A 286732-nucleotide genomic window follows, 5' to 3' on the forward strand; every position below is an offset into this window, starting at 1 on the left:
TATTATTATTAAATATATTTGTATTTTTTGAGCAATTTGGAAGAAAAAAGTAGGGCTCTTGATTAATTTTAAGTACCACAGTCGTTTTTGAGATATTACAGTTTTATTTTAATTTTCTTCAAACATAAAAACTGAAATATCAAAATTAATAAAGAGCACATTTTTTCTTCTAAATTGTGCAAAGGGTAATAAAAGCTTAATAGTTTTAAATATATTTAATTGTCATGAAAATAGGGAGTGAAAAAAGAGAAATTTCCAGAATCTATGTTACTATTATCTATTAATATCAACTTTCATGATACTAAAACTCAAAAACGAAAGTTATTGTTTCCTGATTTTGACTCTAAAGTTGATAGATAAAACTACACGAATAAATTTACAATTAAATTGTGAATTGCATAATTTCCTAATTAATTAAAAAAATATATAATATTTGCTAAAAGTTTTAATAGTTTTGTTCATTTCAACAAATCTGTAATACTCGACAAAAATCCCAAAATTGAATGTCCAAAAAAATTAAACATATACTTCAGTGAAGAAAGGATGATAAAATAATCAAAACCACCTTTTTTGAAATTTTAATTATTCAAAATATATATAATGTTGATAATTACTATAAAAATTCTCAATATGTTGGATTAATTATTCATATATTTATTAATTATAATATTTACTAAAAAACAAATATTAAATTTATCATTATTTCCAGTTTTTTCTAAAGTGTTTATAAAATTTTACGAAATAATTCACAAATAAATTATATATTATATAATATACTAATTAATTATAAAATATACCATTTTTGCTACAAATTTCAATAGTTTTCTACAGATCAGTAAATCTATAATATTCGACAAAAATCCCAAAATTGAATGTCTAAAAAAATTAAATATAAACTTCAGTGAAGAAAAGATGATAAAATAATCAAAATCATCTTTTTTAAAATTTTAATTAGTCAAAATATATATAATGTTGATAATTACTATAAGAATTGACAATATGTTGGATTAATTATTCATACATTTATTAATTATAATATTTACTAAAAAACAAATACTAAATTTATCATTATTTCCAGTTTTTTCTAAAATGTTTATAAAATTTTACGAAATAATTCACAAATAAGTTATATATTATATAATATACTAATTAATTATAAAATATATCATTTTTGCTACAAATTTCAATAGTTTTCTACAGATCAGTAAATCTATAATATTCGACAAAAATCCCAAAATTGAATGTCTAAAAAAATTAAATATAAACTTCAGTGAAGAAAAGATGATAAAATAATCAAAATCATCTTTTTTAAAATTTTAATTAGTCAAAATATATATAATGTTGATAATTACTATAAGAATTGACAATATGTTGGATTAATTATTCATACATTTATTAATTATAATATTTACTAAAAAACAAATACTAAATTTATCATTATTTCCAGTTTTTTCTAAAATGTTTATAAAATTTTACGAAATAATTCACAAATAAGTTATATATTATATAATATACTAATTAATTATAAAATATATCATTTTTGCTACAAATTTCAATAATTTTCTACAGTCTAATAATTCTATAATACTCGACAAAAATCCCAAAATTGAATGTCCAAAAAAATTAATTTTAATTATTCAAAATATTTATAATGTTGATAATTACTATAAAAATTCTCAATAAGTTGGACTAATTATTATTATTATTATTATTATTATTATTATTATTATAATATTTACAAATACTAAATTTATCATTATTTCCCGTTTATTCTAAAATTTTTATAAAATTTTACGTATTAATACACAAATAAATTATATATTATATAATTTATTAATTAATTAAAAAATATATCATTTTTACTTTAAATTTCAATAGTTTTCTACAGTCCAATAATTCTATAATACTCGACAAAAATCCCAAAATTGAATATCCAAAAAAATTAAAGATAAACTTCACAAAGAATGAAAACATAATCAATACCACCTTTTTTAAAATTTTAATTTGTCGAAATAAATATAATTTTGATAATTACATAAAAAAAAAACAATTTGTTAGAATAATTATTGATACATTTATTAATTATATTATATTATATTATTGCAGTTTATTAAATCTATAATACTTGACAAAAATTTCAAAATCGAATATCTAAAAAAAAAAAAAATAATAAATATAAACTTCAATGAACATTGTCATTATTTCCTGTTTTTGTCTAAAATGTTAATATAGTATATGAATAAACTCATGATTAAAGTAAAAACTGTAACATTTTTTTAAAAATTATATTAATTAGTATATTTTAACTTTTAATCATTTTATAGACCAATTTATTTAAATAACGAAAATAGATATTTATATATTTAAAATATTACTATTTTATGGTGAAACCTTCAATAAATTCCCATCGTCCGCACGGAAACCCCCTTAAAAACGAAATCCTAAAAAATTTAAACAATAACCCGTGTGAAGTTGGCATGACGAAAAACAATAAATCCAACAACCTCCAAAAAAAAAATAAAAAGCGAGGGTCCGAACCCCCAAACGACCCCCAGCGTCCGCGCATTTTGGTCCTTCCTTAACGCGGGCAGAAGCGAGAGCGGGAGTCCCGCCGCCGGAGCGCCAGTCTCCAACCAACCGCGGTGCAGGGAGGTCGTGGCGCTCTTCTGTCCAACGATCACGGCAACGTGCTCCGCACAACTCGCGTGACATAGCTTCGGCACCGTCCACGAACGGGCGATCCTCCACTGTGTGAACTCCGGTGCGATTCTTTCGGGACGCCTCTCGAATATCGTTACGTGGGGGTGGTTTTTCGTCTGTGTGCTGTTTTTTGGGGGTGTGTTTATTTTTGATTTTGTATTTGTACGTTTGGACTGACTGTGGTGTTTGTTTATGTTCTTTGGGATTTTTATTTAATTCATCTGGATTGTCTGATGTAAGTTTTATTACAATAATTACCAAATAAAATTACAGTTCCTTAAAAATTATTATAATAATAGAAAAATACAATAATTATCTAAAGTTATTATCAAAAAATAAAATTTATTAATTTATAATAATATAAAATAAATAATAATAATAATTAGTTTATTAATGTCTAATGACAATTGAATAAATTTATCAACAAATTTTCTAATTAGATTCTTGAAAGTCGTAAAATTTTCGCTCATAAATAATTAATTATAAAAAATAAATAAAAGTACAGTTCGTTTGATTGATTGATAATTTAATGGTGTGGTTATTTATGACTAATCACGTACAAATTGTTTAAGCATCTAAAAAAAAATAATTGATTCATTACTGGCATCATTTAAAATGTTGTTTCTCTTTTTTAAAATGGCGTTTAATAATTTTGAGACGAAGTATGAAATTACTTTTGAATCACCTTAAAATTTCTATGGTGATTTATAATAATTTTCTACACAGTATAAACATTATTGTAAATTATATCATTAATAAAATTCGCCTATAATATGTTTTTACATATTTTACGAAAATATTGTTAATTAAAAAAAATGAAAAATTTATATTTTAATAATCTTTTTTTATATTTTAATTATTTTTATTTTTTTTTTATTAAAATGTTTAATTTAAAATTTTTAAAACTGAAAATTAAATAATTTTTGTTTAGTTCCACTAAAATTCAACAAAAATTGTTTTTAATGATTAATTTCCATAAAATTATTTGAAACCCAAGCTTTAAACAAAGGATTATAAATTTTAAAATTTAACTGTAAATTATAAAGTGAAAGAAAATGAGAATTAATATATTTATTTAAAAAATTATAAAATTATTTCTTTTATTTAAATACTTTAAAATTAATATATTGTTTGTCTTGTTCCAGTAAAATTCAATTAATTTTATTAATCTTATATACTAAATCTAATTTATTTTTAATGAATAATTTAATTGATAATTCTTTTCAAATATTAATATTATATTAAAAATTCATTTCTTCAATATTTAATTTAGTTTTCTAAAAGTTATTTTACATCAAAACTCTAAATAAAGTTTTGCATATTTTCAAAGATTACTTTATGATGAAAAATAAAAAAAAACAGATAAATATTTGAGTTACATAAAACTATACTTATATTTATTTTAAAAATGAACTGTAAGTTATGAAATGAAAAGAAAATAACAATAAGTAAGAATTAATATATTAATTTTCAAAAATGTTTCTTTTATTCAAATATGTATTATAAAATTAATGTATTGTTTGTCCTGTTCCACCAAAATTCAATTAATTTTATTAATCTTAAATACTTCATTAAGTGTAATTTACTTATTAAAAAAACTTGTGATTTAAATCTTCCAAATTTAATATATTTTTAATGATTAATTTGATTATTAATTAACAGTATGTGTAAGTTTTTTTATATCAAAACTTTAAATAAAACATATTTCCAAAATTTACTGTATGTTGAAACTTGAAAGAAAAATAAGAGAAAAGGAGAATAATTAATTTGAAATATTTTAAAAACGGTTCTGTCCTATAAATTTTATTAATTTTAAAAAATTTATTAAAAATAATATATATTAAAAAACAAATAGTATCTGATTTAAATATTCTAAATTTAATATATTTTTAATGAATAATTTGATTAATAAGACTTTATTTTCAAATATCAACACTATATTAAAAAAAACTTTAATTAATTTAATTTAGTTTTCCAAAAGTTATTTTATATTAAAAGTTTCAAATTTACACTATGTTGAAAAATAAAAAAAAATGAGAATTATTAAATTGTAAAATATCAGTATTTTAAAATTATGTTGTTTCTGTCCGAATTAATTAATTTTATTTATATAATAAAACTTTTTTATTATTTAATTTAGTTTTCCAAAATTAATTTAGTATAAAAACTTTAAATAAAATTTTCAATTTTTCTCTATATTGAAAAATAAAAAAATAACAGTAAATTCACCACTTTATTCTGTTTTTCTGTTGTTTCTGTTCCAACTAACTAATTTTCTTTATTTTAAAGACTGAATCTAATTTATTCAATATAATTATATAAATTTTCTAAATATAATTTTAATGAATTCTAATTTAAAATTTTACTCTATGTTGAAAAATGAAGAAAAGGAAACAGGAAATGACGATTATTAATTTGAAAAACTTTGCCATTTTAAAATTATTATTGTTTTTGTTTGTAATTTCAGTTGTGTTATTTTAAGGACCTTATTTATTTAATAAAAAAGTGTGTCTTGATATGTATAATAAAAATTCTCAAATTATGAAAGAAGAATATTTATTTATTAATTACAAATTTAATTGATGTTTTTGTATTGAAATTTATATGTTTAATGCAAAAATATTTTTATTTAAATTTAAATAATTTTAGTCTCATTATTTTTTATGAAAAATACATAAATAAAAAAAAGTATATTAAAAATATTTTGTGTTATTACTATGCTTTTAAAAAATTATGTATAGTTGAATAGTACAAATTATTATTGTTATAAAAAATTTATTGAAATGCAAATTTAATGTCTGTTTAGCCTAATTATAAATAAAAAATTGGATGACTGACTTTGCTTTTAACATTAAAACTCATTTAAATATCATTGATAAAATATAATATATTAATATAATTATTACAATATATCATATATTTTAGATACAAATAATTTCTGTTTCATAATTTAGTATTTTTTTAATATTCATAATTACCATTAATTATCCATTATTTCCAAAATCAATTGATATTTTAATATAATTTGGAAAAGTATGGTTATTTGTTTTAATTTGTTTTTTAACTACAAAAGAAAATGAATGAACTAACTAAATGAAAACATGTGTCACATTTAAATGTAAGACACAACCATTTATATTGTTTCTAAAAACAACCGAGGTGCTAAGCTAGCTAAGACAATTAACAATAAAGTCGTTTTTTTGTCCCAGTTTTATGTCTCCATTGTTTAAAAGTTTATTTACAACTATGATTGTAACCTTAAGTGGTTTGTTTCCAAAATTAAAATTACCCAATAACTTTAAAACTTCAAATTTATTTCAATCGAGTAACTTAATATTTTCCTGTCACGTTAAAACAACATTTTTTAACCATAGTACAGTTATTTATTTACTGTTGTTAGTTAGATTAACAATTTTTTCCGTTTAATCAGTGACAAGAAAATAAATGCATCGTGGCTGAGGCTCCTCTCAATGGATTCCTTAAACAAACATGCACCTCTCAAAGATCCGGCATGATCGGTGTTATTAACCTGTTAATTTATTATTGCTGCAACGCGTTTGAAGTATTTCTAATTTCCTGCAAAACCTATGCCGCTGAACTGTTTAATTTCGACATGCCATTAATGCTAAAGGAATACATCTGTAAATTCCTGTTTGTACAAACATTTATCTAATGCAGTTTGGAATAATTTTGTGAACATGATGATGTGCACAATAAAATCACTGAATTTTTAATCTAGATTCAAAACTAGACGATTCCGGGCAAAGAATTTAATAATCATTAGTGGTGGTTTTAATTAAATTAAAAATTTAATTAACCAATTGAAACGTAATTATTTTATTACGGTCCTTCATTGGTCCCGGTAATTGCTTAATCAAATAATAAAGAAATAATTAAGTCCCCGGGGGAGGGAAAATTAAAGAAAAAAACAATTTCAGTCCGGCGAAAGTTAATCGAAAAAAATAATTGGGTGGGATTTTATTAAATTAACTTGTGTGGTGTGACACCACGTACAGATTCGACCGGAATTCTTCGCCAAGTGTGGAGGACGTTTTAAAGCTCGGTGTTTTTATGGAACTTTAATAAGGAAAAACCTTAAAAGGGTACGGATCGAATGCGTCTAGGCAAGAACAAAAATTGTTGGGTTTTAGTGCCCGTTTACACTTTACTACAAATCAATTTAGTCCTATGCATTTCCTAACAATGCACCAGGTGTTGAACGAGGAAAAAATGTTCCGCACTCCATCATTTAAAATGGTAAATACCTTAAAGGTTTTATCCACCCATTCCGGGTGTCCAATAACTTGCCCATGTTTATTTAATCGATGAATTGAGATAACCTTATATAAATTCTGTTTAGGAAACACTCCCCCACGATCGACCAGATCGAAATGCCGATAAAAAATCTATTACGAATTTTACCGAAGAGTCATGAGTGCCACATTTAGCAACTTCAAACTGGAGCTGGGACTTCAGTGAAAGGAAATAATGACTTGTTTATGTCTGGTTTAATTATACGTTTTCCTTAAGACACGAAGACACTGAATAAATGAGACGGGGCGATTACAAATATTGATTGTGGCAAAGGTTGTAGTAGTTGGGACTCGGAGGAACAATTCCCGATTGTTCCTGTGGCAAAAATTGCGGTTTTACACCGAAAAACCGGCCGTAAACTTTAACCTCGTTTAACCTTTAAATGTCAGTAGGTTTTAGCCAAACAAGAGAGAAACTATCCGGCATGAAATTGCTATTTGAAATTGTCTTTGTATGGTCTTATTTAGAGATTTTTGCCACCGTGTAATGTTGGCAGTTTTAAGGCAACCACATCGTTCCAAACAATTTGTCGGTTGTGTAAACGCCAGGAATTTGTTGTGATTTGTTTTGCTTGTGAAAGCAGTCCATTTAAATTAAAGATCGCGTTAACGTAAACATATTTAAGCTAAATTTAAATTTTTAATTACCCTTTTCATATATAAGCGTTTTTCCAGTTACGTTAAGTAATGTTCTGTGTTTTCAAATCGATTTATTGGGGCAATTTTAGGTGGAAAGCTACTAAAAAACACTTTAAAACACTAGTTTACAAGGAATGTGCATTAGTCTGAACGTTTTTCGTTGTGCATAAATTTGATTGAGATGTTATTGTTTACTAAAAATTTAGTATTAGAGGGAATGATATATGATTCATGTGTCAATTGTCAGCTCATTGTGTATCTCTAAGGCGTCCCAAAGACATTTTATGTATAGTCAAAATTTGATAATATATATAATACATAATTTGATACTTTTTGATAAAATTGATTAATTGCTCGAACGTTTTTTGGATAAAGTGTGAAACAAAATAGATCATCAGACAAAGTTTTAGTTTAAAGAAGAGTCATATATTATCCACAACTCCTTTGATTCAAAATGGGAGCTTTAGAAGAATCTTTCTAAACATGCTGAAGGATATTTACAAGTATACATTTGTTACAACACAAGATGGAAGAGAAAATCATCAACATCTTAGAGATGAGAGATGATGAAAACCAGAGTTTCAATACTTTTGGATATAATTGATTAATTTCTCGAAGGTTTTTCAAGGAAATTTCTTTTTTGGATGAAGTGTGGAACAAAATAGTTCATCAGACAAAGTTTTAGTTTAAAGAAGAGTCATATATTATCCACAACTCTTTTGATTCAAAATGGGAGCTTTAGAAGAATCTTTCTAAACATGCTGAAGGATGTTTACAAGTATACATTTGTTACAACACAAGATGGAAGAGAAAATCATCAACATCTTAGAGATGAGAGATGATGAAAACCAGAGTTTCAATACTTTTGGATATAATTGATTAAGTGCTCAAAGGTTTTACAAGGAAATTTCTTTTTTGGATGAAGTGTGGAACAAAATAGATCATCAGACAAAGTTTTAGTTTAAAGAAGAGTCATATATTATCCACAACTCCTTTGATTCAAAATGGGAACTTTAGAGGAATCTTTCTAAACATGCTGAAGGATATTTACAAGTATACATTTGTTACAACACAAGATGGAAGAGAAAATCATCAACATCGTAGAGATGAGAGATGATGAAAACCAGAGTTTCAGTACTTTTGGATATAATTGATGAATTGCTCAAAGGTTTTACAAGGAAATTCCTTTTTTGGATGAAGTGTGGAACAAAATAAATCATCAGACAAAGTTTTAGTTTAAAGAAGAGTCATATATTATCCACAACTCCTTTGATTCAAAATGGGAGCTTTAGAAGAATCTTTCTAAACATGCTGAAGGATATTTACAAGTATACATTTGTTATAACACAAGATGGAAGAGAAAATCATCAACATCTTAGAGATGAGAGATGATGAAAACCAAAGTTTCAATACTTTTGGATATAATTGATTAAGTGCTCAAAGGTTTTACAAGGAAATTTCTTTTTTGGATGAAGTGTGGAACTAAATAAATCATCAGACAAAGTTTTAGTTTAAAGAAGAGTCATATATTACCCACAACTCCTTTGATTCAAAATGGGAGCTTTAGAAGAATCTTTCTAAACATGCTGAAGGATGTTTACAAGTATACATTTGTTACAACACAAGATGGAAGAGAAAATCATCAACATCTTAGAGATGAGAGATGATGAAAACCAGAGTTTCAATACTTTTGGATATAATTGATTAAGTGCTCAAAGGTTTTACAAGGAAATTTCTTTTTTGGATGAAGTGTGGAACAAAATAGATCATCAGACAAAGTTTTAGTTTAAAGAAGAGTCATATATTATCCACAACTCCTTTGATTCAAAATGGGAACTTTAGAGGAATCTTTCTAAACATGCTGAAGGATATTTACAAGTATACATTTGTTACAACACAAGATGGAAGAGAAAATCATCAACATCGTAGAGATGAGAGATGATGAAAACCAGAGTTTCAGTACTTTTGGATATAATTGATGAATTGCTCAAAGGTTTTACAAGGAAATTCCTTTTTTGGATGAAGTGTGGAACAAAATAAATCATCAGACAAAGTTTTAGTTTAAAGAAGAGTCATATATTATCCACAACTCCTTTGATTCAAAATGGGAGCTTTAGAAGAATCTTTCTAAACATGCTGAAGGATATTTACAAGTATACATTTGTTATAACACAAGATGGAAGAGAAAATCATCAACATCTTAGAGATGAGAGATGATGAAAACCAAAGTTTCAATACTTTTGGATATAATTGATTAAGTGCTCAAAGGTTTTACAAGGAAATTTCTTTTTTGGATGAAGTGTGGAACTAAATAAATCATCAGACAAAGTTTTAGTTTAAAGAAGAGTCATATATTACCCACAACTCCTTTGATTCAAAATGGGAGCTTTAGAGGAATCTTTTCTTAACATGCTGAAGGATATTTACAAGTATACATTTGTTACAACACAAGATGGAAGAGAAAATCATCAACATCTTAGAGATGAGAGATGATGAAAACCAAAGTTTCAATACTTTTGGATATAATTGATTAAGTGCTCAAAGGTTCTACAAGGAAATTTCTTTTTTGGATGAAGTGTGGAACAAAATAGATCATCAGACAAAGTTTTAGTTTAAAGAAGAATCATATATTATCCACAACTCCTTTGATTCAAAATGGGAGCTTTAGAGGAATCTTTCTAAACATGCTGAAGGATATTTACAAGTATACATTTGTTATAACACATGATGGAAGAGAAAATCATCAACATCTTAGAGATGAGAGATGATGAAAACCAGAATTTCAATTCTTTTGGATATAATTGATTAAGTGCTCAAAGGTTTTACAAGGAAATTTCTTTTTTGGATGAAGTGTGGAACAAAATAGATCATCAGACAAAGTTTTAGTTTAAAGAAGAGTCATATATTATCCACAACTCCTTTGATTCAAAATGGGAGCTTTAGAAGAATCTTTCTAAACATGCTGAAGGATGTTTACAAGTATACATTTGTTACAACACAAGATGGAAGAGAAAATCATCAAATTCTTAGAGATGAGAGTAGATGAAAACCAGAGTTTCAATACTTTTGGATATAATTGATTAAGTGCTCAAAGGTTCTACAAGGAAATTTCTTTTTTGGATGAAGTGTGGAACAAAATAGATCATCAGACAAAGTTTTAGTTTAAAGAAGAGTCATATATTATCCACAACTCCTTTGATTCAAAATGGGAGCTTTAGAAGAATCTTTCTTAACATGCTGAAGGATATTTACAAGTATACATTTGTTACAACACAAGATGGAAGAGAAAATCATCAACATCTTAGAGATGAGAGATGATGAAAACCAGAGTCCAATACTTTTTGATACAATTGATTAAGTGCTCAAAGGTTTTACAAGGAAATTTCTTTTTTGGATGAAGTGTGGAACAAAATAGATCATCAGACAAAGTTTTAGTTTAAAGAAGAGTCATATATTATCCACAACTCCTTTGATTCAAAATGGGAGCTTTAGAAGAAGCTTTCTAAACAAGGAAAGATATTAGAGATGAATTCTTTTTGATATAATTGTAGTACTTTCAGAAGAACAAGAACTTTAGAAGAACCTTTCTGATAATTGTAAAGAAAACTTATTTGCTCTTGAAAATACAAGATGATGCAGTAAACCACGAACTTCTAAGAGTTTCAACAATGGATATGTTCCTAATAATGACCCATTTTGTAACAGTGTGCAATTCGTGTTTCCCATTACGCAGCGACGCGAAAAAAGTGCTTCGCCTTACCCCGGCCGGATCGCGTGACCCGGGGCAGTTTCCCCGAGGTGCCGACTGTTCCAAATTGATACAGATATTGCTGGATTAATCACCGGACAACGCGCCGAACATACTTTTCGCTGTTCCACGTTTAATCGCGTGATGGCACAAAAATGCACGCCTAATTCCCTTTCGAAAAGTGTTGAGACAATCTGATATAAACGCCATTTATTAGTCGCGCCACGGGGCCGTAAATTAAACGCGCTTTCGGAACGGAATCAGTTAAACGGAACGCCCATGCCTACCGTTCGAAATATTTTAATTAAGCGGATGGGGCTTGTGTAAATTATATCCTAGCGGTTAATCTACATGGTACAGTTCTTGTCTTGTGTGGCTACGCAGTTTTTCTGATCCGATTGTCTACGACGATTGCGGAACATTTAAATTAAATGTGGTTGTTCGTTGATAAGGGTTTCTTGCCTTGCCAGGAATAGAAGTCCTATATATAAAGCCGGATTGATAAGGATCTTTATATTTTCCCGTCTATAAGACTTACGACTGTTACGTCTATGCTACCTGCTTTAAGGAGCAAAGGGATCAAACCAATATGAACGTAAAACTGTCCAACTGTACCAATTGTTTATTTATGTATTAGCGGACCGGAAAGTAATGTCGCTATCTTATAGGCACCAATTATTATCCCTAATCTCTAAAATGTTGATGAATTTCCCATCTATCTTGTGTCGTAACAAATGAATATTTGTAAATATCCTTCAGCATGTTTAGAAAGATTCTTCTAAAGCTCCCATTTAGAATCAAAAGTGTTATGGACAATATATGACTTTTCTTTAAACTAAAACTTTATCTGATGATCTATTTTGTTCCACATTTCATCCAAAAAACTTAAATCCTAAATATCCTTTGGCATATTTAGAAAGATTCATCTCTAAGGAAAATTATTGTGGATAATGTTTTGTTCCGAGACTTTCTATTAATCAATCAATGACATCAAAATCATGTTTTCATCTCATGAACATCTCAAGTATCATATTCAGGCTCCTCAGACTCTTCTGATAAACCATTTGAGGAACGGATTGATTCTCCTTTCGTTTCAATAATAGACTTAAATGGCCACTTGAGTACTTTTTATTCCAATCAATTTCCAACAACTAGGTAACAAACCACCCCAATAAAGCCCCGACTCCAGCCAACATCATAGTAAATTCAATCCAATTAGTTAACTTGTAGCTCCGAATCTGTAGAAACTCGTAGTGGATGCGGTGCACGCTTCTAATCGTTGCATGGTCGCAATAAATCTGTAAATGAATATTATGTCAATCGAAATTTGTGGCTAATATCCACCTTGGCTTGGGTTTAAGGCCGACCCGAGGCGACGCTACGGCCGTAATTATTTCGGATTGATGCCTTTTCCACGACGTAAAGTCTCGTGTGCGTTTAGCGAAGGACGTGTTTAACATAACCGTATGGGTTAGGCTCACGGTGTATCGAAAAGAAAAAAAACTGTTGGGAAACGGCCGGGTTTGCATTAATAATTGCATTTTAATGCGTCCATGAAATAAAAATGAAAATGGTGCCGGTTTTGTTTTACATCGTGCAATTTAATCGTTGCGGCAGTAAAACATCTTTATTGGTTTGTAGATATCGAAAATGCCTTTTTCTCGTTTTATCGTTCAATCGTAAGATTAATATTTCATTCGGCACTGAAACAAACCAGAATATATAATCTGTAATCATTAATTTTATAGAAGTCGATTAAAGATACACTTTTAAATTCCTTCCGTGGAACGATATAACAAGACAAAATAATCGTTATAAATCATTAGAAGCGAAAAGCTGGGGGCTAGTGTTCCGTTATTTACAAGATGTTTATCCAAGGCAAATTTAAACTGAATCATAACGCCGGTTAATATCTCCTTCAAAGGACTTATTCAAATTAATTTACTTAATGATAATAAGCTTCGTCAAAATATTGATGTGTTGTTATTTATAATTTATTTTAAATTTTAACTCTGGTCTCTTAAGACCATGATGGTTTTCCCTTCCATCTTGTGTTACATAAAAGAAATGCATGTGAAGTTACTTTGGCATACATATTTAGAAAGATTCTTCTGAAGAACACATTTTGAATAAAAAGATTTGTGGATAATAAATGAATCTTTTTTAAACTAAAACTTTGTCTGATGATCTATTTTGTTCTACACTTCATCCAAAAAAGAAATTTCCTTGAAAAACTTTTTAGCAATTAATAATATCCAAAAGTATTGAAACTTTGGTTTTCATCATCTCTAATCTCTAAGATGTTGATGATTATCTCTTCCATCATGTGTTATAACAAATGTATACTCGTAAATATCCTTCAGCATGTTTAGAAAGATTCTTCTAAAGCTCCCATTTTGAATTAAAAGAGTTGTGGATAATATATGACTCTTCTTTAAACTAAAACTTTGTCTGATGATTTATTTTGTTCCACACTTCATCCAAAAAAGAAATTTCCTTGAAAAACCGTCGAGCAATTAATCAATTATATCCAAAAGTATTGAAACTTTGGTTTTCATCATCTCTCATTTCTAAGATGTTGATGATTTTCTCTTCCATCATGTGTTATAACAAATGTATACTTGTAAATATCATTCAGCATGTTTAGAAAGATTCTTCTAAAGCTCCCATTTTTAATCAAAAGGGTTGTGGATAATATATGACTCTTCTTTAAACTAAAACTTTGTCTGATGATTTATTTTGTTCCACACTTCATCCAAAAAAGAAATTTCCTTGAAAAACCGTCGAGCAATTAATCAATTATATCCAAAAGTATTGAAACTTTGGTTTTCATCATCTCTCATCTCTAAGATGTTGATGATTTTCTCTTCCATCATGTGTTATAACAAATGTATACTTGTAAATATTCTTCAGCATGTTTATAAAGATTCTTCTAAAGCTCCCATTTTGAATTAAAAGAGTTGTGGATAATATATGACTCTTCTTTAAACTAAAACTTTGTCTGATGATTTATTTTGTTCCACACTTCATTCAAAAAAGAAATTTCCTTGAAAAACCGTCGAGCAATTAATCAATTATATCCAAAAGTATTGAAACTTTGGTTTTCATCATCTCTCATCTCTAAGATGTTGATGATTTTCTCTTCCATCATGTGTTATAACAAATGTATACTTGTAAATATTCTTCAGCATGTTAGAAAGATTCTTCTAAAGCTCCCATTTTGAATTAAAAGAGTTGTGGATAATATATGACTCTTCTTTAAACTAAAACTTTGTCTGATGATTTATTTTGTTCCACACTTCATCCAAAATAGAAATTTCCTTGAAAAACCGTCGAGCAATTAATCAATTATATCCAAAAGTATTGAAACTTTGGTTTTCATCATCTCTCATCTCTAAGATGTTGATGATTTTCTCTTCCATCATGTGTTATAACAAATGTATACTTGTAAATATTCTTCAACATGTTTATAAAGATTCTTCTAAAGCTCCCATTTTGAATTAAAAGAGTTGTGGATAATATATGACTCTTCTTTAAACTAAAACTTTGTCTGATGATTTATTTTGTTCCACACTTCATTCAAAAAAGAAATTTCCTTGAAAAACCGTCGAGCAATTAATCAATTATATCCAAAAGTATTGAAACTTTGGTTTTCATCATCTCTCATTTCTAAGATGTTGATGATTTTCTCTTCCATCATGTGTTATAACAAATGTATACTTGTAAATATCCTTCAGCATGTTTATAAAGATTCTTCTAAAGCTCCCATTTTGAATTAAAAGAGTTGTGGATAATATATGACTCTTCTTTAAACTAAAACTTTGTCTGATGATTTATTTTGTTCCACACTTTATCCAAAAAAGAAATTTCCTTGAAAAACCGTCGAGCAATTAATCAATTATATCCAAAAGTATTGAAACTCTGGTTTTCATCATCTCTCATCTCTAAGATGTTGATGATTTTCTCTTCCATCATGTGTTATAACAAATGTATACTTGTAAATATTCTTCAGCATGTTTAGAAAGATTCTTCTAAAGCTCCCATTTTGAATCAAAAGGGTTGTGGATAATATATGACTCTTCTGTAAACTAAAACTTTGTCTGATCATTTATTTTGTTCCACACTTCATCCAAAAAAGAAATTTCCTTGAAAAACCTTCGAGCAATTAATCAATTATATCAAAAAGTATTTTTATACTGCACTTGAACTTCAATAACTAGTTATCTCTTTTATAGAAAAAATAATAATTCAATATAAAAATATTTATTGTCAATAATCTTTTTTTTTTTGATTTAATAATTAAATTACGTATTCAATAAAATTTGCGGTTTACTGTTTAAAAAATTTATTTGTACTTATTTATATTTATAGTGTTTTTATAGCTACATAAACATTATTATTTATTGCTTAAAAATTATAGTTATATTTTATAATATAATTTTACTGTTTTTCGTATTATTAATCTCATAAAGTGTTTTTATTATTTTTGTAAATTTCCATTTCAGTATTATATTATAGTTATTTATATAAAAATGAAGAAATTTTACGGTTTATAATTGTTACATTAAGTTTTTATAATATATCAATTAAGCTATGAAAAATATTTTAAAATATAAAATAAATAACGTTATATATATATATATATATATATATATATATATATATATATATATATATATATATATAAATATTCCTAAATTTATTTAATGTAGTTTTAAAGTTTTTGACTATTCCATGGTAAACAGATGCACAGAATCACGTTATAAATAAAACACTAAGTGATACCTCCATGACAGTATCATAAAATTTATTTACACCTTTTTTAAACAGGTTTACGATTTGTTTTTAAACGAAATATCAGTGTGATGGTTCAGTTTCAGCATTACCGGCCATAAACAGTTTGTTGACATTAACAGTTATATAAAAATTTAATTGAAAATATGGAGTATCTTGTAACCAAGTTGAAACACACGGAATTATTACTTCCTCCCGACATTAAAACGAAATGGGACCATAAAAGATAATGCATCGTGACAATTTGCAAGTGCTCAAAACTTCGTACTAAGTACGCAACCCCTTCAACGACTTCGACGTCTGTTGTCCAGATGCATCTATGTCCATTGAAAAATGACCGGTCGAGTGAATGCAGGCCAATTTTGTGTGTTGGACGGCATTATGAATGAGCCGAGCACACGCACCAGAGATCATATCTAACCCAACCATTATTCGTGTACACGGAAAGACTTGTTTTGCTCCGCCGCTTGTTTAATTAGATTCCAGTTGAATATTTTATACCTTACACGACCTAATTATGATGCATCAAAGTGATCACAGGACGGTTACGATTTGTTGTATCGTTAAATCCATTTACAACTTCTTTGAATCGCAGTAGCTGTGGAAACATTTGATTAAAACAACGCTGCAAGCAGATGCCAACAAACTCAAAGGCCGTGGTGCATAAGAACCCATTGTTAGAACGTTGCGAAACAGGAAACAAAGCCTTCCGGAATCCACAGGTCACCTTTATTAGTTTTCATCTCATAATACCAAAGTAATTAGCGCACGAATAAAGATTTTAACTTCGCTTTATCTCCGCATCTCTTTAAAAAAACCCAACCCCATCGAGCTTATTGTTCGACCCTCCCGTGTGTAAAAACGTCAGCTTTTCTGATGGCCGCTTCCGATAAGCGATTCAGATTTCAAGTTATTTCTGCACATGGCAGCTGCGTGTGACTTTTCCATCGGACTGCTTATGTAAATCTGGCCGTTTGCTTTTGATGGGAACGGTTTCGACACACGGCTCATTCATCGCCTGTTTCGTGCTAATCACGAAAATTAATTGTGCGGATAATAAATGTTACGTATCTCTCAATTAACTGATCTTAAGCTGTATTTATTATGATCTTATGCTAATCGATGGGGCTTAGATGTGGCATCCGCTTTGAAGTCCACTTTCCCATACTAGATCAATGGTAGAAAACAAAAAAAATATTGGATACAGTATTGGAGTCATTAAATCTTTCATATTGGTCAAAAATCAAGGGTCAAATCAGTTTCATCCCTAAGGTTTCCAATTGGATTGAGGTCTGGGCTTTGTGCTGGCCAAGACGTCGCCCATATGTAGAAGTTGCTCTACATATGGGCGACGGTGTTGATGACACAGTGGTACAAAATGTATTTGACGCCGTAAATTACCTGAAAATTCCGCGTTAGACACATCGTGAAAGGGCCTTTGTGCCCCGCCAGTCAATTGGGACGCGTGGAGGATAGAGGAAGACCGATGACAAGTATCTGAGAGTTCAATCTAAGGCGAATTCGATTGTGAGGAAGGAAATAGTCCCACTGAGTGATAAATTAAGACTCGGCGCATTGTTTCGCGACCCGGGGAGTCCTGACAAGGATATACGCGTTCCCCGCTATTGGGTCCTGCCAAAGGATTCTTATAGAATGGGCGCCGTGAATTGAAACGGTCTGACAATGGGAGTTTTTCGTAATTAACGAGAGTTTTGCCTCGCTTTTTGCGCAACGAAAAACGCTTTGTTAATATTTCAAAGTTCTCCTGTCGAGTGTAAACATCGATGATTAATTCATGGTTATAATGAACGGTTTTTATCAATTTGGAATTTTGTCCATTGTCGGGACATAATAATTCAAACGGTGACATCGATGTGTTTTCTACAGAAACGAATGAGTTATTCTCTTTAAGTTGCCTCGTTTAAGCCAATGCACGTTCCTCATTGTCACTAAATTAATATTGTCAATAAAATCCATACAACAATGGCTGAATTATTAACTTATTGCAACTGTGTTAATTCATGTTGCACGTACATTTTTACTGGTTTCAACCTTGAACCAGCAAAAAACTTAATCACTCTCTACTTTTTATATTTTATTAAGATATAACAATTATATTTACATAATAGGTTACTGTTTCTTTATCTGCATCAACCTTGAACTGCTTCAAGATTTAATTACCAACTATTGTAGGTTCCTTAATTGAAGCCATTCTTCAGGAAGACTGTTTTTTCTAAAAAAACATTCATATTTGAAACCACCATCATTTCTAGAGACCTGAAATCTCTTTCATCTAGCTAACTAACCCTAATTAAAATGTAGGTCCATCATCTGATTTTATTGAAAATCCACTGATGAAGGCCATTTTCTATCAAAAATATATTGAAGGAAGACTTGAAACCTCTTTGTTGGTGGCTAAGAAGTATAATAATTAGGAACCCCAATTAAAACGTAGGTCCATCATCCACCTTAGGTTTTGGCGAGGGTTTCCGGTAATGAATACATGTAAATTATGTAAGGAAAATTGGGTCCCCGTACAAAGTTATGAGAGTCACTTTTGCAGCTAATTAGGCTTGAGGTTTAAGTGGGTCAAACCCAAAGACGATGCCCGTTCAAGCATCGGACTAAGAGTGTCTCTGTCCTCTTACGGTTTCAATGACCAGATGCCTGGGGACCCTCTAATATTCTACCGCCTGAAAATCCCACCCCCCATAACTTCGATCGTTCGGTGCACGCAATTCAGTTATGCAAAAGGGACGCCTCTATTCATAAATCACTGAATAAGTCAAAATAGAAAGGTCCTACACGGGAATTATCTAGTCGTTTACAACTTATACACAAGGATAATTTCCGAACGCAGACCCACCGCTGCGTCCCATTAAAAGGGTGACTGCCTCCAAGAATTATGTGGCGTTTTATTATTTAATTTTACAAGTTGATTAAAATCCATTTCCAACGATTTATAAAAACTTGAACAATTTGAATCTTCAAAAACAATGGCAACCATCGAGCTGGGCGTGTTTTGATCGCGTGTTGAGCCAGTATCAGACGGAGGTGTGAGGAATACCAAATTAGCGCAAAACATTCGACCGCTAATAACTCGCATTACGAACACAAAACGGCGCTTTCGGTGTTGAAAGTGTTCGCGTGCTCGTACGAAAAATGATCGCAATATCTGATCTAATTGGCTCTCGAACTTCAAACGAGATGTTGGCCTGAAAATTACAATTCCTTTCGGGGCTCCTAAAACGGGTAATTGGTGTGCACGTTATTCCTTTGATTTCCTTCATGCGACCAATAAATGCAGTCTTGTTTTATTACATGCTTAGCTTCCTTTGTATGGCTGATATTTTGAATAATGGTCAATAAAGTATCGGGGAGGACAACAATGGATTATAAATCAATGTTTAATTGTTAAAAGATTCGATTATCATGACATTCTACTTTGTTAAAAAGGGATTTAAAATAATTTTAACTAATCTCATCAACTTAATTCCTAACTAAAGAAAAAAGCTTCTCAACTTGGTTATCCACTTAACTCTAGCACCATTTGGTCACACTCAAGAAATTTTCTTGAACATACCACAAATGTTTTTAATATTACTTTATATTTTAAGTTAGCTCCAGAGTATTAGACCTAAGAAGTTTTGCTTAAACATAATACAAGTACTGTCAATAGTATTTTAACAGTATTTTAGGTCTATACTTAGTACCATTCCATCACACTTAATAAGTTTTTTTGGGTGTACCACAAATATTTTCAATAGAACTTTATATCTGAACTTAGTACTATAACCTCACACTAAAAAAGTCTTCTTGGACATGCCACAAATGTTTTTATTACTATTTAATATTTAAACTTAGCTCCAGAACATTAGATCTAAGAAATTTTGCTTAAACATAAGATAAGTACTGTAAATAATATTTTTAACAGTATTTTAAGTCTATACTTAGCACCATCCCATCACACTCAATAAGTTTTCTTGGGTATACCACAAATATTTTCAATAGTACTTTATATCTGAACTTAGCACTATAACCTCACACTAAAGAAGTTTTCTTGGACATGCCACAAATGTTTTTATTACTATTTAATATTTAAACTTAGCTCCAGAGCATTAGATCCAAGAAATTTTGCTTAAACATAAGATAAATACTGTAAATAGTATTTTTAACAGTATTTTAGGTCTATACTTAGCACCATCCCATCACACTCAATAAGTTTTCTTGGGTATACCACAAATATTTTCAATAGTACTTTATATTTGAACTTAGCACTATAACCTCACACTAAAGAAGTTTTCTTGGACATGCCACAAATGTTTTTATTACTATTTAATATTTAAACTTAGCTCCAGAGCATTAGATCCAAGAAATTTTGCTTAAACATAAGACAAGTACTGTCAATAGTATTTTAACAGTATTTTAGGTCTATACTTAGCACCATTCCATAACACTCAATAAGTTTCTTTGGGTATACCACAAATATTTTCAGAAGTATTTTATATCTAAACTTAGCACTATAACCTCACACTAAAGAAGTTTTCTTGGACATACCACAAATGTTTTTATTACTATTTAATATATAAACTTAGCTCCAGGACATTAGACCTAAGAAGTTTTGCTTAAACATAAGACAAGTACTGTCAATAGTATTTTTAACAGTATTTTAGGTCTATACTTAGCACCATTCCATAACACTCAATAAGTTTCTTTGGGTATACCACAAATATTTTCAATAGTATTTTATATCTAAATTTAGCTCTATAACCTCACACTACAGAAGTTTTCTTGGACATACCACAAATGTTTTTATTACTATTTAATATTTAAACTTAGCTCCAAAGCATTAGATCCAAGAAGTATTGCTTAAACATAAGATAAGTACTGTCAATAGTATTTTTAACAGTATTTTAAGTCTATACTTAAGCACCATTCCATCACACTCAATAAGTTTTCTTGGGTATACCACAAATATTTTCAATAGTACTTTTTATTTGAACTTAGCACTATAACCTCACACTAAAGAAGTTTTCTTGGACATGCCACAAATGTTATTATTACTATTTAATATTTAAACTTAGCTCCAAAGCATTAGATCCAAGAAGTTTTGCTTAAACATAAGATAAGTACTGTCAATAGTATTTTTAACAGTATTTTAGGTCTATACTTAAGCACCATTCCATCACACTCAATAAGTTTTCTTGGGTATACCACAAATATTTTCAATAGTACTTTATATTTGAACTTAGCACTATAACCTCACACTAAAGAAGTTTTCTTGGACATGCCACAAATGTTATTATTACTATTTAATATTTAAACTTAGCTCCAGAGCATTAGACCCAAGAAGTTTTGCTTAAACATAAGATAAGTACCGTCAATAGTATTTTAACAGTATTTTAGGTCTATACTTTGTAGCATCCCATCACACTCAATAAGTTTTCTTGGGTATACCACAAATATTTTCAATAGTATTTTATATCTAAACTTAGCACTATAACCTCACACTAGAGAAGTTTTATAGGACATACCACAAATGTTTTCAATAGTATTTTAGATATACACTGTTTTAGACCAAAATTTAGCACCATGTCATGATATTCAACAAATTTTATTGGACTTAACTGAAAGTATTCAACAGCCATTGACGTTGCAATTAATTTTCTGCATCGAAATCGATAAGTTTTAATATTTCAGTCACAACCAATTTGGCCGTGCAAAATAATTTACAGATTTAATTCCATATTCGCCACAGTAATAGACATGTAAATCGAGCAATTTGAAAATAATGCACAGATGGTTAACGGTCCTAAATGCATACCGTTTTATAAAATATTTCTGGCTTAATGCACGCCGAAAGTGTACATTTCGATCAAAATAATGAATTGTTAGTCGCCACCTCATCGTTTCAGCGGGCAAAATATGCAAATTAAATTTGCGACGAAGGGTTGCAGTCGAACGAAACGTGTTTTCGCTTCTGATTCGGTTTTGCATAAAATTTTAAAGATTTGGGAAAGATTAAATTACCGGGTAAATCTGCCAAATTAATATAAAAGAAACGTGTCATTATTCACAGCACTTTTGACTCCCCCCTCTATTAATATTTATATAATACAAATCCCTACGGGAATTTGGCCTTAGTTGTAGTCAATCTGATTTCTAATTTTGTTTTTGTTGCAGATTTAAATGGGATTTGTTATAGGTATGTAAAAGCAATTTACTGTACAAAACGTATAAATTTAGTTTTTCCCGGACATGACTCAACAAACACAAAAGAGTGAGCTACAAAACAAGACCAAAAAAGTAATTGCCCATTTTCGGTAATAATGTAAAGACTGCGACAGCCAAGAATATTAAGGTCCCAAGCAGTACACAAATCTCCCGGTACTAACAGAAAGCAGTACCGCATAGATCACGAGTTTATGGCACTGAGTGTGTGTATTATTCTTACGCACTGCCCTGATTTATAGCCAGTTTTATTTCAGGCGTATTGTTTCAGCATCAAACCGTTTAACAATATTACACAATAGTGAGCACGTTTCGCCTCTTTCTTGTGGTGTTTTAACGGCGGAGGTGCCGTAAAACGCCAATGCGAATCAAAACCAATTATACAGGTTTATAAATAAAATCCATCGCCGGCTGAAATCGCCTGAATTCAGTGCCTTGGTGGTTCCCGGTAATGAAAAATAAATTTTGTCGTTACGATTATTTAAGGCAGGAAGCTGTCGTTAACATAATTTTTTATGAACTTATTGTTCCCAGCACCAAGAGGCGTGTAAACAACCATTACATCGAATATTAATTAGAAGTAACGTGTTCAGCACGTATAAATGAGCTTAATTAAAATATTCAAACGGCTTCCTGTATACAGCCCAACAATTAGAAATGCATATGAACACGTTAATTCCTAATAATAGCAGGCATACAAATGTTTAAATCATGGAGGGCGATTATTTAGAACCCCGTCAACGGAGCAGCGTAATTCATTCGCCGAGTTAAACGTATTTATTTCGAGATTTCGTGGATTTTGGCCGCCATAAATTTTAGTTGCGGGCGGGGGAGGCGATGAAATTTGCGTTAAAGTGCGGCGGCTCCAGATGCGGCCGCCGGAACAAACAAGAAACAATCAAAATAAGAATACTACACGGAACACCGCCTTAAATCACTCAGGTTTCGTGTGGACCGACAAATCCGGATTATTTTTTGAATAATTATGGTTTTTAACAAAAAATAAATAATTAAATTTGTCTGGGTTTAATAATATAGTATAAAAACATGTAACATAGTCTAAACTATTATTAATTCTAAGTACACTTGCTTTGCTTAAAAGAAGTTATATTCAACTAAACATTATCATTTGTAAATTTCACCCATTTTACTCAGATTTTATATGGAATAATTGAAAATTTTGACAGTTTTTAGTTAATTTATCAATAGTATAGTATAAATAACATGTAACTTAACTTAAACTAGTATTAATTTTAAGTATACCTGGCTTAGGTTTGCTTTAAAGAAGTTATATTCAACTAAACACTATCATTCGTAAATTTCACCCATTTACTCAGATTTTATATGGAATAATTGGAGATTTTGGTAGTTTTTATATAATTTATCAATAGTATAGTATAAATAACATGTAACTTAACTTAAACTTGTATTAATTTTAAGTAAACTTGTCTTAGGTTTGCTTTAAAGAAGTTATATTTAACTAAACACTATCATTCTTAAATTTCACCCACTTTACTCACATTTTATATGGAATAATTGAAGATTTTAACAGTTTTTATATAATTTATCAACATTATAGTATATATAATAGGTAACTTAACTTAAACTAGTATCAATTCTAAGTTAACTTGGCTTAGGTTTGCTTTAAAGAAGTTATATTTAACTAAACACTATCATTCATAAATTTCACCCATTTTACTCAAATTTTATATGGAATAATTGAAGATTTTAACAGTTTTTATATAATTTATCAATAGTATAGTATAAATAACATGTAACTTAACTTAAACTAGTATTAATTCTAAGTAAACTTGTCTTAGGTTTGCTTAAAAGAAGTTATATTTAACTAAACACTGTCATTCGTAAATTACACCCATTTTACTCATATTTTATATGGAATAATTGAAGATTTTAACAGTTTTTATTTAATTTATCAATAATATAGTATAAATAACGTGTAACTTAACTTAAACTAGTATTAATTTTAAGTAAACTTAGCTTAGGTTTGCTTTAAAGAAGTTATATTTAACCAAACATTATCATTCGTAAATTTCACCCATTTTACTTAGATTTTATATGGAATAATTGGAGATTTAGACATTTTTCAATAATATAGTATAAAAACATGTAACTCAACTTAAACTAGTATTAATTCTAAGTAAACTTGTCTTAGGTTTGCTTAAAAGAAGTTATATTTAACTAAACACTATCATTCGTAAATTTCACCAATTTTACTCAGATTTTATATGGAATAATTGGAGATTTAGACAGTTTTTATTTGATTTATCAATAGTATAGTATAAATAACATGTAACTTAACTTAAACTAGTATTAATTCTAATTAAACTTGGCTTAGGTTTGCTTAAAAGAAGTTATATTTAATTAAACACTATCATTCGTAAATTTCACCCATGTTACTCAGATTTTATATAGAATAATTGGAGATTTTGACAGTTTTTATTTAATTTATCAATAGTATAGTATAAATAACATGTAACTCAACTTCAACTAGTATTAATTCTAAGTAAATTTGGCTTAGGTTTACTTAAAAGAAGTTATATTCAACTAAACACTATAATTCGTAAATTTCACCCATTTTACTCAAGTTTTAAATGGAATAATTGGAAATTTTAACAGTTTTTATTTAATTTATCAAAAATATAGTATAAGAAACATGTAGCTTAAGCTAAACTAGTATTAATTTTACGTAAACTTGGGATTTGGTTAATTTTAAAAGAGTTTTATATTGACAATGAATTTATAATTACTATTAACTTTAATGGTTAAAGTAACTAACTAACTAAACATGGTTTAGGTTAATTTAAAGAAGCCATATTTAACTTAACACTATAATTCGATAGTGACTATTAAACTATCACTTCTCTAAAGTTGCCAATTTCATTTTAAACAGCAAATAAAGCCTTGAATCGCAAAACAAATTAATCCGTTTAACTGCAAATTAACTGTTATATTCTCAATGAAATTTCTGTGAACCATTAAAGAAGCTGAAAAAATTGTTAAACGTGCAACTAATAACAGTAATCATTGTTGCCAATTTAGTTTTATTGTTGTGAATCGTCTGGACGGTCATACGCAACAATTTAATCTTTAGCAACGAATCGCTGGAATCGTAAAAAATCCAAACGACTCTTAATTAACACGATCCTAATAGTTTTTTTTACCAATACACGAATAATAACAACAATCATCGCTATTAACAACATATTGTTTAGATTAAGAAGATTAAGAACAATCAAATGGTAATTATTCTGTTGAGTCATCACTTGTAAACATTAAACGAAAGCTTTTATAACTGCGAGGAAAAAAACTCAATTCCAAACAGGTTGGCAAAGCAATTAATAATTATTTACGTACATACAATGTAGAATTAAAAAAGTGGACGACGTTAATTCCAAAAACAAATGTGACAATTCTGTCTGTGGTTAATGAAAAAATTAAGTTTGTGGAGTTGGTACGTAACGAAAACATTTAGTGCTTATTGTGCTTAAAAAGTATGACAGACTGTACAATAGACGGCAGCAATTTATCCTTTTATTCGGTTTTCTTGTCTTTTTTCCCCGTTCCCTGTCGATTAACCCGTTTTTCTGGTCGTAAACTTCCCATAAAAGTCGACAATAACGTCATATTTCCCTATTTTTTCCTTATTTTTTTGCACAGCATCTCTGTGGTTTACGACCAGCACTGGGAATGATGACACGACGATTATTTATAAGCACCGCACAAAGCAATTAACAACAAAAACATATTTCTATGCACTCGAGTTAAATAGGAAGTGGTTTGGTGTCCTCCACATATCAATGCTTGCCTGTGTTTATCACGTATCGCAGGGAAACCTTGATGTCAATATAAATAACTTGATAGTTTTCGCTTATTTTTACAGGCGGCCTACTTTGTTCACAAGCCTTATCAATAGCAAAACATGTCCGTTAAAACTAAATATAGAAATGGCAAACAAATGAGTGGCAAACTGTTTTTGTGATTTCTCATCGTACTCGAAGGTATTTTTATGACGATGGTCTACAGAAAAATTCACAGCTTTCAGACAATTATCGTGGAATCCACCCATTATCGTGCATTAAAAACAATTACCGCCGAATGGATAGTTTAAATGTCGGCATAAAATTTTTCGTGGGGAAAAATTACTCGGAAACCTGTTCCCTTCGAACGTAGGCTTGTAATTAAAATAATAACATAGATTCCGTATAGTCGCCTTTTACTTTTATGCAGTGTCATTAACGTGGTAGACGAAAAAAGAAGGAACGCGGGCTGACGGTGGATTTTTGTAATGGTTGTAAATTGGCCAGTCAAATTTCATTATTCATGTATCGTTTAATCCATTGTACGATTGATTTTAACGGGAGATATAACGTATAAACCGTTCATTTAATCAAGAATATCATATTTCACAAGTATTGAATAATTAACGATTTTATCAGATTTGTTTAATGTTGTTTATAAAAAATGAAAAGTTTATGTAAAGTAACTTTAACAGTTTTAACTAACTTGGTTTAGATTTATTATGTTAATTATGTGGTGTTTAGACCACACAAAACAGTTAAATATCTTTAAAACGATCAAATATAATTAAAAACTGAAATGATTTCTTAAATCTACAGGATTTTTATATATAAAACTTCGTTGAAAATACTTTGAAGCTGTGTGATAATTAAATAATGTAAGAGAGAGACATTCTTGTTGATTACGTAGTTTTTACACGTCACAAACAATGAAATAATTTTAATACGCTCAAAATTATTAAAAATTGAAATAATTTCTAAAATCTACAAGATTTTTTATATATAAAACCTCATTTAAAATACTTTGAAGCTGCATATTAAGTAAATAATGTAAGGGAGAGACAAGAGAGTATTCCTGTTGATTTTGAAGTTTTTACACGACACAAGCAGTGAAATAACTTTAAAACGGCCAAATATAATTAAAAACTGAAATGATTTATAAAATCTACAAGATTTTTTATATATAAAACTTCATTTAAAATACTTTGAAGCTGCATGTTAAGTAAATAATGTAAGGGAGAGACAAGAGAGTATTCCTGTTGATTATATAGTTTTTACACGATACAAACATTGAAATAACTTTAAAACGGCCAAATATAATTAAAAACTGAAATGATTTCTAAAATCTACAACATTTCTTATATATAAATCCTCATTTAAAATACTTTGAAGCTGCATGTTAAGTAAATGATGTAAGGGAGAGACAAGAGAGTATTCCTGGTGATTATGTAGTTTTACACGACGCAAACAGTGAAATAACTTTAAAAGGGCCAAATATAATTAAAAACTGAAATGATTTCTAAAATCTACAAGATTTCTTATATATAAAACCTAATTTAAAATACTTTGAAGCTGCATATTAAGTAAATAATGTAAGGGAGAGACAAGAGAGTATTCCTGTTGATTATGTAGTTTTTACACGACACAAACAGTGAAATAACTTTAAAACGGCCAAATATAATTAAAAACTGAAATGATTTCTAAAATCTACAACATTTCTTATATATAAATCCTCATTTAAAATACTTTGAAGCTGCATGTTAAGTAAATGATGTAAGGGAGAAACAAGAGACTATTCCTGTTGATTATGTGAGTATTTACACGACACAAACAGTGAAATAACTTTAAAACGGCCAAATATAATTAAAAACTGAAATGATTTCTAAAATCTACAAGATTTCTTATATATAAAACCTAATTTAAAATACTTTGAAGCTGCATATTAAGTAAATAATGTAAGGGAGAGACAAGAGAGTATTCCTGTTGATTATGAAGTTTTTACACGACACAAGCAGTCAAATAACTTTAAAACGGCCAAATATAATTAAAAACTGAAATGATTTCTAAAATCTACAACATTTCTTATATATAAATCCTCATTTAAAATACTTTGAAGCTGCATGTTAAGTAAATGATGTGAGGGAGAAACAAGAGACTATTCCTGGTGATTATGTAGTTTTTACACGACGCAAACAGTGAAATAAACTTTATAACGGCCAAATATAATTAAAAACTGAAATGATTTCTAAAATCTACAAGATTTTTTATATATAAAACTTCATTTAAAATACTGTGAAGCTGCATGTTAAGTAAATAATGTAAGGGAGAGACAAGAGAGTATTCCTGATTATTATGTAGTTTTTACACGATACAAACAGTGAAATAACTTTTAAACGGCCAAATATAATTAAAAACTGAAATGATTTCTAAAATCTATAAGATTTCTTTTATATAAAACCACATTTAAAATACTTTGAAGTTGCATATTAAGTAAATAATGTAAGGGAGAGACAAGAGAGTATTCCTGTTGATTATGTAGTTTTTACACGACATATACTTTAAAATGATCACACATAATTAAAAATTGGAATAATTTCTAAAAACTTCAGTTAAAACACACACCGTTACATTCATGTTAAGAGATTGTATTACAAAACTTCTGTAACTTTGTAAAAACTTACAAGATTCAAAATCATATAAGAAATTTATTGATTGACACTTACACAAAACAGTTTCTAGTGTTAAAAACCGTTGATTTTGCAGAATCTGCGATACAGAACAAAGAAAACGGGAAAATAAACAAACACGTGTTATTTCCTTTGATTCGATATCGGTATATAGATTTGCTGGGGCGTTTCGGAGTCGAGAGCAGGTAGTTTTAAAATGGGGGTCCCGTCCCACCGAGATGAATAGGCAGTCCCACAATCGGTGCATTCACATAACGACTTTTAAATCTATTCTTCCATGAAGAGATAAGTACTTTTTAGGCCCTCCGGTTCTTATCACCGGGGGTTATAATTTAATAAACTTTCATTTTCACCTTTTAAATTACCTCGGGACCGTCTGAAAAAAGCCACTTGGTAAATTATTTGATGACGTGATTGTGCTACTGTCACATCCATTTTCTGTTATCTGATAATTTGGTTAAATATTACGGTTGTTGGGGTGTAAATATTTTCTTTGGGGATGTGATTTTTAAGTACCTGTCTTGCTGAAAGGCCTGTGCCTACTTATTGTTTTTGATCTAGCACTCTTCACGTCCAACATCTTCGGATGTTAATGAGCAACTCAGTGGCACACACCAAATATGGACTAGTAGTTAACGGTGTTCTTTTGTACACGATTGATATTTTCTTTAATCTTCCGCTCTGTTTTTAATGACTGTGAATTAGTTCTGGTAATTCATGAGTTTGGAACAGGCGGAGAATTACAACTTTGAATTTGCATGTACGACTTGATTAAATTTAATGGTCAGAGAGCAGTAAATAGTGATTTTATCGGGTTTGCACACAGGGGGGGCTGGTTCTAATCGCCACGCCACTAAGTTACATCCCCCCATCCCCGATTGCAAATTAATGAAAACGCATTTCCACCAACAACAAAAAAGAAAACAGTCCAACAACCGCATAATTAACGAAGAAAACAACAAAAGAGAAATGCCGGTCACACAAATCGTATATGATTAACATAAAATTATAGAACAAAAATGAATCACGCGCGAGCCCGGGTTCCAATCAAGATATGTCAAACACTCGAGACCGGAGCCCCGTCAGGATGCACAAACACACTTGTAGTGTTTTTATTTTCTCTGAACTTGTTTCAAGACCGAGTTTGTTTTCCGAATGTCATCAATAAGACGGTCGGTGCCGTAGACGCAGACACAATTCACATTTTCGTTCGGGGGGTTGACGGTACCCCGCAGCGACACCCGAAACCTTACCCCGAAACGGGCAACGCAAAATGGATTTCTCAGACGAACGTATAAACATTTAAATATTCTTGATTCGTTCCTTTAGATGCAGTTCTCTGAAACAATTCCGGGAAGTTAAATAAAACACAACGGTTTTAAAGTTTAACATGTGAAAGCCAGTTCTTAAACAAGCTGGGCGGTTTAAATGTTAATCTCTATTTAAAATTAATCGTACAAAGGATTAAATATGACTTTCTGAACTAAGTTAATGTTAGTTTAAGAATTGGTATGAACAATTTAGGTAAAATTATTAAGTTATTTTACTTATTTCTTTTTTTTAATGGTTGACATTAGTCAAAGAGTGATTCTCTTGTCTCTCCCTTATATTATTTACTTATCATGCGGCTTCAAAGTATTTTAAATGAGGTTTTATATATAAGAACTCTTGCAGATTTTAGAAATCATTTCAGTTTTTAATTACATTTGGCCCTTTTAAAGTTTTTTCACTGTTTGTGTCGTGTAAAAACTACATAATCAACAGGAATACTCTCTTGTCTCTCCCTTACATTATTTACTTAACATGCAGCTTCAAAGTATTTTAAATGAGGTTTTACATATAAGAAATCTTGTAGATTTTAGAAATCATTTCAGTTTTTAATTATATTTGGTTATTTTAAAGTTATTTCAATGTTTGTATTGTGTAAAAACTACATAATCAACAGGAATACTCTCTTGTCTCTCCCTTACATTATTTACTTAACATGCAGCTTCAAAGTATTTTAAATGAGGTTTTATATATAAGAAATCTTGTAGATTTTAGAAATCATTTCAGGTTTTAATTATATTTGGCTATTTTAAAGTTATTTCAATGTTTGTATTGTGTAAAAACTACATAATCAACAGGAATACTCTCTTGTCTCTCCCTTACATTATTTACTTAACATTCAACTTCAAAGTATTTTAAATGAGGTTTTATATATAAGAAATCTTGTAGATTTTAGAAATCATTTCAGTTTTTAATTATATTTGGCCGTTTTAAAGTTATTTCAATGTTTGTATTGTGTAAAAACTACATAATCAACAGGAATACTCTCTTGTCTCTCCCTTACATTATTTACTTAAGATGCAGCTTCAAAGTATTTTAAATGAGGTTTTATATATAAGAAATCTTGTAGATTTTAGAAATCATTTCAGTTTTTAATTATATTTGGCCGTTTTAAAGTTATTTCAATGTTTGTATTGTGTAAAAACTACATAATCAACAGGAATACTCTCTTGTCTCTCCCTTACATTATTTACTTAACATGCAGCTTCAAAGTATTTTAAATGAGGTTTTATATATAAGAAATCTTGTAGATTTTAGAAATCATTTCAGTTTTTAATTATATTTGGCCGTTTTAAAGTTATTTCACTGTTTGTGTCGTGTAGAAACTCATAATTAATAGGAATACTATCTTGTCTCTCCCTTACATTACTTACTTAACATGCAGCTTCAAAGTATTTTAAATGAGGTTTTATATATAAGAAATCTTGTAGATTTTAGAAATCATTTCAGTTTTTAATTATATTTGGCTATTTTAAAGTTATTTCAATGTTGTTTGTATTGTGTAAAAACTACATAATCAACAGGAATACTCTCTTGTCTCTCCCTTACATTATTTACTTAACATGCAGCTTCAAAGTATTTTAAATGAGGTTTTATATATAAGAAATCTTGTAGATTTTAGAAATCATTTCAGTTTTTAATTATATTTGGCTATTTTAAAGTTATTTCAATGTTTGTATTGTGTAAAAACTACATAATCAACAGGAATACTCTCTTGTCTCTCCCTTACATTATTTACTTAACATGCAGCTTCAAAGTATTTTAAATGAGGTTTTATATATAAGAAATCTTGTAGATTTTAGAAATCATTTCAGTTTTTAATTATATTTGGCCGTTTTAAAGTTATTTCAATGTTTGTATTGTGTAAAAACTACATAATCAACAGGAATACTCTCTTGTCTCTCCCTTACATTATTTACTTAACATGCAGCTTCAAAGTATTTTAAATGAGGTTTTATATATAAGAAATCTTGTAGATTTTAGAAATCATTTCAGTTTTTAATTATATTTGGCCGTTTTAAAGTTATTTCAATGTTTGTATTGTGTAAAAACTACATAATCAACAGGAATACTCTCTTGTCTCTCCCTTACATTATTTACTTAACATGCAGCTTCAAAGTATTTTAAATGAGGTTTTATATATAAGAAATCTTGTAGATTTTAGAAATCATTTCAGTTTTTAATTATATTTGGCCGTTTTAAAGTTATTTCAATGTTGTTTGTATTGTGTAAAAACTACATAATCAACAGGAATACTCTCTTGTCTCTCCCTTACATTATTTACTTAACATGCAGCTTCAAAGTATTTTAAATGAGGTTTTATATATAAGAAATCTTGTAGATTTTAGAAATCATTTCAGTTTTTAATTATATTTGGCCGTTTTAAAGTTATTTCACTGTTTGTGTCGTGTAGAAACTCATAATTAATAGGAATACTCTCTTGTCTCTCCCTTACATTACTTACTTAACATGCAGCTTCAAAGTATTTTAAATGAGGTTTTATATATAGGAAATCTTGTAGATTTTAGAAATCATTTCAATTTTTAATTATATTCGGCCGTTTTAAAGTTATCTCACTGTTTGTGTCTAAAACTGCATAATCAACAGGAATACTCTATTAAATTTATGGCTCGATAATTGCAAGTATGACCTGGAAATGTAGAAAGAGTTTCTAAAATGACCATTTGGTGGTTTGTTTCTTCTAGGTCTCAGGGTGATTCACTGCGGTTTTAAAAGAGTATTAAAACGTGCACATTACTAGTGGACGTTACTTACAAACCACAAAACAATGTACATATTTGCATATAAATTCTGGGAAGTATTGCTTGCGAAATAGTTTATGTGAAAACCGAAACCACAACCGATTGCATTTAATCCTCACACTGAACAACTGTCCAGTAGTTGAAAGAAGCCGCGCCATCTGGGAAGTCGTTCAAGATAATTTCCAGTATCAATTTCATAGACATGCACGTTTTTATCTCTTCATCTTACTAAATTCGCTTAAGTAGTTGATACCACGGACATAAACCAGAACCGGAGGTTATGCGTCTCACTTCCGATTAATGAAGAGTCATTGGCGTGGACGGTTCGCCTCTCTTTAGTAATTTTTCGTGGCGATCGACCATCGCCGGCCGTCCAAACGTAAAAATGCGGTTGCCTTATTGTTTTTCTCACAGCTGGACGCCATGAAATATTAAGCAATCAACGTCGGCCGTGAGCGACGACCGATGCATAAATAAAACGGTAATATAAATCAAATTATTAATAATATCCATAAATCGCGGCCGCAGGAAAACAACCGACCGGCATTTTTCACGATTGACATTAAAAAGTAACGCGATATTTTGTGGATGATGTACCGGTAACACTATCCACACACCAAGTCTGTTGTCTAGACTACAGGACCGTAACCGAAAGACCCTAAGGCGCCCCACAAATGAAAACTACAACAGTCGGTTTTTACTGCCGCGACGAAGATGTTTTGGGCGTTCTTGGGGGGTTGCAACGGAAGACAATAGGCGTACGTCTATTTTTATCGTTGCCTCAGGAAACTGACTTCTGCCAGCTCTATTTGTGTGTTCCAATTCCGTTGTTTTTTAACACGCGATGTTAAGGGGCTCGAGGGAGCCTTCTGTAACAATTGTAGGAAATTTGATCAACAATTTGGGATGGTCTGTGAAATTTATTGGCTGAGCAGAAAAACAACAGTCACAACTTCGGGTTTACAATATTAAAAACTCTTGTTAATGCACTTAAATAAGAATTTATGATGGAGGACAAAAAAGAACGAACACAAACATATGTTTTTTTTTTAACAACTCTAAAGTTTGACAGACTAACAACTAAGTTAAGTGTTAAGTTAAATGTGACTTCTTTAACTATTATGAGAACACTTAAAATTAAGATTTTTTTTTTCGTTTTTATTAATAACAATAAATAAAGACCTTTCAACAAAATCCAAAATTATTTGTTTCTTCGTGTTTTCCACTTTTTTAACGACATAAACAGTGAAATAACTTTAAAACGGCCAAATATAATTAAAAACTGAAATGGTTTCTAAAATCTGCAAGATTTTCTATATACAAAACTTCATTTAAAATACTTCGAAGCTGCATGTTAAGTAAATAATGTAAGGGAGAGACAAGAGAGTATTCCTGTTGATTATGTAGTTTTTACACGACACAAACAGTGAAATAACTTTAAAACGGCCAAATATAATTAAAAACTGAAATGGTTTCTAAAATCTACAAGATTTTTTATATAAAAAACTTCATTTAAAATACTTCGAAGCTGCATGTTAAGTAAATAATGTAAGGGAGAGACAAGGGAGAATTCCTGTTGATTATGCAGTTTTTATACAACACAAACGGTGAAATAACTTTAAAACGGCCAAATATAATTAAAAAATGAAATGATTTCTAAAATCTACAAGATTTTTCATATATAAAAATTCATTTAGAATACTTTGAAGCTGCGTATTAAGTAAATAATGTAAGGGAGAGACAAGAGAGTATTCCTGTTGATTATGTAGTTTTTACACGACACAAACAGTGAAATAACTTTAAAACGGCCAAATATAATTAAAAACTGAAATGATTTCTAAAATCTACAAGATTTTTCATATATAAAACTTCATTTAAAATACTTTGAAGCTGCGTGTTAAGAAAATAATGTAAGGGAGAGACAAGAGAGTATTCCTTTTGAAACAACTGTTCAGTAGGTGAACATTTACTGGTTCTAAAAGACTTTACAGTTGGTAAAGTGGTAATTTTTGAAACTCTAAACTCCTTCGACATATCCAGGTCATAATTACAGGTGCGGATCATTACAGAAACTGATCCTAAATAATTGAATCATAATTTTAATGGACGAGCTAGTCTCCAAGACATGAAAACTTTTACAACTTGGCTGGCTTCACCACTAACGCCATAAACGTACCGTTTCTTCTTTTTCACCGTCTCGTGTGTTTGAGCTCCTATATCAACAATTAATTATTAGCAGCTAATAAAGTGTAAATAACACCGCACCGCCAGCAATAAAGTATTACGAACCCCATGCCGATGGTATTTCATCCAGGCCTCATTAGTTACCATGTTACGAACTGGATCAGTTAAAACTTTCTAATTATAATTGCCCATAAAATTGATTATCTCGGCTGTTCTCACGAGTGCCGATACAAAGATGCAACGCTGTACATGTTAGATTTTATCTTGGCCCTATAAATAATCAAAGACGATATTTTTTACGTGTTACATCAAGCTTCGTTGTAAACATATAAGGACAATTGTTGTTGTTGTTGTGGGAAAAACGGGTAGTAATCATCATAAATACGAGTTTCCCAGGTAAAAAACAAGGGCGCCACATTTGTTAACAGTGGGGGACCTCTTTGACAAGTTTATGCGCATGGATGACCCTTGTCTGAGCTTCAACCCATGTGAAACCCATCGATTTTTTCGGCGACATATGTTTAAACCACAAACTTCGAGGAAATTAACAACTTTGATTTATTTAATTTAAGCGATGAAACTTTGGGTGCACTTATGAAGTGAAATAATAATAAAATTTACAAACAAAAGTGAAAGACCGGGTTCGGAAAGCACTTGTCCGTGGCACTTGTCCGTCCCACGCAGGTAAGAAGAGGTTGTCGACCAACACCAATAAATTTATTGATTTTAGAAACAAGAATATGTAATATTTAAAGCAGTGGTAGATAAATAGCCTAAAGATAAGCGATTGATTGATATGCAGTGATAAATCTCTGGTTATTTACCGGCCAGATTCCCCAACATAACTCGTGGCACCAGCTACGATGTGGTCGCATGTGCCCAACTGCATGGGCATTATTAATATCGAATTTGCATATAAAAATATCGAATAGAATTGTAAATTACATATTGTTTCCTCTTACAAAAATAACGTGCGGACGTTCAACGTACTGATTAACTATTGTTTGAACGAAACCCGTTTTCCTTATATTCTTTATTGTTTCAGCGGGGATTGTGGGCTTTATTTAAATATATGTGGAAACGGAATATCAACGTTTCACTTCAACTTATTTTCTGATTGTAATTACGTTGATTTAAGGTGGTCATGACTCATTGTTTTACATAACTAATGTTTGTCTCCCAACGGACTTTACTGAAGACTATTTAACACTTGTGTAACTGACAAAAATTATGTAATTTGTGTTTGCCGCGTGGATGTTACGTACAAATAATAAAATAGTGTTAACCAGTAATTTTATTTTGATTTTTCAACGGTCTCCACCTATTTTTGGCTATAAAAAAATCGAAAAAAGAAATTTTTTTCATATAATTTTAATATTCTAATAAATTTTTCTTATACTATATGCATAATTTTTTTCAAAAAGTTAACCAACAATAGCACATTTTCACACAAAAAAAAAAATTGCCGATAACTTAATTTTTCAATTTTTTATGAATTGTTGAAAATTTGACAATTTTTATGTCATGCACTTATTTATTTATTTTTTTTACTTTTTTTGGATTTTAATAACACTGATTTTTGAGGTTTTTTCTGTATTTTTTTTTATATTTTATGTTTATTTTATTTCATAAATTGCCCAAAATATTAATTAATAATTAAAAAAAAGAAATAAAAACTTAACCTAATATAACATAACCTAACCTAAATTAACATATTTTTTCTGAAAGTTTTTCAAAAATAGAATTATTTTTTATGGATTGTTTAAAATTTAAGAATTTTTATGTTATGAATCACTTATTTTAAAAAAAAAAAATTTATAACGTTTTTCAGAAAGTTTATCAAAAACTGAATATTTTCAATAAACATATATATATATATATATATATATATAGAATTTTTTTTTCAATTTGTTTTTATTGTTTACTTTTAATAATTCGTTTAATTTTGTAATTTGTAACAATTTTTTTTTGTTGAAAAAACTTTTTAATGTGTATTTTACTAACTTTTCTTATCAAAAGAAAACAGAATTTAAACTTTTTGGATTTTTTTTAATTCCTTGATCTATCATATTTGATTATTTTTATTAATTTATTGTATATTTTTCAGTTTAGTTTTTTTTTTAAATTCCTTGATTTGTCCTTATTGGTTATTTTTAATAATTTAATTATCTCAATTTTGTAATTTTTAATAAAAGTTTCCCTTTTTTCTTGAAAAAAAAAAATAGAAATTTTTTAATAATTTTTTTTATTTAAATATTTTAATTTTGAACTTTTTGACAAAATTTCCAATTAAATAAATTATATATATATATATATATATATATATATATATATATATATATATATATATATATATATCAATAACATATTTATTTCAATTTTTTATAAATTTTATTTTTATTTTTTTCAAAAAGTTCATCAAAAATAGTACATTTTAAAAAAAAAATGTCGATAACGTAATTTTTCAATTTTTTTTGGATTTTTGAAAATTTAACAATAATTTAACACATTCTTTTAATCAAAAATAAATTTTAATTTTAAATAACACTGATTTTTGAGGTTTTTTCTTGAAACTTTTATGAATTTTCTTTATACTGTATATCTAGTTTATTTCATAAATTCCTCAACATTAGACTATTTAAAAAAAGAATTAAAAAGCTAACCTAACTTATTTTTTTCAGAAAGTTTATCAAAAATAGAATATTTTCAAAATTAATTTTGGATTTTAATAACACTGATTTTTGAGGTTTTTTTCTGTTGTATGCTAATTTTATTTCATAAATTTCTCAAAATAGAATATTAAAAAAAAGGAAATAAAAACCTAACCTAACATAACATAACCTAACCTAAATTAACCTATTTTTTCTGAAAATTTTTCAAAAAAAAAAAAATAAATAAATAAATAATTAGCTTTAAATTTTTTTTAAAACTGTATGGCTATTTTATTTCATAAATATATTAAAAAAAAAGAAATTAAAACCTAACCTAACATAATCTAACCTAACATAACCTAACCTAACCTATTTTTTTCAGAAAGGTTATCAAAAATAAAATATTTAAAAAAAGTCAATAACGTAATTTTTCAATTTTTTATAAATTATTGAAAATTTTGTTATGTAATGGAGTCTCTGGATCAGATTTCTAAGAAGTAGTTTCAAAATTTTGATAAGAAGATCTCAGAGACATGTAATGAGTGTTGTCTCTGAACCAGATTGATCTCTTCAGTATTTCCAAAAAAAGTAGTATGAGCTAAACGAATGAATATAAATTTGAACGTCAAATATTCAATACAGTGAAGCTTTTGGTGAAAAGCTCGGGGGGCCCCTAGACAGCACAGAATCGATATGCAAATAAAAACGCCGGTCGATTTTAATTGCTACTTAAACTCGGTTTGCGGGCACTTTCACCATAAATCTTGTCCTGTGCCAATGTCCGATCGATAATTCCTTTTTCGGGTCCTACCATGTAGGTACGTTTGTCAACCGATTCCGACATCTCATTGTCTGCGTTTTCGGTGCCCGGCAATTCATTGCCCGCCTATGACAAGGCCTTTTGTGGCGGCCAATAAAAAATGATTAAAAATAAATGCGCAGGTAGAAAAACCAGAAACGCATCCCCGGGAGTGAGTGGCCAGTCAAAATAGTTGCCCGCTTTAATGGTTGTTTATAAACTGTCAATTAGAGGAGCGTCTTCATTATGTTCCTTTAGTTTTTAGTTGTCCGTTGAATGAAAGAGGTCAGGAGATTAAGTGATTCAATTTTGGGATGTCAAAGGACGTCTTAAATTTATTTTATCTATCAATTACATGCCTCGTTATTAATCCCAAACAAAATTTCTTCTTCGGCCTTTACACTACAAGATAAGATTCGTCTCAGTCGTCCAGATAAAAATAGGACCAATTAAATAAGATTAGCCCAGTCACAACAAGAAACAAAGTCAAAATAATTAAAAATATTTCCAAGTCCCCCTTTTGTAATAATATTTAAGAGGAGCCACGTGAAAATGCAAAACAAAAGTTGCCCCGACGTCGTTATAGAAATGTGCAATAAAGCTGAATTTAAATTTCACGCTCGTTAAATGTTTTAATTATGTTCAGTCGGGATTTACAAAGCTACACTTCTTATTTTCATTCTGGAATTGTCAACAGCTGTTCCGGCTTAAAATTTATTTAAATACGTGACTTATGTTCGTCCTGACATAATAACCGGGTTAACATTGTAATTAATGCAGTGATGATTTTTAAAATGCCCGACCAAAAATATTCGTCAAAACAAGTTCCCCGAACGCAGTAATTAAATTGAATATGGCTGATTATTGTCTTTGGTCTTTACAATTATAAGTTTTTTTATTATTATTTCCACGACTGTCGTAATAAAATGATAACCTATTATAATACAATGGCTGTATTGTGAAGTGTAGCCAAAGGCTATCTCCAGTATTCGCCATTCGGTTTAAATACCATCGATAAATAAAAAAAAGTCCCTGAATCCAGTATACACAGCCTCCGCATTTATTCAATTTTTTATCTAGGATCTACATAATTGTACGCGTAATATTGTTCTCATGTTGAGATTAATTATCAGTTAATAGTTTATACTATTAACGTTTACAACCGTACCAAATCCGTATCGACCATAAAATCAGTTTTGTTTTGATGGCCAACCCTTGGTTCCACTAACCCCATTATTTCTCTGTGCTATAATAATGGTTGGATATAATGGAGGACCCTTCATATTTACTCTGTATGTGTGTTTATTTGGGTAGATTCAGGACTTTATGTCGAATAAAATGGTTTTATTAGTTGTGGGGCTTGAGGCAATTAGGTTAGGTGGTGAGTGTGACAGATGGATAAATCAAATTTTGGATTATATTTATTGGATCAAGTTTTGAATTTCTGAGGGACACACCTAAAGTTATTAAATATTGAGTGTACTCACATTTATTTAGATCTACATTAGAATAGAACTCCTTGGCCTCCTGAAAAAAATAAAATAATGAAAAAATACCTTTTTGCAGATAAATAAATTAAATTTTTATTATGTCTAATCAATTTTTGAATGTTTTTAAGAGATTAGAAGCATTCCAAGAGGTCTTGTCACCTTAATGTTATTAAATAATGAATAGAAACACTTCTATTTATTTAAATTTATATTGGAAAAAGAAGACATACCTTCCATCTCAAAAGAAGTTCCACACAACTGAATAAATCTAATATACTTTTTAAAAAAATAATGAAAAATACCTTTTTTACAGTTAGATAAATTAAATTTTTATAATGTCTAATCAATTTTTGAATGTCTTTAAGAGTTTAGAAGTATTCAAAGGGACTTGTCACCTTAATGTTATTAAATAATGAATAGAAATACTTCTATTTATTTAAATTTATATTGGAAAAGGAAGACAAACCTTCCACCTTAAAAGAAGTTTGACACAACTGAATAAATCCAATATACTTTTTAAAAAAATAATGAAAAAATATCTTTTTTACAGATAGATAAATTAAATTTTTATTATGTCTAATCAATTTTTGAATGTCTTTAAGAGATTAGAAGTATTCAAAGAGGTCCTGTCACCTTAATGTTATTAGATAATGAATAGAAACACTTCTATTTATTTAAATTTATATTGGAAAAGGAAGACATATCTTCCATCTTAAAAGAAGTTTCACACAACTGAATAAATCCAATATACTTTTTAAAAAAATAATAAAAAAATATCTTTTTTATAGATAGATAAATTAAATTTTTATTATGTCTAATCAATTTTTGAATGTCTTTAAGAGATTAGAAGTATTCAAAGAGGTCCTGTCACCTTAATGTTATTAGATAATGAATAGAAACACTTCTATTTATTTAAATTTACATTGCAAAAGGAAGACATACCTTCCATCTTAAAAGAAGTTTCACACAACTGAATAAATCCAATATACTTTTTAAAAAAATAATAAAAAAATATCTTTTTTATAGATAGATAAATTAAATTTTTATTATGTCTAATCAATTTTTGAATGTCTTTAAGAGATTAGAAGTATTCAAAGAGGTCCTGACACCATAATGTTATTAGATAATGAATAGAAACACTTCTATTTATTTAAATTTACATTGGAAAAGGAAGACATACCTTCCATCTTAAAAGAAGTTTCACACAGCTGAATAAATCCAATATACTTTTTAAAAAAATAATGAAAAAAATACCTTTTTTACAGATACATAAATTAAATTTTTATTATGTCTAATCAGTTTATGAATGTCTTTAAGAGATTAGAAGTATTCAAGGAGGTCTTGTCACCGTAATGTTATTAAATAATGAATAGAAACACTTCTATTTATTTAAATTTATTTTGGAAAACAAAGACATACCTTCCACCTTAAAAGAAGCTTCACAAAATTAAATACATCTAATATACTTTTTAAAAAAATGAAGAAAAAATACCTCGTTTACAAATGGATATATCAAATTTTTATTAAGTGTAATCAATTTTTATTGTCTAATCAATTTTTGAATGTTTTTAAGAGATTAGAAGTATTCAGAGAGGTTTTGCCATCTTAATGTTATTAAATAATGAATAGAAATACTTCCATCTTAAAAGAAGTTTCACAAAACCAAATAGAAAGTAAAGCTACTAAATCATATGTATAAATAAAGCAAGAAGTCCTTGTCGCTTTAATAAAAGTTCCACCTATTTTCTGTTTACAAATAAGGTGGTCTAACCACTATAAAATCAAAAATACCTCTTCTTGAATTGATGGTGTGTTTTTATCAACAACCTGGAGTATTTGATCAGTTGACTTTACCGTTTGGGCTCTTTAACAGCTGTACAGACATAAATCCTACCTTTCGCAAATAAGCCACAACATTGAAAAACACCCCATCCTCACCCGAAAGATCCGTTCCACAGAGGAAGACGTCTAGCTACATTAAAAAGCACTTAACCGCTCACTATTCTAAAAGGTTTCTGTTACCCGATGGACATAAATATATGATAGGTTCGTTAAAAACATGTGTCGAGTTTTTGGGGCAGACCCCACGGCCCATTTACAAAACTTTGGCCTTATTACTTAATGCTTTTATATTTGCTTTAAACACGTGATAATTGCCTCGGAATGGTTCGAGACTAATGGACGGGACCGATAACTCTGCCAAAGTGAAAAGATTACATTATGGAACTTACGATTTTAACACCGACTTTTTTTCAACTTAATGAGATTTATTACTTTGTTCTCGCTTAACGTTGTTCACGTTGTCTTTTGTTTGGGAGGGCAAAGGCTGAGACAAGAGCTGCGTTATTAATTATGGCGTGTGTGATATTATAATCAATAGTGCAAACAGTTGGTTTAATTATTTACCATAAAATAATATTGATTTATTACCTGTAATCTAATATTGGAACAATTAGTTTGATGAAAGGTAGCCCATACATCAAGCTTATGTGCAGCTCGGTCCAGCGCCGTTATTAAACAGTATTAGTCTTAATTGTTGTGATTAATTGGTACTGGTTAATTCATTAGGTAATACCCATTTATTGCAGAATTAATAAAGCAACGAGATACGTTATTTAAACACTAGGGTAGCAAAAAAACTTAGCTCCAGATGTGACTGAAACTGAAACATAAAATCCCAATATTTCAGCCTCTCCCCCCGATGCTCTTGACATCCCGAACTTTCCGAGACAGTTGTATTTTTTTAAGCCGGTAGATAAGTAATTGTTCCGCGTCTTCGTAGACATAAATAAACCAAAACATTTTTCACGGGGGCGAAATCGTCGACAGCCAGACTATATAACACGAGTTTATATGTGTAATACATCTTATTCCGGGCCCAAAAGCATTTATTCAAAATGAACAACATCAATCATAGGCACGACAGTCGGTGCACCCCGAAAATTTTATTCATTTGGTGTTTTTGTTGCGGATTAAAAAAGGCGTCACTTACGGTGACATGTGACAATCAAAACGGGGACCTGGGGAGAAGTCAAAAGGGTTCCTTTCATGCCTCTGGATGTAGCAATAATTGTAATGATTAAAATACTAACGTAAGGTCTTGAATGTGACCAGACACGAAGCGTGAGTAACGAGATAATCCTACCGAAAATTGAACAGCTGAAACACACTTTCAGCATTCCCTCCCGGGACCGTGCCAATCTTTTATTCGCCCTCCACAGTTACGTACACCGATCAGGCACTAAACTCGTTTCTATGTTTTCTGTTGCAGATTAAAAACGTAAAAAGGAAACATCTAATAAGGACGAAGTGAGATGTGACAGCGGCAGCGAAAACGATGCGGTGCTTCTGATGTTTGTGCTCCCCCTCGCGCTACTCACCCCAAAGTTACTATGGAGTCGCAGCCCCAGTCAGGATGTTATAGTCTGTCACTCACACTTCTAATATTGGCGTCGGTGTTGGGCACAGTTCGCGCCAATCAAGGTTTGTGCAAATAGGATTAAGTGCAGTAATTAAGGACAAACAACGGCGGTGGACTCTAATTGAATGCTCCACGTCATTTGCAATGAGGGATGATTTCAGTCAAAGGTCGATTTTTGGCTGTACATCCAAATCTAAATCCATTTCCCTTTGTTGGAGTCACTTTCAAGAAGGGCTTCAATTACAGTCCAACTGTTAAGTTATATTATTACTTTTTAAGAAGGAATTACATTCATGATTTTTATTTGAATAAATTGTGAATTTATACACAAATTATAAGTTACACATAATAAACTTTCCCACTAATTTAAATGTATAATTATGTACAAAACAAAAAAAGTTTTGCTGCTGGCCCCGAAGAAAAAAGAAAATAATAACAGCCTGAAATACAATCACTGCTCAATAATAAGGTTGAAGACCAGAAATGAAAAATAGCCAGTTTCTGACAGTATATCATGAATTTTTACCGCCATCCAATATTGAGTATTGAATTATTGACGACCTCCGATGCATAAATATTTTGGTATCAGATGCCTTCGCATCTCGCCAACATAAACCAAATATGCAAAACATCCGTCGGTACAAATTACGTCGAAGTATATGCCCACATAACACGATATTAACCAATGATAATAATTTACATGGGAAACATCGCAACGGCGGCGTTAAACTTTCGTGAGCACCTTTACAGATCATTTTAAAAAAGTCACTATTTTCAGGATAATATGTGGCCGGATCGTCTTCATTTGCATTTTTATTACGAAACGGCTGTACATTAAATCGCGGTCTAAACAAAAGACTTGCACGGACAAAAGGAAAAAACACGGAACATTAGCAGACTTGAATTTTAATTTAGAAATAAAAAAATATTCCGACAACCATTTAGTAGTGGGAGATACAATGCGGGGCCCTCGTTTTGTATGCCTTTTTTTTTCGCTGGATGCCCTCCGCCGTGTTCATTATGGCGTACTGTTTTAAAGCGTCGCGTTTATACAAAAATTGCGTGAGAAACATTAAGGAATTAAAGACAATGAGAATTAACTCTTCCACAGAAGTAAACTTTGCTGCCGGAGTAATTAACATGATAAATAAATTTTAGCTGTATTTGCATCAAAAGATTGTAATTTACGTGGCTTACACGTCCGGGGGTGCTTCCACCCTTCGGGCACTTTAACAATGATACACTGCTCCAACAAATTACCCACCTATAATTTTGTAAATAAATCTAGAAATTATAAAAATTATATATAAATATATTTATTTGTTTGGTGTGGTACGTTAATTTCTCGGAGCAGTGTATTTTCCACTTCGGGGAAATCTGCCTGTTAGAAAAGACTTCATGCAATATTTAACCTTCTGGGGAGGTTTCCTTCGGAACACTGAATGCATTATTTCTTCTTTATGCATTCGCCCAGTCAATAACCCATTTTCCCTGGGAGATTTTAAATCTAAGGGAAGTCCCAGACGCCGTATGCAGCACAAATTGTCCCCGTAAAACGGGAACAGTTAGACAATTGTATCGTCCGTAAATATGTGTGGAAACACTTGAGGTTTGTCAAAGAGCTTTCGTACCATTTTGCAGCATAAAAGGGAACAATGAAATGTGAAAGAAGCAAGAAAAAGGCCATACCGAAGTGTAAACACTTCACCTCATTGTTCGTGTGATAACGTTTTATATTTTGCTGTTGTCAAACGTAGCAGGAAACGTACACAATAAATAATTCGTGCTATTTGAAAATTCACCAGACACCGACAACGATGGTACAGTTAATTAAAGGCTGAAATCCGCGTAACCGTGGCAACATGCAACGGCTCGCCATACCTTGCAATTGAACCTGTCAATCCTGGCCCAAAACAAGCATCAAAAAACCACCCCCCATCGCCGCCGCCTACTTAATAGATCTATCAGCGTGTGAATAACATTAAAACAATCGGACCGGCGTGAACGCGTCGCATGTTCCGCCATGTGTCGTCGCCGAGTGAGGGCTTTATGGCCATTGTCCGAAATGTAAGGATTTCCACACGCTCCATCACTGGAAGCGCCGATTTCCGTCACGGTTCAGATGTTTCCATGGGATTGGACGCGTCGCGACGCCCGCATACACCGATGCGCCCGTTACGATTCACCGACGGATATCAGTTTGCCCGTGTGTGGACGCCCCGATAAAACTCGGGATTCGAACTGTCGCACCAAACGTCGGGGTTAACTAGTGATTCGACGGGCAACTCCCTCGCAAACTGACAACATTAATTTATGGTGTTAACAAATTTTAACTACATATTACATCTTGAATAACAAACACATCTACTGTCTTGTAGGTGGCAGCACACTCAGAACGTTACTAGTAGGCAACCAACTTATCTAAATATTAGTAACCAATTATTACTATTAAGTCGTATTAATCGCAACAGATACTTCATGTTTTATTCCATTTCACCATTTCATCTACTGATAGCCTTCAAGAAAACTCCATGGTAACATGATTAACACACGTATATTTTTTAATTCTGAATAACAAATCTGTTGCCTTGTATATGGTAGCATATTCTATCAATAGACACTCAACTTATCTAAATATTAGTAAACAATTATAAATAAATTCATTACTATTAAGTCGCATTAACCACCACAGATATTTCTTGTTTGATTCCATTCCTCCTTCATCTACTGATAACTTCAAGAAACTTCCATGGTAATATGATTAACACACGTATATTTTATAATTCTCTATAAACAAATCTATTGTCTTGTAGATGGCAGCACATTGAGAACACTATCAATAGACAACCAACTTGTCCAAATATTAGTAATCAATTATAAATAAAAACAAGTCTTTCGACAACACTATTATTAAGTCCGAATTACATACGTCTACCACAGTGTACAGTTCTTGCTCTGTTCCGTTTCTCCTTCAATAATGATAGTTTCAAGAAGCCCCCATCGAAACATGATTAACACACGTATAATTTTGGGCTGTCGAAAAGCGTTTTCCTAAATTACTGCGGCATTTCCTCCCGCCGGTCCTAAAAATAATGCACTAATTGGTGCACAATTCTGTTCTGTGTAACGTTCCGTGTGTCGATAAGGAATACACGCGGACGTCCCCAAATTTATCATAAATTGCCCCGTAATTGGTTTAATAATATATGATGTCGTGATAAGTTCTTCTGTGGGTTGTGCACATGATACACGTGCCAGATAGTTGTTCTGGCTTTGAGGTTGGCCGCATTCGGACAACCCTTCCCGACGTCAAAGATTTGATTTTACTGGGGATGCTCCGTTCACTTATAATCGTGCATTTATAGAGATCGAAGTTCCCTTGACGTGTGCACTGGAATTGAATAAAAACTGTGTGCCAGATAAGGGATGTTGCCAGACATTTTTGGCGTCGTGTTTAAGATGTAACATATTTCACGGACACGTTTTGTTTACAGCGTTCCAAGCTGTCGTTGAGGTGGATATTCTCATATAGATGTAAATATTTTCGCACTTTGCACGACGTTTATTGAAATATTCGTTCTGCGAACACATGTTCGATGAAAGGAACATTTTCACAAGCGAATATATGAAGTCCGACGTGCCGTATTCTGACCCATAAAGGGCTTTTATATTCATAAGCTTTAATATCAGATAAATTTACATGGAAAAAAACGAAATTTACATATGTTTTGGGGAGAGAATGAGGTTCCGAGAGTCCAGAAAAGTGGATTATGTTTGGTGAATTTGATTTTTGATGGGAAACTCGCAGGATGTTATAAAGGTTTGGTCGACATTTTTATCTGTTTTGATCGCTTTATTTACATCTATTTTATTCAGGGGTCATTACAGATTTTCAGGAGTTGCCCATTCTTTACAATCAAATCAAAGATTGTAAACACATAAAACACAACTTTTAAGTATTTTGTTTACAACACTACCTTTTAGAAACTAAGCAGTATTTTATTATGTATTCCGGAGCGTGGATTATTTCCATTCATTTATTGCCAACGTTACAAGAAATTAACCAATAAAACCTTTTTATGTCTCTGTAAAATTGAATTTCACAATGCAAACACTAAAGTATAAACGAGTGTGGGCAGTTAAATTGTAGCAAAATTCTTCGCCAAATCAATAATCTATAAATACGGGGCCTTTTTCATGTTCCTTTGACATTTTATAGGTCCTTAATATCGACTCGATTATTTATAAGGCAGTAAAAACGTTCAATAAAATAATAAATACCTATGGAAGTCGCTCATTATAATCTAGTTTATGTATTTCATTGGCAGTAACTCTATTTTACTACTGATTTTTATGATGCTGCAGGTCAATGCGAGGAATATGTCTCCTTCCCGATGCTGCATACATTCAAAATGATCCTAAAATATTTAAAACCGATCAAGATGTGCCAAATTTATAGCCTGTTAATAAAAGATGGCGGCACATAAACTATTTCCAGGTAGGCAACACAACCTACCGCCAGTTGTCCCTCGTAGCATCGACACATGTGAATTTATACAGTTTTCTAAAATTATCATCGAATGTACCACCAACATCGTTCACCACTTCATAATATTTTTTTTTCTTTTTTTGGGCCGTATCAGATTTTATTGCATCGGTTTGGCTTTCTACCAGGGCATGTGTTACATTCTTGTAAACTAAGCCGGTGTTGTGAAATTCAACACTATTTTCACACCGTATTAGAGTGAAGGAAGATATTTCGTTTATGGCCGGCGTTGTAAATTTTAAAATTCGGGCCAGGTGTTCCGACGACGTGAAAAGGTTTCTGGTGAAATTATGAGTTTTATATAAACGAAAATAAATATACGGTTTGGGATTAATATGTTAATAAATCACGTAAACAATTAAGCGTAATTAATCCAGGCAATAATTATAACATTACCATTCTACAAAGACATATAATCATGTCACGTGTGTAATTTTTTCAGTCACCTTAATAATCATTTCACAATTTTAACGGCGAATTAAGCATAATATATTACCCATTTTCAGCATATCAATTATAATAATTGCATACTTCTTTCACATGATACATGCCTATTAAATGTTTTACATTCTTACACGCTTGAATAATGTCCGACATTGTGTACCATACTGTTTACGAAGTTAAATGGCTCAGCCTCTCGCCCGACATATCTTATCAATTCCCGTGTGATAACACGCCATGACCTATCTGTGTTTATGTTAATGATATCTCTGGTTTATTTTGATAAATTATCACAACATTGTGGGAGGGAATCGATCTTGTCAACGTATAATTGCCGGTGTAATTAACTAATATGTGCATGTCTGTCTGTTAATTGAAATTTTGGTTTCAAGAGATTGTTATCTATTTCTGTCAATAGGTGGAGACACGATTAATTACTTATTAATAGGCAACTCAGCTTGCACAGACCACAAATTAATATATTATACAATACGATAAATATCCTAGAAGGATTTTTGTCAATATCTGTTATTTATTCTTATCAATAGGTGGAGGCATGCTTATTTATTTAATAATAGGCAACAAAGCTTACACAAAATATATTGTACAATAAAAATATCCTAGTAGTAATCATTTTCAATTAAAACATCCATTTAATAACACAATCGTACATATTTAATGGAAAACACATCCAAACGCAAATTATAGAGAGAATCTTCCAGGATATCGCATGTCGGGTGTAATTACTGACCAACATTTTTTAATATAGATTGAAGTATTAATTTTTAAGCAGACATTAACTTTTTAAGTGTACATTTCTGTCCCATTCACTGCGCCTCGGTTTTAAGGTCTCATTCACTCCGGGCGGGCATAAAAAATTCAACGCTTGAGGAAAAATGGGGAACATCCCTTAATATAAATTAATAAAGGGGACGTTTAATAAAATATGACGGCGTGACACAAAGATTATGGAAAGATTGACGGATTGACGGGCTAGTTTTTCTAAAACTAGGAATTGTATATGTCAATAGTGGGGTGAAATTAATATTCAATTTGTAAATGGACCTATAATTGACATTAGTCAGTCCCCCAGCAATTTGGATATTTAATCCTATTTGCAGCAACCTTGATGTGGATGCAGCCAAACGTTTCAATAGTAGAGACAATTTGAACTAGCTGAAAGGGAGTAATGAAACACAGGGACTTTTCTATTGCTGCTAAAGTACAAAGTTCTACTAGAAAATTTTACTTTAAAAATATTATAAAGTAGTTTAAATCATCACTTCTTTAGTTATTATTTCCAATTTTACTTGTACATCCAAATATTAAATTAAATTTCTGAATTTAATAAAGTTTTTTCGTAGATTAGGGATTCTAGTAGTTTACATACAAAAAATTCTTTAAAAGAAGCATAATTCTACAATTTTTAAAGATTTATTATTTTTTGAATTGTTGGGGTCAACGATGAAGAATTTTTCCATTTTACTTGTTCTTAATAATGCATTGAATTATAATTACTGTACAAATCTATTATGTTTAGTTTGTTATGTGTGTCCATTTCGATTATTTGTAATTGCCCATAAATTTATTAGTACCTACTTAATATTCATATTAATGAATATTAATTTTTTATTGTCCAGGCGGTTAATTAAAAATTAATATATCTAATACCTAAAGCAGTGTCGTTGACGGCATAAAAACATAATTTAAATTTCAATTACACTTATCTTATTGCGGAAATCTTTGTGTTGACATACCCACAACAAATACTGAATATTAACTTATCATTACATTGATATGCAGAATAAATTACTTTCATTTAATAACGGTGCACACATTTGAAATACGTTTTTGTACTTTTGTCATCCAGGAAGTTTCGCTGATTGAGAAACTCCCTCATATATGTGCGACACGACTCCGCCACTCGTTTCCAGCCATTGTTCCATATTTTGCGTGTCGTACCGGCACATTGTTTTAAATAATTCGGTCTCCACAAGTTTAGATGGATGTCGGCGATAATGTCACGAACATTATGTAAAGCAGAGGAAACTGTTTGTAGTCTAAACTATTGTTAATTTCGTTATTCAATTAAAGCGATAAACCGTTTTGTACGTGAACGGCTTGAAATAATAAAATTATGGTTTGCGGTGGATTTAATCAGTAATTCCGACTGTTCGTTTGTGTCTGTCGCTTTGTTTTAATATAAGTTGCTTGGTGCATAATTTCCTTCATTATGTGACAACGAAATTGTGCACATTATTTTGGATTAACAACTGTAAGAAGGAATGTCAGATCTAACAGTTGGGCTGAAAGGCTAGCATAGAAAAAATACTTATTTCTAACGTACGTAGGACCCCCGGACTTATTTTGACACTTAAGTTTCTTTTTCTCACTTTTAGAAAGGCGTTGTTTCTTCTCCAATAGCATCTTCCACTTGTAACTTATTCTTATCTTTATCAGAGACACATTCCAATATTATATGTCTCTCTGCATCGGGGAGGACAAACCTATAACTCTTAATATTAGAAAATATTACGCAATTTATGTTGATAAATATTTACTCCTGTTTTATTTTACACACTTCAACATCTCCCATGTTTACAAACGTGAATTCTTATAGGTTAAGTGAGGTTATGTTATTGGTAAATGAGCATAGGGGAACTACTTTTGACATTACTTTTGAACTACTAAGAATTAAATGAACGAAAGTAAATATTAACAGACTCCGTAGCTGATGTTAAAAATTATTAAGAATTATGCATTTTTTATTGCATTAACATGGAAATCTAAAAATTCGTCAAAATTTTGCACATGAGGATGCAAAGGTATGTAACACTGTCAAGTAAAGAAACACTTTTAAAGTAAAAATTTATAACAACATGTTTATTTAAAATATAAGTCGTCAAAGGGACCAATCAAACATTTCTGGCTGAAACAAGGCTGTAAATCGTTACAATACAAAGTAATATTAGAACCAAGTTAATGTAGATTCTTTTGGTTTAATTTGGTGGACTCCTTTGTGAAGTTCAGGTCTCTTATGACTTCTTTCAATTTCAACTAATTAAAAGGTAAATGAATGGGTAATTCTTCTGAATACAGTGAACGTTTTACTCCTGAATTTAGAATAAAATATGATCATTTGTGTTTATTGTTTCCATGAATACTTTTGACATGTATTTATTAGACAAAAATGGCTTTCAGTGTGATGATTTCCTCCACATCATTAATACAAGAATCTTTAGGTATGGTCCACTGTCTCCAATGTTTCATTCAGCTCCTATTTCCCCACATGAACACCAAAGTAAGCTTAAAAGCTCTTTTCAGGAAGTCAATAATGGGTTTACTATTTTCTATGGATGTCATTGAGATTTAGTTCAGTACTTTCTTTATTTATATATTTTATAAAAATTAAATTCAGTTAGCATGAATCTCAAAAACCGGATGTGATAGATGAAGTTTGTTGGTATTTTTGGGATCAGCACATTAAAAATCCCCTAAATCAGTTGTTTCTTTTCCGGAACCAAAAAGGAAAAAACCATTTTGTTGGGCTGTGATATCCATCACAAATTGCCCGTATTTTTCTTGTCACGGGAACGGATGTCGTTCATTCCCTGCAAAAGGTTGCTCGTTGGACCGACAGACCTAATAATGCGTGTCAAATTTATGTCGTGTAATCCTTTTTAACGGCCAGAACGGCTCATAACTTGTTTAAGAATGCAATAATTCAATAAAAAAATGCGAGTCAGCTAAATTATTCGGAAAAAATGCGAAAATTGTTACGCATGTGACTGGAAATTTATTTTTTTTATCTGCGGCTAATCATCGGTAGCATTTCCTGCAATGGTGATACGCACTAATTGTAAAATATTGCTTTTCTTACCCGGCTCCGTCCAATTTGATGTTCAATTTACTGCTAATTTACGACGCAACTAATGAATCCACCTCTTCCTACTTGAACGTGCCGACAAACGAGCGACAGTGAAAAAGCTTGTGAAGCTTTGTAATTCACCGCACACCCGTGATTTGTCGACGAAAAATTAAATTATACATGTAATTAAGTAAATCGCGTGTTTTAATTCGAAACTCAATTTCGCCGAATCGAAAATCCACTATTTGCTTGTTTATGAATCGTGCAAAATTATTCACGTAGGTTTCAGATTAAATTACATCACAGAGGACGCAAAATTTAATGGAATATCGTTATTATTCGGATAAATTGTTGCACTGGATGCCGGACAAAAACTTTATTCGTAAATTAAATGTAAACATTTCAATGCCATATTTATTGCCTGGGAATTAATCATTGTTTTGTTGTTTCATGTAATTGTTATTGCAAAGAATTAATTAATTAAATGCCGAATTGTGACGCGGTGGTATCTCATTAAAAATTACACTCAATTATGCCGTTTCGCGGATTTAATGCAAAATTGAGGCTGGAATTGTAATGAGACGGGCCCATTATTTTATGCACGATCTCGATTTTAATAATGGAAAGTAATTAATTTTGTTTTCCTCAAAATTCTTTGTTTAATGACAAATTAACTATTATATCAACAATTTTACAATAAATATAATAAGTTTATTATTACTAAAATATCTCAAAAATGGCTGTGTTAATTAAAATTAATCAAGAGCACTTTTTTTATAAATATGTTTTATAAAACCAATTTTATTAAAAAGTAAAAAATATAAATAAAAAAAAAATTGGAATGGAATTTTTTATTTAACAGAATATTTCAATAAAAACAACTCAATGCATATTTTAAAATTTTGAATAAAAATCGTCAACAGTTAAATATTAATACAAATATTTTTATAGAAAAATGTCTATAAATTTATTTTTTATCCATCTATTTCACATTTTTGTACATTATGATTGATTTATTTAAAATTTGCAATAGTTTACTTCAGATATTTTATTTCTCAACAATTAAAATAACCATTAATTGAAATTTTAAACATTAAAAATTTCATATTTTTATTTAACTATAAACTAAAAATGTAAAATGATAATTTGTTCCATATATTTTAATTTTTATCCAGTATTTATCATTTAAAAATCACAATACGTATTTTTTTCTTATTTTATAATTGAAATTAATTAATCAAAAATTTATTCTGTTTATTAAAAATTATGATATTTAATATGTTTTAATTCTTTCTTATTTTGGGTAATTCAAATTTGAAAAGTATTAAATGAATTAATTAAGAAAAACAATTTTATGAAAATGCTTTTTTTGTTCTTATTTTGGACAATAAATTAATTAAAATTAATTAATCAAAAGTTTATTTAGTTTATTAAAAAATCGTGATATTTATAAAAGTGTTTTCTTATTTTGTACAATTAAAATTTTAAAAATATTAAATAATATTTAACAAAGTTAATTAAGTAAAACAATTTTATGAAAACGTTAAAAATATAAATATAAAAAAAATATTTTTGAATGGAATAATCTATTTTACAGAATATTTCAATAAAATTTAATTGATTAACAGTTAAATATTAAAAAATGTAGAAATATATTAATTGAAAATTTTAACATTAACTTCATAAATTTATTTCTTAACTATATATATATATATATATATATATATATATATATATATAATATTCAATTTTTTTTATATTTTCATTGGTGAATGAAATTTTTAGTAATCTAATATAAATAAATAGTTTATTTATAAAATAAAATATTAAAAGTTATATTATTATTATATATTTAATCCATCAATAAAAATAATATTATTTTATAACAAAATAAATAATGTTTTCGTCTCAAAATTTTTTATACGAAGTGTTAATAATAAAATATTAATTCTTATTGAAATATAATAATTATTTTGTAACAGATTTATATTTTTACTCAAAAATCATTAAAACATTCATAAATTTATTTATTAACTATAAAATGGAGATAAAATATAAATATGTTAAAGTAATTAATAAAACTTTATTGTTCACATATTTTTAAGTTATGGTTTTATGTAAATATCTACATTTTTGGTCAATATTTTAAATACAATATTAAAATATTATTTTTTATAAAAAGTGTGACATACTTCTTTATTTTTTGAGAGAAAATATTACATTTACTTTTTGCTATATAATTTAATATGAAAGTTAGATTTTTTTCTATATAATAAAAATGATCATATTTTCCTACAAACATAAAATATATTAAATATTCATATTTTTGTTTTAACATGTTATCAAAAACAATTTTAGTTTTCAGTTAAGCCCGACAATTTAAAACATACCAGTCGAACGCCATAAACCTTTTATGATATGCAAAATTAGCGTAAAATTACCCGATAAACATTGTCCATACGAAAATGTCGTTTACAAATTAAAATTGATATGTATAATAAATGCACATGCATAATAGAGCTCACATCCCATTAGCATGTAGGAAAAAAAGTCCGAGCCCGGTCCGGGGTTGTACGCGGGAGCACTGGAATCCATTTAAAAAACGACCATAAATAATGGAATGGGCGTTGTGAATGCGGAGCCGCGCTTTTAAAACATTCAATTATCTATCATTGCATAATTCAGAGCGGAATGACAAAATTATCAGAGGAATCAGTGACTGGTATTGTCTGTATTTATGGTGTACATAAATTGAATTGTGAAAACTGGAGGTGATAAATCTGGGAGTTATGACTGCACGGTTCAACTTATTGTTCTGCCGTTCGGCTAAATGATTTTGCTGTCCTGGGGGATGATACAAAATTAACGGCACTCGAAGAAGTTTCCGAGACGTCCCCAATTAATTAAAATTAACAATTGAAGGGCCCGAACGAGTCCCAAAGGTTACCTTAACCGCCTCGTAATGATGGTTACCCCCAAAAAGGTCGTTTTTTACGATTTTATTCGCCATCTGACAAAAACAGCCATGTGCACGTCCATTACCGCAAACCCCGAATCGTGCGGAGAGGGCGCAAAAATAAAAGATCGAAAGTGACGCGTGACAGTTCACGAATCGCATAAATAAAGCACGGCCGGCGATTCCGCCGTGTCCGCCTTCTCGATGTCCCGCAAGTGACGGATCACTCCCGGCAGACGATTCCGATTGTTTACACTGGAACGCCATTAGGGAAATTTCAATTAGGACGGTTTTCCATCCCCAACGCGAACGGGACCGTAGTCGCAAAACGCATTATGCAACGCTTTGATTTATCGCCGTCGTTCACGATATGCAGAATTCATAAATGTTCGAGTGGTCTGTCTGGGGGTCAGTCGGTTTTCGAATTTGGGGAGGCGAACAAAAAATGGACGATATGATAATTGATTCCTTTCGATATTAATGAATTTATAATGCTGCATCACCCTCAATAACGTTCCTACTTGTAGGGAAGGATGGTTAAAATGTAACAAGAGACTTTCAAACTTAGAAAAACTTCGTCATTCTAATATGAGAAATTAATTTACATAAATCAGTCAACTTAAAATGTGAGATGTTGATGTGTTTAATATCTAAACGTGCCAGGAAGGGCCTTTACAATGTAGGATGAGTCTTCCAAATCTAAGAGAACTTTTTCATTTCAATTGGTTCAATATCAAAAGTCCATTTTCTAATCAGTAATATATCTTGTACATAAATCTGAGGGTTAACCAATGTTTGAGTGAGGGGAAACACAAAAGTAGAAAAATGGTAACTGATACTTTTCAAAATTAATTACTTGATGATGTGTTTTTACATTTCTTCCACCAATAATATCAAAACTTTCCAGGAAAGGTCTTTAAAATATAGGAAGAGACTTCCAAATCTAAGAGAACTTCTTCATTTCAATTGGTTCAATATCAAAAGTTCATTTTCTTATCAGTAATATATCTTGTATATAAATCTGAGGGTTAGCCAATGTTTGAGTGAGGGGAAACACAAAAAAGTAGAAAAATGGTAACTGATACTTTTCAAAATTAATTACTTGATGATGTGTTTTTACATTTCTTCCACCAATAATATCAAAACTTCCCAAGAAGGGCCTTTAAAATGTAGGAAGAGTTTTCCAAATCTAAGAGAACTTCTTCATTTCAATTGGTTCAATATCAAAAGTTCATTTTCTTATCAGTAATATATCTTGTATATAAATCTGAGGGTTAGCCAATGTTTGAGTGAGGGGAAACACAAAAAAGTAGAAAAATGGTAACTGATACTTTTCAAAATTAATTACTTGATGATGTGTTTTTACATTTCTTCCACCAATAATATCAAAACTTCCCAAGAAGGGCCTTTAAAATGTAGGAAGAGTTTTCCAAATCTAAGAGAACTTCTTCATTTCAATTGGTTCAATATCAAAAGTTCATTTTCTTATCAGTAATATATCTTGTATATAAATCTGAGGGTTAGCCAATGTTTGAGTGAGGGGAAACACAAAAAAGTAGAAAAATGGTAACTGATACTTTTCAAAATTAATTACTTGATGATGTGTTTTTACATTTCTTCCACCAATAATATTAAAACTTGCCAGGAAGGGCCTTGACAATGTAGGATGAGTCTTCCAAATCTAAGAGAACTTCTTCATTTCAATTGGTTCAAAATCAAAAGTTCATTTTCTAATCAGTAATGTATCTTATATATAAATCTGAGGGTTTGCCAATGTTTGAGTGAGAGGAAACACAAAAAAGTAGAAAAATGGTAACTGATACTTTTCAAAATTAATTACTTAATAATGTGTTTTTATATTTCTTCCAATCTTTAAAATGAAGGATAAGCCTTTCAAATCTAAGAGAATTTCTTCATTTCACTAAAGCTAGACAGTTATAGCTTTCGGAAGTAGTTTATTACAGAAGAGCAGCTCCAATCAATTTGGAAATGCTTTGTATACTAATGACATCAATAAATATATTTCTGCCATTAATCTGAACATTAAATTGTGGACAATCCCGTTAATTGACATCTAAGGAAACATCAACATCTGCTTCAATTAATAATGAGTTTGATGCCATGGAGTTATTGATTAAAATTGTAGAAAGCTTTTTGCAACAAAGTTCCCCCCAATTGTATCTTCATCAAATCTAGTTTATGATTGCATTGAATTATACATTAGATGTTGGTATATCGATTTCGCAATTAGTATAACATTGTACATTAGACAATACCCAATTAAAGGCTTGGAAGCATTAAACCAGAACTATCGCGTAAACGTTTGTCCGTTGATTTACTGTTACGGTTAGTACGGTTCGTCCATTAACAGTTGCATTTTCTGCGGCGAGTAGTATAAGTTGAGTAATGGCGAGGAATGGAGAAAAATTGCCGGTGGATAATGCACCGGGCTTGAGCATTAGGCAGAGAGGCGCGCTGATTTATCGACACAGATCTTAGGAGTTGCGGACCACGCGTTTGCTCGGGGGCCCCAACATATAAACAAGTTTATACCAACCACTAACATATTCACAAACGTTCAAGTTGTTAGCTAGCTATCTTCTCGGCAATCTCGTAAAATAAATTAAGGTAATTAAGAGAATCATGTCACTAGATTCCACTTTAATGATATGTTCGGCCAGATGAATCTTGCTGGTTAATTATTCAGGTACTGCCGGCTACCGAACGGCGAATTAACTCGGCACACACAACTTTTTGAAACTTTATTTCCAATATCGGGTTTTTTTTATGCAAACTGTTTGTTAAATTTTAATGTCCGGAGTTTTTTTCCTCCCCTTCCAGGACAACGTGACGCCGTACGGAAAAGTTAACAATCACTTCGCGATGCTACAACCAGAACTTAAATTGGTCTTGTATCAATTCAATGTTCATAAGTTGTTCCTTAAACTCGTTATCAAGGAAGGAGTTTCCAACTCTTTATTACTTTTTCAGTGTGTTTAGGTGCCTGGAATGATGAATTCATTCATTGATTTATATTTTAAAAAAATAATTACTTACTAGATAGTGAACTTTATTGAAATAAAGAAGTTTTCTTAGATTTGGAAGGCAAGACGCATGTTTGAACGTTGAGGGTGCAAGAAATGTTAAAACACATCATCATTTAATTAATTTAATGTTCAAATTTGTGGTGGCAGAAATGTGTTTATTGAAGCCATTAATATACAAAGCATTTCTAAATTGATTAGAGCTGCTCTCCTGAAATAAACTACTTCCGAAAGCTAAACAGTAATATAACTTGTACATAAATCTGAGTTTGAGTGTGGGGAAATACAAAAAAGTATAAAGAAGGTAATTTGCTAGGAAGGGTCTTTAAAATTTAGGATGAGTCTTTCAAATCTAAGAGAACTTCCTCAAAAGCTAGATTTGATGGTGGTGAGAAAATTATAGGTGAATGAAGAAGACTGAAGCTTCCAATTTGCTGCTTAAAGTAATAAACTACTTCTGAAAATCAGATTTGAGTTGTAAGACCAAATGTTGCTACGACATAAATGTTTTTGGAAAGAAGAGTCTTCTTCGCCTTTTAGAAAAGTTATAAGTAAATGAAGGACTCTACAAAATAAACGTATACACTCTTTGTAGGTATATTTGTTTAAAAATAGGTTTTTTATTTAAAATTGTGTGTTTATACTCCAATTTATTGCTTAAAAAAGAGAAGAGATTCAACAATTTCCAGATCTATGTTGTCAATTATGGAGAGACTTAAAAATATATTGTTTATTGATGCAAATAATATACATGGAGTTTCCAAATTGATCGAAACCCTCCTTCCATCATAAACTACTTCCGAAAACAAAAACAAGAAAACAATAAAACAAAAACCAGCCAAAAGGAAAACAAGCCGCCAGGAAAAGCAGGACTCGTTTCTTATTTGTATCGGAGAAAAGTTGAAATATGGGGGGCGAGGAAGTTATGAAAAGACACATTGTCAAAAGTTTTGGAAGTGAGGGTCGGTGTTTGATGGGGATCCATATCGAGATTGGAGAGTCGGTTGCATTAGATAAAACGGTTTGACAGTGACGTACTAAAATGATTGATACGGGCGCGGCGGGTTCGAAATAAATGCAATTTAACCATCGCATTTGCCTAATGCATTTCGATGCTTCCAAAAGTTTGTTTTATATTGAATAGTTTGTGTGTGGTGGGATGATTAATGCGGTGATGAAATGAAGACAAAATGGTTGACCTGGTTCATTAAAAAGATTAAAAAGAAGCTTGTTAAAATTTGTGCTAATTTGTTTCATCGTTGACAATGGCAATAAAGAAGCTCTCGGGAGTTTTTGTTCTTCGATTACATTGTCCCCAGTGCTTACACGCTCAATTACCTCTTTAGACTTTATTGTACTTTGGGATTGCAAAATAATTTAATTCTCTGTTATACTTATTAACTTAAGACAAAGAACTTCGCCAGTTTGCCTAATTTAATATTCCAAAAGGACAACCGAATCACATAATTGAAAACTTCAGTTGTACGTACTGTATAAATAAGATGGAGTCAAGATAGAGCCGGAGAAAATGAATTTCAAGGTTAGCAAAAGGGTGCTAATTGTATTAGTTTTGCATGAAAAACATTCCTCGTATAAGCAGACCCGAGACCCTTAACATTATCAAAACACACGGAATATGGAATCCACGTATAAACGCCGGCAAATCCAAGTTGCAGACAACAATGTAGAGCGGACCCGTTTACGGTACGACGCACAAATGACTAATTCAGAACTATATAATGTTATCAAATGCAAATTTCTGCACCGGGACAATTTACCATGATACACCAAATCGGGAGCGGAAATTTAGTTCCACGTCAAATATTTACGCAGGCCTTTGCTAAAACATTTCCCCATTTACCACCTGCCAAATGACAAATGGAAGTTTGCGGTTTTCATGGTAAATATTAGATAAACTTAATAACATTCAGCCTCGATGCGGCTTCATTGGGTTATCCAAATATGATGCCAAACTTCCCTAAATATTCCTGCACGAGTTATATAAAAAACTAAGTAAATAAAGGGTGGTACTAAATGTTTAGACACTTTTTAGACAATTCTAAAGACTTTTATAATTATAATTGGACCATTATTCGTCCAAAGAAGTTATTTGCTCCTTCAGCGAGGATCTCAAAGATAAAGCAGTCGTTCCTTAAATAAACAAAGTTACCCATCCCACGTCCATCACCAACACATAACCAAACAAAGAAAATCTGCCTCCGAGGACCGATAATTTCGCATTCATCACGATCGATACGGTGGCTACATCGCATTGCCCCCCTCAGGTAATAAGGAGTGAGAATTATCGGAAGTGGATTTTTCACGGTATTCCCGCAGCCAAATCGGCTCACAGAAGCGGTGGCACTTATGCACATTGTAACGTCCGTGAAATCTGTGTGAGTTTACGGCTTTATTACATTATAATGCGGCGTTACATTAAATTAGACATAGTTGCCGGGGCAGAGGCGAGACGGAAAAATTACATCTGCCGTACCGATGTTAACTTGTTCTCTTTTATCTTTTTTTTTTTTTCGTGTGAGGCGTATTTTTGGGTAATCGTGTTACGTGGCTTGATGAGGCGAGATAATGTTGTGGATTCGTTTTTTATCAACAGAAATGAAATTCTTTTTAGGCATTTCACACATTTTTTTTTGACATACCGATGGTGGTTATCTTCGTACAGTTTACGATAAATCCAAAAAACATCCTGGTTTATCAGCGATTACCATAAACAGGCATTTAAAATAGCATAAATTATTGCACTCAAACAATTTGATATCTGAACTTAACGCATATTAGTCGGTTATTAAAATTGAATATTAATACCCTAATTAACGATATCTACGAGCATTAACATAATCGCCCACATCGTTTTTATAACCATCTCGTGCGTGGGATTCCTACTTTACAAAGAAAAAGTGTCTCGGCAAAAACTTTATTATCTAAAGCCAACGGACGCCACATCAATAATAATTGATTATTATTAATATTTTATGAAAATTAAACGTATACATTCTTTGTATATTTATTTAAAATAGGTTTTTATTTATATTTATTACAAAATATCTTCAAAAATATTGTTATTCTAAAAAAATTAAAATTAACAAAATTTTATGTTTACAAAAAATGAAAATTTGAACTTAATATGGGGTATTTCCACCCCTATTATGAATTTCAGCTGATTTTGTTGATGAACATCTTCAAAAATGATTGAATTCTAATAAAATTTATTAATATTTATTTGAGTTGTTAGTTACAGATTTATAACAAGTCTTTAATGATAAGGTACAAGAATTTAATATGATAGATTGAGTTATTATATTTTTAAAGCCCTTCTAGTTAAATTATATTCAAATATGATACTACTTTGGGAAACTCAGTGCTGTTAATATTCAATCGTTTTTGAAGGTGTTCATCAATAAATTTGGTCACATGTTTTGTTCACAAACTTTGAAGCCAATTAACATCATAATTTTTTATGTTGGAGGAGGAATTATTAAAGTATTTAGCCATATTTGAATAAAATTTTACTAGAAAGGTTTTAAAAATACAATAATTCATTACAGATTTATATTAAGTTTTTAATGACAATCTATAAGGATTTAATATGAAAGATTGAATTATAGTATTTTTAAAGCACTTCTAGTTAAATCTTATTCAAATCTGACTGAATACTTTGGGAATTCCTACCCCAAAATAAAAATTATGTTGTTAATTGTCTTCATAGTTTGTGAACAAAACATGTGACTAAATTTATTGATGAATACCTTCAAAAATGATTGAATACTAATAAAATTTATTAATATTTACTTGAGTTGTTTGTAACAGATTTATATTAAATCTTTAATGATAATCTACAAGGATTTAATATGATGGATTGAATTATTGTATTTTTAAAGCCATTCTAGTTAAATTTTATTCAAATATGACTAAATACTTTGGTAATTCCTCCTCCAAAATAAAAATTATGTTGTTAATTGTCTTCAAAGTTTGTGAACAAAACATGTGACCAAATTTATTGATGAATACCTTCAAAAATGATTGAATACTAATAAAATTTATTAATATTTATTTGAGTTGTTTGTAACAGATTTATATTAAATCTTTAATGATAATCTACAAGGATTTAATATGATGGATTGAATTATTGTATTTTTAAAGCCATTCTAGTTAAATTTTATTCAAATATGACTAAATACTTTGGTAATTCCTCCTCCAAAATAAAAATTATGTTGTTAATTGTCTTCAAAGTTTGTGAACAAAACATGTGACCAAATTTATTGATGAATACCTTCAAAAATGATTGAATACTAATAAAATTTATTAATATTTATTTGAGTTGTTTGTAACAGATTTATATTAAATCTTTAATGATAATCTACAAGGATTTAATATGATGGATTGAATTATTGTATTTTTAAAGCCATTCTAGTTAAATTTTATTCAAATATGACTAAATACTTTGGTAATTCCTCCTCCAAAATAAAAATTATGTTGTTAATTGTCTTCATAGTTTGTGAACAAAACATGTGACCAAATTTATTGATGAACACCTTCAAAAATGATTGAATACTAATAAAATTTGTTAATATTTATTCGAGTTGTTAGTAATAGATTTATATTAAGTCTTTAATGATAATCCACAAGGATTTAATATGACAGATTGAATTATTATATTTTTAAAGCCCTTATAGTTAAATTTTATTCAAATATGACTAAATACTTTGGTAATTCCTACTCCAAAATAAAAATTATGACGTTAATGGGCTTCAAAGTTTGTGAACGGTTTCTACCCAGACCTAATATTTTTTAAATTATTATTGAACAGGATAAAACAGTAGCGATTGGGGTAAGGAGTAATTGTCGGAATTCTACTAATAAAATTTACACAGCATTGTTCTTAAGATGCGATAAACGTTTCAGGATATTTAATGCGTTGTAAATTACACGGGGAGTAATAACGTCTTCATTGACATTTACAACCTTCACAATATCAATGGGAATAAAATATTTTGTATGCAGACATATCGCAACCCATAAACGCATGCGACACGTGAAACTTATTTTATCCGTTTCCAGACGCAATAAATACAAAACGGGAATCGTAAACCAATATTTGGATTACAATGTCTTGGGGAGGTGAATTTTTGCAAATGTTATAAATAAACGCATCGGGAGTGGACAGTGAACTCAACGCAGCTATGCGAGCCTAGAGCTTAACTCCCTTCACGCCACTTTTATACCTCAAATCCCCTGGCGCTGCTTTCAGAGAATATATAACAATTAACTTGCGGCTGGCATTACAAAAAGCGAGCCATTTTACATAAATTTACATGCTGAATAACCGGTACACATGGAACATTTTGACAAGATACATGCATAATATCCATTTAACATTTTACTTTGGTTTTATTGCATTTTAACGTATGCCTTATTGCCGGGGACAGTGATTTCGAGCCTAGTTTGGTCAACCGGCGACTGGTAGAGGCAGTCTCGTTCCTTCGTAATTAATATGTAAGTCTGATTAAAGATAAAGTGCCGGCTTCTGAAAAAAGAAACGCGGGGACAATTTCAGACGGGTCGGGCTTAAGCTTGACTTGCATAACGATGCCCGAAACAATGCATTATTTACAAGATCTACGTTTTGCTTCGATATAAAACACATGTGGGACTTAAATCGATTTATGCAGCTGCGTGTGCTTAAATAATACATTCTAGGTGTAGGTTGTAAGTAGATTACGTGCATTGTTTCATCTTGTTTTAATACTAATATCAAGATCGTGCACATTTACATAAAGCCATGTTTACTTGATTGATCAGGCGACTCCACCACCAACATTTTATCAAGGGGATGTAGACATTTGATTGCCATTGGTCAGCTCATTGTGTAATTCGAGAGTGTGCCAAAGTCATTTTAAGGTTATTGTGATGGTTCACTAAATAATTCAATTTTAAACTATTTCTTTTAGCAATTTGGGGTGATATGGCCAACCAAATACCAGAAGATCATATTCAGCATTGAATTTCTCTCAAACTAGTATCATATTTGATTATATTTTAACTAGAAAGGTTTTAAAAATATAATAACTCAATCTACCATATTAAATTATTGTAGATTATCATTAAAGACTTGCTGTAAATCTGTGACTAACAACTCAAATAAAAATCAATGAATTTGGTCACATGTTTTGTTCACAAACTTTGAAGACAATTAACACCATAATTTTTATTTTGGAGTACGAATTACCAATGTATTCAGTCATATATGAATAAAACTTAACTAAAAAGGCTTTAAAAATACAATAATTCAAGCTATCATATTAAATCCTTGTAGATTATCATTAAAGACTTAATACAAATCTGTGACTAACAACTCAAATAAAAATTAATAAATTTTATTGGTATTCAGTCATTTTTGAAGGTATTCATCAATGAATTTGGTCACATGTTTTGTTCACAAACTTTGAAGACAATTAACAATATAATTTTTATTTTGGAGTAGGAACTACCAAAGTATTATTAGTATTTAAACAGTTTTTGAGGTATTCATCAATGAATTTGGTCACATGTTTTGTTCACAAACTTTGAAGACAATTAACAATATAATTTTTATTTTGGAGTAGGAACTACCAAAGTATTCAGTCATATTTGAATAAAATTTAACTAGAAGGGCTTTAAAAATACAATACTTCAATCTATCATATTAAATCCTTGTAGATTATAATTAAAACTTAATATAAATCTGTTACTAACAACTCAAATAAATATTAATAAATTTTATAAGTATTCAATCATTTTTGAAGGTGTTCATCAATGAATTTGGTCACATGTTTTGTTCACAAACTTTGAAGACAATTAACATCATAATTTCTATTTTGGAGTAGGAGTTACCAAAATATTTAGTCATATTTGAATAAAATTTAACTAGAAGTGCTTTAAAAATACAATAATTCAATCTGTCATATTAAATCCTTGTAGATTATCATTAAAGACTTAATATAAATCTGTGACTAACAACTCCAATAAAAATTAATAAATTTTATTAGTATTCAGTCATTTTTGAAGGTATTCATCAATGAATTTGGTCACATGTTTTGTTCACAAACTTTGAAGACAATTAACATCATAATTTCTATTTTGGAGTAGGAGTTACCAAAATATTTAGTCATATTTGAATAAAATTTAACTAGAAGTGCTTTAAAAATACAATAATTCAATCTATCATATTAAATCCTTGTAGATTATCATTAAAGACTTAATATAAATCTGTTACTAACAACTCAAATAAATATTAATTGATTTTTTTAGTATTCAATCATTTTTGAAGGTATTCATCAATAAATTTGGTCACATGTTTTGTTTACAAACTTTGAAGACAATTAATGACATAATTTTTATTTTGGACTAGGAACTACCTAAGTATTTAGTCATATTTTAATAAGATTTAACTAGAAAGGCTTTAAAAATACAATAATTCAATCCATCATATTAAATTCTTATAGATTATCATTAAAGGCTTAATATAAATCTGTGACTAACAACTCAAATAAAAATTAATAAATGTTATTAGTATTCAATCATTTTTGAAGGTATTCATCAATAAATTTCATCACATGTTTTGTTCACAAACTTTGAAGACAATTAACTACATAATTTTTATTTTGGAGTAGAAATTACCAAAGAATTTAGTCATATTTGAATAAAATTTAACTAGAAGGGCTTTAAAAATACAATAAAATTTGGATGATGTCCAAAATGCTATCTAGAGATATTATACTCAAAAACCCATTGATTTCTATGGGCCCGGGATTGAAAATTTGTACACTAGATGGTTAAATGTTGTTGCTGACAAATAAAGGCTCATTCCTTATATATTTCCTAATATATTCATTTTTGTTTCAGATGGTCCCTTGCTGGAGAAACCCTCGACAGCCAAACCAACGTCGGAGCAGGACGAGTCGCTGCTCCTCAACTCCGACCTCCCGATATTCCTGGCCGAGCCCCAAAACGCGTTCGTGGTCCGCAACAGGCCGGCATCTCTGCACTGCCGAGCCGCCCACTCATTGCACGTGTTTTTCAAATGCAACGGCGTAAAGAACATTGAAACCCAACAATTCGATTTCGTCGATCCGCAAACGGGCGTCAGGATTATCGAGGCGGAGGCGAACGTCACCCGGGACATGGTCGAGGAGTTCTTCGCCCAGGAGAAGTTCAAATGCGAGTGCTACGCGTGGAACGGACGCGGCGAAATCAAGAGCCAGCCTGCCAGCGTCGAAGTTGCATGTGAGTACCAGAATTTATTTGTGTCATATAAACGGGGGTAATAAATATGAAAAATGCTTTTTAAATGCGGACTAGATTTTATTAAATGATATTTACCCAACCCATTAATCAAACACGTTAAATAAAGCCCTAATTATGAATAAACAAACGTTGTCAAAACTAAATACTAAACCATCAATAAGGGCTATAAATTTTGTAAAAAACAATTACAAAAACCAATCCATCTTGCATTTACCATTACGCTCCAGTTATTTATTGGTATATTATACATAAAAACGATATGTCACACGTATAAAGAGCCAGATTTCGATTTCGATTCAACAAATAAATTAACATTAAATATTTTACCGCCTGTTCCAATTTATTATAACATTATGTTAAATCAATAAGCCCACTGTAAATAAATATAGATCGAAACTAAAGCCCACCCGCCATTTTGCATTAATTGAATTCAAATCACCAAAATATCTGATAGATGGGGGATTATTATACCGTCATTTGATTCGATATTCGATGTTTTATTTATATTATTACACCGATACGTAATCCATCCATCAATTTTTCTAAAACGGAATTGTAAAAAGTCTCTTTTTATAAGCGAGTGCATTATGGGACGTGACATTTGACATCGATTTATGGGGTATTAATATTGTTAGGCCCGCATGTTAATAAACCAACAGTGAACTATGTAAATTAAGTTTTTATACGTTTGTTTGAATGTGTTTCAATCAATAGAATTGGTCACATGTTTTATTCACAGGTCCAGTTGGTTTGGGCTTCAAACCTTCAATGTAACATGATCACTTTTGTTTTGGAACTAGAAATTCTTATAAATATTTGAATAAAATTTAACTAGAAGGGCTTTAAAAACACAATAATTCAATCTAGCACATTAAATTCTTGAAGATTATCATTAAAAACTTAAAATAAATCTGACACTAACAACTCAAATAAATATTAATAAATTTTATTAGTATTCAATCATTTTTGAAGGTATTCATCCATACATTTGGTCACATGTTTCGTTCACAAACTTTGAAGACAACTAGCAACATAATTTTTATTTTGGAGTGGGAATTACCAAAGTATTCAGTCATATTTGAATAAAATTTAACAAGATGGGCTTTAAAAATACAATAATTCAATATATCATATTAAATCCTTGTAGTTTATCATTAAAGACTTAATATAAATCTGTTACTAACAACTCAAATAAATATTAATTGATTTTATTAGTATTCAATCATTTTTGAAGGTGTTCATCAATAAATTTGACCACATGTTTTGTTTACAAACTTTGAAGCCAATTAACACCATAATTTTTATTTTGGAGTACGAATTACCAAAGTATTCAGTCATATTTGAATAGAATTTAACTAGAAGGGCTTTAAAAATACAATAATTCAATCTATAATATTAAATCCTTGTAGATTATCATTAAATACTTAATATAAATCTGTTACTAACAACTCAAATAAATACTAATTGATTTTATTAGTATTCAATCATTTTTGAAGGTGTTCATCAATAAATTTGGTCACATTTTTTGTTCACAAACTTTGAAGCCAAGTAAACATCATAATTTTTAATTTGAAGTACGAATTATCAAAGTATTTAGTCATATTTGAATAACATTGAACTAGAAAAGCTTTAGAAATACAATAATTCAGTCTATCATATTAAATCCTTGTAGATTATCATTAAATACATAATATAAATATGTTACTAGTAACTCAAATAAATATTATTAATTTTTATTAGTATTCAATCATGTTTGGATGTGTTCATCAAAAAATTTGATCACATGTTTTGTTTACAATCTTTGATGCCAAATAACATCATAATTTTTATTTTGGAGGAGGAATTACCAAAGTATTTAATAATATTTGAAGAAAATTTAACTGGAAAGGCTTTAAAAATATAATAATTCAATCAAATCATATTATTTTGGAGTATAAATTATATTTATTATATGTAAATTGTCTTTAACTAGAAAAACATTCAAAATTAAATAAATTTGCTTAGTGTATTAAATAATTAAACTTCATCTTGAAGATTTTTAACAGTTTTCATTCTTATTTGAGCTGATGTTAATCAATAAAATTGATCACATGTTTCAACATTTAAATAAAATAAACTTCAGAAATATGTATGGTTCTAAATTCACTTAGATCCTGTGTTACAGAGGGTGAATTGAGAGGCTTAACAGCAGAAATCCAACAAATCTGGGTAAACTTTAACATTTTTCTCCCTAACTAAAAAATTATTTCAAGTTCAAAGTAAATTTTGGTTAATACAAACCATATAATTCACTTCCTCCCTTATTACAAAAACTCCACTGAACTCCAAAGACATCTTTGTTGTTAAGGGCCATTACCTTTAATGTGGGCGAAAACAAGATTTAACTTTAAATAGAGTACAGCAGAAAAGGAAATTGGCCATTACACTGCTTTATTTCGTTCAACGAACTAGCACGGAAAAAAAGGCAACCCTTTTTACTCCGACCAAAAAGAAGTTCGATAAATTACATGGTTGTTGTGATATTTACATGTCCTCGCAAGTAAAATCAATAAATCTTTGGTCGTGGAGAAAAATGCATGATATATTCGTTGACTCGTCTTGGTTTTCTTTCTTCTCCATTGATAAGAAATACGCAGCTCCACCGTAAATTCAACAACCAGTCTGCTGCATTCAGAAATAATTCTTCAAGCGTTGCATTCCCTTTCAGTGTGCGATCGGAATAACGTTTAATTTAGAAAATGCTGCGCTTTAAAAGTGAGTCTATTTTGAGGCTGGAGCCCCTCAATTCATCTATTTTATAACTCGCGTATAAATCTATTTATCTGCACTTATTAAAATTTATTGCCGACGCTCCTCTTTGCCTATACATTTACGATAAATCAAAGCTGGAGTGATATCCTTGTCTTGTATGGTAGGCAAGACGAGGGGTAATAACCATATTTATAAACCGAAGTTGTGTTAGGTGCATAAGGGTAAAATTACTTGAAATTAATTAAAAATTAATCGCCGACGTCCGGAACAAATGCGAACGCTTCGTACCTACAAATTATCCGTCTTTTAATTAGAAAATTAACCTAATAACACCGAATTATTTCGTTTGTAATTTTCTCCTCACCGACCATTTTGAATAATGGACTATAAAATTACAAGGCCCCGTCCTAAAAATGGTCGTCGTGAAGTTGGTTTTCCCAAAGGAAAATAATCACGATGCATTAAAACCGTAATCTATAATTACGGGTGAGTAGGGACTATTATACGAGATATCCATCATGCAATTAACATACTGCCAGGCACACACTTACACACGTCGATCGACGAGGCCGGAGACACTGTCCTGCGACGTGTGTGCAGCGTACGGGGCGCCCCAAACTGCAGGGGGTTGAAACGTAACGAACCAGTTATGGGGTATCAATGGGACGGAGTCGAATGGTTGCTTATTATAGAGCCGGATTAATCAGGAGGCGTCCTGTCTTGATTTTGAGCCATTGTTGCCGATGGAGTTCGTATGATTTGGTGCACGTTCATTATGGCCTCTTAATTGGTTTACTTGTTCGATTGCGAGGCGGTGGGTTTGTGTTCGTCCGGAAAGTGGGGCTTGTTTTGTAAATTTTCCTGACACATCCTTGGGAACCCAAATCCTCCCAATATTTAGCATAATTTATAAACTTTGTGTTCTGTTTCAAGAAAATAAAACGTGTACACTCTTTAAAAATAGGTTTTTGTTACAAAAAAATCTTAAAAAATAGTGTTTTCCTAAAGAAATTAAAAAATTAACAAAGCTTGATGTCTATAAAAAATAGATATTTGAACTTAATATGGAGAATGACAGCCTCAAATCTTTTGTCACAAAGTTAAAAGTCTAAAAGCAGGAACTAAACATCTTGTAAAAACATTAACACACTTTTTTAAAAGCCCCACAATGTATTTTAAACGTATGCATAGACTAAAATTTAATAACCACACAGGCACAACGTATCGGAAACCCAACGTGTGAAACAATAACACTTGCTAAAACCTATTATGGAAACCTTTTAGCGTGAAAAGCCGATCGAATTGAAACCTCATTAATAATAATTACGGAAAATTACAACAATAAAATGCGTAATTATGGCGAGGTTAACGATTTTAATCGTTAATATCGACAGGGAAAAATGTCAACGTTTGTCTGACTGTTGCTGAATTGCAAAATAGAATTGACATTAACATTCAAGACACCAAGGTGTCTGAGACAGTTTTTTAGTCCTCATATTAAATCATTGTTATGCGGGAAAGGCGCAATACTCGTATCTGAATTGCAATAAGTAATATTTGCATTGCTGAGAACGTCGATGAGAAAAGGGAATTTACAAGAATAAAATTCAAATGTAATAATAATGGTGTCATTTTATAATTAAACGTTATTGTTTAAGGCTGTCAGTATAAATATTTATAAACACAATTCATGTCTCAATAAAAAACAAGGCGAAATGGTCATGCACTAATTACAGTGTCAATTAAAAATAATAGACTTAATTACAACAATATTGAATAATAAAGTCATTTGTAGCCTTATGGGAGGTTATTATGGCTGAAATTACTGGTAATTATCATGTTTTAAGGTAAAACGCCTGGAATGTATCATTGGCAGTAAAATTTAAGTTTTGATTGATTTAATAATACACATTTATTCCTAGAACGTGTCAAAAATGATTAATCGCCGGACGAAATTAAGAAGTTCCGTTCCTTGGGTCCAGGTAATGGACATGGGACAAACAAAAAACAAACCATTTATCACCTTACAAAGAAGCATTTTCATTAATTCCACCTTTTACTAATCTGAAACACCTGTTGTTATTTAGTTTTTGTCGGTCAATTTGGTTTTTTACTGGACTTTGGTTTGGGTTGTGGGGGTTGCTAATTGTTTTAGTTTTTAGAAAGGACAGATGAAGAATAATTAATAAATTGTCTGCTTTCTACAAAGTATCACGAAATTGTTTGTCGTTATCTATAAAATTCAAGAATACTTTCTCCTTGTTGAAAATGATTTGAATTAATGAAATTCAACATTTTATTAGATGTAAGTAAAAGATCTACTATATTCTGGACATTCTGAGTTGAAGTAATGATATGCTTCTTCTGAAAACATCTACAAAATACTTCTTCATTGTCTAGGAAATTTAAGAATACCTTACTGAGTATAAGAAAAACATTAGGAAATTCTTCTTCATTGACTACGAAATCCAAAATTACTTTTTCCATGTTGAAAATGTCTTAAAGTATTAAAAGTCTTCAAAACTTTATTAGAAATACCATTGTTTGGGTTGTAAGAGTTATTTGTATATTAATAAATTGTATACTTATTGTAAATATAAGAAAAACAGCTACAAAATTCTTTTTCACTGTCTACAAAATTCAAAAATACTTATTACATATTGAAATTGACTTGGAGTACTGAAATTCTTCAAGACTTTAACAGAACTTTACTGAATATAAGAAAAACATTACGAAGTTCCTCTTCATTGACTACGAAAGCCAAAAATACTTTTTCCATGTTGAAAATAACTTAAAGTATTAAAAGTCTTCAAAACTTTATTAGAATTACCATTGTTTGAGTTGTAAGAGTTATTTATATATTAATAAATTGTATACTTATTGTAAATATAATAAAAACAACTACAAAATTTTTTTTCACTATCTACAAAATTCAAAAATACTTATTACATATTGAAATTGACTTGGAGTACTGAAATTCTTCAAGACTTTAACAGAACTTTACTGAATATAAGAAAAACATTACGAAGTTCCTCTTCCTTGACTACGAAAGCCAAAAATACTTTTTCCATGTTGAAAATGACTTAAAGTATTAAAAGTCTTTAAAACTTTATTAGAATTACCTTTGTTTGGGTTGTAAGAGTTATTTATATATTAATAAATTCTATACTTATTATAAATATAAGAAAGACCAGCTACAAAATTCTTTTTCAATGTCTACAAAATTCAAAAATATTTGTTACATGTTGAAATGGACTTGGAGTACTGAAATTCTTCAAGACTTTAATAGAACTTTACTGAATATAAGGAAAACATTACGAAATTCTTCTTCATTGATTACGAAATCTAAAAATACTTTTTCCTTGTTGAAAATGATTTAAAGTATTAAAAGACTTCAAAACTTTATTAGAATTACCATTGTTTGGGTTGGAAGAGTTATTTATATATTATTAAATTGTATACTTATTGTAAATATGAGAAAAACAGCTACAAAATTCTTTTTCACTGTGTACAAAATTCAAAAATAATTGTTACATATTGAAATTGACTTGGAGTACTGAAATTCTTCAAGACTTTACTGAATAAACATTAAAAAAATTCTTCTTCATTAACTACGAAATACAAAAATAGTTTTTCCATATTGAAAATGGCTTTTTCAACATGGAAAAAGTATTCTCGAATTTGGCAGACATTATATTATTATATAAATGCAAAGACATTTTACTTAGGAACATTTTGTAATGAAATTTCAGACATATTATTCAAACATCAATGTGCTTAAGCAAATAATCCTCGGGTACAGAATAAATAACTTTGTACGATTATAAATAAAATGTAATTGTCACAGTAGTAATAAATCATGCAACTCCTCACATCCTTATTTCCTCTCACAATCAGACCACATAGAGAACAAAACAGATTGTCGTGTAGGTGTCACAATCATTTATTTGTCAACAAGCTAATCCGGCTAATAAGCATCCGAAAATATCCCCGAAAAGAATTCCATATTTCCAAAACAAACATCGACGGAACAAAAGCCGTGGAGCACGTAACCCTCTATTAATAAAACCGTGGACGTTTGTCTTCTATAAATAATTAGCGGCAATCAATTTAAAATGGCCGTCCGCTTCTTATACGCACCGCTCGTTCTTGACAGTGAACATTCCTGTACAAATACGAGCGTACTCGTTTATCGAGTGCGCCTAAGTGGTGGATGTTCTTCCTACATGTGTGGGCAGAGAGGAGCGCACTGGAAGCACAATAACATCAAAGATGATAAAATTAAACTACAATAAAACGGTTTTATATCGGTACTGGGAAATGGTAATGCTAATGTCTTGCCATCGACAATTAGTGCCCTGATAAACTGTTATAATTAACTTCGTAGACGGACCATTGTGAGTGCGCACTTTGTTTTATTGTCGAGAGAGAACCGTTCGGGTTATTCGCACACAATCTTATTGGGCGAAACGAAGACATCACCGGCCGATATTCAATCCAGTCCGTGAACTTATGCACATAAATTTCAGCAGTCAAACACAATAAAATTTGCGTGACGAACGGCATATCGTAAAGTCGTTCGATATTTGCTACTTCCACGACGTCGGAATCGGCATCGGGCGGATGTCCTGAATGTGTTCTTCGTCATTCTTGACGTTTACATGTCTTGCTCCAATTTTTTTCGGCTTTATATGATACATATGTTTAGCATACATTATTTTTTTTTAGTCTAAAATAGGAAGAAACTAAAGAAATGCAAGAAACGTTAGCATGAGTCACCTAAGTGGTGACACAGATTTTAAGACAAAATAAGATGAACTCTTACAACCCAAACAATGGCAATTCTAACAAAGTTTTGAAGACTTTTAATACTTCAAGACATTTTCAACATGGAAAAAGTATTTTTGGCTTTCGTAGTCAATGAAGAGGAACTTCGTAATGTTTTTCTTATATTCAGTAAAGTTCTGTTAAAGTCTTGAAGAATTTCAGTACTCCAAGTCAATTTCAATATGTAATAAGTATTTTTGAATTTTGTAGACAGTGAAAAAGAATTATGTAGCTGTTTTTCTTATATTTACAATAAGTATACAATTTATTAATATATAAATAACTCTTACAACCCAAACAATGATAATTCTAACAAAGTTTTGAAGACTTTTAATACTTTAAGTCATTTTCAACATGGAAAAAGTATTTTTGGCTTTCGTAGTCAATGAAGAGGAACTTCGTAATGTTTTTCTTATATTCAGTAAAGTTCTGTTAAAGTCTTGAAGAATTTCAGTACTCCAAGTCAATTTCAATATGTAATAAGTATTTTTGAATTTTGTAGATAGTGAAAAAAAATTTTGTAGCTGTTTTTATTATATTTACAATAAGTATACAATTTATTAATATATAAATAACTCTTACAACTCAAACAATGGTAATTCTAATAAAGTTTTGAAGACTTTTAATACTTTTAAGTCATTTTCAACATGGAAAAAGTATTTTTGGCTTTCGTAGTCAATGAAGAGGAACTTCGTAATGTTTTTTTTATATTCAGTAAAGTTCTGTTAAAGTCTTGAAGAATTTCAGTACTCCAAGTCAATTTCAATATGTAATAAGTATTTTTGAATTTTGTAGATAGTGAAAAAAAATTTTGTAGCTGTTTTTATTATATTTACAATAAGTATACAATTTATTAATATATAAATAACTCTTACAACTCAAACAATGGTAATTCTAATAAAGTTTTGAAGACTTTTAATACTTTAAGTCATTTTCAACATGGAAAAAGTATTTTTGGCTTTCGTAGTCAATGAAGAGGAACTTCGTAATGTTTTTCTTATATTCAGTAAAGTTCTGTTAAAGTCTTGAAGAATTTCAGTACTCCAAGTCAATTTCAATATGTAATAAGTATTTTTGAATTTTGTAGACAGTGAAAAAGAATTATGTAGCTGTTTTTCTTATATTTACAATAAGTATACAATTTATTAATATATAAATAACTCTTACAACCCAAACAATGATAATTCTAACAAAGTTTTGAAGACTTTTAATACTTTAAGTCATTTTCAACATGGAAAAAGTATTTTTGGCTTTCGTAGTCAATGAAGAGGAACTTCGTAATGTTTTTCTTATATTCAGTAAAGTTCTGTTAAAGTCTTGAAGAATTTCAGTACTCCAAGTCAATTTCAATATGTAATAAGTATTTTTGAATTTTGTAGATAGTGAAAAAAAATTTTGTAGCTGTTTTTATTATATTTACAATAAGTATACAATTTATTAATATATAAATAACTCTTACAACTCAAACAATGGTAATTCTAATAAAGTTTTGAAGACTTTTAATACTTTTAAGTCATTTTCAACATGGAAAAAGTATTTTTGGCTTTCGTAGTCAATGAAGAGGAACTTCGTAATGTTTTTTTTATATTCAGTAAAGTTCTGTTAAAGTCTTGAAGAATTTCAGTACTCCAAGTCAATTTCAATATGTAATAAGTATTTTTGAATTTTGTAGATAGTGAAAAAAAATTTTGTAGCTGTTTTTATTATATTTACAATAAGTATACAATTTATTAATATATAAATAACTCTTACAACTCAAACAATGGTAATTCTAATAAAGTTTTGAAGACTTTTAATACTTTAAGTCATTTTCAACATGGAAAAAGTATTTTTGGCTTTCGTAGTCAATGAAGAGGAACTTCGTAATGTTTTTCTTATATTCAGTAATTTTGTAGATAGTGAAAAAAAATTTTGTAGCTGTTTTTATTATATTTACAATAAGTATACAATTTATTAATATATAAATAACTCTTACAACTCAAACAATGGTAATTCTAATAAAGTTTTGAAGACTTTTAATACTTTAAGTCATTTTCAACATGGAAAAAGTATTTTTGGCTTTCGTAGTCAATGAAGAGGAACTTCGTAATGTTTTTCTTATATTCAGTAAAGTTCTGTTAAAGTCTTGAAGAATTTCAGTACTCCAAGTCAATTTCAATATGTAATAAGTATTTTTGAATTTTGTAGATAGTGAACAAAAATTTTGTAGCTGTTTTTATTATATTTACAATAAGTATACAATTTATTAATATATAAATAACTCTTACAACTCAAACAATGGTAATTCTAATAAAGTTTTGAAGACTTTTAATACTTTAAGTCATTTTCAACATGGAAAAAGTATTTTTGGCTTTCGTAGTCAATGAAGAGGAACTTCGTAATGTTTTTCTTATATTCAGTAAAGTTCTGTTAAAGTCTTGAAGAATTTCAGTACTCCAAGTCAATTTCAATATGTAATAAGTATTTTTGAATTTTGTAGACAGTGAAAAAGAATTATGTAGCTATTTTTCTTATATTTACAATAAGTATACAATTTATTAATATATAAATAACTCTTACAACCCAAACAATGGTAATTCTAACAAAGTTTTGAAGACTTTTAATACTTTAAGTCATTTTCAACATGGAAAAAGTATTTTTGGCTTTCGTAGTCAATGAAGAGGAACTTCGTAATGTTTTTCTTATATTCAGTAAAGTTCTGTTAAAGTCTTGAAGAATTTCAGTACTCCAAGTCAATTTCAATATGTAATAAGTATTTTTGAATTTTGTAGATAGTGAAAAAAAATTTTGTAGCTGTTTTTATTATATTTACAATAAGTATACAATTTATTAATATATAAATAACTCTTACAACTCAAACAATGGTAATTCTAATAAAGTTTTGAAGACTTTTAATACTTTAAGTCATTTTCAACATGGAAAAAGTATTTTTGGCTTTCGTAGTCAATGAAGAGGAACTTCGTAATGTTTTTCTTACATTCAGTAAAGTTCTGTTAAAGTCTTGAAGAATTTCAGTACTCCAAGTCAATTTCAGTATGTAATAAGTATTTTTGAATTTTGTACACAGTGAAAAAGAATTTTGTAGCTGTTTTTCTCATATTTACAATAAGTATACAATTTAATAATATATAAATAACTCTTCCAACCCAAACAATGGTAATTCTAATAAAGTTTTGAAGTCTTTTAATACTTTAAATCATTTTCAACAAGGAAAAAGTATTTTTAGATTTCGTAATCAATGAAGAGGAACTTCGTAATGTTTTTCTTATATTCAGTAAAGTTCTGTTAAAGTCTTGAAGAATTTCAGTACTCCAAGTCAATTTCAATATGTAATAAGTATTTTTGAATTTTGTAGATAGTGAAAAAAAATTTTGTAGTTGTTTTTATTATATTTACAATAAGTATACAATTTATTAATATATAAATAACTCTTACAACTCAAACAATGGTAATTCTAATAAAGTTTTGAAGACTTTTAATACTTTAAGTCATTTTCAACATGGAAAAAGTATTTTTGGCTTTCGTAGTCAATGAAGAGGAACTTCGTAATGTTTTTCTTATATTCAGTAAAGTTCTGTTAAAGTCTTGAAGAATTTCAGTACTCCAAGTCAATTTCAATATGTAATAAGTATTTTTGAATTTTGTAGATAGTGAAAAAAAATTTTGTAGCTGTTTTTATTATATTTACAATAAGTATACAATTTATTAATATATAAATAACTCTTACAACCCAAACAATGGTAATGGTGAAGGCTTTTAATACTTCAAGTCATTATCAACATGGGAAAAGTTTTAAAAAGTATTAGAAACACAAAAATCAAATATTATGAATAAAAAAAGATTATAAAGATTCCTTCTAATGGTTTATAAATATTTGTTGCCTTATACAATTAAAATTTTAGAATTCTACGTGAAATTTTAATGGAGAAGTTCATTTTAGCTTTATGCATTTTTTCTCGTGTAAACTAGTGTAATTAAACGACACGCTAATAACGAAATAAATCAAACGCATTTCCTGCAGTTGATATTCGAAATATCTTGTGTTTCAGCGCTTCCCAATTTGCTTGACAACCAGTCGCTCCACCCAATTCCCTTTCATCTCGCTGTTTTATATGTTTCGCCTTCTCCTCCTCCTACCTCGTTTCTCACACTTATTTTGTTTATTATAGAAAATTGCGGCAAATTATTATCCTTATACAGTAAAAATTTTATATTCCCACAGACATATTTCATGTCTCGAGATGGGATTTTTCTCTTGTATTGCAACAGGAATTCTTTCTTTTATTCGCATCTTGGCGGAGGTTAAGAGCCATTTTTCTCCAACGTTCTGACAAAGGATGTAATTTCTCTTTGAGATTTTATAACGAATTTTCCCTTGTATTCATATTTCCCGTTCCTGTAATTTTCCACGAAAAATTACACCTCATTAGCATCCGGGAGGTATGTTCAATGTATCTTCATTCGTACGTATTCGCCGACAAGATGTTGCAATAACTCCCGTCAGGAACGATCCTAATCGCGTTATTTTTATATTCCAGCACGGTAAACAGAAGCCGGAAACTTTTCTAAAAAATCATTACGAGCCACATTGTGGATGTATATGAGAAAATCAGGTTTTAAACGGCAGTCGTAGGACGACTTTTTTAATTAAACCATCACTGCCTTCCAGTAAAACGTTAAAATTCAACAAGCTGAAGGAATAACAGCAGATTTATTATAAAAAATACCACCACGAAGATTGTTGTTGTAATGAGCAATAAACGCGAACGGGGCTACCACAAACAGTAGTAACAGTAACAAGACCACCTGTAAGATCTTCAAGAACTGAATTATTACAACTGTTAACTTTTTCTTGGAAATCATTTGGAAAGGTGGGCGGCGAGTCCTTACGAAACTGCCGGACGGAATGATAAACGGATCCGGTTCCCTTAAACACGTCCTTGGACCCCTAAATTATTGATGAATGGAAATTCGTAAAATTTCAGCGATTTGCATTTAACACGGGGAATAGACTCACGTACCCGAAAACTTCTTGGCAACATCTTTTAGGGGTAAATGATGCAGGTGTGCCCGTCGGAGTTTCCGAAACTAATAATCATTATTCATTCCAGAAGATGGAAATATTCAGCTCAGAGCTACAAGGCTAATGAGAAATAACATAACAGTGAAATGTTGATTTTTAAAACCGGCTAACTACTATCATTACAAGTAATAACAACATAATTCTTAAAGCGACTTATTGGAAAATATGATTAATGATCTAATTTAGCGTTTTGCCTTAAAACATTTATTTTCTGATAGAGATCTAACTGCGACCATGCATAAAAGGAGATTTTATAACTGGTAAACTGCAGACTCTGAAACAAACTCCGGTTAATGTAAGTGATTTTCTGTTTGGACGAACATAAATATCCCTTTTAATATAAAAGTTTCCTAATTGTGTAATATCTATTATTATTTTATAGCAGACCGTAAAAATTATCTGTTTTTATACAATCGAATTATTAAAACTACAACGAAGGACATTTTATATAAAGAGTTTTCTAAACTTTGAATTTAATCTTTTGTTAAAATGTTGAAATAATAATAATAAAATAATAATTGTGTGAAAAATAATACTGAAATAAATTTACTTTGTGTTGAATAGAACTTAAAAAAATGATCTCATGAGTACATAATTACTAATTTAACCTTAAAATTGTAATAATTATATAGAACTATAGGTCCAATATTTTAAAATACACTTTGAAGTCAAACATTGTTCTATTTATACATTATATTACGTATATTTACGTACACATTTGAATATTTTAAAATTTCTGACTCTTAACAAATTTTTTAAAATTTTTAAACTTCTCTAAATTCTTATTTTTTTATATAGATTTTTTTTATTTTATATACTAATTTATCATTTTTAACCCTTTAACAAATCTTTTAAAATTTTTAAACATTTTAGATTTCTTTTGTTTTTTATTTTTCTGTATAGATTTCTAATTTAAAGTTTTTAATTCCTATCTTTAAATTTTATGTTTTTTTTTTTAAGATTTTTTAACTTTTAGATAATTATTTTATTTAGAAAATTTCTATTCTTTTAATTTATTTGGATTTTTAAATAAATATATTATAAGATATCTTAATTTTTGGAGATTTTTGCTGTTTAGTAATTAACTTGCAATATACAAATATTACTCATTATTTCATTCGTAAAGTTCTTTTAATTTTTTTACGTAAAATTATTTAAATTCCTTGATTTTAGTTAAAAATTTAATTACTAGATTCATATTTTTATAATTTTTAAATATTATATATTCTATAGACTTTTTGATCTCTAAAATTCTTTCGATTATTAAGCACTTTTAGGCACTTTGAATTGTGAAAAAAGGTAATTTTTTCTTCTTCTATCCCATAAGTTTCTAACTCTAAATATGTCAAAAAATAAATCAGAATCAAAGCTTTCTTTACTTAATTGTATAGGATAAATATTTTCATTAAAAGTATTATTTTATAAGAGCACTATTATATTTCTTAAAATCCAGAAACTAGTGTTAGGAATTACAGTTTTTATATTTTTTTCTTTTATATTTATTGTACAAAACCAAAACTTCCCAAGCGTCAGGATCCCATTAATTACATGCGCCTCCCCACAAAATCCACCACCGGAGTATTAAACGATATAATTTAGTGACGAGTATTTAATTTCGGGACCTTCAAGTGGAAATTATTATTTCCCGAAGTTGGAACCGTTCCCGCGCCAGTTTTCCTTATCACTTGATATTGTTTTCGGTGGAAGTTGGGGCGCCTCTATGTGCACCGTCGAAGCCAAAACGGCTAGAGCGTGGGTTTACTGTTGCATAAACCATTTAACATACATCCATGACGAAGTTTGGCGAGGTACGGTATTCAAATGCTCAGGTTACACGCGTTTATCAACACCCCCGCGGTTTTCACCCCGGGTCTGCAAAAAAAAACTAGAGATAAACAAGCGACGAGTCGTGCCAGAATTATTTTAATTAAGGGCTGGAAATCGCTTTTGTTTTCCGAAGGTAATTAGTGGACTCCGCCTTGAATCTTTGTCGGATCAAATTAATCCGGACAGTTATGACCAAAATATTGTTAATTATTTCTCGCAAGAGGTGGAGTAACTTTGGATTGCTGCAGGAAGATCACCATTAACCAGTAGACCAACAAAACCAACTTCAGTCTGAAGTAACGTCCAATTACCACTCACCTATTTGTCTTTAGATAAGTATAAACAAGTCGTTCCACGGCAAAACTGTTTATTTAGCAACCTGAAACAACCTAATTAGGTCTAAAGCCCCACCATGTTTAAGATATTCCATTTCCGATAAAGGGCGTAACACGCACACACCGATTTATAGACACGGTATGCACGTATTTATGCCGCAACAATTTTCAATTATGACCGCGAGTTAATTCGCGCGGAGCAATGCAAAAAGTACCGATAACGTGTACGGATAATTTATGTATTCTTTTAATGCGCCCCATAAGTTATAAACGTCCGATGGAGAACTCTCCGTAACTAGTTTATATTCATTTCGGGCCGCGAAAACGGAAATGAACTGTGCTGTTTGATTTGTGTTTCCTACGTCGACAATCGATTCGCTTTTCACGTTTTACTCGGTGCACAAGATGCTGGACAACATTCGATGATTTCATTTAATTTAATATTAATTATTCTTCTTCTTTATACACAGAAAAATGTGTTTTATTAAATTTATTTTACTTGTTGGTGGTCTTGGTTATATATTTCTTTAATTTTGTCTCATATTTACTCATAAAAATATTAAAATATAATAAATTTATATCACATAAATTATGATTAATGACTTAATTTAGTAAATTTTAATTTAATTTAAGTAATTGCTTATTAAAAATGGAAAAAACCTCAACTATATATCAGGGATGCGTTAATTAATTGGAACTTTCAAAACGAAATGTATGATTGAAAAAAGTAATATTCGAAAGTGCGTTTTATATGGCAGGAATCGGATGAATGAATTGATGGACAGGAGGATTGGTCGTGCGAGATTAGCTGTAAATAACTCTGTGCTAATTGTATTCTTATGTAACGCCCGTTACTGACATTTTATCTGTTTCGTGATTTGTTCGGTAAGTTCGTGCCGAACATGTTCAGTAACCGAACGAGGAATAAAATTAATAATTAACGTGCCAAAACACCGATCGCCGCTATAAAATCATTAGTCTGCGAGGTCGGAGATCTGTGTGTTCATCTTCGGGTCATTCCTTCTCAAATTGTTGAAATTATACACAAATAATTATAAAATTATATTTAAAGCTTCCATAAATTATTAACCATTGAAGATACTGTATTTTAAAATATAAAACTGTCCATTTATTAAAGGATAATAATATCTAATAATTAGTATTATAATTTAATAATTTACTAGAAGAATAATTGCAGTAAATAATATTTGTACCACATAAATAAAAATATAAACAAATTAGCTTTAAAATCCTGTTAAATTTAATAGAAGTATTATTGTTATGGAATGTCTCAGGGCAATTTAAGCTGTAAAAAAGTAATTCGAGCAATGGCAGGGCCAAGAAACATTTAATATAACTGTCGTCGCAGAATCAGTGTGGAACATAACAGCAACCACACCTTTGGAGTTTAATTAAAACCCATCTAAGCGTGACAAGTATGAATTAAAGGTATTTGTGACTAATTATCCTGGCTGTAATCTAAAATGTTCGGCCTTCCGCGTGTTCTTCAATTTGTGCACAGCTCCGGCGTCCCGAACGGAACGAAAATGGACGTGCATAAATTCCCTGGCCTGGCAATAAACAGTAATTAATATTGGTGGCAATAAAATCGGTAATTATGACGATTGCGAACGTTAATAATCGTTTTGTGTGTCGTTCGTGTGCGATCGAGGACAAATCAAACGGAAATGTGCCGATATTATTCAGTTTATTAGGTAAACTTTGCATTAAATTTAATGCGACACTAATTAATAATTGTCAGGGGACCATTTTCCGATGGTTAAAAAGCTAATTAAGTTGGTGGTGGCAAATTTCGTTCAACAATATTTAATTAATTTTCAGGAGAAAAATCTACAGTTAGCTTTTCCTAATTAAGTACATATACAGTGGTGGATATAATTATAACAACTTATTGAACTATATTAAAAATATGAGCTGTGCTACTTGAATTAGATGTCAATACTATAATATTTATTGATTGATTTGATAGCATCAAATTTAGATGAATTGTGGTTATTAATTTCAAAGTACCCTTCCCAATATTTCATTAAATATTTACCTCATCGTTTGGAGGTGGTTATTACGAACAAAGGGTATCCTAAAATATTAACAATTTTGTTTATGTTTAAGTTATTTAACAAATATATATTTTTCAAAACTGTGCTGCTTCTGTCATTTAGCATTTATTTTGTTCAAGATTTAATTTAAATAGAAATTATTGATGAATAACAGTAGAAAGAATATAATGTAATTATTGTAAATAAAATATAAAATATTTTCATTGCATTTAATTAGAGATGTGCTTTTCCTAATTAACATTAAGGTAGTAATGTGTACTATTTGTCAGGCCATCACAATATATTCTTATCACCATTTGAACGTTATAAAATAAAAAAATCTTAAGATTTTCTACCTTTTAACTTCATTTTAAGATTTACTAAATAATTAGCTGAATTAAGATATTTAATTAGTGTCTTAACTCACCACACATACATGAAGAAATGGGTTTCTGGATACTTTTACACTTGTCACACACTAAACAATTAAAATCAACAAAGTATTATTTATTTGAAAACACAAATTTGTTGATGCATTCATTTGGACTACGAATGTTACGATATATAAAAATGTCATGGAATAAAATTGCATTGGATAAATAAGCGTCGTTGCGTCTAGTCTAGTCGTTGCATGTGTGCAAATTGCATAACTTACAATATGTATAGTTGGTTAGTATTATATTTTTAAACATTTTATCATTGTTATTTGTTAAATTTAATTAAAAAATTAACTAAACAAACAGCAAATAGTTGCTTCAAAATAATTATAAGTAAATTAAATAGAACAACAGGTCTGCGTGACAGCAGGAATTTACAGGAATACTCTTCATTTTATTGGTGAAAACGCATGAACTATATAATCTTACGACGCCCATCGCACTTGGTTAGGGACGCGTCTGCGATTTTTTGCTGTATTTCTTGGATTTTTCTGTTGTGTTTGTTGTTTAAATGCTGTGTGTGTCCATCTCATTCATTTGTATGACTCTAACTCAACCTTTTTATGTAATACGTCTACAATTCGGGTAAGTTTTACTCGTATTATTTGTAAATTTAAAATCACATGTCAAAGATGAATCAAACTATTTAATTACTCTGTATAAATTCCAATATATTATTTACTAGTGGTCTTTTGCTGGAGAGAAAAAGCACATTACTAGTTAATGTTAATTAGGACATACACACATTTAAATATCTAAATGTACTCAATATATTTTATACTTTATTTAAATAAAATAATTTCTACTTAAAAAATAAACAAACTAAGTTGTTTTTTGTTTAGACCTTAATTTTTCATGTTAAATATTATTTAACTTTTCCCTGGAGTGAAACGTTTCTTTATTATCACTTAAAGTGAGTTAGTTATCCAATAAAATAATATAAATTCTATTAAGAATAAATTATTTCTACTTAAAGTATGTTTAAATAAATCCACAGAACATAAATATATTTCAATGTGATATTTGTTTACCAAACTAAGGGGCCATAATTATACTAAGTTATTAATATACATTAAAAATATGAACAGTTTTACAAGAATTTGATGCCTGTACCTATATAATGTTTATTGTTTTTTCTTTTTGTTAATCTAATTTTATTCTTAAAAGAATACTTCTTTATCTTTTATAGACAAAATTGTAGCAATTAAGCCTTACCAAGAGGGACAGAAAGAAGAAGAGATGGATAAAAGTTTAGGCTAAATAATCAATAATTTTCTGTATTATTAAAAATAATTTAGAGAAACTGGCCAAGTGGTAACCACGAAAAACATGAAAGAAAAATGGTAACTGGATAATTGAATGACAAAAAACAATCCAATCTCATTATCAACTGAAATTGAAGCCAATTTGAAGAAAATGGGACTTGCTGAAGTTGTTTAAGGATTGTGAGAAGAGGGTTAATTGATGGGGGTTTCTTTAACCACAAACCTACCAGAAAAACACTTGTTTCTTCTGTTTATAATTAAAAATGCCTTTAAAAATTAATGTTCTGTTGTTGACAATTAAAACAGGTGGCAACAAAGTTCCAAAGACCTCTGCAACAAAAACCTGGTTAAAAATCTAGCGGCAGATATGTTGCGTTGTTGACAATTAAAACAGGTGGCAACAGGGTCGGTTGCAATGCCAATTATTAACACGAATAAAACCAATAATGATGTTGGAATTGGAAGCGGTAACAATAACTAGCGCTTTATCATTTCCAATTGCAGACAGATGAAACGGAAACGTATCGATGTGTATTCAATTTTAAACCGCGTTAATTAATGACCGGCCCGCTTAACAATTAGCCGAAAACAATTAATTAACATTGTAACAGGCCGTTTAATCTTGTAAAATTTATGCCGTGCCATTCGGAAAAGCGCTGTTTGCCAGAAATCACGACCGGCATGATTATCCTTTTGTAATGATTTCTGGCGTTGAAAATTTAACGGCGCGAAAGCATTCGGAACAATGGGGGCCGATTCATGTGTCCCGGGGCTTCCCCCTAGCGGAAACGCCGCTGGGTATGAGTGACATGAATTATGACGGGCAAGGTGGATGTGTCGGTTGTCCAGGACGATACGGCCACCGGACCCGTTTTCTGAGTGTCTGAATAATTGAACGGCGGCTTTGTGAAGGAGGTGCCTCCATTAAATTAATATTATTGGAAATGCCCGATTGAATAATAAATCCCCGGACGATTGTTTCCGTTCGCGTGGTGTTCACGGAACGTTATTTGCACAGTTCGATGCAATTTTAATCGTATCGGCGAAACAAGCGGGTCCTCTGCTTCGGGACCGGGTCGGAATGATGCAGTAACAGTCGTTTTAATGCCCCGTAAAACTAGTTGCAGGGTTAACGGGCATTAAACGAAAAGTATCATAGCCTATTTGAACAGTCGACTTGGAACAATAATAGTTACACTCAATTTCCATCCATTTGCTCGGGCTTTTAACCCAATTACCTTCTTCGATAAACCGATCGCATTCAGTCGTGGCGCTCGTTTTTTTAATTATCCCGCTTTCGTTTTTCGACCCGTTCTTCGTTCGGCCGGAGTGGGCGGACAGTCCGTGCAATTTTCAAACCGAAACAAGAGACGAGAAATCAACAGATGCATTAAATTACTAACGACAAATTAACGTCGGAGATAATTGAGAATTATGATTGGTCTTCAACAAAGGGAAATAACACAATCACATCAAATCTCTGGCAATTTGAAACTATATGGAAAAATAATGTTTATTCCTAGGTTCTTTTTTTAGGCCGAATCTAATCTTTCAATATATTTTCTTATTGAATTTCTTATTTAAATATCCAATTATCCAAATAATCAATTATTAAAATATATAAATATCCAATTATTCGAATATCTAAATACATGTTCAAATGTCCAAAAATCCAATTGTCCAAATGTTCACATATCCAAATATCCACATATCTAAATATCCATTATTCAAAAATCCAAATATTCAAATGTCCAAATATCCAAATATTCAATGATTCAAATAACTAAATATTAAGAAATTTAAACATAAAACTATCAAATATCCAAATTTTTAAATATAAAAATATTTTGTGATATTTTTTTCTTATTTAAAACTTGAATTGTATGATTTGAAGTTAAAAATTATACAGTATCTTATTGATAAATGTGTACTTGTACACAAAGAAAGATATCCACACATTTAAGTATTAAATTATCCATATATCCGTATGTCCACATATGCATATGTCCACATATACATATGTCCATGTATCCACATGTCCATGTGTCCGTATATCAATGTATTCATGTGTCCATGTATCCATATGTCCATATATTCACATGTCCATATATCCACATATGAATATATCCATATATACACATATCCATATATCCACACATATGATTTTAAGTTAAAAATTATACAACATCTCCATGATAAAAGTGTACTTGTATAGATAGGTAAATATCCATATATTTAAGTGTCAAATTATCCAAATTTTTGAATATTTAATTATCCATATCTCCAAATATCTAAATAAATATCTAAATAAATATTCAAATAAATGTCCAAAAAAACATCCAAATAAATATCCAAATGTCTAATTGTTCAGTTGTCCAAATATCCAAATACCCAAATATCTAAATATCAAAATATTCAAATAAATATTCATTATCTAAATATCTAAATATGAAAAAATTTAAATATAAAACTATCAAATATCCAAATTTTTAAAAATAAAAATATTTTGTGATACTTTTTTCCTTATTGAAAACTTGAATTAGATGATTTGATATTAGAAATTATACAGTATCTCCATGATAAAAGTGAACTTGTACAGATATGTAAGTATTCATATATTTAAGAATCACATTATACATATTTCCAAATATTTAATTATCCATATCTCCAAATATACAAATATCTAAATAAATATTTAAATATCCAGATATCCAATTGTTCAGTTGTCCAAATATCCAAATATTCAAATATCTAAATATCCAAATATACAAATATTTAAATAAATATTTAGTATCAAATATTTTGTGATACTTTCTTTTTTCTTATCGAAAACTTGAATTAGATGATCTGATGTTAGAAATTATACAGTATCTCCATGATAAAAGTGAACTTGTACAGATATGTAAGTATTCATATATTTAAGAGTCACATTATCCAAATTTCCAAATATTTAATTATCCATATCTTCAAATATACAAATATCTATATAAATATCCAAATAAATATTCAAATATCCAGATATCCAATTGTTCAGTTGTCCAAATATCCAAATATTCAAATATCTAAATATCCAAATATACAAATATTCAAATAAATATTCAATATACAAATATCTAAATATCAAAAAATTTAAATATAGAATTATTCAAATGTTTAAATATAAAAATATTTTGTGACACTTATTTCTTATTGAAAACTTGATTTGAAGTTAAAAATTATACAGTATCTTCTTGATGAATGTGTACTTGTACAGAAAGAAAGATATCCACATATTTAAGTATTAAATTATTCATATATCCATATATTCTTATATCCATATGTCCACATATCCATAAGTCCATATTTCCATATGCTCACCTATACATATGTCCATATATCCATATGTCCATGTATCCATATATACAAATATTCTCAGTACATTACAATAAAAGAAAACAAACAGTATTGGATTGTAACGTTTCGTGGCGCCTTGAGGAATATCAATAACAAAGACGTCCGTTTTGAAATCGTTCGTCTCATTATTAAGAAATTAAAATCTCTTGCCCCAGGAATTTGTCGTGTCGAAAAAACGGGCAATCACGCGAGTACCTCGCGTGTTGAACGTATTTTATTATATGTGGCCCGATGGAGTGTGGAACGCTTTTTAACCGTAACAGCTTAATACGTTACACAGATAAACATTTGCAATTTTTTTAATTGATCCGAAAGTCCCCCGTTTCCACGCGACATATTTCCCCGGCGCAGTTTTCTGTTGTGTCGGACCGGATCGTTAAAGATTAAACAATCAAAGGGAAGCTGTTGAAATTCCTGCGGATAAATTATTGGGAATGATGCGCCGGCAGGGAATGCAAGTTAAAAATATGGCCAGTTCCTGTGCCCGGGCCACCGAAATTTGTCACCGCTTTGGGTATAAAAAGGTAGGATATATGGTCACTATTAATCCGCAGTATAAAAACAAAAGCAGGAATGTAAAGCAGCGGGGCGTACGGGCCGGGTTATAAATTTAAATTTATGAAAGAACAATTCGGAATGCGGCTTGGGGATTTTTGGGAAGTAAATATTGATTTACATGCCGAGGATGTGCTTTTTGGAAAAAATAACGCATGAATAATGCAAAACGGACTCGGCCGTTACGACCGTTCGTTCTTTTTGTTTATTTTTTTATTTTCAAGTGCACTTTACTGTTTTATTTATTTATAACTTAATTTGTATTTGCATTTAAACTTGTATCAGCGACGATAAATTCGGTTTAATCAAGTGCCCACAAATTTATTGGGCTACCGCCGTGCCACCGCTAAATACAGTGGCGTGTTATTACTTTTCACTTTTGTTTTGTTTTATGAATTATTTATCTACTTGGATTACACGTATTTATTTGTTTACACTTTTATTCAACAGGACTGTTACACCCCCACACACAATTATTATTAAGTAAACTTTATGTAAACCCTCATTTTTAACAACAAAAACAATGATAAAAAACAATAAACATCGAATTTTGTTGTGGTTGTTACGGTCAAACGAATTCGGGTTGGTTTAATTGTGCAAATTTGAGCTATGGAAGTGGCTTTATTAAATTAATAAAGTTTTGCAAGTGGACCGATTAAGTTAATTAAGTTTAAGGACCTTAATACGATTATTATGCAAGTAGTTGCTGGCAATTGTTTAAATGACCAGCACTTAGTTCTGTCACATCGTATTTCATCAACGACTCAAAACACTTTGTTTCATTGATGATTTTGTATAATTATGTGCTGCCCTGTTGGTTCTGTTGTTCTATGATGTTAATGAGTGACGCAGCTTGTTGGCAACAATTCAATTTTACTAATTATGATTTTTATTTAAACAGAATAACAATACAAATTTAGAACAAGTAACAATTATCATCCTTTTTAACTAGTGTTACATCTCCAATCATTTCCCAGCTAATAATTGTCATGACCTCAGTAAACTATGATCTGTTAATGCTTTTATATATGTATACTTGCTGAGAAGTGTCCATATTAAGCTCTTCCATTGACTTAAGAGCTTTAATTTATTAATTTTTGACTAGAGTTACATCTCCAGTCATTTTCCAGCTAATAATTGTCATGACGTCAGTAAACTATGATCTGTTAATACTTTTATATAAGTATACTTGCTGAGAAGTGTCCATATTAAGCTCTTCCATTGACTTAAGAGCTTTAATTTATTAATTTTTGACTAGAGTTACATCTCCAGTCATTTTCCAGCTAATAATTGTCATGACCTCAGTAAACTATGATCTGTTAATGCTTTTATATAAGTATACTTGCTGAAAAGTGTCCATATTAAGCTCTTCCATTGACTTAAGAGCTTTAATTTATTAATTTTTGACTAGAGTTACATCTCCAGTCATTTTCCAGCTAATAATTGTCATGACCTCAGTAAACTATGATCTGTTGATGCTTTTATATAAGTATACTTGCTGAAAAGTGTCCATATTAAGCTCTTCCATTGACTTAAGAGCTTTAATTTATTAATTTTTGACTAGAGTTACATCTCCAGTCATTTTCCAGCTAATAATTGTCATGACGTCAGAAAACTATGATCTGTTAATGCTTTTATATAAGTATACTTGCTGAGAAGTGTCCATATTAAGCTCTTCCATTGACTTAAGAGCTTTAATTTATTAATTTTTGACTAGAGTTACATCTCCAGTCATTTTCCAGCTAATAATTGTCATGACGTCAGTAAACTATGATCTGTTAATGCTTTTATATAAGTATACTTGCTGAGAAGTGTCCATATTAAGCTCTTCCATTGACTTAAGAGTTTTAATTTATTACTTTTTGACTAGAGGTGCATCTCCAGTCATTTCCCAGCTAATAATTGTCATGACCTCAGTAAACTATGATCTGTTAATGCATTTATATAAGTATACTTGCTGAAAAGTGTCCATATTAAGCTCTTCCATTGACTTAAGAGCTTTAATTTATTAATTTTTGACTAGAGTTACATCTCCAGTCATTTTCCAGCTAATAATTGTCATGACGTCAGAAAACTATGATCTGTTAATGCTTTTATATAAGTATACTTGCTGAGAAGTGTCCATATTAAGCTCTTCCATTGACTTAAGAGCTTTAATTTATTAATTTTTGACTAGAGTTACATCTCCAGTCATTTTCCAGCTAATAATTGTCATGACGTCAGTAAACTATGATCTGTTAATGCTTTTATATAAGTATACTTGCTGAGAAGTGTCCATATTAAGCTCTTCCATTGACTTAAGAGTTTTAATTTATTACTTTTTGACTAGAGGTGCATCTCTAGTCATTTCCCAGCTAATAATTGCCATGACGTTAGTAAACTATGATATGTTAATCCTTTTACATAAGTATATTTACTGAGAAGTGTCAATATTAAGCTCTTCCATTGACTTAAACGTTTTAATTTATTACTTTTTGACTAGAGTTGCATTTCCAATCATTTCCCAGCTAATAATTGTCATGACGTCAGTAAACTATGATCTGTTAATGGTTTTACATAAGTATACTTACTAAGAAGTGTTCATATTAAGTTCTTCCATAGATTTAAGAGTAATTTATTACTTTTTGACTAGAGTTGCATCTCCAGTCATTTCCCAGCTAATAATTGTCATGACGTCAGCACACAATGATCTATTAATGCTATTACATAAGTATATTTACTGAGAAGTATTCTTGTTCTTCCACTGACTTAAGATATTTAAATTGTGACGTTCCAATCATTTCCAAGTTAATGATTTTCTTGATTTTCCATGACTAAGAAGTTTTTTCAAAATAGTAATTTTGCCTGTATAATTAATTAACATTCCTAATTAACCCTTATACGCTTTCGAAGTGCTACATATTAAATTGTTATCTCGAAGGAAGAATTCAAATTAAATACACTGACTGCATATAAATGAACGTATTAATTACATATTAGCTGTAGCAAAAGATGTCATGCTCAGCATCGCGTAAACTTTTACAATCTTTGAATTAATTATATATTATTATCCATTCGTCGTGTAAAAACAGCGAAAATAGTCCACATCCAATTATATTGATGATTATTAACGATGTTATTTGTTTGCTGATAACTCCTTTTTGATTTTGTTCGTCGTGCGCATAACTTTTGAAATTTAATTAACTTTTTGTCGCGTTACGAAAGCTATTATAATTCATAGGATGGAAAGGCGAGTCTACAACTTAATTATTGTTCCAGGCCAATTAAGAAAGGGGGAGTAGACGGACGATTATCGATGTATATTAATTGTAACACGCAAAATTATTAAAAACATTATTAAGACATCTCACCAAGTTCATTACAACTTTTTTAATAGGATTTTACAACAAAAAAATATTACTCGCAGTTCCTGAATAACGGCCCCCACATAACTTACGAAATTTAATTCGGAGTAACGAATCCCACCCCCGTTGCGGTGGGCACGGGAAGCCCGACAAAAGTTTTCCTTTCGTCCCGGAAAAGACATTTTTTCGTCGCATTTATAAGCACAAGGTCTCATGCGGAATTATTACCCGCCGGTGGGGGGTGGGTGGATGAAAAGGAGGAAGCGAAATAAAAGTGACAAATGCATACCGGCATCCGCAAAAGACCGTATTTATTACCCAAACAAACCGCGGGTACGGCGACGATAATTCATCTATGACACCGACGAAAAGGGCCTTTGTTCCAAAACGGCGATGTATATTTCCCAATCGCATTCCGTTGTGCCGCTCCGCGTTTTCGGGCCGAAGATTTACTCCGTGTTTAATGCGTTATTGGTGTTTTCCTGTAAATTGAACTGTGACATTTAAATTGACAGTCTCGACCAAATTTAATATTCCACGTTAAATGATAAAAATGAACATGTGGCCGACAATCTGGGTCAGTGAACAAACTATACATGGAAATGCGTATGCTGCAATTGACTATTAAATATATTAACTTTTCATATTTATTCGGAATCCGTAAATAAGCTGCATCGAGAACAACGGGACACTCATGTGAAAACTGCATTAAAATTTAATATTTTACGGTTTACATGTGCATTGAATTTTTACCGTTCTCATTATTATTTATTTTGTTATAAATAACAGTAACTGAATTTATTTAATAATTCGACACGCGGAATGTCAACGCTGAAATCGAAATTGATACTGATTTTATTCATTTATACGCTTTGTACATTTTTAAATTGAAATTTGTTAAATTTTACTGTAAAATTTACTACATACCATTAATAAATTATATAAAACTATTTAGGTACTTAACTTTTTAATTTACTTACTCTATTTTCAATAAAGTTTCAGGAAGGACATCAAAATTAAAATCAATTTTAAAAATAAATCAAATTTTTACTGATTTTTTGTTTATGTTTCAGTTTACTATTAATGTTTTGTAACTCCACATAGATAAATTGGAATATTTCATATAAAAAATAATTGACTTACATAAATATTTCAAAAAACATTAAAAGTCTTCTATGATTGTTTTCAATAAGTTTTTTTCTCACTTAAATAATTCATCCCAAAAATGATATTTATTAATTTTACCATATAAATTATGTGCTGAATATAATCAGAAGATCCAAATTTAATCAAAATTGAAAATTATTTAAATTTTAACTGTTAATTGTCTTCCAGACACTCATATAAATATTAAACAAAACATTAAAAGTTTAAACTTCTATATTTGTCATCCCAATGAAATGATTCGAAATAAGGACGGCAAAACTAATTAAAATTATTACAGATTTGATAAATAAAGTATAAAAATAGTACTTTTTAAAATTGAAAGGCGTAAAATATTACAGTAAACTTTATAGTGTCTATAAATCCACCATTTCCGTGCTCGAAGATAAACATCATCTCATAAATCCATAAACCACTGTTTTACAACACTCATTACATTTATTTTGCGGCATTACTATAACAAAACTTGGGTGGCACCACCGACAACGTGTACAATGTAAGTTTTGCTTTGACAAAAAATAACCGGGTTCATTTACAAGAACAACAACAAAACTGTTGATTGCACGAACAATTACATCGAACACCAGCGGTCAGATATTACCATAGCGGGCACCGTAGATTTATCGTCTCACAATAGAACTGATCTACATTATCACACCTACCTGCAAGATACATAATTCATACGTGACAGTTATTAATTTATTTTCTATTATGACACCCGAGCCCCGCACTGAAAATGTGAGCGCCATTGTTCAAACAATCGCCAATAGTTAAGTTGGATTCGTGTCCTGCTACGGATTTTCCTTTGTTTGCCTCGAATCGTGGCTGCCCACGATGACAGCCAACGCTATTACTTTACCTGGTAATGATGTTATTGATATACTTTTTCTTCAGTCAACGTCCATTTGCCAATGTAAGATCAATCATTCACTTACTCCTTCTAATCATTGAGCACCAAAGACGGTCCAATTTGGGAAAAATTCAATGAAAAATAGCCTATTAAACTGAACATTATCATTAAATACAAACATGGTGTCAAGAAGATAATGTAAGGCCCATTAATTCATCAAACACTCCGCTCATTGTTTCCAACTAATGACATCGAATAGATGATGTGTTTGTGAAAGTACCCAATCCCGTATAAGTGCACATCCAAATGTATCATTGAGTTTTTTTGCGTTTGATCGAGGAGCTGTTGAAATAGTTATATGGAGTCTTCGTACTATGATTAAGTGCTGGTTATTAATTGAAATCATAAGGCCAACGGCTGAATAATAACAGAAATAATAATGTTAATAAGAGCTAGAAACAGATATGGAATGGTAATTATCTTACATGTAACTTGGGCCAATTACAGATGGAAGATTTCAGTACTTATATAGAATGGAAATTAAGCAAATCAAGCCGATACATTTGGGCTAATTTCCCCGCTTTAAAATTATCTTAATACTTAAAATTCCCCGAAGTAACCGCGTGTATTATCAAGACCACTCTTGGCTGGCTTTTAACGCTCTCGTCGTTTTTTTTTTTACATCATCCTGCGGGTGGTATATTTTCGTTGGCTGCCACTTTGACATCCGATGGAGGAAACACGGCGTTGCACTTAACTGCACGGTCTAAACAAAGTCGATTCAATATCGCCACATTTCGAAATGGCCCACTAAACAAGAGTAATTATCATTCCTGGTCCCCCGTAATTCACTTCACGTGTTACAAACGGCGAATTTGCTATGCATGGTCTCGCGAACATCTGCCGAACAACTCGGTACGTAACCAAATTGACAGTTTAAATTTATCTGCGTGTCGTCGTCTGTGGAACCACAATCTTAGGAATTTTATCTAATTAAATGCTTGTACTTGTTCCGCACCAAAAACGTTGGTTATTTTAGTTTTCGACTGCCTGGCTGTCACTGGAAATTAGCGGAGGCCTTTGGAAGGCTGTCTAGCCTATTTACTAACTTGTGGACTTTTGTTTCTTCTATTAGGTTTATTTGCTTAAACGCTGTAAGGCAATCAATTAGTCTTGGAGTGAAAAATCACGTCCGTCGCTGTCCATCCTAATGTCCGCCTAATCTTCGTCGCTGGCCATGTAAGCGAAATCCCTGATGGGTGTTAGTGTGCAGTCTCACTGGATCCGACGGGCATTTATCCGTCGATTTTCCAAATCTCTTAACGACTGGGTAATCCGGGCGTCTTAGTGCGTTGTTAGTACGGGACCATCCCCTCATCCTAACAGGGATCAATAGTCCGACGGTCCAACTCAATTCGAACTCCAAGCATTCTTAATTGAATTCGTTTTTATTGCGAGCACACTGGGTTTTATCCAAGGCAAAAACGCAATAAACGGGGTAAATGTTGATGGAGAGGAACGCAACAATCGGATGTTTGCTGAGGCAATGAAGGATGGATAATGTAGCTGAGCCGAAGATTAAATTAGTTGGATTGATATCCAATTATTACCCTTTATACTCGAGATAAAAAGTTTAAATATTTTGTCTGGAGCTCCATACATCTTACGTACTCAATTTCGCCCTTCCACGTTGGCAGGCAACGACTTTATTTTATTATTAAAAGAAATATTCTAAACGAAATGATGTTTTCCTTGGAGAAATTTACCTTTGAAAGCATCCACCGCGCTTCACGTGTTGCCTTATTGCGCATTACTCTATAATGAAGCTATTTCTATTCTTTAAAAACGTAGTCGGGCTCTCGCCGCGTCCCTGAGAGCAACAATTTCAATTGCCTCACCAACCCCATACATTACTAAGACATCATTACTTCCATGCCTAGTAGTTTCGAGACACTTAAACCAGTAAGTGCTATATATTATTGGGATATATATCCGAGTAGGTAGCGTTCAAGGATGCGTGGTCGTAGATATATAGGGCGTCGACTGAAATACATCACTGGACGTTTACACCTTTGTGCTGGGCCCAGCCCCTGAACACTCATGCCAATTGTGCTTTAATCGGGCACCACTTGAAGACTTAAGTTAAATTACTCATTATAAATTTCTCAAATACTTGGATTATTGAATAATTGAAGCTTTAAAAAGCAAAACAACTGAATGATGCTACTATCTTCCAATATAGTTTGATATATTGATTTATTTTGATTTATTTCTGTATACTTTGATATATTTTGAAGTATTTCCTATCATGACTGGATGTTTAGAACTTCATGCTTGCTTCTGAATACTTATGCCTATTATACTTTAATGAGTCACCACATGAAGACTTAAGTTAAATTGCTTATTCTAAACAGTCCAAATACTTGGAATATTGAATATTTGAAGCTTTGAAGAGTAGAACCAACTGAAAGATACTTTTATCTGCCAATATATTTTGATATATTTTGATGTATTTCAATATATTTCAATTTATTTTGATATAATTCTATATACTTTGATATATTTTGAAGTATTTCCTATCATCACTGGACTTTTACACCTTTGTACTGAGTCCAGTCCCTGAACACTCATGCTAATTGTGCTTTAATAGGTCACCACTTGAAGACTTAAGTTAAATTACTCATTCTTAAGTGTTCAAATACTTTTATTATTAAATATTTGAGTTTAAATTCCCTTAAAAGTTCTTAAACTCTTCCACAACTGTATGACACTGATTTCTGTGCTATTTTATGAATTTTCAATCACAAAATAACTATCAACAGACGCCAGCGCTTTAAAACAGCCCCTGCAACACCATGAATACAAACGACCGAAAAAGAGGTGTTTTTTCAGAACGGCAGTAATGAATAACAGGGTGACGGATCGGCCAAACAAAAATAAACCAGGTTTAGGGGGATGTTTGTTCCGTCAAACGTGTACTTTATCACAATTATACGCGTTCATTAAAAAGCTGCTGATATATCCTCCCGTTTTAGATAATCGCCTGCGGTATGGACATTAAATCTGATAAATGTGGTTGGTTTTTTTTGGTCGCACGTTTGGTGACACGTCCCCGTGTGGATCTGGCTGTAAACGCTTGTAAAGCATATATTATGTATTAGGAAATGTGCCCACGCAATGTTGTATCGTACAATGAATTAAGTGTAATTAATATTGTTCATGTGAGAGTGTATTAACATCTCCGGTCTTTCAATTTAGGCACAATTTAATACAACACGAGGATTTCAGGATTTATTGTCTGTGCAGCCCTCCGAAAAGATTTATCTGATGAATATGTAAAGTCTTGATTCCAGCGGATGAATATTTAATTTTTTTTCAGCAACATTTAACCCGTACAATCTTAATTTCAATTAAGGCGCGAAAAGTTTTTACTAAAATATTGAATATTCAATTAGAATTTTAATAAAGTGCAAAGAGAATCGATGACAGGCCAGAAAAATCCACCGTCCGCGATAACGTCGCGGATTCCCGTCCGGCAATTAAGACGGAATAAATGCAAAGTCGTTAGTGGCTCTTCTTCAGACCCATTCGTTAACATCTTAATACTTGTTGTCGATTTTTTGACTTATCTCCGGACATTAATTTTCCCCGGCCATCAGTACTTTTATATACTCGCATTCATTAGCCGGTACGTGTACTCATTATCTTAACTAAGTAGTTTTATTATCAATCCGCTTCAAGTTCGTTGTTTATTGCGTTTACACGACCGTTTTATTTAAATGCTACATCTCTAATTCTTTGCGTACGTAAATGAATATTAATGTGGAATTAGAGCCGTTTTGCCTCATCCAGAATCGCGGATTATTCATTTAAGCTGCGGTATTCCGAAACCGTACACAATGTTTTAATTTAATTAAAATGCACCGTTTTTAAAGTGCACTTTAGATTATTTTCCTCATTTTTATTGCCACGTGAATTTTTACGGGAATTATTCTGAAGTATTTTAACTGTGTTCTTGATTATTTTATGCGTTATTACGTTTATAATTTTATGTTTTCATTTTACATTTTTAAACACAAATATTATGTAATAAGTGAAGTAAAAAATATTTTTTTTTTTTTAATTTTTACAATGATATTTCGTTGTATTTCAATATATTTCGATATATTTCGACATATTTTGATAAATTTCGACATATCTCGATATGTTTCGAATATATTTTAATATCTTCTGATATATTTCCAAATAAATTTGATATATTATATATATGTTCTCATATATTTTTACATATTTCGATATATTTTGATATTTTTTGATATATATCATATATATTTTTCTACATTTTTATGTATTTCTATATATTTTGATATATTTCAATACATGCGATACTTTTCGATATATTCTGATATATTTTGGCACATTTCGATATATTTTGATATTTTTTGATACTTTTAACACATATTTTGATTTATTTTGATATATTTCGGTATATTTCGATATAATTCTATTCATTTCTATATATACTTTTACATATTTCTATATATTTTTATATTTATTTTGTTATTATTGGATATATGTAATATATATTTTGATATTTTTATAAATTTTAGTATATTCTGATATATTTAGATATCTTTCAATGTATTTTGATATTTTCTGATATATTTCGATATATTTTGGCATATTTCGATATAATTTGATATTTATTTTGATATTTTTCTATCTATTTTGATATTTTTTATAAATTTCAATATATTTTGATAAATTTTTATAAATTTTAAGATATTTCTATATATTTTGATATGTTTCGATATATTTAATATGTATATTTTGATATATTTTTATGAATTTCAATATACTTTGATATATTTTCATATTTTTTTATAAATTTCAATATGTTCTGATATATTTTGATTTGTTTTGATATATTTCAGTATTTTTTTGATACATTTCGATACTTTTCGATATATTTTGATATATTTCGATATATACTTGATATATTTTAATATTTATTTTAATATTTTTCTATATATTTAATATATATTTTGCTATATTTTTGTAAATTTTAACATATTTCTACATATTTTGATATATTTTAGTATATTTCGATATATTTTGATATGTTTCCATATATTTAATGTATATTTTGATAATTTTTTATAAATTTCAATATAATCTGATATATTTTGATTTATTTTGTTATACGAAATACATTTTGGTGTATTTCGATACTTTTCTATATATTTTGATATTTATTTTGATATTTTTCTATATATTTAATATATATTTTAATATTTTTTTATAAATTTCATTATGTTCTGATATATTTTTACATATTTCGAAATATTTTTATATTTATTTTGATATTTTTCGATATACTTAATATATATTTTATAAATTTCAATATAATTTGATATGTTCTGATGTGTTTTGTTATATTTTGATAAATTTTAAATTTTATTTAAGTATGTTTTGAAATCTTTTGACGTATTTCGATACCTTTTAATATATTTCGAAACTTTTGATATTTGTCGATATATTTAATAAATATTCTTATAAATTTATTTTTATTTAAATATATTACGATATATTCTGATATATTTTGACAATTTTCGATATAATTTGATATATTTTGACAATTTTCGATATAATTTGATATATTTTGACGTATTTCGGTACCTTTGGATATATTTCAATACATTCTGATATGTATTTTGATATATTTCGATAATTTTCGATATGGTTTAATATATTTCATAAAATTTTTATAAATCACGATATATATAGACATATTTCATATATAATTTGATACATGTTTATATATTTTAATATATTTTGATATATTGTGGTATATTTCTATACTTTTTAATTTTCAACATTAACCAATTTGAATAAAGTTAGAACGATTATTAAGACTTTTATGTGACATCTAACAATAAAAAAAATCCAGTTATTAAACATTTTCAACACCAATTAAATTTTGATTTAAAATTCAAGAAAGTAGACAAGCAAAGAAAGTCGTTAATGCAAAACGGTGACACATGTAAGTGCATCGCGAATACCAGGCCGGCCTTTATTACCCGCAAACTTTTACCGATGCGCCGTGCCCTTTGATACGCGAAACATCGGCCGAATTAAGCTTTCATCGGTCCGTGTTTTATTGGTCAATTTATCAACGGGCGATGATTTTAATGCAAAAATACAGTCGACGTTTCGCCAGATAACGGACGAGGCGTGGCACGGTTTTAATTTAATTAACGATATATAAAAACATTCTCGTTTACATAACTCAGTTTAATGTTGCGCCTCGTAAAACCAGTGGCGCGAAATTATCGCCTATAAAATGTTAAATTTCTGGAGTGTTGCTGTTTTTATAAGGATGTCGTAATGAGACCGGGTCTTGTTCCTTATTGATCGTATCACAGACATTTTATTGTTGTTTTTTTCTTTGTTTTTCAGGTAAGTCAACCTGAGTACCTATCTTGGATGTGGCTAAGTATATTTTTTTTTAATTTAAAACAGCAATCACGTGCAAAATTTAAAAGTAGACCCAAAGGCACTATGTTTACATCATTCATGATCCTTTTATTTTTCCTTTTAATCTTTTAAAAAGCTAGAAAACGCAATAATCATGCAAATTCGTGAAACCTTAATGGATTAACCAGGAAATTACTTTCCTACGTTGGAGGTTTAAGAAAGCCGTTGTAAATTTAGGCTCTAGGGTTTACTGGTCACTATAAAATACTTTTATTTGTGTCTTTTAAATAATAACCAAGCTACACGTTCACATAACCTTTTAGTAATATCAACAACTTTTAACTAATATTATTTATGGAGGTGATTAGAAAAATAAATGTTTTACCATTGGCACCACGTTATTAACGTTGAAAAATTGCAAATTTATTTGATTGCAATACGCAAACATGTCCCTGATTTATTGGAAGTGCGTTGTGAAATGCTCCCACACATTAATAATAATTGTGGATAAATAAATAACAATTATGTACGTTTGCGGAGATGTTTAAACATGTACTGGCGACACTTTAGATTTACTAAGCCCAGATAACGTTACAGTTCCACTTTCTCAGACGCTTGCAAAAAGTTCAAACTCCCATCTAACATTTTTTATGCATTTTCTAAACCAATAAATCTAGTCACAAACGCGGGACACCCGCGGCGTATTCAATGAGTCCGAAAGGGCCGAATTTCGCGAGTTCACGTCTCCCCCTCCCCCGCAGGTCGGCGTTTTTTTTTCCTATTTATTTTTGTTCCCGCATATTGTTAGGGCATGACGTATCGGCGGGGCACACCCGTCGAGACACGGCCGAGAGTGAGGGCATTTTTTCGAAAATTAAAAAACCCACCGAGATGGATCCGACGCGGCAAAAGAGTCCCTCAACCGTGGACCCGCGCCAATTTATATTCTCTTTCGCTTTTTCATTTCACCATGTAAGCCGATCGGTTCATTCATGACCGGAGTCGAAATGTATTCCCGAAATTACTTTTCAGATTACAAAGTAATTCGGGCCCCACTGTTCCTTTGCCGTTAATATCCGGATGGGAAATGTTGCCGTGTGATCTGTGCGTGGGGTCATTGCGAAATGAAGACTTTATTTTCATTTTTGAATCATCAATAACGTAGGTCAAAAGCCATTTTGGTGCCAACTACTTTTAGAACTCAAAATAATCATTAGTCATTCCACTACATACATTCATTACTTCTTTACAGTATGGAGTTTACTTGGACAGTTCTAGAAAGAGACTATTTTATAAGAATTGTTTTAATTTTGAAACATATTGAGAAGAAACTGAAATTATCTAACCAATTGGCGCCCAACTTTTTATAATAAAGCAGTGTTAATTACCATTGGCGCCCAACTTTTGAATATTAATTATAATTTAGCGTTTTGTTATCAAATATTTAATAGAAAAATTGACTAAATTATTAATTGTAATAAACGATTTTATTAAAATTGTATTAAATTTGGAACATATTGAGAAGAAACTGAAATTATCAAACCAATTGGCGCCCAACTTTTTTCATATTTATAATAAAGTTGTACTTTATTATCAAATCTAATTCGAAAATTAACCAATTTCTTAACAAAACTAACGATTATATTAAAATTGTATTAAACTTGAAATATATTGTGACGAAATTAAAATTATCAATTATCATTGGCGCCCAACTTTTAAATATTAATTATAATTTTGCACATTGTCAACAAATAACTAATAAGAAAATTGACTAAATTATTAATATAAATTAACGATTTTATTAAAATTGTATTAAATTTGAGATATATGGAGAAGAAATAGAAAGCATAAAATAAATTGGCGCCCAACTTTTCATAGATTTATAATAAAACAGTACTTTATTATGTAAACTAATTTGAAAAGAGACTCTTGTGAGAAGACTTATCTTATTTTATGAGATTGGTCAGTTCTTGCTTAAAACGTTGTTCATATGTTAAATCTATTTGACTTTTAAGTTACAGGAAATGTGATGGCAAAAATATTGTTGAAGTGCATAATTACCATCGTGTACTTTCGCACAGCGTGACAACTCCGTGTCGTTCCAGTGCGGTTTAATAAAAAATGCATTTCGTATTTATGGACACATGCCACATGTTCTTACGAACGGCGGCATAAAACGGTCCGACCGGAGAGTTTCTATCTATGCGTATTTAGGTGCACGAGTCCGTTAATTATTGCAAAAATAATTTATTAACTTTAGACGCCGTTACGAATGAAAAACGCGTTGCTCGGGTCCTATTTACGGCGTCCATAAACATTAATAGCGATATCTGGATTATTTTTTTAACGTCGATGTTATTAATGTGAACGGGGCCGACACGTTTCAATTAAATGAAGGGTCGTAAAAAGATTTTTACTCGGTTAAGACATCATTTTACTGGCGCCCAATTGTATTAAGTGGCAGTTAACAATGTCAGTTATGGATTACACTTAAACGTTTAAGCAAAGAGATGCCAGTTAAGGAGCTGTTACTTCCAATAAATGCAGTTTGATGAATGTGTCAACATACTCGTTTTGTATACAATTATAAGAGGTTTCGATGTAATGAGCTGCGTTCACACTGTGCGGTAAATCTAATGAACGTTTACAATGTTTGGTGGTAAAATATTTGTGGATGATCTGACAGCAGATTTAACCAGATTTGAATATTTGAGCTTTACACAGGTATTTAATCAATGTGTTTTATGTTATAAATTGTCTTGTTCTAAATCAAATAACGTTAAAATTTTATTGATATAATCTGTAAAATTACTAATTTTTTTTTTCTTTGACCAGGACATTTATTCAAATTGAATATTTTAAGAAAGAGACTTTGTTAAATGTTGCTCTCAAGTCCCATTATTATAATGTTACAAGATAGATTGTCCCTGTAGATAATGCAAGGAACTAGTTTTAAGATCAATTGGTATTTGATTATAATAAGACAAGTATCATTAGTTATTAGAGCTGATAAATATGTTAAATTGTATCGATTTCAGAATAAAATAAAACAAAATTAGTTGTTTCTTACACTTTTATTTGAATTACTTTTTATCACTATGAATAGTGACAATTAACGGAGTTCTTTAACTATAAAAATGTATTAAATTAGTAACATGTTGAGAAGAAATTAAAATTATAGATTACCATTGGCGCCCAACTTTTAAATATTAATGAAACCAATTGGCGCCCAACTTTCCTGAATTACTATTGGCGCCCAACTTTCCTGAATTACTATTGGCGCCCAACTTTTCTGAATTACTATTGGCGCCCAACTTTTCTGAATTACTATTGGCGCCCAACTTTGGAATATTAATTGTAATTTAGGGCTTTGTTATTAAATATCTAATAAGAAAATTGGCAAAATTATTAATAGAAATAAACGATTTTATTAAAATTGTATTGCATTTGAGACACATGGAGAAAAAACTGAAATTATCAAACCCATTGGGGCCTAACTTATTTGATATTTATAATAAAGCAGTATTTTGTTATCAGAAATAATTCAAAAATTATCCAATTTATTAAACTGAAACATATTGTGAAGAAACTAGTGTCTAGAACAACTTTTACAATTAATTAAAAACAAATTATTATTGAGTTGTTCCAACTGATAGTGAAATTAAATATTAAAATTTATATTCAAAACACAATAAATTTCGGAGTCTAAATAAATAAAATTGACAAGCGATACACATCCCATTTCCAATCCTGTTAATTAAAATTTAAATAATTAAAATCCGTGTTTACATTTCTATAAAATCGAAACTACTTTTTACACATTTTAATCATTTGTACACATGTGTGATTATATTTGCATATTTTACACATTTTAATTAAAGTAAAACATTATTTACTGCGAACCTTTACTGGAATTAGTTCATCATAAAATTCACTTGAGCCAATCTATACTGGAAAATCTAAATGACTCGGTTTTTATGGCAGGCACCCCATTGTAGTCGCGACAAAGAAAATATTTATCATATCTATTTTGACTTGAGACTTCCCCGAGATCCGGCTTTGCGTCTAGATTTTATCAACAAACAGAAGTCTAAGTGATTCCCGTTATTCGGGGGGTCTGAGGAATTTTAAACCGGCAGCAGAATAGAGTTTTCCACTCGAAACCCGATACTATTTAAATATGTCCACGCCATTTCCCATCCACCCTCGCAGCACACAAAAAAAAAATATATAATCAATAAGGGCGCAAAACTTGAGTCATATCAAAATGTCATCTTAAGGAAAACAAATCTTATACAAAGTACATAACTTGTCAGCGGGGTGCCGGTTTCAATTGTGCTCCGTGCAGGGGTATGTCCTGCAGTCTGAATTCCCTGGGGGAGAATCGCCACCCCAAATATATTGTCGCTGATGGCTGATGTATTTATGACGGCCCCAGTGTCTGCAACTAATTGTTTCTTCACTGTAATACTTTGTTGTTCATTAACCGTGGCCACATGCGACTTCAACGGGGAAAATCTATTCAGTTTTTCCATTTAAAAGTTGAAGGAATTGGAATCGATCAGTGGAAGAAAGGAACCGAGGCATGATCCTGACATATCCGACATATCATATCGGGCCACACAAATCTCCCAAGTACGTAACTTGCCGACAGGATGCGTCCATTGTGCAGCCTGCAAGGGAATCCGTACGTACGCCCCAAGGGGGAAAAATGCAGGGCCCCCGCTCTATTTGTCATCGGTCGTGATGTCTGATATATTTATGTGCAAGGATTGTCTGTTGCAAAGTGCTCCTTACGTCGGGCGAGAATTCTATTTAATCGTCTGTGGCGATATGTTATCCTGCAACGTCGGACACGAACCGAGAGGGTCGGACTTTCGACTCGGCTGCACAGCCACAAACGTACGCGATTCATCGGAACTGCTAAGTGTTCACCAGGTTCAAGATCGTGAAATAAATCTCCAGCTTCGTTTCAAATAACTTTGGAAATATGTTGCAAATAACCGGCGTGGAAGCATATTTCACCACGGTTGGCAGTGAACCAAGGAAAGACGTTCTCAGGTCTGATTAAATGGACAGTTTATAAGGTTTCTTGACTCAATTGGGTGTACGTAATAATTAAAGTTGGATTTCGGTGACTTTTTCTACGATAACTCATCATTAAAGAGCTCTTGAATTGAATATTTGATGATCAGCTTCTACAGTGTTCACCTGGGTTTATTATGGACCAATAAAATTGTATTAAATTTGAAACATATTGAGAAGAAACTGAAACTAAGAAACCAAATGGCGCCCAACATTTCTAAATTACTATTGGCGCCCAACTTTTCTGAATTACTATTGGCGCCCAACTTTTGAATGTGAATTACAATTTAGGGCTTCATTATCAAATTTCTAATAGGAAAATTGATTAAAATATCAATAGAAATAAACGATTTTATTAAATTTGTATTAAATTTTAAACTTATTGAGAAGAAATTGAAATTATTAAACCAATTGGCGCCCAACTTTTCTGTTATTTATAATAAAATAGTATTTTATTTTCAGAAGAGATTTATCATTGAAAATTTCTTGTATCAACCATATTTGACGATGGATGAGCTTCCACAATACAACAATTAACCAATAACAATCTTATGTGTTAACTCAACTAATCACAAGTAATAATTGTGTTCATTTTTTATTGATTTATTAACTTTGAACTAAGTGCCGAACTTTTAAATTAAAAGTATACATTGAATCAACGCTTGAACAAACCAAATTCGTGAACTAAACATATGCAAACACTCGGGAGACTTGGTCCGCGAAGATTAACCCGCCAGGAGAGCAGTATTGTTCTGGAGGTGCCGGATAGTTCGCCCACCGAGTCTTATTAAGTTCGCTCTCGAGGCGTACATCATCTGTTTCTGTTTGTCTTCAGACCGAGTTTAATTCATACCCCGTTTCCTTCCGTTTGTTATCATTAATTTTGCGGAATGATATTAAATTTTCCGAATTGTTTCGGCTGTCGCGGGCCCTCGATTTGCGGCGCCGGCAAACTTGCCGATCGGCAAACTTTGTTGTGTTAATTTGAGTACGTTATGTATGATGTTGAAAGTACCTGTTTCGTACAGAATGTAGTCAATAATGCGAGTTAATGGCGCAAAGCTTTATAATTTTCCCTCCACCTCCTACATTGAATCGAGACCGGAGACTTAATGAGAAAGTATTTTACGAACACAAAACACTGATTCCATTTGCTTGCACACCGAGAATTTCCCTTTGGGTGGCTCAATGTTTAGTTTCGATTCGTATTTTTTCAATGTCTTTCCGCCCTTAATGTATTCAATAACTCCGGAATCATTGGGGCGATCTTCTGTTACTTCAAAAGGTGAATTTCAAAATGTTAAATGCGTGTTATAAATTACCGTTCGGTTCAGGGGGCAAAGAAAAGACTTGGGGAAAAAATATATTCATATTACTACATATTTGAATTTGTAATATAATGATTAAGGACTCGTTGTTATTTAAGGAAATAGCCGAAGAATAACAAATTGAGATTCGGAAATGGTGAAGTGGAAACAGGCAAACAGCTTTATCGACTACATTAAAGCCGTAAAGACAGACGTGGCACCGAAAAACCCGAATGGAAACCAAACAGCGCTGCGAACTTTGTCAAAGGGAACAAAGCGAAATTAATAGGTGCTCCAAAGAAAACTTAATTCAGTTTTAGTGTAAATCTATTAAGTTGTTGTCAAAGATCTCGGTTCCTACTCTCTTAGGGTGCATCTGTTTTAATACTGTCGGAGAACGGTTGGAAATGTGCTACACCCGTTTACATAATGCGGAGTTCTCACGTTAGTCAGTAACTAAACAGTAACCTTATCCGGGGCGAGAGCGAGGAAACACCTCCCCCAACCACCGCCAACAACATTAAAATAGGGTATTGAGAAGAAACTGAAATTATCAATACCAATTGGCGCCCAACTTTTCTTAATTTTTTAATAAAGAAGATCTTGTTATTAAAACTAATTAAAAAATTAATCAATTTGTTAATGAAAATCTAATAATAATGATTTTACCATATATAAATTATATTAAATTTAAAACATAGGGTGAAGAAACTAAACATGTCAATTATCATTGGCGCCCAACTTTTAAATATTAATTATAATTTAGAGCTTCGTTATCAAATATCTAATATAAAAATTGACTATATTATTATTAGAAATAAACGGTTTTATTAAAATTGTATTAAATTTGAGAGATATTGAGAAAAAACTGAAATTATCAATACCAATTGGCGCCCAACTTTTCTTATATTTTTTAATAAAGAAGACCTTGTTATTAAAATTACTTAAAAAATTAATCAATTTGTTAATGAAAATCTAATAATAATGATTTTACCATATATAAATTGTATTAAATTTAAAACATAGGGTGAAGAAACTAAAATTATCAATTATTATTGGCGCCCAACTTTTAAATATTAATTATAATTTAGAGCTTTGATATCAAATATCTAATATGAAAATTGACTATATTATTATTAGAAATAATAAACGATTTTATTAAAATTGTATTAAATTTGAAACATATTGAGAAAAAACTGAAATTATCAAACCAATTGGCGCCCAACTTTTTTGATATTTTTTATAAAGCAATACTTTATTAAGGAAATTAATTCGAAAATTAACCAATTTATTAATGAATCTAAAGTTTTTATTAAGATTGTATTACATTTTAAATATATTGTGAAGAAATTAAAATTATCAATAACAATTGGCGCCCAACTTTTCTTATATTTTTAATAAAGAAGACCTTGTTACTTAAACTAATTAAAAAATTAATCATTTTGCTAATGAAAATATAATAATAATGATTTTACCATATATAAATTGTATTAAATTTAAAACATAGTGTGAAGAAACCAAAATTATCAATAATTATTGGCGCCCAACTTTTGAATATTAATTATAATTTAGGGCTTTGTTACCAAATATCTGGTATGAAAATTGACTATATTATTAAACGATTTTATTAAAACTGTATTTTTGAAACATATTAGGAAAAAACTGAAATTATCAATCCGATTGGCGCCCAATTTTTTTGATATTTATTATAAAGCAGTACTTTATTAATGGAACTAATTCGAAAATTTACCAATGTATTAAAAAAACTAAGGATTTTATTAAAATGTATTACATTTGAAATACATTGTGAAGAAATTAAAATTATCAATTACCATTGGCGCCCAACTTTTAAATATTAATTATGATTTAACACTTTGTTAACAAACATCTAATAAAAAAAATTGACTAAATTAATAATAGAAATAAATGTTAAAGTACTTTATTATCAAAACAAATTCAAAAGTCAACCAAATTATTTATGAAAATGAAGATTTTATTATATTAAATTTGAGAGTGAAATTATCAATAGCCTATTGGCGCCCAACTTTTGTGTGCATTATCCCCTTTATCCTTTACAAATATTCTACTTTATATTTTTATCAATGCATTTCAAATTTACAAGAAAAAAGATTGGCCTTTCGCCGCCTGCAACATCTAAAAATAGACTCTGATCCCTCATATCTGCCGAAGATCTTTCAGCGATATAATTGGTAATCCGTGATACCGACGAATTCGTACGTTAAAACCGAATCCGGGCACACGGAGCCGTCGAAAAGTGCACAAAGCTCTAAAATTCCATTTTCGGTCGTTAGATTAGACGTCTGGGAAGCCTCTGCGACCGGATTAGGGTTGCGGGGTTGGTAACCCGGATAGGAGACCCACCGTCCCCGCTCACGTTTGCACGCCCGGTGCGTCTCGCTTCCGCCATAATTGGATGACGGACGTCTTATTCTTAAGGACGTATCAAGTATCGGTTATTAAGTTGCCTTGATATATCTTATTAACTTTATAATCAACTTATGTTGGGTGATGGTGAATCGTTTGCCCGTTATCGGATTAGGGGTGGATTTTTGGAAGCTACAACTTACGTATGTCAATTTGTGTTACAGTGATTAATTTGTGTCGTATCTAACAAGAGAAACATCAACTCTTTAATTTTTTATTAGTTTTTCTTTCATAGTTTCCTTAAAAATTAACCAATTTTCAACGAACTTTTATTAAAATGTGTGGAATAGTTCACACTTCTACCATAAAATATCAGCAACTAGCCGAAAATTGTTTATAATTTTTTATTCTCTAAAAACAAAAAAAAAACTAAGACTTCAAGGAATGATAGTTATTTTAAAAGAGTTTTTTTAACGTTAAAAGGTAAATTACAGTCTTTAATTTAAAATCGTACATCGAGATTACCCTTGTCTATTATTAGCTCAGTTTGTTTGACTTTTGAATTCCCTTAGTGACTTTTAGCTCAATAAAATTAAGCATAGATTAAACCCGCCAAAAATAACCGTTCAACACGTCGTAGCTACGTAAATAACGTAATTATCAATCTCCGAAGCTTAGCCAGCATTAAAATATGACAACAGCCAAACAAAAATTCATCCGGGGAATCGGTCTTGAATAGTAAAGGCTCAGGTTTCATAAAAACATCTTTTGAATGGATTAAGACATTCGTTAGACACGGCGATTTATAAAAGTACAATGCGACCATGATTTATAGATTACGATTACGTAAAAAAGAATGTTATTCACAACAACCACACAAATTTGTTTACATTTTTATTTAATTTAACACTCCGTATCAAATTACTTATTTTTATAAGACCCACACCGCTTGATTTATTATCCACTTTCGTCTGTGTGCTTTAATCAATTATCCATTAATTTAACCTATATTTTCGAATGGAGTGGATTTAAAAAAAATCGTGTTCCTTATAAAGCCCCTAAGTGCATTCCTATGTTCCTTCGATCTCTTATTACACCATAAGCTCAGCAGTATTCAGCTGAAAATACAAAGGAACGCTTTACCGTTTCCAGATAACTCACGTCTAGTCGATTGTTTCCGATAACTGAAAACGCTGAAAGGTGGCGAAAATCAGTTTCCTGTAAATTGCAAATAAGTCTCGATTGCAGTTTTATTATCTTAAATTCACAATGATAATAGACTAAGTCACTTTATGACGTTTTAAATGACAATATTCTCTTTATGTTAACTTAATGGCGTCACTATTAAATTTTATATTTATGGGTCGTACACATCATTTCAAACAAATAAAAGATATCGAGTAAAGTTTGTACTTTATACGTCCTCTCACATTTATTGTAGCTCGCTTGTTAAATTTTTATTGTTGCCACATCGCAGAACAAACAGCGTTCATAAAGCCGTTATATCTCAACAATAAATTAAATAAAACTTTTAACATAAGATAATAGGAAAATAATAAATGAATTTCTTATAATAAAATTGTTGTTTCATTTTACGATCCGTCATACGACCAAACCATTACAATAAAATAATAAATGAATTAATGGCCGAGAGACGTCGTGGGTTGTACTTTCCCTGCTCGAGTCGAATTTTTTGGCCCCCATAGCCGCGGATTCACCAGTCTTTTATTAAATTATGTTCGTCTAGTCGCAACAGGAAACATAATACTCACTTATTAACATAAACGTTAGGATTCAACAGTGAAAAATACCTCTTGAAAGCGCCGAGCTGACAAAATTGCGTAGATAATGTGTGGGTATAACTTTTTATAGTGCTTATAAGGATGTAATATTAGATGTGTCAACTTCAATTCGACGTTGCATGTAAATGGGCATATTCTTCGACTGCCTGTGACAGATGCGAGTCTGTAACCGAAACTGGGTGGAAGCGTGGAAATAAAATGATATTTTTTATAATGCTGCTGAAGATAAAAATTAATATGGGCGGGCGTCAATTGGATTGCCCACACCAGCATTTCATTGATGGATTTATGTGAGATTCCCATTCAAAAAAAATTAAAATTTCAATGGATTCTAGCAAATTTATTAATACAACTAACAAAATTATAAATTATCAATGGCGCCCAACTTTTAAATATTAATTATAATTTAGCGCTTTGTTACCAAATATCTAATAGGAAAATTGACTAAAATATTTATAGAAATAAACGATTTTTTCAAAATTGTATTAATTTGAAACATATTGAGAAGAAACTAAAATTATCAAAAACCAATTGGCGCCCAACGTTTTTGACATTTATAATGAAACAACAATTTATTATCAGTATTTTTTCAGAAATTAATATAACTAATTCGAAAATTAATCAGTTCATTAATGAAACAACCATTTTATTAAAATTGTATTAAATTTGAAACATATTATAAAGAAAAAAATTATCAATTACCATTGGTGCCCAACTTTTGAATATTAATTATAATTTAGCGCATTGTTATCAAATATTTAATAGCAAAAGTGATGAAATTTATAAAAATAAATAAAGGATTTTATCAAAATTGTATTAAATTTGAAACATATTGAGAAGAAACTGAAATTATCAAAAACCAATTGGCGCCCAACTTCTCTGATATTTATAATAAAGCAGTACTTTATTATCAAAATTAATTCGAAAATTAACTAATTTGTTAATGAATCTAACGATTTTATTAAAATTGTATTAATATTGTATGTATATTGTAATTGTATATTGTGAAGGAACTAAAATTATCATTTACCATTGGCGCCCATCTTCTCTGATATTTATAATAGAGCAGTACCTTATTGTCAGAATCAATTCGACAATTAACCAAGTTATTAATGAAACTAACGAATTTATTAAAATTGCATTAAATTTGAAACGTATTGTGAAGAAACTAAAAATTATTAAATACCATTGGCGCCCAACTTTTGAACATTAATTATAATTTGACGCTTTGTTATCAGATATCTAATAGGAAAAGTGACTAAATTTTTAAAAGAAATAAAGGATTTTATCAAAATTGTAATAAATTTGAAACATATTGAGAAGAAACTAAAATTACAAAAACAAATTGGCGCCCAACTTTTCTGATATTTATAATAGAGCAGTACTTTATTGTCAGAATTAATTCGAAAATTATTATTATTATAATTTCATTAAATTTGTAATGTATTGTGAAGAAACTAAAAATTATTAAATACCATTGGCGCCCAACTTTTGAATATTAATTATAATTTGGCGCTTTGTTATCAACTATCTAATAGAAAAAGTGACTAAAGTTTTAAAACAAATAAAGGATTTTATCAAAATTTTATTAAATTTGAAACATATTGAGAAGAAACTAAAATTATCAAAAACAAATTGGCGCCCAACTTTTCTGATATTTCTGATATTAATATATAATAATAATTTATTTATAATAAAGCAGTACTTTATTATCAGATCTAATTCGAAAATTAACCAATATGTTAATGAAACTAACGATTTTATTATATTATATTAAATTTTATTATATTGTATTAAATTTGAAACATATTGTGAAGAAACTAAAATTACCAATTACTATTGGCGCCCAACTTTTGGATATTAATTATAATTTATCTCTTTGTTATCAAATATCTAAAATGAAGGTTAACTAAATTATTAAAAGAAATAAGAGATTTCATCAAAATTGTATTAAATTTAAAATATACTGTGAAGAAACTAAAATTATCAAATTTAAAATTATCAATGGCGCCCAACTTTTTGAATATTAATTATAATTTAACGTTTTGTTATCGAATTGACTAAATTATTAAGATAATTATTGAGAAGAAACTGAGTTATGAAAGTGAATTAATTTAATAGTACAGAAGCTAATTAAATAAAATGGAAACAAGTACATAAAACAATAATTCAAAGTCCAGACAACAAACAATTAACATTGATAAACATTGGTGAATACTTTGGCATTGTATGTAAATTGTAATTAACATTGGGGGAGGTCGGTTAATTAATTGGCACTTATGGTCCCCCCGAAACAGCGATTAGATTATCACTTGGTTACACATATGTCTAATCCGCATTGACTGAACCGAGTTAACAAGATGTGCGTTGCATCGACATGCAGAATTTGCAAGATGTCAAGAGTTATGTACATTGAAATGTAGATCGTGTGGCAGATTTAATAGGTTTTTAATGACATCCGACAAATCATTGTTAATTACCGCATTTAACATACCGCATGCGATGTTACGTATCGCTTCCATTTCTATCTGAATAATTTACACGACCGTTCACGTTTTGATTATGACGTTTTGATTGTTGTAAATTTAGCGGATCGCGTATCGAATCGTGTGTGTGTGTGTGTGTGTGCGATGGCGAGTTAGGAACAAGGCCCCGGCATAAATGTGTACGGGGATTTGCCGGCTACTTTCAACGGTGCTCGGACGTTATCTGATTTACGAGGCAATTAGTTATCTTATTCGCATGCAAATCGGACAGGTTCAGGTTAAACGCTGCATTTTCCTTGTTGCTTCCTTCCGCGAGTGTCGAAGAACTGAAGTTATTTGTCTGTCGGTTTCCCCGTTCTCGCCCAAATTATCTTTCCCTGAAAACTTCATTTGTGGTCAAAGAATTTTAAAATATTCTGGTCCGTTTTCTTTCTTAAAAAGCTTCAAAAATGGTCTGTTATCATCACTCTTTTAAAGGCAACATCTGGGTAAAGCCTGAGGTGTTCAGAAGGTGGAACATTAAACCGAGTCTCAAGTAAATTGGTGAAAAATGTAGCGAAAAATTATACGTGTAAACGCGACCCCATTTCCGCCGATATTAAATCAATGCGTCCCCCGTTGTCTGTGCTTCACCGCGGATAAGTTGAAAATGCATTTCCACTCCACTTTTCCTCGCACTTTCCCGCCTCACACGCGCTTCATAATTTATAGGTTATTTGCGGGAAACTAGACGCTCCCCCACGAGCATCATCAGTGCTTAAGTTTTATAATGGCCGGTTTGAATGATGCACGACGGTCCGCCAGCTGCGGTGGGAGCCGGCATTTTCGAGATTATTAAAATTTTAGCCCCGATTCTAACGGCTTCTTATTAAATTTAATTAATACAGTGCATCTCGGCGGCTTCTTAACCGTTTCCCTGCTCGTCCGTGCCGTTTGCACGACTTAATGTTTTAATTCTAGTGGTTTGTCGTGCAAAAACTACTTTAATATTTCATTAACCGAATTCTTATGGGGATTCGGTGCGCGCTTAATTCGCGATGAATTATTCATAAATCGCGGACAAGTACATTTTTATAAATCGCCCCGAATATTTTAATAAAGAAGGGACCGGGCACAATTAATATGCAAAATTTCTGTCGTAATCGTAAAAACGATTTTTACTAGCTCCTAATGAGCCGTTTTTTATGCACGCGGACCCACTGGTTTTACTGTCGAAAAATAAAAAAGGATGCGTGAAACTTTAAGGCTTATTTTATTCGTCCTGGACCATTAAATTAAGCCAAATTAAATGTTTATTTCCTTTAATATATCACTTGATTTCATTAACATCAGACACACTTTAAAATTACAATACAAACTGCAAATTTATGCTAGAAATTAATGTGTTACATGGTAAATAAAAAAATTAAATTATGAACAACTCATGAAAGTCAATATTTAACGTAATTATCAAACCAATTGGCGTCCAACTTTTCTGATATTTATAATAAAGTAGTATTTTATTGTCAGTATTAAAACGAAAATTAACCAGTTTATTGATGAATCTAAATATTTTATTAAATTTGAAAAATATTGTGAAGAAAGTAAAATTATTAATTACCATTGGCGCCCAACTTTTGAATATTAATTATAATTTAGCACTTTGTTATCATATATCTAATGAAAAATTGACTAAATCATTAATAGAAATAAACAATTTTATTAAAATTGTATTAAATTTGAAACAAATTAAGAAGAAACAGAAGTAATTAAACCAATTGGCGCCCAACTTTTTTGATATTTTTAATAAAACAGTATATAAAATAAATAAATATATAATATATTTAAAAAAATTATTGGGAACTAATTCGAAAATTAACCAATTTATTAATAAAACCAACTATTTTAACAAAATTGTATTAAATTTCAAACATATTGTGAAGAAACTAAAATTATTAATTACCATTGGCGCCCAACTTTTGAATATTAATTATAATTTAGCACTTTGTTATCATATATCTAATGAAAAATTGACTAAATCATTAATAGAAATAAACAAATTTTATTAAAATTGTATTAAATATGAAACAAGTTAAGAAGAAACAGAAATAATCAAATCAATTGGCGCCCAACTTTTTTTATATTTATAATAAAGGAGTATATAAAATAAATAAATATATAAAAAATATATTAGAACTAATTCGAAAAATAACCAGTTTATTAATGAAACCAACCAACTATTTTAACAAAATTGTATTAAATTTCAAACATATTGTGAAGAAACTAAAATTACTAATTATCATTGGCGCCCAACTTTTGAATATTAATTATAATTTAGCACTTTGTTTTCATATATCTAATGAAAAATTGACTAAATTATTAACAGAAATAAAGGATTTTATTAAAATTATATTAAACTTGAAACAAATTAAGAAGAAACAGAAATAATCAAATCAATTGGCGCCCAACTTTTTTGATATTTATAATAAAACAGTATATAAAACAAATAAATATATATTATATTTAAAAAAAAATTAATAGTACTAATTCGAAAAATAACCAGTGTATTAATGAAACCAACTATTTTAACAAAATTGTATTAAATTTTAAACATATTGTGAAGAAACTAAAATTATTAATTACCATTGGCGCCCAACTTTTGTATATTAATTATAATTTAGCACTTTATTATCATATATCTAATGAAAAATTGACTAAATTATTATTAGAAACAAACGATTTTATAAAACTAGTATTAAATTTAATTATTGTTTTTAATTAACATCATCTTACATAATAATTACAGCAGAAGAATGGGTTTGTTCCCATCTGGATGTGTTCTTGATTTGTCTTCATAATTTACAACAAAACAATGAGTTTGAAATTAAAAGGAGTTTGTTCGCAAATTTGCGAGGCGTTTCTAAGCCGACAGCGGAATTGATTACAACAATCCGCACACTTATAACTGTCCAGCCTCCGTTCATATTTTAATCTTGGAGGAAATGACGCGAGGACAGCAATTATTATTCCACATTACGTGGCCGTTTGATGCGACGAACAAAAAAGGGCGTTGCCGAAGAATCGTCGGGTTGTCTATTCGCGCATCAAAAGACGTCCAATTTACAAATGGTAACTTACACATTTGTCACGTCGCAAGGCTGACGGCAATTTCGAGAGTCGACTTGTTCGCTCGATTCTCTTTTTTTTTTTTAGTCGGGGCCTAAAATACATTTTCAAAGGCTTTTTCGCTACGGGAGCCGTGAACGCAGGGGCAAAAGGAGCGTTGAATGTTACGCCATGGATCGCGTGGCATTGTTTGAAGACAACTGTTGTCCCGGTCTTTTATGTCGTGCGAGAGTAAAATGCACCATTTATCCTAGTCGTTTTTCTATTACGGAAATATCCGCCGTTAATATTAATACATCAATACGAGAACCCGCCCCCAAAAATTCCAGCCTGGGCAATTTCAAACACTCTCTCTCTTAATACTTGACCTGTTGTTTACAGTCGATCAAAGCTTTGGACGTAACCGTGGCGTAAAACTTTATGCTCGGACCATTAATTAAAAGATGTTTTGATCTAAATTGACCAAACCCATGTTAACTCGGACGTTACTATGTTTAAGTTCGCCTCTCTACACAACTTAAGGCATGTTTGTATATGCGGGCATTAAAGTTTTTTTTTTGATAAGCATTAATTAAACCGTTGTTAATGAACCGTATAACTGTAACTATAAAAGTGCTCAACGTTTTTTTAAAAGCCATTACAATTAACTGGATAAGGGCTACAATGTTACAAGTTGTCCTCGATTTGATTCATGCGATTTAAACTAACGAGACCCCAATAGGATTTATTAGCAGGGTACACCGATAATTATAATAATTACCTTGTCGAATATGCTGGTTTTTAGGTTTTCTGAACTAATCCAAGTAACTAAAAACAGCCTCCAATTTAATATGCAAGGGAGGAAGTAAGATTTTTTCTCTAATGACCCAATTTACAATTATTTCTTCTTCTGAGACTAAATCTTACACTTTCAATCAAGATTTTTTGTGGTAATTTTGTGTTAAAGCAAACATCTAACGTCGCCATGACCTCTGCGGCGTCTCCGCGGATCAGGCACATGTCGCAGCGATCCAAACACGAAATCAGCAATTCAGAATTTCATATTCGCCATCACGTTTTCTTTGTAGTCCGCACAGTCGGGACTTATACCCCCTCGTTGGCCTAACCACACATGATAAATTCTCCCTTGTCCCCGTCGTCGTCACGTCTATTCACCATGTCCTATATTTTCCTAGATACTTTACAGTGTCGTCAAACACATAAAGCAGACAAGTTGCCGGTATATTTTGTCGGGGAAAACGGGTTGGAGCGTATATTTTACCGTCGACTTGTGGCTTAAATTTATGTCGATAACGCTTTACGATACTGCTGCATTATATGTATATTATATGGTTTATCCCAATATTCAACACATAAGTTATACGATAGAAATTTATCGATTGTTTATCTGCACGTTAAATATTTACAACCGAAGGCTTTTGATTGTTATAAACGTTGCAATTGTTTTCTTTTTACAAAATTTATTACTCACTTCAAAGTATCTTCTATTTGGTATATTGAAAACTTTTTTTTTTTTTTCAGGAAAATATAATTTGCAGTAATTAACGTAACATTACTTTTATTAATAATTTAGTTAATATTTTATTACAAAACACTAATTTATAATTAATTTTCAAAAGTTGGGCGCCAATGGTAATTGATAATTTTAGTTTCTTCACAATATATTTTAAATTTAATACAATTTTAATAAAATCGTTAGTTTCATTAATAAACTAGTTAATTTTTGACTAAAAAAATTAGCAATTATCACTCAACTTTTAAATATTAATTTAATTAATATGCCCCTAATTGAGAATAAATTAAAATTATCGACCTAATTGGCGCCCAACTTTTCAGATATTTATAATAAAACAATACTTTATTAATGAAACTAATACGAAAATTAACCAATTTATTAATAAAACTAAGGATTTTGTAAAAATTGTATTAAATTTAAAATATATTGTGAAGAAACTAAAATTATCAATTACCATTGGCGCCCAACTTTTAAATATTAATTTTAATTTAGTGCTTTGTGATTAAATATCTAATTAAAAAATTGACTAAAGTATTAACAGAAATAAACAATTTTATTACAATTATATTAAATTTGAAACATATTCAGAAGAAACTGAATTTAACTAATTGGCACCCACTTTTTTTAATATTTATAATTTACCATAGTAACTACTTTTAATTCCTTCCAAACTCATTGTTTTGTTGTAAATTATGAAGACAAATTAAGAACACATCCAGATGGGAACAAACTCATTCTTCCACTGTAATTATCCAAGTACAAAATTTACAAACAATATTTTTATCTTAAAGTCTTAAATCAAATAATAAGAGTATGTATTAAAACAAATCAATTCCAAAAACCCGAAACTGGCTAATAATTTTCGCCCAAGATAAGATCTCCTTTAATTTTCAATTTCGTAAGGGAGACAAGCTTAAAAATATGCCCCTGATCCCCGTCCACCTGTAACGTATAAAGTAGAAAAATCCTTTTTCGGGTCGTTTAATTCCGAGTACTTCGGTAATTTATATTGCATGAATCTCTTTTCGGCTGCTCCGAGACCGGTCATTACATAAATTAAAAAATGGAGGGAGAGCACGGCACCTTATTTCTTCGCGTAAGCCCTTTTACGTCGCCTTAATGAATGAAAATGAGCCACCCTTCACCTCGATATTATCCTAAATTATATCAATTTGTATCACGGCATTGTAGTGTCTAAGCGCTGGGTAATGTGTGAATCAAATATTAAATATTGCCCGAATTATGTTCCACCCTCGAATATCGGCAATTTATTTTAACCCCCTCAGTTACGGTGTGTTCCTGATACGTGCATTTTCAGGTAGGGTTGGTGACTCACGCTGGGGGCAAAAACTTTAATTAAATTGAAAATTACCTTGAGTATAAGTTTGCGGCCGTCCTGTATAAAACAAAAATGCACCAAACGAAAGCAACTACACAATCTATAATTATAGATTTTATGGCCGGAGGAAAAAGGTTACGGTTCCATTACTTTATGGCCTCCAGAAAATCCATATTGGTTTATTAGCCTCCCTAGTTATTAGAGAATATTGCTTTTGTGCATATTCATTAGCTTAAAACTCCAATAAACCCCCATGTAATTGCCTTTTGCACCCACAATGCCAAACGTTCTGTTGACTCGCCACTGTATGCACAACTCGACTACAAGAAACTGCACTAAAACTCAAACATTGTTAAGAAACCACTGAAATTTTCATACAACGTGTTAGTTTTCACTTTACAACTCAACTCACTCTTTCGCCGTCGGCCAATTACCATTTTGACGAAGGAATCCGGAAGCTCCGGCAGTAGAATTCCTGCGTGACTAATGTTATATAAAAAACTGTCGGCTAAGCAACCCCTTCGCCGAATTTGCGTTTCATTTGCCGGTAGATTAACTTAAACATAGTTCAAACAGCGAAAGTTGGGGTACATTATCCTTTTTCTTGTTATAACTCGAACTGCCGATACGTGAGTACAATGTTAAAATTTCTGTCTCTCAGGCGTTCGTTTCTTTTAAAATGCTAATGGAAGTGAGGGGTGCCCCGTTTAACGGATATTAATTGATGGTTTGAATCGGCGAAATAAATTGACGACAATGGGTTCTGACGGTGGAACTGGATACTGCCCTCTTCAGAGATTTGAAATAATTGCATCAACACACTTTAAGGGTTACTTCTGAAATGGGTAAATACGTAAAAGTATGATAAAAATAAAAAAAATACATTCACTTTCCCAACGGCTCAAGTTTCACGATAAAACTTTTAGTATGAATGTTAAGAAGCTTTAAAATCCTAATGACAGTGGAATGAAATTGCTCGTTCACTTAACTCGTGAATATTTTGCTGCAAAATAACTCCACTCTTTGAGAAAGTTTCTCACTGAATATATATATATGGAGACCGAATTTATTCGTCATATTGTGCACTAATATTTTACAACTGCTTTAAAGTTACCAAACGGTAGAAAATAATTATTAATATGCTGTGTCATTAAATAAAATTTGAATATTTAACAATCTGGAAAGTTAATATTTAATATTAAAGTTGTTTATTCCAAATAACACTTCCACAAACCAAAAACAATTTGCAGAGAAGCTTTGAGTTTTTATACAAAAATAAAGGGACGTGGGTTATTATTTGTTGGAAGAAGGACTATGGACAAAACTACATCAAACGAAAAAACACAGAGAAAGAAAATTATGAGTAGGGATGTTTCCCTCCTCAGTGACGTATTGAAGTGTTTTGGAAATATTTCTTCCAGTGATGATGAGGTCTAAGAAACTCCAGTAAGGCTCCATTATCAAAGTAACAGAGGATGAAGATTATAGTTAAACGAAGCAATGTGAATTTATACATAAGTAATGTGTATAGCGATGTACTCCAGTTGTTTGAGAAGATTTCCTCCAGTGAAGGTGAGGATTAAGAAGCTGGTTATTTGGAGACCCAGTAAGGCACCATCATTAAAGTAACAGAGGATGAAGATGGTACTTAAACGAAGCAATAAATTAGAAAGATATGTGGTGGTGATTACCAAAGCTCTTTCCAACAACTATGACCTAAACTTGTCCAAATCCAAAGTTCTTTCTGCAAAAATCAAAGGATTTAAGGTAGAAGAAAGTAGAATGTCTGAACCATTAACAAATTTATCTTATCTGGAGGAAAATGTGACAAAGAAACCTTATACCTACTGAATGGTTTGAAGATTCTGAATCAAGTGAGATTCATAATCAAAATCAAACGATGATGGAGAAGATTAGAATGACAATAAATTTGGTTAATGAATAGAACTAAGGAGGACTTAACTCTCCTCAGCAATGATATACTCAGATTGTGATTCTGAAGACCCAACAAAGGATAAAGACTAAAATAAAACAAGGTCTTATTATAATAAAAAAACAATAAAGAAATATATGTTGCTTTTACAGTATAAAATGTACAAACTCACAAATTGAAACAGTTTTAAAAATAGAAAACCTTTTAAAGTCTTTATACAGTCACAAATTAACATTTTCCTCCATCTGCCAAGTAGTTTGCAACCACTTGTAATCCGGAGATATCCGTCTTCTGCGCCACATGAAATGACAGTACAAAAATGGAATTTAAAAGTGTGTTTTTCTCGGTCTGGGCTCTTAATAAATAATTATTTCCATTCCCCGGTCCACGACTCGTGGCACAGAACGAAGCATTTTCCAATTTACATTTTCCAGCCCCTAAACCAGAAAACGTGATTTTTAATATATTTGAATATTTGCAGTCCTAAGTTGAGTAATGGAAATACATCAGATACATTTGCATTTATTTCAGCCGGCTACTGTTTTGTTTCCTAGCTAAGAGGAAAATTCCCGCTTTCCCATCTCGTCGTTTTTTTTTTTTTGCCTCGCTCCAGACATTTTATCCGTCTGTTATGTGGTGGGGGTTATCGGGAGTGATGCGAGTTGGTGGTCCAGAAAAATTTACATGTATCAGCGGTTCTGCGATATAAATTTCGACTTGTTTTGCTCCGTCCTGAAAATGCGGACGTCCGGTCGGATTGGTTTTATTGTCTAATGAACTTTGGAGTCTTAATATAAAAGTTTCTCGAATATTTCAATGACTTTAAAGAACGTAAATCAACAGTAAGATGGATTTTATTAGTTTTGACGTTGTGTGTGGCACATAGTCAATTTTTAGTTCCCCAACGGGGGAATTGAATATCAAATGGTGCCAATTAAATATTCTCAAAGCACCTAATTTAGCGATTTCCATCCGATCCGATTAATCAGCCAGACGCCAAACGTCAGTCGACAAAAAAAAAGGCACCGTACAATCAACCATAAATTTTTCAGTGAATATCGGGGGCATAATATCACCTTAATTAAAATACTAATTCGGTTTGTTAATTAATTGTTTGTTTTGTCCTATTTATCTGGGCCCCCGTGCGATTGGGTTTTAATTAAATTTACGTTTTTTATGGGCGCCCCAAAAAAAAAAAAATAAATAGAAAAACTGCCGCCGATAATTAATTATTACAGTGGTGTAATCCGCGTTTTGTTCACGCACATTGTGATGTGCGGCTAATCCGCACCGACAACAGTCAATGGTATATATTCGTTTTTATTACACCATAGATAAAATCATAATATTGGATTTTATAAAACAAACACGGAAATTTATTTCGTGTCATTTCGACGGGATTAAAAACAACGCTATATTAGTTTTTATGTGTGCAATGTTTTTTATTAATAATTTTTATGTTGACACTTCGGAAAATTGTTAAATACATGTGAAATCGGGCTTTCACCAAAAAAAAAAAAAAAAAAAAAAATAGTAAAAAAAGTTACATCTATTTGATTATAAACAAAGCAGTTTAATTTTCATTTGATACACAAAAATTTTACGTTTGTTTGTGGAGGAATTTATAGAAAAATAATGTGTGTTTAGTTGTTAACATTGTATATGAATAATTAATTTAAAAAAAAAACTGAAAAATTTTGCAATTTGTGGAACAAAATGCTAAATCTGTAATCCAGTATACATAGAAAAATATAAAAGACAACTAAACATATAATTTAAAGAGTAAAAAACTAAACTAAATACTTAAAAATGTATAAAATAAGATATATATTTTTTTAAATTCCATATTTCTGTCCACCACTATACATATTAAAGAAAAGTTGTTTATACACCACCCTGTCCACCACTATACATATTAAAGAAAAAGTGTTTAAATCTAAAATTGTGACAGACTGGTTAAAAGACTAAAGCTTCGATGTTTTGTGTTGTGCATCTCAGTCTCCAGATCTCAACCCTATAGAAAATATAAATAATATTATAACCAAATTCGACATAAAAATGTTACAAATTTAAATGAACTCATCACAGCAATTCAAGAAACTTTAAGGAATGTAGACTTGTTATATATTTGGAAAATGATTGAGATTATGCCATGAAAATGGGCCAAAATTATTAATTAAAAAGGATATTATACAGAGTGTTAATGTTAATTTAAATAACACAGATTTAATAATTAAAAATACCTTTCAAAATTAAAGTTGCTATATTTATGTCCACCACAATTTATAAAAATATATATAAAATTTTATAGAATAAGAATATAGTTATTTTTATAATACTGTATAAAACAACAATAGTACAGATATGAAAAATCCCAGAGTATAAAAATCCGATTTTTTAAATTCCATATTTTTGTCCACCACTATACATATTAAAGAAAAGGTGCTCTTAATAAAAGTGTTTAAATCTAAAATTGTGACAGACTGGTTAAAAGGCTAAAGCTTCGATGTTTTGTGTTGTCCATCTCAGTCTCCAGACCTCAACCCTATAGAAAATATAAGCAATCATATTTATAACCAAATTCGACATAAAAATGTTACAAATTTAAATGAACTCATCACAGCAATTCAAGAAACTTTAAGGGATATGGACTTGTCGTATATTTGGAAAATGGTCGAGTCTATGCCATGGAAATGGGCCAAAATTATTAAATAAAAAGGATATTATACAGAGTGTTAATGTTAAATTAAATAACACAGGTTTAATCATTAAAAATACCTTTCAAAATTATAGTTGCTATATTTATGTCCATCACAATTCATAAAAACATATGTAACCTTTTATAGAATAAGAATATAGTAATTTTTATAATACTGTATAAAACAACAATAGTACAGATACGAAAAATCTCATTTTTTTATACATATTAAAGAAATGGTGCTCTTAATAAAAGTGTTTAAATCCAAAATTATGACAGATTAGTTAAAAGACAAACATAATCATAAAAATTTTACAAATTTAAATAAACTCATCATCTTAATTCAAGGAATTTAAGGACTATAGACTTATTAATCATTAAAAATACCTTTCAAAATTAAAGTTGCTATATTTATTTCCACCACAATACAGAAAAATATATGTAATATTTTGTAGAATAATAATATAGTAATTTTTGTAATACTGTATAAAACAAATCACAAAATAAGTGTATTAAGTTGGTAATTATTTCAAGGGAGTAATAAATGCATATTTTTTTCTATTACTTCAACAAAGTAAAATTTCCAACAACCCTTCCCCTAACAAAAGAATAGACACCATCCGTTTTATTCCTCGCACACTTGTGTTCCTTTTTTAGTCATATTTAAGGGAGCACTGTACTTTAATATTACACCAGGGAAGGAGTGCTGGTAATACAGAAGCATAAATCCACCGTCTCTCTGTTATATGTAAATTTAAACAAGTGCCGTGAATTATTTAAGCCTTAGCCTACATACATACGTGGAACGCGGGGCGCAACAAAGACAGAAATTGCAAAGATGAAGCCCGGGACTTGGGGATTATCCTAGTGGAAATATATGGCTCTTGTTTCCGAACCATACGCTGGAAAATTATATGCACATCTACCAGCTCTAAACCATTGTTTCCGCCAGATTCGATGCAAAAAAGAAAACTGCTATGAATTCTGCATTTTCCCCACCTTGTCTCTTTGTTCTTAACTTTTAATTAAATAAAATCGTTGCAGATTTGAAGAAGCAATTCGAAGTGCTGCCGGAAACCAACGCGCGGGTCGAGCTGGGCCATCAGATGGAACTGAAATGCATGCCACCCGTGGGGATGCCACCCCCGCGCGTCTACTGGCTGAGGAACGACCAGGTGCTGCAGTCAGACACGGCCATACTTGTCACCAGCGAGGGACATTTGCTAATTGGCGAAGCCAAAACCCAGGACACTGGCAATTACACGTGTGTGGCCGAAAATATCGCCGCCAAACGGATCGCCACCCCATCCCAGATCACCGTCTACGGTGAGTGATTTTTTTCTAAATAATTAATTATTATTAATACCATCTGAAAACTGGAAATACAAACGTGTATGCACTCTGTATAATAGGTTTTTGTTTGTAATTGTTACAAAAAATCTTGTTTTTCTAAAAAAACTTAAAAATTTGAAAAGTTTCATGTATATAAAAAATAAAAATTTGAACTTAATATGGGGTATTTCCACCTCTACTACGAATGACAGCCTAATAAATCCTCTAAGTTATTCTAAACGTCTCCCAAGAATGTCCCAGACATGTTCTATTGGGTTGAGGTCTGGATTGCAGGCTGGCCATGCCATAGCTTTAATCCTAACGTCACCAAGATAATTTGGGACAAAGTTATGGGAGTTTTGGAACGGTTTATTAACCGGACAACTCTTCGATTAATCCTCAAACTTTCTCATGGAGGCGAACAATAAAAGTACGAAAACATGTTTAATGGGCTGGCGTTTAGCATCACAATTCGGGCCCGTCTCGAGACGTCAAGCCCACTACTTAAAGGTGCAACCTGCTCCGTCGCGAAGAGGATACCGGGGATTAGATATGATTAATTATGCAGATATTTCTGGTGGGTTTTATTGCCAGCCATAACCCCGCAAATTTAGCGTGCACGCATTTTAACGTCCATTTTTAATAACCGGTACAACGGTGCAAATTCGTATAAACGATCCTGGAGGATTATTCGTTAATTTAATGTTATTAATCTTCTGTGAATTTTAATTTGGGGTTTATTATTTATTATCCCATTTCTAACAAAGACACACACACATCAGAACATATATTTGCCCAACATAACTTTATCTATTTACAATAAACGTTTATGTAGTTTAAAATAACATATTTTTGTTAGTTCAACAAACATTCCCAATCTAATATCTATAAAACACTAGGGAAAGGCGATAAACTCGAATTGGGTCTATGATTTTCACGTTTACACTGCATTTCCTTTGAATAATCCGCCGATAAGGATCTGATGCATTAAGCGAACTAAAAAGCTCGTTTATATCATTAGGAAACAACTCGAATCTTGTTTTTTCGCTGGATTCCAGTAAAATCGTTAAATTAGAAAAAATTCAATTAAAGAAAAGGCGTGGGTTTGGTTCCGTGTAATTAGTGTGGTTCAAGGTCCCTAATGGGATATAAAGTGGTAATAAATTTGTGTCCTGAAAAGGTTTAAGTTGTAATAATTCTGGATGGGTGACAGATTTTTTCGATTCGTTTTACAAATGTTTGAATTAAGGAAACTATTTTTTTAATGCGAAACTATTTAAATCCATAAAACTTTTATTGTTTTTTTTTCTTAAATAAAGGTTATATATATATATATATATATATATATATATATTAAAAATAAAGTGTTTTTTCCTTATTACTTAAAAATTAAATAAAAAATTAACTGTCTATTGTTATTCATAGTCATATTAAGTGTATTAAGAATATAAAAAATAAATATTGAAACAATTTGTGGTGAAGTTTTAGATAGCTTAATAATTAAATTATCGAATTTAAAATTGATAAAATTCAATAAAATCAGTCATTTAAATAAAATGAAGAAAAATGAAATAACAAATTGAAAAAACTCATTGTGGTGATAGTTTTAGAATTAAATCATTGAATTTAATATTGATAATAGTTACAAAATTAAGAAAAATTCAAAAATATATTGAAAAAGTGTATGGTAAAATACTTTTGATGTTCAATTAATTATTGACTTTAAAATTCTTTTTTATTAATATATTATTATTATTAATATATACATAATATATTAATAAAAATTAATTTTAACATATATATTAACAAAATATTGTTTTTTCTTTATTATTGAAAAATTAAATAAAAAATTAACTTATTTTATATACATATTATAACAATTTATTCATAGTCATATTAAATGTATTAAGAAATGGTATAATTTCAAAAACATATCACTTTTAAGTGTAACAATAAATATTTGGTAATGTTTAGTTCTTGTTTTATTTCATAAAATTTAAATATACACTACAATTAAATTTTGAATATTATATTTAAATTTTTGTTGGACTGTTTATAATTTAAATCTGACACTATTTTGAAAACATACCAATTTTAAGTAAAACAATAATTTTATGTTTATTTATCATTTATTTAAGTATTTTAAATGTTTGGTAATGTTTCATTCTTGTGTTATTTCATAAAATTTAGATATACAGTACAATTAAATTTTTAATATTGTATTAAAATTTTTGTTGGACTGTTTTTAATTCAATTTTTTCATTGTACCATTTTAAAAACATATCAGTTTTAAATGGAAAAATAATTGTATGTTTTTGTGATTTATTTAAATATTTTGAATGTTTGGTAATATTTAGTCTTTGTGTTATTGGAACAACATAATTGTTTTTGAAGTTATTGGATGAAATATTGTGCTTAAAAAATCCAAACTACTGAAGAGGGGAATATCTTAGTTTTCTTCTAAGTAAGTTTATAAGAAAATTAAATACAGCATCTGTTTAATTTGTATTAAGGCAACAGATATGACAGTAACTTTACTAGATTTAAAGTAATCGTAGCTAATGAAGCTTTTGACATATTTAATATTTTCATTTCCTTCATATTTAAGACGTTTTTAAAAAATACAACGTAATTATCTAAATTGATTCTTTAATTAAAAAGAAAACGGAAAGATATTTATACTAAAATTAGTTTCCAGTGCCTGAAAATCTTGATGATTGCCACTTTGATGTGACCACCTTTCGTAGTGCAGCCCACTAATTGCGTTTAACCATTTGTCGTTGCTTTGGAAAAATACGAAGCTCGTTGCGGCCAATGTGGATACAATTAGAACAAAAGCCCCGGGCCCGATCTTTTGTTTTAACTGGTGGCGGACCCGGAGTCTGGAGTGGTCCGGCGGCCCTCAAAGTGATTCGTTTCAATTAACGTTTTTACCCTTCCGTCCTGATTAAACCCCGTCACGAATCGGTGACGTGCCCACTGTTTTCTTTGACTTCGCGAATGACAGATCGGCACCTGGTTTACGGGGATCACGTAACAATGTTACATTATCCGGATTAATTAATTGATTTGCTACGTTTGATGAATGGGTTTTGCGTGGCACGGGGAAATTATGTCGGTCACAGGGGATGGTTTCTTTATAAAACAGTAAAACGTTCCACGAGTGTTGTGTGTTGCATGAACGTCGATTTCCACACACTTCGCGTTATTTCAGTTCCTCGAGTCCATGTCCGGATTAAGTTTGTTGCCTGTAAATATTTGTATTGCATTATCGGCTTCGACTTCAATAAGATTTTCACGGTTTCGGCCGCTATCCCGGCTCTGTGTGCTCGTCAAATACGAGCCCGGGATTTTATTATGCAAATTTAAATATCATTTGGGACAAGAAAAACCGGCGCTAAGCCGTTTGATCCCGTTATCCTTGCGGGAACTGCGCCGACGAAATACACAATAAGGGAAGAGGTTAAACAAACTTATCCCGATCTTGTGTGCGATTTATTTACGTCCCGTTAATTGTTGCGGGCCAAATGGACCGTTAAGCTTAGGAGGCCGGAATAAAAAAAAAAACTTGAAACTGTCCGTTTCAGAAATTGGTGGCCGACATGCGGACGCTGAAGTTGATTCAGTGGGGAAACTATAAATTGCTAGGTCGGTAAATCCCCGTATGATACTTATAAACTATCAAAGGCTGACGGGAATTACATGCGACTTATTTATGTGGTGGTTATAACATATATCATCTCCATTTTATTATTTCTTCATTGGAACATTTAGTTTTTGCTTATTTGGGTCAGAGTGAGTTGTTGTTGTTGTTGTGACTTTCACAGAAGGCAATTTTCGTTCAATTTTTAATTAAGTCGGATAACAAAAAAGAATGAAACCCGAAGATAGTGATTAATGTATTAATATTTCACGAGTAATGACGAGTAATTAAATTTCAGCGATAAAAATCTCCGAACTGGACAACTGGGCAAAATTCACGCATTAATTATATTAGTTATTAAATGTCCGCTTATCTTGTTAGGTTAATCCCGTCTTACAATATAAAATGCGTGATTCAGCTATAAAAGGATTATTACGGAACCTTAATTAACATATGTAACCAAAATTTAACGGCGCTCGTGAGTTAAGTGTCGCTTAAAACTGTACATTTAAGTTTTGCGAAATAATATAAGCCAAACCTTTAAAATATTTCAATAAATAAATAAATAAATGTTATAATGATTAAATGTGACAAAAGCTTTATTAACTTCATTTACTTTAAACTATGATTTTCATAGTTTTCAATAAAAAAAATTATAAGAATTTTATTACTATTTTATATGAAAATCATCACTCTTTAGATTTATTATAAAACAGGAAAATAGAGTTTAAAATAGAATAAGAAAGTTCTGAGAAAATTTGTTTTGAAATGAAGTGTTATTTGTAATAGAATTTAAAAAAAAACAATTTCAAATATATCAAATTAATCAATTTTCAGGTTTCTTACAAAATGTGACAATTACTAAATCTTAGTTTTTAAAATTTCCTAAATTAATAAAAATTAACAGTTCTTACAATATTTATTTAGAATGTTTAAAAATGTAAACCCTTACAAGTTAGAGTTATATAAAAATAACCAAAAATGTTATTGAGAATAGAATTCAAAAAAGTCTTATATGTTATAAATATATTAAATTAATCAATTTTCAGGCCAAACCTTTAAAATATTTCAATAAATTATAAATGTTATAATGATTAAATGTGACAAAAGCTTTATTAACTTCAATTACTTTAAACTTAATAAAATTATAGACGTTTTTGTCTTTTTCCTAATTAAACATAAATTGTATTTAATTTCCTTATAATTTACTTTGTTGAAAACTCTGAAAATCATAGTTTCACCTCTTTTCAGTAGTTCCAAAAAAATCTTTTAATTAAAGTTTCTCAAATAATTTGAAATTTTCGTAATTATATTGTATTTTATAAAAATGCTTAAAATAGTAAAGAAAGTGTAAACTTTAATTAAACATTTTCTGTGATAACTATTTTGTAAGAATTTATTTTTTTATTTAAAAAATATTTAACTTTCATTGGTAAACTGTAAAATAACTGAGACCCAACACAAAATTAACGACAAGAAATAGGTCAAACTGTTTGTAAAATTAATTAATGCATGTAGCCCCTTTTATTATCGAATATTATTATGGCCACATCCATCTTACATGTCAGGAGCAATAAATACGGCAATTGGAGTAAACCATGAGCAATACAAAAACAGTTTAATTGCAACTTAACCCGGATTAAATCGTTTTAATTACTCAGCTTTATGTTTCATAAACGTCCATCACAAAACCCACTGGTTATTACACCAACAACAAGAAGTTAATTAATCAGGCTAGCGCCAGTATTGATTCAAATAAAAAAGCAATTTGTTATGAATCCTCTATTTTCTTATTAACAATAATAATAAAAAAACAAACATAATCGCTTGTTTCGTGGAGTTTAATTAAGTATCGCGTTACAGCTCCTGAAGTGTGGGTGAAAAGAGAACAAACAAAGGTCCGGCCGGGGCTGCAGGTGGGCCCCGTTCCTTTTTTTTTTTTATTGCGAAAGGGATGCCACAGCCCACTATAAATTATTTTTGACACTTTCAGTTGAGCACCTGCGTGCGATGGGACAGGTGAAACTTGATCCGCCCGCATATCATAATTCATAAAATAAAATATTACCGGCAAACGTAAAAACTGTTGCGTTAAATCGGTCCCGTCGTCTGGAAGCTTTCAATTGTAAAAAAATCCACTAATTGTGTGTTTTTTGGAATCCGTATAAATTAACTCAAATCCAGCAGAAAACAATCCGGCGTGCCTTAATTGCGTGCACCTTTTTACTAGGGGCACACGCGGGTGCGTGTGCTATTTTTAAAAAAATAATTAGTTTCGGAAGCTCAGACGACTCCGGCGCGGAACAGGTCGGTGATGCGAGACGTCAAGAGACACGCCGGTCCGGGACGCTTTCGGTATCATTAACATGCACCTCTTCACCTCGCAGACGAATTAACATCGTGGCAAATGAAGCCTGCAGTCTTTAAATATGTCGGCTATTTTTAATCTTCGTGCCGCGATTGAAAGAAGGAACGTACAATTGTCTGAGGGGTTTAGAGGTGAATGGTGCCGACTTTATGTCCGATTAACTCGGATTTATTGGATGAAGGTTGGATGTATGTTAACGGGGACAACTTAACTCTTTTCGGAGGTGTATGTCTGTGATTGGAGAACATAAACTATTGAAACGGGGTGAAATTATGGCTGCTGTGTAAGATTTTCTCATAAGAAAATTACATGAAGTTACAGATGAACTAAAACAAAGACCACTGGAAAGGGATGAAATTATGATTTTCATAGTTTTCAATAAAAAAAAGTTTATAAAAAAATTAAAAGAATTTTATTATATTTTATTACTATATTTTATATGAAAATCATCACTCTTTAGATTTATTATAAAACGAGAAAATATAAGTTTAAAATAGAATAAAAAAAGTTCTGAGAAAATTTGTTTTGAAATTAAGTGTTATTTGTAATAGAATTTAATAATAACGATTTTAAATATATCAAATTAATCAAATTTCAAGTTTCTTACAAAATGAGAAAATTACTAAATCTAAGTTTTTAAAACTTCCAAAATTAATAAAAATTAACTGTTATAACAACATTTATTTAGAATGAAAGTTTAAAAATGTACACCCTTACAAGTTAGAGTTATATAAAAATAACCAAAAATGTTATTGACAAGAGAATTTAAAAAATTCTTACATGTTATAAATATATCAAATTAATCAATTTTCAGGTTTCTTACAAAATGAGAAAATGACTAAATATTAGACTTCTTATTAGTTTTTAAAATTTCCAAAAATAATAAAACTAATAGTTCTTACAAGATTTATTTGGAATGAAATTTTAAAGAAGTAAATCCTTACAAGTTAAAGTTATATGAGAATTATCAAAAATACATAAATACATTGTTATTTAGAATAGAATTTCTTACGGGTTATAAATATATGGAATTCATCAATTTTCAGGTTTCTTACAAAATAAAAAATTCATAAAACTTTAATTTCTTACTAGTTTTCTAAAATTGACAAAAATAACAAAAATGAATAGTTCTTTCATGATTTATGTGGAATTAAATTAAAAAATTAAATTCTTACAAGTTATTATTATAAGAAAATTATCGAAATTTTAGGTTACAAAAAAAAATTGTGATTTGAAATTTTTAAAAATTATACAGGTTATAAATATATGAAGTACATCAATTTTCTGATTTCTTACAAAGTGACTAAAACTTAAATTTCGTACTATTTTTTTTAAATTTATAAAAATTAATAGTTCTTACAAGATTTATTTAGAATCAAATCTTCAATTTCATAAAAAATAATAATTTGAAATTTTTCAAAATTGTTACAGGTTAAAAATATATGAAATTCATCAATTTTTAGGTTTCTTACAAAGTGGAAAAAATGCTAAAACTTAAATTTCTTATTAATTTTTAAAATTTACAAAAATTAATAGTTCTTACAAGATTTATTTGGAATCAAATTTTAAAAAATTAAATTCTTACAATTTTTATTAAAATTATCAAAATTTTAGATTTCATAAAAAATGTTTTAAAAAGTGTTATACAGGTTATAAATATATGAAATTCATCCATTTTCAGGTTTCTTACAAAGTGGAAAAATTACTGAACCATAAATTTCTTACTAGTTTTCTAAAATTTACAAAAATATATGAAATTCATCAATTTTTAAGTTTCTTGCAAAGTAGAAAAATTACTAGAACTTAAATTTCTTCCAAGTTTTTTAAAATTTACAAAAATAACAAAAATTTCTTACATGATTCATTTGGAATTAAATGATGAAAAATTAAATTCTTACAAGTTATATGAAAATTATTAAAATTTTATATTTCATAAAAAAAATTGTGATTTGAAAGTTTTAAAAAATGTTACAGGTTATAACTATATGAAATTCATCAATTTTCAGGTTTCTTACAAAATGGAAAAATTACTAAAACTAAACTAAATTTATTACCAGTTTTCTAAAATTACAAAAATTAATAGTTCTTACAACATTTATTTGAAATTAAATTTAAAAAAATTAAATTCTTATCAAAATTATCAAAATGATAGTTTTCATAAAAAAATAATGATTTGAAATTTTTAAAAATCTTACATGTTATAAATATATGAAATTCATCGATTTTTAGGTTTCTTACAAAAATTACTAAAATTTAATAGTTCTTTATTTGGAATGAAATTTTAAAAAAGTAAAAAGTGTATAATAAACGTAATTATATAAAAACTTTTAAAATTCCAGATTTATTAAAAAAGTATAATTTGTAATAATATGTAAGAATTACAAAAATCTTAAAAATTATACTTTTTTAATAGTAAATATAAAATTCATATATATATTAAAATTCATAATTAAACACTCACCAAATTGTTAACTCCGGTGTTATCTGTAAATAATAAAAATTTGTTATTATTAATTAATATTAATTAAAAATATTGTTGTTTCATAAATTACTGTTAAGAAACAGTTTAAATTGTTTAAAAAATCGCTTTTATTATTGTTAGGTCTCATAGTTATTTTAACAATAACTAATAACATTTAAACATTTAAAAAAAATCACATAAAACTGTCTTTCCCTCCTATTAAACTCGTAACAATGGCTTGTGAAAATAATGTTAAACTAATGCTAGTTATTGTCATTGAACAATATGTACCTCAGGTCCTGCAAATCCTGCGAAATATTATACAATATTATTTTATAATCACTGACTGAAATAGGCAATTTTTATATATATTTTATATATATAATAACATTATATTTATTATTTTTGTTATATACGAAAAGAAAAAAATTAACATTGAGGTTTAGTGCGGCGTATAAAAATTATTTTCAATTAAAATTGAACCGTTTCATTTATATGCAAATTCCGCTTTTAAAACGCACAATTCAATAAGGTAATGAGTTAAAATTTTACGTGTTGTTTTTATTCGTCAAACGCGTGTCCAATAACAATGGCCACTAATTAAATTACTAAAACTTTAAAACCGCCGCAATAAAAGTCGAAAATCTAATTACCTTTGTCGAATGCACAAACGTCCATTGTTACAACAATCGAGAACGTGTGTCGGTTTGTGTTGACACATCCTATTGACGTTTATACAAAATTCTACTGAATGCTGTTTCCGAATTAATTAAAATAAAAATGTTCACCTGGCTGAGCGCGAAGACGGAAGACCGCCGTGAAGTGTACACGAACGTGGCGGAGGGCATGAAACTGGTCTACAAGCACAATTTGCTGCCGCTGGAACAGCACTTTCTGTTCCACGACTTCCACCGTCCGCCGCTGGACGACGGCGATTTCGAGTCGAAGCCATTAATCCTGCTTGTCGGGGAATATTCGACAGGAAAGACCACCTTCATAAAGTACCTCCTGGAACGGGATTTCCCGGGAATGAGAATAGGTCCGGAACCGACGACCGACAGATTCATAGCCGTGATGTATGACGAGAAGGAGGGCATGATACCGGGCAATGCGGCCGTCGTTGACTCCAAAAAACATTTTGCACCGCTCTCGTCCTTCGGCAACGCCTTCCTGAACCGATTTCAGATCTCCTTCGTCAAATCGCCCGTGCTCAAGGGCATGTCCATCATCGATACACCCGGAATTTTATCAGGTAAATCACCGCGTCAAGGAGGTCATTACAAAATAATGACTTCCACTTACTTACTACTTAGGTATTTTGCGTGGGGACACCGAGAAATAGTTTAGGCCACCGCATCCTTAAAGAGATTCTTTCCTAAACAGATTCCGATGTACGGTTGTCAAGTCGCCGGTGCTCAAAGGGATGTCCATTATCGACACGCCTGGCATTCTGGCTTGGTAAGATATGCGCCAAAGCTATTAAGGTGCCATGTACGTCGACCAGGGAATTCGGAAACTTGTCGTCGAGACTGGAAAAATTTGTCTTGCATTTTATCGACGCCATCAATCAAAATCATCCCGATTTAATCTTAATCTGGTGTGTGTGAAAGGTTCTGAAAATGTAACTAGGCGAATTTCTATTCCTTTTGTGTGTGTGTGTGTGTGTGTGTCCCTGTATCGCACACAAAAGATGCGACCCTCATGACTTTAGAGTGTGGAAGTTATAAAACATTAGGATCAGCCAAAGCTATTTCTCGGGCAATAATCCGCCGCATCGAAAGTTTGCCACTTGGAAACGGGTCACACTCTCACCACCATATATTTTATTAACTCCTTAAAGCGACATCGGGAATTCACTTCGTCGGTGAATCCCGGCCGATAAATTATTCATCTTGTCCCGATAAAATTCAGGTCGTGTGTGTGTTCCAGGTGAGCAGCAACGCATTGACCGTGGCTACGACTTTAGCGGCGTGCTGGAGTGGTTTGCCGGTCGGGCGGACCGCATAATTTTGATGTTCGACGCCTACAAGCTGCACATATCGGACGAGTTCCGACGCTGCATCATGGCGTTGCGGGGCCACGACGACAAAATACGCATCGTCCTGAGCAAGGCTGACATGCTCAACCACCAGGAGTTGATGCGGGTGTATGGGGCGTTGATGTGGTCCTTGGGACAGTTGTTAGAGACGCCGGAGGCGGTTAGGGTGTACATAGGGTCGTTTTGGAACGAGCCCTCCAGATCCTCAGACGTCAACAGACGATTATTCGACGACGAGGCTCGAGACCTGTTCAAGGACCTGCAGGGACTCCCGAGGAATTCGGCCATGAGGAAGCTTAACGACCTGATGAAAAGGGCTAGATTAGCAAGAGTTCATGCCTACATCATATCTGAGCTCAAAAAGGAGATGCCCGTGTTCGGGAAGGAGAGCAAAAAGAAGGACCTCATCGGGCACCTACAACAAATTTACCAAAGGATCGAGTCGGAGAGGAACATCCCCTCCGGAGACTTCCCCAAAATTGAAAAAATGCAAGGCCTACTCAGTAAGTTTGACTTTACTAAGTTCCACAGTTGGAAGCCCAAGCTGTTGGAAGCACTCGACGACATGGACAAGGAGATTTCGAGCCTCATGTCGATCATCTCCACCGACACGTACGCAGAAGTGAACGTTAAAGATGGCATCTTCGCAAACATTGAACCAAGTGACACGCCGTTTGGATACAAGAGTTGTGAGGGCATAAACGCAGGCTTCGGCGAAGCCGACTGGATCGTAAACAGACACAGAGACAATTACGACAAAATCTTCGACGCGAGTTGTCACGAAGGTGACAAAATGCCAGGATCAGTTGCCAAAGTACACATGTTGACTTCAAAGCTACCCAACAACGTGTTGAGTAAAATTTGGCGACTGGCGGACGTCGACAAGGATGGCCACCTGGACAAAGACGAATTTGCTTTGGCCATGTATCTTATTGATCTTAAATTGAGCGACAACGAGATCCCTGTGGAGCTGCCAACACATCTTGTACCTCCCAGCAAAAGGACTGCTTACAAGAAGACTTAAATAAATTAAAGTGATTCCAAAACATTATTTTATTATAAATTATAATTACAAAGTAGAATATTCATGAGACATTAAATAAATTATACTTTACCATAGAGAGAGCACATTTTTCTCATTTTTGTTAAACCATAAAATTAGCCTCATTCTCACCATCCGCATAGACTCCATTAATATGTAGATACTTTTTACAACAGTGTACTATTTAAATCTAACATAATTGTAGGTAAATATTAAATTTTCTAGACCTTGTAGATGTAAATCAACTTTTCCTAATAAGGACTTGGTTGGAGCCAAAGTGAAATCGTAATAAAGTGCGAAAAGTAGATAATTGTAAACTTTTTTAATGGCGCAAAAATTGTCCATTTTATATAGCCAAGAAGCCTTAATGTGCCACAAATATGGAGTTATTAGCGGTTGGTTTCTTTTGTGTGTTAAACACATTCCATTTTACGATTCTCGAAGTCGTAAAGCCTTATAGGATTCTGTTACACCTGTAAATGATAATGTTATTATTTTTTCGAACTTATAATGAGTGTATTTCACAGTTTGGGCCGACGTTTATTCAGTCCGTGAATACATTAAGCCTATATTACGTCGGGCTGAATTTATTCTTGTTGCTGTGTGCAAAGGCTGGGCTCGTGGAGTTGAAATTCAGGCCGCATTGTAAGACAATGGCCCACCATAAACCCCCACTGTTACCAGGGGATAAAAAGATCCTGGATGTTATGACAGGCATCTTTAGCGGGCGACTTAAAAAACGATGCTGACTTGTCGGTGTGTTTATATTTAATGACCCGGGTCGCCTTTATTTATTATCCCTTTGTATGTGACTGCCAGTGTAGGTGTGTGTGGCCGTGGCCAATCTTCCATGGCAATATTAACCGTATCAAATATTTCGCGATGTAAAAACTTAATGATATCATTAATCATTCGCTTCGCAGACTCATATTTCCCGATGTATGCACTTAATCAACTATGAAAATGCTGACAGACTTTTTTCGGCCCTATCAGGTAATCGATGATTTGTTAAGTCAGCCCCCCAGTTTAAGGTAATTGATGATTTTTAAATTACATTAATGTACACCAAAAGCTAAGGTTAACATCATATTTTGCAGTATTAGAAAGCAATAAATTGTCACTCCTTATTATCTGGTGTCTTTGTAACAGCATAAGTAACATCTTAAGGAGTGTTGGGTCAATACGATTTCCGCAACAATTGTTTAACACCATAAATTAAACATGTAAATTTAGCATTAAACGTTGGAGAAAAACATCACGAAGCCCATGTTCCATTTCTGTAACCGACAGATCTAAAAAGTAACATCAAATAAAAACTTTACATTTGTGGTTATTACTTTTTGTTGATTTATGGCAGATGTTTAAATGTTTGGCGGCGTAAAACACATCGGTTTAATAATAATATTTATTCAATACTGTACACACATTTTATAACCAAACTATATTTGCTTTAAACATGACATTTATTTTACTAGCGGCTCACATCGAAGTAAATATTTCTGCCCGGCCATGTTTTTGTAATTTTAACCGCCTCAATTAATCAATATTTGCCACGAAACTCGTTTATTTAACACACTTTTATTATTGATACGTATCTTGGTATTTAGCTAACTTATCCTCGGTGCTGTTTTAGGCCGATTTAATCCGCAACTCCTAAAAATACACACACAAGATTAACAAAAACTGGTCGGACGTTCTGTGCTATTTAACCACGCTCCGGATCTCTATAAATTCCCCATTTCAATTTGCGGAATTGTGGATTTAAAAAAGACCGGAATCAAAGCGGCACTAAGCCTTTGAATTAAAGTTCGTAGCCCCGTTCTTTTTCTATCATTCACTGTTTGTATTTGTCAGTTGTTTCGACTTTAATCCGGAAACTTCGGGATGGCTCTACCCCACTTAAGAACTTCCCACACATAAACTTTTCCTATTGTTTTCCATGATTGTTTTATGCCCCGCAAATTTGTTTGTAATTTAATCACATCTTATAATAGTTACATCCGGTTTTTTGTGTTCTTTGTTAGGGAAAAAAGCTTGTATTAAACTTTAAATAAGTTTTTGTCTTTTTTGTATATTGAAGCTTTCATTGCAGATGGCAGCACTGTACATAAAGGGATGTAGGCAACTAAGTTCACAAACTATTTTGTTAACAGCTTTGAACTACATTTTTAAACTTTTGTAGCTTCACAAAACTACGATTTTACAACGTCCTTTTGAACGGAGGGCAATTTTTAAATTAATCAACTGGCTCAACATTTTAAGCAGCATTAATTAACTTTATCCAGATTTTGTTATAGATAATGGAACTTTATATTATTAATTCAATTCAAAATTAAAAGCTAATGAAATCATTAACTTTGTAATGAATTCATTAATCCGTCCAATACATTATTATTTTTTAATTATTAAACATATTTTTATAATATATAAATTTAAATTTAATTTAAAAAAAAAAATTCTTTTTTATATATCTAATTTCTGACCACAGATGGCACCACTATCCATTCAGGAATATAGGCAACCACCCGGTTCAATAATTAGAATGCCTTTTCAAACTTCTGTAAGACTTTTGTTACAGAATTATAACTTTACGTAAATTCTTAGAACTAAGAATTTAAATTAACTGGTGTGACACATTTTTAAGCAGTTTTATTACATTATTTTATTAATAAATCGTAATTTTACCCCATATATCAGAACTTTACATTGTTAATCATAATTACAAATTGAATTTATTTATTTATACAAAACATTTTTATGGAAATATTGTTTAATTTTAGTATTTTTTAAATTTTTAAACCTAATTTTCTTATATATTGATAACTATTTAATTGTAAAAACAATTTTTCTCTTTTATATATAAAATTTTTTTGCCGTAGATGGCAGCACTATCAATTCAGGGATATATGCAACCCAGTTCACTAACTTTAATGCATTTTTAACCTTTTATACGACTTTTTTTGATACAGAATAATTTTTACGTGGATTGTTAGTTTTAGAATTATATCAGCTGATTTAAAACATTTTTAAGCAGTGATGTTTAATTTTATTACTTTATTTTATAAATAAATCGCAATTTTGCTATAGACACCAGCACTCTACAACGTAAATCCAGTTCATAATTGCAAACCGATAAAATTAATAACCTTCCAATACATTTTTAAACTTGGAAAATTACGTTTTTAATCCCTCCGAACAGTGAACTCCCAACGATCCACGCAACACATTTTAATTCCGTTTAAAAAGTAATTTGAACGTGTCGAATGGAAGTGATGATGTTCCTGAATTAGTCACAAGGGCTTTATTTTCATTTCAGTGCATTAACTATAAAAAAATCTTTATTGTCCCATTGTTCTATGAAGACAGATCAAACAGTCAGAAACAAGTTGGTGGGTCTGTAAAATTAAAATGCACATAAATTGAATATAAAACACTTAATTATAGTCTGTGTGTTCGTTATATGAGATGAATAAATAATATTTTTTTGAATTATAATATTATGGTTTTGTCGTAATACCTTCAACAAGCTTATTAGGATATTTAATATTTATATGGAAAATAAATGGAATTTAATCTTGTATCTTGTACAACAGATTTTTATCTAAATTAAGGTGTCAATTTTGTTTGTATGATAATCGAAATGACGTGCCACATGTACCGTACACAGGGTGGATGCCGAAGCAGATTAACATACATTAAATATAATAATCCTTTGTCCATTTAATATTTAATAAAACATGAATTTCAAGTGCAGCTGTAATTTCCGTAGCAAAAATAAAAGCACAAACGAATTTCACATGAATTCATTTGATAAACATCAAAACGTATCAACTACACATCTCCATGCCATATATTCTTTTAACAGGGTTGTTGCTTTTTTGATCTCCGGAGATAAGGACACTAATATGTATACTGGTGAATGCTACTTGTTGTTTTTTTATGTAAATTTCCTACCTCGTATCTTATTTATTGCCTTTTTAGAAACTTCCTGATATGTTTTCTCAAGATACGCTCGGTTTGTGTGTGTGTGTGTGTGCGTCGTTTGGGGACGTTCCAATCTACCAGGATTTATTACGATTTAACTTGGGACTTCAGGTAGCTTTGTGCTTCGAATTTTATTAAAATGGAGACGATTTATATGCACAAACCTTGTTTTTTTTTTTTGGTAAATTTTAGGCTTGCATATGCACTCTTATGACTTTATAATGTGGGGGTGGGAATGCAAATTGTACAGCTCCGGAGTACATATAAATTAACTAATTTGGCAGAGTTTCTAGGAAAAATTTTAGGTTGAGGTCAGTTTTTAATTATGTTTCCGTTAAATTTGAAACTCCGGTTTCATTAAACGTGGGTCCCGGAGCAATCTGATGAGGGCCGGATATGAATTGATTGCGAAACAGGATCGAGAAGGGGGAGTATTCCGTTCGCTAAGAATTATTTCCCAATTTTAATATAATTGCATTGTCTTTTTCGCGTAAAACCCCGTCGAATTCCTTTGAATGGCCACAATCAGCCGAAAGTTTTCCAAAATTAATTAAGTGTTTAATTGTTCCTCGGCCTTTTAGCCGACGAAATATACCATAGATTCCGCATAATCAAAGCCGGTCTATTTTCTTGTTAATTCCCTCTAATTAACAATTCCGGCATGCCGTTCAAAACAAAGTTGGGATGTTTAGAATTTTTTCCCCAAAACGCCTAATTTCATAATCCTCACATTAACGTCTTCGGCTTGCGCCGTTGAGTCGCCATTGTTTTCGCAGCTGAATCGAATTAATTCACTTTCCGAAACATCCACACAAATCCGGCCGAGATAATTCCCGATATTCTTGGATTTCCATCCAGACAATATTCGGCTTATGCCTTTATTTTGTTATAATTTACGATTGAACAACGAAGGAAACAGACGACGCGCCGGAATCCGTACGGCGCACAATAAAATTAAAGAGCGATCGAGGAATTTGTATTAAAGTCGGGCGTAACGACGCTTGCAAGAGACTTTAATGGCTGGTACATGGTTTTATGGTTATTAGGAAATCGGGTGTCAAATCCCCACTGAACTGAATACATTCGGCTGTTTTATCAGTGCCAAGACACTTCAATTAAATTGATCTGAATTACTCTATTCAACATATTGACTAAAATTTCCTGTAATTTAATTAATAAATTCTTAAATAGTTTCTATGGTTAAAATCCTTTGTGTTAAAATTTGAAAACAAGAGATTTTTATCATATAATAATAAAAAAATACCTAAACATACTATAAAATATTTTAATTTAACCAATCTTAATTAATCTTATCTATTTAACCTAACTTAACCTAACCTCAATTAAATTAAATCTATATTTTCAGTTTTTTCATATTAAAAATCTAATTTAACTTTTTCTATTTAACCTATCCTAACCTAATCTAATTTATTGTAATTTTATTAATAAATTCCCAAATAATGTTTAAAATCCTTTTTTTAGAATTTGAAAACAAGAGATTTGTATCACAAAATAATTAAAAAAAAAATAGAATATTTTTAATATTTTAATTAACCTTATCTACTTAACTTATCCTAAACTAACTTAAATCTGTATTTTCAGTTTTCTCATACTATAAAATAGTCTAATTTAACTTTTCCTATTCAACCTAGCTCAACCTAATCTAACTTAACTTAACCTAACCTAAAATATGTGATTATCTTTTAAAACAATCTAATTTAACCTAACTTCATCCAACCTAATTTAAAATAATTAATTATTCTTTGATTTTTGAAATAATCTAATTTAACCTAATTTAACAAAATATCTTTAAATATTCTAATACAACCTTTAACTGAATCTAACCTAACCTAATATAATTTAACTTAACCTAACATTTTCAATTTGTGATATAAAATAATTTAACTTTTTCTACTCAATTTTAATTATTTGATTTAATTTTTATTGTAATTTAATTTAACCTACATTAAACATTCTAATACAACATTTCTTATTTTACTTAGCCTAACCTAACCCAACTTAACCTAACATTTTTAATTTGTTCAAATAGTCTATTTTAACCTTTCCTACTTAATCTAACATTATACAGACTGATTTTATCTGATATCTTCTTCTTAACTTAACCTTTCCTACTTAACTTAACCTTTCCTACTTAACTTAACCTAACCTAGACTAACTTAACCTATCACAGTCAAAAACGAAAATACGTATAAATTGCATTGTTTCGAGATAACATCGAAATAAATTCGTTTTCCCGTATCGCATTCGCCCCTCGAAAACCGTCATCAATCCATGTTTATTAAAAAATGCATTTGTCAACCTGCACACAAAACATCAATTACTGGGAGCCTCGCATTTTTTTTTTATATTCGGCCGAGGTGCGGTCCTTTGTCGACAGATCATTTGAATTGAATCGAAGCCGGAACTGATAATGGACCTTTCATAATTTCGAATATGGCACGTCGTAAAAACACCGAAAACACGGGAAACAGACCGAACGCCACAACGCTACAATTGATTTGATGTATGTCCGCCGTATGAAAAATTATTCGCATTGCCATTGTGTGTGTGTGCTGATGTTCGAAAAAAATTATGTACATAAAAATCTAGAAACGGCGGCACAACGTCCATTTGCGGCGCTCGTGATAAATTTTAACATAAATAGAACTGTTTGCTTTGTTTTTGTGCACGTCTCCGCGTTCCACCACCCTATCAGTTGATTGAACATACATTTTTAATTAAGGCAAATGATTTTCAAGGGTCCTGACCTAAAAAAAAAATCAATTGCCTTCCATCAGAACTGCCCCTATATCATGGCCAGAGTCCACAAAGCGACCCGTGAGTACTTAAGAGCTGAGCAAATACGGCCCTATGTGCGACTCGAATTTCATGCGCTTTTGTGCGTATTTCAGTTTAAATCTTGTTTGGAAATGTCGGGATTAAAACTCGGCTCATTCAAATGGGGCAAAGTAAAAATAGAAAATCGGGAACCGCACACGGGGAAACGGAATGTTTTATGTGTGGAAGAAAAGGGAAATGTCTAAGGACGCTTATTTTCATCGTTGTTTGCCTTTTTGGGCGTCTTCAATTGAATTGGAAAAGAAGTTTCCTGTATGAAATGCTTCCCAAGTAACTAATAAAATATCCTCTCATTAACAGATGGCAGCACAGGTTAAGACATCAAACCAATAGTTATAATTTATTTTTTTCAGTGAATGGAGGGTGGTCACAATGGTCTCCGTGGATGGAGTGTCGTTGCCCCGGTTCTCTCCCTTCGACCGGAAAGATGAGCACGAGAACTTGTACGAACCCCCCTCCGAGCAACGGAGGCAAGAATTGCGTGGGACAGTCCGTCCGAAGGACCAAGGACTGCATTCCCTGTCCCCAAGGTAAGGTCCCAACTTTCCCCGTCGCAAAACACCGGCCGTGCCGACGCTGTTTAGAGCTACTTGTATCTTTTCTGTGTGTGGAACGGAGGACCAACCAATTTGGCAAAAAGTTGCGGCCATCTAAACGCGTGATAAATCACCCGGCATTAATACCATTCAATTAGTTTTGTCGACGTTTTAAAATTGATAAATGCGAAACGCGTGAAAGATAAAATAAATAACCGAAATGAAAAATATGAAATATTAAAATGCTGACGGCCATTATTTGTTGTATATCACTTTTATGAACGCAATAATTTTTAATAATGATTGTCATTACATTTCAACAGCGCTCCTCGACATAATAAACAACGCACTCAAACGGACTGAACATAAATTTATTCGCACAAAAACTGTGTCAGGTTCATTTTTCGTTTTTGCATGCGTCCCGGCCAACAAACAACAAATACAAATTAAATCTACTCAGCGCCGGAATATCTTGCGTGGGTTCACTTAATTAGTCCCAGATAGATTCAATCAGTCTACATACTCCAATTACTCGGTAATTAGTTGTAAAAAAACCGTATAAAAGAAGCCAATTGAGCGGATATAAGCTAATGGAAATACGAAACTGGCCCCCGGAGCAATTTCCAACCTCAAGCTCCGGATTGAATATGCATCGATTCGTCACGCATTAGATGTTTTAGCGACTGTGTAAATTGCTGGGATTATTCAAATTTAAAGCACACAGTTTGTTGATTAATTTTGCCAAGTTGGTGTTGGTTCTTTGAAAGTATTCTTCGTTAGATGTACCATAATTGACCGTTGTTTACTAACCTACCAATCACCTTTCCTCTGCAAACGCTTCCGTAGAAGAGCTGGTGCTGGATACTGCTTACGATTACGATTCAAATGAAAACGCATTTGGTAAGGCCTACGCCAATATGTATTTTATGTACTCCCCACACTTTTCGTTACCTCAACCTGTACGAAAACCTATGGAAATTTGTCAAAACGTTGGAGATTTATGGCTGTTGCTGTGTTTTGTTAGAGCTGTGTCATTTAACAAAACATAGAAAAATGTCTCTATTAGTTAACGGCGGGTCCATTAAGACAATGAACACTACTTACCGAAATGAGGGACATTTATCAGAGGTGGGGACAAGTGTACCATAGTGGAGAACAAACACGTCAAATTGATTGCCGGCCATAAATTTCCAAAACGCAGACATTACAGTTATGAGTTTTTACAACACAAATTACCCTTTCTGATACACAAAACCATTAACACAACTAACACTTGAGCCAAATTAAAACGTTTCCATAGGTTTCCCACCTGACTAGAAAATTCTAAACCTTTAAAACATTTATTTGTGTAACAGTGGAGCCGGCTAGGTGGTCGGCCTGGTCCGAATGGTCGGACTGCAGTCCGGATTGTAAGAAAACAAGGACCAGACAGTGTCTTCCCGGGAACGGGGGCAGGAAGACTTGTAACGGAAAGGACTCGCAGAGCAGCTTCTGCTCACCGGAGCAATGCAGGTCGATGGATCTCACCCGTGTTACCGAAGGTAAGATTTTAATGTATTGAATCGATAACTGCGGCTTGAAACAATGTTTTCTTATATTTTACATTACTGAATAAGAACAAGGGAACTTATATGTTAAGTAAGATAATAAAATTTTAAATTAGGAAACTGGTACCTTGAGCCAATATTTCCTGCGACTTTACCTTCTTAAAAACAAATAAGGGAATTTCTAATTAAGATAATCAAATTTTAAACTATATGATTTATACCTTGAAGCTATATTTTTTCATATCTCTCTTTTTTGAAGAAAAAAGAAAACTTGTAATTAAGATAATGACATATCCAATTACTTAATGCCTCACACACATTAATTTAGATAATTAATTTATTGAATAAATATTTATTTCGACTTTACCTTCTCGAAGACGAATAAGGGAACTTCTAATTGAGATAATCAGATTTTAAACTAGATAATTGATACGTCTGAGTAATATTTCTTCATATCACTCCTTCTTGAAGAAAAAAAGAAACTTGTAAATAAGATAATGACATATCCAATCACTTAATGCCTCCTTGTACTTCACTTTCATGAAGAAGAACAGATAAACTTACAACTAAGATAATGACACATCAATTTAGATAATTAATTTCTTGAATAAATATTTCTTTCAACTTTACCTTCTTGAAGACGAATAAGGGAACTTCTAATTAAGATAATCAGATTTTAAACTAGATAATTGATACCTTGAAGTAATATTTCTTCATATCGCCTCTTCTTGAAGAAAAAAGCAACTTGTAAATAAGATAATGGTAACCCAGTTACTTAAAGTCTTCTTGTACTTTACTTTCATGAAGAAAAACAGATAAACTTATAAGTAAGATAATGAATGACACATCAATTTAGATAATTAATTTCTTGAATAAATATTTCTTTCAACTTTACCTTCTTAAAGACGAATAAGGGAACTTTTAATTGGGATAATCAGATTTTAATTGATACCTTGAAGTAATATTTCTTCATATCGCTCCTTCTTGAAGAAAAAAAGAAACTTGTAAATAAGATAATGACACATCCAATTACTTAAAGTCTTCTTGTACTTTACTTTCATGAAGAAAAACAGATAAACTTATAAGTAAGATAATGAATGACACATCAATTTAGATAATTAATTTCTTGAATAAATATTTCTTTCGACTTTACCTTCTTGAGGACGAATAAGGGAACTTCTAATTGAGATAACCAGATTTTAAACTAGATAATTGATACCTTGAAGTAATATTTCTTCATATCGCTCCTTCTTGAAGAAAAAAAGAAACTTGTAAATAAAATAATGACACATCCAATCACTTAATGTCTCCATGTACTTTACTTTCATGAAAAAGAGCAGATAAACTTATAAGTAAGATAATGACACATCAATTTATATAATTAATTTCTTGAATAAATATTTATTAAATAATATTTATTTCGACTTTATCTTCTTGAAGACGAATAAGGGAACTTCTAATTGGGATAATCAGATTTTAAACTAAATAATTGATATCTTGATGTAATATTTTTCTTCATATCTCGCTTTCTTGAAGAAAAAAAGAATCTTGTAATTTACCTTCTTGAAGTTAATTGACATCTTGAACCAATGTCCATTTTACCTTCTTAAACAAGAAAGGAATATATACTTAATATAATGATATATGTTATGAAACTAGATAATTAATAGCTTAATCCAATGTCAAAGAAGAAGTAGAGAAATGTAATCCCAGAATCTAATAAATGAATAAATTATAAATTTCGTAAAGCCTAAAAATAGCATTTCATCCAAAGACACAGGCGTTGATGAGCCGGACTTAATGAACCCGGCTCCTCGCAGCGCACCATCATAAAAATGATTGCCTCGCATCAAAAAAAAATTAAGCAAACACGGTCGTATGTTATGGATTATACGCGGCCACCGTTTCGCGGCGTTAATTCCCGGTAATCTGAGACAACGGTCGAGTTATTGGTGTCGCAATGAGATTTCTTTCCTGGCTGGCTGGCTGGCTGGCTAACGCTTTGTTAGACATTTTAATTTCACGCGCGTTAGCGGAACATAATAAAATAATCGGGGGGGCTTAGTTAAAAAATTTTCCCTAGCGTCTAGGGATTAACTAACAAACAGATATTAAATAAACGCATATGCAGAGGTATTAAGAAAATTGATGTGGCACGATCTTATTATTATATTTAAGTTCTTTGTGATGTTAATTGCGGCCCCCGGTGACGTACGTGGGTATGAAATTGTACATTTCGGTGGTTGGGTGTCAATTTCCTGCCACCAGCAATTGATTCCTGGACATTAAACGCAGCGCAGTGTAACTAATTTAAATGATCTTCACGGGCAAACGACTGACTGGCCCTGGTGTTTGCTTTATGAGCCCTAAGTGTAAATCAATAGCAGCAATATGGGGAGGTGTGGTTAACATATTTAGATAATGAAATCCACCCAGGGTCTGTTAAACTGAACGTTTTGCCCTTTGAGGTGGATGATTTAACAATTTTTGCACAGCAGTTACAAGGCGAATAATGTAGATGACGAGATTGTGACGTTTTTCGTTTAACATGTTCCTTAGGTTCTTAATTGTGATAATGCCGGACATTCCGACGGCGTATCAGGCGTGCTTTTCTTTGTTCCTGGCCGATGAATGCAATGCCATCAACGGCAGTAAATCAATGGGACACACAAGATAAATATAGTGAACGTTTTCAGTTCCTTTACAATGATATGCGGGCTTTAGATTTTTATGTGGCTATTGTTTTGTTCTTGTATTATTGATATTGCTGCGGACACGTGTAGGATTCAACGATAAGAGCGAGGCAATAAAAGTACTGTCAGCTCAACAAATAAGTACGCATTTTTGGTATTCCACAAACGCTGTTTTATGAGTGTATTGACTTCTGTAACGTTGCAATTTGCGTTTAATGATGTGTAAATACATGCGGATACAATGGCCGTCCGGCAAATGCGTAGTTTGCAAATCCGACTCTAAATTATTAATCAAAGATCCACTTTGATCATTACCTCAACATCTCAATTAGCGGCCTGGGGGGGGGGGGAATCAATGGAGACCTAAATGTTTCATGCGAACCGCATCGGATACACGGACTACGGGATTACGGGGCCCCGACATTCGGCAAGCAGTTATGACGCCCAGAAATGTTAATATTGACTGGTCACCGTCAAGGATTACGGCTTCTCTCCCCTTTTAAGCGCGACATCAATGGAAAGGGGTTATAACACTTCCACTAATTGCGCCAGTTCGGTCGACCCGACCGACGAATAAACGGTAATGAAAGTTTGGTTATATTTGATAGCGGCGGTGCTTCGGCTGCAATCATTGCACATTGATTCGGCCATAAATGCCGCACTGCCAGACATCTCCGTTTTGTGAATGGCTCTCGGGTTGCTCCCACGCCGGATTATCTCGTGTGTTCCGAATTGGTTTCTTAAAAAACTTCGGATCAAGCCTGAAATTATCAGTGATGTAGCTTAGTATTCAAAATTAAATTGAGTTTTTAATCAAAGCTTAGATTAGCTTTGCTAATTATCAAATAACAATTATCATTTCATACTTCCACTTTGACAATTTGAGAGGAGAAGAGGTATCTGGAGTCAAAAACCAAGTAAAAACATCATCATCAGAAATAAACGATGATGAAGAAGATACACAGACTGAAAGTAAATCCTGACAAGACAAAGAACTACAAACACCAAATGATGGAAATAGAAATCAGCTGCTGGACCAACCCTTTCCAGCAAAGATATGATCCTGTGAGGATGGCGTGGAAGAAGTTGGATTAATGATGACCCAGCAAGAGTCCATCACCAAAGGATGAGTTGCCCTGCAAAGCTTCAACAAAATATAAAAATACACAAAAATTGACTATTCGTACTAAATTCATTATAATGATTTACATTTTAAATAGCCAGATTCGGTTCCAAAGTCAATTACATATTGGGTGAGGAGAAGTTACCATAAAAGAAGAAGGTACAAGAAAAAAAGTTGTGAGAGGAAAGCTTACTAGAGGACAAGTTATGATACCTAATGATATTTAGAGTCAACAACCGAGTAAAGACATCTTCATCAGAAATAAACGATGATGAAGAAGATACACAGACTGAAAGTAAATCCTGACAAGACAAAGAACTACAAACACGAAATGATGGAAAGAGAAATCAACTACTGGACCAACACTTTCCAGCAAAGATATGATCCAGTGAGGATGGCGTGGAAGAAGTTAGATTAATGATGTCCCAGCAAGAGTCCATCATCAAAGAATGAGTTGCCCTGTAGAGCTTCAATAAAATATTAAAATATACAAAAATTGACTATTCATAATACATTCATTGTAATCATTTAAGTTTCAAAGAGGTAGAGTCGGTTCCAAAGACAATTATATCGGTGAAATAGTTATCAATTGATAATTATCCAGGTCTAGAATTCATAGTTGTCTCCTTAAAAAATTAAAAAGCTTTGTATGACGAGTAAGAGATGTAAACAAGTTCAAAGAACACTCTTAGAAGTCGGACAAATCTCCGTGTCTAAAAACAGCATGAATCCGTCATGTCGAAAACAGTCGCAAGGTAGTTGACATTGTCTGCGACAATGCGACTATCTCTCAGCCATCTCTTTAATATTCCGCGCCCGCCTTGTTATTTTGGTCTCTTGCCGCGAAAAAAAAACTCTTCCCCCTCAACGTAGCCACAAATTGACTTAAACGGCGTTCGACGCGTGGATCGCGTGAAACAACACATGCCGGAATATTAAAGAAAATATTTCCGGTCGGCTGGCAGTTTGTGTAAACAGTCGGTGTATTGCATTTTTAAGACAATATTTACTTTGGAACAGGTACATAAGCCTCTATAAACTGTGATAAATTCGCTCCAAATGCTTAGGTAAACATTGTCGAGATTTATTTTCTTGTAGTTGCGGTAAAAAAGCACTGGAGACTCGGATAAATAAACCGCCAAGAATTTTAGATTCGACGCGTGTTGAAAACGTAATTAATTAAATTCGTCCGCCTCCAGCCTCGAGGTTATCGATTTGCCCAACAAAAAAAAAAAAATCGGCCGTTCAAACATTATTTGCCCGTCACTTCCAGCGTGACATATTTTGTTCGGCTTCCGACTTTAAGTAATGGTTTCGGGATTCATTTTGTTTTATTATTAGATCAGTGTCATGTCATTAACTTTCATAACCATTTCATTACTCCCCCATGCATGATAACAAGGTTTTATTAAAGACGATTTTTTTATTTTTTACCATTTTTCACCCTGCGCCTTTGATGAACGAAAATATAATGAAAGAACTCCTCCTTGCCGACGACAGAATTATTAAATTTCTTTTGCGTTTCCTTTCAAACGTCTGATTACCTGCATGTCCTCGTCCTGTGCCTTTTCTGTTGTGCTTGTTGACAGTGTAAGTGGGAATTAACGCTCCGCCATAAAATGCTCTGAATCAATTCCGATAAAGTTTTATGCCCGACTGCACAATTGTAAAATAATCAGAAACAAAAGATGATGAAGAAGATACTCAGACTGAAAGTAAATTCTGACAAGACAAAGAACTGTAAACACCAAATGATGGAAACAGAAATCAACTGCTAGACCCCCTTTCCAGCAAAGATATGATCCAGTGAGGATGGCGTGGAAGAAGTTGGATTAATGATGACCCAGCAAGAGTCCATCACCAAAGGATGAGTTGCCCTGCAGAGCTTCAACAAAATATAAAAATACACAAAAATTGACTATTCGTACTAAATTCATTATAATTATTTACATTTTAAATAGCCAGATTCGGTTCCAACGTCAATTACATATTGGGTGAGGAGAAGTTACCATAAAAGAAAAAGGTACAAGAGAAAAAGTTGCGAGAGGAAAGATTACTAGAGGACAAGTTATGATACCTAATGATGTTTAGAGTCAAAAACCAAGTAAAGACACGTCATCAGAAACAACGATGATGAAGAAGATACACAGACTGAAAGTTAATCCTGACAAGACAAAGAACTACAAACACCAAATAATGGAAAGAGAAATCAACTGCTGAACCAACCCTTTCCAGCGAAGATTGATCCAGTGAGGATGGAGTGAAAAAAGTTGGATTAATGATGACCCATCAAGAGTCCATCACCAAAGGATGTGTTGCCTTGCAGAGCTTCAACAAAATTTAAAAATACACAAAAATTGACTATTCGTACTAAATTCATTATAATTGTTTACATTTTAAATAGCCAGATTCGGTTCCAAAGTCAATTACATATTGGGAGAGGAGAAGTTACCATAAAAGAAAAAGGTACAAGAAAAAAAGTTGCGAGAGGAAAGATTACTAGAGGACAAGTTATGATACCTAATGATATTTAGAGTCAATAACCGAGTAAAAACATCATCATCAGAAATAAACGATGATGAAGAAGATACACAGACTGAAAGTAAATCCTGACAAGACAAAGAACTACAAACACCAAATAATGGAAAGAGAAATCAACTGCTGGACCAACCCTTTCCAGCAAAGATATGATCCTGTGAGGATGGCGTGGAAGAAGTTGGATTAATAATGTCTCAGCAAGAGTCCATCATCAAAGGATGAGTTGCCCTGTAGAGCTTCAACAAAATATAAAAATACACAAAAATTGACTATTCGTACTAAATTCATTATAATCATTTACATTTTAAATAGCCAGATTCGGTTCCAAAGTCAATTACATATTGGGAGAGGAGAAGTTACCATAAAAGAAAAAGGTACAAGAAAAAAAGTTGCGAGAGGAAAGATTACTAGAGGACAAGTTATGATACCTAATGATATTTAGAGTCAATAACCGAGTAAAGACATCTTCATCAGAAATAAACGATGATGAAGAAGATACACAGACTGAAAGTAAATCCTGACAAGACAAAGAACTACAAACACGAAATGATGGAAAGAGAAATCAACTGCTGGACCAACCTTTTCCAGCAAAGATATGATCCTGTGAGGATGGCGTGGAAGAAGTTGGATTAATAATGTCTCAGCAAGAGTCCATCATCAAAGGATGAGGTGCCCTGTAGAGCTTCAACAAAATATAAAAATACACAAAAATTGACTATTCGTACTAAATTCATTATAATCATTTACATTTTAAATAGCCAGATTCGGTTCCAAAGTCAATTACATATTGGGAGAGAAGAAGTTACCATAAAAAGAAAAGGTACAAGAGAAAAAGTTGCGAGAGGAAAGATTACTAGAGGACAAGTTATGATACCTAATGATATTTAGAGTCAATAACCGAGTAAAGACATCATCATCTGAAACAAACGATGATGAAGAAGATACACAGACTGAAAGTAAATCCTGTCAAGACAAAGAACTACAAACACCAAATGATGGAAAGAGAAATCAGCTGCTGGACCAACCCTTTCCCGCAAAGATGTGATTCAGTGAAGATGACATGGATTTGGATATTCCAGCAAGTTACTTGGTTTTTTACTATAAATTACATTAGGTATTGTAATCTCTCCTCTCCTAAAGTCTAATTCCCTTTGGAACTTTGCTGTTTAGAATGTAAACGATTACAATGAATCTGGTGCGAGATGTGCAGTTAATACGAGAGGTTTGAGCACGTGCTGATGAGTGGAGATGCATGCAGCTGATGGGGTGTGAGGTCGCCGCCGTCTCTTCACCCGTCTTTTCTCCATGTGCCGAAACGTGTGTGTGTAACTATCCTTTGGATATTAAACTCCGTGTAAATCGTGCCAACGTTCGGGCACCGGAACACGGAAAAAGCTCCATTAATCTCACTCAGCGACGAACGGAGAATGGGAGACCTCAATTGCAGCGGATCACGTGACGCATCGCAATTTGTGAATTATTAAATACTCGATGAATAAAATATTGGTCGGTCGATGCGACGGGATAGGGTGACGATCTCTCAAGGGATGCAAATTTCGCGGATGCCGGTGCAGTCCCCCGCGCCACCCTCTGCATCATATTCAATAATTTAGCTGCAGGCCAGTTGCCACTGACATTTATATGTAAATTAAAATTTTTTTCCATATCGGGAAATTATCGAACGCGTGGGGACGGCGGAGTCGGGGAAAACAATTTTAAATTGGGAATGGGATTTTTATTTGATTTGATTGCTCCCCTTTGAGGCTTCATGGCGATTCGTTCCTCAGCTTGGGCACAAAGTGCCCAAGCAAAGGCATTGATTTTGATTGTTAAAAGTTGTAATATTAAATTTTTATCTTCTCCACGAATTGCTGCATTATTAAAAAAACGAGTTGTACAAGGAGGCAGAAGGCGAATAATACCGTTCCGACATTGCGACGTGATTCACCTTTTGTGCAGCCACTGCATCATTGACGAGCAAAACATTTTATTGCGCCTCGCACAAAAGGACGCGACGACCTTTATCCATTTTTTAAGGCGCCCGTCTTTTCGGACATATACGGCTTTATGCGAACGGTATATTCCAAGGGCGCGGATATAAATGTAATGGTATTCCATAAGTATTCACCCCCGTCACATATGGAAATGCCGACGTCTCTTCAGCTTTTCACCCTCAAAAGCGACAAAAGAGGCCGCCCCCCTGTTGGGGAGACGCTCGTCGAGCATTATTTAAATCTTGGGCGAAATACCTTGCAGTATTCTGGTTGTACGGGGGGTTACTGAGCACAATCGACCTAAACGGCAATAAGTCCATGAACGCGTAATCATATAACACTCTATCAATTTGTCGTCGGCGTGGAGCTCTCAATCCCGGGGGCCGGACGAATTACTCGTTTAATTTATGCCGGGACATCGATACAGGGGGTGGTTATCGGGAATTTTTTGGGGTGCTTTTCGGACAAGAGGAATTTATTCTATTTACCCTCTTGAGCACGTGTGACCAAAATTAGGCTTCACTAATTTATTGACAAATGCGCAGATCCGGTTGTACTAAAGGCAATTAATTGCAGTAAGTCGACCCACATCAACAACTCGCTGTACCTATTTATCAAAACGCTGTTTCCACTGTTGCCCATCCGACCTAGAAACATGCGGCGTAGAAAACCGTGTACATAGCACATAAACTAATTGTACAGAATTTATGGCGGGGATGTTCAGTCCTGTGTTAACCAAGGTACATTGAATTTTATACGTAGATTATATCTATGTGCAGTGTCGTGCAAAACATCGGAACTTAGTTTGAATATATTGAAATAGTTGATCCATACATCAATTGTTTTAGCTCGCCCGTAACATGATTACTGGCCGAGTTCGAATTGCCAACTTCGGAAGCCGATCTCCATTTGATTTTATTATTCCTACACTGGCTGGCTGTGTTTTAACATCATCGGATTAATTTCACAATTCATTTAATTCGTCGACGCAAATTTTCCATCAAGATTATATTGGAAAAACGTGGAAATTATTGGTGATAATCGTTTTATTTTGGAATTGGGCACCCGGGCATAAAACTTTATCGAAATTGATTCGCAGCACTTTATGGCACAGCGTTAATTCCAAAAGCACAGAACAAGGACATGCAGCTGATCAGACGTTTTATATATTTAGGCAGGTCCGGTTCCAAAGGTAATTACATATTGAGAGACGAGATGTTAAAGAAGGAAAAGTTGCGATTACACAGAGTTTAATAACTAAACGTTCCGACACACGGAAAGACGCATAAAGAAACGGCGGCGACCTCACACCCCATCGCAGACCATCAGCTGCACGCATCTCCACTCTCTAGCACGTGCTCAAGCCTCTCGTATTAATTGCAGATCTCGCTTCCGGTTCAAACGTAAAACCCCTTGAATCGTTCGTGTGTGGCTCTCCAGGCGAACAGACCATTTTAATTTTTGAGACGGAGGCAAAGTGGCGCCGGTCTCAAGTACGCCGTATCTGATCTTTTGGCGGTGCATGACAAACAGTCGCGTTCCATGACATCGATGTCCTTTGATTTTGTTGCCTCCGAATTACGAATTCCCGTTGTGTGGCTTTCGGAAATTGCCGCACTAACTTGTGTTTTAAGTAGTCTATTATGTGAGAGGCGAAAGCACCGTCTTGGGAAACGTTTTTCATCGTGTGCATTGTAAATAGCACTCTACCTTCCGCAACTGAGGAGGAAATGAATATTTATCATTGTAAGTAGCGTCAAGTGGAGCTTTCTTGACGTTTAGTCGGAAATATGATACTGCACCAGCTTCGCCAAATGATTCCCCAAGACGTTGTCTTACGCCACACAACAAACTCAACAAAAGTCCATTTGTTTGTTGTAAACGCTTAAATTACAACCCTTTTATAATATTCTTTACATCAGGAGAATTAAACACGAACGTCTTCCGTATTAAGCATTACTTTGTCATGGCATCAAGTTGGAAGACGTTATAAATCACTTTCCAGATCTAAAAAGGGAATGAATATGTATCATTCTCTTGACTATTTGACAGTAATATAACCTCTACGAAGGCGGCAAAGGAAATTGCTACTTTACTTCCTAGTTCCAGCTCTAACGCCATTGTGGAAGGCAAAAATATTAAAAACTAGACAGCAGAAAACGTCAGCGGTTGATCGATCACCCGTGTGAACCAAACCGAAATGATTCGTTAATCGGCGTTCCGCAGATCGTATCAGAAACCAATTGGGCATGAACCCGAGGCCCAGTAATTAACGCGTTCCATTTACGCAAAATATGTAGATTTTTGCTTGTTCAAATGTGCTGAAATAACTGCTGAATCGGATCTGCATTTCACAGTGATTACCTGAAGTGCTGAAACACGAAGGGTCCTGAAGTCGTGCCAAATGCACATTTAAACTCGCCAACTCTAATTAAAATGATCGCTACGCATGTAAGTAAACGCTGAAAACGAAAATCACTTGTGCTGAAACCCCGCTTCATTAAATGTGCCGGGTCTAAAATACATTTTACCTGCAGCGGCAGGATACGTCCGCTATTTAAATAGAGCGTCGGGGATCCGACAAATAATCAAAGGTCAGGAGCTACGGACGAGGATGAACCGAGTCATCAGGAGATTAAATGCGGATAAGAGATACTGTTTGGAGTAATTACTTTAATCCAGTGCACTTCAACTGAGATAGCACTCCAACTTTCATTCAAAATGTTATTTATCCTGCAAAACTAGAAACTATAAAAAGAACCTTATCAATATTCCAAATGGATTTATTGTAGTTATCCTGTGGTTTTAACGTTTCTCATCACGATTGCTTTTAACACATTATAACAAATTTCACACCGCAGTTTTTTATAGACGCATCCTGTGTCAATTCTTCGGATATCGACCATAAATATTCTACAATTTAAATGAAATCACGTGGCGTGCAACGTTCAGAATAAATAATTGAGCCGACTCTGTAAAAGTCAGCTGAGGATGAGTAATTGAAAAGATTTATAGACTCGCAGGCTGGATCATCCTGGGCATCAATTTATTCCGTAATAACTTATTACTTCCATAAATGGTAAAGTACCCCCAGTCAATGGTTATTAAATTTCCATTTTCAGTAATGCTCCGCGAAGTATAAAGTGTGCCCTTTGAGACGGAATATAGTTTCTCTAAGCGCCTTTTAATCTCACGAAGACGTATCCACGCAAAAGGAGACGCAGATTGCAATTCTAACAAGTGTTGGAGCAGTTTCAAACCACCCACCCACCTCCCGCACGTACTATGCTGAGCCATAAAGGAATATTTAATTTCATGTTTTTTGACCAGAAATTGACCAGTCACACTAGTGATGTTCAAATAACCATTGGAAAGGCTGATTTGAAAGGCTAACGTTCCCTTGTCTAAACTTCTATATAAGAAATTGAAATTTGAGAGGCTTTTGTTTTTATACTATACCTAGTTTGAATGGAGTATACATTTGTTTATGTTAGTCCGTAACTAGTTTGAGTTGAGTATAATTAGATATAATGTTAAGAATAAAAAATAACATGACTCTGAAACTGAATTATATAAATATAAAATAACGTTTAACTGTCTGTTAAATTTCCATATTCTGTAATGTTCCGTGAAGTATATAGTGTGCCCCGAAAGCGCCTTTTAATCTCCCGAAGACAAAATAATAAATATTTTAAATAATAATATGATTTTATTATTATAAATTAGTGGTATCATATTGCTATAAATTATAATATACAACATGGTTCACGACGTTCTAAATGTATAATAAAATGAAATTGAAATTTAGAAGGCTTTAGTGAAAAAAGAGAAACAAATAATTTTAAAACTACAACTTAAATGCTCATTTTTTGTCATTAAAATATTAAAAATACTTTTGGAAATAGATTGATATTCATACTCTGTTTATATCACATTATACCTAATTTGAATGGAGTATACATTGGTTTATGTAACCGTAACTAGTTTGAATGGAGTATAGTTTGATGTAATATTAAAAATAAAAAAGGACACGCCTGAAAATTGAATTATATAGATATAAAGTAACTGTTTAACTGTCTTAAAGTTAAATTTCCATATTCTGTAAAAGCTCAGTGAAGTATAAAGGGGGATAGTTTCTCTAAACGCCTTTTAATCTCCCGAAGACGTCTCCATACAAAAGGATTCCCAGATTGCAATTCCAACAAGTATCAGAGCAATTTCAGTCTGTCCACGTCAACGTCACGTTCTTTTCTGAAAAACACTTGTAACTGTTCTGGGCCATAAAGGAATATTTAATTCGACGTTTCTTTGACCAGAAATTGACCAGCCACACTTGCGACGTCCACACAACAACCCAGCGTGACGAAAAGTTCTCAATCCCCAACTGCCTGCTAATTTCCATAAGCGGAATTCTTTCTCGCCGACAATCAGATTGTTCTAAACGCGTTTTCCTGTCGCGCAATTATACAAACAGCGCGAAGTCGTCTACAAGTGTCGCAATGGGGTTGGTAGGGAGACGACGAACGAAGTAAACACAAGTTCGAGCAAACGCCGTCCCGAGAGGGTGAATTTATAATTGGAGCACTTTGAAGGACACTAGGAGGGCTCTTTATTCTGCAATTTCGCTACAACTAACACGCTCTAAGACTCCAACGCCGGAGCTCGCCCATTGTGGGACTTAAATCAAGGATATTTGCATTATCCTGCGAGTAATTTACCAGATATTCCTTGCGAAATACGTAACAATTTGTGACGGCGGCTTGCAACTTGGCAAATTCGGTTACCGGCATGATATTGTACACCTTGATACAATTACAGTTACTTTATAACTGAATTACGATACGGTCTTCCGCATCCTTCGAGACAATGCCCAAGTTTCAGTCACAACTATTGTTTTGAAATTAGTAAAATGAATAATTCTAGGCCAGTTATTAAAAGCAAATCCTTCTATTTACTATGTATGGTTCACGTTACAATGGAAACCTTCTAAAAAGCAATTTAGCATAATAGAATAGGATCGTAGTCGGTATCGAATGAATCGACTGATCTAGCTGATTGTAAATTAATGCAGTATGTGCCTCGAGGAACCAAATGCATTATAGTTTCCGAAGCGGGCTTCCAACTTAATAAGCCAGCGGCTGATTTACTTATAACTGAAATGGTTGACTTGCACAACAAAAAAGGGATATTTCAGGATAAATGTTTTTTATAATCTGTTACTGTTAATTTATCTTTGACTTGGAGATCTAAAAAAATTAAATACTTTTGTTTCAATTTTAATTATTGTTAATGTAATCTACTAACTGGAAGTAATAACCATGAAAAGCACATTTTGGATTAACAGACGTTACCTACAGAGGATTACCTAATTTAAACAGACATAAATATTCAAGAAAATCAAAGGGAAGCCCCTCTGTTGTCTTCACAAGTCTTTGACCATGGCCAACCAGATTTCAATGAAAGAAATAATGGACCAGTTTACATGTACATTTTGCCATAAGTACATGATCCCCCCGATGAAAATGTGTGCCTTCGGCCACGCTTATTGCCCCAAGTGCTTCAGTAGGGTGGACCGTTGCCCCAATTGCCAAGGCCCCAAATTGGACACAAGAAATATACCATTGGAAAGATTATTCGAAAAGCTGACGTTCCCTTGCCTGAACTACCACACAGGATGCAAAGTGGTGGCCAAAGGGCCGGTCATAGCTGTGCACCAGAGAAGATGCAGGCTCGAGACCTGCACGTGTCCCTTGGATAGCTGTTACTGGACTGATAGGTACTCTTGGTTGGAAAACCATATTTGGACCGATCATTTGATGATGGAAAAGTTGAACAAGTTACGGTTATTGTCGAGGGAGGAACGCCTGGACCATTGGAATAGTGTGACTAAGTTTGATAGACGTCTCTTCGTCCTCTATTTTGAAAATGGACAGTACCATTTTTCTGTCAAAGTTTATCTGATGATGGGTACACCCGAAGACTACTACTTCGAGTTGTCGTTGTACCTGGACTTTGAGACGAAAATGTTCCAAACTTCTGGGGAGTGCCACCTCTATGATTACTACAGCCTTGGCAAATCTTATGATGTAAGTCCCTCAATGGTACCACCAAGTTTGCTTAAGGAAATGAGGGAAGAAGGCTTTGTTCACTACAAATTAAATATTATTAAAAAAGATACATCAAACCAATAAATTCTGAGTTGAACATAATAAATATTTTAAACAATAATTTGTTTTTTATTATTATAACTTAATGGCATAAATGTGGAAAATTACTTTATGATTAAAATTTAATCCAATATCAGGAAATGTATACAAATCTAACCGAATTAAAATATGAAATCCAGAGTTTGGATTAACAGACGTTACCTAAAGGGCATTACCTAATTCGAACGGACATAAATAGGCAAGAAAACCTAACGAAAGCACCTCCCGTCTCTTCGCAATTCTTTTTGAAGAGCTCCCACCACCATGGCTAACCAAATTTCCATGCAAGAAATAATAGACCAATTTAAATGCAATTTTTGCCGCAAATATATGAGTCCTCCGATAAAAATGTGTGTTTTCGGCCACACTTATTGCATCAAGTGCTACAACAGGGTCGAACGTTGCCCCACTTGTCGCGGCCGAAAGGTGAACACAAGGAACAGGCCTTTGGAAAGACTTTTTGAAAAGTTGACGTTCCCTTGTCTGAACTACTATACAGGGTGCAATGTTGTGGCGAAAGGGCCGGCCATGGCTGTGCACCAAACGAAATGCAGGCGTGAGACCTGCACGTGTCCCTTTGACGGCTGTTACTGGGCCGATAAGTACTTGAGGTTGGAGAAACATATATGGACCAGTCATTTTATGATAAAAAAATTGAACAGGTTACGTCTCTTGCGGAATGAGAACCACTTGGACCATTGGAAGACAGTGACAAAGTTTGACAGACGTCTCTTCGTCATCTATTTTGAGAATGGGAAGTACCATTTTTCCGTCAAAGTTTATGTGATGCGTAGTGCTCCCGAGGACTACTACTTCCAGTTGACGTTATACCTCGACTATGAGACTGTGATGTTCCAAATTTCTGGCGAGTGTCAACTCTTCGACTATTACAGCCTTGGTAGAAATTATGATGTGAGTCCGTCAATGGTTCCACCAAGATTGCTGAGGGAGATGAGGAGTGAAGGTTTAGTTCACTATAAATTGAATATTATTAAAAAAAATGTAGGAAACTAATAAATTCTGAACATTAGATTATTGTTGGAAATAATAAATGGATTGAAGTTACTAATTAGATTTTTATTATTATAAATAAGTAGCATCATATTGCTATAAATGTAAAGTAGAAAGGTTTTTATGAAAAATAAATAAATAAATTTTTATTCATACTAGTTTGAATGAAGTGTACATTTGTTTATGTTACACCGTAACTAGTTTGAATGGAGTATAGTACAGTATACAATATTAAGAATAAGTCTCTGGAAATATTATTTTATTATTATAAATTTGTGGCATCATATTGCTATAAATGGTTCACGACATTTTAAATGTACAATAAAATGAAATTGAAATTTGGAAGGCTTTTGTGAAAAAAGAGAAAGAAATAATTTAAAAACAACTTAAATGTCCATTTTTTGCCATTAAATATTAAAAATACTTTTGGAAATAGATTTTTATTCATACTCCGTTTATAGTACATTATACCTAATTTGAATAGAGTATACATTTGTTGTACTCCGTAACTAGTTTGAGTGAAGTATAGTTTGATATAATATTAATAATAAAAAATAAGATATCCCTGGAAACTGAATTATATAGATATAAAATAACTGTTTAATCTGTCTGTTAAGTTTCCATATTCTGTAATGTTCCGTGAAGTATAAAGTGTGTCCTTTGGAACGGAGATAGTATCTCTAAAGCCTTTTAATTTCTCGAAAATGTTTCCATACAAAAATAATAAATATTTTAAATAATAATATGATTTTGTTATTACAAATTTGTGATATTCTAATGTATAATAAAATGAAATTGAAATTTAGAAGACTTTTGTGAAAAAAAAAGCAAATAATTTAAAAACTAAAACTTAAAAGTTTTTTTTGACATTAAAAATAATTTTGGAAATAGATTTTTATTCATACTCTGCTTATATTACATTATATCTAGTTTGAATGGAGTATACATTTGTTCATGTTACTCCGTAATTAGTTTAAATGGAGTATAGTTTGATATAGTATTATGTCTCTAAAAATTGAGTTATACAGATATAAAATCTGTGTCTGTTTTTTATTATGAGAGATATTTAAATTTATATTTCATTTAAAAATTTATCTTACAAAATAAATTCGTCAGAATACTCATAAATTGTAGTTATAACCTTAAAAACATTTTCCATCAAAGCACTTTTAATATAAATAACTGCGCCGAATAATAAAAAAAACTCATCGCTGTGACATTTCCTTGTGACACAAAGAGGGAACCTCATCAAATTAGTATTTATGACGGTCGGCGTTCGGATGGAATTACGATGGAGCGAAGCGTGCCAAATCCCCGTATAATTAAACTTTTAATAAAACTCCGAGTTGTCGATTTCAAAAAAATATGTATATATATATATATATATATATATATAAAGCTGTGGGGCCAGAAATAAATACGACAAACGGCGGAAACACAAGCCGGAGTCTGCAGACACAGGAAGCCCTGTCGTCCGATTATTTATTATTATGGTTGCGTACCATTTGGGGGGGGAGGGACCATTGTGTCTGGAGCTGGGACTGCTTCTTTTATTACGTTTTTATTGCGCCGAAAATTGTGTTCCACTAATGGGGCTTAATAACCGATTTTAAATTAATGGAACTGTGGGGCAGCCACCCCCGTGGACGTTCTCTTTGTTTTGCCCCCGTTTTCCATTTTTTGCCTGTTTAATAAACACTTTTACACACACTTTTAGTGCGTGGGCAATTGGTAAGTTTCTTCTAACATGTAATAATCCGTGGAATGCATAAACAACTTACCGTTTTATGTGCTATTTATAGAGGCTCCACGGAGGTAAAAATAATTAAAAGGAAGCACCCGTCAGATCTTTGATGACCACCGAACATGTGTAATATAAACTACTGTGGCCAAACGTAAATATCCTTGAGTTATTAAAGAAACAACCCCATTAATAAAGAATATTCAGTTGATTTTCAACATCAGCAGGAATAAAATTACTAGACTAGATTTTACGAGGTGTTGAAGTGGCGAATGATAAAGGGGAGCGAAAAGATTGAATCACTGAAAGAAAAACCGACCGAGCGTTCCGAGAATAGAAAACACGGCCACTACAAAGTGATTAAGCCGGCAGGATTTATTCGGCTAGTTTCCTGCTAGTTCGGATCTATGAATCATACTTACCATCATGTCCAGCCGACGCCTCCACCGCCAAACCGCCAAGGAACAATTGAACATCACTTGGCATTCTCGGTGACCTGATTCCACTGAGTCAGACATGTTAAAATAACATTAACGTGGGGTGTATTAAAATTGCAGCCGGTGTAATGCAAGTTTGGCATACGTGTGTGTTACCTGGGAGTTGGGAACTCATCAGCCCGTCAATTTCCGTTCAGCTGCACCAGATTCCTGATTAATCTTAGCAAACACATCAGTCAGACGGGACAACAACAGTCGATAAAGCTGAATCATTTATGAGTGGGTTAATTCATAATTAATTTTCAACCAGCTACAACACGACGAGACTCATGATACTCCCGTACTTAATAGACGGTGCGTCTTCGCCATAAAACACACTTCATTAAGTCCCAAAGGGGTGGTACGCACTCGACAATGCAAATTTTTTGGTTCCCAATAGACACCCATTAAAACAATCAGCCCGAAATGAAAACGGAGCGTGCTACAGTCGTAAATTTGGAATTTAATAGGTCCAAATTAGAAGTGACGTTCACGATAAATACTCACAAATTATCCAATTGATCCACCCACCAGGACTGTAAGGGTAAAAATCGTCCCACCCCGGTACAGGGGGGGTCTAATTAATAGCCCACTTCTGGACTGATCGATACATAATCGCCCCCATTGTCCGAGCAATCTGCGATAGCGGTTGCAATCTTGCAATTGTGCAAGGTAAATAGGGGTAGGTGTTTTAAATTATTGACGGCGCAGGCAAATATTGGGGGGAAACGCCGGAATTAAATGAGGGACAATGACTGGCTTGTTTGGTTTTTGAATTTTATAGCAAATTAGATGTGGAGTTGGGCAACCAAGGGCAAAGTCAACAAAGAGCATAAGTTGGGGTCGATGTTGACCTCAAAGATACACTTCAATAATAACTGATATTTATTTTTTAACATTTTTTATTGAAGTTTTATTTGAAATTAATTAATTTAATTTAAAAAATAGATTTTTATATTTTTTCCTTTACTTTTTAAAAATTTACATTAATTTTTATTTGAATTAATTAATTTGTTCATCATTTTTTAATTCATATCATAATAAATATTGGAGTTTTTACCCCTTTTCTAAAAGAACTTGCTTTAATTTGTATGTTAAAGCAGTTACATTAATTCAAACTCATAAATTGTAAATATTGCCTGTTACTTTGTTATTTATTTACAACAACATTAGAAAAATAACAATAAAATAAGTCAAATCTCCATAAAGCATTTAAAAGGCCTAAAATACCTGTATAAGTATGTACATATATTTAAATGAATTTAAAACGATTTATTAACGTTATAATGACCTATTACATGGCAGTTATACACAAAAACTTTTAAAAACGCAGTTTAAATTATGGCCACATATACAAAGTTTATTACACATAACACGACACAAAACTCTCACTTTTTACCCATTTTAGGTAAACGTCCACAAACCGTATTTATTTATAAAACCAGGAGCGTCCAATTTCAATATGAATACGTTCTTTAAACACGAATTTCTCACACACACATTTTCCTATCCGCATTAATTGTCGGTTATGATCTCGACGGCGCGATAAATAACGCACACTGATATTTATTGCCGAGTTGCAAACTAGTAGTAAATGAAATTATGGCTTTTGCGTGGGTTAGTCATTTGGGCACCGTTTTTGTGTCGGATGATTTAAATGTAAATGCGAGCTGCACGCTGATCCGCGGTGCACTTTTCAATTGAACGGGAAACAAGGCACAAAAGATGGCAAATTGTCCTCCTTAGTAACTGCCACGAGCTGCGTCTGGCTTATTTATGGTCCATATTTTTCTGGCATGATAATGCGACAATGGCAACACGAAAAGAAGTATAAAGAATAGTGTTTTAAAGCGGATATAAACAAGTATCCATCCCCCCAATCGAATGTGTGAGGAGCATTTCAAAAAAACTGGAATGAATCATCAACATCATCATTAAGGGTATTGTACCCACGTGTGCCACGAGTGGAGGAAAAAATCGTTCGGAGAGCATTTCCTGCACATTTCCAACCCCGCGCCCCCAATTCCGAATTGATTTAAATGCCATTTAGCATATTTCTGCGGATTTTTCGCACTCCCCCAAAACCGAGGAGCGGTGACATTGGAAGCGGGTTCCGCCGGAATTCCCGGCATTCTCGTCTGCCCCGCTAATTGCCGCATACACCACCACCACCCTCCCTGTCCGTCTCACTCTCTCGTACCACCCCGACACTCACGTACGGACCATCTTTCAACGCCATGTGTTCAGCTTCAAATTTCTAATTCCGTCTGTATCAGATTTTGTCAATTTTCCCCCCGGAATTGCGTCGGTGGAGGTCGGCCGCGGAGAGTGGCTTAATTTATCGGAACGACGAGGGTTATTATTCGGGGATTATTCTTTTTGTGAGTTGTCGAGTGTCATAATAAGGTATTAGTGGGGATTACGCGGGGAAAAGGTAATTGCCAATTATGTGGCGGGTAATTGATTGCGAGGTTGACAAAGTTGACGCTCTTATCACTTTTAATTGACAATTTATAAATACTATGCCGAGCTACAAAATATCACCGCTTAATTCCTGATAATATTGAAACAGCTTCAACAATTTATGTTTAATCCATAAAACTTTCCTTCTTTTTAGGCTCTTAATAAAAAATATAAAGTAATTTTTAATATGTGTTCTAAAAAATTTAATTAAGTATAGATGTAATTGTGGTTGCCGAATAATAAGGCATGAAAGTGTCGCCCCCTGTTGAATTACTTCTTTACAATAATTCATATTTCTATTGATTTTTGCCATTTAAGAAACTACTTTGATTTCCACTTAACTAATAAAAATTATATGGGATTTCAAAATTTCTTTAGGTCCAATTTGTTGATCCTATTTTGTATTATACATAACAAAATATTTGAAATACAAATATATAATATTAAAATAATATCAATTTGGATGTAATTGGAATTGCCTAACTATGAATCATGTCAAGAGTCACCATCTATTGACTTCTTTACAATATAATTTTACTAGTTTTGGTTATTCATTAAACTATTGTAATAAAATACATATATAGAATTTCGTTGAGTCTAGTCTGTATCGGTACGTTTCTCAATCAAGCATTGTCTCTTTAAGTACAAGCTTCAACATTGTCCCTTCTGTTTTTTCCCGTATTATTTCGTGTTTGAAACGGCAAAGGGAAAAAAGTAACCGATTCCAAATCTAATTAATTAACACCCTGGCACGGGAACTAATCCATTTAAGTGAACGTAGCGTCTGTGCTGTCAGTATTAGTGAACAGTACAAGATCACGGTTCACGGCTACGTCCCATTTGTCCTGTTTTTTTTTTTTTACCCGTCGTTCCTTTCGTTTCCACTTTCCTCTTGTTCATCCCGGCGGCACGGGGACATATTACAAGGCCATTTTTCGTGGTGGCTCGATCTAGATAAATTGGCGCGCCGCGTTTGTCTCTAACAACAACTAATAGACTTCGGACGTTTTATTTTACGCACAGCCTCCGGGGATACGTGGCTTTTTTGCCTGCACGTGTCACGCACAAAGCTCAGTATCGGGCTTTCAAAATTCACCCAACGAATTGGGAATCTGTTCGTCGAATGGTATTTTATTGCAAACCTTTATTGTCTTTTGGAGACGGACGGAATAAACAAATACATTTGTATTTGTACATCCTCCAGGTGGTCTTGAATAATAGAAAAACATTGTTCCACATTGGAATTCATTGAAAGATTTTTGTTTTTGGTATTAAAATGGAACTTATCGACAATCTAAACTAAATGCAACTGACGTTTCCACCCCTGATATCGCTTAAGAAATAAAATTTACGACCCAGGCCAGTTGTTCCTGCAACTGCCTACCGAAAATTCTAAAGTGTTTAGTTTTTCCGCATTTCGGAATCGGAAACGACTTCCAGCTAATAAATTCGACAGCCAGAAGGGTGAAAGGTTGCGGGGTGTTTAGGCACATGTGTCGACCGTGGCGCGTGAGGGTCCAGTCTCACCCCTGCGTCAAGGGCCACCTTGTTAGGCGAATTCGCATTCAAAACAATGTTACCCGATAAAATAAATGAAATAATTATTTTTTTTTTGTTTTGTTTGGGATTCCACCTGGTTTTTATGGCGACCCAATAAATTTTCGCTGATACCTGCATAATACCGTAGTTTTACCTTTTTCTAGTTAAATCCCGCGAGCTCGGCCATATGTCACATTCCCCCCGTGCTTTGTACATGGCACGTGGACTACCCAAAAAATGTTATTTCATCCCCCGGTTTCGGTTCCATTCATTCCACTTGGCCATTTGAAATAATATTTGTGTCTGGTGTTAGCATCGCAATTCGGCGGGAGATCTATGGGGAAAATTTAATTTTGAGCTGGAATATTCGTTTTTAGCGATTTGGTGTTGAGTTTTGTGTCTAAAAATACGACCGGATAAATATATTAAAAGTGACTTCTTGCGAAAACAGGCAAGTTCATCGTAAATTCTCCTGTCATAGTAAAATGTTTAATGTTTATTTAATGGTGGTCAAATAAGCTTTGCGATACACTTACTCTTCGTACTAGTTTGGTGATCACATTGATTATTACACTGTTCTAAGAAATTAACTCATCACCTATAACTTTGTAAATATTTTTTTTAAGTGAATAAATTGTACATTGTGTGTATTAACTTTGAAACACCCTCGTATATGATTTTCCTTTTTAATTTTCGTTAATTGTCAATATGCAACGATAATCTAGAAATTCCATACTTTTTTCCACCATTATACATATGTTATATATTCACAGATTTAAACTCCACAGATGTATGTATAATGGTGGAAAAAAGTATGGAATATTATTTTATTTTTGATCAGTTGTCAGTTGATTTTAGCCCTTTTATCATACCGTATATGAAATTATTTTTAATCTAGGGAAAGACCCGGTGACCAGGTCGCCATATTTATTATTTATAATTTATTAAAATAAATATTAATATTCATACACATATTATATTTCCAAAAATTAATTAATTTGTAATAAAAATTTATTAATGATATATATATATATCAGTATAACTGACCAAAAATAAAATAATCCATATTCTTTTCCACCATTGTACATAACATGTATGTATTCACAGACGTATGTATAATGGCGGAAAAAAGTATGGAATATTATATTATTTTTGGTCAGTTGTACTTAACGTGGCAAAAACATAAAATATTACTCATTTCTTAATTTCAATAGAAAATATTTTTAATAAATATAAACAATTTATACTCTTTATTATATTAAATTGATTTAATGGTATAAAAATTCTATAATAAAACGTGAAAAAACTTAATATAACCAATTTATACCTTTTTATTTTTAAAATTATTTAAGTATTTTTAATATTAGTATAATTAACCTAAAGTAACAGAACAGTAAGAATTTTTTTTATCCTGATGTTACCAATTAGTAATACAAAATTTAACAAAGTAGAAGATATATGTATATTTTAAGAATAAATAAACAATCTATTCATGTTACATAAGAAGATTAGTAACACCAAAGCATTGTTTCTTAAAATCACCTGCCCTAATCCGTCGTCAAATAAATTCATTGATTAATTCCGGCCTCAAGAATAATATTTAAGTCGGCTTAAACCATCGTCGTAAATCACGAATTCTTATTGCCTTAATATGAACGATTTTACGACTCGCATTAAACGTTTTTTTGTTGTAATGCCAGTGAACTAAATTGAAATAGTTGACCGATTTTATTGTGACAGCCACCAGTCCCGGAATGGACGTATTCAGACTTATGGATGATAAAATGAATTATGAACTATAATATTATTACTAGTGGAGACGTTTATTAAATATTTTATTGCGTTTTCGGTGCCGTTAAAATATTTATGCTTTAAGACGATTTAAATACGTCCGTTTTTTACAATTCGGTTTATATAGAATAGTTCCGTGGATAAAAACCATTCATTTTATGCGGCGTTAAAGGTCAATTCGATTTCAGATTTGTGGCCATCCGCATCGTTCCGAGTGCGTTGTGGTTGTTAAACACGGAATCGGTACTTTTTATTGGTCTTTTGTGCCGGATCCGTGAGAAACAGTGCGGCACACCACTTTGCACGGGCGAATATATTCGAACTGTACGTTTATTTCAACAAAATACGACTTGGCCGTGACATCGGGGACATAAATCTAACGTTTGTTCATACACACACACACACATGCATGCGGCTTAAAGGCTCCGCCGTTATTACCACTTTTGCAATAAAAAGTTTTAAACGTCGGGTTATGCATATGTGGGGTTATCTAATTTAATAAAACGGTCTTGGATTTAATAACGTGGACAGTTCGGTTAATTTATTCCAGCAATTTGGGATTTGCCCGGTTTCATAGCTCCCAGTTTCAGTCCGCTTCCCGGTTTCAGCCCGAAACACGTCCTGAAATAATGATTAAAAACCAAACGAAACAAAAAGCACACTTAGTGCGCCTCGTGACAGGTGAAGTTAGCAGTCGAGCCGGACAATAAACCCCCCCGAACAATGCACCCATCATCCGACTTAACAGCACCAGGAAACTGCGGGTCTCAGGTGCGACGGTCGTCCCCGCTCATTCAAAACCTTCAGCGAACGTCTCCCGGCATTGTGTGTGCGCTATTGTGCTGTAGGCGAATAAAAATCCGGGCGACCGGACCGAAGAAATGACATTATAGAAGCTTGTTCTTGACGGCTCTCGAACGCTGCGACCGCCGCTAATTGCTCGGCGAATGCGCCGCGTGGGCATTTGATATGGTCACGGGCTCGCTTTTCTATATTTGCCACGCTGAATGGGAAAAAAACGCCACGGGAATTAATTTTAGTCTGGGAACGTGGGCGCCGTGCGAACGCCGCTGTGAGAATCTTCGGATGCCGTGAAATTCGCCGAGAACTGCAAATAATATACAATGCACATTGTTCTAAGCCAGTTTTAAGCTTTAAATATTCATTATGACTAAATAATCAATAAGAATTGATCATTAGATGGCGACACATCTTGTATGCTACCTTTAGGCAACCCAGTTAACACGAATACTTCTTTTACTAATTTCAACTGTGTTGTATAAAAATTGAATTTCCTTCATTAGTAGGAAATAAACCTTTTGGTAACCAAGGCAATCTAATATTAATAAAGGACACACCTTAGGAAATTAAGTTAACATAACTTTAAAAGGACTTTATTTAGAATATCCGCTGTAAAATATTTTAAATTTTAAATCTGTATTACAATTCTATATTTAAAATATTCATTTCATTAAGTATTTAATAAAAAATGCATTAATAAACGACGGTGGTCTAGTAGATGATGACATACTTTATGTATTATAATTACAGAAGCAGGGCAACATAATTTTAAAAGGATTTTACTCGATAAATGCGCTGCATAATGTTTTACGTCATTATTCATTACGATTATATATTTAAGAAGTTTAATAACGGACATTTTTAATACAAAATATACTTATAAACAACATTTGTCCATTAGATGGCGACACATCTTGAATTCTATTGTTAGGCAACTAAGTTAACATTAATTTAAAACAATTTCATATAATGTATCCACTATATAATATTTTATATCATTATAAAATTTAAATGCTCATTACAATTCTGTATATTTAGTATAAATTTCACTAATATCTTGTTTTAAATATTCATTATGACAACATTTTTAATATAAAATACACTTATAAAGGACATTTGTCCGTTAGATGGCGACACATCTTGATTCCTATCGTTAGGCAACTAAGTTAACATGATTTTAAATGAATTTCATTTAAATTATCAATTTCATTATGTTTTAAATGTTCATCATGAGAGATATTCATGCAATAGATGGCGACACATCATGTGTGCAACCGTTGGGCAACTGAGTTAACATAATTTAAAAGTTAAACTAAAACCATATTAAATTGTAGCGAAGAAATATGACTCCCGACATCTTTCAAATTGAGAGCCAATCTCGCTGAAACGCCCAAGGCCTACGTATATTGAAACCTCAGTGGCAGCACTAATAAACCCCGGCAAATTGTGAGTCACATATTGCAAACATAGAGCAAAAATGGCACTTGATATCTAGGGCGGGCCATATAACTTATATATAAAGTTCTCCGGGTTCATATTCCGGAGTATTTCATTTTTCTGTTGCCGGGCCTCTTCCGCATCTATTATTCACACATTTTCGGCGCCGTAAAAATCCCCCCACGAAAGTGACAAAACACAGAAATATTTTTTGCTCGAGATGAATCCGTTTCTATTTTTTAGGAGCACTTTACCAACTTCCCAGTGGTAGTGTATATGCCATGTTTTTTGATTAGGCACTCTCATAATTTGATTGAAGGAGCATTTTGTAAAAGACGTATTTATAAAGCTTAATTTTGAGAGGGTTCCGCCGTAATTTATGTTATTAGCATGACAAGCTTGTAACATGATGACGGAAGCCTGCTAAATATGCCGCTCGATAATTGATTCATTACTTAAACCTCGCTTTGTCGTGCGAGACAAAGGCTTTAAGCTTATAAACATAAGCCCATCACATGAAACTGCGCTCTTTTATTATTTTATTCGCAGTTAGTAGTTTGTAATGGGAGCTTTGACCTCGGTTTTTATGCCATCGGTGCATCAGGAGTTCTAATGTCACTCAAAACTTGAAAGTTTTAAATGAATTTTTAATTAAGTGAATCTCTAAAAAATTAATTAGATACTGAAGCCATCTGCAAACTTGGATAAAATGTTGCCAAGTTTGTACCGATGATTTCATCAGCAAGTACATCAGTTATTCCTAATTAAAGTTTTAAATATCCTGCTTTAATTTTAACTGTTAACTAATTCTGTGTCGTTTGTTTCAGGTATGAATGATTGATCTACTTACTAGGCTAAGTATAATTCCTCATATTCAACGTGACAGTGTCCCTGGCCAGTAATATTTTTTAAATTGGTAATTCCTCCTCATTTATCTACGCAACTGAATATTTATCAGAGATGGGGAAACGTCCCTCTGACATATTAGGGAACGTAACATATGCGCACCATAAGTCATTAGTGTCAAATATTCAAAACACGTCAGATTTTAACTACACCTTCGCATCACTTTAGACGCCTAATTGGGGTGTTTTGAATATCGGCCACCCTTTCGATACGTACACGATCGCATCCTGCATAAAAATACTATCAGGCTGATTGCTTTTATGTAAAAATATGAATTTATTCTTTTTGTTCGGGCCCCATGCATATTTATAAGTACTAGATGTCACCACTTCGTAGGCGCTGTAATAGGCAACCGAGTTTACGCGTTGTGCAATTGCCATTATGTAAAACTATAAGTTTATTCTTATTGGTGTAACGCATGCATACTAACGACTTTCAGCGATGAGAAAAGACACGCTTTGGCTCATTTACATGTCTAATCGGGTTACACAATTAAATATTTTAATGAACATAGCCACGGAGGTGTGTAAATTGAATTTGATTGCTTCGAGGCTGCTACAATAAATTTAATTAGGGATTACTTTCAGGAATTTGGATCAGGAGTAATAAAATTTGAATTAACAATGTATGAGTGCTGTGTTAATTTTTTTGCGGTCAACTGATTGAAGGTATGTTCCGGCACCGGAAGCCGGAGTCTGAAAACTCACTTACGTCAATAAGAAGAATTCAATCCTCCGATCCGGGAACGAAATAAAATTCCCCGGGAGATTGTGAAAAGAAGGCCGGGGGCCGTGAAATTTCCTGTCCGCTATTTACACATAAATATCTCAATCGAATTTTCAGAACATAGAGAGAGAGTGTGGCGGAGCGCCTCAATCTGTGTTTGGTTTTCAGTTAGCCGGCGGACCGTGGGCTATATTACTTCCGGCTGACCAAACTGCACAAATAAATGAATCAGTGAGGGTGAATTTGGGTTAAATGCGGCGGCCGGGCAAAGGGTTGGCGCCTTCGAGGTTAACTAATAGTCCTTCGCCCGTCCGGACGAGAATTATGGCGAGGATAAGTAATTTACATTCGAGGACTGGAGATCGCGGTGTAATCTTACTAATATCTAAGTACTACATTTGTTGCCGGATTTATGGTTATGGTCCGGTTGTCATTGGTGTATCGGATTACTCTTGTGCTTGTACGCCTTCGTTTTCGTTTCTTTAATGGAGACATCGATCCTTATGGACTCGATAAGGAACGTACATGCGGCGCAATTTATAAATTGTTGCCAAGCTTTAATTTAAGGCCCTTTTACGTCCAAGCTTCCGCCACTCTTAGCTACATTTTAATTAATACCTCTGATGTATTTAATTCACCCACAGTGCGAGATAAATAACACGAACCCGAGTTGCGTACATTCTTTTTTTCCAACTGGAACAGTAAAATATTCCCGGAGCTTAGACAATAAGATCGATTGGCCGGATTGATCTATGGCACGGGAGGTGGAAGCCCCGTTGCGGCTTATTATAGAGCAGCTGTTTAAGTGATTCCGAGTGCGATTTATGTCCTTAGATTCAGATTGTGCGGTTGCAAGACGAGAACTACAATCTACTTCGGCGTTGCGCCCAAGGAAATCCCGTTTTTCGCTCCTCGTTCAAAGATCCATCTTGGAAATTTTATACTAATTCTTCTCTAACTTGGTTTTGATGGAACAAGGCCAATGAAGAAGGCGAGAACTTAAAAAAGTGTTTCTAAACAGTGTAGAGTAGGTTAGTAAAGCAAAATATCTACTTTACCGACTCTAATGTCAAACTCCCACATTGTAGGTTAGACTGACCTAAACTTTAACTCTTTATTTATTTATTTAATTAATGTAAAATAACAGTTAGTCTTTAAAGAAATACTCTTTTAATTTGTTAAAATTATATGTAAATGTAAAAAAAGTGTGGAGTAGGTTAGTAAAGCAAACTCCCACATTGTAGGTTAGTCTGATCTAAACTTTAACTCTTTATTTATTTAATTAATGTAAAATAACAGTTGCAACTTAGTCTTTAAAGAAATATTCTTTTAATTTGTTAAAATCATATATAAATGTAAAAAAATATTTCTAAACAATGCGGAATAGGTTAGTAAAGCAAAATATTTACTTTACCGACTCTAATGTCTAACTCCCACGTTGTAGGTTAGACTGACCTTAACTTTAACACTTTATTTATTTAATTAATGTAAAGTAACAATTGCAACTTAGTCTTTAAAGAAATATTCTTTTAATTTATTAAAATTATATGTAAATATAAAAAAGTATTTATAAACAATGTAGAGTAGGTTAATAAAGCAAAATATCTACTTTACCGACTCTAGTGTCAAACTGCCACATTGCAGGTTAGACTGACCTAACCTTTAACTCTTTATTTAATTAATTAATGCAACTAAGTCTTTAAAGTAATAGTCTTTTAATTTGTTATAACCATATAGATTAATTTAATAGATTAAGTACAGTGTAGTAATTTTGTTTTTTTAGTTTATGTAGTGAGTTGTTTAAGCTTATAGTTGAACTTCTCTAACTAGTTATTTTCTTGATCTATTAATCAAGTTGTCTGTATGAAACAATTACTTTAAAGCAATTTTCCTTTGGGAATAGAACTATGAAATGTGCCTTTTATGTTCCCTGTCGTCTTATCAGATTCTTAAAAGTTCTTTCTTACGATCGTTGTTCCCTCGAATAAATAGCAAAAGTTGACTTTCAATAAAAGTAATTTACTCGAATAAAGTGCACTTGACATTGACAACTCATTTTGTTGAACCCCAAGCTTACTTGGTTTTCTAGGAACCATAAGCGCACGGATATAAACCTCGAGCCGGGGCAATAAGGAAAGAATAAATTACTGGATAACCAGATATTAATGCCGGGTTCGAGTGCAGCCATTCTGAGTCACGGCACCATTTAAGGCCGCATCATTTGTTTCCATATTTTGTTAGACGGGCCGGATCAAGATAGAACCGTTGGAAATGTATCGTCACGCGTCGCTGTTCCTCGTTAGACGCTGGCCAAGAGGCCGACACACAAATGGCGAGTCAATAAAGTGTTTTGACAAATAGTTTTATAAATGTTAATTATATTCGCCTCCTTGGAATATGGTCGTACCACGGAGATCCTAATCAATTTCGTATTATATTTGCACGGTTCGGTGTCAAAGAGATTATTCTGGTATGCGAGTGCGTTCTACAAGATGGGTTTGTGATACTATCGGCGCATCGTGGAGCAATGGGGTGGATCGTAAAAGTTTCAAATCGTCTTCAAACATGACTAAATGGAAATAAATTCATCTTGCGATAGAAATGCATTAATTAGTTTGAATATGGAGGACGCTCTCTCATTGATGTGACGTCAGTAGCTTTAGTACTAAGTACCAGGACATAATATATTATATATATATATAAGTAATATTTTATATTTTTGCTACCTTAACTACAACTACCAAAAATATAATAATATTCCATACTTTTGTCCACCATTATACATATATGTTCACAGATTTAAACTCCACAGATGTATGTATAATGGTGGAAAAAAGTATGGAATATTATTTTATTTTTGGTCACTTGTCAGATAATTTTAGTGCCCTTTTATCATACCGTATATGAAATATTATATATATAAGTAATATTTTATGTTTTTGCCACGTTACGTACAACTGACCAAAAATAAAATAATATTCCATACTTTTTTCCACCATTATACATATCATGTATATATTCACAGATGTATGCATAATGGTGGACAAAAGTATGGAATATTATTTTATTTTTGATCACATGGACTTAACATGGCAAAACATAAAATATTACTCATTTCTTAATTTCAATTAATTTGGCCATAGAAAATACTTTTGATAAATTTACAATTTAAATAACAAAATAATTAATTATTGATTTATAAACATATAAACATATATTATTGAATTCTATACCTGCGACCTCGAATTAGATAGTTCAGTAAAAAATTGTAGTTTAGTGAACCCCCCTATCGTGTTACAGAACAATTTAACCGCGATTTTTGGCAAGAACGTGCACCGATTCGGAAAGTAGAACACCCCCCATCTAAAAAATAACCCCATCAACATCCGTTATCCGGGAACGACCCGCCGTTTGAAAGGCCCAAAAACACCCCCGCATTTATTTGGTGTACACAGTCGCAGGAAATCGGGGCGCCGGTTATTGGAATCGAACGCGGGAATTTTCGTCGAACGGTTATTACGTGACCGAAGGGGTTAAGGAGTCGACTTTTATGCAGAAACGCGGACGCGGAATATAAAGCGGCGCTTAAACGGCGCCCCCCGAACCCCCATACGTGTCGGTGCAGATGTTTTATATGTATTTATCGGGGGGCGAAATATATAAGCTTTACGCAGAACGAAACGGGCGTGATCGCATTTCCAAGTGGCCGGCGTAATTAAATTTAAAGCGCCGACCGGTGTAGGTGGACACATTTATTAAAAATGCTTTATGGCCGATTCGGACGGTTCTCGGAGACCGTTCGGCCTTTGAAACAAACTCGGTTTTGTTTCTTTATTTTTTTTAGTAAGGGCTTAAACGGATTACGGCACACAAATAGTCTTTTAGACAAACGTAATTTTCTGCTCTTTGAAAGTAACGGCTCCGCAGTTTCCCCAAACGTCAGGAATTTTAATCAGGCATCTTGCTTCGTTAGTGAATTTCGCGTATCCTTTGACATGACGCTTCTGAAAGTTCCCAAGTATTCCCGGATCACCGTATGGCGAACTCCGGGCCAGATTGAAGTAAACGGTATTACACGACTTTGTTAGTTTATCTAGTAAAATTGAAAATAAGACCATGAAATTGCTTTCAGGCTGCGGATTACATCCGTAACGGCACCGACAAAAAACAACTGCCGACGCCGCATACTTTGTAGGCAGCTGTTTCTAATTAAAATATATCAAAAAATTAATCGATCGATCATAATTATCCAATTAATAAAAACTAATCCGTACGGACGCAACCATCCAGTTAAGCAGAATTTATATACATATATATATTTTTTTTTGAGCCGATCAGCAATTTAATACAAACATAAATGCCTATAAATTTATTGTTTACATATCTCCACTAGATGTAAATTGGTACTTTATTCAAGATCGTTCGTAATCTTTTCTGTTCTAACGGGTTAATTAGCCTTATTTATGTTATTACTTCTTCTATTAATACATGATAATTTTACATGTGTTCACTAAATTGACTATAAATTAATTTTAATGGCAGATAATTTTATGCTTATCTTGACTTAGAGCCATTTAATAATTAAAGAAAAAAACACAGATCGTGTGGAGTTTAATGAGCAGTTACGAGCACTCAATTTTATTAACTGGACCTTGTTAAATATGTCTGATCCTTTACAAAGTACACAATTTGATTCATTTTCAAATATTAAAATTCCAAGTAAACAAGAATATGCCAATAATGTAGTGAAGAGAACATTTTAAAAAACACTGATATTTTTAGAACACAGTGCATAATAAAAAAATTGATGAAAAGCTTGAATGATATATTTCTAAAAAAATCTGATAATCAGAAACTAAAATAGTAAATTTGATGATAAGCTTCTTGTATGAAATATTTCTAAAAAGACTGATACTTATTGGAAATTAAAATATATAACAAACAAAGTATAATTCCAAAAATATAGGAACAAAAAATAGTAAATTTGATGATAAGCTTGTATGAAATATTTCTAAAGAGACTGACAATTTTTAGAAATTAAAAAGCTAAGAAACAAAGTATAATTCCAAAAATATATGAACAAGAAAAAAAAAAACAGCAAATTTGATGTAAAGCTTCAATTAAATATTTCTAAAGAGACTGATAATTATTAGAAATTAAAATATGTAGCAAACAAAGTATAATTCCAAAAATAGAGGTGAAAAAAATAGTAAATTTGATGATAAGCTTGTATGAAATATTTCTAAAGAGACTGACAATTTTTAAAAATTAAAAAGCTAAGAAACAAAGTATAATTCCAAAAATATATGAACAAGAAAAAAAAAACAGCAAATTTGATGTAAAGCTTCAATTAAATATTTCTAAAGAGACTGATAATTATTAGAAATTAAAATATGTAGCAAACAAAGTTAATTCCAAAAATAGAGGTGAAAAAAATAGTAAATTTGATGATAAGCTTGTATGAAATATTTCTAAAGAGACTGACAATTTTTAGAAATTAAAAAGCTAAGAAACAAAGTATAATTCCAAAAGTATATGAACAAGAAAAAAAAAACAGCAAATTTGATGTAAAGCTTCAATTAAATATTTCTAAAGAGACTGATAATTATTAGAAATTAAAATATGTAGCAAACAAAGTGTAATTCCAAAAATAGAGGAATAAAAAATAGTAAATTTGATGATAAGCTTGTATGAAATATTTCTAAAGAGACTGATAATTTTTAGAAATTAAAAAGCTAAGAAACAAAGTTTAATTCCAAAAATATATGAACAAGAAAATAAACAGCAAATTTGATGTAAAGCTTCAATCAGATATTTCTAAAGAGACTGATAATTATTAGAAATTAAAATATGTAGCAAACAAAGTGTAATTCCAAAAATAGAGGAAGAAAAAATAGTAAATTTGATAATAAGCTTGTATGAAATATTTCTAAAGAGACTGACAATTTTTAGAAATTAAAAAGCTAAGAAACAAAGTATAATTCCAAAAATATATGAACAAGAAAAAAAAAACAGCAAATTTGATGTAAAGCTTCAATTAAATATTTCTAAAGAGACTGATAATTATTAGAAATTAAAATATGTAGCAAACAAAGTATAATTCCAAAAATAGAGGTGAAAAAAATAGTAAATTTGATGATAAGCTTGTATGAAATATTTCTAAAGAGACTGACAATTTTTAGAAATTAAAAAGCTAAGAAACAAAGTATAATTCCAAAAATATATGAACAAGAAAAAAAAACAGCAAATTTGATGTAAAGCTTCAATTAAATATTTCTAAAGAGACTGATAATTATTAGAAATTAAAATATGTAGCAAACAAAGTGTAATTCCAAAAATAGAGGAAGAAAAAATAGTAAATTTGATGATAAGCTTGTATGAAATATTTCTAAAGAGACTGACAATTTTTAGAAATTAAAAAGCTAAGAAACAAAGTATAATTCCAAAAATATATGAACAAGAAAAAAAAACAGCAAATTTGATGTAAAGCTTCAATTAAATATTTCTAAAGAGACTGATAATTATTAGAAATTAAAATATGTAGCAAACAAAGTTAATTCCAAAAATAGAGGTGAAAAAAATAGTAAATTTGATGATAAGCTTGTATGAAATATTTCTAAAGAGACTGACAATTTTTAGAAATTAAAAAGCTAAGAAACAAAGTATAATTCCAAAAATATATGAACAAGAAAAAAAAAACAGCAAATTTGATGTAAAGCTTCAATTAAATATTTCTAAAGAGACTGATAATTATTAGAAATTAAAATATGTAGCAAACAAAGTGTAATTCCAAAAATAGAGGAAGAAAAAATAGTAAATTTGATGATAAGCTTGTATGAAATATTTCTAAAGACACTGATAATTTTTAGAAATTAAAAAGTTAAGAAACAAAGTATAATTCCAAAAATATATGAACAAGAAAAAAAAACAGCAAATTTGATGTAAAGCTTGAACAAAATATTAGAAATATTTTGTAACTGATAATTTTTAGAAATTAAAATATAGTAAGAGGTAAAATGAGTGTTAAACCTGATGGAAATATTTCTAAAAAGACTAATTTTTAGAAATTAAAATACGTAGGAAACTAAGTATAATTTTTAAAAATATAATAACAAGAAAATATGACAAATTTGATAAAAGCATGAAGGAACATTTCAAAAGAGACTAATTGTTTTTCAACATCCCGTGTTCATTAAATATTCTTGTACAGTCTGGTAGCACCACACGATAATTAGTCCGGTGAGAACTTCATAGCAAACAATTATGCCTGGTGGTGTATGAACGTAAACAATAACGTACTAATAGCAAACTCTTGTTTAAAGTCGTTAATAAAGTGCACCGCCGTTCACATTATTATAATTGTGATTTATGCGGTGGACGGGGCGAAAGTTTCGTGCCTCGTTGCTGTACAACAAATATGTGGCGAATTACCCAAACAGGCCAAACACATTAACAAACAAACCGTCGAAATAAAGGGGACGGTTCGCTTCCCGACGTCGCACAACATTGTTATTCCCGAAGACACACAATGCTCGTCGCATATCAATTCGATAAACCTTAAAAGTTTCCCAGCGGTTGAACAGATTCCATTTTGTACGAAAGCCGAAAGGAAAAACACAGCCGCGCCGATACACCGGGACACGAAAACTTGCCAAGTGAATATTTAAAGCCGAAAACCCATCAATAAGCCGATGGAAAATGCCGAAGTTGCAGGAAATTCCTGAATGGATCGTTACGGTGATTTGAAAGGACGGCTGAACGGTCCTGCCCTTAGATTTCCACTCCGATATGCCGTGTTTAATGGGAAACTAAGGAGGCAGCCGCCGTTTGCCGTGTATCGAACAGTCAGTTGAATGATGATTGCAAAACAGAGGCGACTTTGATGTTTAGTGAACCCCGGACCGGACGGCTTCTTATGCAAAGTGCACCAACCCCCGAAACTTTGTACGCGGATTTGCAGTCCTGTATATTACTGGTAATGGATATCCGATACGTTTTCAATTGGCCCGCATTATTCCTCTACATTACGTTTGCTACGCGGACCGATAATGGTTTCATTACTCCTGGTCTGGGACTGTTTCGTATCATTTGGCGCTGTACATTAGTTCATATTCCTCAATAAGGCGTAATTCGGGAATTATGGTACTGCCGGGCGAAACGATGTGGAATTTATTATATTTTATTTCTTAGGAATGCTGTTGAAGTAAAAAGAAAGATGGCCTATCCAATGAACTGACATCTCAATCCTGGTCCTGAGAAGTTTTATTAGACACCATATTCTCGTCTGAATTTACTTAATCAAATAATGGGCATGATATCATTTTAAATACCAAATTCCTACAGTTAAACATGGTGGCAGAAGAATTAAAAATTAACTAAAGGGAAGGACACCTAAAAAGCTGATAAATAATGGAAGTGTTTCACTTAAATATCATTTGAGGAGGTCATATAAAACTAGATTTTTATACATCAATTTAGAAGACAAGATGTTTTCATGTAAAATCTTAAAATTAAGGTCTTGTAAATTGTGTATTGTTAAAGAAGATGTGATGATATTAATATTACATACTTAAAAAATTAACTAAAAGGAAGGACACCTAAAAATCTGATAAATAATGGAAGTGTTTCACTTAAATATCATTTGAGGAGGTCATATAAAACTAGATTTTTATACATAAATTTAGAAGACAAGATTTTTTCATGTAAAATCTTAAAATTAAGGTCTTGTAAATTGTGTATTATTAAGGAAGATGTGGTGATATTAATATTACATACTTAAAAAAATAACTAAAGGGAAGGACACCTAAAAATCTGAAAAATAATGGAAATGTTTCACTTAAATATCATTTGAGGAGGTCATATAAAACTAGATTTTTATACATCAATTTAGAAGACAAGATGTTTTCATGTAAAATCTTAAAATTAAGGTCTTGTAAATTGTGTATTGTTAAGGAAGATGTGATGATATTAATATTACATACTTAAAAAATTAACTAAAAGGAAGGACACCTAAAAATCTGATAAATAATGGAAGTGTTTCACTTAAATATCATTTGAGGAGGTCATATAAAACTAGATTTTTATACATAAATTTAGAAGACAAGATTTTTTCATGTAAAATCTTAAAATTAAGGTCTTGTAAATTGTGTATTATTAAGGAAGATGTGGTGATATTAATATTACATACTTAAAAAAATAACTAAAGGGAAGGACACCTAAAAATCTGAAAAATAATGGAAATGTTTCACTTAAATATCATTTGAGGAGGTCATATAAAACTAGATTTTTATACATCAATTTAGAAGACAAGATGTTTTCATGTAAAATCTTAAAATTAAGGTCTTGTAAATTGTGTATTATTAAGGAAGATGTGGTGATATTAATATTACATACTTAAAAAAATAACTAAAGGGAAGGACACCTAAAAATCTGAAAAATAATGGAAGTGTTTCACTTAAATATCATTTGAGGAGGTCATATAAAACTAGATTTTTATACATCAATTTAGAAGACAAGATGTTTTCATGTAAAATCTTAAAATTAAGGTCTTGTAAATTGTGTATTGTTAAAGAAGATGTGATGATATTAATATTACATACTTAAAAAATTAACTAAAAGGAAGGACACCTAAAAATCTGATAAATAATGGAAGTGTTTCACTTAAATATCATTTGAGGAGGTCATACAAAACTAGATTTTTCTATATAAATTAAGAAGCTTTTCTCACGTAAAATATTAAAATTAAGTCAAAGATTGGGCCACAAATATCGAAATATTTCAGTTATTATTAATTTTTTATGAATATTAATAAAATATTCCATACTTTTTTTCAGACCAAATTGATTTTTTATTAAAAAAAAGTAAAAAGCTGTTAATATAATGATCATTGTTATTACTGGGTTGACCTTACAGTAAATTAAATTTGTTCAGATTTACAACAAATTAGAGAAAACATTAAGTAACAATTAATAAATATTCCATATTTTTTTCCACCACTATAAGTATCTTCTTTTGTCCAGGACCTTCTAATGGCCCATTAACGTGATACATACTATATATTAATGATATCGTTATATAAATATTTTGATTATTCCCCTCAATCATTCCCATAATCTATTTGAAATAAAATAGGTCAAAATTAATGGACATGAAAACTAATGAACACCACTAAACGAAGGACGAAAAAATTATCCTATTGTTAAAGGAAATGACCCAAAATGAACCAACGAATTGACCCATTTATCGGCCCGTTGTTTTCCAAATTCATCAGATTTCACCCCTAAAGAAGTGAAAGTAGCCGTTCAATCTTAGTTCCTTTCATCACGCCCCTCCTGCGGCACCTCCAAGACCCCTTTTTCTCCACCTAACTGACAAATTACGTAAAGCAGCGAACACATTATAAACAAAGAACCGTGGGGGGAATTCCAGGTCAGGAAAAACAGAAGGACCTCCTCATCTTTCGGTCGACAGCTGCCTTAATTAATGGTCCGCCGCTGAGCCATTCAGCATCCAGGAAGTGTTCCGTGCCCGATTACCCCCCTTTAATTAATCCCAAAATAGGGCCTTTTAACTTGTTCTTTTTTAATCGTTGTTTTATGGATTTGGCGAACTACAATTATTGGCCGCTTATTTTTACGCCGCCATTAATTTATGGGCGTCTTCGTGCAACGGGTGTTTAACTGTTTTATTTTCTTTTGCAGAGAACAGCCAACGCACCCAGAACGACATACTCTTGTACATGAGTATATCCGTCGCCCTGTTTTTGGTCTGCATCCTGTCGTTTTTCGTCGTCAGGATCTACAGAAAGAAAGGACAGCACCAAAGTTTGTACAACATGGCGTCGAACGGTAAGGAAAACTTTCGCCCGTCAACTACATTTTCATATTTACTCGTAAAACAACACGAAAAAGCCGAAAGCTGAACTTGATGAATTGCGCCACGTCCTTGCCTGGATTTTAACTTTTGCAACTTTACGAGATGTTATTCCATCGAATAATACTAAAGCAATTCATTAACGGAGAATGGAATCGATCGTGCAAACACGAGTGGCTATTTGTGTCGTTTTTATTTGTTTTTCATTTCTTTCCCATTTCGCTGGACGCCTGAAAAAAGGTCAATTGAGTTATACGCTACCGTACGTGTTCTGACCCATATCGAGATTTTATTGCACAAGTCGCCAGTGCGACTGGTTTAGTGTTTTATTCGAAACGGTTTACTACAAAATACTACAACCGTAATCGATAGAGACATCAACCTTTTGAAAGAATGTGTTTCACTTACATTTTATTTGAAGAGGTTCATATAAAATTAGATTTCTCTATATAAAGTAAGAAAATCTATTTACAGGTAAAGTCTTTATATTAAGATTATATAAATTATATAATGGTTTGGACGATGAAATGAGAGAACATCTGAAAATATGAAAATTAATGGAAGTGTATCACTTAAATATCATTTAAGGAGGTCCTATAAAACTAGATTTTTCTACATAAATTATAAAGAAAAGCTGTTTTTACGTAAAATCTTAAAATTAAGGTCTTGTATATTATGTATTGTTAAGGAAGATGTGATGATATTAATATTACACACTTAAAAAATTAACTAAAGGGAAGGACACATAAAAATCTGAAAAATAATGGAAGTGTTTCACTTAAATATCATTTGAGGAGGTCATATAAAACTAGATTTTTATACATAAATTTAGAAGACAAGATGTTTTCATGTAAAATCTTAAAATTAAGGTCTTGTAAATTGTGTATTGTTAAGGAAGATGTGATGATATTAATATTACATACTTAAAAAATTAACTAAAAGGAAGGACACCTAAAAATCTGATAAATAATGGAAGTGTTTCACTTAAATATCATTTGAGGAGGTCATATAAAACTAGATTTTTATACATAAATTTAGAAGACAAGATTTTTTCATGTAAAATCTTAAAATTAAGGTCTTGTAAATTGTGTATTGTTAAGGAAGATGTGATGATATTAATATTACATACTTAAAAAATTAACTAAAGGGAAGGACACATAAAAATCTGAAAAATAATGGAAGTGTTTCACTTAAATATCATTTGAGGAGGTCATATAAAACTAGATTTTTATACATAAATTTAGAAGACAAGATGTTTTCATGTAAAATCTTAAAATTAAGGTCTTGTAAATTGTGTATTGTTAAGGAAGATGTGATGATATTAATATTACATACTTAAAAAATTAACTAAAGGGAAGGACACATAAAAATCTGAAAAATAATGGAAGTGTTTCACTTAAATATCATTTGAGGAGGTCATATAAAACCAGATTTTTCTTCATAAATTATGGAGAAAAGCTGTTTTCACGTAAAATCTTAAAATTAAGGTCTTGTAAACTGTGTAATGTTAAGGAAGATGTGATGATATTAATATTATACACTTAAAAAAATTAGCTAAAGAGGAGTATACCTGAAAATCTGATAAATAATTGAAGTATTTCACTTAAATATCATTTGAGGAGGTCATATAAAACCAAATTTTTCTATATAAATTAAGAAGAAAAGCTGTTTTCACGTAAAATCTTAAAATTAAGGTCTTGTATATTGTGTATTGTTAAGGAAGATGTGATGATATTAACATTACACACTTAAAAAAATTAACTAAAGGGGAGGGCACCTAAAAATCTGATAAATAATGAAAGTGTTCCACTTAAATATCATTTGAGGAGGTCATATAAAACCAGATTTTTCTTCATAAATTATGAAGAAAAGCTGTTTTCACGTAAAATCTTAAAATTAAGGTCTTGTAAACTGTGTAATGTTAAGGAAGATGTGATGATATTAATATTATACACTTAAAAATATTAGCTAAAGAGGAGTACACCTGAAAATCTGATAAATAATTGAAGTATTTCACTTAAATATCATTTGAGGAGGTCATATAAAACCAAATTTTTCTATATAAATTAAGAAGAAAGGCTGTTTTCACGTAAAATCTTAAAATTAAGGTCTTGTAAATTGTGTAATGTTAAGGAAGATGTGATGATATTAATATTACACACTTACAAATTAAGAACACCTGAAAATCTGAAAATCTTCATCATTCATCATATGAGGAGGTCATACCAAATTAGATTTTTTTAGATAAATTAAGAAGAAAATCTAGTTACATGTAAAACTGAAACTGAAAATCGGAGAAGAGTGTCACTTAAATATCATTTAAGGAGGTTATAGAAAACTTTAGATAATTTAGGTAAATTTTTATATAAAATGGATCAGCAGGCTTAGTGTAAATTTTATAATAAAATAAACACAGACGGTGCGCATAAAAATTAAAAACCGTGTTCAATTAATTAACGAACGTCTAAAAACAGTTTAAATACGTGCTTCAAATAATCGAGTTAATAATTAATCAGCATTACGTCCGCACAAGTTTTTTTTCGATTTCCTGTAATTAAATCGAACCTTATCTCGCATCGTCGCGGCTCTTGCACAATATTAATACACGAATCGAACAAAAAGCTTCTGTTGCATGTTGCGAAACTGTTAAATCACTCGGCGAATTCACCCGCCATCAATTTTTATTAAGGCCTTACTTCATCATTGCCCGGCTCAACAAAGCGTGTACGTATCATTGCACGGAATGAAATTAATTTTCATGTCCGGATTGTTTCTTGCACATTGAAAATTAATTCGAGTAAAACACAAGTGCAGACGTTTTATTGCCCGTAATTATTTAATTTATGTATCTCGGGTTGTTGCACTTTTACACTTGAACACATCGCACGATGGTCGACGCTCCTCCACACACATCACAATTAAACACGAACTTTTATTTTAGTTTTGGCCTTTATCTGGCGGCGAAATCGCCGACTTTCAGACGTTTCTTTTCAAATAACGCCCACGCTTCTGAGTTTAATTACTATTAGGAAACGCCGGACGTCATATTTTTTTATTTATCGCATATATAAATAAAATTAATAAGTTGCGTGAAAGCTGGATGTACGGAGAGCCTTTTTTAAAAATGAGCCACATAAATATGGGTGTCAAATGCGGTTTAATTGCGAGGTCTACCGAAATAAACGGCGGCAATCGGTCATATTTTCGGTGATGCCGGGGAAAATTTAAAATGTCGCCGGCAAGATCGATTGTGTGCACAAAATTTGACTGTAAATAGACTTGTGACACGCCGCGAGAAAAATGCTCCGCATTTCCTTTTACGTCGTCACATGTGGAATTAATTTGGTGGTTCGTTAAAAGGCTCGTAAAATTCTTTAGCCAGACTTTAATTGACCGTCGAGTATTTATCATAAAATTTTATATTTCACCGGGCCGGAATTAAACATTGTCCTTATTTATGTTTTACATGCCTAACGTCCCGATTAAATCATTTACACCGGTTGCCCTCATTATTTATGAAGGTATTCGGGTTTCGGACAGATGTTTCATGTTAATTCAACTAATAAAGTGCATTTTTGGGCCACGTGGTGTATGTTTAAAGGTTTTATGGCCGATTTACATTTAAATACGTCGACCGTTTGTTTTCTGACTAGGAAACTAGGATTTTATTCAAATGTTTACAGTAACAAACCATGTTTTCAATGCTTGTTACCAAGAAATACCATTCTGATTAATTTTGGCTTTTATTACATACAAGTAGGTTAAAATATTTAACATAGTTTTCATTAAATACGTTCATTCATACAAAATTAGACTCTTATTTATGTTTTCTAGATTCTATCTATTTGCTCCATGGCACAGTTCAGTTGAAATCAGATATTTCCAGATTTAAAATTAGTTTCAGCCACTCTGTCAAAAAAAGACATGGCTCATTACATCACATACTTCATCTACGAGTGCACAAAAGAAGACACTTCCATGACATGTTATATTATCAATTCATCTTCCTCCTCTATCATAAAATATTTATTACCAATGTCTGCTTCAGCTAATTTTTTTCTTAATATTTAAATGAAACATTTCCATTATTTTTCAGATTTTCAGGTTTTCCCCTTTAGTTATTATTATTTTTTTAATTTCAACTTAAATTTGTTTATTAACTTTAATTTTATTTTGAATTTCAGTGTACATTTGTATACAAACATTCATTTCAATTTAAATATCCATTTTCCCATAATTTTTAACATTTACTTTCAATTTTAACTAATCAATAACTTAAAAAACGATATTTTTTTATTTATTGTCAAATTAGAAATTGTAAGCAATTCTTTACTAGATATTAAACGTTTAAAGTTAAATAATGCACAATACAGCTTTAATTTCAATTTTAGTTTCAGTTTTAATTTCAACATGAATTTGTATGACAACTTTAATTTTAATTTAAGTTTCTAGTAGATTATATATTTCAACCTTAATTTCTTAATTTCAATTTAAATATTTTTGTTTAAATTTTAATTTCAACCTTATTTTCTTAATTTCAACTTTATTTTCTTAATTTCAACTTAAATTCCTATTTTATTATCCATTTCAAACTTAATTTTTTAGTTTCAACTTTAATTTCAACATTAATTTCAATCTTAATTTCTTTCTTTCAACTTCAATTTCATTTAGATTTGAAATTTAATTTGAATTTAAATTTCTATTTAATCATACATTTTAATTTCTATTTAAATATGAGTTTTAATTTCAACTTTATTTCAATTTAAAGTTGATTTTTATACATTTTAATTTATATTTTAGTTTTAATTTTAATTTAAATATAAATCAACTTTAATTTCAATTTAAATATCAATTTTAATTTCAATTTAAGTCTAAATTTTCAGTTCTATCTTAATTTCAACTTTATTTAGATTTTATAATTTAATTTCAATCAAATTTAAAATTTATTTTAGTTTTAAACTTCTGTATAATTATACATTTTGATTTTTAATTTTGTTTAAATTCTAGTTTATATTTTTATGTCAACTTTAATTCCAGTTTGAATATCAACTTCAATTTTAATTACTATTTTAATAAGAAAATCTTAATTCGTTTTATATTTCGTGATTACAATAAAATATAAAACAACTAATTGATTTGAAATGAAATAGGCCCGTACATTTTACCAATAAACTCCGACAACATTAAGTAATTGCCCCGTTGACCGTCGAGCCATATTTCCAGGACTCCCATAATCTGCAACAATATCCTTAATCCCAACATTGGCTACAATATTGACAGTTTGTCCCGAACTTAATTTTGCTAAGCACTGCCGTCAATCCGGTAACGCATTTATCCCGTCATAAAATTGACATCCCCGGACCGTACTTAATCCGCATCTCGGTCTCCGTCCGTTCTTTTTACCTACCGACATTATTTTTACACTCCCATCTATTTATGGCTAAACACAAGCAATAATTTCGTTGCGATGCTTTCAAGCAGATTAGTTCCTTGGGTGGCGTGGAGAAATTGGCGCTTCCGACGTGATGGATCGTCCGGCAACTTTCCCGGAGATGACTTATGGTATTCTAACTTCATTTGTTGAGCGGTTATTAATGCGAATAGGTCCGGCCTGTCTAATTGATCCCGATGTTTTGTTCTGTTTTCTTCAAACGGGCTTCGGCGAATTTGTATGTCGCAATTAAAGTCGGAATTAAATCGTGACTGTTGTTTTATGACTTGTTTTGAGGTCGGAGATGTTATATTTATCATTTATATTCGCTGGCGGTGAGTTAAATTCACATTCCCGCAGGTTCTGGTTACTAAAAACTGCCTAAATCCGATTATCTAAACAACGGAGCTTTGTTTCCATCCTAAGAGTTTATAATTGTATTCAAATTTTCATTCCAATGATGAAGAAATGTTGTTGGGGAATTAGGGGCTTTGGTGTAGTAAAAAGCAGATTGTGCGACACTTAAAGTACTCCCATGTAATATAAATTCCCTAAACCCACGACTGATTGTGAACGTTGATTAAGCTATATTGTTATCTTTTGACAAAACGCCGAACACTCAGCACTGAGTGGAAAGGTGCTTTAATGCCGATAATCATAAATGGTCAACTTTCAAATGAGTCGTTGACTTGAGAGTAAAAACCAACGTGTGGGATTTTATTAATATTTATGTAAATGCAATTTTCTTTATCTGCTCGTTACAAGCTGAACTACTTTATTAGTGCATTATTCAATCAGGGCATTTCAACGCTTTGATAGAATCGATCCTATTGATTAGAATATGTGGGCATGTTTAGCCCACTCACTCACATTATATGTATTGAAATAACTAATTTGTATTTGTTTGTTTTACAGAGTACCACCCGGAGTTTTTTCCTGAGCACGATAAGAAGTCGTTAAGTCTACAACCTGATTTGACCCAAACAGTTCCTCCATGCTACGAATATCCTTATACAACCCCAGCAACTTCTGTGACTAGATCCGTGTCGGAGCACCACTACGATGTACCCCATTTGGCTTCAGGAAGTGACATCCAGATGTCCCCAGCAACTAGCTCCACCTTGGAGTCTTCGAGTGGCAAAAGAAGCCAACTTAGTGGCTTCACCAACAACTGTAAGTCAAATCACCGCCCCCCTTGTAAAAAACTAAACTTCTTCTACGTTACAGCTGACTCTACCTATGAAGTGGCGACCGAATCAGTGACTCTACCCTTGCCAGCTGCGTACGCAGTGACACCTACAACCAGTGGCAACTACTCAAGTTCCACGGTTACCCACAGTGGCGCTTTTCTGAACCTGGCCGAGTCCGGCGTTAGCCTTTTGATACCCGAAGGAGCAGTCTCCAGATCTAGGAAGCAGGAACTGTTCTTGTCCATCCTCAACGAAGATTGTTTCCGGCCCAAACTAGCCGAAAATATAACCCAATTAAGCCCTGTAGTTTCATGCGGACCTAATGTTTCTCTCAACAAAGCCGTTGTTTTGAAGATACCCCATTGTGCTGAGCTCACCCGAAACAACTGGTCCATTTCGGTCCTCCAGAGTGACTGCAGTGACTCCCAGTGGCAGAACGCCGTGACTCTAGGACAGGAAACTATAAACACCAACGTATTTTGCCAACTAGACAAGGATGCTTCGTATTTAGTCACTGAATGTCTATCTAGGTTTGTTATAGTTGGTAGGTCCACCAATGGGAACGCCATTAAACGTCTGAAATTGGCCGTGTTTGCCCCCAAGTTGTGTTTCCAGTCTTCCTCCGAGTACAGCATCAGAGTATACATACTGGAAGACACTGATAGCTCCATGGAGACTGTTTACGGCCAGGAAAAGCGCCTGGGAGGCTACTTATTGGACGAACCCCGTTCCATAACCTTCCAAGACGGCGGAAGCAACCTGTGCATGAACATAGAGTGTCTCAGCGAAGGCTGGAAGATCAAAAACTTATCCGAGTACCAAGAAATCCCCTTCAGACAGATATGGCAGGCCAACAGCAACAGCCTGCACTGCTCCTACACTTTAGAATCGTTGGACGTAAACAGGGATCTCAGCTTCAAAATCCGCATCAATCAAAAAGGCTTCGACTACCACCAGGTGTTCGACATCACCTGCAAGGACGATGGCGAGACCATCAGCAACAAAACTAGCTCGGTGAAGCTGCACCACAACGAACTAGTGCCAAAAATAACGATACAAAGTGAGACCAGCAAATCGAGTGACTCTAAGAAATCGGTCGAGTTCTCCCATTCCCCCAAGAGTGCCAAAAGTTTCAAAGTAGCCAACGCGGACGAGATCTCCTCGAAGCTAGCCAAAAACTTAATTCTGACAGATAGAGGTGTGTCGACCTGTGATGATTTCAATTTTAGGTTAAGTAAACAATTAAGGAAACAGTTGTGTCAATGTCTGGATCCCCCGACGCAGAGGGGCAACGACTGGCGCATGCTTGCACATGCTTTAAATGTGGATAGGTATATTAATTTCTTCGCAACGAAACCTTCTCCGACGGACTGCATATTGGACCTGTGGGAGGCCAGAAATCGGGAGAGCAACGCTTTGACTGAGATAAGACAAATTTTCAACGATATGGAACGTTACGATGCTGTCACCGTTTTAGACAATTGTTTGGGGCCTAATTGGTTGTAATTTGTTTTTGTGTACATATAGTTATTTGAAAGACTTGATTGAATGAAATTTTAATGTTAAGGAAGACACCACTGCTTTATTTAAAGATTGCTTTTGACATAAAACGAATTTATATTTATGTAAAATATAAAAGTTATTTTATTATAAGTTGTTATATATTGTATATTATTATATTGTCTTTTGTTAGACAAAAAATACAAGGACCACGATCCGGAACGTAAATTTGTGCAATTGTGAAAATTAAATTATAGAGTTTCGAATTTATATTTTACGAATATTTTCAATTTAAACCACAAGGTTTTATTTAAGTCTTACTGTATTATCCTCATATTTTTGTAAAACGACTTAATGAATGTGTATTTAAATTTTAGTTGGAAATATTCGTTCACTTGTTATATAGGGCACCAGATAATCGAATCGGAAAAAAAACATACAATTAAAAAAGTATCTTTAGATTATAATACTGTAAAACATATAATGAAGAAAAACGAATATATAATGTAGAGTTTTATACAGAAAATCAAAAGTAGTTTTCTAGATATTTTAGAATGTTTTGTACAAAGTAATTAATATTCATGTAAACTAGATACAGTTCTGCGTTGATAATGTACTATGTATTTTAGATTATATATAATGATGTATATAGTCAATATATTGACATTTTTTTAACAAAGGAGTTTTATTCCCAACCCCAATAACTTAGTTCCTATACAATATTAAATTTTTTTGCCTCTTCTACAACTCAGTAAAATATTTTTTAATAATCATTCAAATTAAATATAAAACATATTTCAAAGGTAAAACTCTTGAAGAATGCATTATAAATGTAATAACTACGAGAAGTAAGTAATAAACAATAATTGAGAAATCCTGAAATGAAATTTTAAGTGGCAATATTCGAAATTACATATTACATTACTAAAGAGTAATTTAAATAAATTACTCAAATATTTCCTGCAGAAATATTTGAATCTATTCAAAATAATCGGCCACCTATTTAAAGCTTTCTAAACTACAAATATACAACTCCAGACATTTATCCCAAAAGCTTTAAAGCTTTTAACTCTTGTTGAAGTTTACTGTACTGAGTGACTGTGTATCGTCAGCGCCATCACTTAACAGTGGCTGAAAGTTATAAATAAGGGTGGCGCCCTCTATGTAACAATAGAGAAAGTATCTGATTTGATCCTCATGCTCATAAGTTACACGCATGTTTGGATAGATGACACTAATTACAGTTTTAATAGGTAAATTACTAAATATATATACAGTGATGGAAAAAAATGAGGAACATTTTTAAAAATTGGTTATATATATTATTGGATATGTTTATTGACTTGGAAAAAAGTATGGAATATTATTTTATTTGCGGTCAGTTGTAATTAAATTCTCAACATTTTCGATCAGTTTCAAAGTAGTTAGCCCAAATTTTTCACCTCAATTTAGGAAAAATATTGTTGAACTTTGTTACTCAAGCACTCGAGATGTTTGAATGGCCGTCTCAGACTCCCGATTTAAATCCTATTGAGCAACTTTGTGAAGTATTAGACCGACGCATCCAAACAAAAAACATCAAAAGCAAGCAAGAACTTTTTCAAACCATTAAGAAGCAAAAAAATGAAAATAAGTCTGATTTAGAAAGAATCATTACGACAGTATTAATTAATTAGATGTTAAAAAGTACTAAAAACTAAGAGCTTTCAACAAATCTTCCATTTTATTAACACTACCCTTAAAAGCTTATCAATAAAATCCAATAATCCAAGTTGCATACAATTGAAATCTCCAGTTTTTGCCAATTCCCATCACACATTTGGCCAATTAACAAGTGCTTAAAGTAGATTTAAGCTAGTCCGTCCGTCAGACCCTCTGCTATCTGATTACATCAGTATTCCGTCCACAGTCCCACTCAACTTGGCCACAAATGTGTCCGTTTCGTCGCCGAACCTCTTCGCCAGTCAATTCCAACATTTTATCCTTAGGGTTCAATTTGTGGACTTGTGAGCAATATGCGGGGGACAACGATATTTTTTTTTTTTCCTTCGAATACTTAATGAGGTGGTGCGAATTAAAATCGTTATTCATGACCGGTTTATCTACAAATAGGGTTGGTGATAGTATTAATGTGTAATAAATTAGAGCTAATATAAATCTAACTATTGCTGCTTCGGGCGTCGATGTAAAACAGCAATAAATTGTAGGTTTTTGCTTTACTGGAATTGTCCCTGGCCAGAGCAGATAAATTAAAATTAGCACTTCGCACAGTGGCGAAAACTGGAAATCACAAAGGATAACTAAGTAATTGTAGTTTTAACGTTAAGTTCTACTTTTATTTAGGGATAATAATACAGACGTAACCAGGAATTCAAGTCCAAGTATAATATTAATAATAAAATTAGTAAAATAATTGTTTTTTATAGAACTGATTTATCCTTCAATGTGTTATTTAGAGTCTCTTGTTATCCAAACTGTAATGATGAGCTATTTTGTAAAAATATTATTAAGAGGCATTTCTACCAAGAAGAAGACCTAAAAATCCACAAAATGAGTAAATATTTGAGGAGGACATGACATTCTTCTAACAGCTTATTACTTCTTAAGATTGGAATGAATGTTTAGGTTTTTTAGATTAGATATTGAGGAGACAAGAATTCGCCCATGGTGCGCCGGAATCATATTGGGTAACCATTAATCAGACAGGACCCAGCGTTGATCCGCTTTGCGTTGACGCGATTAGTGCGATTAGCGGTCGCAAACGGGATAACCGCCCGATGACAGTGTGTCGTGATTCGAAAACTGGAAGCTGCTCACCATCCCGCAGACACGAACGATTCGACGTCGTCCTGTCACAACCACCTTGCACATTCTCATCGTCGGACCCGAACGGCTACGCCCACTTGATCCCCGTGTTTTGCTTATGCTCCGCAGGAATTAGAGCTGTTCGGATGGTATTATATTAATAGGTTATGAATATCCGATGCCTCATCCGATATTGGTGCGGCGGAGGCCTGGGTCCGGCCATCTGGACTGTTTTATGGGGGGTGGGTTTGATTAGGATTCAATTTACTTAAAAAAATTATAATCACAATACGGTAACTACTTCTTGTAAGCTTTCAATGAATATTTGATTAAGTTTAATTGTTTTTTTTCGTTTCAAACAATTTTCATTTATCAACAACAGTCAATTTTTTGTTTTTGTTTTATTTGAGCTGCCACTTTTACATGAAATGTTAGTCACTAGAGACAACGTGTTGTATCTTCACGACAACGCAAGAACACATGTTACATTAGAGGCTTAAAAAAGCTTCGTAATCTTAATGACAAGTTCTAATTCATCCATCTTCTAGTCCAGAATTTTGACTACTTTTTATTTCGGTCATTGGTCATTGGTGATACGGTATTTAAAAGAAGTTTTATCAAATAAAATTCCTCATGATTGTGTGAGGGAATATGGAAGAAGTTTTACAAAATTAACCACCTACCAAGAGATTAAATCATCAATACAACTCTCCACTGGTTACAAATTAACAAAACGAATTTTTTTAGTCACTAGAAAAAACGTTCTGTATCTTTATGACAACGCAAGAACACATGTTGCATTGGAGGCTGAAAAAAGCTTCGGAATATTAAATGACAAGTTCTAATTCATCCACATTCTAGTCCAGAATTTTTATTTCGGTCATTGGTCATTGGTGGTACAGTATTTAAAAGTAGTTTTAGTCAAATAAAATTTCTGATGGTTGTGTGAGGGAATGTGGAAGAAATTTTACAAAATTAACCACCTACCAAGAGATTAAACCATCAATACAACTCTCCACTGGTTACAAATTGACAAAACGAATTTTTTTAGTCACTAGAAAAAACGTTCTGTATCTTTATGACAACGCAAGAACACATGTTGCATTGGAGGCTGAAAAAAGCTTCGGGATATTAAATGACAAGTTCTAATTCATCCAGATTCTAGTCCAGAATTTTGACTACTTTTTATTTCGGTCATTGGTCATTGGTGGTACAGTATTTATAAGAAGTTTTAGTCAAATAAAATTTCTGATGGTTGTGTGAGGGAATGTGGAAGAAATTTTACCAAATTAACCACCTACCAAGAGATTAAACCATCAATACAACTCTCCACTGGTTATAAATTGACAAAACGAATTTTTTTAGTCACTAGAAAAAACGTTCTGTATCTTTATGACAACGCAAGAGCACATGTTGCATTGGAGGCTCAAAAAAGCTTCGGAATATTAAATGACAAGTTCTAATTCATCCAGATTCTAGTCCAGAATTTTGACTACTTTTTATTTCTGTCATTGGTCATTGGTGGTACAGTATTTATAAGAAGTTTTAGTCAAATAAAATTTCTGATGGCTGTGTGAGGGAATGTGGAAGAAGTTTTACAAAATTAACCACCTACAAGAGATTAAACCATCAATACAACTCTCCACTGGTTACAAATTGACAAAACGAATTTTTTTAGTCACTAGAAAAAACGTTCTGTATCTTTATGACAACGCAAGAACTCATGTTGCATTGGAGGCTGAAAAAAGCTTCGGGATATTAAATGACAAGTTCTAATTCATCCAGATTCTAGTCCAGAATTTTGACTACTTTTTATTTCGGTCATTGGTCATTGGTGGTACAGTATTTATAAGAAGTTTTAGTCAAATAAAATTTCTGATGGTTGTGTGAGGGAATGTGGAAGAAATTTTACAAAATTAACCACCTACCAAGAGATTAAACCATCAATACAACTCTCCACTGGTTATAAATTGACAAAACGAATTTTTTTAGTCACTAGAAAAAACGTTCTGTATCTTTATGACAACGCAAGAGCACATGTTGCATTGGAGGCTCAAAAAAGCTTCGGAATATTAAATGACAAGTTCTAATTCATCCAGATTCTAGTCCAGAATTTTGACTACTTTTTATTTCTGTCATTGGTCATTGGTGGTACAGTATTTATAAGAAGTTTTAGTCAAATAAAATTTCTGATGGCTGTGTGAGGGAATGTGGAAGAAGTTTTACAAAATTAACCACCTACAAGAGATTAAACCATCAATACAACTCTCCACTGGTTACAAATTGACAAAACGAATTTTTTTAGTCACTAGAAAAAACGTTCTGTATCTTTATGACAACGCAAGAACTCATGTTGCATTGGAGGCTGAAAAAAGCTTCGGGATATTAAATGACAAGTTCTAATTCATCCAGATTCTAGTCCAGAATTTTGACTACTTTTTATTTCGGTCATTGGTCATTGGTGGTACAGTATTTATAAGAAGTTTTAGTCAAATAAAATTTCTGATGGTTGTGTGAGGGAATGTGGAAGAAATTTTACAAAATTAACCACCTACCAAGAGATTAAACCATCAATACAACTCTCCACTGGTTATAAATTGACAAAAGAAGTTTTAGTCAAATAAAATTTCTGATGGCTGTGTAAGGGAATGTGGAAGAAGTTTTACAAAATTAACCACCTACCAAGAGATTAAACCATCAATACAACACTCCACTGGTTACAAATTGACAAAACGAATTTTTTTAGTCACTAGAAAAAACGTTCTGTATCTTTATGACAACGCAAGAACTCATATTGCATTGGAGGCTGAAAAAAGCTTCGGGATATTAAATGACAAGTTCTAATTCATCCAGATTCTAGTCCAGAATTTTGACTACTTTTTATTTCGGTCATTGGTCATTGGTGGTACAGTATTTAAAAGTAGTTTTAGTCAAATAAAATTTCTGATGGTTGTGTGAGGGAATGTGGGAGAAATTTTACAAAATTAACCACCTACCAAGAGATTAAACCACCAATACAACTCTCCACTGATGGTTATGTGATGGAATTTGTAAATATAAATTGTGATGACTGTATAGAATATTTTGTTAAATAAAAGTTTAATTTTTTTAAGTTTTCTCTGACAGTTCTCTGTGATTATAAAGATTTACCCACTTTAGATGGAGTCTGGTTTTGAATGAACACCCCCAATTTTATCGACAACGTTACCACTTTGTTTTATTATCCCGGTGTCAATAATTTCCTGTCAACCGTAACGACCACTATTTTGACTGATGCCAATAAACATGCGAGTGGTGCGGCCATAACTGTTACACCATCAAAAAAAAAACCCGATTTAGATGCTATCTTAATGCCCGACGATAAATAAAAAATCGACTAATCTGGGACAAGTGTCGAGTTTCCGCGTCGCTTTTGCGGCCCCGACAGATTCCCGTTTAATATTTTTTAACCGCCGTAATCTGATATTGTTCCTTCGGGTCGGGCGCGATGCGCAACGGGGCTCAGCTCACTGTCCGGAAAATTAAGTTTGCTCTCTGGAAAAAAGGTCGAACAAGTGTTAAAACACTGCTTACCCGCTCACTCGTTCGTTTCGCTGCTGCGATATTGGGGAGATGGATTTTTTTTTTATTTATTTTCGTGTTGGGATTGATGGAAAAAGTCGCGGACAGGGTGGGAATTTAATTACAACGGCGTAACAGATTATGGCGATTTTTTTACACAATATTTTGTTTGTAGATTATGTGAATTGCTCAAAAAACAACAAATACTCACAAAATACGAATTATCAAATGTAAAAAAATTAGTCCTTATAATTTTTTAATATAAAACTATAAAATACTCCACAATTTTAATTGTCAAACGTAAGAAACTCGACTAAACTAAAAATTAAATGTATTAAAAAAGTTTTTAATCGAATAAATTGTTCAAAATGATTACTTTAAATTCAAAAAATATAAAATACTCTATAAATTTTAATTGTTTAATGTAAGAAATTTGAAAAAAATTAATTGTTAATATCTGATCTATATATCTTAGAATATACTTGAAAGCTGAAAACTTTTTAATCCAATAAATTGTTCAAAATAATTTTTTTAGTGTCAAAAAATATAAAATACTGCACAAATTTCAATTGTTAAAACGTAAAATATTTGAAAAAAATTAATTGTTAATTAGATGTATCGAATATTCTTAAAATCTAAAAGTTTATTTTAAGTTTTTAATTGAATAAATTGTTCAAAATAAGTTTTTTAATGTCAAAAATATAAAATATTTCACAAATTTCAATTGTTAAACGTAAAATAGTTGGAAAAAAATAATTGTTAATTAGATGTTTCAAATATCTTTAAATCTCAAAGTTTATTTTATGTTTTTAATCGAATAAATTGTTCAAAATAAGCTTTTTAATGTCAAGAATATAAAATATTTCACAATTTTTAATTGTTAAACATAAAAATCTTAAAAAAATTAATTGTTAATTAGATGAATTGAATATTCTTGAAACCTGAAAGATTATTTTAAGTTTTTAATTCAATAAATTGTTCAAAATATTTTTTTTAATGTCAAAAAATATAAAATACTGCACAATATTTAATTGCTAAATGTAAAAAAACTTTAAAAAATTAACTGTTAATTAGATGTATTGAATACTCTTGAAATGTGAAAGCTTATTTAAAGTTTTTAATCGAATAAATTGTTCAAAATAATTTTTTTAATGCTAAAAATTTAAAATACTCCACAAATTTCAATTGTTAAAAATAAAATATTTGAAAAAAATTAATCGTTAATTAGATGTATCGAATATTCTTGAATCCTGAAAGATTATTTTAAGTTTTTAATCCAATAAATTGTTCAAAATAATTTTTTTTAGTGTCAAAAAATATAAAATTCTGCACAACATGTAATTGTTAAACGTAAAAAGCTTTAAAAAATTAATTGTTAATTAGATGTATTGAATACTCTTGAAATGTGAAAGCTTATTTAAAGTTTATAATCGAATAAATTGTTCAAAATAAGTTTTTTAATGTCAAAAATATAAAATATTTCACAAATTTTAATTGTTAAACATAAAAAAACTTAAAAAAATAATTGTTAATTAGATGTATCGAATATTCTTAAAATCTAAAAGTTTATTTTAAGTTTTTAATCGAATAAATTGTTCAAAATAAGCTTTTCAATGTCAAAAATATAAAATATTTCACAAATTTTAATTGTTAAACATAAAAATCTTACAAAAAATTAATTGTTAATTAGATGAATTGAATATTCTTGAAACCTGAAAGATTATTTTAAGTTTTTAATCCAATAAATTGTTCAAAATAATTTTTTTAATGTCAAAAAATATAAAATACTGCACAATATTTAATTGCTAAATGTAAAAAACTTTAAAAAATTAATTGTTAATTAGATGTATCGAATACTCTTGAAATGTGAAAGCTTATTTTAATAAAATTGAAAAGTACTTAAATAATCTAAAGAATGTAATAAATAAAATAACAAAACAATTTAAAAAAAGCTTTAAGTTTCTCTCTAAGCTTCATCTACAGAAGATTAAATAGGCAATTGTTAAATAACCATTTCGGAGAGAATTCTCGCATCAATTTTTTTTTACATAAATGAAATGAAACGATCCAATATATCACTTTATGACTTCACCGAGTCAATTTAGTTGTTTGCACTCACCGGCAATAAATATCGGACAATAAAAACGGACACGGTCTAGAATAAAGACTTCGTCTATTGCTTTTAGTAAATTGAATATTACTTCTGAAGAGCCGTCTATAATGTAAGTATAAAGAATAGTTGCAGAACGATATATATCTTGAGATTGCCCCCGGGGTAGAACTTTACCAATATGACAGCTCATAAAATAACCGAATGTCCATCCACGGGGCGAGTAATAGAATTGAGATTGCCACCTAGGATAGCCCGGTCCCCCGGGGACGAGGATTTAAACTGGTTTCCACGATGTTGCCTTCCACTGATCGTCAATGGGGGTGTCCATGTTCGTCCGAATATGTAGCGATGCGTGTGTACATATGTTGGTTTGTTTGGGGAAGCGACGATCCGATGTGACTCACTTCGGCGACACAAAAATAAACTTGTTCTGCATTCTGGGATTTAATTAATGCACGAAACGTCCGACTTAATTAAGAAGGCGATTAGCAAAACCGAACGATATTAAAACAAATATTTGTAATTAAATTAGTAACGAACCACATCGTTTATCTGCATTTGAAACGGCATAAATTAATAGAAGCAAACGCGACGCGATAAATCATGACGCGATAGTGAGTCCCTCTTTATTACACTTTTATTCCGCGAATAAGTGTATCTCACTCGTAGAAAGGGTTTAGGTAATTAACTTAATGGTCTCGAAACAAGATTGCATTCGGTTAGCAGTTCAACTGTTTTACTGATAAAATTGTTCCTTTATCTTATGAAGTGGTGAATAATGGTCCCCCAAAGCTCGAACGTCGCGAATAAGAAGTGTCTCATTTAGGATTTTGGCGGTTCGCATTTTTCAAGCCGGGAAATATGAAACGATAATGCTTACGGCTAATTTTCGCAAATTCGCTTTTTATTTCTGTTCACAACAGTTTTGAATAACTGCCCGCTTTAAAATTAATGAAAATTGCCAGGTAATTATTTTCTTTATAAATCATTCTTCTCAAGAAAACTCTACTTTATCACCAGAATTGTTTTTAAATATTTATAATTGTTATATCATTATTTATACTGTTACTAACTCTCTAAGTTTTTATTAAATCTTTGCATTTCAAAGATAATTTATACTTTCTGCACTTGTTAAAAATTTTCAAATATTTGAGTCCTTTAAAATTTTGGTTTCTCTGGACTCTTTAGACCATTAAATATTTTATTCTCTACAGACATAAATCTTTATATTTTACAGAATAGTAAGGATAATTTATATTCTCTGCACATTTTAAAAATTTTCAAATGTTTGGAATATTTTGAGTCCCTAGAAAATATCCTATAAATTTTTATAGGTTACTTTGGACTCTTTATACCCTTAATATTTTATTCTCAATAGACATAAATCTTTATATTTCACAGAATAGTAAGGATAATTTATATTCTCCGCACTTTTTAAAAATTTTCAAATGTTTGGAATATTTTGAGTCCTTAGAAAATATCCTATAAATTTTTATAGGTTTATTTGGACTTTTTAGACCCTTAATATTTTATTCTCAATAGACATAAATCTTTATATTTCACAGAATTGTAAGGATAATTTATATTTTCTGCATTTTTTAAAAATTTTCAAATCTTTGGAATGTTTTGAGTCCTTAGAAAATATCCCTTAAATTTTTGATGAGTTTCTTTGGACTCTTTAGACCCTTAAATAATTTTATTCTCTATAGACATAAATCTATATATTTCACAGAATAGTAAAGATAATTTATATTTTTTGCACTTTTTAAAAATGTTCAAATGTTTGGAACATTTTGAGTCCTTAGAAAATATCCTTTAAAGTTTTATAGGTTTCTTTGAAGTGTTTAGACCCTTAAATATTTTATTCTCTATAGACATAATTCTTTATATTTCACAGAATAGTAAGAATAATTTACATTCTCTGCATTTTTTAAAAATTTTCAAATGTTTGGAATATTTTGAGCCCTTAGAAAATATCCTTTAAAGTTTTATAGGTTTCTTTGGACTCTTTAGACCCTTAAATATTTTATTTTCTATATATATTTCTTTATATTTAACAGAACAGTAAGGATAATTTATATTCTCTGCACTTTTTAAAAATGTTCAAATGTTTAAAATATTTTGGGTCCTTAGAAAATATCCTATAAATTTTTGACAGGTTACTTTGGACTCTTTAGACCCTTAAATATTTTATTCTCTACAGACATAAATCTTTACTTTTCACAAAATAGTAAGGATAATCTATCTTCTCTGCACTTTTTAAAAATGTTCAAATGTTTGAAATATTTTGGGTCCTTAGAAAATATCCTTTACATTTTTATAGGTTTCTTTGGACTCTTTAGACCCTTAAAAAGTTTTTTTTCTATAGACATAAATCTTTATATTTCACAGAATAGAAAGGATAATGTACATTCTCTACAATTTTTAAAAAATTTCAAATGTTTGAAATGTTTTGAGTCCTTAGAAAATATCTTTTAAATTTTTGATGGGTTTCTTTGGACTCTTTAGACCCTTAAATAATTTTATTCTCTATAGACATAAATCTATATATTTCACAGAATAGTAAAGATAATTTATATTTTCTGTACTTTTTAAAAATTTTCAAATATTTGGAAGATTTTGAGTCCTTAGAAAATATCCTTTAAAGTTTTATAGGTTTCTTTGAAGTGTTTAGACCCTTAAATATTTTATTCTCTATAGACATAATTCTTTATATTTCACAGAATAGTAAGAATAATTTACATTCTCTGCATTTTTTAAAAATTTTCAAATGTTTGGAATATTTTGAGCCCTTAGAAAATATCCTTTAAAGTTTTATAGGTTTCTTTGAAGTGTTTAGACCCTTAAATATTTTATTCTCTATAGACATAATTCTTTATAGTTCACAGAATAGTAAGAATAATTTACATTCGCTGCATTTTTTAAAATTTTCAAATGTTTGGAATATTTTGAGCCCTTAGAAAATATCCTTTAAAGTTTTATAGGTTTCTTTGGACTCTTTAGACCCTTAAATATTTTATTTTCTATATATATTTCTTTATATTTAACAGAACAGTAAGGATAATTTATATTCTCTGCACTTTTTAAAAATTTTCAAATGTTTGGAATATTTTGAGTCCTTAGAAAATATCCTATAAATTTTTATAGGTTACTTTGGACTCTTTAGACCCTTAATATTTTATTCTCAATAGACATAAATCTTTATATTTCACAGAATAGAAAGGATAATTTATATTCTCTGCACTTTTTAAAAATTTTCAAATGTTTGGAATGTTTTGAGTCCTTAGAAAATATCCTTTACATTTTTATAGGTTTCTTTGAACTCTTTAGACCCTTAAATAGTTTATTTTCTATAGACATAAATCTTTATATTTCACAGAATAGTAAAGATAATTTATATTTTCTGTACTTTTTAAAAATTTTCAAATATTTGGAACATTTTGAGTCCTTAGAAAATATCCTTTAAAGTTTTATAGGTTTCTTTGAAGTGTTTAGACCCTTAAATATTTTATTCTCTATAGACATAATTTTATTTAGAAAATATCCTTTAATTTTTTGACAGGTTTCTTTGGAGTCGTTAAACTCTTAAATATTTTATTCTCTATACATTTCCAACTTTATATTTCACAGATAATTTAGATTTTCTGAACTCTTTAAATATTTCCAACTATTTGGATTTTCAACTCTTTAGATCCAGATTTTTTTAAATCTTTAGATTATAAAATATTTATACATCAAACAAAATAGGTTTTTTGAAATCTTTAAAAGTTTTCAAATGTTTTAATTCATTGAAGCCTCTATCTTCATATTTTAAAGATAATTTAGGTTTTGTTGAATTCTTTAAATATTTCCATGTTTGAAGTTTTTCAGATTTTTATAATTCTTTAGACTATTAAATTTTTATATATCAAACATAATTTAGATGTTTTGAATTCTTTAGAAGTCGAATTTTTTGAAAATGTTTGGAATCTTTGAAAACTTTGGATTCTTCAGATATTTTAAATTCTTTAAATTATTAAATCTTTATATATCAAACATTATTTAGATTTGTGGATCCTTTAAAAGTTTTCAAATGTTTAAATTATTTGAACTCTTTAGGTTCTTTAAGTTTTTTAAATTCTTAAGAGTCTTTTTTATATCGAAAATAATTTAGATTTTTTGAATTTTTAAAATATTTTTGAATGTTTGGAATCTTTGAACACTTTGGATTCCACTTTTTAAATTCTTTAGACTACTAAATCTTTATATATCAAACATAATTTAGATTTTTTGGATTTTCTAACAGTTTTTTTGGTATCTTTATATCATTTATATTTCAAGATTTTTTTTCAACAGAAATTCTTTATAAATATCTTTAGTCTGGAATAATTTAGTTGATTTTTACTTCGAAACTATATACATTTTTCTGGAAAGGAATTTTAGGGTTTTCAAATATTTCAATTCTTTGGATTCTTTAGTTTCTACAGATGTTTAAAATTCTTTAGATTATTTCAAAGACAATTTAGACTTTTTGAAAAAACTTTGGTATTGACAATTTCTTCCTATCCTTTACATTTCGCAGATTCAAACGACCTTCTAATCAAAGCCCCTGATTATTTCTAAATAAAGAAAAATACATTATTCAAATGACCCATTTCGTCCCCAATACGTTGGCCTTTGACTCGTCCTCCTCCCGTTCGCTATCCGGCCGTCCCCGTGAAAAATAGACCGTTTCCAAATGAAAGAACTCTGCATATCGGCATACATTATTGGTCAAAAGGCGCAGCCAGCGTATTCCGATTGTGAATTATGATCGTCGAGTGCGAAGCGAATCATATTTTCTTTCGATTCTCAAAAGACCCTTCCGTCCTTCTCTCTCGTGCGCCCGTTTCGTCGGCGTTTCGGCACATTGGAACGGCCACAAATTACGGAAAGTCTCTTTTGTGGAACCTATTGAAGTCGTAAGCGTAAAAATTATTATTGATATGTTGCACTTTGAGGGTGCCAAATAGACATGTTATATTCATAAGTGGGGTGCGTCTGTGTTTAGTTCTACCACTCTTTACTTGTGTGCCCCACGGGGGTGTCGGTTTAATGTCTCGGGCATATTTAACTTTAATTTATTATTGGCCTAAACTATTTCAAATTGACAACTCCATTCTGGTCATAATTATGTATTACTTGGTAAGGATGCTGCTTCGAAAATTTTGTGTAAATTCCACACTTAAGGTGGTGTTGAAATTCGACGCAACCCAGGACACCCCCAAAAAACCACCCCCAAAATAGATATGACTAAAAAGTTTTGTACATTCTTCAAATATTTTAGATTTCTCTTTAGATCCATTGAATATTATAATTTTTTAACTTTTACTTCTGATTAATTCCATCAAAATCCAAATGATTTTAGTCATTTTTAGAAAAAATCCTAATTAAAAATGAAATATTTCACGTGGTGTTGTTGTTTTCGTATTTATCCTAAATAATTTTGCAATTCATAAACTTTTATGTGTCCGTAACCCCAATTAATAACCACTTTAATGTTAATTTAATGACACGTGCACAATTTTTATATTAGTTCATCTGCATTTAAAATGAGTTCGGATCCAGTGTCCCGGTTCTTCTGGGGCACATTCCTGCAGCAGACGTCAGAAAAGCACAATAATATGGGAATTTTTTTTTTTCTGGGGTAGGGGGCGACGGGAACTGAGGTTGCCACAAATGACGGGAAACCGGAACTGGGGATATTCTTTTAGCGAATATTTTTATAGAGCTGTTTTACATTTTAAACTCCAATTTGAATGCTTTCTGCTGACTAGAATAACCATATTTCAGGACGCAAAATTCCGACTTACACCGACCGCAAGACATTCCTTTTCAAATTCGGAAATATATGGGCCGGGATTTTTACATGCAACATTGTCTTCCACTTGGTAAGGTAGAAAAAGGTTTTTTCTAAAAGTCGCATCGTCCTTAAATTATGTTAGAAAGAACATTGTGCGGAAGGGTTTCGAGAGGTGATTTACTTTCGGAGCTCGGAGAATGAAAATGTGTAATTTTTCAGTCGTGGAGCGTTGACCCCATTCCAACGGGATTATCACTTCAAAGCTGATAAACAAAATGCGATTTTGAAACTGTGTGGAAAACGTCAGAAGAACGACGCTAGATTTGATTAGGGGCCGTTCAATGGGGTCGCTAAGCTGATTTAAACGGTCCTCAGTTCTAAAAATCGGAGTAAAAGCGGTCTGTCGCCGTGATATACTCTTTAAATAACACCCAATAAATGACGTCAGCTACCATATAGCCTTTCTCCATCTTAGAATATGGGGTTCGTGATCATTTCACTTCTAACGGATTATTATCCTTTGGGCTTGGGCATAAAGTTTTTTTGCTTTCGTATCTGTCGAGACCAGACGTCTTCTTTTAAGTCTCGGCCGTTTCGTAAAATTAAAATTGATCATTACTTAGGGAAATGTTACTTTTATTTCTTTGTTTTTTAAATTAAAACCCAATTGAATAAATAAAAAAAATATGTCTAGTAAAATTGTTTATGGAATATTTAAATATTGCACAAAATTTATTTACGAGTATAAAAATCTATAAAATTTGAAGAATTTAATGAATCTGAAAACACAATGAATTAAAAACTTTAATAAATAAAAAGAATTAAAGAATATAAATATGCCAAGACTCAAAAAATTTTTGTAAACAAAAAAATGTTTAAAAATTGTACATAATTTATTAAAGAGTATAAAAATCTGTACAAAACAAAGAATTTAATGGATCTGAAAATATAAGGAAAAGGAAAAGTCTAATATATCTAAAAAATATAATAAATCTAAAGAATCTAAAGAATCTAAAGGATTTTTTGAAGAAATCTAAAATATTTAAATAACGAATAAAATTTATTAAAGAATAAAAAGAAAGAAAAGAAATTTGTAGAAATCGAAGAATTAAAAAAAAAATACTATGTATAAAAGTTGAAAAAATTAAAAGTTTAAAATATTTAAAGAATATAAAAATCACATTCTAAAGATTCTTAGAAAAACATCTTAAATATTTAAGGTTTGTATATGACTTATTTATGTACAACATTTATTAAAGATTCTAAAATTTTACAGAAATTTAATGAATGAAAAAATATAATGAACTAAAAGATTTAATGAATCCAAATGAGTTAAAGTATATAAAACTTCTAAAGAATCTAAAGAATTAAAAATATATATGATATAAAAATTAAGAAATTTCTAAGTCTAATAATTTCGAATAATTTAAACAATTTAAAATTATCAAGAATCTAAAGAATTAACAACTTTAATAATGGGTTTTCCTGATATCTTTATCATTGATCAATCATCAACATCAATGAATTATCTTCACTAAAGCCTATAAATTGTTGAAATCCTCCAAAATTTCTGCATTTTTCAGACGTTTCAGGACTTTGATTTTAATTTCCCGGATCCATTTCATCGCTAAAACAGTTCCATGTTTTCGTTTCGCATAACGCAAAGCCGAGACGCGAGAAATAGATAATAGTAGATGAATGGAAAACAGAATTCGCATAAGTCAAGGGGAAAGATGGCGACGTGGACCTCGCGACGCTGCATCATTTGCATAGAGCGTCGCCTTTATGCTAATGCCGCTGATTTATGGTTATTTTTATTTGATTCTCGGAATTATTATATGGACTGTATCCGTATGGATGAAAATCATATTTTATACGGCGAGAAGGAGCTCTCAGCGGTCCGGAATCGATTTCCGAGTGCGAATTACTTTTGTGGCTTGTTTTTTTTATGGCTGTTTTATATGTTTATATGTTGCGATGTCTGTACGGTTTCTCTGCTGTGTGTGGAAGATTTTCCACAGAAATATGTTTTTATTTCGTGGCTTATATTTGTTTATTGCGCCATAAGTTGGATTAGGTTTTCGCAATTTCACTTGGATTATTTCTTGTGGCGACAATGTGGGAACAAAATATCATAATGATGTTAAAAGTGTAGTAACTCTATCGAATCTGATATTCTAAAATACTTATACTATTATATATTGATAGATATGTTGTTCTTTTAACAAAATCGTGACTACTGGAGAAAAATTCATCCAAACATTATTGAAGATTGTAAAAAATATAAGAGAAAATATATACAAGAAAATTATCTCATCATAAAAAATTTTAGAAACAATTGTTTGACTGCTAAAAAAAAATTTCTAGAGTCAAAAAAAATTGATAAAAAAGTCTCAAGAATCCTGGGGCATAAAAATTAATATTTTAAAAAAATTGTAAAAGTTTCAAATTATCTGTAACAACTAATCGAAAGCTTTAAATAATTCATATAATAAATAAGTTATATAAAAACTATTAGTTAAGTATAAAAAATTCTAAAAGTACAAAGAAAAAATATTTAGAATGTTTAGTATGATAAAAATCTCTATGAATGTTAAATTAAGAGCATATAAAAATATTTAAAACTTATTATTATTAAATTATTAATTAAATTAAAAATAAAATACTAAGAAAGTATAAAAAATTTTAGAAATCTAAAGAATTTTAAGTACAAGAATATCTAAAATGTTGGAATATATTAAAAAGTTTACTAAAAAGTCAAAAAAATCTTTGAAAATTATAAAATTTAACACGTTTAAAAATATTTAAAACTAGAAATAAAATGATCTGAAGTGTTTGAGTTTTATAAAGTTGGCTAAAGGATAAAAAGTGTATAAATTATAAAATTTAAATAAAAATATACAAAACTTCATTAAGTAATTAATAAGTTATTTTTTATTATAAACTAAATTATAAAAAATTTCAGGAATTCAAAGAATTTTAACAACAAAAATATCCAGAATGTTGGAATCTTTTAAAAAGTTTACTAAAGAGTCATAAATTCTTTATAAATTAAATAACTAATAAGTTATAAAAAAATTCGAGAAATCCAAAATATTTTCAGAACAAAAATATATGAAAAAGTGAAATATTTTTAAATTTAAAGCATTTAAAAATATTTAAAACCTTAATAAATAATTAATAAGTTAAAAAAACTAAAATATACAAAATTGAAGGAATAATTTTAGGAATAAACATATCTAAAAGGTAAAAAATTCAAAAAATCATTATAAATTATATAATTTAAAGCATTTAAAAATATTTAAAACACTTTTAAAAGTTAAAAATACTAAATTATAAAAATTCCAAGAATTCAAAGAATTTTAGAAATATAAATATCTGAAATGCTTGAATCTTATAAAAGTTAACTAAAGGGTAAAAAAACTATATTAATTCTAAAATATTAAAAATTTTTATTAAATAATATTTTATTAAATAATTAGTAAGAACAAAATATAACAAAAGTGTATAAAATATCAACATTTTTTAAAATAATAATCAATAATTTGAAGAGCAGAATAAAAAAATATTTAAATATTGTAAAAATTTGAATAAAAAGTCAATATAAAAAATGTGAATAAAGAAATTAAAAATTTTACTAAGATCAATGAACTTGGAATCAAAAAAATAGTCAAAAAAGGAATGTAATAATAAAAATCAATAAATACCAATCCAAATAAATTAAAGACTTTAAAAAATTCAAAGAATATGATCAATATGTTTGAATATTGTAAAAATAAGTTAAAAACTATAAAATGTTACCAAAAACAAAAAACTTGAATATTCAAAAAATTTCCAAAACCCAAAGAATTTGAATAAAAAAAGTCTAAAATGTTTAAAGTATTACAAAAAATTGTTAAAATTGACAGAATTATTAAAATTAAATTAAAAGAATTTTTGAAAATTTGTTAAAAATAATCAAAAAATCTTGGAAATATTTGAACTTAAAAAAATCTAAAGGATCTATTAAAAAATAAGGAATTAAAAACTTAAAGAATTTTGAAATATAATTAAAACATTTAATAATTGTTTAAAATTATATAATTTTATGAATCTACAAAATATAAAAGTTTTGTTTTTGACAGTATATATAAAAAATTAAAGAATCTAAAAAATCCCCCAACAATTTTATGAATATAAAAATGTTTAGTAATTGTAAATATATGTAAAATCTAAAAGAATATCAATTCGCCGAAATTAAGGGTTTAAAAAAATGGAATTTAAACATTTAAAATATCTAGTAAAAATAACAATTATTTAAATTATATTTTAAAATCAAAGAATCGTAAAAACATTGACCATAATATGCAGCTAATTTATTTCCCCTCAACTCATATTGGGACACGTTTAGTTGGTCCTCCATCATGCCCCGATACCGTACGAGCATACTGAAAACGAACGGCGCACCACCTCCAACGCCGCCGCCCCCCGAAAACCAAGAAAATCCGATTGTGTTATCTTTTTTGCCATTCCCGATTATGGCGTCCCGCGCACGCCGCCCCCCCGCAACCCCAATAAATTACTCCCGTGACTCCGGCTTGATTTCGACCGCAAGTTCGGGCGGTTATTTTTCGCAATTTATCGCCGCTAAGAACTCACCGCAGAAGCGCGGCGCTAGACGACGCGTCTGTCCCCGTTCTCCCGATTATTTTTAATGGTAGGTGATTTATTCGGTGGCGGCGAATTCGGGACGTGGCGAAGCTTGATGCATCGGCCTGTGGCCGATACTTTTCGAATAGAATTCAATAAAATCGCTCCTCAATGTGCATTAAAATCTGTTCCGGCGATACCATAATGATATGTTGGTGTTAAGTGGTCCAATTCTCCGGAGCACGTGGACTATGGAGGCAATGAATACTTGGCAATATGTTCGGAGTGGCTCCCTCATCTCACCCCGTGGGTGTCCTCTATTTAAATCGAACTAGACCATATGTGTAAGGCCACATCGCAGGTGTTTAGTTTACGGTGACACCCCAGAGAACTGCTATTATAGTGCCATATTGGCGGATTACTGGGTTGTGATTAAATGCGGACAAAAAACTCACAATGTGGTTTCACCCTCTTCACAAAAATAACTAAATTGACTTCGCAAACGTTGAAGTATGGATAAAAATGGCATTTTTTCTATTATAACCAACCATACGAACGTTTATCTGGAGAAAATTAATGGACGTCATGCAAAAACAAAGGCTGAGCAAATGTGTAAAACAAAAGCACAAGTCCGGAATTCTTTTGGTCGATTAACTTATGGTGTTGGTTCTGTAGCATATAGTGGAGGGACGGTCGTTAATCATTTTTCATAATGAAACTGCAATTTCCAACACAACGGCAGGATTGATTGCTGATCTCATCGCTAATGGACCGGGCTGACTTTTTAAAAGTCGCTCGCGAAATATTACCGATATCATTAATATAAATGGGACGCCATGTTTCGATGCAAAATGATGGAATTTGTTTAAGTACTTAGAACGAAGAGAAAATCATAATAAATGCCCTCTCTGTATTAGACAATGATATTAAACAAAATCAACTTAAATAACAAATACTGTAACATTTTATTTTCTTCCATACAGTATCGAAAGGTGATTGGATATGTCTTGTTTCAGCCCATTTGCTGAAACTGATTTAAAGTTTCTATATGTACTGATTTTGACTAAATTATTTAAATTTAAAGATTTAAATGAAATTGATCTACATTTTATATAATTTGATATTGACAATTTCCTAAATTGTTAGAATCTAGGGAAACCACTCAATTTCCATAAAATCTAAAAAGTGGAGTTCCTCATTTATATGCAGCAAAATTAAATTAATGATTAGTTCTAGAAAAATTGTTGTAAAAAAGATTCATATTTAAGGTCCAACTTTAAACAACTTAACTTATTTTAAAATAATTTTGATTCAATAAAATAATGAATAACTTCAGTCATGTGAGTCCCATAGATGCCATTTGTGGTCTTGCTTTGCCCTGAAAAAGTAGCATACCACTTCTATTGGCTAAGAACTTTGTCATGAGGAGAAATATCTACCTAAAGCTTCTTTTAAGTGACTAATGCTACTTATAGTCTTGAATTGTCATGAAGAAGCAAAATATCTCTTCTATTGGCTAAAAACTTGGTCATATGGAGAAATATTTGGACTATATGGTGGATGAGAAGGATCTCACATCACAATTTTGAAGCTTCCTTTAAGTCTGTAAATCCACTCGTGATCTTAAGTTGTCATGAAGAAATAAAATGCTACTTCTATTGACTAAATACTTTGTCATATGAAGAAATATTTGGACTGTATGGTGGATAAGGAAGAACTTCCCATTTATATTTCTTCCTTTGAGTCACTAATGCCACTTGTGATTTTACGTTGTCATGAAGAAACAAAGTATCTATTCCAATGTCTAAAGACTTCGTTATATGAAGAAATATTTGGTTATGTGGAAGATGAGGAACATCTTCCTATCTAACATTTTGAAGATTTTTAAGTCTTTAATGCTACTTGTGGTCTTGTGTTGTCATAATGAAAGAAAATATCTCTTCTATTGTTTAAAGACTTTGCCATATAGAGAAATATTTGGACTATATGGTGGATGAAAAAGTTCTCATTTCACATTTTGAAGCTTCCTTTAAGACTGTAAATCCATTCGTGGTCTTAAGTTATCATAAAGAAACAAAATGCCTCTTCTATTGACTAAATACTTAGCCATATGAAGAAATTTGTGGACTGTATGGTGGATAACGAAGAACTTCCCATTTAATATTTTGAATCTTTCTTTGAGTCACTAATGCCACTTGTGGCTTTACGTTGTCATGAAGAAACGAAGTACCTATTCCTTTGTCTAAAGACTTCGTTATATGAAGAAGTATTTGGTTATGTGGAAGATGAGAAACAACTTCCTCTTCAACATTTTGAATATTCCTTTAAGTCTTTCATGCCACTTGTGGTACTTCGTTGTCATCTTGAAAGAAAATATCTCTTCTCTTGCTTAAAGACTTTGTTATATAGAGAAATATTTGGACTTTATGGTGGATGAGAAAGATCTCATTTCACATTTTGAAGCTTCTATTAAGTCTGTAAATTCACCCGTGGTCTTAAGTTGTCATGAAGAAACAAAATGCCTCTATTGATTAAATACTTAATCATATGGAGAAATCTGTGGACTGTATGATGGATAAGGAAGAACTTCCCATTTAATATTTTGAGTCTTCCTTTGAGTCACTAACGCCACTTGTGGTTTTTCGTTGTCATGAAGAAACAAAATATCTCTTCCATGTCTAAAGACTTCGTTATATGAAGAAGTATTTGGTTATGTGGAAGATGAGGAAGAATTTCCTATTTAACATTTTGAAGATTCCTTTAAGTCTTTAATGCCACTTGTAGTCTTGCATTGTCATGATGAAAGAAAATATCTCTTCTAATGTTTAAAAACTTTGTCATATGGAGAAATATTTGGACTATATGGTGGATGAGAAAGATCTCATTTCACATTTTGAAGCTTTCTGTAAGTCTATAAATCCACTCGTGGTCTTAAGTTGTCATGAAGAAATAAAATGCAACTTCTGGGTTAAGCTATTTTTTTAAATATTGTTTACCAGCTTCAACCCTATGTCCATACGAGAATGGTTAATCAACTTAGTTTTGCATAGAGTTTATTTCTAATGATGATTCATCATAGTTTAATGACAGGCCCATTTTCAAACATGTTACCAAAGTTTTTTGTAAGAAATATTCCTTAATTTCTTCGTTAGTGCAGATGTCAAGATGACCTTGACATCGTTGTTCATCTTCAATCCAGTCACCATCATTTTTAAATCAACAAAAACAAAATTGGGCAACTCTGTAACTTACAGAATCTATTGTTTTAAGTAGGTTTTTTAACTGAATTCAAATTTTCTTCTCATTTTTAATCCAAAAAACGTTTTAAATATAATATACAAAATAAATTAATGGATGAGAAGAGAGAAATGATTATTCAAATAAATTATTTCTTTCTCCATTACTGTATTCTTAAGTTAAGCTGTGTTAGATGTGATATTCGAGTATAGGAGCTCTAATCAATTTCCTGTCGACACAATCACGTGAAATCTGCATTTTTACAGTCCCAGAAGAGAAATTGAATCAATAACTCAAAATAAATGGAATGTAGCATAAACCGTTCGGCGCACAAACACTGGAAATGCACCATAAACACAAAATAAATCATAACTTCCAAACCGTAATCTCCCGTTGACTGGTCCGAACGGTCCACGGTCGATGGGATGCGGCTAGATAATATTGACAATTAATCTGGGTACGCGTTTTAAGCAAAGGCTAGCAGGTTGATATGGGGGACGCCATTCATACGCATTAGGGCAACATATGGACAAGTGGTGTTATGCACAACCCAGGAGACCTGTCAAAACCTATTTATATGCCATACAATACGTATTTGGGGTCCACTCGTATATGAATGCCCTTCGGAACGGCCGCCAGCGAAAACAACCTAGATATGAATGCTGGATGCAACTTTGCCCAATGCATGAATAATAATTATTCGATGTAATTCGATGAGCCAGCACTTTTTTTGTGTAGCCCATCACTTGATACTTTTAATGGATCCATTCAGGATTCAAAAAGTAATTTTTTATATAGGGGGGGGTGGCCAAAAATTGTGACAAAAAACCTTTTTATTTTCCAATAAAGCCCTTCCAATTCCGGGATCATTATTACAGTTGTCGTCCAATCCATCGTGAAAAATCACACACTAGTTGTAGCTGCGGGGGGAGATTGATGCGAACACCTTTGGTTTCTTTGAGATCCCGATCTCTGGAGAGACCAGGCAATTATAAGCACATGTGACCTTTGAGGAATCGATCAATCACTTTGCCAACTTTCCGGACAACTCTAGTAAATCACTTTTTTAACCCCAGATTGGCAATAATGGAACTTTAATTGAACTATACTACACTACAAAGTTGAAATTGTGGAATAAAAATGATTTCCTATCCCATAACCATGATGTTACAAACATTCTGGCAGTATTTTTCGTATTATTCATTACTCTTTTAAATCAAATTATCGCGGATTTCCATTTAATCCCGACCCTTCATAGTTAACAAATCGATGCTAAATATGTTACTTACGGCATTGTCCTGGCAGCGTGACAGGTTTTTTGGTTTGTACAGTCAATTTAAGCCGATTTTTGTCCGTACGATGAGCGCACCCAAAGCACAAAGGATCCCTAAACTTTAATACCAGTCACTACTTTTCAATAAGAATCGTATAACCTGCACATATGTTCAAATGCAGAATGGGAAGTCAGTTTTGGCTTTGGTAGGGGATTGGTGCCTGTATGTTGGACATGGGGATGGTTCTATACTTGTTTCTACCCTAGTTTACACTACGGGGGTTGCTAATTCGTATAAGGCTTTGAGAGCATTTATTCGTTTGAGGCTGTGGACCAGGAATACACTCTTAATAATGGGGTGGCGATCGCCAGGGGCGTAGAAAATGTAACTAATTAGGGTGCACAATCCCAAAAGATAACTAGACTCCACTTTTAGATACCATGACTAAGAAAAAAAAAAGTCAAAAGACACCAAAATTGTAAAATAAATTTGTTTTCAACAATTTTTGATATGCCTTTAAGTGTTTCAAAATATTCTGAAAATTACAAAGGACTTAATTAATTAAATTTTAAGACAAATAATGAATTTAAGATACTCTGAATCAATTTTGATGATTAATTTTGAATTTAAAACTCATGATTATAGTCCGTGTCATTTTTAAACCCGCCACACATTTACACCCCCCCGTTTTCAAATCGTACCACATACGCCCCTGGCTGTTTTTGAGACACGGTCTTGCAACCTACCATATGTTGGTCCCGGCCGCGAACAACCGAACAGATGGGCCTTGTACGCCAAAAAGTCATTAGCCGATATTGTGCCGGATTGGACAAGTGCTTTTCCTAAACACCACTTTATTACTAGATTTGAATGCGGTTGATTTACAATCTGCTTATTCTGACTCGATACGAATGTTATTTCTTTCTATTTGATACGAGAAGAAAGGTCAAATATATTTTTTTCTATAGGTCAGTAGCTTTTTATTAAAAAATTATGTAACGAGAATGATTTTAAATGTTCAATCAACTATTAAGAATTTATTTTCGGTTACAGTTTATAAAAAAAAAATAGTAAAATAATCTAAAACCTAGATTTTCAGGATCTAAACAAATTTGTTCATAAAAAAATACACAATTTTCTTCAATGAAAAAGGTATATATGATAATAAAAAACTTTTTTTAATAATTAATTAAGTAATTAATTATTTAACATCTACAAAATAAAATTAGAAATATACAGATATAAAATATACAAAAAAGAATAATTGTATTGTATTTTTTATTAAAATACTTTAAATGATTTATTTAAAACATATAAAAATATTAATATAAAAAAAAATGTTTAGTTAATTTTACATTATTTTTATTTATACCCAAAAATAATGATTATTTAATAAAAAATAAGTATTTTACAAATATTAAATTATATACTACAATTTAAATAAAAAAAATTTATAGATTTTCAATATTTAATGTAATTAAAACTTTGTTTATAAAAAGGATAAATACTAATACTACTAAATAATAATAATACTTTTAATTTCTTTTTTTCCATATTTGATAATATAAAACAAATATTAAAATTTTTTTAATCATGTTTTTTCAAAATTACAAATTTTCAAAATAATTGTAGAAATTTGAAAAAAATCAGATGCATAAATATATAAAATTCTTAAACTTAAAATTCTTAAAACTTAAAATATTCTTAAATATATAAATTTTTGAATTTTTAATTATTTCACACATTAGATAAATTTATTAGAATTTAATTAAAGTAATAAATAATAGGAAAAGAATTAAATTAATTTAAATATATATTAACCCATATAATTTTAAAATCATATTTATTTAATTTTATATAATTTTATTGAGACTGACAAAAGTTTTTATAACATATATAAAAGGTTTTTATTACAAATTTTAAAGGTTTTTAAAAAATACAAATATTCAAAAAAAATGTAGATGTTGAGATGTATAATACATAAAATATTGAAATAAATTATAAAAGGAAAGATAATTTAATTAATATTATTAATATTAATAAAAATATAATAATTATTATTGTTACTTATACTACATTGTATTTTTTAAAATTAAAAATATTAATAAAAATATTTATAATTTCATTATTTCCATAATTTATATTATAAAATAATTAATAAAAGTTTTGTAATCGTGTTTTTCAAAAATTAAATATTTATGGAAATTTGATCTAAAATTTACTTAAATATTAAATAATAAATATTTTTAATTATTTCACGCTTTAGATAAACTTCTTCGAATTTAATTAAAAAATAATTATTCAATTTTAAATAAATATTAAGTAATTTAAGTATGAAATATAAATATTATTAATTATTGTTATTTATATACTATTTTATTTTTTTACTATTATTATTTTATTATATTTAATATTTATTTTATGTGTTAATAAAATTGTTAATTAAAATACATTTTATATATTGATACCTGTCACAGAACAACAGAAGTGATAAGGTAAAAAAATATATTTACTTACATTTGTTGTTGTTTGGTCCAAGTATCTAAAAAAGAAATTAAATTATTAATATTATTATTATTAAATTATTAATTTTAGTTTTCAAAATGATTCAATAAAAAATAATAAAATAGATTTAGTTTGATTAATATTAACCTTCCTCAACTTAAAATACATTAATTATTCATATTACTTTAAAAACTGGTGAATGATTTTTTTTAGTACATAAATTATTTTACTCAAAAATCTTTAAGGAAAAAATTAATTATTAATTATTATTAATATTACTAAATTATTAATATTAATCGAAATGTTAAAAATAAAATAAAAGATAAAAAAATATTAAAAAAATATATAATTTTGATAAATACTGTGTATCAATAATTAATCAAATGTCTCGAAAAATTATTAAATTGAGATATAAAATAATAAAATGTGTAAAACTATTTCTATTTTAAATAATAACTTAATTATTATTAATTACCATTTATTTTTACTAAATTATTAATAATGTCAAAAATAAAATAACTTAAAAATTGAATTATTTTACTTAACTTAAAGAAAAAAATTAAATTATTAATTAACATTATTAATATTAAATTATTAATATTAATTAAAAATAAAAACGAATATAATTAAAATAATATAATTTTACTAAATATTGTGGATGAATAATTAATCAAATGCCTCCAAAAATAATTATTAATTATTAAATTGGGGCAAAATAAAATAATGTATAAAACTATTTCTTGAATTATTTTGTTAATTAACTTAAGTAACTCATCTTAAAATATATTAATTTTATCTTAAAATTGATGAATTTTTTTCAGTAAATAATTTAAAAATTTAATTATTTTACTTAAGTAACTTAAAGAAAAAAATTAAATTACTAATTTATTAATACTATTAAATTTAATAATGTTAATCAAATTGTTAAAAATAAAATAAAAAGTATATAATAAAAAATAATATAATTTTGCTACATAAAGTATATTAATAATTAATCAAACACCCACAAAAATAATGATTAATTATTAAATTGGGACAATATAAAATATTAAACTGTTTCTTAAAATATTTATTAATTAAGTTATATTTTATAAATCGATATCTGCCACAACAACATAAGTGTTAAAATAAAAGAACCGTCTTAAGTAATCCACAAATCAAAATCCATCATTAAAAAACCGTAGCGATTCGCATTAACATACAATCTGTCCATCCTAAATACATTTTAAACCTGATTCGGAAAACGGCATTCACATTCTAACCCCGCAGACATTGAAAACCGTATTGGATGAACGTATTTCATGGCCCCGCCCATCTCTAAAACACTATTGGTCTGTACGTTCCCCAAAACTTACGTTCACCCCTATAGGAAGGTTTTAGCAGCCGAACGAAATACGGTTTTCTAAATGCGCGCCGTCCATCCCTCTCGCACCCACCCCCACGGCCGTGGTGTCGTCTCTTTTTTACGTAAGGGTGGGATAGATTTTCGTTACAGCTGCTTGAAGGGGTAGGTTGTAAAATCTGGCCGGTGTATGTTTTTCGCAGCATTATGTATTGTGTCGTCGGACGTTGAGGACGACGAAGACTGCCACTCCTGCTAGTGTGACTGTGTGATTGTGTGATCAACGATGGACGTAAGCAGGAAGGTCGAAGTAAAAAGTGAAATGCAGTGCGACGATACCGCCCAGATAACGGCAAGTAAAAAGCGGCCGTTCGATGTTGCATTCCTCATGTTGCCCGATGAGAAGCTCAAACAGAAACAGAACAAAATAGCCAAAAACTACGAGAGTGACGTTGATGTGTGTTTCAATAACAACGACGAAGACGAGGAGATTGAGATCGAGGACTTGCCGAGAGACTACAAGATTCCTGCAGGTCAGAAGTTCTACACCCAGAAGCAACAGATTTTCGACGACCCCAACTTAATTAAGGCCAGAAACTTGGAGGACTTAAGGTGTAAGAGCTTATCATCGTCTTCGGAGCAAAAAAGCGCCTTCACTAAGGTAAATTTAGCTTCTAAAGACTCCAGATTGTCGCCCAACTTGTCAATCAGCCCGGATCTCAGCTATCAAAACTCTCTGAGCCCATCACCACCAATCATCAACCGCAACTACCAAAACTTCTCAACTAATATGTTGTCACCAACTCAAATCTTCAAAAACCACCAGTTCAGCGCATATCAGAATAGTTTCCTGCAAGAAAACTTCTCTCCCGCCACCGACAATCCATTCCTGGGCAAAACGGCCGAGCTAATCCAGCCCAACTTCCCCAAAATGCGTCCGGCCTACCGACCTGAACTAGCTTACAACTACCAGCAGTTCCCCAACCAAGAAATGCTGAAGATCGCCCAACCGGACCTCAAGTTCCCATCGAATCCAGCCGCCGCGATCCTGACGAGCCTGCTGCCGCCCTCGCTGGCCGCCCTGTCGCTGCCCGCTCAGAATGTTTGCGCCAAGTGTAACATCTCGTTCAGGATGACGTCCGATCTGGTGTACCACATGCGGTCGCATCACAAGAACGAGGCGACCGACATGAACAAGAGACGGAGGGAGGAGAAGCTCAAGTGTCCGGTTTGTGCCGAGTCGTTCAGGGAACGGCACCATCTGACCAGGCACATGACGGCGCATCAGGACAAGGAGGAGGATGGGAATTTGACCAGTAAAAAATAATTGATTTATGTATAAATAATGTATTTCGAGTATATCAGATTTTTTTGTATATATTAATTGTAAGTATTTGTGTATCGATATGGTAACACATAATGTATGATAGCAATAATGATTTTAAATGAATTGTCTAGTCGAAAAATGTGAAGATTTTTGTAAATATGTATATTGTGTATCTGTAGATATTTATTTGTTGATTATGTTATTAAAAATTGTGCAATATTATTGTTTTATCAAGTTAAATAAAAATTATAATTCAAAATTTTTGTTATGTTTTTAATTATTTATATTTTCAGTGTTAAAAACTTTATACAAATAAGTTAGATTTACGAGAAAATATTTATAATGTATATTTAGAATTATAATTTACCACATTTTACAAAATATTTATATTTTAAAATGAAAAATATTTAAGAATTAGTTTCAAATAATATTTAATACATATGCTTATTAAAATTATTAATTATTAATTACATTTTACCTAATTTGATATTAAAATTCAAATTCAATCAGACAAATATAAATTATAAAACAAATTAATTTATATAAAGAAAATTTTTTAAATTATTTTATAAAATTTAAATTTTAGTAATAAATAATAAATAAATAGAAGAGAATATTTTAATTATTTGATAGATATTTAAAAAATTATTATCATTAATAACTATTTTATTCACTTTCAAGTTATTAATAAAAAATAATCATTAAATAAAACAAAACATTTTGTTTGATTGATTTAAATATAAAAATTATTAAAATTATTAATTAATAAGCTCTATTTTACACATTTATTTTTAAAAATGTTACATATGTAATTATAAATAAATAAAATTCAATAAATAGAAGAATAGAATATTTCTATATTTAATTGATACAAATTTTACTTTTTACTTTTACTCACTATTTATTTATAAAAATTTAAATTATTTAAAAATAAATTATTAATAAAAAAATGTTTATTAAAAAAAATATATACTGTCTGATTTAAACACAAAAAATTATTAAAATTATTAATTATTAACTACTTTACTTACTATTTATTTTTAAAAATTTAAATTATTTGAAAAAAATTATTAATTATATTATATATTGTCTGATTTAAATAGAAAAAATTACTAAAATTATTAGTTACTAAGCTCTATTTTATACAATATTTATTTTTAAAAATTTTAAATATTTGATAATGAATAAAAAATAAATAAGAAGAGGATATTTTATCTTATTAACACAAATTTTAAACATTAATAAAATTGTTAATTATTAATAATTATTTTGTTTCCTATTTACTTTTAAAAATTTAAAAATAAGTTATTAATAAAAATTTGAAAATAATTTATTAAAAAATATATTTTTTAATTAAAAGAAAATATGTTATGTCTGATTAAACATAAAAAATGATTAAAATTATTAATTACTAAACTCTATTTTACAAAATATTTATTTTTAAAAATTTTAAATTTGTTACTGAATTAAAAATAAATCAAATTATATAAATAGAAGAGAATATTTTTTGTTTAATTGATATAAATTTTAAAAATTAAAAAAATTATTAATTAATAACAATTTTAGTCCCTATTTACTTTTAAAAATTTAAATTATTTGAAATTAACTTGTTAATAAAAAATATTATTTATTTTTAAAAGGGTTGAATATTTGATAATGAATTAAAAATAAATAATATTCAATAAATAGAAGAGAATATTTTATGTTTCTCATACAAATTTTAAAAATTAATAAAATTAATAATTATAACGAATTTATTTACTTTTAAAAATTAAATTATTTAAAAATAAGTTATTAATTAAAATATTTTATGTCTGATTGATTTTAACAAAAAAATTATTATTATTAAATTATTAATTATTAATTAATATTTTACTTACTACTTACTTTTAAAAATTTTAGCTATAAATAAAAATATTGACCAAAAGGAAGAAAATATTTTATGCCTAATTGATGTAAACTAAAATGTTATTAAAATTATGAATTACTAAGCTCAGTTTAACACAATATTTATTTTTTAAAATTTTAAATATTTAATAATCGCTTGTAAGTAGGTAATATTAAATGAATAAAAGAGAATATTTTATGTTTGATTGATACAAAAAATTATTAATTATTACCACTTTACTCACTACTACTTTTAAAAATTAAAAATATTTAAAAATTATTAATAAACAATAATCAATAAATAAAGAAAATATTTTATGTCTGATTGATTAAATATAAAACTAGCTCAGTTTTAGACATTATTTTAAAAATATTAAATATTTAATAATAAACTATAAATAAATAATATTCAATAAATAGAAAAAAATATTTTATATTTAATTAATTTAATTAAACATATATAAAAATTAAAATTTTATTATTCAAATTTTATTTTTAAAAATTTTAAATATTTATTATAAGTCACTTAAGGATAATAAATAAGAAAATATGATTGATTGATTTACACATTAAAAATTATTAATTATCGATTTAAATGTTGGTAGACAGTTAATGCCCAACATTCCCATGAAATCCATTTAAAAAACTTGTCAGCCGCAACGTCACGCCGATCACCAACGCATATGCCCTGTTGTTTTCTTGTTTTTGCACGCCGGAACACGTTCCCATGTCAACCGGTCCCCGCGACTTCCCCAAACATCTATATTTGGCCCGGCATTCCCCGGGACTCCCATGTAATCTCGTTTCACGGTACATTCGAACGGACCGCTCTTACAAGGCGAGACGAATCGATTCCCATTGGATGGCTGATAACGTTGAATGGCTTACGTATTGGTCACGCAGCGGCACGTGACTGCGTTATTTGTTCGACGTTACTTGTTAGCGGATCGTTCATAGCTCATTGCTCTTTAATGGTACACAACAGATTTCTGCAAATTAGTTTATAGAGACGTTAAGATTTGGACGTCGTGCGACTGATATAAATTTGATTAACGATGCCGTGACCGTAAAGTGTCGCTTTCTGTATGTTAGATTTAGTGGGATAATGTGGTTAAGTCTGAAGAGGTCCGGTTACGATGATAAATCTACAATTACGTCTGTTACGATTAGAAACATGTCGTTTACCAATTGAGAAACGGTTGACGTTGAAGAGAATTTTTTAAAAATTTAAATTGTTGTTTAAGTTTTAAATAAGTTAGGTTAGATTAGGTTTTTAGGTTATTTAATAATAAACTATAAATAAATAAAATTCAATAAACAGAAGAGAATATTTTGTGTTTGATTGATGTAAATTTTAAAAATCCATAAAATTAATAATTGTTATTAACTATTTTACTCACTATTTACTTTTAAAAATTTAGTTATTTAAAAATAAGTTATTAAAAAAATATTTATTAAATAGAAGAATATATTTTATGTCTGATTTAAACATTAAAAAATTGTTAAAATTATTAGTTACTAATTTTAAATATTTAATAATAAATTATAAATATATAATATTCAATAAGAGAGATTCAAATTTTAAAAATTAATAAAATTATTAATTATTAATAACTATTTTACTCACTACTTGCTTTTAAAAATTTAAATAAAATAAAAATAGATTATTAATAAAATATTTATTAAATAGAAGCAAATATTTTAAGTTTGAAAAAAACAGAAAAAATTATAAAAATTATTAATTATCAAGCTCTATTTTACACAATATTTATTTTTAAAAATTTTAAATATTAGATAATGAATTAAAAATAACTAATATTCAATAAACGGAAAAGAATTTGGTTGATACAAATTTTAAAAATTAATAAAATTATTAAAAAATAAAATATTTTATGATAAAAATTAAAGAAATTATTAATTATTAATTACAATTTTACTTACTATTTACTTCTAAAAATTAAAAAAAATTAAAAATATTATAAATAAAAATATTCATTAAAAAAAGAAAATATTTTATGTCTAATTGATGTATACAAAAAAAGTTTTAAAATTATTAATTACTAAGCTCTGTTTTACACAATATTTATTTTTAAAAATTTTAAATATTTAATAATAATTTGTAAATAAATAATATTAAATAAATAGATGAGAATATTTTATGTTGGATTGATACAAATTAAAAATTTATTAAAATTATTAATTATTAATTACTACTTTACTCACTATTACTTTTAAAAATTTCAAATATTTAAAAATAAGTTATTAATAAAAAATATTTATTAAATAGAGAAAAATATTTTATGTCTGATTGATTTAAACACAAAAAAATATTAAAATTATTAATCACTAACGTCTATTTTACCAAATACTTATTTTTAAAAATTTTAAATATGAATTAAAATAAATAATATGAAATATGAATTAAAATAAATAATATTCAATAAATAGAAGAGAATATTTTTTGTTTGATTGACATAAATTTTAAATTATTAAAAAATAAGTTATTAAAAAAAATATTTATTAAACAGTAGAAAATATTTTGTCAGATTGAATTAAACAGAAAAAATTATTAAAATTATTAATTAATGAACACAATTTTACCATATGTATATATATATATATATATATATATATATATATGTATATATATATATATATATATATATATATATATATATATATATATATATATATATATATATATATATATTTAATTTCGAAAATTTTAAATATTTAATAATAAATTATAAATAAATAATATTCAATAAATAGAAGAGAATATTGTATGTTTGATATAAATTTTAAAAATTAATAAAATTATTAATTATTAATTATTAATAACTATTTTAGTCACTATTTGCATTTAAAAAATTAAATTATTTAAAAATAAGTTATTATTAAAAATATTTATTAAATAGAAGAAAATATTTTATGTCTGATTGATTTAAACAGAAAAAATTATTAAAATTATTAATTACTAAACTCTATTTTATACAATATTTAATTTTGAAAATTTTAATTATTTAATAATAAATTATAAATTAATAATATTCAATAAGTAGAAGAGAATATTTTATGTTTGAATGATATAAATTTTAAAAAATTAATAAAATTATTAATAACTATTTCCAAATGTACAGGAATTAAGATGTATTATTTTATAAATATTGAAGAATAATGAAATATATTTTTTAAACCCACTAAACAAAATTTGAATTAAATCCTTTTATAAAAAATCTTTTACAAAATGATTTTAAATTTTTGTGCTATTTTTGTGGCACCACACCGCACATTTTGATTTTTTTTAATCTAGTTATAGCGGATACGTTTGTACGTATAATTCCGGAATATATTTTTATAAAAACACCATAAAAAATACATTTTTAATTGAATTTTTTATCGGGAAGATTTATGACGTATTCATACAAAAAAAAGGCCAGAGAAAAATAATAATAAAACCCCGTTCTGCTCAAAAACCTATAAAAATCCAGCAGTAAAAACAAATACGATCCCATTATCAGTTAGTTTATAACATTGCAGAACTGTCCGTTCTGGTTGTTTTTTTTTTTTAAATTCCACCAATAAAGACTATTATCGTCCGCCGCCGCACATTTAATCTTCCAATCGAATTGATGATTGTTTTAATAGGTATCATCGGCGGTTTTAGTATTTGTGCCAAATATGAATATAATATAGATTTTAAAACGAGATTAAATCCGTAAATTGAATCCGAATGAAAATCCGGAATGAACGCATTGGAACAAGAAGATTAGATAAGTGTAATTACTGATTTATTAGCGCGAACAGGCGGCCGGAAAAGGGTGTGACGTGGCGACAAAGCTTGGCCCAGCTTCACCCGCAACAACTTCCCACCTCGCACTTGAAAAAAACCATTAAAATCACTGTTTTCTTCGGTCAATAATTAAGTAACAGTGCGTGAATTGTAACACAAACAAACAAACAAACGGAGGTTAAAAAAAATGTTTGGCGATTAGTGAAATAAATTGGTATTAGCCGTTATCGGTTTTCTTTTGGGTTTCGGTTTGAGATAATCTGCTAATCACCCCCACACCAATGTCCCCCCTTAAACGTCGGTTTATGCGCCATATAAAACACCGAAGTCAGATACCGATGATAAGCCTTTGTTTCATTAAATCCTAAATCGGATTTTTAAGGTTATTATTCGGGGGCTAATAAATTTTAATGTTCACCGTAAATTGTTCCCCTTAAATTTGAATTAGTTGAATTTATATTTGTAATATTAATATCAAAATAATAGAAAATCATTCATTAAGAAAATATAAAAATAATCATCGAAATATTTAAGTAGAATTATGAAAACAAAATTTATTTTAATTTAGTAAATTTTAGAAAAAAATTAAGAAAAATTAAAGTAAGTTTTTAAATATATTTTCATTTATATTAAAAAATTCAAAATATTTAATAACAGTTATAAATAAATATAATTAATATTCAATAAATAAAATTATTAATTATTAATAACAAAATTATATTTAACATAATATTTATGTGTGAAAATTGATTTTTTAAATAATAAATTATAAAAAAATTGAAATTTACTTTAATTTATTAAATATTAGAAATTATTTACTTTTTATTTTGCCAAAAATTATGTAAAAGTTCCATATTTATTGTTTATTTATTTATTTTAAAAATAATTTATCTAACATTTATAAATTTATATTAAAAAAACTAATTATTTAAGTCAAAACTAAAATTTGAAGTATTATGAACTTTTGAATAAAAAAGTAGAAATATAAAATTTATTTTAATTTAGTAAAAATTAAAAAAAAAAAAATAGTTAAAAATTAAGAAAAAAGTAAAGTAAGTTTTTAAACATTTTTAAATTTATATTAAAAAAATCCTAAAAATATTTTTTCAGGGAAATTTTTGAATTATAAAAAAATTAAAATTAACTTCAATTTATTAAATATTAGAAATAATTTATTTTTTATATTGCCAAAAATTATGAAAAAGTACAATATATATTATTTAATTTTAAACATTAAAAATAATTTATATAAGTTTTTAAACACATTTAAATTTACATTAAAAATATTTAATATAAAATATTAAATATTAAAAATATTCATTTTTATAATTTAAAAATTTTTTAAATATTTTTGTTTAAAATAAATATAAAAAACTTAAAATTAAAATATTTAATAATCAGTTATAAATGTATAAAATTAATATTAAATAAATAAAATTATTTATTACACAAAATTCATTAAATTTTACACAATATTTATATATGAATATTCAATTTTTGAATAATAAATTAAAAGAAAACTTAAAATTTATTTTAATTTATTAAATACTAAAAATAATTTAAGTTTTATTTTGCTAAAAATTAAAAAAAATGCAACATTTATTTATTAGTTATTTTAAATATTAAAAATAATTTATATAGTTTAACATATATAAATTCATATTAAAAAATATTTTCTTTTATAATAATAATTAATTAATACTTATAATAAAGTTTTTAAACATATTTAAATATTTATTTAAAAGATTTATTATAAAATATTTAATATTGAAAATACTTTCTTTTATAATATAAAAATATTTTAAATAATTTAAAATTAAGAAAATATTTATTTATCATTTATTTTAAAAATTAAAAATATATATTACCCTATATTAAGTTCAAATTTTTGTTAATTTTTAATTTTTTTAGAAAAAGATTTTTTGTAACAATTGTAAATAAAAACCTATTTTTAAATAAATATACAAAGAGTGTGGACATTTTCACAAAATATTAATAATAATAATGAATTATTATTGATTTTTTGGAAGAGTGTATATTTTGGAGACTAAAAAACCATCAGGAAAGTTTGGAATACAAAAAATTAATAGAAAAATAAAAATTGTTGGTTACTAGTAGAGACATCTGACTTACTACAAACAGTAATGCCATTTCGAAGTGACATTTCTCAGTACCCATCTCATTTAAAAATCAAAATTAATTTCGTAACATGGCCGCGAAGCATCTGATTATCAAGAAAATGATCACCAACGGCAAAAAGGATTTGCGTGTGTCGGGTTTGAGCGAGGTGCGCGACGAACACATCGAAATCTTACGAAAATCCTACGTTCTGGACCTGTCGAGCAACGGCATATCCCATTTGCCGCCGTCGTTCTCCACACTGATCACCATCAGGGCGATGGACCTGGGCCAGAACAAGCTGACCGAATTGCCCGACAACTTTGGCGATCTGGTCAAGCTCAAGTATTTAAATTTGCGCCAGAACAAACTGGAACATCTGCCTCAGAGCTTTCGCAACTTGAAACAACTTATATGGCTGAACTTACGAGATAATCCACTGTTACCGACTGTCGCGTTGATCGCCGGACCTTGTCTGGATCTCAGACAGTGTCTGAGGTGTGCCGAAAATGTTGTCAATCTAATCGCAAAATTCCAGTGGAAAATTAAGTTGGAACTGGCCCAAAGGCACAGGCATAAATTGAAACAATTGGAAATGATAATACGGGAGAAACAACATGACGAAGAGAAGGCAAAGATAGGCAATCAAGTTGCAGTTCCTCAGGAAACGAGGAGTTTTATTTGGATATTTCTAAATTACATTAATAGCATTGCTATTGTAGCCAGTGTTTTACTGAGCAAGATACGGGGGATATATTATTCTATGGTAACGAAATTATGTAATTCAATAATATGGCACTATTAATTATAAAGAGTAAAATACTATGGTATTTGGTCATTTGAAGCGAAATTAATTTATATTATTAGAGTTTTTTAAAAATTACTTGTACGCTATACATTACATTAATATACATATTAAACCAAATTGTTTTTATTTGATTTTATTAAAAATTAAAAATGCCTCCCCACCCCATAATTGTGCCACCAACAAATAAGGTGGTCTTCGGACAAAATCTAGATTCATCTATAGAGAATGTAACTTCTTGTAGTATATAACATGATGGAGGACTTTTCTTTTCCTTCGACTTAAGATTCTCTTTGGCCTTCCATAGTTTGTTTTGATGGTTAATTTTTTGTGAGTTTGACTTTCCTCTTCTTTATTTTTAATCCTTTATTCTTTCTTCATCTTAGGTTTTTACCCTTATTTACATATCTTTTTTACATCTTTTACTTTTGATGCATTATTTTCAATCAATTTCCTTTACGGTCTTCCATCTACTGTTTTCCTTTTTCTCTTCATTTTTTTCTTTATAATGAAAAACGAAGAGCTATGTTTTTTCTTAGTTAATAAATTTATGTAATTCATTAATCATTTTATACTCCTACGTACGATTAAAGTTTGTCATGATACAATATGAGATTGGTGATGAAATTATAACCAACAATCCTTGTTAGTTGTAACTTCTTAGACTTCTAAAGATACTTCTAAAGAAATTGTCTTTTTCTTCTGTTTTTAAAGTCTTTTGCCCCTTTGCTATTGTATTTATCTGTTCAGTTCATTCTACCTTTGTCTTCTTTTCTTTTTCTTCGAGTTAAGGTTCTCTTTGATCTTCCATAGAGTTTGACTTTTCTCTTCTTTATGTTTAATCCTTTATTCTTTCTTCATCTTAGGTTTTTACCCTTATTTACATATCTTTTTTACATCTTTTACTTTTGATGCATTATTTTCAATCAATTTCCTCTACGGTCTTCCATCTACTGTTTTCCCTTTTGTCTTCATTTTCTCTTTATAATGAAAAACAAAGAGCTATGTTTTTTCTTAGTTAATAAATTTATGTAATTCATTAATCATTTTATACTCCTGCGTACGATTAAAGTTTGTCATGATACAATATGAGATTGGTGAAGAAATTATAACCAACAATCCCTGTTAGTTGTAACTTCTTAAACTTCTAAAGATACTTCTAAAGAAATTATCTTTTTTTTCTGTTTTTAAAGTCTTCTGCCCCTTTGCTATTGTATTTATCTGTTCAGTTCATTCTACCTTTGTCTTCTTTTCTTTTTCTTCGAGTTAAGGTTGTCTTTGATCTTCCATAGTTTGTTTTGATGGTTATTTTTTTGTGAGTTTGACTTTTCTCATCTTTATTTTTAATCCTTTATTCTTTCTTCATCTTAGGTTTTTACCCTTATTCACATATCTTTTTTACTTCTACTTTTGATGCATTATTTTCAATCAATTTCCTCTATAGTCTTCCATCTACTGTTTTCCCTTTTTTCTTCATTTTCTCTTTATAATGAAAAACAAAGACCTATGTTTTTTCTTAGTTAATAAATTTATGTAATTCATTAATCATTTTATACTCCTACGTACGATTAAAGTTTTTCATGATACAATATGAGATTGGGGAAGAAATTATAACCAACAATCCTTAGTAGTTGTAACTTCTTAAACTCCTAAAGATACTTCTAAAGAAATTGTCTTTTTCTTCTGTTTTTAAAATCTTCTGCCCCTTTGATATTGTATTTATCTGTTCAGTTCATTCTACTTCTTTTTTCTTTTCTTTTTCTTCGGGTTAAGATTCTCTTTGACCTTCCATAGTTTGTTTTGATGGTTATTTTTTTGTGAGTTTGACTTTTCTCATCTTTATATTTAATCCTTTATTCTTTCTTCATTTTGAGTTTTTGCCCTTATTTATATATATATTTTACGTCTTCTTTTGATGCATTATTTTTAATTAATTTTCTCTAGTGTTTCCTCTTTTCTCTTCATTGTTCTCTTTATAAAGAAAGACAAAATGGATTTGTTTTTTGTCAGTTAATACATATAAGCCACTTATTGTGGTCACAACCTTTGCCTCAGTAAAAAGTCTCAAAAAAAAAATCTTGGATAGGAGTTGTAGCCCGATTTCTACCCTGACCTGGTCTCCTTGTATGGTCACCAATCTCCACGTACCGTTGTATCATACAGGAAGTGGATAGAAATAATAGAAAAAATTATTTACAAAATCATAGGTGGTCCTTGGAACGGCGAAGTATAAAACACTATGGAGGACTTTAAACCCGTGCAGGATGTTCTGTCGACGGCGTCGGCCGAAGGGCGGGGGCGTCGGGCGGCCGGAGTTTTGGGGGGTAGGTTCGTGAACGGCTGAAACAGGACAACGAGCTGCACATTTCCGGTAACGGTTTGAGCGGAAACCCCGCCATTGTGCGCTACGTCGTAATTAACAAACTAAACTTAACATGTGCTTTCCTGTCGCCATTGTACTCTTCTAAATTAATGAGCCGGTTTCCTTTCAATACCACTCGTATATCAAGTGACCCGTGCCGCGGCCGGGCCCCGAAAATCCCGAAACGATGTCCTGCGTTGGTGTGCCGGAATGAGTTTTACCGATTATTTATTGTTGTTGGCCGGTTTGCATCAAACGTTTTTGTCCTTGCTTCCTGAAGTCACGGACTAAAACTGCAATTACGTCAACATTGTCGATTGTTTGAAGTCCAGACTTCAGGGCAGTCGCATTTATTGCAGGAATCCTCGATAATGCCGGAGGGAAAAACAAGGAGATGATCGATTGTAATGGTGGTTATTGTACGATATTTGTCACAAAGAAAACAACATATTTTTAGTTTTATTTTCAATAAGGCAATCGCAAAGAGTGACGTAAATCAAACTGATGGTCGTAGATTATATAGTTCGGTCGTCAAAAATACATAGTCTGATTGATATTTGGCAATTTCGTTTGATTGCGCCGCCACTTCATCACCGGTTCGAAAACGATCAACGGGTTATATGGCCGATCAATAACTGAACAAAGGCCATAACTATTTTACAAGTTTGTTTTCAGTTAATAAATTGATTTGATAGATAAATGATTTTATAGTCCTATTTCCGAATAAAGTTTCTTAACACCCAGGAGGAAATTGGAAAAGAAATAATAATCGATAATCACTGATAATTAAAACTTCGTAAACATTATTAAATAATATCTAAAATTGGTATTTCTTTTATTCCGAAACAAGATTATCTTTAGTCTTCCAATATTTGTTTTAATTGTACTTTTTTATCTTATCTTTCTCTTATATTTAGTTTTTGTTTTCATTTTTAATTAGTTAAAAAGTTTAAAAGAAATTGCCTTTGTTTTACTTTTATTTTTTAAACCTTTCTGTCCCAGTCCTTCATTGATGCATTTAGTTCTTCTAACATATCTTCTACTTTTCATGTATTTTGTGAATTTTCCTTATAGTCAAATCTGTCTTTGTTTGTGTCTTTATTTTTAATTAATTCATTTAATTTATTTATTTATAACTAAAAATCATTGTTTGTTTCAAATTTTTAAAGAAATTTTCTTTTTCTTTTGTTTTATGAATTATCCTGATGTATTTATTTCCCCTGTCTCTTCTACTTCTGACATCATTTTTGTTTTCCTTCAAATCAACATTCTTCTTGCTCTTCCTTTGTGTGTTTCTATAATTTTTTAATATTATAATTATTTTGTTTTTTCTCTCTTTTGTGGTCTTATCCTGTTCGTCTTTATTTAACTTTGGTTTTTACCTTTATTTCCAGTTATTAAGAAAGCTCTAAAGAAATTGTCTTTTAGGTTTGTTTTTATTTCTTAAACTCCTCAGTCCCTTTCTTCTTGTTAGTACATCTAGTGTTGCATTTAGCTTTTCTATATCTTCTATCATTCATGCCTTTTGTGTATTTTCTTTCTAATCAAATTTATTTATGGTCTTCCATTGGCTTTTCTCTTTTCTATCAATTACTCTGTTTACATTATTAAATAATATTTCAAAGGGGTTTAAAGTTCTAAAAATCTTCTCTATTTCTTATATTTTTTGAATTCTTCTGACTCTTCATTGATATAGTCTTTCCTCTATGATATTTATCTCTCTCGTCTCTTTTACTTTTGACATCATTTTTGTTTCCTTTTAAATCAAGATTCCCCTTGTTCTTCTTTTGATTGTTTAGATGTTTTTTTATATTAATATTTTTTTTCTCTCTTTTGTAGTTTTATCCCGTTTTTCCTTATTTAACTTTAGTTTTTACTTTTATTTCCAGTTACTAAAAAGGTTTTAAAAAAATTGTCTTTTAGTTTTGTTTTTATTTCTTAAAATCTTCTGTTCCTTTCTTGTTGTTAGTACTTCTAGTGTTGCATTTAACTTTTCTACATCTTCTACCATTCATGACTTTTGTGTATTTTCTTTCTAATCAAATTTATTTATGGTCTTCCATTGGCTTTTCTCTTTTCTATCAATTATACTGTTTACACTATTAAATAATGTTTCAAAGGGGCTTAAAGTTATAAAAATCTTCTCTTTTTCTGATGTTTTTTGAATTCTTCTGATTCTTCATTGATAATAGTCTTTCCTCAATGATATTTATCTCATTCGTCTCTTTTATTTTTGACACCATTATTGTTTTCTTTTAAATCAAGATTCCCCTTGTTCTTCCTTTGATTGTTACCGATGATTTTTTATATTATTATTTCTTCCTTTGTTTGTTTCGATTGTTTTTTTTTATTATAATTACTTTGTTTTTTCTCTGTTTTGTTGTTTTATCCTATTTTTCTTTATTAATTTGGTTTTTGCCTTTATTTTCAGTCATTAAAAAAGTTTCAAAGAAACTCTCTTTTAGTTTTGTTTTCATTTCTTTATTTATTTCTATTTATTTTAATAATTCTGTTTTAGTTATTAAATAATGTTTCAAAAAGGTTTAAAATTCTAAAGAAATTCTGTTTTTCTTTGTTTTCCGAATTCTTCTTTCTCTTCTTTTATTGTATTTCTCCTGTCTCTTCTACTTTTGACATCATTTTTGTGTTTCTTCAAATCAAAATTTTCTTTACACTTCAATTGTTTGTTTCATTGGTTTCTGTTTTATTTTGTCTGTATTTTTTGTTGTTTTTATTCCATTTTATTCCATTTAACTTTGATTTTGCCTTTATTTTCAGTTAGTAAGAAAATTTTAAAGAAAAATCTTTTTATTTAGTTTTTATTTCTTTACCTCTTCTGTCCTTTCTTGTTGTTAATATTTTCAGTGTTATATATATTCTTCTATATCTTCTAACTTTGTTCCAGTATGTTTTCTTTTCAATAAAATTTCTCTATGGCCTTCTATTGACTGTTTTTATCAGTATTTTTATTTTTTTCTTAATTGTTCTCTTCATTCCTTTTATCTTTCTTAATTTTTGACATTGTTTTTAGTTGATAAATTTAATTTGTTGTCTTAATTTTTGATAAAGTTTATCATGTATAATAGTCCTCTGTCTCTTTCTAGCTATTGGTCTAGTCTTTCCATCTATTTGTAGATCATATCTATCAATTCATATTAATCTAATTTGACTTTGATTTCTACGTTTTACACTTCTTTGTTAGTGTCTGAATAGGCTTTTTTGGTGTTAAGTATATGAGAAAACATAATGACCATAACTCAAATCTAGACTAATGAAAAAACCTTCCACACTTCCGCATAAATCAGACCGTGGCTCATTTAATAAAGCATATTATATTTAAATATGGCCCTCATCCCGAGTGGGGAGTTATCATCCAGACGAAAAAATCGAGTAGAAGAAAACAAAAAGGTGGCGTTGTAGCCGCGCTCTTATCTGCGCAAATAAAAATGCATTTAAATGTTTAGAGTATAGTCGCGTTTGGCGGCGGCGGCGTCCCGGGGCGTCCGGGGGTGTACGGAGACGAATATCGCCGACTGCAGCCCGCTTATCACGGCACTCTCGGACCATTAATTCCAAATCACGTTACCGGATTCAAACATTATAAAATGATCAGTTCATTTCACAGCCACCTATTGTTTAAGAGAGGGTTAAATAATTGAATCAGTCCGTTTCCGGTCTGGCTGGCTCTCAGCTCTCTCTCTCTCCGGCACTCCAGAATCGACGTACGTTCCACTCATTAGCGACGGCACATTAACTTGGGAACAGTATGGCCTATACGACCGTCCAATATGCTTGGGCTCGCCGCCTTTTTTAAAATTACCTTTAAAAACGGGCCAGATCAAAGAGCACTTCGTCTTATTTACGACGTTCGTAATTTTCCTTAACGGTTTTAATTTGCTTCCAGTTTTCTTTACGGTCTCCCTCCTTCGTATAGGATTTATGTGAGAATAATCCGCTAATCCCATCGGCACAAACAAACCGAATTATAATGGAGAAAGAACCGGGCCAAATGAATTTCGTTTAAATGTGTGACGTTCAAAACCAACTTCGCCACGAGTTTAACTTATCAAATAACCTCGAACACAAGCGGAGAGAGAGGAGTTTCTGAAACTCTCTTATTCCACGAGCCAGGAACTGTTATCCTGTTATCTAGTCGCAAACACCGTTAGTCTCTTGTGTGAAGCAAGTTGGAGCGTTTCGCAGATTGTTCACAGGAAAACTTGCTACTGGTTTTTGCTACGGACAAACTTTAACAATGACTCCGCTTCGGGCCACGTATGTTATCAAAACAAATTCTCGTGGTTTTAAAATTACACTCCCGAGATTATGCGGCGTTCATTTGCATAATCCCGGAGTGGAGGAGTGTGTGTTTTTGTTTACCGTGCTGCTGTGGAGCTGAAGCTGGATGTGGGAATATTGAAAGTTCCGAAGATTTGCAAAAAACGTCTTAGAATATTGAACAGTTTTTTTTATTATAAAATAGTCGTCATTTAATGCCAATAAAAATAATTTATTACAACCAAAATTTAAGAAATTTATACGTCATCAAATGTATAAGAAATGTCAAATAAATTCTTCCCGTTCATCCTCATTGAACACTTCAAAGTCTTAATTGTTTTTCTTCTATTACTGTATATTTTATTGTTTATGTTTTCAGATAATAAATTGATTTAATAGATAAATGATTTTATAATCTTATTTCCGAATAGTTTTTTAAGATGGAGGAGGAAATTGGGAATGAAAGAAACAAATAATGGAAGAAAATAATGAAGGAGATTTATTATTGTCGATTAATATTTATCTTCAGTTTTTCTCTTTATTTTTAGTTAGAATTTAATTAGTTAGAACCCTTTGTTGCCTGTTTCTTGTTTTTAGTTCTAGTTCTAGTATTATATTTGTATCTTCTAAATCTTGAATCTTTGATGCGTACTCTCTAATAAACTTTTATTAATTAGATCACTGTTACTAAAAATTTTTAAACACTGTTAAATAGAATCTAAAAATGATATAACTCCTTTGTAGCTTTCTTCTTATTATTCTTCTTTTTTTCCTTTTTTTTCCTTTTATTTTCAACTAATATAAAATTTTAAAGAAAACATCTTTACCTTTTGTGCCTTTTGTGTGTTCGCTTTGTAATAAAATTTTGTGATGGTCCCCCATTAATTGTTTTCATCAGTTTCATCACTGCCAATTAAAATATATCCAAAAATAATAAATGTTCTTTGTTCTTTCTTTTCGTATTTTCTTTATTTTTCTATGCTTTTTTTATCTCCAGTAAATACAATTTTTTAAATAAATTGTCTTCCAGTTTTATTATTATTTTTTAAACTCTTCTGCCTGTTTCTTGTTTTTAGTTCTTTTAATATTGCATTTATTTCTTCTATATCTTCTAATTTTGGTGCCTTTTCTGTGTCCTTTTTCTAATAAAATTTTGTTATGATCCCTTGATTGTTTTCATTAGTTTCATCACTGTTAATTAAAATTTCTTAATATCTAGAAATTATATAACTCGATTGATCCTTTCCTCCTTTTCTTCTTTCTTGTTCTTTGCTTTTTTCTTTTATTTTTAGTCAGAACAAAATTTTAAATAAGTTGGCTTCTTGTTTTGGTATTATTTATTAAACTCTTCTGCCTCTTTCTTTTTATTATTCTAATGTTGCATTTATCTCTTCTATATCTTCTAACTTTGATGTCTTTTTTTTGTAAAATTTTGTGATGATCTCCCATTGATTGTTTTCATCAGTTTCATCAATTCAAGTTTATTAATATCTAAAAATGATATAACTCGTTTGTTCCTTTCCACCTTTTCTTCTTTATTTTTCTTTGCATTTTCTCATTATTTTCAGTTTAAAACAAAATTTTAAACTCTTCTGTATGTTTCTTGTTGTTTGTTTTTCTAATATCACATTTACATCTTCTATATCTTTTAACTTTGATACTTCTTGTGTGTTTTCTCTTCAGTCAATTTTTTCTATGATTTTCTATTGACTGTTTCATACATTTTGACTTTCGTAATTTTTGGTTTTTGTTTTTATTTTGAGTTAATAAATTTATTCAATTCATTAATGATTTTATATCCCTATTTTAAAACAAAATTTGTCACGATACAGATGAACTTGAAAAAAACACGTTTTAAAATGATGAACAGTTTATATTATGAATAATAATAAATTATTACAACAAATTTTAAGAAATATATACATTATCAAGCTTTAAATATGTCATCAGTTTTTTATATAATAATATTATGACACATCCATACCAGAAATGTTAAAAGAACTTTTTTAAAAACTCATCTTCCTCCCGTTCACCTTCATCGTCCTCTTCATAACCCTTATTGGTTTCAGGTGTTACAACCTGAACATACTCCTTAATTTGTTCTTCTTGTATTTCTGGTTTCATCCAGCATGAATTGTAATATTCCCGAGGATCTAAACGTCTTGGAGGAACTGGAAGCGGCGGTATTTTTTTTGGTTTCTTCTCTACCACATTAATTCCGTTCCACTTTTCCTCAATTTCTATTTCCGCATTCCACATCGCCAGTTGCGTCTCCGAAAGATACCCCGACCTCAAAGCGGCTATGTCGTTTTGCGTTTGCATATACTCAGCCTTGTCCTGTTCCATCAACTTCTTCAGCTCAACTTGCCTTTGCTGCGAGAGCACTTTCACAAGTTCTTCAGCGAGGTCGGCCTCACGGCCGTGGTGGGTCCGTTTCCTTGATAGTGTTTCCAGTTCCCGGATCATGACTCGATATTGTAGCTTGCACTTTTTGTAATGGCACCAGTACGACGGACGATTTGGTTCTATAAAATTTTTCACCACCTTGCTGATCAACTTCCAGTTGTCGGTGCCGTAACGTGCTACTGCTGAAGCCAAAACCAGTTTTTCTTTGAGGCTCCAGTTTCCAATTAGACGGTTTTCATCTATTGTCGCCATCGTTTCAATTATTAATTCTAGGCAACCGACCTGCTCTCACTTCTGTTAATGTCAAATTTGACGTTTCGGTAACGTAGCAACTAATAATAATTTAATAAACAGCGGGAAATAATCGTAAATAATAAAAAGATTTAAATAAATGAAGCTACAAAAGATATTTTAAAAAAAGTATAAATCAAAAGGTTCCGGACTGAACAATCTTGAAATGAATTTTTTGTTTTATCTCTGCTTTGCATAGAGGAATTTATGCTAAAAATTTGTATATGCACGATATAAATTGTATATTTTATTTGTGACTCGACCATATTTTAATAGAAAATTGAAATCAAGAACAGAACGGAACAGAAATCATATATCAAGCACAATAAGATATATGAATGAGTGAGACACATTTTATGTAAATCAAGGAAAATCTCATACATAGAGATTGGCGCTGGTTGGAAATTAGTCCCTATGAAGAGTCTGAATAGGAGTAAACTGTAAAACGTTAGGTCACGCAGACTGCTTACAATTCGCTTTTGAGCATATATCCATATTAATGTTACCATATTTCATTATCTCATTCATATGGAAATCTCAAACAATTAGTCAAAATTCCACCGGCAACAGTGGGCCTTCTCTTATTTAGTATTTACCCGCCACAAAACAATCCGCAGCGGCGATAATTGTTTTTGGTACCGAATGCAAATATCAATCTCATACATAAATTAAATCTGCACAAAACAGGGACCCCATATCGGGGTAATATACAATTTACATTCATCGCCGACACTTGACAAATTACAGGTTACCTGTATTTACATTTTGAATTGATCTGTTTTAAGCCAACATCAGAACATCACCATTAATATTAATTTGCTATTTGTTTTTCGTCTAAAGAATGTGAATAATATGATTGTATATAACTTCCTCATATTTTATTTCCTAAACACAAAAGGAAGGACAATAAAAGAAAAAATATCTATACAATTCAATAAAGATAAAAACAATGTAAATGACATTAATTATAAAAAATGTCTTTGATCAAAATAAACAGAAGAATCTTGAAATAACAAATGCTAAAAAACTGAAATAAATGAAGAACTTAAATGAATACTTCTAAAAATACAAAGTCTCCCCAAAATGTATAATAAAATGCACTGTAAAAATGTGTATGAACAAGTCAAATGAAGAAATTGAGTGAATACTTGTAAAATTCAAAAGATTTACTCCAATTCTCCCTCTACATCTCTGAATTTTGTTAATAATATTGAAAAGTTTAATTAAATGCACTGTAAAAATGTTTATGAACATGTCAAATGATGCAATTGAACGAATACTTGTAAAATTAAGTTTTTCTTCAATTTTAATCAGAAAAACTCTAGTGAATTTGAATTTTGTATATAATATTGAAAAGTAAAATAAAATGCACTGTAAAAATGTTTATGAACAAGTTAAATAAAGAAATTGAACGAACACTTGTAAAATTTAAATGCTTTTCTTTAATTTTAATCAGAAAAGCTTTACTGAATCTAAATTTTGTATATAATATTGAAAAATATAATAAAATGCACTGTAAAAATGTTTATGAACATGTCAAATGAAGCAATTGACGAATACTTGTAAAATTATAAATCTTTTCTTCAAATTTAATCAGAAAAGCTCTACTGAATCTGAATTTTATAAATAATATTGAAAAGTATAATAAAATACACTTTTAAAATGTTTATGAACAAACCAAGTGAAGAAATTGAACGAATACTTGTAAAATTTAAAAGCTTTTCTACAATTTTAATCAGAAAAGCTTTACTGAATCAAAATTTTGTTAATAATATTGAAAAGTTTAATAAAATGCACAGTAAAAATGTTTATGAACATGTCAAATGATGCAATTGAACGAAAACTTGTAAAAATTTAAAAGCATTTCTTCAATTTTAATCAGAAAAGCTTTACTGAATCTAAATTTTGTACATAATATTGAAAATATATAATAAAATGCACTGTAAAAATGTTTATGAACAAGTCAAATGAAGAAATTGAACGAATACTTGTAAAATTTAAAAGCATTTCTTCAATTTTAATCAGAAAGGCTTTACTGAATCTATATTTTGTACATAATATTGAAAAATATAATAAAATGCACTGTAAAAATGTTTATGAACAAGTTAAATGAAGAAACTGAACGAATACTTGTAAAATTTAAAAGCATTTCTTTAATTTTAATCAGAAAAACTTTACTGAACCTAAATTTTGTACATAATATTGAAAATATATAATAAAATGCACTGTAAAAATATTTATGAACAAGTCAAATGAAGAAATTGAACGAATACTTGTAAAATTTAAAAGCATTTCTTCAATTTTAATCAGAAAGGCTTTACTGAATCTATATTTTGTACATAATATTGAAAAATATAATAAAATGCACTGTAAAAATGTTTATGAACAAGTTAAATGAAGAAACTGAACGAATACTTGTAAAATTTAAAAGCATTTCTTTAATTTTAATCAGAAAAACTTTACTGAACCTAAATTTTGTACATAATATTGAAAATATATAATAAAATGCACTGTAAAAATGTTTATGAACAAGTCAAATGAAGAAATTGAACGAATACTTGTAAAATTTAAAAGCATTTCTTCAATTTTAATCAGAAAGGCTTTACTGAATCTATATTTTGTACATAATATTGAAAAATATAATAAAATGCACTGTAAAAATGTTTATGAACAAGTCAAATGAAGAAATTGAACGAATACTTGTAAAATTTAAAAGCATTTCTTCAATTTTAATCAGAAAGGCTTTACTGAATCTATATTTTGTACATAATATTGAAAAATATAATAAAATGCACTGTAAAAATATTTATGAACAAGTCAAATGAAGAAACTGAACGAATACTTGTAAAATTTAAAAGCATTTCTTCAATTTTAATCAGAAAGGCTTTACTGAATCTAAATTTTGTACATAATATTGAAAAATATAATAAAATGCGCTGTAAAAATGTTTATGAACAAATCAAATGAAGAAATTGAACGAATACTTGTAAAATTTAAAAGTTTTTCTTCAATTTTAATCAGAAAAGCTTTACTGAATCTAAATTTTGATAATAATATTGAAAAGTTTAATAAAATGCACTGTAAAAATGTTTATGAACATGTCAAATGAAGCAATTGAACGATTACTTGTAAAAATTTAAAACCATTTCTTCAATTTTAATCAGAAAAGCTTTACTGAATCTAAATTTTGTACATAATATGGAAAAATATAATAAAATGCTCTGTAAAAATATTTATGAACAAGTCAAATGAAGAAATTGAATAAATACTTATAAAATTAAAGTATGTTTTCAATTTTGATAAGATAATGAGAAAAAACTCTGTGAAAAATGTTTGTACAGAATTCCTATGGAATAAATTTATTTTTGAAACGTGTCGTGGAAAGTCGGATTAGGAAATGCGAAGTGCATTAGTTCGATGTGTGCCAGATTTTCCATTTGTCCACCCCACACCTCCATAAATCAAAAACCGAAACACGGCACATTAAGAAAATGAATGCAAAAGATGCGGACGTGAAATACGGCCGAGTTAAGACTTTGTTTTAATGCGGCCGTGGATTTGTGGCGTTCGTCCGTTCTGGTTTCGGTCGCGCAATCACTAAATCACGCCGCGGACCCGAGTCACGGAGCAGCGGCAGCTTTTTGCTTTTAAAATATTTTCTACATAACGTAACTATCCACTTAGCCAGAGACCGAGCGGACATATGTGACAACTCTCCATTCCGCTACAATGAATCACAAATTTAATCTCGCAAATGGAAACCGACCGCATTTCGCCACGGCGACGAACGGCCATATTGCCCCGCGCATACGTCATCCTTTTTGGTAACCTCAAATATGTCCGGCATAAATATTGATGGGGCCCTTAGACGGTTCTTCGCTCCCGATATCAATCCAATTAACCAGAATTAGGGTCTGCTCCAGACTTGAGACATTTATGAAATTATTACTTTGTATACATCAAACAGCTCCTTTTATACTTGATTGAAATGATCCAAGTCTTTAAGAAAGCAACAAACCAACAACTTTGTTTAAAAATGCTTCTTTTAATTTATAATTTGATGGCTTCAAGTCCTGTACTTTCAGTCTTATGGTTAAGTAAATCCAAGAATGAACCTTGGTCACCATGAAAGTCATTTGTCTGTAAGAGTTGACCCTAAGAAGACAAGAAGAAAGTTTCAAAACCTTGAAACTCAATTATTGTCATTAAAAATTAACCGTCACACCGTCTAGGGTTTTGTTCAGTGTTCACAATTTCGATTGTTTATTGGTAAAACAAATTCATCCGACACTTTATCACAATTTGCTCCATTTAACTGGCTTCCTTGGGAAGAGCCACGGTCCCGTTTAGCGGCGACGACACCCCCCTTATTCGGGAGCAGCGCACTTCTCGTATTAAGGGGCCAGTGATGAACGAACGGGGGGTGCATACATTTCAGGCAACCCATACATATGTATATCTTCAAATTGATTTGTCACGGACGAGCCGGATAGCGGTTGTTATGTTTTTTAGAATGATAACAATCAATTAGTAAGACAGATTCAGAATTAAATCATTTTAAATTACATGTGAAAATGTTTTCACAATAAAAATTCTATGTTATGGTTATGTCTTATATTTAAAAATACTACATAAAATATTTTCCTAACAACAAAAATGATTTTATTTAAATAATGTGATTAACAAAATTCGAGGTAAACATTTTTAATTAATTAAATATAAAACAATGAAATATATACATTACAAATTTACAAGTAAAAAACTTTCGAAAATATTTGAAAATTTAATTTTTATTTAAAATAATTTAAATAACAAAAAAAATTATAAGGAAAATCATGATAAAAAATTTTAAGCAGTTAATACTAAAAATTATTATACATTTTTTTAGTCAATTAAATAAAAAGCCACAATGAAACAAAAAAACCTCAAAATTAGTTATAAGATAAAAAAAATCACCTTTTAAATATTAGAGAGTGTTTGTTTAATAATTAATAGAAAGATACAGTCAAATGAAGCAACTAAAATCATTTTAAAAATGTTTAGTCAATTAAATAAAAAGCTAAAACAAGAAATGCACATTTAAACTTAAGAAAAACAGTTTTTTGTTTAAAATTATGTAAATAATAAAGAGAATTTTAAAATAATTGTAATGCAAGTATTTAACTAAATTTAACAAAAATATTCAGAAACTAAAATTGTAAAAGTGTCAATTATATAAAAAGCTCCAATAAAATGCAGTATCTTCAAAAATATTTAAAAACAAGGAAAGCACCTTTAAACATTACAAAATTCTTTTTATTTCAAATTATATAAGTAATAAAGACAATTATAAAAAATTGTAATAAAAGTACTTCAGCAAGTTTAATAGAAATATTCAGTCAAATAGAAAGTTTCATAATGTAAAAATGTTTAGTCAATTAAATAAAAAGCTCAAATGAAATACAGAAACTTCAAAAAGACCTATAAAACAAGTTTTTTGTTTAAAAGTATGTAAATAATAAAGAGAACTATAAAAAATTATAATAAAAGTATTTAAAATAATTTAAATGAATAAAAAGTTTCAATGAAACGCAGAATCCTTAAAAATATTTATAAATCAAGGAAGGCACTTTTTAAAACATTACAATAAGATGTTTTTTTGATTAAAAATTGAATAAATAATAAAGAAAATTATAACAGAAAATTATAAGTTGTCTTTAAACAATGAAAATAGCAAAGAATAGTACAATAAAATTCATTAAGTTAAGCAAATAATATAAAAATACCTGTAAAACTGGTGGATAACATTTCACCCATTTTAATAACAAAAATCTTGCTTTTTATGAATTATTTGTTTCTTCCTTGTTAAACAAATAAAGTAATTATCTGTTATATTAAACCATGTGCACGTAAAATTAACAAAATATAAACATTAATACATAAATCCATATATCAAAGCTTTTGACATTAGTTAAAATTCAATATGCGATATTGTCCGTAACATGTTTTGTGTCCTTAATTTATTAATTTAATTGTAATTAGTTTAAAATATGCAAAACAAATTTATTACAGTGAAATTGCATTGTGTTGCGTCGACAGTTTATTGAATTATCGCCATTTTATTTAAATAAACACATGCGAAACAATGCCGAATCCATAATCCAATATTTTCTGTTGATTTTTGAAAAGTGCAAAAAATTCCAGTAATTATTGTTGAGGGTGCAGCGGAAAAATAAACGAATGATGAGATTTCCCATCGTTTTTCATACTATACAGTTTGCAGGCGACAAATCTAGTTTTTGCCGCGGCAATATTTTTTCGTACGCAGCACAAATGTCAACGTGTGCCGATTCGTAAATGTTTATTCAGCAGAACGTTCGATAAGTTTGTCAGGTGCCATAAATTTCCCCCGCGACATAACGATGATGTGATGAGTTAAAAGATTGGATTTTTGAAATATCACCGCCAATGCTAAAACAATCCAAATGAATTATTACCATCAAACTCTAATTCATCCCCATTTGTTACACGTCACACTTTTTAACTTCCTGATTGTTTTTGTTAAATTTTAATTTTATTTATTTAACGGCCCAATTTGTGATTGATTAGTTTGACAGTATCTAAATACATAATTCCCCGATTGATTCAAATTATTCGGTTCCTCTTCATCCCCCATCCGCCCATCCCAATGAATCAGACGGCGGTCTCGCAAATTTTTCTCCCGCTCGCGCTTCCTCCGATAAAAGGACGCAACACTAAATAGACGAAATAAAATATTAAATACGATTTGTATCAGAAATTTATTAGCGGAATGTCGGGTTCAGATAACTTTCTATTGCTAAATACAGTCGTCAATGTTTTTCGAGGGGGTCCATCATCCGGACGCGGTTGGGGTTCCTTAAATGTTTTCGCCTTCACACGCGCCGTCGGGGTGTCGGAATCGGATTAGGGCCCTGAATAAAAAAACGGGGAACGAGACTGTTTCGAGCTATTTATGTTTCATGTGTAATATTGCACAGACAAATGAGTTTCAATAAAAAATGAAAATTGTCTGTTGGTCTACGTCGCAAAAAGTCTGAATGGATTGAGTCAATCAATTTCTAATGTTCTTTTACATATTTTACTAATTTATCGTTTTATATATTTTTAAATAAAAAAAATTAGAAAGGCTAAAAGCAATAAATGAGGCACTTTCAAAAATTAATAAAAAAGTACTAAAAAAATTAATATAAACAATTATTAATAATTTAAATAAAAAGTCACCTTAATTATTTTATATCATGTTAAATTATTTATTTAGTTAGTTTTATTTAAATATTATAATAAGGAAGACTTATTAAATTATTTAATTTAATATTTATTTAAATATATTGGTCTAGATTATACAAAACCTGAAAGAATTAATCATTAAATATCTTCAGTTTTTTGTATATCTTAATAAAATATCAATTTATTTAATTTCAAATGAACAATGTAATATGAAAGTCTTTTTATAGATAATTAGCAAAGTAAATAAAGCACCAATTTATTTAATTTATTGATTATTTAAATATGTTGGTCCTAATCACCTAAAACCTGGATAATTTCGTTACTCATTTTCCTCAGTTCTTTTTATGTTTTAGTTATTTTTATGTAAATATTATAAAAAGAAAGACTTGTTACAAACAATTTTTATATAAACAAGGCACCAAATTATTTAATTTATTATTTATTTAAATGTATTGATCTAGATCACACAAATATGGAAGATTTATGTTCAGTTTTTTGTATATCTTAGTAAAATATAAATTTCTTTATTTTTAAATGAACAATATAATATAAAAATCTTTTTCTAGTTAATTAGCAAAGTAAATAAAGCACCAATTTATTTAATTTATTGATTATTTAAATATGTTGGTCCTAATCACCTAAAACCTGGATAATTTCGTTACTCATTTTCCTCAGTTCTTTATATGTTTTAGTTATTTTTATGTAAATATTATAAAAAGAAAGACTTGTTACAAGCAATTTTTATATAAACAAGGCACCAAATTATTTAATTTATTATTTATTTAAATGTATCGATCCAGATCACACAAAAACTGGAAGATTTATGTTTAGTTTTTTGTATATCTTAGTAAAATATCAATTTATTTATTTTTAAATGAACAATATAATATAAAAATCTTTTTACAGTTAATTAGCAAAGTAAATAAAGCACTAATTTATTTAATTTATTGAGTTTTTAAATGTGTTGGTCCTAATCACCTAAAACCAGGATGATTTCGTTATTCAATTTCCTCAGTTCTTTATATATTTTAGTAATTTATTTATTTAATTATGTTTATTTAAACATTACAGTAAAAAAGACTTGGTTGATTTAGTCATCCAATTTCTTCAATTCTTTATATATATTATTATATATATAGAAATAATTCTAATTTGGAACTTTTTAAAAACGAAAAAAAATATATCACAATGAAATAATATAGGCATTTATACCGAAGCAATAAAATAAACAAAGCACCAATTTATTTAGAGCATTACATGAAACCCATAGAGCAAAACGGATAAACATTTCATCGTCATAATAACCGCAAGCTCACTTCCATTAGTTAATAAATGTGCAAGTGCGAATGCCCATTTGGTGTGGCGGTGGTGTTTTCCGACGGGGCGAAACTAAAATCTCCCGTCATATTCGGCTGCATGGTGTAACAACTTAGTACTCCAATCAATCTAATAGATCCGTTCAACGATACCAATAACTCAACAGTTCGCACTCGTCGAACTCAACGTTATGTCGTCGAGCACTAAGGGTTGGAATTGTTGGTGGCAAATCCGTGAATATGGCTGTATCGTATATTATCATAAAACGTCGTTTATTAGATTTATTAAATCATATTTCCGAATTGAAGCCGGTTAAAGAGAGAGGTAATCATTTTTAGAGGACGCTTATGGATGTGCACGGTTTCTCTAATTCGATTGACTGGGGCAGTTTTGCGAAAAAATCGTACGTAGTGTCGACGCCATTTCGGCCGGATTAAATTTTCAATATGTGATTTCGGTGAGTAGCATATTTTCTGCTGATTTATTAATTTTGTTTAATGAATATTTTGGGATTACTGATCAAATCAGTTCGGCAATAAACGCTGCCATAAATATTAAACGGCGATATTAACAATTAAATTAAATAATAAAACTAAATAATATATTATTTTTCGTTTTTAATTAATAACACTTAAAGTATTCAGTAAAATCAATATAATTCAACAAAATAGACAATAAATACGTATTGTATATTTATTTAAAAACAGGTTTTTGTTTATAATTCTTACAAAAAATCTTAAAAAATATTTTTTTTTTCTGAAAAAATTAATAATTAACAAGAATTTATGTTTATAAAAAATAAAAATTTTAACTTAATATGGGATAAATTATAAAAATGGATACCAACTATTTTCATGTATCCACCATAAATCTCCCTTTGTCTAATTTAAATAAGGGAATATATTTTTTCACAGATAAATATTTTTTTCGATTTCCCATAAAATTATTTACACCGATCCGAGGTTGGCCCATTTATGGTCAGTACAAGCCATTACATTATCAATGTGCCATAAAACCGACCGAAACATCCATACCATAAAACCTAAATCGCCAATAAAAAAGTAAATTTTAAATCTAGGAAAACAAAATAAATCAAATGAAGTGGCCGGGAGCCTGGACGGTTCCCATGGGTCTCTGGATGGAAAGCGGGCATGTAAAATAAGAGGGCATTGTCGATATTGGTTCCGGGGGTTCGTAGTTGGTCAGAGGCCAATATGTGCTGTACGAAAATAGCTTTCAGGAAAATATGGAGCTGCGAGTATTGAATTTCCGCCCACAAATATTGCATATTGGCCGGCACTTTATCACCGTACACTTTTCGAATCGGAGGTGAACGAAATATGCTGATGTCCGATGGATAAATTGGACTTTTCATTCTTGTGTCTTGTTAAAGAGAATTTCTCTTTTGTACTTTTATATCTTGTATCAGATAATAAGTTGTTAAATTTATATTGGAGGCTACATAAGATCCTGACCAATCAAATTGATGAGGAGCAATCCATTTAATGATGTTCATTGTTTCAGTACTAATTAATTGAAGAATAAATAATAGGTAATAGGAAATCTCAAAAAATAGTCAACCAAAACTTGTGAATTTCAAATTGGAAACCAAAAAACATAAGATCCTGACCAATTAAACTGATGAGGAACAGCTCGTTTAATGATGTTCATTGACTCAATATTAATTAACTGAAAAATAAAACTGGGTAATAGGAAATCTCAAAAAATAATCAACCAAAACGTGTGAATTTCAAATTGGAAACAAAAAAATAAGATCCTGACCAATTAAATTGATGAGGAGCAATTAGTTTAACGATGTTCATTGACACAGTATTAATTAACTGAAAAATAAAACTGGGTAATAGGAAATCTCAACAAATAATCAACCAAAACTTGTGAATTTCAAATTGGAAACCAAAAAACATAAGATCCTGACCAATTAAATTGATGAAGAGCAATTGGTTTAATGGTATTCATTGACTCAATACTAATTAACTGAAGAATGAAACTGGGTAATAGAAAATCTCACAAAATAATCAACCAAAACGTGTGAATTTCAAATTGGAAACAAAAAAATAAGATCCTGACCAATTAAATTGATGAGGAGCAATTAGTTTAACGATGTTCATTGACACAGTATTAATTAACTGAAAAATAAAACTGGGTAATAGGAAATCTCAACAAATAATCAACCAAAACTTGTGAATTTCAAATTGGAAACCAAAAAACATAAGATCGTGACCAATTAAATTGATGAAGAGCAATTGGTTTAATGGTATTCATTGACTCAATACTAATTAACTGAAGAATGAAACTGGGTAATAGAAAATCTCACAAAATAATCAACCAAAACGTGTGAATTTCAAATTGGAAACAAAAAAATAAGATCCTGACCAATTAAATTGATGAGGAGCAATTAGTTTAACGATGTTCATTGACACAGTATTAATTAACTGAAAAATAAAACTGGGTAATATGAAATCTCAACAAATAATCAACCAAAACTTGTGAATTTCAAATTGGAAACCAAAAACATAAGATCCTGACCAATTATATTGATGAGGAGCAATTCGTTTAATGATGCTCATTGACTCAATACTAATTAACTGAAGAATGAAACTGGGTAATAAGAAATCTCAAAAATAATCAATCAAAACTTGTGAATTTCAAATTAGAAACCAAAGAGATAAGATCCTGACCAATTAAATTGATGAGGAGCAATGATGTTTAATAAACTGAAGAATAAAACTGGATAATACTCAATCTGGAAAGTTAATCAGCCTAAAACTGAAGAATTTTAAATTGGAACCCAAACAATAGGTTGAAGAAAGAAGAAGTTGAAATAACATGTAATGTCAATGTCAAGAAATGATGACAAGACGACTCACATCATCTAATAGGCAACTTAGAAAATGAAGAAGTGTATTGCAAAAAGAAGGGTACCCTGGAATAAAGGGTAAGTAATATTAATATCATCTAAGATTTTTACGTATTTCATCTCAGTCGTATATGAAGATGACTGTTTTAAAATATCTCACTTAAAAGTAATTGACTAGCCAATAAATTTTGAGGTTAGATTGATTAATGTCAGTTATATCAGCTTACAACTAACTAATTGGTATGTAAATTATTGTATTTGTGTATTTTATATTAATACTTGGTAACACCTCTATAAAAAACATAAAATTGACATAATAATAGTATAATTATTAGTTATTCTGTAAAGAAAACACCCCCTAAGGGAAAATTTGATGTTTGAATGTTCACTAAAGTATTTTATTGTGTTAAAAACTATCTGCTTTGCCCTAATAGCCAGTTGATGAGTATTTAAATTGATGTGCCAGTCAGTTATTAGCACTATTAGCATCAGTTTCAACAAGGCCTTCATTAGTTCTAAATCTGTTAAAAATCAATTTCTATAAAAGTTCATTTTTAGGTTAAAAAGAAAATCATACAAATATGCCAAGATGGTTATCCAAGATGCCCCACTGAAAAAATTGAGCAGTGCTGAAAGAAGAAGCAAAGAAATATCAATGGAAAGTTCCTCCACGCAGAATTCTTCCGGAAGCCGGACCTCAAATCAAATAAACGTCAATCAAGAGGTCTTTAACTCAGGTGGCGTGCTTCAAAATGCCACTCCAGCAAGGAAAAGCCTAAAGGCAAAAAGAAGGCTTCATCAGCAAACTGATGTTAATGACTATCAGTTATGGAAAGAGTGTTTTGAAAAGCTCAATTCCCAATCTAGGAGGTGTTCAACACCAGTTAGGTTTGTATAACATATGTATGTCAGTTTAGACATGTGTTAAATAAATAGACAATTTAAAAAATTATTGAGTTTTATTAACTGTCAGGGCGACAAGAAGTTACCAACATAAACCAACAAAAAATAAATAAAAACAGGCAAAGAGAAACAAGGAGACGCGTAGACACTCGGGGCAACATCAAAAATGTATTTTCCATAGATTATTCGGTCTGAGATATTTTCCCATTATAAATCGTTTAGCGTTTCGGGGGTTATATGACGCTTGGTAATATAGCGGAAAGCGACCGAACAACCTCGGTCGCAGCTCCGGGCTATCGGTATAATGAACTGAAATAACTGCTCTTCCTGTTTTATAAACGCGTCCCTTCTTTCCTCTCTTTCCGACACATGGATCCCGCTACGAACTCCTTCACAGTGACGCGAAACCAGGAAAAATGCTTTACTAGCCGACAAAAAAACAACTAGATACATTATTTGTAAAAAATGTTCTTACAAGGGAATGATGGGATTAGACACGAAGTCAAACTTTAAATTTGAAAGATTACTCTGTTTGAAAAACATTTATTTGATGAGAAAAATTAATTAAAGTTAGAGAATATCAATCAATGAATCTTGCTAAACCTAAAAAGTTGAACTAATAAGTCAAAAAGAAAGGTACTTACATAGGAATGATGAAATTTTCAGACAAATCGTTTGAGTTCAAATTCAAAATGTTACTTCAGTTGTATAATATCTATCTGCTAAAAAACTATAAAGAAAAAAGAGTACATTCATTGATTGATATGTTGATTATTCATCACAGAAGAAAGTAGTAGAAAATCTAAATCTTGAAATCTTTAAATAAGCCAAAAAGAGAAATGGGTTTCTACTCCTCAACTTTTTACCTATATGTAAAAATTCTTTCATGAAATTGAAAAAATTATCATACAAAATATCCAAAATTTAATTCAAAAAGTTACTATAAGTCTAAACTATGAAAAGATTAAGAGAAAAGAATATATTTCTTGATGGTGAGTATTTATTATGGAAGAAAGAGTAAATCAATATCAATTGTCAATCAATAAATCCTGCTACATCTAAAAAGTTGAACTAATAAAACAAAATGAAAGACACTTACATAGGAATGATGAAATTTTCAGACAAATCGTTTGTCAAATTCAAAAAGTTACTTCAGCTGTAAAATATCTATCTGCCAAAAAGTTATCAAGAAAATGGGGTATATCTATTGATTGATCTCTTGAGTATTCATCATAGAATAAAGTGCTAGAGAATCTAAATCTTGAAATTTTTAAACAAGCCAAAAAGTTTCTACTCTTCAACTTTTTACGTAATAAATTAAAAAATATATATGTAAAAAATCTTTCATGAAATTGAAAAAATTATCATACAAAATATCCAAAATTTAATTCAAAAAGTTACTATAACTCTAAACTAAGAAAAGATTAAGAGGTAAGAATATATTTCTTGATGGAGAGTATTTATTATGGAAGAAAGAGTAAGGCAATATCATTTGCCAATCAATAAATCCTGCTACATCTAAAAAGTTGAGCTAATTAAACAAAAAGAAAGACACTTACATAGGAATGATGAAATTTTCAGACAAATCATTTGAGTTCAAATTCAAAAGTTACTTCAGCTGTAAAATATCTATCTGCCAAAAAGTTATCAAGAAAAAGGGGTATATTTATTGATTGAAATGTTGAGTATTCATCATAGAAGAAAGTGCTAGAGAATCTAAATCTTGAAATTTTTAAACAACCCAAAAAGAGATATGGGTTTCTACTCTTCCACTTTTTACCTTGTATACTAAAAATATATATATATGTAAAAATTCATTCATGAAGTTGAAAAAATTATCATACAAAATATCCAAAATTTAATTCAAAAAGTTACTATAAGTCTAAACTAAGAAAAAGTTAAGAGAAAAGAATGTATTTCTTGATGGTGAGTGTTTATTATGGAAGAAAGAGTAAGACAATATCAATTGTCAATCATTAAATCCTGCTACATTAAAAAAGTTGAACTAATAAAACAAAAAGAAAGGCACTTACATAGATGATGAAATTTTCAGACAAATCGTTTGAGTTCAAATTCAAAAGTTGCTGCAGCTGTAAAATATCTATCTGCCAAAAAGTTATCAAGAAAAAGGGGTATATTTATTGATTGAAATGTTGAGTATTCATCATAGAAAAAAGTGCTAGAGAATCTAAATCTTGAAATTTTTAAACAACCCAAAACAAGATATGGGTTTCTACTCTTCAACAATTAAAAAATATATATATGAGAAAATTCTTTCATGAAATTGTAAAAATTATCATACAAAATATCCAAAATTTAATTCAAAATGTTACTATAACTCTAAACAAAGTAATGAATTAATGAAACAATTTTATCCTTCGTTTTCAAATATGAGCAGAGATTTGGTTGTTTCGTCGCATGGTGCGGATTCGGTTGCCGAAACGGCCGCGAAACACTTGACAATCAATTCGGCAGACCGTCGATTCGAGTGGAGAATGGGAATTTTCGGAAATACGATTACTGTCACTCCAAGTGGTTTCGGCTTAATATGGCTTAGATCGCAGGTAAGCTGATTACAACTAGCCTTAATGATCGCCGAGAATTCGACGGTCGGTTTTGTTAACTACGTCCTTGGGGTACTTGAATTATTTTTTTTTTTTTGCGTGTTGAGTCACAAAATCACGTAGATGTTAAAATGTATGGTTTTTTTTACTGTTGGAAATTAATTGCGTCACATAAATCAGTAAGAAAAACGCTTGTAATTTCTCAAAAAAGCCCACTTTTTAATTAAACCCGTTCCAATTAATTAAATTTAGTTACACCGTGCCGCGCACTAAAATGAAACATGCCCCTTCCGGTGGTGCCATTTTCTTAATTCGGTATTCAATGTGGGTTTCGTTCAGATATTAAGCAAGACAGAAGATGGTATCGCGGCCGAATCACTCCTAAGTGATACCAAGACAACTTGGCACTAAGTGCGCCATTTTCCTTTTAATTATGATGAGATGCTTAATTGCCTAACGTGCTGTTTCTGCTGTTACCGGGGGATTTTCTCTGGTACACTGCTAAAAATATTCAACGGTGTTTTTGAGGACTTCATTAAAGAATGTAAGAAAATATTGGTCAAATTTAATTTACATTAATTAGGCAATATTTTTTCACAATTAAATACCGTTTGATCATTTATTAAATTTTTAAGAATTATTAAATCTAAGAATTTAGATAATATTATTTATTAAAACTACTATCAAATAGTCATTTCAAACTGTAATTTCTATGATTTTTATATATTTTCTCCTAAATAAAAAGACAAAAATGATGATATATTTAGTATCATTTGAATATTTATTAAAAAATATAATTCCTGAATTGTATTTTTTATCAATTATATTAATATGTTAATAAAAAGCAATATATACTTTTTCTAATATAATATTTCTAATATTGTAAGATTTTAAATATGTACATTTTTTATATAAATATTATTAGAATTTTTATTTCTATCCAATTACATTTAAAAACAATTGAAGAATTAATTATTTAAGTACTATGAAAATTAAATAAATGATATTCTTTTATATTTTTTTTAAAATACTGAGATTTATTTGAATATCTATATAAAGATATATTTTTTTTTTTTAAATATTTTTTATATATTATAAAATATTTAGTTAATATTTGAATTTGTGAGAACAATATTTCAATATAAAAATTATTAGAATTTTTTTTAAATGTGTGTTTTCATTACGTTTACACTAAAAATCCTATGAAAACTATGACAAGTAAATATTTAAAATAAATTTAATAAATTTTTATTTAAAGATCTTTAATTCTGTCAATTTTAATTACAATCTCTCAATTTTAATTATTGTAATTATTATTATCAATTAATCAATTGAACTTTAATTTATTATTGTGTCCATATTATTCTTAAATATGATAATGATTTTAATGTTATTTTAATAAAAAAAAAAATAAAAATGTTTATAAAAAGTAAACAAAATGGATGATATGGTATATTATTTTTATATATAAATTTCTTGTAAAAAATTGAATTGAATTTGAATTTCTGTATTTATTATTATCAATTAATCAATTCTTATAAAATATACTTTTTTTTAATACAAGTCTGGCCAAATTAAGTAAGTAAAAGTAATCAATGATATTTAATAACTCCTTTCTTTTAGAAATTTCATGAAATTATGGATTATTTGAACAGGCAGCTTAACTTTGGCTAAAAAAATTTTAATATATTTTTTTATTTATTATTGTGGCCATATTGTTATGTATGATAATTTTAATATAATTTTAATTATTAAAAATAAATAATCCATTGAAAATACTAAGAAAATAAAGGAAAATTATCATATGTTTCTCAATTTTTCATTAAAATTAAAAAACTGTGCTTTTTATTATTTGTAAATCAGAATTTGTATAAGAATTTAGAAATATTATCCTTTAAAATATGTTTTTTCTTTATACAATGAGAAAATATACAAAAATTACAAATTCAATAGAACATTTTAAATTAAAACTAAATTTTATAATATTTATTTAAAATAATTAATATTAATTTTTGACACACACTTTTAACTTTAATGAAATAAAAAATTTATTACTTTTTATTAAAATTAAAAATAATTAATACTGATTACCATACAGGTAACAATGAGAGCATTACCTGCGTTTATTTAAATTATACCTATACTTATGTAGGTGTATATAAATACACAACAAGTTATACTTTTAACATTATCTTCTATAATACATATTATTTCACCATGGAATCTAAAATCTTATGCAGAATAAATTTGACTAAGTTTGAGCCTAATGGTAAGCGTTGCAGAAAGGATATCGAAAGACAAAATCCGAAGAGGATCAAGCTAATGGAAGTAAGCACATCTACAGATGCTCTTCCATCAACTGTTGACAAATCAGAACCAGATACAGACTTGTATCAAACTTGTAATGACACAACACCTTTAGAGGATATCTCCATTTGCAGCAGTCAGGTAGAAGAAAAAAGAGTTGTGGAAGCACCCCGAAGAAAGTATTTGCATGGCAAGAGGAGAGTTATGAAGAATCTATTTGTAAAAGATGAGTACAACTTGTGGAAGGATGAATTGGATGGTTTAAAGTTGGAGTCCAATATTTTATCCACTCCCAAGTGGACGAGAGTACGACCCTCTACCCCACACATTAAACGGTCACATTTAGTGAGAATGTTACTGGACGATGAATAAGTATTTTTAATATTGTATAAAAATAAATATTTTTGATACGAACTACTTTTATTTGGTTATTATTATAGATAAAGGCATTCTATACAAAAGGGTGTCTGACAACATATTAGAAGAAGAAAAAAAAAGAATTTAATTTACACATGGAGTTTATATTATTTCTGTGTAATTATTGTTTATTCTATTCAGATTAATTTTTTAAATTCATGTAACATTCTACAAATATAGAAAAAATTCTAATTAAAATTCTCTGTGATTATTCGAATTAGAGATTAAATTTTTGTTTGTTATATTAATATACTATTTTTATTTTATTTATTATTGTAAATGATCTTTAGATTATGTAAGAAATATCTATGTGGTGGATGAAATACTAATAATTTTTTGCATTAATGAATTTTTTTTTATATTTTCTTTATGTACATAAATAACATTTGTTTGTTTAAATAACTATATAAACAAAAACAATATATGTAAAAACTTAATATTCAAAATAAACAAATTTAATCTGTTTGAAAAGTAAAGTAATATATATTTAAAAAAACAGATTTTGTAAATAATTAAATATGAAAAATGTAAATATTTATAATAAAATTAAATCTTCTTGAAACAATAAGAGAAAGAAAGAAATTTTATAGGTTTTAGCATCTAATTCATATTTGAATTGTACTGTTGTACAGCTTTTAATATATTTTTTTAAGTTGCTATAGTAATGACCACACGTATGTATATAGTTTCTTATAAGAAATCATCAATATTTTTAATTGTTACTGAATTACTGAAAAAAGCACATATTAGAAACAAGGGTGTTTCTTGCAGGTCTGTGGTCAAACGAACCCTTATCCATCTTCTCCGTTCTTGTAAAGCAATATTAAATAAGACAAATATAAAATTCATAGTTTTGACAAGTGTCTACAATTTTGATATCCATATTTTGATTAATACTTAAAAAGAGTAAAATTATTTTTAATGTCAAATATTTAGTTTTGAAACTTTTATTCTCATACAAATTTTGTAAATAAATAATATATAAATCATCTTAAAAAATAAAAAAAATTAACAAAAATCAAAAATAATATATTAGATACATCAAATGTCTAAAATTTATCAGAGGTATAGAAATATAGCTGAAAATATATTTTATCGACAAATATCTATCGGTAATTGTCTTCTTGTAGTCCAATAAAATAAAAATCAAAGTGGAAAAACGTGAAAATTGAATCGAATTTGAAGAGCGTGATAAACGACTTCGCATCACCCCCCAAAACCTCACACACACACACACACACCGGTTAACATTGTCTGTTTTTATTAGCTTACATGCGACAGGCCGCGTAATAATAAGGTGTTTTACATGTTTATTGCATTGGAATGGAAGCTATTTAAAGTGTCCCCGGGGCGCCGGCACTGCCTCCCAATTCGCCGTGGCAAAACGCCACCGCCACCAATACACCGTGTCGCGCGGGGCGGCAGACACGCGCCTAACACTGTTACCAACCTATCGTTCACCGTTCCCGCTGCCGTTCCCGGTTGCCGCTCCTGCCTCCCCTTCGTCGGCCACCGACTTTTAATGCACAATTAAAATACTGTTTCCATAATCCAACTTGCCTAACAACATTGTTCCAAACTCCGCTAATTCGATTTACTCTCTATAGAAACCTCAATAAGGCTCCGCTTGTCCCTTTGCTCCTTGTTCGGTGAGTACAAGGATTTGTTGCGATAATATTATCGTACAATAGGTATTTTTGCAAGGGTTAATTCTGTGTATGTTGTTATTATCATGTTTTCTAAGTTTAATAAATAATTTTTCACTGAAAATATATTTTTTTCTATTTTAAACTTCAATACTTCAATCAATCAATAATAAGTCTAATCTGCTTAACTCTATATTATTTTCCAATAGATCCAATTTTTTGTCTGATTTATTAAGGAATGATTTTTTTTGTAATTGAAGAGTCTTCGTAATTAATTTTTATTAAAATAAAAAATCAAATAATTAGAGTTAATCTGTGGATAATGGGATTATTACCTGTATTATATCACTCTTTATTTAAATTATACCTGTACTTATGTAGGTGCATATAAATACTCAACAAACTGCACTTTCAACATTACATCAAAACTTTTCATCATGGCATCTGTTACTTCTAAAATCTTATGCAGAATAATTCTGACTAAGTTTGAGCCTAATGGCAAGCGTTCCAGAAAGGATATCAAAAGACAAAATCCGAAGAGGATCAAGCTAATGGAAGTAAGCACATCTACAGATGCTCTTCCATCAACCGTTGACAAATCAGAACCAGATACAGACTTGTATAAAACTTGTAATGACACAACACCTCTAAAGGATATCTCCATTTGCAGCAGTCAGGTAGAAGAAAAAAGAGTTGAAGAAGCACCCCGAAGAAAGTATTTGTATGGCAAGAGGAGAGTTATGAAGAACCTATTTGTAAAAGATGAGTACAACTCGTGGAAGGATGAATTGGAGGGTTTAAAGTCGGAGTCAAATGTTTTATCCACTCCCAAGTGGACGAGAGTACGACCCTCTACCCCACACATTAAACGGTCACATTTAGTGAGAATGTTACTGGACGATGAATAAGTATTTTTAATATTGTACAAAAATAAATATATTGATACGAACTACTTTTATTTTATTTTAATTTTTCTACATTAAGTAAATTACTTTCTATATATTGGAAAGGTATTTCTGATATGCTTTTTATATTTGAATATAAAAATAGACATTGTCTTAATTTTAATTAGAGTTTTTCTGTATTTATTACTTTTACTTTTTATTAAGAAATGCTTAAAACGTTTTTCTGTTTTTCTAGAAGAAACAATAATTATACAGAGAAAATATATAATGACTGAAATGAAAATAAATTATATGAACTACTATATGAAAAAAACTTTTATTTACATCAATACATAATTTAAGAATTGATGAATGAATTGAAAAACAATATTTTCTTCTTCCATTAAAATAATATGAAAAATGGAATAATAATATTTAAAATTAAAACAACCAAATCCAAATGAAATTCTTTAGGGAAAGTAATTTATATTCCCTTATTTGTTAATTAGTATTAATATTGCTATAGGAAAAATAAAAAAGGTTCTATTTTTACCACAATAAAATCAATATGACAATTTTCAGTTGAATTTTAGCCCTTAAATGTCACATAAATCCTGACGTAAAAAATTTTTCTTAAAAAGAACAATTTTAAGAAGTACGACATAACTTTTCCTTGTTTAAGAGGTAATAATAATTTTAACATTATTTAAATCTATATGAAAAATTAATATTAATCTATAAATTTTCAGTAATTTCACAGACATTTTTCTATAGTTAATTTCAATTAGAATTATTCTATATTTATTAGTTTATTTTCTATATTGAAATTTGAAATATTTTTTATAGAATCTATAATAAATTTTAATAATAATGTCAAATATACTTATATAATATAATATATAAAAAATAACTAAATAAACAATAATTACATAGAAACAATATATAATTAATTTATTTTTGTTTAATATTACCATTATTCAAATAAATATTTTCATTTTGAGGTATCTATAAATGGAAGTTAGCTGCTAAAAAGAATATGAATATTGTTATTGGTTTAACAGTAAAATAGTAATAAATATACACGTTCAAAGACATTCTCAATTTACATTTTCAGCAGGATAAAGATAATTGATATGAAAGTAGTTAATCATAACTTCTAATTCTTTAATTAATTATGGATGTAAATAGTAATAAGGGAATTTAACAGAATCAAATGTATATAACAAAATAAAAATAAGTATTAACCTAATTGGAATAAACTTTCAATAATTTCGTAGACCTTTTTATATATTTATCTTTTGGTAACAATCTCCATTAAATATACGGATGATAATAATATATGATATTATGGATAAAATAACAAGACAATTTAACAGAATTAAATGAATGTAACAAAAAAAATAAATCTATAAACTTTCAGTCATTTCATAGACATTTTTCTATACTTAATTTCAATTAGAATTAATCTATATTTATTAGTTTATTATATACCTGAATATAAAAATTTATATAAAAATATTGAAGAATAATTACATAGAAAAAATATATAATTAATTCAGAACGTTTAAATTTGTTTAATAACATTTAATATAAATTAAAATAAATAAAAGGTAATTCTTGAACAGATATTTTTTGTTTAATACTAATATTACAATTTATTGGAATAAAATGAATATATTATATGAACATTTTTGCGTAATTTTTTAGTGTTTTAGCGTTTTAATTTTAAATAATTAATATATCAATATAATATGTTAAAAAGATCATTATTATATATAATATTTCATTATAAAACAAAATAAATTTTAAGATAATTCAATAAATATGCATTGGAAGAAACATTCAATAATTACATATTTAAATTTTATTCTAATTACCATTAATTTTGTAAATTTTTTGTATGTTATGTCTTAATTATCATTACCAGGAATCTATTTATAATTATTTAATTTGTGTCTCTTATCAATATCATACATATCTACATATTTGAGAACAAAATTGGAAAAGCAATTTATCTGTAACTTTTTAATAAGATCGCCATAAAGATCGGCGTAACGCAGATCCGAAATTTAAATAAAATCTGTTTAAAATAAATTATTCAAATTCCTCCCTCGGCCGTAACATAAAATTATCCGTGGTCTAGTAATACGAAATTAGCCGCATAAAACTACAATGTAGCGTTCGCAGCGCGACGTTCCCTTAGCATAAAAGGGGATTAAATCATTATTTTATCAGCGGCCGTAGACAGTTCCTGGTTCGACGGGTGGCGTGGTGGAGACCTCGAAACCGCTCAAAACAAATCCTCCAGGCCGCGGGGGTGGACCTTGTTTTTATGCCGGTATCTGCATAATCGAATGATTTCGGAGAATATTTAAAATAACTGCCGTTCCCAACAAATATTTTCATAAATCTGTCATCGGTGATTGCCGTTGCGGAACGGCGGAACGGAATAAAGTCGCCGCGACGTTTGCTGTCTGGGCGCAGTTTGCCCACGCCACCAGATCTCGTTCCGCCCGAAATTTATGTCGCCTCGTTTACGGGGGAGCTTTAAATTTTTGCGCAAATATGCCCGCGATATTATGCATGGAAATACATGGAAATCGTTCGCGTTGTTTTTCGGACTGGGCGTTTTTTTTTTTTATTGCAATTCGAACAGCCACGCGGCCGGAAGTAATTTCATTGGGGAAATTTTCCCGCCGGTCATAAGTCAAAGCATTTGAATATCAAATCACTACTTCGGTTTTATATTTGCAATAATCGTTTGGTGCGTAAGTTGTGGACGGATTTATTACCTCTTAACCAAGGAAAAGTTATGTCGTACTTCTTAAAATTGTTCTTTTTAAGAAAAACTTTTTACGTCAAGATTTATGTGACATTTAAGGGCTGAAATTCAATTGAAAATTGTCGTGTTGATTTTATTGTGGTATATATAAAATCATTTTTGTTTTTCCTATACAAATATTTATACTAATTAAGAAATAAGGAAATGTAAGTATTTAATTTGGATTTGGTTGATTTAATTTTAAATATTATTATTATACTTTCCATATTATTTTAAAGAAAGAAGAAAATATTGTTTTTCAAATCATATTCTTAAATTATGTGTTGATGTATACAAAAAGCCTTTTTTTCTTATAGTATTTTAATAAATTATATAATTTATTAAAATAAAAATTATAGAAAAATGGTAAAAGAAATTAAATATACAAAAAGGTCTGTGAAATTACTGAAAGTTTCTTATAATTAGCTTAATATTTATTTATTATTATTATTATTATTATTTTGATAAATTTATTTAATTCTGTTAAATTGTCTTATCATTTTTCCATTTAGATTTAAATAATAATAAAATTAAAGAAAAATATTTTATCAAAGAATATTATTTAATAAAAAACAGTTTTGAACAAAATTCAAAATAATTTCTAAATTAATTATATATTTTTTCTATGTAATTATTGTTTCTACTTTTTAGATAATTTTTTATATTCAAATATATTATTATTAAAATTTAAAAAGGCTTTCTACAAAAAATACTTCAAGTTTCAATATAGAAAGTAAACTAATAAATATAGAATAATTTAAATTGAAATTAAATATAGAAAAATGTCTATGAAATTACTGAAAGAAACTACATTAATATTTATTGTTTGATATATTCATTTAATTTTGTTACATTGTCTTGTTGCTTTATCCATATAGTTTTATTTATTATAACATTAAATAAATATACTTGATCAAGAAAGTGTATTTATTTAATGGAGATTATTACTAAAATTTAAAAAATATTTAAAATTCCAATATAAAAGATCTATGAAATTATTGAAAATTTCTTTCAATTAGTTTAATATTTATTTTTTTTTTTTCGTTATATTTCCAACTATAATTCATTAAAGAAATAGAATTTATGATTAATTACTCTCATAATCAATTATCTTAAACCTGCTGAAAATATAAATTGAGAAGGTCTTTAAACGTGCATATTTATTATTATTTTATTATTCAAACCAATAACAATATTGATATTCTTTTTAACAGCCAACCTCCATTTATAGATACCTCAAAGTGAAAATATTTATTTAAATAAATTAATTATATATTTTTTCTATGTAATTATTGTTTTTTCTATTTAGATATTTTAGATATTTATATTCAAGCATATTTAATTGACATAATCATTAAAATTTATAAAGACTTTCTACAAAAAATATTTCAAGTTTCAATATAGAAAATAAATTAATAAATATAGATTAATATTTATTTTTCTGTAATATTTATTTAATTCTGTTAAGTTATCCATATAGATTTAAATAATGATAAAATTCAAAAAATATTTTATCAAAGAATATTATTTAATATTAATATAAAATATTATTAAACAAAATTAAATTTAATTAATACTTATTTTTAATTTAATATATTAAAAATAGAATTTATCTACTAAATCTACTGGAAATTTGATGAGGTTTTTGTACGTTCATATTTATTAATCTCTCATAATCAATTATATTAAGAATATTATTTAATATTAATAAAAAATATTATTAAACAAAATTAAACTTAATTAATATTTATTTTTAATTTTTTATATTAGAAATAGAATTTATAACTAATTTCTTTCATTAATAATAACTTTTTCTTTTTAGCATCTAACCTCCATTTATAGACACCTTAAAGTAAAAATATTTATTTAAATAATAATAATATTAAACAAAAATAAATTAATTATATATTTTTTCTATGTAATTATTGTTTCTTCTATTTAGATATTTTTTTATATTCAAGTATATATGACATTATTATTAAAATTTATAAATACTTTTTACAAAAAATAAAAAGTTTCAATATAGAAAATAAATTAATAAATATAGAGTAGTTCTAATCAAAATTAAGTATAGAAAAATGTCTATGATATTACTGAAAGTTTATAGATTGATATTTATTTTTTTATTATATTCATTTAATTCTGTTAAATTGTCTTATCATTTTTTCCATATAGATTTAAATAATGATAAAATTAAAGAAAATTATACTTAATTTCTAAATTAATTATGTATTTTTTCTATGTAATTATTGAAGAAGAAAGTAAACTAATAAATATAGATTAAATTAATTTGAAATTAAATATACAAAAAGGTCTATAAAATTATTGAAAGTTTCTCTCAATTAGATTACTATTTATTTTTTTGATAGAGAGACTATTATCAAAATTTAAAAAATATTTCAAATTCCAATATAGAAAGTAAACTAAAAATTATAGAAAAATTCTAGAAGAAATTATATACAATATACAAAAAGGTCTATGAAATTATTGAAAGTTCCTTCCAATTAGATTAATATTTATTTCTTTTTTTTTTTTTTTTTTTGTTATATTCTTTTGATTCTGTTAAATTGTCTTATTACTATTTTCAACTATAATTTATTAAAAAATTTAAATATAGCTTACTATTAATTTATTACTTTATATGCTTAAAAATAAATAAATACTCTGGAAACAATACATGCAATAAAAATTCACATTTTTTAAGAAATTTATTTGTGCTTATTTCAATTAAAAATCCTCATTGCCAATGAGTTTTCTTACAATAGGTATATATATTACATTATTTATTATTTAATGTGTATAAATAGAAGTAAACCTGCATACAGTGGCAATATAATTTTAATATACAATCTCTTTCAACTACTGCATCCACAGCTTATTCTTGTATCACCAGGAAACGGTGGATTCCACATTAAGCTGTACACAATTACAGTAAAGAGAAAACACAAAACTTACATTATTACAACTGGGTTAATATCGCATTTTATGTGAATCTTTTACCCTCAACATTCGTAAGTGCATAAAATTTAACATCTATTTTTACGATGTCGCCACTGAGTACCATAGTCTAGAAAAATTTATTGTCCGCCGTTCCATCGAAGGCCCTTATTTCACTTAAAACTCGATCTCCGTCGGCACATCGTGAGACAACAGAAAACATCATTACGACCCCCAATCAAACTTTCACAATTTAAATTATTCGCCAAACCAATTCCGCCGGAGATCGTAACATCTTGTGTAACTACCCCCCATCTCATCGACACTTTTTTCCACACATTGTCGCCCCGGAGTTGTTTTGCTGGAGGACACAAGAAAACGTCGACTAGCTTAAAAGTGACTTCAAAGATGTTTTCGAACGCGCTTCCCGAGTAATAAACGTTTTATTGCTAATTGTCATTGGTTTATGGCTCAATATGGCGACCAGTCTAGTTTAAAGATGATTGGTCTCGAGGGAATGGTATCGTAAAGCCATTCCGGCCGTATAAAATGTAAGCGGATGCTACTATCCGAACGGAACTTATAAAACTTAATTGATTTTGGATATGTTTATCGGGGAATATTGTGCCGCTTTGGGCGCGATTGGATGTTGGTTGGAAACAAAACTTTGGCATTAAATTAGACTAGGGGAATCCATTTCGGTTTATACTATGAATATTATGTTGAAATATATATGAAAAATTGAATATGCTTCTAAACTTTATTGTTTATTGATCAGTAATCAAAATATTTTTTTAAATACTAATCTAAATAAAAATTTATGATATAAATACAAAAGATTTTTTACATTTTATTATTTTTTAAACTTACTCATATATAAAGACGTTTAAAAAAAAAAATATAATTTATAGTTAATCACTCACTTAATCAATTATTCTACTCTGCTGAAAATGTAAATTGAAAATACTTTTAGATGTAAATGTTTATTATTCTTTCACTATTAAATTAACAACAATATTAATGTAATTTTTAGCAATTAATCTCTATTTATATATTCCTTTTAAGAAGAAATAGAATTTATGATTAATTACTCTCTTAATCAATTACTTTAAACCTGCTGAAAATGTAAATTAAAAAGGACTTTGTATGTATATATTTATTATTCTTTTAGCAGTTAACCTCAATTAATATATGCCTTAAATTAGAAATAGAATTTATGATTAAATACTTTCATAATCAACCTTTTTTAAACCTACTGAAAATATATATTGAGGAGGTTTTTGTACATACATATTTATTAATTTCCTACTATTAAATCTACAGCAATATAAATGAGTCTTTTAGCAGCTAACCTCCATTTATAAATGTCTTAAAGTAGATATAAAATTTATGATTAATTACTCTCATAATCAATTATCTTAAACCTGTTGAAAATGTAAATTGAGAAGGTCTTTGAACTTGATTATTTATTATTATTTTATTATTAAACCAATAACAATATTAATATTCTACTTAGAATCTAACCTCCATTTACAGATACCTTAAAGTAGAAATAGAATTTATGATTAATTACTCTCATAATCAGTTATTTTAAACTTACTGAAAATATATATTGAGGAGGTTATTGTACGTACATATTTATTAATCTCCTACTATTAAATCTACAACAATATTAATGAGTTTTTTAGCAGATAACCTCCATTTATAGATGTTTAAAAATAGAAATAGAATTTATGATTAATCACTCTCATAATCAATTATCTTAAACCTACCGAAAATGCAAATTAAGGAGGTTTTTGTACGTACATATTTATTAATCTCCTACTATTAAATCTTCAACAATATTAATGATTTTTAGCAGCTAACCTCTATTTATAGATGTCTTAAAGTAGAAATAGAATTTATGATTAATTACTCTCATAATCAATTATTTTAAACCTATTGAAAATATATATTGAGGAGGTTTTTGTATGTTCATATTTATTAATTTCCTATTATTAAATCTACAGCAATATTAATGTGTTTTTTGCATCTAAGCTCCATTTATAAATACCTTAAAGTAGAAATAGAATTTATGATTAATTACTCTCATAATCAATTATTTTAAACCTCCTGAAAATGTTAATTAAGGAGGTCTTTGAACGTGCATATTTATTATTCTTTTACTATTAAATCAACAACAATATTAATGTAGTTTTTAACAGTTAACCTCCATTTATAGATACCTTAAAGTAGAAATAGAATTTATTATTAATTACTCTCATAATCAATTATTTTAAACGTCCTGAAAATGTTAATTAAGGAGGTCTTTGAACGTGCATATTTATTATTCTTTTACTATTAAATCAACAACAATATTAATGTAGTTTTTAACAGTTAACATCCATTTATAGATACCTTAAAGTAGAAATAGAATTTATGATTAATTACTCTCATAATCAATTATTTTAAACCTACTGAAAATATATATTAAGAAGGTTTTTGTATGTTCATATTTATTAATTTCCTATTATTAAATCTACAGCAATATTAATGAGTTTTTTAGCAGCTAACGTCCATTTATAGATGTCCTAAAGTAGAAATAGAATTTATGATTAATTACTCTCATAATCAATTATTTTAAACCTCCTGAAAATGTTAATAAGGAGGTCTTTGAACATGCATATTTATTATTCTTTTACTATTAAATCAACAACAATATTAACGTATTTTTAACAGTTTCCCTCCATTTATAGATACCTCAAAGTGGAAATAGAATTTATGATTAATTACTTTCTTAATTAATTAAGAAAATGTAAATTGAGAAGGTTTTTAAGCGTTTAATTATTTATTATAAATTAAAAATTTAATATTACTATTAAATCTTTAATTTAAATTTATTTATTATTATTTTATAACAAATTATATAATATCTTTAATTTTCAATTAAAATTAAATGTCTAAATTTTAGTTTAATTACTGGTTTCAGTGAGCACTATAAGGAATAACCCGAAAGAAAACCAGGAAAACCACCCCTAACAGCGTAAGTGTAGATATCTTATGGTTGTGCATGTCGGACGTTATCTTAACAGTGTAGACGTGATGCGAGTGTCTGTTCTTGGCTGGTGTTTGAATATTCGAAGCTTGTGCTACGCCGCGTCTAGTCGATTCCACCACATCCAAAGTGGCCCGTCTTCAGCCGCTAATTGTTCATATCTGAGCATTAACATGCTAATTGTTCCGCTGCTTTATTGCATCCTGCTGCCTGCAAAACCTGAACGCGAGCATCTCGCGTACGTGCATCCTTTGCTAACGGCCACGAAACGGATTTATACAACTGGAGCACCTGAACACTGAATCGTTTCATTTAACTTGGGGATATGTTTATGGTTTTATGTTTGCTAAAGAGACAGGGGGTGAGGGCCATTAATTGATAATTTTAAGAGATGCAGGCAAAATTATTAATATTACATCATATATAATAATATGAATAGAAATGTTTAGATAATATTTAAATTAAATTGTAGTTTTCTCAAATGAAAAAAATACTATTTATTAATAATATTTTATATATATTTCTTATATTAATATAATAATATAGAAAAATTCTAATTAAAATTTGAAATGAGGAATATATTTTTATATTGAATTCATTTTTATTATATAATGTGTTTTTCTAAATTAATTAATACATTTAAAAGAAAAATGTCCCTATTTAGTCTATTTAAAATAGATTAAAATAATAAATTAAATATCAAAAATAGTACATTCGTAACCAATATATTTATTATATAATGGGTATTACATTTACTATTCATCGTCCAGTAACATTCTCATTAAATGAGATCGTTTAATGTGTGGGGTAGAGGGTCGTACTCTCGTCCACTTGGGAGTGGATAAAACATTTGACTCCGACTTTAAACCCTCCAATTCATCCTTCCACGAGTTGTACTCATCTTTTACAAATAAGTTCTTCATCACTCGCCTCTTGCCATACAAATACTTTCTTCGGGGTGCTTCCTCTACTCTTTGTTCTTCTACCTGACTGCTGCAAATGGAGATATCTTCTAAAGGTGTCGTGTCATTGCAAGTTTGATACATGTCTGTATCTGGTTCTGATTTGTCAACAGTTGATGGAAGAGCATCTGTAGATGTGCTTACTTCCATTAACTTGATCCTCTTCGGATTTTGTCTTTCGATATCCTTTCTGGAACGCTTGCCATTGGGCTCTAACTTAATCAGATTTATTCTGCATAAGATTTTTGATGTAACAGATGCCATGATGAAAAACTTGGAGATATTGTTGAAAGTACAGATTGTTGTGTATTTATATACACCTAGACAAGTACAGGTATAACTTAAATAAAAAGTGATATGATATACCTGTGATAATCCCATTATCGACAGATTATCTTATAATTATAATCAGGATTTGATTTTTTATTTTAATAAAAATTAATTACGAAGACTTTTGTTCAATTAAAAAACATACTTTTCATTATTTATTCTTTAAAATCACAGGAAAAATTTTATCAGAGGCGACATCTACTAGAAAGTAGCATAAAATTAAGTGTCAAGAATATAGAAAACTGTAATGCGTCCTGTAGAGTTACAATTTTCCTTTAATAGATGGCGGTAATGCATCAATTTTGTTCAAACATAAAATGAAACCAGAACAGTTGATAACTATACTTTAGTATTATTTAAATTAATAACATTTCCGTTTTAAATTAATAGAATTAAATATAGAATACGTAATTTTTATAACGGAAGCTGTAAAATAACAGAGGTTTCGTCTTTAAATTTATCTATTTACATCTTCTCAACAATAGATGTCGACATTAAATTCAAAAATTAGTTTAAAAATATACTATTTTAAGATTAATTTTAATTGAATGTTAATTTTCTAAAATAGTTGAATGACACACACACATATGTCAATTTATCTTAAGCAAACACAGCTTCAATCAATTAGATTGTTTAGTGTTTTGATAAAAAAATGGTAAACCACTAAAAGACATATTTAACAAAATAAAACAGCGATTCTCACGTCTATTATGCGGCCGGTGGTCCCATCCCTCTAAGAACCTACCCGCATCTCCTTCATACACCTTAGGCCCGTCACAGTCTAACATAAAAAAATAATATTTGCTCGACATATTAGTGAACGGTAGACGAGGGGATCCAAAAGGGCGTTACTCCAAAGAGTCCCGATCTATTTTTATTTGAATAGTGGTGAAATCCGTGAGAAATGTACCCGACACGGATCCCATATTAAGAACGAAGTCACATGTGTGGCGCAATCGATTTGTTTGTTTGTGTGCCGATTGCGAAATTGGTTTTAAAAATGGGGAAATCCCAGAGGTACCTGTTTCGTCCAGGAACACTTGTTCGAGCTGGGTTTTTCCAAGGTTTTAAGGTGCTTTGATGATGGTTATTGAGTGTAATTCGATTTGTTTGAGACCAGCCCTTCAATTTGCATTATACGATCCTAGATTATCATTGTAAAGGGCAAGGTGGAAGTCAGGTGACTAATTGTTCCTAATAAGATTGTAATCACCAGATTATTTATTTTATGAGGTATAGTTACGACTTTCAAACATACTTCTATTTACTCGTCTCCTGGCAAGTAAAATTTGTTCCAAGGTGTCCCTTCATTTACAATCTTTATGGCGACCTTATTAAATAGCTTCAGATAAAATATACTAATTCATTATCTTTATCATCTAATGTAATTTATGGCACGTGTGCTAAACATGGCAATAGTAATTCAATAAATAATATTGATCTCATTGAAATAAGAATTGTAAAAGATAAATTATAGGACCTTCTGCAGTAATGTGTCCAATTTATCGTTTAAATTGAAATTGATTATAATTAACCCTTACCAAAAGCGATAGAAACAAGAAGTCAATCATTCCCCGAATTATTAAAAAATTGGCGAAGTGGCAGTTACGAAAAAATGTCTGAATTCGAAAAACTTCAAAAATTTTTTTCATACACTTCATGATTTTATATATATATATATATTTTTTTTCATAGAATCTTTTATAGATTTTTTCATAAATTTTATACATTTTTTTTATAGAGTTCATAATTTTTTTCGTAAATATCATAAATTTTTTGATAGATTCCACAGATTTTTGTATAGATTTCATAGATTTTTCCACAGTTTTCACAGAATTTTTCATAGATTTTATAAATTACATAGATTTTGTCATAAATTTCTTCAAAAATTTCATAAATTTTTTTTTTTTCATAGATTTAATAGAATTTTTCATGGATTTAATAGATTTGTTTTTAAATTTCATAGATTTTATTTTTTTTTTGTTCATAGATTTTATAGATTTTTCATAGATCTCATAAATTTTTTCATAGATTCCACTGATTTTATATAGTTTTCACAGAATTTTTCATAGATTTTATAGATTACATAGATTTGTTCATAAATTTCATAGATTTCAAAGATTTTTTCATTGATTTTATAGATTTTTTTGTAGATTTTTCTATAGTTAGTAAGATTTTTTGATAGATTTAATAGAATTTTTTATAGATTTCATATTTTTTTCATAGATTTCACAGATTTTTCCATAGTTTTAACAGAATTTTTCATAGATTTATTTATAAATTTCATAGATTTCAAAGATTTTTTCATCGATTTCAAAGAATCTTTCATAGATTTATATATTTCTTTAAACAATTCATAGATGTTTTATATTTTTCTAAAGATTTCATTGATTTTTTCATAGATTTCAAAGATTTTTTCATTGATTTCATAGAATTTTTTATAGATTTTATATATTTCTTCAAACAATTTATTAATTTCAAAGATGTTTCCATAGATTTAATAGAATTTTTCATAGATTTTTTCATAAATTTCATAATTTTATTCGTAGGTTTTATAGATTTTTCATAGATTTCATAAATTTTTTTAGATTCCACAGATTTTTCTCATAGATTTTATAGATTTGTTCATAAATTTCAGAGATTTCAAAGATTTTTTCATTGACTTCATAAACTCTTAGAATTTTTTATAGATTTTATATATTTCTTCAAACAATTCATAGATTATATATATTTTTCCATAGATTTCACAGATTTTTTCATATATTTCATAGATTTTTTCATAAATTTAATTTATATGTTTAAAATTATAAAATTGATTTTAAACATCTTACAGGGACAAAATTACATAAAAAGTTTGTTATTCCAACAGAGAAACACGGTAGAAGTTCAATTATGTTATGGGGATGGTTCAATTCTTCTGGCGAGGCCCCCTTAGACTGATTTATGTACAGAGATATATTAAACATATATATTGAAGAAATGATGCTCTTAATAAATGTGTAATAATTCTGCAATATTTCATAAATATCATTTTATAGAATAATAATAAATAATATTATTTTATGTAAAAACTATATTTTGTTGTAAAATATATTTCTGCAGGTGGTTAAACGGTGCGTTGCGAAAAGGACAATTGTGCAAGTCAAACAGTTGGGAAAAAAAGTTTTTATTGGGTCGGTTCCCACCTTGCACTTTATGTTAAAGAACGTGACCATAACTGCCCATTTATTAGGACTTTGTGGCCCACACTCAACAATACAAAGGCTTCCGGTTTACGCTTCGTTCATTTAAACACACATTTGCATAGTACGCCGAAAATCTGACAAATGATGCTGCACAACGTCACAATGATCGTCGGCAAAAAAGTAAAAGACAAATTTCGAAAAAATCGCCATTTACAACGTCAGATACGTCAGGTACATCCGTTAATCCTCCGTCGTTGTGTCGCTGGCACGAAATCAGTTTCTCACAAATCTTATTTAGTGAAAGGTGTTTAGATTTGTACCAACAATTAGTCGGACCGCAAAGGGAGAAATGGATTATTATGCCGGGACGATTGTGTGCCGAGTTTTTAAACACCGTGTGAATGACAGTTTTGATTCTTTACTTATCTTGTTTGTCTGCAAGGAAATGGGCTGTTCATGAAATTTGCTGTAATCGTTTATTGTTCGTACTTAAACACCCTTTAAATTTACTTATAATATTTTATTTAAAAGGTCTATTTCAAACTAACTGATCCATTAGGTTCATAATTTTATTTATTTTTTAGATAATTTTTCAAAAAAATTAATTTAATTAATTTTAATATTTTAAAAAAAAACTAATTAAGTTTCAAAATATAAAGTACTCTTCTACTACAAAATATATAATTTATTATTTAAAAAATATATAATTTTGTATTTAAAATGTATACAATTTTTTTTGTAATTAAATTTCTATATATTCATTTTTCAAGATCAAATAATAAATCTTTATTTTTCTAATTAATTAACAGATTAATTGACAAGCTATTAAATTAATTTTATATATATAATTTGACAAATATATTATTAATTTTATAGATTTTTTCAGTTTTCATAATTTTTTTCCTCGATTTCATAAATAGTTTTATAATTTTCATGGATTTTTTATATATTTCATAGAATTTTTCATAGATTTTATAATTTCCATATTTTTTTTCCCAGATTTCATAGATTATTTCATAGTTTTTATAGATTTTTTAATATATAGATTTTTTTATAGGTCTCAAAGATTTTTTCATAAATTTCATAGAATTTTTTATAGATTTTACAAATTTGTTCATAAATTTCATAATTTATAATTTGACAAATATATATATTTTATTAATTTTATAGATTTTTTAATATATTTCATAGATTTTTCCATAGATTTTGTCGATTTTATAGATTTTTTATAGATTTCACATATTTCTTCATAATTTCATAGAATTTTTCATTAATTTTATAGATTTGTTCATAAATTTCATAATTTCAAAGATTTTTTCATAGATTTCAAATATTTTTTCATAGATTTTATAAATTTTTTCATAGATTTCATAGATTTTATCATAAATTTCGTAGATTTTATGTATGTTTTCTTAGATTTCATTGATTTTTTCATACATTTCATAAATATCATAGATTTTAAATTTTTTTCGTAAATTTCATAAAATTGTTGATAGATTTTTTCATAGATATTATAGATTTTTATATAATTTTCGTGGATTTCATAGATTTTTTCATAAATTTTATAGATTCTATAGATTTTTCCATAGATTTCATAGATTTTTTTCATAGATTTCATAGATTTTTTCATAAATTTTATAGAAATTTTTATAGATTTTATAAATTTGTTAATAAATTTCGCATTTCAAAGATTTTTTCATAGATTTCACAAAATTTTTCATAGATTTTATAAATTTTATCATGGATTTCATTGATTTTTTTATAGATTTCACATATTTTTTTATAATTTCATAGATTTCAATTATTTTTTCATTGATTTCATAGAATTTTTCATTGATTTTATAAATTTGTTCATAAATTTCATAATTTCAAAGATTTTTTCATTTATTTCATAGAATTATTCATAAATTTTATAGATTTTATCATAAATTTCGTAGATTTTATGTATTTTTTCTTAGATTTCATTGATTTTTTCATACATTTCACAGATTTTATAGAAATTTTTATAGATTTGATAAATTTGTTAAAAAATTTCATAATTTCAAAGATATTTTCATAGATCTCACAGATTTTTTCATAATTTCATAGATTTCATGGAATTTTTCATTGATTTTATAGATTTGTTCATAAATTTCATAATTTCAAAGATTTTATAGATTTTTTCATAGATTTCATAGATTTTTTCATAGATATCATAGATTTTATAATTTGTTTCGTAAATTCCATAAAATTGTTGATAGATTTTATAGATTTCATAGATTTTTTCATAGATATTATAGATTTTTTTTAATTTTCGTGGATTTCATAGATTTTTTCATAAATTTCATAGATTCTATAGATTTTTCCATAGATTTTATAGATTTTTTTCATAGATTTCATAGATTTTTTAATAATTTTCATCGATTTTTCCACAGACTTCATAGATTTTATAGATTTTTCATAAAATCCAATGAATTTATAGATTTCGTAGATTTTTTCATCGATGTATTATATATAAAATGTGTCTTTTAAATACGTATTAATAAAATTAGTCGTGCCAAATAAATAGTGTAAAATCCACGCGTCTCTCCGAAGGTCTGCGTCAGGACAATGCATCCTACCGGATCCTCAGCGCTGACATCTAAATTTGATACGGACTTCATCCTGTCGTTGACGGGTCAACGACTCCGGCCAACTCTCCGACGAGCCGGCAAATTTTCGCTGTTTTGCATGAAAACAAATTTAAAAATGCGTTATCTAATCGGTCTGCCTGCGAAGCCGTTAAATGCGGTCGTGGCGAATAATTTTTGACGAATTTTATTCACACAAGAGTGCTGGTGACAATGATGCGAACGAATGCACGTCGGTCGGATTAATTATCGCATTTTAAACGTTTATTTCAGGCGGTTTAAGGTTGACAAACAGGTCTTTTATTAGATTCAGGAAATAATAATGTGAAACTATAAATGTTTCACACTGGCTCGTTATATCATATTTTATATGACTGATTCGAAGACGCTCAGATCTATTTTATATATAGAAACAAACCGATTCAATGCACACACACACACACACACACACACATACAACAAGAAACGTTTTTTGGCTGTTGTGAGAAAGCAAGCCACAAAGTGGATTGTTTTAAATTTTTAGGTTGATACAGGTGAGTGCGTAAACTGAAACGTGACAGACAACCATCTGAATTGCTAATAAGGGCCGACAGCAACAAACAATATAACGGATATTTTTCGACGAATGCCCTACAAGTAAATTCATAAAATTCGACAGCAATTAAAATTCGTACCCTCCACATCACCTTGTGTCGGATGGGATTCGCAAAAAACGACGACTGTAATTGCAATTAAAGTGTGTCTCCTTGGTTAAATTGAAGGGGCCCTCCTATACATTGTTTTCGTCGGACGGTGCGGAAATTGGTCTCCAATTTTATAAGTCACTAAATAAATCATTTGAATGATTTATAATCGGTGCTTAGTTGAAATAAATTGCCTATAAAATAGGTTCGGGGAACTTTGTGTAGGTTAATTTCTTTAATTTGTTGACTTCTTCAAACATTAATGATTTTTTTAAATAGCTCTAATCTTTATAAACTTTCATAAAGTCAATGATTAAAGAGACATTTCCAAATGTTTTCAATTCAATCATTAATATAATAATAGCTTCAATATTCATTTCATTATAATATTAAACATTCCAATGATACAAAAAATTATGCTACATTAGAAAATAATCTAATCTTTATATTTTGGTTTGAATTTAAACCTTTTATACATTTTCATAAAATCAATGATCAGAGAGACACTTCCAAATGTTTTCAACTCAATCATTAATATAATAATAGATTCAATATTTATTTCCTTATAATATTAAACATTCCAATTATACAAAAAATTGTGCTACATCAGAATATAATCTAATCTTTATATTTTTGTTTGATTTTAAACCTTTTATACATTTTCATAAAATCAATGATCAGAGAGACACTTCCAAATGTTTTCAACTCAATCATTAATATAATAATAGATTCAATATTTATTTCCTTATAATATTAAACATTCCAATTATACAAAAAATTGTGCTACATCAGAATATAATCTAATCTTTATATTTTTGTTTGATTTTAAACCTTTTATACATTTTCATAAAATCAATGATCAGAGAGACACTTCCAAATGTTTTCAACTCAATCATTAATATAATAATAGATTCAATATTTATTTCCTTATAATATTAAACATTCCAATTATACAAAAAATTGTGCTACATCAGAATATAATCTAATCTTTATATTTTTGTTTGATTTTAAACCTTTTATAAATTTTTATAAAATCAATGATCAGAGAGACACTTCCAAATGTTTTCAACTCAATCATTAATATAATAATGGCTTCAATACTCATTATAATATTAAACATTCCAATTATACAAAAAATTGTGCTACATCAGAAAATAATCTAATCTTTATATTTTGGTTTGAATTTAAACCTTTTATAAAATTTCATAAAATCAATGATAAGAGAGACACTTCCAAGTATTTCAATTCAATCATTAATATAATAATGGCTTCAATACCCATTTCATTATAATATTAAACATTCCAATTATACAAAAAATTGTGCTACATCAGAAAATAATCTAATCCTTATATTTTGGTTTGAATTTAAACCTTTTATAAATCTTCATAAAATCAATGATCAGAGAGACACTTCCAAATGTTTTCAACTCAATCATTAATATAATAATGGCTTCAATACCCATTTCATTATAACATTCCAATTATACAAAAAATTGTGCTACATCAGAAAATAATCTAATCCTTATATTTTGGTTTGAATTTAAACCTTTTATAAATCTTCATAAAATCAATGATCAGAGAGACACTTCCAAATGTTTTCAACTCAATCATTAATATAATAATGGCTTCAATACCCATTTCATTATAATATTAAACATTCCAATTATACAAAAAATTGTCCTTTATCAGAAAATAATCTAATCCTTATATTTTGGTTTGAATTTAAACCTTTTATAAATCTTCATAAAATCAATGATCAGAGAGACACTTCCAAATGTTTTCAACTCATTCATTAATATAATAATGGCTTCAATATTCATTTCATTATAATATTAAACATTCCAATTATACAAAAAATTGTGCTACATCAGAAAATAATCTAATCTTTATATTTTGGTTTGAATTTAAACCTTTTATACATTTTCATAAAATCAATGATCAGAGAGACACTTCCAAATGTTTTCAACTCAATCATTAATATAATAATGGCTTCAATATTCATTTCATTATAATATTAAACATTCCAATTATACAAAAAATTGTGCTACATCAGAAAATAATCTAATCTTTATATTTTGGTTTGAATTTAAACCTTTTATAAATCTTCATAAAATCAATGATCAGAGAGACACTTTCAAATGTTTTCAACTCAATCATTAATATAATAATGGCTTCAATATTCATTTCATTATAATATTAAACATTCCAATGATACAAAAAATTGAGCTACATCAAAAAATAATCTAATATTTATATTTTGGTTTGAATTTAAACCTTTTATACATTTTCATAAAATCAATGATCAGAGAGACACTTCCAAATGTTTTCAACTCAATCATTAATATAATAATGGCTTCAATATTCATTTCATTATAAAATTAAACATTCCAATTATACACAAAATTATGCTACATCAGAAAACAATCTAATCTTTATATTTTAGTTTGAGTTTAAACATTTTATAAATTTTCATAAAATAAATGATCAGAGAGATACTTCCAAATATTTTCAAGTCAATCATTAATATAATAATGGCTTCAATATTCATTTCATTATAATATTAAACATTACAATTATGCAAAAATTTTGTACTACATCAGAAAACAATCTAATCTTTATATTTTAGTTTGAATTTAAACCTTTTGTAAACTTTCACAAAGCGAATGATCAGAGAGACACTTCAACTCAATCATAAGTATAATAGTGGTTTCAACATTCATTTTATATAATATTAGAAGACAAATTGCATATAAAAAATCGACTACAGCGAAAAGTAATCTAATCCTTCCATTTCGGTCGAATCTCGCCCGAAACCGGGACCGAATCAAGACGGAATTACCATAATTTAGCAAAAAAGATGCGACCGTCTGATGCCTCAATGTATCACGTGTTGATAGTGCAGCGTGGCGCCGTTGTGGCCGCGTGCCGGCGCCGGTTTTGCTGGGTCCGGCGTCGCGACGCTTACCAACTCTAGATGCCAGTGTGGATCAGCGTCGAGTGGCGCTCTCCCGTTCTCCACTCCGCAATTAAATTCGCATTTCGGCCCTCCTCCCACGCCACCCCCGCTATTCTGTCTCTGGTGGTGGTTCCTCGGGGACTCGGTGGTCGACGATTACGCAACCGGCTCGTAACGTTTCCAGACGACATTATGAAATATTATTCGTCTTTTTTTTTATTGGCTTCTCCCTTTGGGCTTTGTTATGCAACTGTGGTAAATTCTTTGTTAAAGAGGAAGCAATATTTATTATTTAAGAATACATTTAGTCATACAACCATACATAAATATTTTTAGATAACATAAATATCGAAAAATAAGATAAATTAACTAAAGAAGTTATCTTGAGAATCAATATCCAGAACAGCAAGAAAACATTTTTTATCTTATCTTATCTCAAAGGAAGAGATGACGACAAATAAGAAAGTACAAAAAGATTTAAATGTTATTGAATTAATAATAAATATTGCCGGCCAATAAATTAATTTATATTACTTTAAAGGATAAAGAACCGTATATAACCAATTTTTTGATATATAATTAATTGAATCAGTCAGTTTTTTTACCTCAATAAAGGATAAATAAAATATGAATAGAGGGTGTGAGTTATTTTTTATGAAAAAATGTATAAAATCTATGGAAAAATATATAGAATTTATAAAAAATGTATGAAATCTTAAAAAAAACAGTATAATTTGTGAAATTTATGAAGAAATCTATAAAATCTATAAAAAAAACTATAAAATTTATGAAATGTATCAAAAAATCTATAAAATTTATGAAATCTATGAATAAAACTATGCATTCCATAAAATTGATAATAAAAATTAAAATAACTATGAAATCTATGAAAAAATCTATAAAATTTATGTAATTTAAGAAAAAACCTATGAAAACTATGGAAATTATAAAACAATCTATGAAATCTATGAGGAAAACTATAATATCTATTAAAAAATGTATGAAATCCTTAAAAAAACAATAAAATTTATGAAATGTATCAAAAAATGTAAAATTTATGAAAATATCTATTAATTATATGAAAAAATACATAAAATCTATGAATAAATTCTATAAAAGTTATAAAAATAATCTAATAATATACATCTATGAAAAAATTTATATAATCTATAGGAAAATTTATAAAATATATGAAATCTATGAAGAAAACTATAAAATCTATCAAAAAAATTATGAAATCCATAAAAAAAACAATAAAATTTATGAAATTTATGAAGAAATATATAAAATACATAAAAAATTCTATGAAATAAACTAAAAAAAACTATGAAATTTATTTATTATTTAATATTAATTTATGAAAAATTTTATTTTTTATTTTTTATTTATTTAATATTTAATTTATTAAAAAATCTATAAAATATATAAAATATATACTGAAGATACTGAAATCTATGAAAAAACCTGAATTCTATAAATAAATTCTATGAAATCTATGAACAAAACTATGACTTCTAGGAAATTTATGAAAGTAACTATGAAATCTGTGAAAAAATCTATGTAATCTATAGAAAAATTTATAAAATCTATGAAATTTATATATAATTAATTGAATTAGTCATTTTTTTACCATAATAAAGGATAAATAAAATATGGATAGAGGATATGAGCTATTTCCTTAGAAATTTTATAACCCGCCAAAAAAGTAAACTAAATGAGTAGTTTTTCTTGAAAACACTCTTGAAAACAGGAACTCTCAAGTTACGATGAAAAAAGTATCTGACTAACTTTTCCCAATTCTAATTTGAATACACGTAAACATCTCCATTAATTTTTCATCCGGAAATTATGTGAATTTAAGTAATGTAAATGGTGTGTCGTTTTCATGGTAAATGTGTTGAATTATACACAGTAGGAAGAACAAGATTAGGATAAGCGTCAAGTAACATTTATGACAAGTAAATAAATATTCCATACTTTTTTCCATTACTGTAATTAAAAATTAATTTTTTATAATTAATTAGGTGTTTTTAACGACAATAAAAATTAAGTAACGTATAGTAAAATTGCAACAATTCTCACAGATAATATAATAATCTCGTGTCATTTGCCACGTAAGCATTAAAATATATTCAGGTCTTAATTAAATAAATATGTCTAATGATGTCTAAGACACGGAATCTAATAAAGCACATCTGAAACAGACTAATTACACAAAATTCGAGGCACGCCACTGACAAATGGTCGTGATAATGTTGTTTTGAAAGAACGTATATACCTGAATTTGCTACAGTGTAAAATAGAAAAATATACTTAGTCTAAGATCTCCAAAAATACTTCCCCATCTTATTTCAAATGCATTTCGAAGTGGACGACTATTTTTAGCGGGGCTACTAACATGGCTCTAATTTCTGTAACGTTTAGCCTGAAAACCAGTCAGAAAACTGTTTTATGACATATTTATTTTACCACGACAATGTAACAGGTCGAAATGTTGTTCATTCGGATATATTTGGATTTTCTTGGAATTTGTCATTTTATGTATTTGCAATATGTTTGAACTCTTATAGTCATCTTAAATTTAATTTAACTAGGGACACGTTCACAGTTTCTTAAAAGTCAAATAACAGCATTATTCCATTAATTTAAGTAATAAAAATGGTTAATTTGGATACAGAAATTAATTTACTTTTAAATTTAAAAAAATGGTAAATTTAATTGTTTCTAATATTTTATAAATGCAATTAATATTTTATAGAGTAGTTGTAGATTTCCCTTACGTCAAATATTTCCAATTTTTATGACTTAAATACATATTTAATTAGTCAATCAAATTTATAAACAATATTACCGGACAATTATCTAATATTTAAATATTAGTTTGTATTTAAAAAAAATATCATCAGAGGGACCTATCAAAAATTTCTTAACTCCATAGTTCCAAAACTTATTAATATTAGATAGTTAAATAATATAAAAAATATTGTTACAGCACAAAATAATCTTATCTTTATATTACGACTAAAATTGAAACAATTTATAAACTTTCGTAAAATAAGTGTCCTGCAGAAAATAATCTAATCTAAATAAGATAAAATTATTATAATTTGGCAAAAAATATGCAACTATTTGATCAATGTAGAAATATCATAATTTATGTCACAATATATAATATTTAACACATATGGTTCAATGACTTTAAAAAAAAAGTTATTTTTTAATTAGATTGATGTTTATTTAATTTATTAAAGATTTAAAATTTTTTCTTATACTTCATAGATTTTTTCATGAATTTTATAGATTTCACAGTTTTTTCATAAATTTTACAGACTTCGACATATGAATTGTTTTTTAAATTTCATAGATTTCATAGAATTTTTCATAGATTTTTTTATAGGTTTTTTGACAGATTACACAGATTTCATATATATTTTATAGACTATATAGGTTCTATAGGTTTTTACAGATTTTGTCATATGAATTGTTTATTAAATTTCATAGATTTCATAGGTTTTCTCATAGATTTTATAGATTTTTTCAAAAATTTAATATATTTTATTTAGATTTCATAATTGTTTTATAGATTTTATTAGTTTCTTTATTATTTCATAGATTTTTTCATAAATTTTACAGATTACAAAGATTTCATAGATGATTTCATAGATTTCATAGATTTCATAGATTTAATAGATTTCATAGATTTCATAGATTTCATAGATTTCATAGATTTCATAGATTTCACAGATTTCACAGATTTCATAGATTTCATAGATTTCACAGATTTCATAGATTTCATAGATTTCATAGATTTCATAGATTTCATAGATTTCATAGATTTCATAGATTTCATAGATTACATAGATTTCATAGATTTCATAGATTTCATAGATTTCATAGATTTCATAGATTTCATAGATTTCATAGATTTCATAGATTTCATAGATTTCATAGATTTCATAGATTTCATAGATTTCATAGATTTCATAGATTTCATAGATTTCATAGATTACATATATTACATATATTACATAGATTTCATAGATTTCATAGATTTCATAGATTTAAAATGTTCCATACAACAAATAAAATAAAAACTAAATAAAATATATATATATATATATATATATCAAATTATATATTTTTTTATAAACTACAAAATATTAACATTTTAAAATTGAAATAAAATCCAAACATGAAACATGAAAATCCGTTAATTTTTATTAATTATTATTCAGTTTTTCTTTTTTTGTTTATTACAAAAATAAGGATGTTACAGTTTTTTATTATGACCATATCTAATTAAAAAATTAAAATTCTGTTTTTTACTTAGATAGTAATTAACATGCCATTATCTACTTTACTTTAATAAAAACTAATTAGTAATTTAATAAATAATTAGTATTAAAATCCTGTTTAATATACGCAAAATGAAACAAAAATAATAGAAGACTGTGATTGCACTTAGATTTACAGTTTCGTTTAATCCAAGTCGTCTCTGTTTCTCCATCACCATATTATTATTTCCGTAAACCTTTAATGTGCACTTTTAACAAAGGACCACCGAAATTGTATGTATATGGGTCAGAAGCAATCCTCTTAAACGCGATTGTGTAAATGTCCAAATATAATATATCAAGATTGAGATTCGGACTGTGCCGTTCCGAAATTCACCATTCGATTTTAATTGTTTTTAAATACCGTGCGAACTTCTTGCCTGATATAAATATTTATCCGATTGTTTGAATTAACGGTTTGCTGAATATAATGCCGCGTTTATCCGTACACATCGGTGTATTAATTAGAATAATTCCAGTGGCGCACCCACCGACGTCCCACTAATTAAACACCATTTAAATTTTTTTTAAATTGCCCACCACTTCAAAAAGGTCGTTTAAAAATTGTTTCCGAACGAACAAAAATGTCCGGATTGAAATTGTTGCGAGATTATGACCTGGGGTGGCGAATTTTTCGGGTCGCCGGATCCGCCCCTGCGCCTTAACCGGATGTCCGCGCATTAAAACGGAAATTATAATCGTTCAACAGCACTGTCATATAGTGACTTGCAGTTTACATTTTCAGTTTCAATTTGTATTGTTTGGCCCGTGTGGATATCACAATGTCTCAATACTGGGCTGTCGGGCCGCAGATGCACGGCTACGAGGTGGAATCGATGTTAATGTGATAATCAAATATCGGGGAACAATGTTTTACGCATGACTTCCCCTTCGACGTCATGTAAAACGTTTATTTTCGATTATTTATCGATGTTGTACGTTGTAAACGTATTTGATTTAGGCCTGTTAATTTAATTAACTTATTAAATTTATATAATATGGAATATTCAAAGACTAAACAGGCTTTAACACACACATACAATCACATATCTTTGTTTCTGCGTTTCACAGATTTTGTCTTGGAGAATTTAGATCAGTTCGAATTAGTGTTATTTATATATGTGTTGGAACTTAAGTAGGACGTCTTAAAATGTTTTAGATTTTGAGGTGCATAACGTTTTCTGTTTGTTAGTGATTTATTTTTATCTAACAAATCTACACATTATGAATTATGAAAAATCCAAAATATATTTATATTGTATAACAATTTTAAAATTTATTTAACCATTAAAGAAAAATTAACATAAAAATTTTACAGGTTATTTTAATAGTGTGTAAGATGTCAATATCTATAAGAAATAAATTTTATCCAATATTTTTTCCACAACATATCTAACATATAAAACATATTTAAAATTTTTTGAAGATTTTAAAAGTACTTATTTAATATAACTCAGATTACTCATATTTATAATGTTCAAAATCCTTCAAAATTTGAGTCTAACAATTTTTTATTTATTTTTATTTTTATTAAATTAACATATATATAAAAAATTTACAAATCTTTTAAAATTTTTTTATAACTAAACTTTAAATATTAATAAAAAATAAAATTTTCCCAAGATTTAAATCAAATTATAAACTTATTTATTTTAATTTTCATAAAAAAATGAAAAATATCTTAATATTAAATATTTTTAAAATACTTAATAAAACTCAGATTATTCATATTCATATTCAGTCTAAAAATTATTTATAAGTTAGTTTATTTTTAAAAATTAATATACATAAAAAATTTTACAATTTAATTTAAAGTTTAATTAATTTTGTTTAATTAAACTTTAAATATTTATACAAATAAAAATTTTGCTAATATTTCTTTCTTTTCTCAAATTATAAACTTGAATATTTTATTATTTATATAAAATGCAAAAAATCTTATCATTAAACATTTATTAATCGATCAAAACTATATAATTAAACTTTCATCAATTTTATAAGTTTTTTAGATTTTTTCACAAATTTTATCATTTTTTATAGATTTTTTCATATATTTCTTTCATAGATTTCATAGAATTTTTCATAGATTTTAAAGATTTTATAAATTTTTTCATGGATTTCATTGTTTTTTATAGATTTTATATAATATATAATTTTTCATAAATTTCATAGATTTCAAAGATTTTTTCATTGATTTCATATAATTTTTCGTACATTTATTCATAAATTTCATAATTTCAAAGATTTTTTCATAGATTTTATAGAATTTTTCATAGATTTCAAAGATTTTTTCATAGATTTTATGGATTTTTTCATAAATTTCACATATTTTTACATAAATTTCATAGATTTTTTCATAAATTTCATAGATTTTATATATTTTTTTTTGGTTTCATTGATTTTTTATAAATTTCACAGATTTTTTCATAAATTCCATAAATTTTTTGATAGATTTCATAAATCTTTTCATAGATATTATAGTTTTTTTACAATTTTCATGGATTTCATAGAGTTTTTCATAAATTTCATAGATTTTATAAATTTTTCCAAAGATCTATGAATTTTTTCATAGATTTCATAAAATTTTTTATAAATTTATATATACTTTTTCATAGAATTCATAGATTTTTTCATAAATTTTAAATATTTCATAGATGTTTTTCATAAATTTTATTTTTCCATTTTTTAATAAATCTCATAAATTTTTTTATAAATTTCAGATTTTTCCATTTTTCAAAAGTTTCATAAATTTCATAGATTTCTTAGTCTTTTTTATAGATATCGTAGATTTTTTCATTGTAAATTTTATAGTTTTTTTCATATATTTAATAATTTTTTTGGTAGATTTCATGAATTTTCTCTTTCATTTCATAGTTTTTTTTCATAGATTCATAGAAATGCAGAAAATCTTTTATAGATTTTTTCATACATACATAACATAATTTTTTTAATAGATTTTAGTTTTTTTCAAAAGTTTCATAAATTTCATAGTCTTTTTCATAGATATCATAATTTTTTTTATATACTTCATTGATTTTCTTCGTAGATTTATATATATATATATAGTTTATATTCATATTTATTCTTCAAATTTGAGTCTAATTTATTTATTTTTAAAAATTAATATATATAAATAATTTTACAATTTTACTTTATATATTTATAAAAA

General features: G+C 30.0%; 5 protein-coding genes and 1 long non-coding RNA gene across 8 annotated transcripts; 5 read left to right on the top strand and 1 right to left on the bottom strand.

The window, feature by feature from the left end:
• The first annotated feature begins 2544 nt into the window (after positions 1–2544).
• Positions 2545–193667, top strand: LOC109603085 (netrin receptor UNC5C-like). Of its 3 annotated transcripts, none has more exons than XM_049965827.1 (10): positions 2545–2935; positions 22378–22399; positions 43417–43628; positions 66324–66704; positions 125791–126072; positions 144827–145003; positions 146365–146550; positions 184702–184848; positions 191220–191477; positions 191532–193667. In XM_049965827.1, the coding sequence occupies exons 3-10, from the start codon at positions 43538–43540 to the stop codon at positions 192998–193000; spliced, it is 2991 nt and encodes a 996-aa protein (XP_049821784.1). In that variant the 5' UTR covers positions 2545–2935; positions 22378–22399; positions 43417–43537; the 3' UTR covers positions 193001–193667. The 3 variants fall into 3 exon arrangements, with proteins under 3 accessions (XP_049821784.1, XP_049821786.1, XP_049821785.1); XM_049965829.1 differs by having other exon boundaries at positions 191550–193667; XM_049965828.1 differs by lacking the exon at positions 22378–22399.
• LOC126265235 (uncharacterized) lies at positions 40000–51184 on the bottom strand. The gene is made up of 3 exons (XR_007547775.1): positions 51115–51184; positions 50901–51060; positions 40000–40182 (listed from the first exon to the last, which is right to left on the bottom strand). It is a non-coding gene; the product is annotated as an uncharacterized LOC126265235 (long non-coding RNA).
• On the top strand, positions 135139–137711 carry LOC126265232 (EH domain-containing protein 1-like). Its single transcript, XM_049965831.1, has 2 exons — positions 135139–135802; positions 136480–137711. Exons 1-2 carry the CDS (start codon positions 135331–135333, stop codon positions 137610–137612), a joined length of 1605 nt encoding a protein of 534 aa, XP_049821788.1. The 5' UTR covers positions 135139–135330; the 3' UTR covers positions 137613–137711.
• Positions 193668–220518: 26851 nt separating the features above from the next.
• Positions 220519–221694, top strand: LOC109603084 (uncharacterized). Its single transcript, XM_049965837.1, has one exon. It carries the CDS (start codon positions 220568–220570, stop codon positions 221606–221608), a length of 1041 nt encoding a protein of 346 aa, XP_049821794.1. The 5' UTR covers positions 220519–220567; the 3' UTR covers positions 221609–221694.
• Positions 221695–229497: 7803 nt separating this feature from the next.
• LOC109603087 (leucine-rich repeat-containing protein 59-like) lies at positions 229498–230211 on the top strand. The gene has a single exon (XM_020019544.2). The coding sequence runs from the start codon at positions 229498–229500 to the stop codon at positions 230209–230211; it is 714 nt and encodes a 237-aa protein (XP_019875103.1).
• Positions 230212–250928: 20717 nt separating this feature from the next.
• On the top strand, positions 250929–251940 carry LOC109603083 (uncharacterized). Its single transcript, XM_020019540.2, has 2 exons — positions 250929–251069; positions 251550–251940. The coding sequence occupies exons 1-2, from the start codon at positions 251026–251028 to the stop codon at positions 251887–251889; spliced, it is 384 nt and encodes a 127-aa protein (XP_019875099.1). The 5' UTR covers positions 250929–251025; the 3' UTR covers positions 251890–251940.
• Positions 251941–286732: the final 34792 nt, after the last annotated feature.

This window comes from Aethina tumida, chromosome 4 (assembly GCF_024364675.1).
Source record: "Aethina tumida isolate Nest 87 chromosome 4, icAetTumi1.1, whole genome shotgun sequence".
Classification (NCBI taxonomy): Eukaryota; Metazoa; Arthropoda; class Insecta; order Coleoptera; family Nitidulidae; genus Aethina; species Aethina tumida.

What these genes read in the sequence shown, in the direction of transcription:
- LOC109603083 (XM_020019540.2), top strand. Translation starts at nt 251,026, where the DNA reads ATGAAGAAGTGTATTGCAAAAAGAAGGGTACCCTGGAATAAAGG. An exon ending in AGGGTACCCTGGAATAAAGG is followed by an intron (nt 251,070 to 251,549) that starts GTAAGTAATATT and finishes GTTCATTTTTAG; the next exon opens with GTTAAAAAGAAAATCATACA.
- LOC126265232 (XM_049965831.1), top strand. Translation starts at nt 135,331, where the DNA reads ATGTTCACCTGGCTGAGCGCGAAGACGGAAGACCGCCGTGAAGTGTAC. An exon ending in TACACCCGGAATTTTATCAG is followed by an intron (nt 135,803 to 136,479) that starts GTAAATCACCGC and finishes TGTGTGTTCCAG; the next exon opens with GTGAGCAGCAACGCATTGAC.
- LOC109603087 (XM_020019544.2), top strand. Translation starts at nt 229,498, where the DNA reads ATGGCCGCGAAGCATCTGATTATCAAGAAAATGATCACCAACGGCAAA.
- LOC109603085 (XM_049965827.1), top strand. Translation starts at nt 43,538, where the DNA reads ATGGAGTCGCAGCCCCAGTCAGGATGTTATAGTCTGTCACTCACACTT. An exon ending in TGCCAGCGTCGAAGTTGCAT is followed by an intron (nt 66,705 to 125,790) that starts GTGAGTACCAGA and finishes AAATCGTTGCAG; the next exon opens with ATTTGAAGAAGCAATTCGAA. An exon ending in ATCCCAGATCACCGTCTACG is followed by an intron (nt 126,073 to 144,826) that starts GTGAGTGATTTT and finishes TATTTTTTTCAG; the next exon opens with TGAATGGAGGGTGGTCACAA.
- LOC109603084 (XM_049965837.1), top strand. Translation starts at nt 220,568, where the DNA reads ATGGACGTAAGCAGGAAGGTCGAAGTAAAAAGTGAAATGCAGTGCGAC.